This window comes from Homo sapiens, chromosome 12, assembly GCF_000001405.40.
Source record: "Homo sapiens chromosome 12, GRCh38.p14 Primary Assembly".
In the NCBI taxonomy this organism is placed as follows: domain Eukaryota; kingdom Metazoa; phylum Chordata; class Mammalia; order Primates; family Hominidae; genus Homo; species Homo sapiens.
In genome coordinates, this window is record NC_000012.12 from 108,511,786 (window position 1) to 108,755,578 (window position 243,793).

Genomic DNA, 243,793 nt, shown 5'->3' on the forward strand with positions numbered 1-243,793 from the left:
AGAAGCGCTTGACTGCTGTTCCTTAAACATGCAGAAGGGTTTTTTGTCTTGTTTTGTTTTGCATAATGGACATATTTCCCATGCAGCCACTTTCTGGGTTCTTTGTCATGTGTCAAGGTAAGCGTTTAGAAAACTCCTCCGTGGGCCACGGGGAGGCAATTTTCACCTAGTACAGAATGCTTAAGATGGAGAAAGCCAACTTTTCAATATCGCTTCAGGGACCATATTTTGTGCATTCAACACAGCTGAATGCAGACAAAGTCGAGAGTTAAAATTTTTTGAGTGTAAACTCCTGACAAGGAGATTGAAGGAGGGAAGTGATGTCAGGTGAATTACTGCCCCCTGGTGGCCAGACACAGTAATGGGCTCATTTTGCTGTAATAGTCCTTTGAGTCTTTTCTTCCTGCGTTCCCCTGCCATCTTCCACTACCGGCTACAAAGGGGTTACAATCTGGCGGCCCTGGAAAGCCAGCCGGCAGCCATGCCAACTGCCTTAAAATCTGGAGATACTGCTTAAAAAATCTAGGCCTCACATTTATTTTGAAAAATTGAAAACTCTATCCACTTTTAGACTGCATCCCAGCTAATAAATACGGGTTCGAGCTGAGAAGCTGCTGCCCACTTTAGACAAGGCATGTGCTCTCAAATCTGCCATACTCCCCACCTCTACCTATTGTCTCATGGCCAGGAAGCTTTGCTCATTAGCAGTTCCTGCATAGCCTCTGGATTTACTACTCGTAGCCTAAGCTAATTAAAGACTTAACAAAGAGAGGAGGGTGCCTTTAGAAGCAGAGGACTACATTGCTTTATACCTGGGTGTGGACAGGGGTCCACTAGTCCCTTAATACCCAGCTCAGTGAGGATAAGTGACTTGTTCAAGGTCACCCAGCCAGCAAGCGGTGGGCCTTGCATTTCAACGCACATCTGTCTGACCCCAGAGCTTCACTGTTTTCTAACATACTGTCACCCATAAGCTGGCTGCCTACCAGGCCCTCCTCTGGGGAAGGTTTTTACAATGACATTACTACTTGGGCCATCAGGAAGTGCAATTCAGAGGACTCCAAGAGAAAAATGTTTATGACCTTGGTTGAAAAGATTAAAAACGAGAAGCCACCAAAATAATCACCACCCTGATTTTGTTCCTTAAAAACTATGGATCTTCTGGCCAGGCGCGGTGGCTCAAGCCTGTAATCCCAGCACTTTGGGAGGCCAAGGCAGGTGGACCACTTGAGGTCAGGAGTTGAAGACCAGCCTGGCCAACAGAATGAAACCCCGTGTCTATTAAAAATACAAAAAAATTAGCCGGGTGCAGTGGCACATGCCTGTAATCCCAGCTACTCAGGAGGCTGACGCAGGAGAATCGCTTGAACCCAGAAGGTAGAGATTGCAGTGAGCCAAGATCACACCACTGCACTCCAGCCTGGGTGACAGAGCAAGACTCTGTCTCAAAAACAAACAAACAAACAAAAAAACAATTAGCCTGTGTGTGCCTGTAGTCCCAGCTACTAGGGAAGCTGAGATGGGAGGATCACTTAAACCCAGGACATGGAGGTTGCAGTGAGCCAAGATCATGCCACTGCACTCCAGCCTGGGCAACAGAGTGAGATCCTATTTCAAAAAAGATAGATAGGTGATAGATAGATAGATAGATAGATAGATAGATAGATAGATAGATAGTTTGCTCTGTGCCAGATGTATAGAATCTCATTTCACCCTCACATAAAACCTTGTGAAGTGGTAATATCATCACACTGTGCACAGTTTACAGAAAAGCCTAGACAGATGATCAACAAGATCAAGTCACTTGCTGAATGTGATTCAGTTTGCAAGGGGCAGAACTGGGATTTGAACCCAGGTCTGTGTGACTCCCAACAGTGACACCCCACAACCACCACCTAGCCCTGCCTCCAAGAGCAATACACGTCACAGAGGAGGTCAGATCTTGAAGCATCAAGCCTTCTGCAAATCCTGAACTGGATGCCAAAAGCAAGGTAGGCTGTTTGTCCCCATTTTACAAGTGGGGAAAGTGAGGCTAGGAGTAACGTGCCCAAGGTGACACGGAGAGTAAATGGCAAAGTCTGAATTTGAGCTCAGGTCTCTTTGACTCCCCAGAATCTGAACTGCTAACTTCTAAATGCTTAGCGTTTCTGGGGCACCTCCCTAGATGTTTAATTTCAGTATTTGTGGATTAAGATGGAGGTTTCCATTCTCTGCTTCAAGGAAAAAATTTCTCTCTGGGAAGCCAAAAGAACTAGCCAGGTCCTTCTGGAGAGGATACAAATTAAAAAGTCAGGGAGAACCGAGGGGGTGGCTTGCGCCTGTAATCTTAGCGCTTTGGGAAGCCGAGATGGAGGGAGAGCTTAAGGTCAAGAGTTCGAGACCAGCCCGGGCGACATAGTGAGACCCGGTCTCTAAAGAAAATAAAAAATCAGAAATAGGTCGGGCGCGATGGCTCACGCCTGTAATCCCAGCACTTTGGGAGGCCGAGGCAGGCGAATCTTCTGAGGTCAGGAGTTCGAGACCAGCCTGGCCAACGTGGTGAAACCCCATCTCTACTAAAAATACACAAATTAGGCGGGCGTGGTGATGCGCGCCTGTAATCCCAGCTACTCGGGAGGCTGAGGCAGGAGAATCGCTTCAACCTGGGAGGCGGAGGTTGCAGTGGGCCAAGATCGTGCCACTTCCCTCCAGCCTGGGCAACAGAGTGCGATTCCGTCTCAAAAAAAAAGAAAGAAAGCAAGACAGAGAGAGAGAAAAAAAAAGAAAGAAAGAAAGAAAAGAAAAGAAAAGAAAATTCGCCGGGCATGGTGGCATGCACCTGTAGTCCCAGCTACTCGGGAGGCTGAGATGGGAGGATTGCTTGAGCCCAGGAGGTGGAGGCTGCAGTGAGCTGCAATTGCTCCACCGCACTCCAGCCTGGGCGACACAACGAGACCCTGTATTTTATAAGAAAAAAAAAAGTTGTTTAAGTCAGGGAGGAAAAGACACAGAGAGGAAAAGAGTAAAGAAGAAGAAGGCGGCAAACTCAGCAGCATGGGGTGGAGGCTAAGAACAGGGGCTGCGCAGTCAAGCAGGCTAACCGGGTGAAGGGGTGAAAAGCATCAGCATCTTCATTTCACAACCGGGAAAAATGAGGCACACGACAGCGGCTCCGGGACGAAGAGACCCGAGGAAAAGACCGCCGTGGAACTTCCAGTTTCCGGGCCCGCCACCTAGTGTGCCCCAAATCCGCACGCCCATCGGGTTTCCAGCACCTGCTCCTCCTGCCTGTGGCCTAGGCCCCGCCCCTCCCGCTGCTTATTGGCTGCTACGTGAACGAGACAAACGCAAGCAACAACCAATGGGAGTGGCCCACGGCGCGTCTTTCCCGGGGAAGCCGACGCGGACGCGGGAACCCGGAAATGCGAGGGAAGGACAAGTGGGGAAAGCCAATCCGCCGCGACGAGGGCTGCGGGCGGTTCAATGGCAAGTCGCCGGGGGCGGGGCCAGAGGCCGGCGGAGAAGGAGGACCCGGGAGCCGGCGGCCCGGAGCTGGGAGCGCGGGGAAGGCGGTTGGGGTTCTGACAGCTGCGCGCGGTGAGAAGGGGAAAAGCCCTAGGGGCTCGAGAGGATGAAGCCGGGAAGGGTGCGACGGGGCCGCGAGCCCTGGGCGGGGTTCGGGAAGGGAGGCTCTGCAGTCTTGGAGGGGACTCAGACCGGTCCCCTCCCCTCTCCGGGCCTCAGTTCTCCCTTTCTAGGGAAGTGTGGGGGAGAGATTCGCGCCTCCCAGAACGCACTCCTTCCCTGCACACACCCCTGGCACCGGCGAACTGCCCCCTTTCCTGTACCGCCCCGCCCAGGAGCCTGTCCCCTCGGGAAGCCCGCCCAGACCCCTGGACCCGCGCAGCACTCCAGGCGCACCCCTATTAAAGCGCACCCCAAGCCATTTCACATGTTCTGTGGCAATGGGCCAGGATCCCCATGAGACTCAGAACCCCGTGATCCATCAGTCATTCCCGGGTCAGGACCAGCCCAGAGCAGGTGCACAGGCCCTGCTTAGTAATAAGGTAGAAATCGAGACCTGGGGACCGGGTTCAGAGGCCCTGGGGTTTCCTTCCGGATGCCTCTGTTTACCTCCTGTGGGCCTTCTGGAATTTAACTTATGCTCTCTGTGTCTTGGTTTCCCTTGTCTGTAAAATGGAGCTAGCGGTAGCTCTTCCTTCATAGGGTGGCATGAGGGTGAAACGAGGCAATGCGTGGCCAGTACACTGCTCAGCACCTAGGACACCATAGTTGCTTAATAAGTGCTTATTGTTAGCATAGTGTTTGCATGCCTGGCCCCACCTCCACTCCCACTGCCAGCCCCAAGCACATACAAGCCATGTTGTCACTGAGGCCAAGCACTGTGGCCCACAGCCTGAGTTCCTTTCGAGATGCTCGAACTGCTCATCTTCTTGATGGGGTCCCTTCTGGACAGGCCAGAAATGGAAGGCCAGAGAGGGGAAGGGCACTGTGGGAGCTGTGGCTGAATATCAGGGTGAGGGCAATAAATGAGGCCACCCAACAATTGTGCTTATCAAAGATTGGGCGTCAGAACTGCTGTGGCTGATCTGCCTGGGTGTCTGTCAGTCATTTATGTCCCAAATGTTTGACATATGTCCACAAATCCAGTGTTTGTGGTCAGAAGCCACAGGGATATATGGGAAGGGGGGACACTTTAGAGCCGTGGGGTTCCTGAGTTCAAGTCCTAAGGCTGTCACTTGCTCCCGGCGAGACTTTCGGCAAGGGACTTCACCTCTCTGAACCTCAGTTCCCTCACCTGGAGAAGGGTGAAAACATCAGCTCAAGTCGTTGAAGATTGCAGGAGGTGACCCATGTGAGGCATTTGGTGCTTAGCACACGGCCTGGATTATGGCAAGTGCTCATTAATTGTTGGACCACAGCAGTGTTTTCACATTCATACTGCCCAGGAGGTGGCACCAGTCCTTCTAGGCTGGCCCCTCCTCTAGTGAGATCCAGTCCTTGACTTGCCCCCACCCCATCTCTCTAGTGAGCTAAAAGAGCAGAAGTCTCCAAACCCATCTTCCCAGCTGAAGTCACACTATGTCCTGAACGTGTCTGTTTCTCCTGCGACTCTTGGCTCCTTGCAGATCCTGCTCTCTCTCAGCCGCCTGTGGACATGCGCAAAGGGCCCTCTCCTGAGTCCAGATGATGCTCATACCAATGGCTTCAGTGATGGCGGTGACTGAACCGAAATGGGTCTCGGTCTGGAGCCGCTTCCTCTGGGTGACGCTGCTGAGCATGGTGCTGGGGTCCCTGCTGGCCCTGCTGCTGCCGCTGGGGGCTGTGGAGGAGCAGTGCTTGGCTGTGCTCAAAGGCCTCTACCTGCTCAGGAGCAAACCGGACAGGGCGCAGCATGCCGCCACCAAGTGCACCAGCCCGTCCACGGAGCTCAGCATCACCTCCAGGGGCGCGACGCTGCTGGTGGCCAAGACCAAGGCCTCTCCAGGTAAGACAGACTGGCCGTCTTCCTCAATGCTTGTTAACTGGATAGACAGACATAGAATGTGTCATGTCCTGTATGTGGGGCATCGGGGTATTGTGAACAAGTCAGCCCTGAGCTCCTAGTATAGACAAGGTGATGTGACTGAGACAGTGTCACAAGTGTGGTGATGGGGAAGCATAAAGGGCTGTAGGAGCATACCAGGAAGGCTCCCTGGAGGAAGTGACACCTGAGCTGGGACCCAGTTGTTAAGTAGGAGTCATCCAGGGTGAAGGGCATCCAAGGAAAAGGACTCCAGGCAGAGACCAGAGGTTAGTTGTCATAACTGACATAACTGTCGTAAGAGAGCCTGGGGGCATTCGAGGAACTAAAGGAAGTTGAATGTGTGGGGCTGATCCTCAGGTGGCCAAGAGGGGCCAGGACAGGAGGGCTAGGGCTAGAGCAGGCTCCCCACCTCCACCAGTTCTCTGTGGTGGGGACTGAAAGTGCATTGTTAGATGGTGGTGGCATCCCTGGCCTCTCCCCATGAGATGCCTGTAGCACTCCCTCCACCTCCTCAGTTATGACAACTAACCAGGTCTCCAGACGTCACCAAATGTCCCCTGGGGCGCACAATCAAACCACTGGGTTAAAAGAGTTAAAGAACAGTCCCGGGATGGTTGACGCCCCCAGGGTCTAGGAAGAGTGGGGAGTTGTTAACGCCTTTGGGCCTCCCGGGGCAGGAACCTGTGTCACCAGCACAAGATGAGCTGGAGATGTAGGAGACGGCCTACACTGGGAGCTGTGGCCCACAGGAAAGGCCCAGCAGAGAGGGCCCAGGCGAAGTAAATGCCTAGAACTTTCTATGTCCAGAAAGCAGGAGGCTAGGAAGCCAAGGAGGTGCCTCCCAGAATACAAGAGAGTGGCTCTGGGGACACACGGATAGTGACTGCATACCACCACACGGCTGGGGCAACAGAGTGGTACCGGGCATGTTGAGTACACACGATGCGGCTGCAACAAGCTCCTCAAGGCCAGGGACACAGGCTGGTCATCATGGTTTCCTGCGGAGACCAGCACAGGGGACAGCCCCCCGAATGTCCTCTGCCCCCTAGCCTCCCTCCCTCACAGCGCTTCTTTGGCTCTCTTCCAGCGGGTAAGTTGGAAGCCAGAGCTGCCCTGAACCAGGCCCTGGAGATGAAGCGCCAGGGCAAGCGGGAAAAAGCCCAAAAGCTCTTCATGCACGCCCTCAAGATGGACCCGGACTTCGTGGACGCGCTCACCGAGTTTGGCATCTTCTCGGAAGAAGACAAGGACATCATCCAGGCGGACTACTTGTACACCAGAGCATTGACCATCTCACCCTACCATGAGAAAGCACTGGTCAACCGCGATCGGACACTGCCTCTTGTGGAAGAGATCGACCAGAGGTATTTCAGCATCATCGACAGCAAAGTGAAGAAGGTCATGTCCATCCCCAAGGGGAACTCAGCTCTGCGCAGGGTCATGGAGGAGACCTACTACCATCACATCTACCACACAGTGGCCATCGAGGGCAACACCCTCACCCTCTCGGAAATCAGGCACATCCTGGAGACCCGCTACGCCGTGCCCGGGAAGAGCCTGGAGGAGCAGAACGAGGTCATAGGCATGCATGCAGCCATGAAGTACATCAACACGACTCTGGTTTCGCGCATCGGCTCCGTCACCATCAGCGACGTGCTGGAGATCCACAGGCGGGTGCTGGGCTACGTGGACCCCGTGGAAGCCGGCAGGTTTCGGACAACACAGGTCCTGGTCGGACACCACATCCCTCCCCATCCGCAGGATGTGGAAAAGCAGATGCAGGAGTTTGTACAGTGGCTCAACTCCGAGGAAGCCATGAACCTGCACCCAGTGGAGTTTGCAGCCTTAGCCCATTATAAACTCGTTTACATCCACCCTTTCATTGATGGCAACGGGAGGACCTCCCGTCTGCTCATGAACCTCATCCTCATGCAGGCGGGCTACCCGCCCATCACCATCCGCAAGGAGCAGCGGTCCGACTACTACCACGTGTTGGAAGCTGCCAACGAGGGCGACGTGAGGCCTTTCATTCGCTTCATCGCCAAGTGTACTGAGACCACCCTGGACACCCTGCTTTTTGCCACAACTGAGTACTCGGTGGCACTGCCAGAAGCCCAACCCAACCACTCTGGGTTCAAGGAGACGCTTCCTGTGAAGCCCTAACCCTAGAAATCCTCAGTGACAAAGGCTGTCCTGAGGTAGGAAAAAAAAAAAGAAACAGCATTTCTAGAAACCTAGTCACTTCCTAAAGCAAAAGGAGAAACATTCTTTACCTCCAAATGTTTTAGTTTTAAAAAAAAAAAAAAACTAAGTTATGAAGCCTTGTCTCTAAAATAACTTATAATTCAACCAAGCTATTTATTTTCTTCTTTGGAGCAAGCTAGTCAGTATTGTATGGTGTCTGCTGTGTCTTGCTGGTGGCCGTGCTTTAGGGGCAACAGTGCCACCATGTGACCAGAACAAAGGTTCTGGAGCAGAATTTGCACTAAGGTGGAGGAGCGGCCAAGAGGTGTGGGACGGGGCCCAGAGCCACTGACATAACTCCTCCAAGTGCTTCTCTGAAACAGGCTGAGAGGTTCTGTGACTGCAACTGGGAAGTCAGACCCAAGTCGCAGCTGAGAGAAATGGTTGAAAGCTCACTTTCTCAAGGTTTAGATTAGTGGTGACTAACTTCCAAGCAAACTTCATAGAAGAGAAAATGAATGCCGACATTCCTTACTTACCTGCAGGAAGACTTTTTGAGCCATAGTTTGCAAACTTTAGTGCCAGCAGCTGTTTTTTTTTTTTTTTTTTTCATATTGAGACTATTTTTCTAATTAAGAATAGGGGGTAGCCATAAAGAGCTGTATGTTGGAGGGGGAAACATGGTGGGCGGGCAGTTTGGTTTTCTTTGTGTATCCGCGTTTCTCTCACACTTCATTTGTAGCAACTCAGGCCAGATGTTTTCGTCTGAAATTCTCTGGGCTTGTCATTCCACCTGTATCGTGCTGCAAACCAGGTGTTATGCTAGTAGGCATCTGCCCTCACCCCTCTGCCTGAGTTTTCTGTAGGCAGATGTTAACCTGAGAAAACAAGTGCCATGTGGACACCAAGTAAGCATTTTTGATAATGAATTAGAGCACCAGTTTCTACTGAATGGAGCAAAAACCTTCAGCCATGGCCAGGCTGCATCCCTTTGGTCCTGGAGTTTCATCTACTTACTGCCATCTTCCACGGTCTTTGCACTGTCCCGTGTCCCATCCCCCTGGGAGGCAGAAGAGATTGCCTCGGAGTGGCCTTATTTTTCTCGCAACTTGTGAAATGATGTAGTGCTCTATGTAATATGGCCGGGTTTCCAAGCTGTCATCCAATGGAAGTAGAATCTTCTCTTTGAATCATATGGTACAGGTGCCAATATGACTGCTGCTATTTAGAGTCAGAGAGGTGGAAGTCACTGGGTCCCTTTCCCAGTGACAGAGCCCATGATGTCTAACACTACTGCACTTTGTCAGTGTGTGAGTGATGGCGAATACGCAGTGTTGTCTCTTTGATTTGGTAATTCCGTTCCTGACAGTAATGAGGCCACTGCTCTAAAGTAGTTTATACAGTTCTTCAGTTGTATAAATAGCACAGAGTAGTTTTTGAAAGGTTAAGAAAAATAAGTGAAAAGACATACACGATATATGAAATGGCTCCAAATGATAATTGTTCAAACCTTTATAAAATGTGTTTTCGTACTCTTATGCTGCCAGAGGTACTTCTTAAAACTCTTCTCGTCTTGGTTTTATAAGCACACCACGGAGGTCTGACAGATGTGCTTGCTTCTACTACAGAGCAAGAGAATTTGCACTTTAGCTATATGTGAAGGATATTATTTTAACAAATTCCTGATTCTAATAAAGTTATTTTATTACATGAATGCTTGAGACTGTCTTATTTGGGAGATGTTCCCATCTGTCATAAGGGCAGTGGGGGTATTCTGACCTTTAGCCCTATTCATAATACTGTTCTGGGAGAGCAACAGATCCAAGATGGTGATTTCCATGGGCAAGAGACCCAGAAGTTGGATAAACCGCCTACCTAGGTGGGCAAGGATGAATTACTGATTTTTTTTTACTAACAAACAGTCAAGTAACTGAAGTAGTTTTTCACATTTCTATTTATCATCAGTTCTGGATTTTCTGGGGAAAACACACAAACCCACTCATGTAGTCCTGGAAATCCATTTCTAGAACAGTCAACACCCGGAACCTAACTGGGTTCTGCTCAAGCCTGAAAAGGTTTGCCCCTGTACCAAGCCTGGGCTGACATCTGCAAGTGTGACATTAAGGTCAGAATACTGGCTGCAGGCAAAGCCAAACCGTTAATGTGAAGCAGCAAAAAGTAAGGCCACACTCACCCATAGTGATATTCAGGGCTCTTCATGTGTCAGGTCCCCAACCATGAGGGCTCTGAGCTACCCAAATCATCACACCAGCTGAACAGTCCATCAGCCTTCCAAGCAGCATCACAGAGAACACTGCAGGAGGAACGCGTGGGACAGCAAAGGTTCTTGCTGCTGTCAATAGCCGCCGCTTGAATTTAATTCAGAAGTAAAGCCTAGTAAAAAGTTGGTTTTGTATAAAAAAGAGATGGAGGGGAACCTACCTTTTAAGACTTAAGAGGCTTACCAACCAATAATTTACAGGGAGGAGAGCTGATATTTGTAGGAAGGTGGAAATTTGAGTGGACAGTTGATGACATGAAGGGATTACCACTAATGTTTCTAGGAGTGAAGGCCTTTCAGTCCTCCTGAGACACCTGCCGCAACATTACTGGATGAGCACAATGACATCTGGAACGTGCCTCAATATAACAGAGGGTGGAGGGGAAACAGACATGAAGGAAGAGGGGCTGGGAGTTGAGGAATGCTGGAAGCTGAATGGTAGGCACACAGGAGTTTATTTTACTGTTCTGTCTACTTTTTAATCGGTTATATTAAAAAATGTTAAGTTAAAAAAATATAGAAAACCCGACTGATGCACAAAAACTTAAACTTACGCAACAGATAAATGAGGAGTTGATTCCCACGACATATACAAGGATTCCCTGACGTCTTTCTCCAGAGTGTCTTAATAAAGCAAGCTTCCCCTACTGAACTGGCCAATGCTGTTGCTGTTTTCAAAGCAGTAAATATTATTTGATAAAAGATGTGAGGTAAAAAAGCTCAAAAGCTCCAGTGTCAAACTGCTATAAAATGAAGACACATCACAGCTGGAATAATTTAAATCAAAGTGACAATGGGATTTGACTTACAAAAGTTCTATTTACACATCTATTAGGTAAAGCAAGGTACACCCACTTCAAAACACATCTGTATGTGAATGCACATCTGAGTACCATTCAGCAAGAAGTTTTGAAGAGAACGTCAGTTTAATAAAGCTAAATGGGGAGAATTGAAGTTTGCATTTGACATGGTATTAAACAAAACCAAAGGGCTGAAACTCATGTTTAGACAACACAGGTCACTAGTCACTAGGCAAAGAAAACAGTCCACAGCAGGTGGCACAAATAATTCCTATACAAAACAAATGTTGCAAATATTCTGCTTTTAGGAAACATGAAACAATGGCTGACATGTCATTTACAAACACATAATATAAAAATGCACAGCCCCATTGAACAAAACTCCAGCAAATGTTTTATAGCTGACTTCCCTCAGACCCACCCCCACAAGAGGCCATTCTGTGAATTACTAGCATCTGCCATTTCATCTTTTAAAATTAAAAGAATGACGGGCACATGTGCTGTGCAGGGTGGAAGAGAAGTGTCATACAAAAAGGGGCCGGAGCTGGCCAGAAACATTTGGACAACTGTGTCTCAAAAACAGTGTGTTCTCGTTTCGCTTCTGTGCCTCAGTCTTTAAGATACAAAACTATCTCAGGACACCACATCCTGGGCCCAGCCTGCAGAGTGGTCACTTTTCTGCCACTGCCCTCAATATGAGGGAGCACTGAAAGGCTCTTGACTTAGAACCCCTTCCCCTTTCTGTCTAAAGCCGAGGAGCCATCTGTGGTTGCGAGCACGCAGCACACCAGGCCTGTCCATCCCCAGTGCACTGCTGGGTGGTGGGAGGTCCGCCGGGCCAGAGTGAAGTAAGGCATTTCCTGTCTCCCAGCGTCCCGTTCACTTTCTCAGAAACAGCTTGGCAAAATCGGCATTGGACATCTTGGGTGCCTCGGTGGCTGCTGGGGCGGCAACTGCAGGAGCCGCGGCAGGGCCGTTCTCAGCCTGAGGAGCTGCAGCACTTGGGCGCTGCAGGGCACGAGGCAGTAGAGACAGCTGCGTCCTTCCCTTCCCCCTCCTAAAAGAGCAAACACTGAATGGACCTTTTGAAGCAACAATTCGTGGCCCCTCATTTATTTGTGAAAATAAGCCAAGACAGTTTTAATATAACCAGAAGTTAAAAGGTGAAAAAAAAAAAGGATAAGATAATCCCTGCCTCCTTAATTCTGTTTATGAAGTAAAAACTGCTTCAACAGACTTGGCCTTGTTCAGTTTTGGCAAAGATCAACCCTGAGCACCAGTCACACTCAGAGGGGATCAGTGTGACTATCACCTCTCAGACCTCACCAGTCACCTGGCAATTCTGCTATCTCCTCCTCATCCCAAACCAGCGAACAGCACAGCTTATGTGGATCATAGCTAGGGCCGTAGACTGGCACACACATGGGTATGAGATTTCTTTGTAAACACACAGATCCAACTGGCAAAGGGGACTTTAAAATAATCACTGCCTTATTTCTGTCTGAAATAAATGACAAGTGTAAATTGGCCAGTACCAGGCAGAGGTCACTGCCTAGGCTTGCATCCTGCTCTGGACGCCTTGCTCCAGTGGAACCACAGTGATTACCACAAGGAACAGCACATCTTGGCTTTTCTGTCCTAACAGGAAGCTAATTCATCCCGGGTTAATCCCCCCGTGATCCATGAACTGGTGCCAGCCAGGACGAAGTTTGCACTAGTCTACCATGCAAGCACTTACGCTCCGTATGTCTGCGGCAAAAGCATGGGGCCACCTGGTGCCTTCCTGGTCTCCGGCTTCTCTGGAACTTTCCTCTGAGGAGGGTTGCTGATTGCCACTTTGATGATGTTCTCTTTGATAGTCATGCCGTCCATCTTCATCACAGCCTGCGACGCCTGGGATTCATTTTCATACTCCACGTAGGCCAGGCCCTGGAAGAGGCAAGATCCAGAACCAAGTCAGATCCCGCAGACTAGGGACGCAACCTCCTCCTGCAGGGCAGGCACTGGGCTTCCTCCCGGAGACCAGCAGACCAGGCCACAGCAAACGACCCACCAACAGGTTACCTTCCCCACCACCGCATCCTCTGTCTACAGGCTTATTTCCCCACCCTACTCTCCTTCCCGAGTGCTGCTATGCACTGTAACTTCAGATAACCCTTCCAAGTTCAGCACACCTTGTACGTGCTGCAGAAGTAGAAAGAAAGAAGGAAAAAGACAGATGGACCAGTATAAATCCAGCAAATAAACCAAGAGGTGGATGGGACACAGGGCCAGCAGCCCAGGTGCCCAGGTGAGCCCTCGTGTTTCTGTGCCTTCACCCGCTCCCTCATTTCATCCTCTTTTTCTCTCCATTAACCTGGATAAAGGGGAGGGAGAGTGGGCAGTGGGTAGACAGTAATGAAACCACTTACTACTCAAAATGGGGCACAAAAGGACTTAGCAGGAGACTGAGGGGGCAAGAAGGAAAGACAGGAGAAGAGGCACTGCAATGGAGGGACTCAAGGGGCCTGGTTGGAGGCCCCAGAGAAAGAGAGGCCTGGGACAGAGGGAGAAGGCTGCAGGAGGGCGCCCACCCCAAAGCCCGTATGCTGCTGGTCACAGGGCTTCCCCCAAGCCCCACAGCCAGGGGCCATAGTGTGGTGAATTCATGATCCTCTATTTCCAAGTGTCTTATTCTTTTTAGTACAATTAACTACAAACAGGTTAATCTGACTCCAAATATAAGTAGAGCTAAGTGCAGATCTTTCTGTGAAATTAACTTTTGTTTCTCAGCAGACAAACTAGGAACCCATTCTAGAGGTTAAATCATCTTTGAACCGATACAGAAACGAAGTTTGCCCAAGCCTTGAAGACAAGGCACAATCTGCTCTGACTCTGACCTTTGGTTTGCCAGCCCGGTTGGTGACCAGCCTGAGGTCCTTCACGGTGCCATGAGCCTTACAGATTTCTTCTAGTTCCTCTTTAGTACAGGAGAAAGGCAGGCCTGAGATGAACAGCTTGTGTTTCTCTAGGGAAGTGCTGTACCTGAACACCTATAGGAAGAAGGAAGACAGAGAAAAACCATGATTCGAGGCATGACCCAGCTCACCTGACTCCTCTGACACCAGCCTTGTCCCCATGAGCAGCCCAGCCAGGCAGACTAGAGCCAAGCCATGCTCTGAAACTTGTTAATGGGGCCACCGGAGCGAGTCACTTAACCTCTCCAGGCCTCCATGTCTTCCTCTGTAAAACGGCAAGAATAAAAGTAACCATTCACAGAGTCTCATGAGGAGTCAATGAGCTGACACACATAAAGCATTCAGCACAGTCCCTTGTCATTGCTAAGCACCCAGCAAGAAGGAGCCATGCCATGAGTCAGACCTCAGTCAACCGGCTCAGGATGGACCTTGGCTCACAAGGAAGTTTAGATCCAAACAGAGCGTAAAACTTCCATGTCTATCCTAAATATCACTGCTGCAGGAAGAAAGTGCCTGTCTAAAGCAACCACAGATGAAAGGCATTCTTTTTTTCCATAAACCTACCTTAAAATCGGGGTTTTTGCTCTTATCCACACAGGGGGAAACAAACATTGGCCTCCCTTCTACACTTTTCCGGTCCATCTCCAGTGCCTGAAGGGCTGATTTCTCTTCTTTAAACTCCACGTAGCAGTAACCTCGGAAATCCCCACGGTTGCTGAAGATGGGTCGGATCTGGACCACCTCCCCACAGGCCTCGAAGAGTGGCCTGAGCTTCGTGTCCGGCTCCTGCATGCTGTAGGGCAGGTTGCTGACAAAGACGGTGATGCTGTCCTTGCTGCTGTCGTGCAGCACCTTGGGCATGTCCCTCTTCAGGGAGGCTGCCTTCTCCTTCTGCTTCGAAGGGGGCTCCACATCTACGGCAGCACATTTCCCAGCGGGCCCTGCTGCTACTTCTACATTTTGTGTTTCTCCAGCTGCAGGGATGCTGTTCTCGACCCTTCTGCGTTTGGAAGGCTGCTCTACAGGTTTTCAAAAGAAAAGTAGCCATGGTTAACTGTTACTTCTCTTCAGGGAGCTTGAACAGAGGTGTGAAGTGAAAGTGCTGTGACAGCTGCATGTGACACTTACTCCCTCACCAGACTCGGAGGGGCAAGCACCACCCCGAGAAGTCTTTTGTGATCCGCCTGACCTGTCCCACGACTTTCTGTGCCCCAATTACACTCGGGTAAGTGGGCTCAATCAAGTGGAAGTAATAACATAAATCCCCATTGTCCACTCTTAATTATACAAAAGGTCAGTGGATCTCAAAGTTCAGAAGGCAAATTCCAGGGCCCCTCTCCTACAAAGCCCAGATCAGCAGGGTTGGGATAGGACATGAGAATCTGCACTGGAAAAGCACCCTAGTGACTGATACCCGTGCCCCAGGGAGCACATTTTGGAAAGCACTACAAAGGATCTGTGGTTTCTAAAACACTTTCAATATGGCCTTGTGTCCTTAAGAGAGCTTAACCACAATCTTCTACTGCAGTCTGTCCTCACCACTGCCTCCAGAGGGCCAGTACTGAAGCTCAACAGACATCAGCCTCCGGCAAACAGACCTCCCCATCAGTTCACCCGCTGCCTTTCCAATGCAACGTAAGCCCTGCACACTGCTACTGTATTCAAGAGTGTCCCTGGGCTGGGTCCAGCTGACTGGCCCACCTACCACTCCAGCCTCCTCGACCACTGCCCCACCCCTCTCTAATGCATCTGAGTTCAAACCCAATTATCTGCTGCTCACAGAAAATGCCAGGCTGTGCTGTGCCTTCAGGCTGTACTAACATTGGCTCCTCCCTGTGTAGCTCAGACCTTCCCTTCTCGCTGCCACAGTCACTCGGTCTTCCCCCTGGATGCCGCATCTCTTCCCCCACAGTCTTCCTGGTACGAAGTTGACCCACTAGTGCCTTCTTTGGCCTCCACCAGTATTAACAATGCCATCTCCCACAGTCCTGATCACACGCCATGCCCTGATCACACACCACTGCGGTCACACATCACATTTGCCTTATTCTGCCAAACTGGGAGGCCAGTGGAGCAATGAGCCATCCTCAGTCATTTAGGAAAGCCCAAACAAGGTGTGCAAGCAAGGTCAACTCAACGATGGATGACTCCATTCCCAGTTCTCTCTGGCTCACACATCTGTATTAAGAAAGTATACAGAGTCCTTTCAAGTCCAGAGACAATTCTTTTTTTTGTTTTGTTTTGTTTTTGAGACAGTGTCTTGCTCTCTCTCCCAGGCTGGAGTGCAACGGCATGATCTCTACTCATTGCAACCTCTGCCTCCCGGGCTCAAGTAATTCTCCTGTCTCAGCCTCCCGAGTAGCTGGGAAAACAGGCACCCGCCACCACAGCCAACTAATTTTTGTATTTTTAGTAGAGGCAGGTTTTCACCATGTTGGCCAGGTTGATCTTGACCCCTGACCTCAGGTGATCCGCCCACCTCAGCCTCCCAGAGTGCTGGGATTACAGGCATGAGCTACCGCGCCCAGCCACCAGAGACAATTCTTTACCTTGACTGACTCTCTGAAATAAATATGACCCAGAGCTGCCCGTCCCTGAAATTACAAGGGTGAAAGAAACACTGCTGGAAAATTCCACTAAGTCAGAACCATTAAAAGCAGGGCCAAGGCCAGGTGCAGTGTCTCATGCCTGTAATAACAGCACTTTGGGAGGCCAAGGCGGGAGGATCACTTGAGGTCAGGAGTTCAAGACCAGCCTGGCTAACATGGTGAAACCCCGTCTCTACTAAAATACAAAAATTAGCTGGGCATGGTGGCTGGCAAAGTGTAATCCCAGCTACTTGGAAGGCTGAAGGAAGAGAATCACTTGAACCCAGGAGGCGGAGGTTGCAGTGAGCCGAGATCACGCAACTGCACTCCAGCCTGGGCGACAGAGCGAGACTCCCTCTCAAAAAAAAAAAAAAAAAAAAGTAGGGCCAAGCCTGGCAGGTCTGTGCAGGGTTGGGGCTGCAGCAGTGGTGCGGGATGCTAGAGCCTGAATGGAAGGAAGAAGACAGGCAGGCATGGGGCAGTGACAGGGACCCAGCAGCCTAGATCTGGAAGCCTGAGTGAAAGAAGCAAGGGTGTCCATGCAGGGCCGTGCCTGGCCCCGGGTGTGGGAGACCAAACAGGGTGGGGATGGCACATATGAGAAGGGGAGGCAGGCACAGGAAGTTGATTACATACCTACAGGGGCCGGGTGGAGTAACTGAGGATGCTGAGAATAGAGGGAGCCAAGTTTCTCAAGGTCAGAGAAGGGCGTGACACAGCTGGGCACAGTGGCTCACACCTGTAATCCCAGCACTTTGGGAGGCCGAGGCAGACAGATCACTTGAGGCCACAAGTTCAAGACCAGCCTGGCCAACATGGCGAAACCTGATCTCTACTAAAAATACAAAAAATTAGCCAGGTATGATGGTGCATGCCTGTAATCCCAGCTACTTGAGAGGCTGAGGCACAAGAATCACTTGAACCCGGGAAGCGGAGGTTGAAGTGAGCCAAGATCACCCCACTGCACTCCAGCCTGGGCAACAAAGCGAGACTCTGTCTCAAAAATAAATGAATAAATAAATTTTAAAAAGAGAGAGAAGGGCATTGCAAGTGTGAAGGGGAACCCTGTGGTGTTAGACCGGAACTGGAGGTATTGGTGTGAAATCATGACTTTCAGTATATACAAATAGTTACACAAGTAAATATGGTCATAAATATGTGTACACATGCACACGCACACGCACACACACACACACTCCCTACCCTCGACCACTCAGGCCTCAGAACAATAACCAACAGCAGTGAGCACAACTAGCACCTTCTAAATACCACTCATCACTCAAAGGAACCTTGGAGAAATGATGGATTCCAGGGCTGAGTTATGGAAAGTATAAGATGACCCTTGGGTATTGTGTGCTAGAAGGTAAGGAAATGATCAAAGAACAAGGGGACAGGTCAAAGGGACATAGAAGCCTGTGTGAAGGAACTCTTGCTAGCCAAACCTGGGATAAGTAGAGAATCAGCATAAATAATTCTCAAAAGGGTCATCACCAGTGATGGAACAAAGCGAATCACAGTCCACCTGATGGGACTCAATGGGCAGGCCACAGGAGCACTTGTGCACTATTCCTGCCCGAGATGCATGAGTGGAATCCAATGCTTAGGGAGCATCAGACACACCCAGGCTGAGGGGCACAACACAGCAACTGGCCTGCCCCCTTACAAGACTGCAGGTCATCAGAGTAAAAAAAAAAAGCTGAGGAGTGCTCCAGACTCAAGGAGATCCAGGAGACAGGACAACTAAACACAATAGTGCATCCTGAACCGGATCCTTTCACTACAAAGGACATTATCAGGATAAATGGGAACCCATAGCTCATTGCTAACCCCGGCTCTGATGGCTGCATTCTAGTCATGTAGAAGAGGGCCCCTTGTTTGCAAGACATACACCCTAACAGTGATCAAAGGGTAATGGGTATCAAGCTGGTAACGGTTCAGGGAAGAAAGTTCTTCATACTGTATTCGCAACTTCTCTAACTTTAAGACGTTTCAAAACACAATTTCTCAAGAGCTCCTTACCTTCTTCATCATCGCCCCACTCTTTCTCATCATCCTCATCTGCTCCGCGCTTCTCTGGGCCTCTGATCTTTTTCTTCTTTTTTAACGCTTTCTTCTCAGCCCGAGCTCTTTTCCGTTGTTCAGCCTTTTCTTCTTCTTGCTGCACAAGGGCTGCTTCCTTCTCTGCAGCCTAGAAAAGTGGGAAGATGATGCATCGCTGGATGTGGCAATTACATTCACTGTACTGATTTGTCATGAAAGGGGAGAAGGAGTGGAAATTCATTACTAATGAAAAGCAGAGATCAGGAGAAAAACGTGGACAGGCTCACGGCTGTTCCACACCAGGGCTCATTCAGGTTCGTTGGAATTCTGGATCTGATGTCTCTGTTACATTAGCAATTTCCTCACCCTAATCATTACTCACCAAAAGGAAGGCAAAAAAATCCATAAAACTGGCCGGGCGCGGTGGCTCACGCCTGTAATCCCAGCACTTTGGGAGGCCGAGATGGGTGGATCACGAGGTCAGGAGATCGAGACCATCCTAGCTAACATGGTGAAACCCCATCTCTACTAAAAAAATACAAAAAATTAGCTAGGTGTGGTAGCGGGCACCTGTAGTCCCAGCTACTCGAGAAGCTGAGGCAGAAGAATGGCGTGAACCCGGGAGGCAGAGCTTGCAGTGAGCCGAGATCATGCCACTGCACTCCAGCCTGGGCAACAGAGCGAGACTCCGTCTCAAAAAAAAAAAAATCCATAAAACTGAAGCCCTAAATAAGTTGGGGTGTTCATGTTCCACTCACTAGGCTAAGTGAGGCTCTTCTTTATTCTTTTTCATCAATTCTCGTAAATTTTAGAGCCAAAATTCCCTCACTAAATGAAACAAGTACTTAATATTGGGGCTGATGTTTTAGAACAATGTAAAAATGACACAAGACAGGTTTAAGCATTGATCTAAATATTTTATAATTAATACTGAGTAAAAGACACTTAGGAAAATGTAAAACATCTTGACAAGAAACATCCATACCAAACTGAGCCAAAATAGCTACCAGAGGTGCCAAAGACTTCAAACATTGTCATTACCTTCATTCTCTGCTCATTGACACGAGCTAATCGGGTTTCAGTTTTCTGAACAGCTATATCCCAATCTTCTAAAGAACCTTGAAAGAAAGAGAAGCAAAACTTTCACTCTTTAGGATTTTGAAGGATACAATCACATAAATTTTTCTTAATTTCTCTGTACCTCCAGAAGAGATCTCTCCCATCAAACAATAAGAAAATGTAATCCCTGTAGGCTTGAAGTTCAGAATTCAAATAGTCCTTCTAAGTGGGTTTAAAATGTCCCTCTCCTTTCAGGAGAGACTTGAAAACCAGAATATGATCTATTAAGGGCTCTAAATGGCAAAGAATATGAAAACGAACGTTCTAATGCAAAAGTACATTTATATTAAGACTGAAGAATTTTAAGAGCTACTCAAATGTTGAGGCATTTATTTCTTATTTTTTGGTGGTCTTTGCAAGCCAGTTCTGAGGGGTCCATACCCAAAATCCAGACCAATACCCACAGATAAGTTCACATTATTTTTCTATTGGTTCTAGCTAACACTGAAGGCTCTGAAATTTAACAAGGGATGCAAAGGACACATTGAGCCATTTGCCTCTCCAAGCTCCTTTGTTGGATAGATGTTGTACTAGAGCACAGTGACTCTCAAAGGAGGGATCCTGCCCATCAAGAGACATTTGGCAATGTTAAGAGACATTTCTGGTTGTCATGTTTGGTTGTGGTGGTGAAGCTGCTACTGGCATTTCAGGGCTAGAAGCCAGGGATGCCCCTAAACATTGTATAACGCACAGTCCCCCCCACAGAGAATTAGAACCCTGTGCTACAGTGACATCACAGAGTCCTCCTTGTAGCTGCAGAATTTGAGAAGAGCTGCAGGAGGACTCATTTTCAGGACACTTGTGACAGTCTAATCATAGGGCACCACCTAAGGTGGCAGCATAAACACAGTCTGTCCCCAGACTGTAACCAGATGCTCCTACTTGAGACCAAACAGCAAATGGGTTAGGCTCCAAGCCAGAAGAGAGCTGGGGGTCCCACCTTCTGTCCTCTCCATGGTGAGTAACACTTCGCAGACGTGCTCTGGGTAGTCACTGGTGCACTGGACGGCCCGGTGCAGAGCCTTCCGGCAGTGCTGGGTGTCACCATGAGCTCTAAGGCAGAAAACAAAAAGTTGCTGCCACCAGGACACAAAGTGGAAGGCACTCGAAGGGAGAGGCCGTCTTCTCCCAGGTAGAAACTCACTCTTCAGTAACTCTAGCTTCTGAGAAGACCTTAGCTTTCAGATCTATCCATGATGCTTTCTCCTTCCAGAGTCTCTACAGTCACCTACGAAGTATTTCCCTGAAGCACTCTCTCCCTCAGCCATGTAGGGGCTACTGGAAAGTGTACCTGATATTGTGATCTGCAACCAGCATTCTGCCTTTACAGCATTCACATGTGCGGCACATGGCGGGGGAGTCCAACAGCTCTCTGTAACCTGATACAGTCCCCAGGGAAATTTTACTATGGCGTCCTACTGACAGGAGAGTTATGAATCCAGGGTAGTGTCAAATTTCATACCCAGAGTCAGATCTTTTTTTTTTTTTTGAAAGGGAGTCTCGCTCTTGTCACCCAGGTGGGAGTGCAATAGCACGATCTCGGCTCACTCCAACCTCTGTCTCCCAGGTTCAGGCAATTCTCCTGCTTCAGCCTCCTGAGTAGCTGGGATTACAGGTGCCCACCACTACACCCAGCTAATTTTTGTATTTCTAATAGAGACAGGTTTTCACCAGGTTGGCAAGGCTGGTCGCAAACAGATCCTTTTTGTACACTGCTAATCACAACAGCTACACAATTCTGCTAATCATAACTGTTATGCAACAGTGTATTCATATTTGTTTTTAAAACATTTTAAATATACATAATTATATATACATATTATGATGCTCAGAATAAATTCAGAGCACTGGTTCTCAAAGTAAGATCCACGTACCCCTGAGGATCTCCCAGAGCCTCTCAGGGGCCCTGCAAAGTCAAAACTCCTTTTATAATAATACCAAGACATTACTGGACTTTTTCACTGTGTTGACATCTTCAAGACAGTGCACAAGTAATGGTGGCCCTTAGCACAAATCAAGGCAGTAGAAATCTTTTTAATGCACTGTGTGATGAAATACTAAGTACACTTAAAGCCCTTCTGCATACTGAAGTACAATGGTTATTGCCAAAAAAAAAAAAAAAAGCATATTACTGTTTGAGTTGCAAGCTAATCAAGTCATTTTTTTCAAGGACACCATTTTTACTTGAAAGGAAACTTGAGTGACAAACCACGGTCAGTTACTCAGACCTGGGTATTTGGCAGACATTTTTGAAAATTAACAAAGTGAGGCTGCCACTCTGGGGAAAACCACTGACATTATTTGTTGCATGTGATAGAATTCAAGCTTTCAAGTGAAAATTAGAATTTTGGAAAACTTGTATCTGCCACCACAAGTCTGACAGCTTCCTACTTAAAATACTTTTCAACTAAGATCAATACAGATATGAACAAATACGATTTTTTAATACTATAGGATGAAATATGTCAACATTGGAAGAGCTGCATGATTTAGTGAATTGGGATTTTTCCAAATAATGTCGTAGAATTGTGGCATCAAGTAAAAGATAAAATAGACAAATGGGTATTACTGTAACAGACTCTGTCAATATGGTTTCAGATTCCACATGCAACACTGAAGTTTTGCTATAATATGTATGAAAGAAGAATACCCACAATTATCTGAAAATGCTTCTAAAATACCTTTCTTTCCTAACCTCTTCAATGAAAACAACAGATCACAACAGACAGAATCAGTAACAGACATGAGAATTTAGCTGTCTTCTCCTAGGTCAGAATAATGTGCAAATAAATATATTTGCAAAAATAGAAAACACTGCCACTTTTCTCACTATATTATTTTGGGGTCTGGAAAACAGTCACTGCTCAAAAAAGATATTAATGTTAGATAATTTGTTATATTTAAATAAATTAAAATGTTTTTTAGATTTCTCAATTTATAAATTATAAATATCAATAGATATAACTCACATACATAAAAGTTTTTTGGGATCCTCCAATTTTAAGAGTGGAAAATGGATCCTGAGACCAAAAAAATTGTGAACTGCAGATCTAGGGGGATATTCAACAAGCTTTAACAGTGGTTATCTCTGGGGTGGGATTGTAAGAAACTGTCACGTTTAGCCGGATATGGTGGCTCATGCCTGTAATTCCTACACTTTGGGAGGCCGAGGTAGGAGGATCACTTGAGGTCAGCATGACCTACATGGTGAAACTGTGCCTCTTCTAAAAAAAAAAAAAAATCCAAAAATTAGCCAGGTGTGGTGGTGCACGCCTGTAATCCCAGCTACTCAAGAGGCTGAGGCAGAAGAATTGCTCGAACCCAGGAGGCAAGGTTGCAGCTGAGACTGCACCACTGCACTTCAGCCTGGGCAACAGAGTGAGACTCCCCACCTCCCCCGAAAAAAGAAAAGAAACTGTCGCTTTCTATCACATATTTTTGTAAATATTCTAATTTGGGCACACAGTGTTTTTTAAATAGGGAAAAAATCTTCAAAAAAGAAAACCCAGCAATGTAGCAATGTTATGCAATGAACAACGTTCAAGACAGACTGAAAAGTTGGTCACATTCTTTATGTTTTCCCCATGTTATAAATATTGTTAGGCCTATCTTATTTCGTTCAAATAGTTTTAAAGGCTTGTAACACATGCATGCTATAATTGCATTTTCATTACAAAAAAATTTAAACATAGAAAAGTCTCAAAGAATGGGTCATGGTTATGACTGGGTCAGTAATTTGAGTTTTTTTTCTCTTAGCTTTTTAGTATTTTCTACTTTTCTATAAAAGCAAATATAAAAAACAAATAGCTCCAAAAGGTCAAATAAAATATCATGCCCAAAAATCAAGACAAAAACAAATTAAAAGAAATGCATGGCTATAAGAGTTCCAGGCACAAAATATCATGTCTGGTTCTCTAGCCCTGCCCATTAAAAATGTACCCACTACTGAAAGAGACAGAATGAAAGAAAACAGCCCAGTTCTAAGGAGCTAGTCCAAGCTGGTAGGAGTCAGCCAGGAGTGAAGACAGGTGCACAGCTGACAAGCACTGCCTCCCTCCCCACCCCGAGATCAGTTACCTTTCCAGGTTGTAATACTCTAGCCACATGTTGGCGTACTTGGCATTTCCTCTGGTCATGATGCTATCCCAGAGTTCCCGAGCTTTCTGCATGTTATTGCACAGTCGAGCCTAAAGTGCATCAGCAGGCTGTTAGGAGACCTGAACCTTATGACGTCGACACCCATCATACAACACACTTCCAACAGACACACATAAAAAGCACCCCACAACTATTAGTGTTACAGATGTCCCTGGGCATTCCCCAGGCCTCCCTCCAGTGGTAAACGACCCAGCCCAAACACTTGAGCCTTTCTGCAGCCACAAGCTAATCTACCTATGTTTCCTGAGAACCGAGAGAGGGAGCGCACGGTACTTACTCGACAGTACTAGATAGTCACGTTTTTTATTTTTATCAAGCTTAACTACAAGTGTTTGAGAGACAATGTTAAAAAAAAAAAAAAGACTGATCTAGTATTAAATGCACACTCTGCTACTAATACTTACAAACTGTGACTTGGGCAAATTACTTAACCTGTAATTCTCAGTTTTCTCATCTTTAAAATGGTTAAAAGATAAGCATCCCATATAAAAACTACCTGACAAATGTTAGTTTCTTCTATCTGACGCTCCCTCCGAGGAGAAAACATGATTAGAATTGTTACAATCCTACCTGCTGATCAAGGGAGGTTCCGTGTCTTACTGACCTTGGTGTCCCTGACCCAGTAATGACATTCAAGTCATCATATCCTCTAATTACTTGTCAAATCATCTGTCTTCTACATTAGATAGAAGCCTTACTAGCAAAGGAATTTTATCTGTCTTATTCCCACAGCACCTAGTACAGTGCTGACAAACAGTACACGCTCACTGTGCTCTCACAAATGAAGCAAAGAGGCAGAGACAGAAGTAAACGAGTGAATACCTAGCATCTAAACATTTACTGCACAACTTCTAGCTGGGAGCTAATATTTTCACCAACATATTTACAAATATATGTCAAGCTAGGTAAATAACATGAATCCTTGTGGAGCCTAGACCATTACCTAGGTAATAACATAAATCCTTATAGAGCTTAGGCCATTATCTGGGATTCTGACTCAATTTTAATTAAAGTTTAATAGGATGCTATTAAACAATGATGGATGAAAGTGCTAGATGTGTCAAAAACATTTACCTCAATCCTAGCCCAGTTCTGCATAATCACGCAGCTTGGATCACCACTCTCATTGAAACCTTCAAAAACAGAATTAGTAAAATTAGAAAGGAACTTGGAGACAGATAGTCGCTGGCTGAAAAGGTACATCAACCAGGAAATAGTACAGACAAGGAAATACAACTGGGCAAAACCACAGGCTGGGGCATACTTACGCTCTTCCACCTCCTGCTTCAGATACTCCAAGGCACGAGTAAAGGCGGCCCTCAACTCCTCCAGCTCTTTACTGGAGTCTAACGGAAAGTGCAAAAAAAGGCTTTAGGAAACCACATAGCCTGGCTTTGTTTTATTTTTTATCCTATGCTGAAACTGCCTGGAGACCCACTATGTACCTGGCATCATGCAAGGGACACAGAAATAAAATTGCCAATTCCTGCCCTCATCACATAGTTGGGGAGAAAGAAATTTGAACAGAATAGAGCATGGACAGCGTGGTGAAAAAGGCAAACACAGGGTGCTGTGGGGGGGAGTCTCCCCCAGCTGGGGTGACACAGGCAAACAAGAGAATGGCTAAAGGCTACCTGTATGAGGTGACAGCTGACATGAGTGTGCAAGTACAAGTTAGGGGTTTTCTGGTTGTTTTCGGGGGGACATGAAGGGGCAAAGGATCCCACAGAGGTACAAAGATTTTTCTAAAACACAGCAGACTTATTTCAAGAAGTATTTAGGATAAATAAAAAGACCTGAAAGGAGAAATGAGAGCTAAGACTAAAAAGGCTGGCAGGAGCCAGTATAAACGATTACTCTCTTGCTTTACAATCCACATCATGACTTGTTAAAGACAGAAATTGCTAAGATTTCTGGGGGAAAAAGTCACCAATACCTAGTCTACATCATTTGCCCAATCACAATGTATCTGGGGAACTGGGACATCTCGCCAAAAGTTGTATTAAGAACATGTTCAGCTCTAAAGTGAAAAACATGTGCTTAAATACCTTGTTTGAAATCAACCCTTCTCCTCAGGTAATCAAGGTATGCCTGCCAAATCTCCACATAATCAGTGGCCTGGATGAAGCCGGCATTCAAAGCTTTCTCGAAGGTTACTGGAGTTGGAGAAAAGTCAGGATTTGTTACCAATTCAAATGGAAACTAATAGAAAGTCACTACATTCTACTGACTATAAAACACTACATGACTTTAAAGACTAATAGATGCAACAGAATGAAATGAGCTAGACAGGAATGTTGAAGACAGAAGTTGCTACAGCACTCTACAGACTGTGTTCTAGAAAAAACTTCTTCCACAAGACGCCCTGCAAGAAAAGTTCCAGATCAAGGAAGTTTGGAGAAAACACTACAACTTCTTAGAAAATACAATGAATATTAGCATGTTAAAAAGCTCTAAGAAGCCACAAATATAACCAGTTCATCTCTCACTCAGAGCCCTTTTTGTCACTACACTCCATAACCCAAAGAAAACCCCAGGGAACACTGATGTAATGACTTTGTCACCGCTCTCTGTTTTTCACTTGGGACAAATAGCTTAGAAGTTCTCCCACAAAAACATCCGCACCAGAAATTACTTGATGATCAACTCCATGTCTCTCCATGGCCAAGAGGTACCGACTCCATAAGGCAACTGTCCAGGGGCAGTTTCTAATAGCGCGGTTATGTACAGATAAAACCAAATCCTTTACTTTCAGTTGTCGATCCTATGATAAAGAATTCCAGAGTTAGGAAATTACACTTTATTAAGCATTCACCATCAACAAGACATTGCCAGCACGACCAAGTGATGAAAGAAATGTCCTTATAAACATCTCTTGTGACCTGGTTTCCTCAACAACAACAAAAAAATCACTAAGGGGAGTGGAGGAGAAGGAGAGGAGCAACTTACAGGTTAAAACAGCCTTAAAAGACGTCAGCCAACCCTACTGGATAGACCTCATTTGGATCCTTTTATACAGACACACTGAAATATTTTATATACACATACTGAAATATTTACCAACGAAATATCATTTCTGGATTTGCTTCAAAGTAACACAGAAGGGACAAGTAGGTGAGACTACAGATCAAAGTAAACTAAAGCTATAAATGTTACTAATTGTTGAAGCTGGGTGAGGGGTACAGAAGTTTCATTTTACTGATCTGTCTACTTTTATATGTTTACATTTTTGCCATAATAAAAAGTTAAAAGAAAAATATCAAGTTGTTATAAGTCCTCAACACAGACAATATGCTCATTTTACTTACAGTTAGTGACCATTTTTAAATAACTTGAAACACTAAAACTTTCTAAACGAGTTGGCAAAGAGGAGAAAAAGCAGATGGAGGAAAAGCAAGAGTAGGGCCGTATGCAACAAACTCCTGGCACTCTTACTGATTTTAAGTAGATTCTAAATTGGCAAAAATAAAATGAAATTAGAACAGTGATCTTACTAGGTACTGACTGTAACGGATCCATAAGTCTGGGACAAGGCAGTTCTCGACCAGGGCGCGCTCAAAGATCAACTGAATGCGAGCAGGATCGCCAATTTTCATCTCAAAATCGATATATGCTTGATATTCTGCCAGCCTTGGTGCCTCTGCCTGCAACTGGAGTACAGGAAAATTGTATTGAATTTAGTTACTGGCAGGAAGCACAACACATCTGCAAATAAAATAAATTTTGGCAAAACTGGCTACAGTAACTATGAATCGCCAAATCCTCACTCTCAGAACCACTCCACTATGGCCTCTACAACTTCTTGAGCAAAACAAGAGTCTTCTCATCTGGTCCAAAGTGCCAGTTCATGGCAGTCGCTACAAAGGCTCCATAAACTCTTTTCTAAATCCATTCCTAGACCACAGGGAATTAAGTAGCCCATCAATCAGGAACTGAGTGAAAGAGCAACACCTTTGCCAGTGACCACTGTCAACCACCCTTCCAAACCAGAAGTCATGTTCTTGGGCTACTGAGTAGAGTTAATACAACCAAACTGGAAAATTTTGGTGCCTGATGCTATTTCAGGTTTCTTATTCCAAATATCAGTTCCTGGAAGAATGTAGATAAATGCAGAAGATGAAGGCAGCTGTGCTGAATGTTTAATGATCCAAAGACATACAATCAAATTCTTTTTAGAAAAAAATCTTATTCGACATGTTTTCTCTTCAGGCACATTTTGCTGATGGCCATGACATAATTGAATGATCGAAGTTTTGGGAAGCACAGGTACATGCAAATCATTTACACATGAAAAAGAAAGGATGAAGCAGTGCAGGAGAGTAAGAGAACACACAGACTCCATATGTAGAAAGGGGATGTTTCAGGGCCTCCATTTCCAGTAACGAGGAAGAATTAGTTACCCAGACACACTGTACCATTCAAAACAACTAAAACTGCTAAATTAAATATAATATCTTCTTAAAAGTCATCAACAAACTGGCAAAGAAACAAGAAATACTAAGGACTAAGGACAAAATCTAAATGAGGGTGGCAAGCTAAGTAAACATTAACCTTTTGCTGGCTTGACGTATATTAAGAATCTGACCTTCACAATCCTATTGTTGGCAAAGAAAGATAGAAAAAAAGAGTCAAGAAGCCCAAAAAACTTCAAGCCAGTCCACACATGGACCTACTGCAGTGAAATTAGAGGACAGCAAACCAAATCAATGAGATCTTAAAAGCAGTCAGACAAAAAAGTGACTACCTCTGAAGAAGCAAGATTTATACAAACCGCTGACTTCTCAACAGCAACAACAGACATCAGAAGACAGAAAGATACAATCAATTGCTGAGAGGACACATTGTCCGTCTAGAATTCTTTTGCTGTTGTCGGTCTAGAATTCTATAGCCTAAGAAAATAATTTTCAAGAAGGGAAGCAAAGACCTTTTTGAACACAGAAAATCTGTTACCAGCAAATCTCCCTTGCAGGGGACTCTAAAGGTCAAGTGTTGAAGACACTGGACAAATTTATAATATTATTATAAAGCTTTACAGAAAGACAAGATATAAGTAGCAGAAACCTATATATGTTCATAGATTGGAAGATGTAAATTATTCCCCAAATTGATCTCCAGGTTCAATGCAATTCCAATTAAAAAAAAAAAGATTTTAAAAATATAACTAGAAAAGCTGATTCTAAATCCGATGGAAGCATTGAAGGCAAAAAAAAAAAAAAAGCCAAGATCCTCTTGAAGAGGAAAAAGGTGGATGGGACTCACCCTATCCAAGAGCAAAACATTATAACTCTCATCATTACAACAGTGTAACATAAACCAGTGGGACAGAACAGAAAATCCAGAAGAAAGACCCACACATAAATGGACAGCTAATCTATGACAGATGTGGCACTGCACATCAGTGAGGGGAAGAAGGAATGATCAAACTCAGTACTAGAACAACTGGTTCTCCATATGGAAAAATGAAACCAGACGCAGTCTCATACCACTCAAAAATCAATCCCAGGTGGATGAGGGCCTAAATATGAAACAGAAAACTATAAAACTTTTAGAAGAAATTAGAGCTAAGTAGGGAATATTTTTTAAATAAGCACAACAAAAGCACAACCAAAAGGGAAAGAATTTTAATCTAATTGATCACTAAGAACTGTTCATCAAAAGACACTGTTAAAAAATAAAAAAGTGAAAAGGCAGTTGCAGTGACTCACGCCTGTAATCCCAGCCCTTTGGGAGGCTGAGGCAGGTGAATCACCTGAGGTCAGGAGTATGAGACCAGCCTGGCCAACATGGCGAAACCCCGTCTCTACTAAAAATACAAAAATTAGCGGGGCTTGGTGACAAGGGCCTATAATCCCAGCTAATTGGGAGGCTGAGGCAGGAGAATCGCTTGAACCTGGCGGGGCGGAAGTTGCAGTGAGCCGAGATCACGCCACTTCACTCCAGCCTGGGTGAAAGCGAAACTCCAGTCTCAAAAAAAAAGAAGTGAAAAGACAAACAACTGGGGAGAAAATCTGCAACACATACAGCCTAAAATAAGACTTAAGACAAAGCACTCCCACAAATCAATTAGAAAAAAGATACATCAAAAGGGAAATGGGTCAAAGACTTTTTTTTTTGAGACGGAGTCTCACACTGTTGCCCAGGCTGGATGGAGTGCAGTGGTGCGATCTCGGCTCACAGCAACCTCCACCTCCCGGCTTCAAGCGATTCCCCTGCCTCAGCCTCCCAAACAGCTGGGATTACAGGCGCCCGCCACCATGCCCAGCTAATTTTTTGTATTTTTAGTAGAGACGGGGTTTCACTATGTTGGCCAGGCTGGTCTCAAACTCCTGACCTCATGATTCACCTGCCTTGGGCTCCGAAAGTGCTGGGATTACAGGCATGAGCCACCCCGCCCGGCCCAGACTTTTTTTTAAGAAATAGGGTTTTGCTTTGTCACTTAGGTGACAATGCAGTGGCATGATTACAGCTCACTGCAGCCTTGACCTCCTGGGCTCAAACAATCCTCCTACCTTCGCCTCTGGAGAAGCTGGGACTACAGACACATGCCACCAAGCCCGGCTTTTTTTTTTTTTTTTTTTTTTTTTTTTTGGTAGAGACAGGGTTGTGCTACGCTGCCAGGCTGATCTCAAACTCCTGGGCTCCAGCAATCCTCCCGCCTTGGCCTCCCAAAGTGCTGGGATTATAGGCATAAGCCACTGTGCCCAGCCTGAACACTTTAACACGCACAAAAATTTGAATGGCCAATCCACGTGAAAAGATGCTCAACTTCATTAGTAACCAAGAAAATACAAATTAAAACTACAATTTCAAATTCATCAAATTAAGTAAAATTTAAGTATGACCAATATCCAAGATTGGCACAAGCAACGAGAACTCTCAGATACTGCTCACAGCAGTGCAAACTGATAACCTGGAAAACACTTTAACATCACCCTATGATCCAGCAAAGTCATTCCTAAGTACGTATTCTAGAGAAACTCTTTTTCATGTGTACAAGGAGATACACACAAGAATGTTCAGAGTGGCGCTGCTCCTTCTCCTAGCAAAAACCTGGAAATGACCCAACTATCCAGCAACATGGATAAATACATCGCAGTACACAGACAACTTTACAGCAGTGAAAACAAATGCACCGGAGTTATACTTAGCAACATGAGTAAAACCCAAAAGCATGTTCAATGAAAATAAAATATACAGCATGATTCCAATATATAAAAGTTCAAAAGCAAGCAAAATTAAACAATATATTAATTAAGGATACTTTCATAGCTTGTAAAACTATAAAGAAAAGCAAGGGAATTATCATCACAAAAGTCAGGAAAGTGATTACCTCTCGGGAGAGGGAGGAGGAGGCAATCGGAGAGGGGCACATAGGAGACTTCTAAGGTACTGGCAATGTTCTATTTCTTAACCTGGGTGGTAGGTACATGGATGTTCACTTTATTATTAGTATGTAAACTGTACGTATACATTTATACACTCTATATATTTCAGAATAAAACATTTTAAAGATACTGTTTAACTCGCAACTATCCATCAGGGAAAGGTTTGTAGAGAGACGTTTACTATAAAAGAAGCCAACACTTACCAGTGCTTCTTCATAGGGTTTATATTTCTCCAGCTGCTGTAGTGCTTTGTTATAGTTCTGAATTACTGACTCTGGTATTGGGTCTTCTGACCATTCTTCATACTCTGCAAATGTGGCCTCCATATCTATTGAAAGATGGATTCAGCCCCGTGGGTCTTGCCATTGGGCTTTATCAACCCAAACACAGATTAAGCCATGAGACTCAGGTGCCACTAGCCCCTCCCACATCTGTGGCATGGCAGCTCTTACTGATCAAATTCTGATTTCTGCTGAGCCCAAACCTGTCTGTAGAATCTGTCTTAAAACAATGTCCCAGGCAACCCTCCCAGCTAATTAATCAGTCAATGACACTAGTGGCAACGATTTAACAACACTTACCCAGTGTTACCTATGTTCTACCACTTCACATCCACTAACTCATTCAGTCATCCCACTCTACAAGGTAGTCTATTGTGATCCTCATTTTGCAGTTGAGGAAACTGAAGCAGAGGGTTCAGTTGCTCGTCTACAGTTAATGGTAGAGCAAGGCTGTGAACCCAAGCAGTCTGGCTCAAGTTCGCACTCTAATCATTATGCTAGGTTGTTTCACGCTGGTAGGTGAAATCTGCAAGCCGGCTCAGCTCTAGTGTTTTCTGCATGATACCCAACCATTTGATTAGACGACTACTTTATAACTTGTTAAATCCAATAAACCATGAAGAGAAATAACATGTGGGCTCCAGTAAAGTTGCCCAGAGGTTCTGAGTATGTACAACACATGCCCGTGTCTAGGGAACAAACACAACAGCCATGACAAACTCTTCCCATACTCAGAAAAATCCTCCCAGCACGCACACACTCATAGCTCCAAAGACTCAAAGGCTTAGATTGCCAAAATGTATTTACCAAATAAGGAAACTCTTTACCAAACCCCAAGAAACTCACTTATGAGTACTTCCAATCAACTGCACTTCTGAACCAAATCCCTCCCATAGAGGAATGATCTAAACTCATGTAAAATTCCTGCTGTTATGGAAGAGGTTACTTGTGAAGAGAAAATGATTATAATGGAACTCTTGTTCAATGAAGTTTCCCCAAAAAATACAGGTGTCATTCACTATTCCTTTCAGAGACCCTATCTCTGCCCTTCCAACTAGGTCTCAAAGGAGAAAAGAGCTCTCACCTGGGAGTCAGGGAGTCTGGCTTCCAGTCCTGCCTCTGACCCTCACAACCCTCTTAAGCACTAACATTCAAGATGTTTTTACCAAGGACCTCATCCAAAGAGACAATATCCAAGGAGAGTAAGAACACCAGCTTTACCTGCCTCACAGGATGGTGGGAAAGGTCTAACTACATGTTGTTCCCCAAAGCATTTTAAAAACCATAGAGGGCTGGCTGTTGACATGTCAGTTTCTCTTACCATAGAGTGGGATCGCCAACTGTCGCCGGAAAAGACTGTGGACTTTCTCAAGCTGTGAATCAAAGGTTTGTTCCCGGTCAAAAGGGGAAAGGAAGCCAGCTACGGGCTAAAGAAGCAAATTAGTAGTAAATGACAAACTGTGGTTCTTTCTTTTTCTTTTGAGAAGGGTTCTTGCTGTCACCCTGGCTGGAGTGTGGTGGTGTGATCACAACTCACTACAGCCTCACACTCCAGGCTCATGCAATCCTCCCACCTCAGAGTCCTGAGTAGCTAGGACCACAGGCATACGCCATCATGCCCAGCTAATGTTTTAGTTCTTGTAGAGATGGGGACTCACTACATTGCCCAGGCTGGTCTTGTACTCCTGAACTCAAGTGATCCTCTGGCCTCAGCCTCCCAAACTGCTGGAATTACAAGCATGAGCCACCGCACTTGGCCAACTCTGGTTCTTTCTACTTCAAAAAATATCTCAACAAATTTTCAGTTCAAGCTAAAAAAATTTATACGACCTCTTCCATACATATTGTACCAAATGCTAGAAGGGGTATAAAAAAAGGTTATCTATCACCCCACCACTAAGGGATTGGCAAAGACCATTTTGTTAACTATATGAACTGCAAGATTCATCATGGACATGTGTTTCAAAATAATCCTTCCAAGGAGACTTACAAAGACAGCCCCAACCCGTTCAGAGACAACCACAGGTACTCACCCGAGCAGCTTCCACAATCGCACTTTCAAACTCTCGGTAAGCCTCCCAGAGGGCGAGTCCTTTGGTCATATGTAAACCAACAGACGAGAGAGCCCTTTCAAACACGGAGCGAACTTTCTCAAGGCCACCTTTCTGACCAATCCCACCAACTGAGTACTGGCCATACTCTAGCCAAATGTTAGGACCTAAAAATAAGAAGTGTTCAATTAGTTTGGGATATAAAATACCCAAATATCAAAACTGATGCATAACAAACGAAATGTGCCTACCAAAAAAGTACTCAGACAGCAGCACTAAATGACAGTGAAGGCCTAACAGCAGAGATGACCATAAAGGACTAAAAAACATTACAGTCTGGGGAAGACCATAGATCCTCAGAAAAAGATAAATGGTGCTATTAACAATGCCTGTGAGAGAGTAAGAAGGGGGTAACAGGATCATCAGAAATCATGGGAACACCATGCACTGCTAAAATTATCAGTGGCTCTAAAAGAAGACTCATGGGCCACAGAGCAGAGATACAGGTATAGTTTTTAAAAACACATTTGGCCAGGTGCGGTGGCTCACGCCTGTAATCCCAGCACTTTGGGAGACTGACGTGGGAGGACCACAAGGTCAGGAGATCGAAACCAGCCTGGCCAATATGGTGAAACCCCGTCTCTACTAAAAATAGAAAAATTAGCCAGGCGTTGTGGCAGGCACCTGTAGTCCCAGCTACTCAGGAGGCTGAGGCAGGAGAATCGCTTGAACCTGGGTAGGGGGGAGGTTGCAGTGAGCCGAGATCACACCACTGCACTCCAGCCTAAGCGAAAGAGTAAGACTCTCTCTCAAAAAAAAAAAAAAAAACACACATATAATATAGTTTTATATTCATAAAACACCGCTTATTTTCATTATTCAGATTATAAACCAAAAAACTGTGAATTCTTCTTGGCTTGTAAAGATACACAAAAAATTCTCTATCATCTCAGAACAGTCTATCTGGTTAGTAGCAATGCTTCTCACAGGGGGACTGCTCCCATTGGGAAATCAACAAGGAAGAGGGTACGAAATCTGAAAGGGGAAATTGTTTGTTTGTTGAGACACAGTCTCGTTCTGTCGCCCAGGCTAGCGTGCAGAGGCATGATCACGGCTCACTGCACCCTCTACCTCCTGGGTTCAAGCAATTCTCCTGCCTCAGCCTCCCAAGTAGCTGGGACAACAGGAGCATGCCACCACGCCTAGCTAGTTTTTTGTATTTTTAGTAGAGATGGGGTTTCACCGTGATAGCCAGGATGGTCTCAATCTCCTGAACTCGTGATATACCTGCCTCAGCCTCCCAAAGTTCTGGGATTACAGGCGTGAGCCACTATGCCCAGTCTGAAAGGGGAAATTTTTTTAATGCTTTTTTTTTTTTTTTTGAGACAGAGTCTCACTTTGTCGCCAAGGCTGGAGTACAGTGGCACAATCTCGGCCCACTGCAACCTCCGCCTCCTGGGTTCAAGCAATTTTCATGCCTCAGCCACCTGAGTAGCTGGGATTACAGGCCTGCATGCCACCCCGCCCGGCTAATTGTATTTTTAGTGGAGATGGGGTTTTCCCCATGTTGGGCAGGCTGATTTCGAACTCCTGGGCTCAAGGGATCCGCCTGCCTCAGTCTCCCAAACTGCTGGGATTATAGGCATAAGCCACCATGCCTGGCCTTAAAATGCTTTTTTTTGAGACAGAATCTTGCTCTGTTGCCCAGGCTAGAGTGTAGTAGCACAACCTCAACTCGCTGCAACCTCCACTTCCCAGGTTCAAGCAATTCTCCTGCCTCAGCCTCTTGAGTAGCTGAGATTACAGGTACGTGCCACCATGCCTGGCTAATTTTTGTATTTTTAGCAGAGACGGGGTTTTGCCATGTTGGCCAGGCTGGTCTTGAACTCCCGACCTCAAGTGATCCACCAGCCTTGGTCTCCCAAAGTTCTGGGATTACAGGCGTGAGCCACCACACCCAGCCTTAAAACGCTTTTTAAAAGCATTTTGTCCACAGCATTGTCTGATGTGGTCCCCAATTCACATGGAGAAAATATTTAAGACAATTATACTATATACAAGGGACGGTAAAGAGACTTAAAGGGAGGTGAGTCTTCTATACTTCACTTGCACTGGTAAGATGTCAATACCAGCAGGCGAGGGAGGTCTCTGTGGGGACAGAACAGCTCTGTATCTGGACTGCAGCAGTGGTTAGATGAATCTACACATGTAATAAAATGTCTTTTTTTTCCCATTGTTCCAAGGTCAATTTCCTGGTTTTGATTTTGTATTACAGAAACAAGATATTGGAGGAAACTGGGTGAAGGGAGTACACAAGACTTCTCTGTACTATTTCTGCAACTTCCTATGACTCTATAATTACTTCAAAATAAAAAGGTTTTCTTTTAATGTTTTAATCTTTTTTTTTAAAGCATCCTGTCCAAAACCTCTAAAAACCTATTGAATGTATAAAAGATCAGTGGAAATACCATGTAAGTTCTCACTGTCAATAAATCCTGAGTGTGAGTGTATTCATTCCCTTACTACAAGTGCTTCTTCCACTTTTATTTTAAAATTAAACTTCCTCAATTAAAGACCAAAGACAATGATAAGACAACTCAACTTAAATCTTGCTAATTGTGAAACTAACGTTCCCTTTTCTGGGTAGCAACATCTCATAATACAGTCCTCAACAGCAGACTGATATATATGACATTGCCAGATATCCAAAAAAAGTCCACGGGAACTTACAAATGTAATCCTTCACGGCTTTCTCAAAGAGGTCATACACGTGCTCTCTGTCCAGGCCATCCTGGGCCATGCTGATCTCGTCATGCAGCCACTCCAGCCAGAGCTCTACGAGACAAAAATACTTCCCGCATTAATACCAAAGGGTAGGCTAAGCGCAGGGACTTTACCAAGAGACATCAGCATGCAAACGTTTCATCCATCTTACACAACCTGGCGTTGTTTCCAGAAATTCACTTCTTAAAACCTGAACTAAGCACATAGGAGGTTTTATGCTTCCAAATAAGATCAAATCACTAAAATCATAATATCCTCCACCTGTTAGGCATTTTATATTTTGCAAAGCACTTTTCTCATTCAGTCTTTATCACAATCCTGTAAGGTTGGTGATAGTAACACTAATAATAATGACATCTATCTAAGGATGACAACATGCCAGGCATGTGTTAAGTGTTATACGTAGAATAGCTCATCCTATACCGTCATACATTACAATGCAGAAACTACTGTTGCCATCATTTAACTGCTAGAAAAACTGAGTCTTAGAATGTTTACATAATTTGCTTAAGGTCACACAGCTAGTAAAAGATGTAGCCAGGAATGAATCTAGGTCACCTGACTCCAGCATCTACACTCGGCAGTTATGCTTTGCAGAAGGGAAAAGGGGCAGAGTGGGATCTAGGACCAAAGTGTTCTAAGTACTGCCCAAAGATCACTTATTAATATTCATGAAGATTGAACTACAGAGTTGTTCAGTGCAATTATGTTTCTAATAAGCAAATAAGTAGAAATAACCTAAATGCCCAACTATTCTGGAACAATTAATGTATGAAACATTTACATAAAAAACTGTCTGTAAAAGTTTAAATATATTTACAATTTTCTGGTTTCAAGAGAATGGTTTAAATACATAAATAGTGAAATGGGAAATACAGAAATGAAAGCCAAGTTTAATTACATTACAAATGTTTACCACAACGTTAGAATAAAGAAATCAGAATTCAAAATCCGTGTTATATGATCATAACTACATTTTGCAAAAAACTACAATAAACTAAAAATAGCTAACTCTGATGCGTTTTCTTCTTTCCACTACACTGAACGTTCCAGGTTTTCTACAAGGAGCATGTCCCACTTTCAACATTGTAAAAAATGTGCAAGCCTTGTTTCTGTTTCTAAAAGCAGCCTGACTGCTGAAGCTTACCTTCAGTCAAGGGAAAGATTTCACTCATCTTCTGGCGGGCCATCCTCACCTTGGTAAGCTCCCCTTCCAGCCTGAGCAGTCTGATCAAGTCCACATGGCAGTTGTAGTCATAGACGTTGATAGACAACTAACAGGAAAAGAAACAAGTTGAAATTTAAAACACCGTCATCAAGTAACTTAGCTTTTGTCACTACTGGTAACTACACATATACCTGCCACAAACAAAATAAACGTGCTATCTGAGAAAACCACTGAAACAGCAACCCAGCACGTACCCACAGGTAGAAGACAAAACAATAAAAGAGGCTTTTGTAACAAACATAAAGCTCCCTCAAATCTGTTACAGTTCCTGTTAGAAGACATTTGGGTTCTCTTGGAAATAAAGGAGGCATTCTAATGAAACAAATAAAAAGTATGTGACCTTAGGTAAGTTATTTACTTTCCTAAGCTCTATTTCCTCATCTATAAAATGAGGACACTACTAGTTTCTAGCTCATACCAGGTCTTCCAAGGATTTAAAAAATTTCTACTGTTACACTGGTCTTTAAGAAAAACTAAAAAATAAAAAGGTAATTTCATAACGTCCTTTAGCACATGTGAGGTACACTGTAAGACCTCTTTTATTTTACTAAATAAAAAAGATGGAAGCCAGTTGTGGTGGCTCACATCTGTGATCCCAGCACTTTGGGAGGCCGAGGCAGGTGGATTGCTTGAGCTCAGGAGTTCGAGACCAGCCTCAGCAACACAGTCAAACCCTATCTCTACCAAAAATACAAAAAATTAGCCAGACATGGTGGCATGCACCTGTGGTCCCAGCTACTTGGGAGGCTGAAGTGGATCACCTGAGCCTGGGAGACAGAGGTTGCAGCGAGCCGAGACCACACCACTGCACTCTAGGCCTGGGTGACAGAGCAAGACCCAATCTCAAAAAAAAAAAAAAAAAAAAAAAGATAGAAATCCCTATTAGAGAAACAAGAGTGGCAGCAGGTTGGTATCTGTTGATGCTGAGTGACAGGTACATAAAGTTTTATTTGTACATTTGAAACTTTTCAAACTAAAATTATTTTAAGTTACCATATATCTGAGACAAAGAAAAATGAAAAAAATGTCACTAGCAGACCTACCCTTGAAGAATAGCTAAAGGAAGTTCTTCGAACAGAAAAGTTAGAAGAAGGAATCCTAAAGCATCAAAAAGGAAGAAAGAACAGGAAGAGCAGAAATACGGGAACTACGACAGATTATCCTCCTCTCCTCATGAGCTTTCTAAATCATATGTAATGGAACAAACATTGTAAGAACTTCTGATACCCAACACAGTATTATTTAAAAGTGGGGATGGAAAGAGAACTGAAATGGAAGATTCCCTCACTTCATTCAAGTGGTAAAACACGGATACCATGTAAGTCAACTCCGTATATTTTAATACCCAAAGCAACCACTGAGAAAACTATTCAAAGCAATTACACTAAAAATCACCTTAAATAAATCAAGATGGCTGGGCATGGTGGCTCACACCTGTAATCCCAGCACTTTGGGAGGCCAAAGCGGGCAGATCATGAGGTCAGGAGTTCAAGACCAGCCTGGCCAACATGGTGAAACCCTGTCTCTACCAAAAAATACAAAAAATTAGCTGGGTGTGGTGGCACATGCCTGTAGTCCAGCTACTCAGGAGGCTGAGACAGGAGAATTGCTTGAACCCGGGAGGCGGAGGTTGCAGTGAGCAGAGATCCAGCCTGGGTGACAAAACAAGGCTCCATCTCAAAAAAATAAATAAATAAATCAAGATGAAAATCTAAAAAATATTCAAATAATCCACAGAAAGGCAAGAAAGGAGAAACAGAAGAATGAGAAACAGAAAATAAACAGAAAATAGTAAAACGGCAGGCTTTGGTCTGAATAAACCAACAATTGCCTTAAATGCGAATGGTGCATATATGCTAATTAAAAGGTAGATAATGGTAGAGTGGATAAAAACACAACCCAACTATATGGTGAGTACAAGAAATTCATTTCAAATTCAAAGACACAGGTAAACTGGTTGAAAGGAAAAGGAGAGAAAAAGATAACATGCAAGCATTAATTAAAAAGTTGAAGCGGACATATTAATATCACATAACGTACACTTCAGAGCAAAGAAAATTACTAGAGATAAAAAGGATTATATAATGACACATAATAATAAATAGATCAATCTACCAGGAAGACATAACAATCCTAAATGTGTAGGAACCAAAGAGCGCTTGAAAATTCATGAAGCAAAAACTATTACAGAGCTCAAAGAGACACAGCAGCAATTACATTTGGCAACTTCAACATCTCCCTTTTCAGCAACTGATAAAACTACTAGACACTTGAATATGTTGAACCTGGTCAAAAAGAAGATGAATAAAAGAAAAAGAAAATTAGACAAAAGCAAATTAAAAAATTTTTAAGTTTTTAAAAAGAAAGGAAATTGTTTAATTTTTTTTTAAACTAGGCAGAACAGGGTTATAGAAGAACTCAATAACGCCGTCAACGAACATGACCTAATTTATATAGAGAACAGCCCACCCAACAATACAGAATATGTATTTTTCTCAAGTACTTACGGAACATTCACTGAAGCCATATCCTTGGCCATAAAACAAACCTCAACAATTTAAGAGAAATGAAAACCATGCAGAGTATGTTTTGTGACCACAATGGAATCAAATTAGAAACCACTAACAGTAAGAAAATCTCTGAACACGTGAAAATTAAGTAATACACTTCTAAATAATCTGCAGGTCAAAGAGGAAGTCTCCAAGAAAATTTACAAATTAAAAAAAGTGAATGAAAATGAAATTGCAACAAATCAAAATAAGTAGGATGCTACTAAAACAGTACGGAGGAAAATTTAAAGAACTAAATTCAGTGTATAAGAAGAATTATACACCATGACCAAGTGGTATTTATTCCAGGTTTGCAAGGCTAATTCAACATTTAAAAATCAATTACTGTAATCCAGTGTATCAAAAGGCTAAAGAAAACTCATGGTATCAATAGATGCAGAAAATGCATGTGACAAAATCCAACAACGATTCATGGTTAAAACACTCAGCATGTTAGGAATAGAGGGAAACAACCTCAACCTGATAAAGAGCATCTATAAAAAATCTATCCCATAAGTTGGGATATAGGGTTACCTTAACATCATTCCTAATGGTAAAAGATTGAACACTTTCCTCCTAAAATCAAGAACAAGGCAAGGATGTCTGCTCTCACCACTCTTTTCCAACAAAGTCCTATAAGTTCTAGCCTGTTCAATAAGACAAGGAAAAGAAATAAAAGCTATACAGCTCGGAAAAATAAAACTGTCCTGATTTGTAGATGATATGGCTAAGTAGACAATCTTAAGGAACCAATTAAAAAAAAAAAAAACTCCAAAAATAGTGAACTGAGCAAGGTCACAGAATATAAGATAAACATACAAAAACAAAAAAAAAAACAAAAGAACATGTGGAAACCAAATTTAAAGACATAGCACCATTTACAATCACTCCAAAAAACCTAAATAATTAGGTGTATATTTAAAAAGTTTACAAAATCTGTATGCTGAAAATTACAAAATGCTGAGGAAAGAAATCAAAGACCTAAAAAAAGAGACACTTCATGTTCATGGATTGAAAAACTCAACATAGTCAAGAAGTAAATTCTCCCTAAACTGACTTACAGGCTTACTGAAACTCCAATTAAAATCCCAACAAGGTTTTTTGTAGACCTAGACAAGCTTATTCTAAAATGTATATGGGATGGCAGAGGCCCTAGAATAGCTAAAAATGATCTTGAAAAAGAATAAAGTGGGAGTAATCACTCTACCTGATTGATACTAAAACCTACAATACAGCTACAATCATCAAGGCAGTGTGAGAATGGCAGAAAGATACATAGATGAAGAGAATAGAACCCAGTAACAGACCCACACAAATATGCCCAAATAATTTTTGACAAACGCAATGCAACAGAGGAAAAAAAAAGGCATTTTCAAAAAATGATGCTGGAGCAAATGGATATCCACAGGCAAAACAAATAAATACACCTTGACCTAAACTTCACGCCTTACAGAAATAACTCAAAATGGATCACACTTAAATGTGAAATGTAAATATAACATCACAAAATGTTAGGACAAGAGAAAAATTTCAAGGCAACATCAAGGATCCTTAAGGTGACAGAACTGATCTGTATCTTGACTATATCAATGTCAATACCCAGGTTATTACATATTATAGTTCCTCAAAGTGTTATCATTGAGGGAAACTGGGTAAAAAGTACACGAAAAATCTCTATTATTTCTTACAAGTGCATGGAAATCTACAATTATCTCAAAATAAAAAGGCGAATTGTTTAAAAAGCTTTTGTTGGGATATAGGGATAATTTAAGTCTGTACACCAAGACTTCATTAGTATCTACTCTTCCAACATCTGCCACATTTTAGGAATATTTCCCTCTCCAGAGATAAAAGATTACCTACACTTCATTCAAATTACACTCTACCATCTGACAACATACCCTAATAATCCAGGTACTAGATATTTAATTAAAATACAGAAAGACAGCCAATGAATATGATTACTTGAACTTTAGGATAAAAATCTTAACAATGAAGTAGCCAGTGAACCTTTAAATGGAGTGGGGACAAGGACCAACCATTCAGAGAATACAAATATGAAGGATTACGGGGTTTTGTTCAAGTGTTTAGATTTTAAACAAGAACTCATTATCTTTCTCTACTAATTATAATAGTAAAACCCTTCCATGGCTTCCCAGTATCCTAGGAACAATTTGCAAATCCCTGCCTCATGTGCAATCCCAGCATGCTGGGCTCATCTCTCCAGCTACATCTCAAACCACCGGCCTCTCAACATGGCAGCCAGCTTCGTGTAACTCAAACATTCCAACGTCTCTCCAACCTCAGGGCTAGGCACCTGCTGCTCCTTCAGCCCAGAAGGATCTCTCACCTTCTCTCTGCCTAGCCACCCCTTTTCATACTTCAGGTATAAACTTCACTTCCTCAGAGGGCGCCCCCGGCCCCCCTCCTATGCCACTCTTTCTTAAGTAGCCCCCTATATGCTGCAAGCTGTTTTCCATCTCATCATCGTGTTTATTTCCATCATGACCTAAAGGCTTCATGGGATAAGTACCTTGTATGTCTTATCCTTGACTTGGTTAGATTCTTTACCTACCTGGCACACAGAATTCAATAAATTACATGTCAATCTCACTCAAGAGCATTAATACAAAAATCCTAAATAAAATATTAAAAAATCAGAAATGTATAAAGAGAACAATACATAATGATCAATTTGGGTCTATCCCAGGAATGCAAGGGTGTTTTTACACTACAAAATCATCCAGTATAATTTTTCCACCATCAGATTTGAGGGAAAAAAACATGATTACCTCAATGAAGAAATAGCATTTGATTAAAACATCCATTCATGAGTCAAAATTAAGAATTAGCAAACTAGGAATAGAAAGGCACTTCCTTAACCTGATTTTTAAAATCTGCAATAAATATATTTTAATAACATATTTATATATTTATTATATTGTTTATTATATATTTATATATTTATATTTAGTAAATTTAATAATACATTAAAATTCCTTTTAAAAAACACAAAAAACTTCCCAGTATTGCCTTCTATTTAACCCTGTACTGGAGGTCTGGGGTTTTAACAATGAGACAAGGAAAAGAAACAGATATAGAGAAAAGAATGAGAACTGTTAATTATGGTCAGATGATATCAATGTATAGTAAACCAAAACTCATCTACAAACAAATCATTTGGAAATAATAAACAAGATTAGCAAAGTGACAAGCAATAAGAGCAATGTATAAAAATCAATTATATACAAAGAGACAAATACTGTATGATTCCACTTATATGAAGTATCTAGTCAAATTCATAGAGACAGAAAACTACAATGGTAGTTATCAGGGGATTGGGAAGGAAGGAGAAGGAGAGCTGTTTAATTGGTAGAGTTGTATATATGCAAATGAAAACTTTGGAGATCTGCTTCACAACAATGTGACTATACTTAACACTACTGAACCATACACTTAAGAATAAGATAGCAAAGTTTACGTTATATGTTTTTTACAATAAAAAAATTACATTTCTATAAACCAGCAAGCTTTAAAATGTAATTTTAAATAGGATAGCATAAACATCAAGCACTATAAAGTACCTAGAAATACATCTAACAAAAGATGTGTGAGACCTCTATGGCAAAATGTTTTTAAACTTGATTGAAAGATATTAAAGACTTGGCCGGGGGCGGTGGCTCACACCTGTAATCCCAGCACTGTGGGAGGCCGAGGCAGGCAGATCACTTGAGTCCAGGAATTCAAGACCAGCCTGGGCAACAGGGCAAAACCCCGTCTCTACAAAAACTGTAAAAATTAGCTGAGTCTGGTGGCACATGCCTGTGGTCCCAGCTACTCGAAAGGCTGAGGTGAAAGGATCGCTTCAGCCCAGCAGGCGGAGGTTGCAGTGTGCTGAGATCATGCCACTGTACTCCAGCCTGGGAAACAGAGCAGGACCATGTCTCAAAAATAGAAAGAATATTCAATACCTAGACGAATGGAGTTATATGCATGTTCTGGGTTAGAATAATCATTATGGCAAAGACGTCAATTCTCCCCTAAATAATCCATAAATTCAATGCAATTCAAATAAAAAAACCAACAGGGTTTTTCACAGACCTTGACAAAATAATTCTAAAATTTATATGAAAGAGCCAAAACACCCTGCAAGGAAAGAAAAAAAGCAGGTAGGAGGATTTGTCTTACCAGATAGCAAGCCTTAGCAATAAGTTAATCAGTGGAATTGGCACAGGATAGACAAACTGAAGAGAGAGCCCAAAACAGACCCATGCAGTTGAAAAACACTATGGCTCAGGTGGCACTTGCTGTTTCAGCTAAAATAAATTCACAACCTATGACTATGACCCCCAGGTTGAAAAACAGTGACTTTGAGAAACTCTCTTTTTTTTTTTTTGAGTCAGGGTCTCACTCTTACCCAGGCTGGAGTGCCGTGGCAGTCACAAATCACTGCAGCCTCAAATTCCCAGGCTCAAGTGATCCTCCCGCCTCAGCCTCTTGAGTAGCTGCTACTACAAGCTCATGCCACCACACATAGCTAAATGTTTTAAATTTATTTTTTGTAAACACAGGGTCTCACCATCTTGCCCAGTCTGGTCTCAAACTCCTGGGCTCAAGGGATCATCCTGCCTCAGCCTCCCAAAATGCTAGGACTACAGGTGTGAGCCACTGCATCTGGTGAGAAACTCTTGTACATGATGTGAACTGCTTTGTATTTATCAAATTACATGCCAAAAGATAATAATCAATTACAGATAAGAACATGATCTCTAAGTTTTAAATCTTAAGACTTTTAGCAATGTTCTCCTGCTTATGATTCATAAAACCTGAGAAGCTGAACTCATCCGATGATCACACGATAGGCTGAAAAGCACTGGACCAGATCAGGACACAAGTGTTCTAATCCCCACTTGTTCTGTTTCCTCATCTGTACCATGAAAGAGCTGGGCTAAAGCTCTGGTTCTTAAATGGGCTATCATGACACACTGATGTTTCAAAATCACCTATCAAGTGTGTCACACAAAGTAACCGCAGTTTGGGATGTTTGAGAAGTGAAGTTTGAGAAGGATACACTTTCTTCATTAAAGAACATTCAAGGCTCTCCCCACCACATCACCAGTCTGAACTCAATAGAGTGTGCTTGCGGAGCACAAACAGGAGTGGGAGAGCACTTGCTAGTCAGTGTCACGAATATCTATGCATGCAAGTGCCCCTCACATGAACACCATGTGTGGATCAGCAGAAGAAAAAGGTATAAAAGTCGCTAAAGTCAAGAAGCTGACTTTTAAGGTGTGGCTTTTGGTGTAAACTTCTGATTTTTAGGGTAAAATGATGAAGATACTATATGTGGACAAGTACTCTGAAAGTACATATATTAAATACATACTGAAATGCACTTAAAAGAGCTATTTCCACATAGTTCAATCTATACTGATAAATGAGTACATATGCTGGTCTATTCTGGTCTTAGAACATCATTAATGACATAGTTTTTTTTTTTTTTTTTTTTTTTTTGAGGTGGAATCTTGCTCTGTCACCCAGGCTGGAGTGCAGTGGTGTGATCTCAGTTCACTGCAACCTCTGCCTCCCGGGTTCAGGCGATTCTCCTGCCTCAGCCTCCCGAGTAGCTGGGATTAACAACATAGATGCTTTAAAGGAAACTTAACCAATCACAAAATGATCTGCTAACTGATTTAACTCCCTAGCAATGTGAAAAATGTGTTATACCTAGCTGTACTAGAATGGGGGAGAAATAATAGAGAGGACTGATGGAAAGAAAACAACTGGTGCAATCAAAGGCAGGGAAGGGAGAATGGAGCAGCACCTATTATGCGCCAAACTGTGCCAGGCGCTTTACGCACATTGTGCCATGCCCCACAACAGTCCCATGAGGAAAGCACTATTACAACCTTCATTTTACTAACTGGGACACCCAAGACTCTGCGAGCTGAAATAACTTGTACAAGGCCTTTCCACTACTCAATGGAAGGCTTGGGTTCAGGGTTGCAAAGCCATAGTCTCCGTACTGCTGCACTGACAAATCTGCCGAAGCCACCATGAAGTGCCACTTTTAATTTCAGCGCACAAACACATATAATGGAAAATATTTGCTTTTGTTAGACAGATACCACAGCAAACTGCCAGCTACCATAAAATATAATCAAGGCCACGTGCAGTAGCTTGCGCCTGTGATCCGAGCACTTTGGGAGGCTGAGGCAGGAGCATCACTTCAGCTCAGGAATTCAGCACCTGCCTGGGCAACATAGTAAGAACCCATCTCTACAAAAAAAAAATATTTTTAATTAGCCAGGCATGGGGGTGCATGCCTGTAGTCCGAGATACTTTGGAGGATGAGCTGGGAGGATCACTTGAGCCTGGGAGGTCCTAGCTGCAGTGAGCCATGATCACACCACTACTCCAGCATGGGCAAGAGTGAGATGCTCTCAAAAAAAAAAATTAATAAACACTGAGGGATGAGAACCAGAACTCTCAAATATGGCAAGGCCAAGTTTCTCACAGACCTATTTGGAAGCAATTCATCATTATGCTCCGCCATAAAAGCAGTTACAGCAGGAAGAAGCAGCTGTGGGATCAGGATGAGGTGGGTGGGAGGCTTGGAGAAACTGGACAAGTCCATTTCTAGACCACAGGACAAAGAGGATAAGGCCAGAGGGTCTTCAGTTCATCACTTGCCAGGTCCTATCCTGTGTGGTCCATTCTAAACTCCACCCCATCCTTGGTGATCTGTGGCAGGACAGGCAACTGCAGAGTACTAGTGGCCAGAGACCTCTGCTCTCCCCTTTCTTGCTCTTTAGCAAGCTGTGTACCCTCACCAAGGACTTAACCTCTCTGGTCCCAAACCTCTCTTTCCCCACCTCACAGAATAGGCTCATCGAAAGGCCCAGGACTAGCAGTCTGAAGAAATGACATCAACAAGGGCAGGGACACAGTCAATCTGGTACCCAGTGTCACGCTGTGTTTGCTGAATGAGTAAGACTAAATTAGCTTCAGCACACTTATTTATAAAAAGTAGAGGGCAGGCGCGGTGGCTCACGCCTGTAATCCCAGCACTTTGGGAGGCCGAGGCGGGCGGATCACGAGGTCAGGAGATCGAGACCATCCTGGCTAAAACGGTGAAACCCCATCTCTACTAAAAATAGTAAAAATTAGCCGGACTTGGTGGCGGGCGCCTGTAGTCCCAGCTACTCGGGGGGCTGAGGCAGGAGAATGGCATGAACCCGGGAGGCGGAGCTTGCAGTGAGCCGAGATCGTGCCACTGCACTCCAGCCTGGGCCACAGAGCAAGACTCCGTCTCAAAAAAGAAAAAAAAAAAAAAAAAAAAAAGTAGAAATGCTAACCACCTGCCAACCCCAACAGGTTCCTCTGACAATCAGATGTAATGGGTGGGACAAGCTATACCAATGGATGACATCACTATCTCATAACAAAAATATCAGTGCCAGAGAGAGTATTATAAGGAAACTGACACTCAGTAAGGTTTAATGAGTAAACTAGATTAGCAACTTCACATTCACTGAGTGATTTCACATCCAGTGTGGCATCTAGTCCACATTTTAAGTGTAAATCCCACTATGAATAACTTAAAGGAAATCATTTCATCATTTGTTCTGAACCTCTGTTTCTTCATCTGTAAAAAGAGAATGCGGGCCGGGCGTAGCGGCTCACACCTGTAATCTCAGCACTACGGGAGGCCAAGGTGGGTGGATCACCTGAGGTCAGGAATTCAAGAGCAGCCTGACCAACATGGTGAAACCCCGTCTCTACTAAAAATACAGAAATCAGCCGGGCGCAATGGTGCGTGCCTGGATCCCAGCTACTGGGGAGGCTGAGGCAGGAGAATCGCTTGAACCAGGGCGGCAGAGGTTGCAGTGACACGAGATGGTGCCATTGCACTCCAGTCTGGGTGACAGGGCGAGACTCTGTCTCAAAAAAAAAAAAAAAAAAAAAAAGAGAGAATGTGCTCCATCTCTTCTGTTTGCCCCCTCCAAAAAACACCCTACCCTCTCCTCCCTGCCCTGTGTCCCCGAGTATAGACCTCATGCACAGGTTTCCTGGCTCTCCAGCTTCCAGATGGGTCTGCCCAGCAGGAGGCACCAGCAGAAGTTTGGTGGGAGGAAGAAAGAGAGGTCAGGGTATTTCTTCCCCCACCTCAATCCTTGACAGGAAACTGGGGCTGCTTCCCTTGAACAAAGTTATCAGCAGGTCTCAGGTGCCCTCTCCACACAATTCAGATCACACCCTTCACCCCTTCCGGCCCAAAGATGGACACCAGGTTCTGGAGTTACCAGCTATGGGATACTAAACCTTCACTCCCGATTTCCCTACCCACACCTTTATTGAGTTTCTCTCAGATCATCCTAATTTAAATGTGCCACCTATTTCCTGCTGAGATCCTGGATTATACAGTAGATATCACCACCTCATAAGGTTACAAGTGAGAGACCATGTTATGACTAGATGCTAGGCACTGAGCTATAGTTACTGTTACAACAATTATATTATGCAGAAATTGTTGCTCCCAATCTGCAGATAAGGAAGTCGAGAGGGTGAGAGAAATTAAGAAATTCTTACAAGCACATACAAGAGTTGAACAGCTAGAACTGAGGCCTTAACCTCCAGAACCAGAAACCTTTCCATTTCTATTATCACCATCGCGGTCAATATTTTTCTTACCACAAGTTTCATCATCGCCGTCATTCCTACATAACAAAATAACACTCTCTTGCGAATGAGTTTATTTCTACTGTTGGACGTGTGGTTAAGAGTGGGAGTTCTGGAATGGGATCAAAGTACAAGGCCTGACTTGCAGGAAGTGTTATCTTGAGCAAGAAACTTTCCTCCACGAGCCTCAGTTTCCTCCAGTAAAATGGGGATAGATAACAGGGCTTCCTTCACAGGGTCGTGGCGAGGATTCAATGAGATAACGTTTGCAAGGCAATGGGCAGGCAGTAAGCACTCAAATCCGACAGGAGCTACTGTCACGAAAAGCGGGTTTGCAGCCTTGGCGGCTTTATCGCCGCCGAGGACTAGGGAGGCGGGCCAGGACATGGGGACCCGAGGACCTGAAAGACTGGAAGATGCCCGCTGCCCACCCCCGGGCCCACCTGCTCCTCCAGTCTCTCAATCTCCAGCTGGTTTTTCTCCTCCTCTTCGTCATATTCCCACTCGTACTCCCCGGGGGAGCTCTCCGCGGAGGAAGCCATGGCGTACTCATCCCCATCGCTCTCGCTCACGCCTTCCTCCTGCTGATCCCACGCTGGCCCCATGGTCTTGTATGTCGCAGCGGCCACAGCCCGCGATAACACCTTCCTCCTTGTCCTAGCCGCCTTAACCTCATCCTCCTCTCCGTCAGCCTTGGGCCCAGCCTTGGACTCAGCCTCGGGTTCTGAAGCCGAGGTTTCGGCCGCAGTCGCCATCTTGCGCTTCTAATGACTCTCGGGTCTTCCCGCGGCCGCCGAAGACCCGCTGAGGCAGAAGCTGCCCGCGGCGCGCGCCTTATCAAAAACCCGTTTTCTTGCCATTGAAAGAGAAACTGGGAACTTAGATAACAGGAAAATCTCCACATACACTAAATTCACATTATTTTATACCCTGTAAAAGCTCCCACCAGATATAAAAACTCATTATAATGGCATGCGTTCCGTCACAACTTCGGACAGAAGTTGGGTCTTTGGGCAGGAAGTGGAAGCCATAGAGGAAGTCATGGAGCGAGAGTGATGTCTGTAGTGAAGAATTTGGCGCCATCTTGAGAAGGTCAAAGTGATTCTTCGATTAAATGCCTTACTTATCGCCTAGTGTGACCTGGCGCTTGGGTTTACTCTCCCCAGCAACTGCGCCTCAAACGCAAAGAAAACTGCAGGTCCTCGGGGAAGGATCGATTTCACCATTCAAGAGAAAAATCCATTTCCCAGATTCCTCCCCTTTATGTAAACGTCTGGTACCTAGTAGACGTTAAATACACGTGAGTTTTCCGGTTTTATAAGATCACATACTGCAAACCAACAGTAAATTACATTAATACGCATTTCTTTAGAAATTCTTAATTGCTAGGCACTGACATATAAATTGAGTTTGCTGTTGTTTTAGAGAGAAAAATAGACATATTCATTTTTTTTCAATCAGGACATGGTATTCGTTTCCTTCTTAAGCTTCCCATTTTTGAGGTAGGAAAGTATTGGTGTGTGTCTCTATCTCTACCTTGCTCCCTCATTAGCAGGCTTAATGGGCAGGAATTATGTCTGTTTTGCTTTCCGTTGGATCCCCGGGTCTAGTAGAGCGCCTTGACACATAGTAGGTACTCGACACAGATGCTGGCTTCATGATGAAGCAATTGTCCTCGAATTAATACAAAAGGGAAGATTCAGACTCAGCGAGCCGGTACCATTCGTCTAGGGACACACAGCCAGGAAGGAACCGAACCAGGATTCTAACCCAGGATTACCCAAGTTCGAATTCTAATTGAACATAAGTCCTTAGCGACCTTGGACGGACTTACTAAACTGCCCTGAATCTCGGCTTCCTTAGCTGCAAAATAGGGTTAGGAAAAGTGGACTCGGTGCTCCTCTGCGCCGCATTCCCGCAGCGGGATTTGTGAAAGCGAACTTGAGCCCCACACTGCAGAAGCCCTGAGGTCCTGTCTCAACCAGAATCCAGCACCCAGGACAAGCCCTCCAGCGACTTCAGACCTTCCCGCTCCCGACCCCGCCCGCCCCCGAGAGGCGTGGTCAAGGCGGGGCCAGAAGGCGGACGCGTGCACGGAGCGGTAAAGCGCAGGCGCAAAGCTTCGGTGACGTCAGAGAGGCGCGCTCCCAGCTCGGAGCCGACTCGCAGACGCGCCCCGCCCCTCGGCGTCGCTCTGGACTGGCGCAGGCGCAAGCCGGCAAGATGGCGGCGGCTGGGGCTTTCCGTCTGAGGCGGGCGGCATCGGCTCTGCTGCTGCGGAGCCCCCGCCTGCCCGCCCGGGAGCTGTCGGCCCCGGCCCGACTCTATCACAAGAAGGTAGGGACAAAAGAGGGACGCGCGGAATGCCGACTCAGCGGAGGCCTGGGCTGGAGGGGCGGCCGCGGGGTTCTGCGCAGCTAGGACTGGGAGCTGTCCCCTCCCACGTCTTTGCCCTGACTCGCTTTCCCTTGCTGCGCAGTGAGGCTCACTGCAACTGATAAACAACAGTTACCGCTCATCGGGCGGCGACTTCCAGGGGGCCCCGCCGCTGGCCGCGACTTCGTGCGTCCCAATTTTAAATTCGCCAACAGCCCAGGAGGCAGGGTCCTGTTGGGACTTGTCTTTCTGAGTCCAGGGACAGACACACCCCCGGAGCGGGCTCCGGCTTCAGCCACTCCGCTGCCCTGGCCAGATGACCTTGGGCTAGTCACTGCGCCTCTCTGAACCTGTTTCCCCAGGTGTAAATGGGGGGCTCTCAGCTGTCCCTTACAAAGGATACTGTGCGTGGAGTCCTGGCATGGTTCCTGGCACATAGGCCCCAGCACGAGGAGACCGTTTCTGTTACTGCTTTAGGAGTGCATAGGGGAGTCAGGCTTGTAACCAACATGCGTAATGTTTTTGTTTTGTTTGGGGGGTTTTTTGGCGGGGAAGGAGGGATAGATTCATAGTCTGCAGCCCCTTGCTGTCTGGTGGCACAAAGTCCCCCAGACGTGAGACTCCCACTCGAGAAACAACTAAAGAATGCCATAAATCAACGTGGCACAAAAGGCCCCTACATTAGATACTATCCTGAGGTCCCTTTTACTTGGAGTCAAAATCCTTAGTCAGATGGGGGGAAAAGGGGACTGGAAGATCGGCGTGCTTACTACTAACCAGTAACCAAACCTCAAGGTTATTAAGGCCTTCTGTGTGCCAGTTCGAATGGATGTTTATTGTGATCTGGCTTCTGCCCTTTCTCCAAGGGCTTCTTCACTCCTCCCCCTCCCGGGGGTGTGTTTTGTTGAGGGTACACCCTGAAGAAACTTGGACTAGCAGCCTTTCAGCAGCCAGGGTGCGCTGCTGCACCAGGGTGATGACAGGCTGTGAAATACGGTAATGGCACTGTTTTTATTTTAAAAGACACATAAACGTACACATTCCATAGCATTGTTCCCTGTGTAACAGTCACCTTAAGGCTTCTAAGAAAGCTTTCCCTCCCTGGGCCATGGTTATTTTTAGAATTTTTAAATAGTAATCATCCTTTGAGGATGGATTTTATTTGAAAATAACAAAACTGCTGTTTGAGCCCAAGTCTGGTGATGTAGGTGGGTGAAAGTCAAGTATTTTTGTAAAAATCCTATGGAACTAAGACATGATTTCACTGATTTTTTTTTCTTCTAGGTATCTCAAATCTGTGAAGTATTGTAGAGGAGACACAAAAGGAATTGGGGGTCACAAATGGTTCTCATTGACATGAGTGTAGACCTTTCTACTCAGGTGAAATTTGGTATTTAGTGATTGCCTGCCAGGTTCAAGATGCTGACCGAGGAGCTTACCATCAAACCAGAGACCAGTACCAATAGAGAGTGAACATGATTTATCTTAACCCTCTCATTTTAGGTTGTTGATCATTATGAAAATCCTAGAAACGTGGGGTCCCTTGACAAGACATCTAAAAATGTTGGAACTGGACTGGTGGGGGCTCCAGCATGTGGTGACGTAATGAAATTACAGGTATGGCTAGTCTTTTTTAATAGTGATAACAATAATCCCTTTAAGTTTACAAAGCACTTGCGCATTTCACTTGGTCTCCATCTTTATTCCTGTGAGATCTCCAAGCATTTCACTTGGTCTCCATTCCTGTGAGATGGGATGAGTCCATGTTAGATATGACTGGAGCAGGGCCTCAATCGTAGCTCTCCTGCTAGGCTAGTGTACTATGCCAACTTTTTCCAAAATAGAAAAGTAATCTCATTTTTGTACTCACTGTATCAGTTTAAATTCTGACTTCAGCCAACTAAAGAGTTTTGTGAATTTTACTGATCAAAGGAAAATCCCAGTGAGCTAGCAGTCCCCAATGAAACAAGAAACACAGTAAATTAAACCTGTCCCCAGATTGGGGGAAACATGAAAATAGTGTCTAGTGCTTTGGGTAAACTGTAGTTGTAGCACCAATCTGCTGCTTCATGGTGAGTGGGCAGCTTGCCAGAGGTCTTCATACCTATCTTGGAATACAGAAACAAAACAGGAGGAAACCACTAAGTGTAATCTGCTGCCCAAGAAAAAAGTATTAACCAGAGACCTTTATTGTGGACTCTGTCAGTGTTTAAAGAGGCCAGATTGCCCCAGCAGCTGTGAGCAGACTTCCACAAATAGAAGTTCATAGCCAAAATGCAGGCCAGAGTCACAAAACAAAAGAATATTGGAGTGGAGGGACATATTTTTCAGCTGATCTTTGTCAGTTGGGCCTGGATAGTTGTCCCTGCATTTCACTTTTCATCACTGAGCTCTTTGAAACAAGGCAAAGTCAGTAATTAATGCCATCACTTAGTGTGGAAAGCAAGCCCAAAGCCCTTGGGGAAGGCCCTGGTGAACCTTCGTGAGTGCCAGGTTCCAGAGGGTGGTCCCAGGACTCACCACTTAACTCTTGTCTCTTTTCTAGATTCAAGTGGATGAAAAGGGGAAGATTGTGGATGCTAGGTTTAAAACATTTGGCTGTGGTTCCGCAATTGCCTCCAGCTCATTAGCCACTGAATGGGTGAAAGGAAAGACGGTAAGGTGGCTCACAAATCTAATGGGTCAAAAACAAGTAACCATGACTTTTTTTTAATATTCTAAATTTTTAAAATTTCTCCTATGCAGATGTTGATTATATTATCATTTCTTCAAATTGGGAATTATGGATCATTCTACTAGGTGTTGTTTGGGTTTTTTTCTTGTTGATCATTTTTATTTTTTTGTTTGTTTGGGTGTTAATTACATATAAAAAAGATCCTCACCTGTCCCTCTAACAAAATAGAATTTAAAAGAAATCTTTGGCTTTCTCTAAGGTTACCAGTGCTCTTATAATTTCTCAAGTCAGAGAGTTGTTATAAGGTAGTTATTTTCTTGTTTATTTCCTCTCATGTTTCAGGAAGGGTTCTAGGTGGCTTTCAAGAATTGGTGAAATAAACTAGCCTGTGTTAAAAGAGGGATTAAATAATCAAAAAGACAGCAAGGGTGGGGGCAAAGTGAACAACGAAATCAGAACAGTGATCCAGGTGGCTGATCGCAAGCCCTCTAAAGGCAGAGATAATAAAGAGCTAGAACTTCTTTTTCATCCCTTTGTCTCCCAAGTGTCTTTCCCTGGTAGCTGCAGAGGTCAAAGGTCCCAAACACAGTGAAGAGCTGGACTTTCTAAAATCCAGTTGCTGTCAAAACCTCTCAGAAAAGCCAACCAGCAAGGCACTCATCTTTGCTGCCCCAAGGGACCAGGTTCAGGGAGCTGAGTCACAGAGGAGCATGCTTGGAAGCTGGCCAGCTCCACAGCAGAGCAGTTTGCCAGGCCACGTGCCACCTGCTTCCTGTGGCTCACGGCCTTCTGGCTGGCAAGCCCCTGTGGGCCAGGAAGCTCAGACCTAACCTGCTGTGGCAGGAGGTAGCTCTGAAGTGATTTGTCAGGAACTGTCCTCAGGTGAAGGGAGAAATGAGACAAGGCACTTTTGCTCCCAGAACCTGGCCCTTAGGGGACTGTGAATTGTGATCAGAAAATGGGAGAGAGGACATTTCTTTAACCTTGAGATCTCCCATCTGAGTTTCAGGAGCAGAACCTGAATCAACCAAGAAGGGTTAGCAGAATTGGGAAACTGAATGATAGACATAGTCAAAGAGTCTGGCTGTTGGGAAATCTGGTTTTCTGTAAGGCAGTGGGGCACTGTTCTACATGGGCAAGGATCTGCCTGCCTCACATTATCCCCCAGGGCTGTCAACCAGACCCCAGGCATCCTCTTTAGTTGATCTGGAGGAGATGCTCCTATAGGCAAAGGGGACACCAAAGAGAGCATTCGGCCTGACTCGGCTGTGCCACTGCCACTGTGCTACTTACCTGAAATCTTCCCAACCTCTCTGATGCCATTCGGCACTTCTAGTCAAAAGGATTTAGGCTAACATTTGGTATGAGGACATCGGAGAAGCTGATATTCACAAAACCAGCATAGGAAATCACTACCTTTTAAGGAAGAGATTCCTGTTACAGGCCACAAGCAGATCCCTAAGAGACTTCTCACAGGTTCCACTCCTGACTTAGAGAAGTGTCTGGGCTGTCTTTGCTTACCCAAGCCAGGCAGTGCAGCTGTGTATACTTCATGCTTGAGAATCCCAGCTGCAGCTTTGATAAAGTGGGAGTCCTGAGAAGACCCTTAGCCGTTTGAGTTATTAAACAGAAATCATCCCCACCAACCCTGAGAGCCTCTTTGGCCTCCCTTTTTTATTGGCTGGCCCTCACAAGATAAAGTGTTGCTAAAACTGCCCATCTTTCCATTATGCCTCTCAGGTGGAGGAAGCCTTGACTATCAAAAACACAGATATCGCCAAGGAGCTCTGCCTTCCTCCCGTGAAACTGCACTGCTCCAGTAAGTCTCTGCTCTCCATACCAGTCAGCTGGGACATTTGGCAGTAATTTCAACTTGGTTTGCAACAGTCCTTTTAGATCATGGAGCCCACGTTTGTAACCCTCAGAATTAGAGCTCATGAGTCTGTCCTTATAACCTGCAGAGGGTTAGAGCCCCCATGGTCTCACATTCATCCCTAAGAGAATCATGCCAGAAGGAGGTATGCACCAGCCATCATACTGAGCACTTCATGGGCGTAATTTCTAAACCTCACAAATATCCTTGAGTGCACAGTAGATGTCATTACTTCCCTCTTATGGATGAGGAAGCTAAGGCTTGGGTTGAGACGCCCACATCACATGGCTAATAAGTGGAAGAGCCAGAATTTAAGCTCCAATCTTTGATTTCAGAATCTGTGCTGTTTCCAGCAGAGGAGAAAACTCAGCTTTCGCCATAATCCTGTTTCCTGTGTATTTCTTCACTTCCTGTCTGGATGGTATTCCTGTCGGGGTCTGCATCTGTATATATGGAACAACTAAGCCCAGTTGTACAATGTCCCCCTCCCTGCTATCCTAAAAAAAAGCCCAGATGCCTTAAGACTTGTACTTGGCTTTCCAGTTTGGTCTCTGTATTAAATCTAATGCTTTTTCCATCATTTCTTAACCTTCTCAGGGAAAGAAGGAATGAGAAACATTAGCCTTAATGCATCGATGGAGGTTTACTAACCAAATTAGTTAAAAATCAGCAGAGAGTCAGGCCTCTTGCCAAGGTAATACTCACAGCAGAAGAGCCAGGTGCCGGGGCAGACACACTAACTCATTCTTCAGGAAGCCTGGTCAGACCTAAGTTCTTTCCACTTGATCTGGAATTTTAAGTACCCATAAAGAAAGGTCATCACTTGTAAACATTTTCACATGGTTTCAGGAAATCCCCAGCCCTTTTATTAGGCCTTTTTAGGTACTGAAACCTTTAGCTGATGTTCTCTGTTATTTGCTTGCTTTCTGCTGTCATTCCAGCTCTCTCAGTTTTTATTTTCCCCATAGCCTCACTTTGAATATTGACTCCTAAATAAAAGTGGTCAAACTCTCGATCACTAGAGGGTGATGTGGCAAATGCCATCCCATCAACAGATTGACATGATCTTTTTTCCAAAGGGCATGTCAACTTTTTTATCATGACAAGATTTTGTCCAAAGCTAGACTTTGATGGGAGCAGGCAAGAAGTAACATTTCCTGTGTCCCTACTATGTGTCAGACATCTTCTGTAAGTCCCCACACTATCCTGGCAAGAAAAGCATGATTATCCCAGTTCTATAGAAGAGAAAGTAGGGTCAAAGAGGCTAAGGAACTAGCCTGGGATCACAGATTTTTAACCCTAGTCTGTCTCCAGGATCACCCGCAGGAGTAACTCAGCTCAGGAAGCAGCTGCTGACGTGCCCAGCAACTCCTCACCCCAGCTTTCTGGCTTGGTTACTCCATTAGTCCCCACCAGCACCACTTCCTCCCAGCTCTTAAAGATTCTATTCCCAAGTCCATTTCTTTCACATCTAGAAACTTAGGCTTCTTTCCTTCCGTTACTTCCAGTGCTGGCTGAAGATGCAATCAAGGCCGCCCTGGCTGATTACAAATTGAAACAAGAACCCAAAAAAGGAGAGGCAGAGAAGAAATGAGCCCTCCCTCGGCGAAGCCTCCAGCAGGCCACACCAGCTGTTTCCCACCTGCTGTGCAGTCACCTTAGATGTTCAGAAGCCGCTTCCTCTCCACTGAAGAGCTATGAGATACGCACAATACTTGCTGTTCACGTTATGACTCTCATGCAAGCAAAATACACAGTTTCATTGTTCTGAATCCTGTGGTTTCTTTCAGCCCACTTTTATCGCCTTAACCTAGTTAATGTATATTTTGAATTGTGTGTATGACCTCAGAACTGAAATTGATAATGAAGTTGCAAGTTTTGATAGCCCGTGAAGTGCATAAGTATCTAATTTTACCTGAATTGATTTGGGGGGAAATTACCAGTAGAATGCCTTGGTCTGAATATTTGATAGAACCAATTGTTGTACATAAAACAGATTGCGCATATATATATATGTATAAAAAATAATAAAATAATGGAAGATGATGGTGTTCTCTAGTAAGCCTTGTCTCTTGGGCCCATCATTCACCCTGAAGTGGTGCCCAAAGCCCCTTGGGGTTCCCAGAGGTTGGACCGCAGTGACATACACAGCTCTCCAAGCAAACAAAGACAAATATACGTAATATTTTTTGGAACAAGGATGAAAGGAGATGATTATCGCTTGTCATTGTTCTTTGTGTGATAGTAGTTGAAAGCTCAAAGTAAGTCTTGAAGATTCTTTCTGTAATTTCACTGGTTGCTCAAATCTAAAAAGCATTAGCTTGGCACCCTAAAGCGGTAGACCAGATACATGAAGAGCACCTCGGGAATGAGTTTAAAATGCGGATTTCTAGGCCCAAGTTTCTGACTTCTGTCTGGGCAGGTAATTCCAGAGCCCCTGACTTTTAAGAACCTCTTGGGTTTTTTGTGGTCGTAGATGAGCCAAACTTTAGGGAAGAAACTTCTGAATGCTGTGTTCTGCATAGATGTAGTATCTTAAGTGGTTCATTCTGAACTATCTGTACCTGCATAGTACACCTAAGGTTGTTTAAAAAACATTCATCCAGCCGGGCGCAGTGGCTCACACCTGTAATCCCAGCACTTTGGGAGGCCAAGGCGGGTGGATCACGAGGTCAAGAGTTCAAGACCAGCCTGGCCAAGGTAGTGAAACCCCATCTCTACTAAAATTACAAAAATTAGCCAGGCATGGCGGCACGCACCTGTAATCCCAGCTGCTCGGGAGGCTGAGGCAGGAGAATCACTTGACCTGGGAAGTGGAGGTAGCAGTGAGCCAAGATCACACCAGTGCACTCCAGCCTGGGAGACAGAGCAAGACTCCGTCTCAAAGCCAAACAAACAAACATTCATCCCTGGCTTGGGCATAAGTCTAAGCACGGGCCCTCCTACCCTGATGTCTCCCTATTTTTAGCTACCCATAGTCATGCAAATCTCAATAAAGGATGCCCTATCTTCTAGTGAAAATGGGTTATTGAAATATTGACTGCCATAGTCTCAAATGTTCAGCTTCAAAAGTAAGATGTGTTTGTTTTTTCTGGTGGTGGTTTTTTTGTTCAGGTATAGGCTGGCTGCCTCTTAAATATACCTCCCTTGTTTTTTTTGTTGTTTTTTGTTTTTTTGTTTTAATGCTCTGGGTTCTGGTGGAGGGCACAGAACTTCAAAGACTGTTCCTTCTGTAGTCTGTGAAGGCAGCCACAGACCAGGGCCTTTATAGGAATCTCAAATTAGAACCCTGGGTAGAACCATGTAAAATTGTCCTGTGTGGCATGTTCTGCAATTTAATTCACAGTCCCTCTAGACTGAGCTTGTCTCTCCCTTCTTTATTACATGTGGCACCACCACAATTCCCCACCACTTTTCTTTGTGATTTTTTTAATTTAAATGAGACATTTCTGTCCCAGTGAACATCCTCAGAGTTGAACATCAGGAGGAGCTTATAAACAAAGCAATATTCCCAGAAGAGCCCAAGTCTCTAAACGTGGTTGTACTGCTAAAACAAATGGATATTTTTTAAATTCACATTAAAGACACTCTTTCCCCAAACAAATCTAGTTTGAGCCACATGAGGGCATCATGTGCCCTTCAGTGAACTCAAGTCTAGGGGTTTTTGCAGCCTCCAAATAGGTCTTAGCATCTCTAAATAAACCTGTCCATGGAAAACCTCCACAGATAAGTTAAAATGGTCTGTCAAGCACCTGTGCTCTGTTCCAGGCCCTTACATCTGTAATCCTGTTAATTCTCATGACAGCTGCCTGCAGTGGGCATTGATTCAAACAAGGACACTGGCTCAAGAAGCCAACTGACCCTCAGGCCAACTGGCTTGATCTGAGTGACCCAAAGCCCATTCTTCTGCCTCACCCCTCCTGGCAGAACACACCAGGGATTCAAACTGCACATCAGAGGCTCACCTGTGCCTTGAACATTCAATGAAGAAGCTGAACCAACACAGGTTGAGCCTGATGCATTCTCTTGGCCAACTGGCTGCCAAGCACCATGGCCCTCACGCCAACCCTGGCTCCCACCAGGAGCCTAATTAAATCCTGATGCCAAGTTAAATCCAATGCTCTGGAGGTGGGGCCTGGGCACTGGCATCACCTGATGGGCTGGGTGGGTTTATGGGCAGATGGATGGATGGGGAAGCAGAGGCTCCGAGAGGTGAAATGACTTGCCTCAAGGCACACAGCTAGGAAGTGGTAGAATTGAGCTCTGGCTGAGGTCTTCTGCCCACCTCCCACCCTCTCCTGAGTGCCACACTACAGCTATGACCACATCTCGGATGTAACCTTTCCTAAGTGTGATTCCTGGACCAGGGCCACCCGGGACCACATCCAAATGCACAGTTCTAGAACCTCACATTAAGCATTGTCTTGTAAAAACTACTTGGCCCTAGGATGAATTTTCTTAAAAAGACAAACAAATGAGGCACACTTCTCGATACTTCAGGCCCTTTGAACTTGAGGCAAGAGTGCAGACCTTGTGTCTATCTTCACGACAGAAGAGAAGACTTCTAGGTCCCACCAAGTTTTGGTGGTGTTAGAGGGCCCCTACAGATGAGTTCCAGCCCCAACCAAAGATGGACGTGGAGCACATCCCCTGCCAATGGCTCTTGGAGGCCTGTCTGCTTGCTTTCCCCACCCCCCGAGATGACATCAGCCAGCCCCTCAAAAGGCCACCTCCCCAGAGAAGATCATCTCCACCCAGGGAGCAAGCAGCAGGGCAGAGTGGAGTGAGCTTGGAGTGTTGAATCAAATGCTGGCTACCGCTGTGTGACCCTGAGCGAAAGGCTCAACCTCCCCAAGCCTCAGTTTATTCATCTGCAAAATGGGAAAGATAATAGTACCTACCTGATCAGGTAGACCTGACGATTAAATGAGATAATACATGGAAAGCACATGGCACACAGAGTTCACTGTTGGCCAGGTACAGTGGCCCATGCCTATAACCCCAGCACTTTAGGAGGCCAAGGCAGGAGGATTGCTTGAGCCCAGCAGTTAGAGACCAGCCTGTGAGGCAGGAGAGGTAGTCAAGGAAGTGACCATGTCCTCGAGATGCAGCATCCGTGATGACTGTACAGTCAACACAATAAGCCTCAGCATTCACATTGTAATTGAGCAAAGCTCAAGCAAAGCTATCTTCAGTAGGGACTTTCCCCTCTAGAGAGTGTGCGCACTTTGATTTAGCTGTCCTCAAACTGACCCTTTGCTCATTAAAAGAGTAAAAAACACACCCCTAGGTGGAGATTTAAGATGCGAATGAGACATGCAATGTATGAACAAGCACGTACAGCTACTGTGCGTGGGCACCGAAAGGACCACCCAGAACATGCTTACTAGTAACACCTCTCTCAACCCCTTATGAATAATGATGTAAAACCCCCACAAAGGGAGTCTCCCAGCAATAATCAATGCTGTCCTTAAGAGCAGCCTGCCCTAAATCCTGTCTCTCTCAGGGTGTCCTGTCCTTTCTGTACCTAACTTTCAAAATGTTCTTTTTCCTCTGCAATAAATTACTCTATGCTGCACCTCCCCTTTGCTGTGTGTCTCTTGTCTATATTCTTTTAAACTAAGAAGGCAAGAACTGAGATCTTGCAACAATTGTCAATACTTGGGCAAGATGGCAAGACCCCATCTCTACAAAAAATAAAAAAACTAGCTGGCTGTGGTGTCGTGCACCTGTCGTGCACACTACAGTATCATGCACCTGTAGTCTCTGCTACTTGGGATACTGAGGTGGGAGGATCCCTTGAGCCCAGGAGTTCAAGGATGCAGTGAGCTGTGATGGCACCACTGTCCTCTAACCTGGGTGAGAGAGTGAGACCCTGTCTCTTAAAAAAAAAAAAAAAAAAAAGAGGAAGGAGAAGAAGAAAGAAAGAAAAAGGAAAAAAAAATAGTTCATTGCTGTTATGGTGGTTCTCATTATTACAGGTAACACTTCAGCCCTGACTACATACTAGGCACTGTTGCTGGGTGTTTTATATAGATCAGCTCATTTGCCTCACAAAAATCCTAAAGTACTATCAATATCCCATTTTACAGATAGAGAAACTAAAAGGTAAAATGATGTGTCAGCAAATGGTAAGATCAAGATTCTAGCTCAGAGCTGTTTGATCTAGAGCCCAAGCCCCTGCATGCTATGACTGTACTTTCTCTACTGCTATTTTCACTATTACTATTTGCATTGGTATTATTACAGGCACACCTCAGAGATGTTGCAGGTTCGGCTCCAGGTCACTGCAATAAAGTAAATGTTGCAATAAAACGAGTCACACAAATTTTCCCAGTGCATATAAAACTTATGTTTACACTAAACTGGAGTCTGTTAAGTGTGCAATAGCATTATATCTAAAAAAAAAAAACCCAATGTGCATACCTTAATATAAACATAGTTTGTTGCTAAAAAAAAATGCTAACAGTCATTGGAGGCTTCGGTAAGTCATTATCTTTTTGCTGGTGGAGGGTCTTGCCTCAATTTTGACAGCTGCTGACTGATCAGGCTGGGAGTTGCAGAAGGTTGAGGTGGTTGTGGCAATGTCTTTTTTTTTTTTTTTTTTTTTTTTTTTTTTGAGATGGAATCTCGCTCTGTCGCCCAAGCTGGAGTGCAGGGCTGCGATCGATCTTGGCTCACTGCAAACTCTGCCTCCCAGGTTCAAGCAATTCTCCTGCCCGAGTAGCTGGGATTATAGGCATGTGCCACCATGCCTGGCAAATTTTTTTTATTTTTAATAGAGATGGTGTTTCGCCATATTGGCCAGGCTGGTCTTGAACTGCTGAACTCAGGTGATCCGCCCTCCTCGGCCTCCCAAAGTGCTGGGATTACAGGCACGAGCCACTGCACCCAGCCATAATTTCTTAAAATAAGACAACGCTGAAGTTCATCACTTTGATTGCCTTTTCCTTTCACAAAAGATTTCTCTACAGCCTGTGGTGTTAGTTGATAGCATTTTACCCATGGTAGAACTTCTTTCAAAATTGGAACCTATTTTCTCAAACTCTGCCACTGCTTCACCAAATTTATTTCCTTCCTTCCTTCCTTCCTTCCTTTCTTCTCTCTCTCTCTCCCCTTTCTTTTTCTTTCTTTCTTTTTCTTTCTTTCCTTTCCCTTCCTTCCTTCCTTCTCTCTCTCTCTCCTTTCTTTCTTTCTCTTTCTTTCTTTTTCTTTCTTTCCTTTCCCTTCCTTCCTTCCTTTCTTTCCTTCCCTTCCTTATTTTGAGTCAGAGTCTTGCTCTGTTGCCCAGGCTGGAGTGCAGTGGCACAACCTCAGCTCCCTGCAACCTCCGCCTCCTGGGTTCAAGTGGTTCTTGTGCCTCAGCCTCGCAAGTAGCTGGGATTACAGGCGTGCACCACCATGCCCAGCTAATTTTTGTATTTTTAGTAGAAATGGGGTTTCCCCGTGTTGACCAGCTGGTCTCAAAGTCCTGTCCTCAAGTGATCCACCTGCCTCAGCCTCCTAAAGTTCTGGGATTACAGGCATGAGCCACCATGCCAGGCCCACCAATTATACTTATGTAATGTTCTAAATCATTTATTGTTCTTTCGACAATGTTCACAGCATCTTCACTGGGAGTAGATTCCATTTCAAGAACCATTTTCTTTGTTTATCCATAAGAAACAACTCCTCATCTACAGACTCTAGTTCTAATTCTAGTTCTCTTGCTATTTCCACCACACCTGTCGTGTGGATTCTCTCTCTGTCGCCAAGGCTGGAGTGCAGTGGTGCGATCTTGGCTCACTGCAACCTCCGCCTCCCAGGTTCAAGCAATCCTTGTGCCTCAGCCTCCTGAGTAGCTGGGATTACAGGTGTGTGCCACCACACCTGTCTAATTTTTGTATTTTTAGTAGAGATGGGTTTTCACCATGTTGGCCAGGCTGGTCTCAAACTCCTGACCTCAAGTGATCTGCCCGCCTCCACCTCCCAAAGAGTTGGGATTACAGGCATGAGGCACCGGGCCCAGCCAAAATGTGTTGTTTAATTTTAATAGAGATGGGGGTCTCGCTATGTTACCCAAGCTGGTCTCGAACTCCTGGTCTTAAGCTATCCTCCTGCCTTGGCCTCCCAAACTGCCAGGATTACAAGTGTGAGCCACCACACCCAGCTGAAAATTTGTTGTTTAGTGTAGTCGTCTTCGTCAGTGATCATAGCTAGGTCTTCTGGATAACTTGATGTGATTCTCCATCAGCACTTGCTGCTGCCCCTTGCACTTTTATGTTATGGAGATGGCTTCTTTAAACTTCATGAACCAACCTCTGCTAGCTTCCAGCTTTTCTTCTGCAGATTCCTCACCTCCATCAGTCTCCATAGAATTGAAGAGAGTTAGGGCCTTGCTCTAGATTGGGCTTCGGCTTACGGAAATGTTGTGGCTGGTTTGATCTTCTCTCCAGACCATGGTGATGTGCAATCCACAACAGCAATAAGGCTGCTTTGCTTTCTTTTTTTTTTTTTTTTTTAGACAGAGTCTCACTCTGTTGCCCAGGCTAGAGTGTAGTGGCATGATCTTGGCTCACTGCAACCTCTACCTCCCGGGTTCAAGCAATTCTCTGCCTCAGCCTCCCGAGCAGCTGGGATTACAGGCACGTGCCATCGTGCCAAGATAATTTTTGTATTTTTAGTAGAGACAGGGTTTCACCATCTTGGCCAGGCTGGTCTTGAACTCCTGACCTCGTGATCCACCCACCTTGGCCTCCCAAAGTGCTGGGATTACAGGCATGAGCCACCGCGCCCGGCCAGCTGTTTTGCTTTCTTATCGCTTGTGTGTTCACTGGAGTAGTGCTTTCAGTTTCCTTCAAGTCCTTTTCCTTTGCATTCACAACTTGGCTAACAATTAGGTGCAAGAGGCCTTCCTTTCAGCCTGTCTCAGCTTTCAACATGCCTTCTTCACCAAGTGTAATGATTTCTAGCTTTTGATTTAAAGTGAGAGAAGTGCAACTCTTCCTTGAACACTTAGGAAGCCATTGTAGGGTTATTAACTGACTAATTTCAATATTTTTGTATTTCTCTAGGAATAGGGAGGTTACAGGAGAGGGAGAGAGGGTAACAGCTCATTGGTGGAGCAGTCAGAATATACACAACATTTATTGATTAAGGTCACTGTCTTACATGGGCACAGTTCGTGGTGCCCCAAAACGATTACTGATGCATGATGAAAAGGTTTGAAATATTATGAGAATTACCAAAATATGACACAGAGACACAAAGTGAGTATACACTACTGGAAACACAGTGCTGATAGACTTGCTCAAGACAGGTTGCCATAAACCTTTAATGCATAAAAAACACAGTATCATGGAAGCACAATAAAATGAGGTGGGCCGCAGATTACCATGACTAATACTAACTATTGGTCCTATTACTACTATTGTTGCTACTGCTACTATGAACTATTTTTAAAATATGATCACCTCAAGGCTTCCAAGCTCTGGTGTCTTTGGCATAGAACCAACCCTCACAGTCCAGCCTCCAACATTCTGCAAAGCTGTGGCCTGTCTGCATCCATGCAGGAGACACCCTGACGTGATTTCTGTCACACATGGCTTGACAGGCAAGCTCATCCCACAGCGAGTGGCCAACCACGGGCCACAGCTATTCCCCACACCCATTCTCTAATACCACCACCCCGCCCAGCTATCTTTGGAAATGTCACATTAGACACTCCAGCCCATGGCCTCACCTCAAAGAAACCCAACTCCCAGAATAACTCCAAAAGGCTCCCCAGGTGAGAACAACTTTATTATCCTGGAGCTGCTGGTGCAAAGGGACTTCCAGGGGCCTCCCATCCTGCCCCCAGGACCTCAGTCCTATCCGTCAAAGGAAGCCCCAGTGGGGAAATGGGGCTGGATTCCCTTCTGCCCCAAACCTCCTCAATAGGCAGCCCTATGTCACTGGCCCCTTTGTGGGCAAGACCACAGGACATTAGGGAACGACTTTGGGCAAGGTCTTGGGGGCTCAGGTTCTGATCCCAGCTCTGCTGTGATCTCTCCATGTGACCTTACGCAAGTACTTAAGCTCTCTGAGCTTTGGTTTTTCTTTCTGAAAAAACAGGAGACAACTAGCTCCTAAGTCATGGATTATTGCGAGGATTAAATAAATTATCCCATGTAAAGTGAAAAAAGCACAGTTCCAGGCATGTAGTAGGTGTTCAATAAATGTTGGCTATCATCACCATCCTCACCATCACCATCACCACCACCACCATTACCTTCATCATCACCATCCTCACCATCACCATCACCACCATTACCATCATCATCACCATCCTCACCATCACCACCACCACCATTACCATCATCATCACCATCCTCACCATCACCACCACCACCATTACCATCATCATCACCATCACCATCATCATCATCACCATAAAAAATCATCAGCTCTGCTGTAGTTGTTATTGCTACCAATCCCTGCTATGGACTAAGGTATATCCCCTCAAAATTCTTATGTAGAAGCTTTAATCCCCAATGTGACTATATTTGAAGAGAGGATCTGCAAGAGGTAATTAGGGTTACATGAGTTTATAAAAGTGGCATCATAATCTGAAAGAACTGGTGGTCTTATAAGAAAGAACTGGTGGCTCTTCTTATAAGGCTCACACCTGTAATCCCAACACTTTGGGAGGCTGAGGTGGGACGATCGCTTGAGGCCATGAGTTAAGGACTAGCCTGGGCAACATAGCAAGACCCCATCTCTAAAAATGAAAATAGCTGTGTGTGGTGGTACAAGCTGGTAGTCCTAGCTATTCAGGAGGCTGAAGTGGGAGTATTGTTTGAGTCCAGGAGGTCAGGGCTGTAGTGAGCTATGATTATGCCACTGTACTCCAGCCTGGGTGACAGAGACCTTGTCTCAAAATAGCAAAACAAAACAAAAAGGAAGTCTCTCAGTGTGCACTCACATGAAAGGCCATGTGACATGTGAGGACAAAGTGACCATCTATATGCCTGAAAGAGGAGGACCCTTCACCAGAAATCAGACATGCCAGAACCTTGATTTTGGACTCTGTTGTGTAAGCTACTCAGTTTGTAGTATTTTGTTATGGCACCTTGAACACTAATACAATCATCACCATCATCATTATCATCATCATCAGTATCATCATCATCATCGTCATCATCACCATCATCATGAACATCGCCATTGCCATCATCACCACTATCATCACCACCCCCATCATCACAACTCCCATTATCACCAGCCCCATTATCACCAGCCCCATTATCATCACCACCACCATCACCACCACCATCACCATCACCATCACCACCACCACCATCACAACCACCACCACCATCACCACCACCTCCATCACCACCACCACCTCCTTCTCCATCTCCACTGCCACCACCTGTTTCACCTTCACCATCACCACCATAACTTCTACCATCACCACCACCTCCACCATTACCACCTCTACCACCATTATTACCACCACCTCTACCACCACATCCACCACCATCACCATCATCATTGTGTCCACCAACATTACAACCATTTCCACTGTCACCACCTCCACCGCCACCATCACAACCACCTCCTTCTCCACATCCACCATCGCCTCCACCACCACCACTTCCTTCACCATCATCTCACCACCACCTCCACCTTCACTATCACCTCTACCACCACCACCATTAACACCATTACCACAATGATCACCATGACCACCTCTTCCACCATTACCACCTACACCACCACCACTATCACAACCACCATCTCCACCTCCACCTCTTCTCCACCCCTACTACCAAGACCTCTACCATCACCACCACCTTCATCATCACCTCCACCATCACCACCTCCACAACCGCCACCATTACTATCTCCACCTCCACTACCACTGTCTCCCTCCCCTTCATCATCACTACCTCCACCTCCACCACCACAACCAGCACTCTATTGAATTAGATGTTTTAGTGATTACAATAAGGCACATAAAAAAATAAATGAAGCGAAGAACATAGAAAGGAAGTGATAAATCTTCTTTTCTGTGGATGCTTCGATCATCTACCTAGAGTTCATTCTTGAATGAGCACTGGACAGAGTCAGGTGACCTGGACTAGAGACTGGCCTTGGCCATGACCTTTCTGGACAACTTGAGTCTCAGTTTCCCATCCATAGCTTGAGTGGAGGGACTAGAACAACTGTTTGCAAACTATGCTTCACTGAGCCTGAGGCCCCTATGGGGGCAAAGGGAAGTGAGCCTATCCCATCCCTTTCAAGGGTGTAGCTCTACTTTCATTTGACTTACATGTTAGGATTCCTTTATGTGAACAAAGGGTTCTGTGCCTCAAAAAAGTTGAAAATCACTGGATACACAACCAATGCAAGTATAGACTACAGATAGAAACAGGTAATTCACTGGAGAGAAGCCGGAGAAGCCAGAGCTCCATAAGAGACAGGCCCCTGGCTGGGTGCAGTGGCTCACACCTGTAATCCCAGCACTTTGGGAGGCCAAGGCAGGAGGATCACTTGAGCTAAGGAGTTTGAGACCAGTCTGGGTAACATAGCAAGACTCCATCTCTATAAAAAGAAAAAAATATTAGCCAAGCATGATGGCATGCATTTGTGGTCCCAGCTACTCTGAGGGAGGCTGAGATGAGAGGATCACTTGGGCCTAGGAGATTGAGGCTGCAGTAAGCTATGACTGCACCACTGCACTCCAACCTGGGGTGACAGAGCAAGGCCCTATCTCAAACAAACAAACAAAAAGAGTCAAAGCCCTGAGCCTCTCACTGGACAAGATGACTGTTTCTTCAACCCCACTACACTATTGCACACATAGATTATTTCCTTTTTTTTCACTTATTCTTTTTTTTTTCTAAGATGGAGTCTCGCTCTGTTGCCCAGGTTGGAGTGCAGTGGTGTGATCTCAGTTCACTGCAGCCTCCACCTCCCAGGTTCAAGAGATTCTTCTCCCTCAGCCTCCCAAGTAGCCGGGATTACAGGGTCCTGCCACCACACCTGGCTATTTCTTGTATTTTTAGTAGAAATGGGGTTTCACCATGTTGGCCAGGCTGGTCTCGAGCTCCTGACCTCAAGTGATCCTCTCATCTTGGCCTCCCAGAGTGCTGGGATAACAGGAGAGAGCCACTGCACCCAGCCTAGCCCTCTCTTTTCACTTATTCTAAACAACACTAGCATGAACAACCTTGTGTGCCCATCTTAGCATCCAAACACAAGTATTTCTGCAGGCAAGTTCCAGAAAAGAATTTCTGGGTCAAAGGGCAGCACATTTACAACACTAGGTGGATGCAGCCATGTGACTCTCCAAGAAAGACATTTATCTCCATCACAGTCTGCTCCAAACCAGACAGCACAAAGAATCAGATCTGGACAAGGACGAGATGTTCTTATCTTATGAGAGGTCATGGGAAGAATTCAAGAGTGTTTCTAACTGGCTCCTCAATAGCTGGCCCAGTCCTCCAGCCAGAGCTCTGCTGCAGGCCAGAATGTGGGGAAACCGGCCTTTGGCCACCCTGCGTGACTTAGGTTATATAGCAGAAAGAACTTCCAGAGAGTGAGGGGTTGTGAGATCATGGAGAAAGGACCAAAGGAACTAGGTTTCTCCCAGGAGTCTCTTAAAATAGGGGATGGGCAGAGGAGTTGATCTCTCTGGGATGGATTAAAGTGAGGAAAGAGTCCAGTTTCTCCTGAGACCTTGTGCAAGAATTGAGTGAATTTTTTTTTTTTTTTTAAGATAGGGTCAAACTCTGTCGCCAGGCTGAAGTGCAGTGGCACAACCACAGCTCACTGCAGCCTCAACTTCCCAGGCTCAAGTGATTCTCCCACCTCAGCCTCCTGACTAGCTGGGACTACAGGCATGCGCTACCATGCCCGGCTAATTTTTGTATTTTTTGTAGAGACGGGGTCTTGTCATGTTGCCCAGGGTGGGCTCAAACTCCTGGGCTCAAGCGATCTGCCTGCCTCAGCCTCTCAAAGTGCTGGGATTACAGGCGTGAGCCACCATGCCTGGCCCAGTTCTTTTTATTTAGGGAAAAATGCCATCCTGTATCTCCTTTTCCTCCAGCGCTAACCATAATACTGCCCTGGAACACAGGGTTTGGGACTCACCAGCTCCAGCACAAGCCTCATTCTTCCCTTCCTCTGTCCAGCTGTGGTCCAGAAAGGGCAAGCAACCTGCCCCAGGCGGCACAGCCAGGGAGGGGGCAGGGCCGGACCTCCACCCTGGGGCTCCCAACCGAGGCCCAGGACCTGCCCAAGGACCCCGCCCACCCCCCACCTCCATGTCGGATTCTGGAGAGCCCCAGGGCTGCGGGCCTGACTCCAGATTCCGTGGACACTCAGCACCTCCCGCATGCAGCGCCTGGAGCAGGAGTAAGAGTCTGAGTCCAGCAGGCCTGGCGTGGTCATGCACTAGCCACGAGCCCCCGGTCAGGCCACTTCAGCCGCCGTGGGCTTCCCGCGCTGTAAGATGGGGATAAACAGCAGCCCGCTGGGTCATCCTTCGCGGGGCTAGGATGCTATGCGCCCCACCAGCTTGGGTTCTCCTCCCGCGCTGGGTGCGCGCATGCGCCGTTTGTGAGCAGACAAGAAGGGCTCAGACCAGCGGAGGCGTTTGTGGTCAAATCCTCCGGGCTGCTGCCGACTGAGCTGTGGGGCTACTCAGATGTTGGATACATTAGCCTTGGGCCCCATCCCCCATTCATTCATTCATGCATACATGCATGCATTCATTCATTCATGGGATTGCAGGCACAGTGGAGCACTGGTTAGTGCTACAGGGTCCAACAACCCCAAAAGGTTCAAAGCTGGGCGCAGGCACTTTCTGGCTGTATGACCTTGGGCAAGTCACTTCACCTCTCTGAGCTTCTGCACCTTCCTGTGTAGAAGGTGGATAACAGCGGTGTTTCCCGCAGCTTTGTGAGGACCCGATGTATAGAAAGTGCTTAGTACCATGCCTGGTACACAGTGGTGCTCAAGAAGTGATAGAAATCCTAATGGTGAGATTTAAACACTGAGGAAGGACAGAGGTGGGAGGTATGGGGGTCGAGGGGGTTTCCCTGAGCTCCTCATATCACAGCCACCCCCCGGGGGCAGGAGCAGAGGAGATATCCAATGCCTTTGATGCCATGCATCCCCTCTGCTCCTCATTCGAGGGCCCAGCCTTGAAAAGGGCATAGCACTCCCTTCTCAACATTTATTGAGCACCTACTGGGTGCCTAGCTCCACACTGGACTCTAAGCACCAGGGCTCGGAGGAGGAGCCACCCAATCTCACAAATCAGAACTGCCCGAGGGAGGCAGCGTGCTCTTTAGAGCTTCCTGAGGGCAAGGGCAGCAGGGATCATTGGAACCACCCTTATTCCATCCTGGGCCCTGGGCCATGCACCCCACCAGCGTTTTCTCCTCGGGACCCCAACAGGGCAGGACCTGTGGGTTCGCAGGTGAAGCCCTGAGGCTCCAAAAGGAGGCCGAAGCTGCTCCACATCACAGCCTGGATGTGGAATTTGAAGGCTGGGATTTGAACCCAAGTCTTCTGGGAGGTGAGTCAGACGCCTTGCGCTCTTCCCCCACTGTGCCTGGAGAACGTTGCTACCTAGGGTCCATGCTGACAAGTTTATATAGATGGGAACATAACAGAGAGAAGGCGGAAGTTCCAGGTCACCCAGTCATTAGCCCAGCTGGGTCCCCCTTCTCCTTCCACCCAGAAATAGCCCTGGCGCCTGCCCCAGACCAGCCCTAGCCTCTGGGCTCCCCGACGCTTGTCACCAGTTACATCTCCAGCCACACTGGCCCAGACAACATCTAAGCCCTGGTTGTGGTCGCCGCACCCCAGAGGAAGACAGGGAACAGCTGAGGCATGACCCCTCACCTCACTGGGTGCACAGCCCCCGCAGAGGCATGCATGGATTGGAGGGCCTTTTTGCCACCCAGAGGGTAAAGGGAACCTGTCTCTTCTCCAGCCACATCCTTCGCCCCTCCCTGGGGTTTGCAGGTCTTCCCTGGCTCCTGGCCCTGCTCTGGCCTCTCCAACACTTCCACTGCCCTGCCCCCTATGAAAAGATGTTAAGACTGTAAAGTTTCAAGCATCTGAGAATACTGATCTTATGATTCTGAAGCCTCTAAACTAGACCTGGAAAGAAAAGGTGACTCTAGAACAGCTGGATGTTTAGAGATAGAAGTTTCCCCCTTTCCCCTTCTGCGGGCATTGCACTTCACAGTTCACAGCTAACCACAGCTTACATTCCCACAGGCAGCCCATTCCAAGCACTTTAATAAATGAACTCAACTCTCACCCACACTCCAAGGTAGGTACCACCATTATTGCCATTTCACAGATCAGGAAACGCAGGCCTACAGGAGTTAAGTGATTTATCCAGGGGAGATAGTAGAACTAGGATTCCAGCCCAGGTCATCTGAAACCTGCACCCCTAACCACCATACACACTTCTGGGAACATTTGTAAAGTGCATCCATATTTCTTAGCCTCACTGTATTCTGGGGGAAGAGGAGAGGCAGGGCAGGGGCTGTGGCCCCAGTGCCCTTCTACCTCCCTCTGCCCTTTGCTGTCTGTAATCTTTGACCCCTATGACCCCTGAAGGGGGAAGAAGAAGGATGCAGTCCCCATCCCTCCTCTTCCCCCTCCAGCTCTGCCAGTTGGGCCTGACTGCCCATACTCTAAGGGAGAGGCTGCAGGTGGTCACCCCCAAGCCTGGACTCTCCAGCCTTCCAGGGCACCCCAGGTGTCACTACAGGGCCCCAGTGGGTGGTAGACATCGCAGGGGCCTCAGTGGCCAGAGTGGATTTACCAGCAGGGCTGTTATTTGCTTTGCAGCTGCCACCATAAACCCTGGACGCCCCTGGGGAGAGGGAGCAGCTGCCGGGAAACCTCCCGGGCCCTGGAGCCGTCACCAAATCCCTGCTGCTATTTCTGAGCAGCCAAAGGAATCCTGAAATTAAAACCTTCTGAAAAAAATGGCAATTCCCCGTCCCACTCCAGACAGATGAAGATACTTCTCCCAAAATAGATGAAGAACCAAGGAGGAAACAGCGCAGAGCTGGACACAGCTCAAGACTTCCCACAAGAGACCTGATTCCTGCCCAGCTCTGCCCCACCCAAGCCCCTGTCTGGTCCTCACCTGCCCGACTATAAAATAAAGGGCTGGGATCCTCAACTTTAGTACATCAGAATCACCTGCAGAGCTGAAACAGCACTCAGGGGTCCCAGGTGATGCTGATGTCCTCTGAACCTTAGAAGTTTCCCTAAAGTCACTTTCAGCTCACACATCCCCACTCTTTAAGGTTTGACACTCCAACTACTGGCTGTGTGATGTTGGATGAGTCACTTGACCCCTCTGAGTCTCCATTCTTCTCATCTGTATAATGGAGAGAAAGAATGATCACCTCCTCTTGAAGGTTGTGAGGAAAAAATCAAATAACATTAGTAGTTCATAGCAACTTTGTAATATCCCAAAACTGGAAACCATCCAAATGTCCATTAGCAGGTGAATGGATAAAGAAATTGTGGTACATCCATATGACAGAATGCTACCTAGCGATGAAAAAGAGTGAGATATTGATACTACAAAAACATGAATACATCTCAAAACATGTATGCAGAGTGAAAGAAGCCAGGCGGAAAAGACAACACACATTGTATGTTTCCACTTGTAGAAAATTCCAGAAAAATTAAAACCATTCATAGTGACAGAAAGCAAATCAATAGTTGCCTGGTCATTAGCGGAGGGAGGAAGGATGAGAAGGAAGAGTAAGGAAGGATTATGAAGGGGTACCAGGGAACTTCTGGAGGTGATGGAATGTTCATTATTTTGATCGTGATGACCGTTCTGGTGTAAACACATGTCAAAAATCATCAAAATGTACACTTTTCTTTTTGTTTGGTTTTTTGTTGTTTTTTGGTTCTTGTTGTTGTTGTTGTTGTTGTTGTTGTTGTTTTTGAGATGTAGTCTCACTCTGTCACCAGGCTGGAGTGCAGTGGCACGATCTCGGCTCACTGCAACCTCTGCCTCCTGGGTTCAAGAGATTCTCCTGCCCCACCCTCCCGAGTAGCTGAGACTGCAGGTGCCAACCACCACACACAGCTACTTTTTGTATTTTTAGTAGAGATGGGGTTTCACCATGTTGGCCAGGATGGTCTCAATCTCCTGACCTCGTGATCCACCTGCCTCGGCCTCACAAAGTGCTGGGATTACAGGTGTGAGCCACCACATGCAGCCGGGTTTTTTTGTTTTGTTTTGTTTTTTGTTTTTTTGGGTTTTTGGGGGTTTTTTTGTTTTGAGACAAGGTCTCGCTCTGTCACCCATGCTGGAGTGCAGTGGTGCAGTCACAGCTTACTGCAGCCTCAACCTCCTGGACTCAAGCGATCCTCCCATCTCAGCCTCCCAAGTAGTTGGGACAACACGCACGCCACTGTGCCAGCTAATTTTTGTATTTTTTGTAGAGATGGGGTTTCACCATGTTGCCCAGGCTAGTCTCAAACTCCAGGGCTCAAGGGATCCTCCCACCTCAGCCTCCAAAGCACTGACATTACAGGCGTGAGCCATCAGCATCTGGCCCTGGCTAATTTAATTTTTTTTTTTTTGGTAGAGATTGGGTTGGGGGTGCTCACTACATTGCCAGGCTGGCCTCAAGTGATCCTCCTGCTTTGACCTCCCAAAGTGCTGGAATTACAGGTATGAGCCGCTGGGCCTGGCCAAATTGTACACTTTAAATATGTGCATTTTATTCTGTGTCAGTTAACCCTCGGTAAAGCTGTAAAAAATATTATTGGCAAAGCACCAGCCATGTGCATAATAGCCCTTTTACAAATGGCAGCTATTTCTGTTATTAATCACTGTAGCTGCGTCTAGATCATTCTTTGATTAATTTTCATCTGTTCCACTAGAATACAGCTTCAGGTCTGTTGTGCTAACACTGTGTTCCCAATACCCGGCACATAGTAGGTGCTTATGAAATAGTTGTGGTTGCAAATCGGAGAAGCTACGAACCTGCTACTTTCTCCTGGGCCACCTCACAACCCAGAGGGTTAATTAATCCCAACAGGAGCAGATTGGATGATTCTAGGCCTGTGTGAATGAGACACACAGGACAGGCGAGACACACAGGACAGGCATGACCCACAGTCAACACCCCCGGGAGAAGGAGGACAGAGGAGGTCGAAACAGGGATGCAGGACCTATGATGAAACTCACACCCCACTGCACCGATAGTGGAAGACTCGGCCTTTAGACCATAGATATGTTCTAAAATGAGGCAGCTGAAGAGCCTTGAGGAACTAGACAGACCTGGGTTCGAATCCCAGCTTCGCCGGGCTGTGCGACCTCAAGCAAGTCACTGCAACTCTCTGAGCCTCAGTTTCTTCATCTGTGCAATGCGGGTACTGACATTGCTCAGCTCTCTGTGGGGAATGCAGTGAGGGTTAAATATGGTTATGGATATATGGTTATGGATGTATGGTACACTGATTCATATGCCCTCCTTCAGCCTTACACACTTGTACATGCACACACACGGAACCCCTACTGTGTGCCAGGAACCATGCCAAGCGCTAGAGAGGCAGTGGTGGGCCAACCCCCAGGCTTCTCTCCTTGTGGACTTTGCATCTTAAGTGACAGTTGCTCAGCTGTATCCTCAGAGAATCTGATGTCATTGGTCTAGGTGGGGCCCAGGAGCCAGTATTTTAATTTTTTAATTTTAATGGGGTCTCACCATGTTACCCAGACTGGTCTCAAAATCCTGAGCCCAAGCAATCCTCCTGCTTCAATTTCCCAAAGTATTGGAATTACAGACATGAGCCAGCATACCTGGCCTAGATGTCAACTTTTTTTTGAGACAGGGTCTCGCTCTGTCACTGAGGCTGGAGTGCAGTGGTGCGATCACAGCTCACTGCAGCCTCAACCTCCTGGGCTCAGTCAATCCTCCTGCCTTAGCCTCCCAAATAGCTGGGACCACAGGTGCCCACCACCACTCCTGGATATTTATTATTATTATTATTATTATTATTATTATTATTTTAAAGACAGGGTCTCCCTATGTTGCCCAGGCTGGTCTCAAACTCCTGGTACAAGTGAGCCTCCTGTCTTGGCCTCCCAAAGTGCTGGGATTATAGGTGTGAGCCACCTAGCACCTGGCTAGGAGCCAGTATTTTGTTAAACTCCCAGGTAATCCCAATGTGCAGGTGGAGACCCCTGCTACATGGGATAGGGTCATTCCCTCTTTACACACATGAAAACGGAGGCCCAGAGAGTTGAGGCGACTTGCCCAAGGCTCCACAGCTAAGAAAGAGTGGAGCTGGGACTGGACCCAGACAAGGTGACCATGGGACCAGAACCACCTGAAACATCACAAGAGGGTTAAAGACAATGTGCCCAGCAGAGATGTGCCCACTGCCCAATCTCACTCTCACCTTCGACTTGACCCCAGCCAGGGAACGCCCAGCCCTCCTGGGCTGATCAGAGCAGAGCAAGGGGCTGGGAAGGAGTCCCGCTTCCAACCAGTGGCCCTTTAGCACCCCCAACACCCACACAGTTGACCAGAATCCCCCATCTCTACCCTGAGCTGGGGTTGAGGCCTTGGGGTAGTTTTGCTCCTCCTCCCCCTCCCCCTTTAGAATGACAGCAGGCCTGGCTCGGGGACAGACTCACAGGCTGGTGGCAGCTGTGCCGTTTTACAAGCCCAGAGACAGTGGGGGGACTGTTCAGGCCCTGGCAGACTCCTGGGCCCCTGAGAACAGTGGAACCCTCTCCCTCAGCCTCAAGCCCAAATCTCCCCCAATCCTGCTTACCCCCCAGCAACCACCGTCTCCCTCTATGGCTCAGTGTTCACTGGTGCCCAGCCAGATGTGTGCCCATAAAATGCCCCTTCTAGGTAACCCCATCTCAGATGTAAGAGCAGATTGGAGTGGCTTTAAGCAGGAGAGGAGCCCTGCTGCCCCCTTCCCAAGGGATTCATTCATTCATTCTTCAAAGAAGCATTAGAGCCCAGTGGAGAATTCAGACGCTGGAATCAAATTGCTGGGCTGGAATCCTGGCTCTGGGACCTGGGCAGCCGACATCATCACCTCTCTGGGCCTCAGTTTCCACATCTGTGACATGAGAATAATAACAGTGCCCACCTCAGAGGGCTGCAAGTCTCAATGAGTTAATGATGCCAAGTACTGAGAGCAGGGCCTGGCACATAACAGGGGCTCATTAATTGGAAGCCATTATTATCATTGAGCCAAGGGACTGTGGAAGGGGGGTGGGGTGGAAGCTATCAGGGAAGGCTCCCAGGAGGAAGGGACATCTAGGCCAGAAGCTAAAGGATAAGGGGAAAGTTAGCAAGGCAGCAGGGGGTTGGGAGGGGTGGAAAGGTGTCATAGGCAGAAGGAACAGCAGCTGTAAAAGCTCAGAGGTGAGGAAGAGGTGAACTGCTCTGTTGCTCGGAACACCTCCTTCATTCATCCCCCACCAGTCTTGGGGGTCACAGGCTATGGCTGAGGTCATGGACTCCATGTCCTCTGGAGGGTCCCGCTGAGCATTAGTGGAAGACTGCAGACTGGAGCCGCTGATCAGGGAGCTCACCCCCGTCTGCACCCCCAGGGTCTCTAATGATTGCTTCTGTTTTACTAGATTTTTATGTATTCAAGGGAAGCTTCATGCACTTCCCAGTCACGTCACAACAACTAACACCCCGCAGGAGCTTGGGAACAAGAAGAAAGCACAGCCCGTGACACCCAGCGAAGTTGAATGATTTGGTCGATTTGGTCAGAGCCACGCAGCACACACAGGTATTACTCTTCCACCCTCCTGCTGTTCTTGGCAGGCCTGGCTGGGCTGAGAAAGGGAGGGCCCTTCCCCACTGAGTGAGACAGAGGCTATTGTGTGTTATGAAACCCAAAACTCTGGGGCCCCCTCCGGCTGGAGGTGGGGTCGGTGGAGGGGAGGGGCTGCAGGGGATGGCCCACTGCCCCCCAGCCCCAGGGACCCAGCACATGCTCCCAGCCCCAGCCACATCTGGATTCCAGCTGGCAGCTCCTGAGGCCCAGGGTGCGGGGGAGAAGTCGCTGCAGGAACTTGCCATCAAAGACCAAGAGGAGTTTTGTGGGTGGGGAGACAGAAGGCAGAGGCCGACTGCAGGGCCAGGGCTGCCTCCTACTCCCGATCCCGGCCAAGGGTGCAGTGAGGGGGGCATTGTCCATGAGACCCGTCCCAGTCCTCAACCACCTGCAGGGGAAACAGAGAGGTGAGTGACTCTCCCATGGCCACAGTGGCAGAGCTGGGCATGGAACCTGGGTCTGCGTGGCCACAAGTCCAGAGCTGGTGCTCCACCCCTGGGGACATGAGTTCCAGCCCATTCCTCGGGAGCACCGGTCTTTCCTTTGTTTCCCACATCAATCTGTCCCTTCACCCTCCAGGACTGGGCTGATGTGTCTCCCCAGAAAGTTGTCCCCATCCCCATGCAAGAGCCCCTCCCCAGCAGGCTCATTTCCCCCACCCCCCAGAAAACTGGTGAGACTTCAGGCCGGAATAAAGGTTTATTGTGCTGGTGCATTATATCTCAGCACCTGGAGAGCTGTGCAGAGGTTGGGGGAGCCCCAGATGGAGGGATGGGGGAGAGGACCTCCTGCCAGAGCCTCCCTAAAGCAGGACGGAGCCCAGGCTCCCTGTCGAGGACTGACGAATATTGTGGACACAGGCTGCCAGACAATGTGTGAGCAACAGGGGGTGGCCAGGGCCCCCCTGCTCCAGGCTGGGCGTCAGAAACCCTTCCCCAGCCCCTCGGACTTCCCCAGGGTGGAGGTCCCCTCAAACACAGCCCCTCAGCTTCTAGGCTGCTTTGGAGGCCAGACAGGAAGAGTTCCATTCATTCAACCTGATCCCAGCAGCAGTAGCGGGATGAGAAACTCACCCCCAGGCCGGGGGTGCTTGGAGAGCGCTTGAGAGGATTTAAATGCCCTATACCCCACATCCCTAATCCTGGACCAACTAGAAACAGGGGGCCACCTTCAGGAAAATTAAGAGCAGTATTTTCCAGAGTGGGTGCTGCAGGATTTTACCCTGTAGCTGTTTTAAAAAGTAGTTTGGGCCGGGCACGGTGGCTCACGCCTGTAATCCCAGCACTTTGGGAGGCAGAGGCAGGTGGATCACCTGAAGGTCAGGAGTTCCAGACCAGCCTGGCCAACATGGTGAAGCCCCATCTCTACTAAAAATACAAAATTTAGCTGGGCGCAGTGGTGGGCACCTGTAATCCCAGCTACTGAGGCGGGAGAATCGCTTGAACCTGGGAGGCGGATTGCACTGAGCCAAGATTGCACCAAGATTGCACCACTGCACTCCAGCCTGGGTGACAGACCGAGACTCCGTCTCAAAAAAAAAAATCTTGTTTCCGTAGAGTGCCTCGGGGAACCTAGTTTGGGAAATGCTCATTTAGGGACCTGTCGTAATGTGTGCAGGGGTCCTCTCACAGAAGTGTCCTAATTAACCACACACACTTCTGCTGCTGGAGCTCTGAGCACAGGCAGAATGACACTAAAATATTCAGCATTGAAAGGACACAAGAAGGGAACCATTTGCAGTTTCAAAATACTGCTTCACGCCAGGCTGCATGTTGCCTTACGAACGCTGGGCACCTTGGCGTCTCTCATCCAAACTCTTCCAAAACTCCCACTTATTCTTTGCTCCCTTGATGGAAAAGCAGTGATGTTTGCCCCACAAATGACCTGTGACATATGATTCCCAATTAATGTGGCTGATTTAGTGGACTGTTTTTTGTTTTTATAGAGATGGGTCTCACAATGTTGCCAGGGCTGGTTTGGAACTCCTGGTCTCAAGTGATGTCCGCACTTGGCCTCCCAAAATGCTGAGATTACAGGTGTGAGCCTCCACACCCAGCCTTGAGGGATGTTTTATCCTGGCTGTCACAGGGACACGTGCCCTCCCTCACTTTGTCAGGGGAGCTGTGCTGTAGGATGTAGCCCTTTGGGGCTGCTGAGGTGAAGGATGATGGCACTTGGTAAGATTCCTCCGGGGCACCGGGGACCAGCATTTCTGCCTGCTGTAGAATCAGCACATGCTGGGATTGGCACCACAGGGAGGCCAAGGAGGGAGTGTCAGGAAGCAGTCAGGGCTGAAGGCCTTTTCATACACGGGGAGGTGACCACTTGGGGGCCCGACAGTCAGGGCTGGCAGCCCGGGAGGACTGTTAGACACTGGGGTGGACACTGCTGCAAGCACAGGGGCTTTCGGGGGGACCCACTGGTCCCTGGGCTTCCTGGGCTAACAAGAGAGACCCTTCCAGCTCCCCTTGGCCCTCACCGGCCACCACAGCCCCCTCAAGGACCCCTGAGCACGGCTCCTCCTGCGCCTCTGGTGTCTCCACTGGGACCCCATGTCCCTGGACTTCCTGGTCCCCCTCCTGGCTGCCCTTCTCCTCTTCCTCTGCGCCCCTGCCCTCCACCATCCTGGCTCCGTCCCCACCGCCCAGTGCAGCCCTGGTGGGGGACTTGAGGTTCTGGGTGGCGGCCAAGATGTCGGCCTGGAGCTGCCGGGAGGAATCCAGGGCTTCCTCGGGCCTGCTGTCGGGGGCTCTGTCGGGGACCTCACTGAAGGCCCGGGGGCCCCCGGCCCGGTCACTCTGGTCCACGTACTTCTTCTTGGGGAAGGACGATGGGTAATAGGCCGAGGCCTTCTGCTTCTGCCGGGTGATGACCGCGGCACAGACGATGAACATCAGCAGAAAGGCCAGGGAGCCCACCACAGCAATCAGCATCACGTACTGGCGGAAGAAGTCCACTATCCCATCCAGGAAGTTGGTGGGGGGTGATGGGCCCCCCAGGGTTATGGGCTGGGGCCCCATCGATGTGGGGCTGAGGGCCGGGGTCCAGGGTGGCGGGAGGCTCGGGGAGGAGGCCGACGAGCCCTCGGCCTCCCCACTACCCGCCACATCCTCCAGGAACGTGGCCTTCAGGGGCACAGAGCGGGCGTCGGTAGCAGGCACAGACCCCAGGAGCAGCAACAGAAGGATGAGGAGGCTGGGGGCTGCCGCCGAAACCATGGTGCCCCCAGGACCTGTGAGACAGGAGGGAGGAGAGAAGTCATGGCGGAACTCTAGAGTGTCAGGATTCAGAAACAGGCTCACCAGCCCCCAGGAGGAACAGGGAGCATGAAACACCTTCTAGCAAGTCCCTTCCATTCCCAGGGCCTGAGCCCCGCTGGTTCAGCTGTGGAGTACAGATGTGCTCCCCCACTTCTCTGGAGGTCCCGGAGGTCAGGGGCTGAATCTTATTCATCTCGGCCTCCTCAGGGTTTGGCCCCATATCTGGTATTCAGTAAGTGCTCAATAAATGTACCCTGACTGACGTGGCTGAATTAATAATGATAATTTACACTTTCATGACTTTATGTGTCAGCCACTGTTTTAAGTTTCTTACATGGAACTTCTCAATGAATCCTGATCACTGCCCAGTGTGGGAAGTTCTATGATTAGGCCCATTTTGCAGATGAAAAAACAGAGGCTGAGAGGGACGTGGTGACTTGCCAGGGAAGAGCTGGGTCTGGATCCAAGCAGAGAGGGAGAAATGATAGTAGGGCTGAGTAAGTGAGAAACCGATTGAGTGACTGAGGTTGCTGAGTGACACCTCACCCCCTACCCACAACTCTGGGACCCTTCCCTTCAGTCCCCAGCCTCTCTGTGGTCCCGTTCCCCTCAGGGTCTGGCCCCCATGCACTGGGTGGCCAAAGTGGCTCCGCGCGGCCACAACCTGGTGGTTCAGGGGCTTTCTCAAACCTTCCGCCAGCCCAGCTCTACCTTATTCTGCAAAAGATTCCTAGCAGGGCAGGCGCAGTGGCTCACGCCTGTAATCCCAGCACTTTGGGAGGCCGAGGTGGGCAGATCACTTGAGGTCAGGAGCTCAAGACCAGCCTGGCCATCATGGTGAAACCCCATCTCTACTAAAAATACAAAAATCAGGCAGGCATGGTGTCGTGCCCCTGTAATCCCACCTACTTAGGAGGCTGAGGCAGGAAAATCGCTTGAACCTGGGAGGCGGAGGTTGCAGTGAGCCGAGATCGCGCCACTGCACACTCCAGCCTAGGTGACAGAGCGAGAACCTATCTCAAGAAGAAAAAAAAAAAAAGATTCGTAGGGTTTGAAGCCTCCAGGTCTCTGAGCTAGGCAGGGGTCATGGATGCCAGGGGCATGCATGGACAGCCCCCTGTGGCTGCCCTCACCCCCAGGCTCCAAGCAGGAGCCAGGATGGGCCCCAGGGTGGGGAAGTCCTGGTTCCCAAGACAAAGCTGAGCTGCCGATGCGCCCCGCCCCCACTAGATGGGAACCAGATGAGCCGGGGGCCTCCCTGCCCTGATGGAAGGCTGCTCCCGGGTGAACCCCAAGACCCCACCTGGCCCAGACAGCCCGGCTGATGAATTAATTCCTCATAGCCAGAGTTGACAGAGGAGCTGAGTTTCAAAACACTGTCTCTCCCAGCCAATGTGAGCTGGGGGCTCCCAGCTGCTCAAACCCAGGGACAATTCACTGCACTGTCCTCTGAGAACCCCTGCCCGGCCCAGCAGAGGGCTCAGGTCCCGGAAGCGGGCTTGGGTCTAGAAGCTTCAACACAGAAAAGCCTTAGGATCTCCTGTCCTGAGGCCTCAGGGAACTGAGGTGGAGAGACAGAGGCCCGGAGAAGGCAAAGGGCAGGCCCAGGGCCACACAGCAAGTTCCGGGCTGGAGGAGGAAGCCAGGCTCCCAAGGCCTCGGCTGCGGTCACATCTCCAGCACCTGGGCCTCAGGGCCTGCTTGGTGAAGCAGAGGACACTACCTTCCCCACAGGTACCGTGAGGATTCTGGAGGTGAGGTAGGAACCAGGTTGGGCCATTGAGGGGCTTGTTCCAGGTGACCTGAGGCTTCTCTGTGACACAGCTTTCATTGAAATGGATCGCATCAGCTGGGTGCGGTGGCTCATGCCTGTAATCCCAGCACTTTGGGAGGCCAAGGTGGGAGGATCACCTGAGCTCAGGAGTTCAAGACCAGCCTGGTCAACACGGCAAAATTCTGTCTCTACTAAAAACACCAAAAATTAGCCAGGCCTAGTGGCGCACACTTGTGGTCCCAGGTACCGAGGAGACCGAGGTGGGAGAATCGCCTGAGCCCGGGAAGTTGAGGCTGCAGTGAGCGGAGTTGGCACTGCACTCCAGCCTGGGTGACAGAGCAAGAACCTGTCAAAAAAAAAAAGAAAGAAAGAAAAGAAAAAAAAGAAATTAAATGTGAACAAACTGGCTTAGATGGAAAAAATAAAAAAATAATTCCAGGACATAAAAAGAGGCAAAATTGGCCAGGTGTGGTGGCTCACACTTGTAATCCCAGCACTTTGGGAGGCCGAGGCCGGAGGATTGATTGAGGGCAGGAGTTTGAGCAACATAGTAAGACCCCACCTCTACAAAAAAATAAAAAAGTAGCCAGGCCTGGTGGTGTATGCCTGTAGTCCCAGCTACTTGGGAGGATCGCTTGAGCCCAGGAGTTCAAGACCAGCCTGGGCAACATAAGGAAACCTCCATCTCTATGAAATATATTAAAATATTTCAATTTTTTAAAAAAGAGACAAAGCTTCTCAGGGGCTCATTTTAAATGAGCTGGTCACCTGTGCTTTCCTCGCGGGTACTCATCTAAGCCCTTTTCATGCCTTTAATCCTACAGGAGCCCTGAGGCAGCTTCATTATCCCCATTTTACAGATGAGGAAACAGAGGTTCAGAGACAGACAGTGACTTCCCCAAGGACACACAGATGATAAGTAGCTGAGCTGGGATCTGAACCTTCCTCTGTCTGATCCCAGGAGTTTACACGCACATTCACACAAACCACACTCACACTCATACACAGCCATACATACACATGCACACTCACCACACACACAACCATTCATACACGCCACACACTCACACACACATCCCCATACACACCCCACACATAATCATGCACACACGCCACACACACACACACCCATATACACACATGCACAGACTACACAATCATACACACATGCACACACACCACACACAACCATGCACACACATACCACACACACACTCACACACCCATATACACACATGCACATACTACACACACAATCATCTACACACATGCACACACACCCCACACACAAACATGCACACACGCCACACATACCCATATACACCCCACACACAACCACGTACACACATGCCCCACACACACCCCTATACACACATTCACATACTACACACAATCATACACACATGCACACACCACACATATATGCATACACTCCACATACACACAACCATACACATACACCACACACACTCACCTACACAACCACACACACATGCACACACCACACACTCTGAGCCAGGAATGGCTTGTTCCCGCTGGTGGACATCACCTGTCAGATGCTAAATGAGGAAAGGACCCCCTCACCTCTCTGGCACCTGTTAGCAAAGGTTCCTACAGACAACCTTGAGCTTTGGGGTCTGTGACCTGCCAGTCACCTCCCTGCCTCCCACCCCCAGTCAAGCCTAGGAGAGAGCTTTTGTGGCAACAACTACCACTTCTCACTGCAGAGGGCAGCTGGGACCATGGGTGGCTGGAGACCCACTCAAGTTCTGGCTGGGTCAAGAATCCCGGCTCCATCGCATCCAGCTCTGTGGTCTGGCTCCTGTGGGCCTCACTTTCCCCATCCGTAAGTTGGGACAGGGTGACCACAGGTAGCACCTCTCAGAGCTGTTAGGGCCAAATGAGACAACTTTCAGAGAGTGCCTGGTGCGAAGTAGCTGAGCCCCGAGGAAAGATAGGGTCTGGGGTAGCTGAATTCCTTCCCTAGCCGAACTCCAGGTTCAGCCAGCAATTTCCCACCCTGAGTCGACAAATGAGCACCATCGCCGGATGGGAACATGCGCTCACTGTCTGGTCCGGCCGCCACCCAGTGAAAGACCAACCTTTTCACCCCGTTCAGTGAAACCTCTTTAGCTCTGGCCGCCAAGGAATGCAGAACCAAACACACACATGCACACACATACACATACACACACATGCACACATACACCTACACACACATATACATACAACACACACACACACACACACACGAAGTCAGAGGCAGAGGGCAAGAAAGGAGAACACACAAACTGCCACTGGCTCTTTAAGGCTGAGACCCTGACTCTCAGAGTCCCCTGCACCCCACAACCCCTCCTGGCTTCCAGGGAAAGGTGGGGGCAACGTATGGAGGACCCAGCCCCACCTGCAGTCAGCAGAGCCTCAAAAAAGATGGTTGTGTGGCCCTGGACGGCCCCTGCCCTCTCTGGGCCTCAGTTTCCCATCTGTGGAATGAAGCACTGTTCTGGGCAGCTCTGAAGTCATTATTCTGCCTACCTCCCCCCGGACCCTAATTTTTTCAAGGACTCAGAATCTAACAGGCCATTAGGAGCTGGGGTCAGGCCCAACGCCTCTTGCTTCACCTTAGAGGTAACTCAGGTCCAGAGACTGGAAACAGCCTGCCCAGGTCACACAGAAAGTCAGGGGTGAGCCCAGCAGAGCCCTGGACAGAGAAGCCTGTCTTGGTATATCCCAGAGGAGGTCACTTCCCGGCTATGTGTCCTTGGGCTGGGCATGTCACCTCTCTGAGCCTCGGTTTCCATATCTGTACAATGGGGATAAGAGCCACCTCCCTGGACTGCTGTTAGGACAAGATGCGGCCATGCCTGGTGCACAGTGGGTGCCAATTAGCAGGTACCACGTGATTGCCCAGGACTCCCTGCCTGGGGACATGTCAGGCAGGGCTGGCCGTGTGTAAGTGTGGCAAATGCCCTAAGATGGTCCTGAGTCTGTGGAGGAGTGCAGATGCACCCCTGAGGCCTGGGGGCCCCAAGACTTGAAGCTAGGGGACCGGGGGCTGCCCCACCCCCACCCAGAGACTGGTGGCCTTTGGGGGAGGGGCGGCCCACGGAAACCTGGCTTCAATCAGTGGCCTTGTGGGGGAGGGGTGTTCTGGTTGGAGCACTGCACATGCCCCCGACCCCAGGGCCAGCCAAGGACAGGGACCTGGGCCCTGGAGGTCTGGATGGGGAGGGGGGTCCTGGGGGCACAATCCCCCTCCACACACACACACACACACAGAGCAGCATGGACACACAATATAAAGACACACAACACAGGCACACCGACTCACACAGCACTGAGACACCCAACAGCACTCTCATGGCCCATGCACACAATACACAGAGAACACACACGGACACACAACACATATACATACACAACCCCCTGACACACAGCCGATCCCTGCACACAGGACAATACCGTCCACATCACCCTCACACAGATCCTGGAAGCAACAGCCTGGCATCCACTTGCAGAAAAGTGGAAGCAACACACCCCCTACACCAAGGCCCCAGCCGCACACACACAACACTCCGGCCCACCCTGGCCCACCCCAGCACCGCACACGGGACTCAGATTCCACCACACTCATGCACACAACACCAAACACACACTCAAAGCCCACACACACTTAGAGAGGCCCCCCAGAGTGCTCCAACAGTCCCCAGTCCCTAAGCTCCAAGATAGCTCCAGGCTCTCAGGACAGAGGAGGGGACCCCAGGACTCACCAGTTCCTTGGCGTACAGGACTGGGTGCTCCCGCCGAATGGAGCGAGAGTGGGGGGCACCTGGGCTGGAAGAGAGAGTCCGTGCTGGTGCCCGGGGCTGCTCTGGGCTGGCGCCTGCCCGCCCTCCCTCCTCCCGTCCCTCCTCCCGTCCCTCCTCCTTCCTCCCTCCCCGGCTGGGCCGCAGGGCCAGCTTGATTTCATTAAGAGGGTTTGGGGTGGGGACAGGGGGAGGGGAGGGGCTACTCTCGGGCCACACGCAATCCCACCCTTGCTCACACTCTCGCTCTGGGGAAGACCAGATGCGGCACTTCCTCCCTGACCTCGGGTCCCCAGGGCAGGCTGAGACAGACAGACAAGGCTGTCCTGCAGCGCTCCCCCAGACAGTGAGCTGGGGTTCTGCCCACGCTGCTGCCCAATACCCTCCAAAGGGGACAAGCTCAGGGAGGTTCAGAGGCCTCTGGAAGTGGGAAGGAAAATTCCCCGTCCTTGTGTGGCTCAGGCTTCCAGGCTCAGGGTGCAGCGTGGGAGCTGGGATTCGTTTTAGAGACAGGCCTGATGGTGGGTCCGAGCCTGAGACAGGGAGCCCAACTCTGCCCTTCCCTCTCCAGACCTCAGTTTCCCATTTGTAGGGATGGGTGGGAAGCTTTCTGGGCTACCTCTGACTCTGATGTTCTGGGATCTGTGGCCTCACAATGCCCCCAAATGATAGTAGCTTGAATAGGAGTTGGAGCCCCATTTCACAGAGGGGGAAAGTGAGGCAGGGTGAGTTCTAATGGTTCAAGCAGGGTCCTGAGGTGAGTCAGTGGCAGGCCTTGGAACCGGGACGTCTGGCTGACCTGAGGAGTCCTGTGGATTAGCAGCCCCTTGCATTCATTCATTCATTCATTCATTCATGCATTCATTCGGCAAGTGCTCAATGAACACCTGCAGCAGGCCACGCACTGTGCTAAGCAAGTTCCAGAGGTGAATCAGGCACAGCCCAGCCTTGGGGAGCTCACAGACTACCAGGGAGAAGGACACCGAGGTAAATTACTTTTTTGCCAAACAGAAAGGGGTCAGGTCAAGGGCTCCGAGAACCCCAAGACAGAGAGATCAATCCCCCAAGGGAAAGAGGTAGGAAGCCATCCTGGAGGGCATGCCTGTGTATGAGCAGAAGCGGGCAAAGCAGGCCCTGGAAAGGCATTCCGCATGGAAGGACCAGCGTGGGTAAAGGTATGGTGGCTGGGAATGCCACCACGCACAAGCCACCGCAATTAGATTAGGCTGGAGCATGGACCAAAGAGAGGATCATGTAGTAAGGGTCAGAGATGTTGACAGGAGCCAGGCTAAAGTCTCGGAAGGTCGGAGGCAGTACGGAGCCAGTGAGGGTTTGGAACAGGGGAGTGCATGAAGGATGAGTGCGTGCTCTCTGGGTAGGAACCAAGCCTAGATTATCATTGTTCCCTGCAATGGTCCCAGCAGCCCTCGCTCACCCCCAGAAAACTGGGACAGTCATTTGCTTGGGAAATAAAATCAGAGACTTTCCCATCTTCTCTGGAAATCACCCCAAACCCTGCATCTTCGAGGGAACAGGGGACCATCCACCAATACTCGCACAGACACATTCATGCACACACATGTCCCAGGGGCAAGTGGCCACCCACAGACATGTTGTAGCAGCTGTGCCCGCTTTAAGGTGGCCAGGGGTGTTCCAGGCCTACCTGACCTGTCTTAGACCAGACATCGGGTGGTCAGGGGCAGCCAAACCTCCCCCAGGGCCCACCAGCAGGGGAAGAAGACCTTACCCAACATTCTGAGGGCTGCAGTCTGGGGACCTTGGGATGTCGAGGAGCAGGGACACAACCAACCCAAATAGAGCCTGCTCCCTGCACAGGTGGCCCCAGAGGCCCAGCCTGAGGGAAGCTCTCGGAGTCCCCTTCCCCTCGTTCTTTGCTTCTCCCTCCTGGGCAGAGCATCCCCCTGAAGGAGGGGTAGTAAGTGTTGGAGACATTGGCAGGAGCTGGGCTAAAGTATTGGAAGGTCACCTAGGAGGCAGTAGGGAGTCAATGAGGGTTTGGAGGGTTTGTTCTGGGATCTGTGGCCTCACAATGCCCCCAATGATAGTAGCTTGAATAGGCGTTGGAGCCCCATTTCACAGAGGGGGAAAGTGAGGCAGGTGAGTTCTAATGGTTCAAGCAGGGATCTGAGGTGAGTTAGTGGCAGGCCCTGGAACCAGGACATCTGGCTGACCTGAGGAGTCCCGTGGATTAGCAGCCCCTTACATTCATTCATTCATTCATTCATTCATTCATTCATCTAGCGAGAGGCAGACAGACCCACTTCAAATCCTGCCTCCACCATGTCCTGCCCCACATGGAGCCTCTGTTTCCTCCTCTGTAAAATGGAGATGGAGACTCCCTACTACTCGGAAGCTGGCAGGGGAAGGCAGAGGAGCTAGGGAGCATGCACGTGCTCAGCAATGTCAAAAGCACAGGCCAAGGCCAAGGGTATAGTTCCCTGTTGCTGCTGTAACAAATGACCACAGATTAGAGGCCAGAAGCCACTCACATTCATGCTCTTGCAGTTCTTTTGGTCAAGAGTCCCAAACGGGCCTCGTGAAGCTAAAAATCAAAGTGTCAACAGGGCTTGCGTTCATTCTGGAGTCTTGGGGGCGAATCTCTTTCTTTACCTTTTCAAGATTCTAGAAGCTGCTGGCATTCCTTGGCTCTTAGGCTTCTTCCTCCACCCTCCCGGCCAGTGGTAGCAGGCAGGGTCCTTTTCATACCACCATCTCTCTTCCGGTTCCCTTTCCCACGTTGAAGGCCCCTAGTGTTGACGTTGGCCCCACCCTGAGGATCCAGGATAATCTCCCTGAGAGCCTTAATTAACCATATCGGCAAATCCCTTTTGCCAAATAAGGTGTGACACACTCAGCTGGGTGCAGTGGCTCACACCTGTAACCCTAGCTACTCAGGAGGCTGAGTGGGAGGATCACTTGAGGCTAGGAGTTCAAGACCAGCCTGGGCAATCTAGTGAGACCCTGTCTCTAAAAATTTTTTTTAATTAGCTGGGTGTGGCACATCCCTATGGTCCCAGCTACTTGGGAGGCTGAAGTGGGAGTATTGCTTGAGACCAGCAGTTCAAGGCTACAGTGAGCTATGATCATGACACTGCACTCCAGCCTGGGTGACAGAGCACGACCTCAAATCTTAAAAAAAAAAAAAAGGTAACATATTTCCAAGTTCCAGGGATTAGGCTGTGGGCATCTTCGTGGGGAGGGGCATTATTCTGCCTGCCACCCCAAGTTGAATATTACTATTACTGTCTCCCTATGGGTCTGGAATCATCCACCCACAAATCACTGGGTTTTGCTCCCCCAGCACTGTGCCTCAAATACAGCAGGCCCTTTATGTGCTTGTGGGGAAATGAATGAATGCAGGAAGCCCACTTGGTGGACACAGAAACTGCAGTTCATGCTGGAGCAACCTGCCCAGAATCAGTTAGCATGTTGGGAGGTCAGAGCCCTTTTTTTCTGCACTGGCCCCCGTGTCAGCAAATCTCGAAATGGGACCACCCCCCTCCCAAGGGGCCCGTTCCCGAAAATAGGGCTCCTACCTCCCTCTGTCCTGTTGAAGGGCTTTCCCACCATGTCAACACACCACACATCACACGCTACACACACACACACACACACACACACACACACACACACACACACACACACACACACAGGCTGTCCTTAAACTGAGCATCCCTACCCACAATCTGAGGACAGAACAATGACAATGTCAGTCACTGATCAGAGGCAAAAAAGGAGCCCCAAGTCCCAGCCCCAGCTCAGGCAAAGACTGTGGGCAACGGAGCAAATCACTGCCTTTCCCTGGGCTGTGGCTAAATGTGGGGTTAGACTAGATGCTTGGCACAAGCCTGCCAGCCCTAAGACTCCAATTCTCTGGTACTCTAAATTTCATTCCTTCTATAAATATTTCTTTTTTTATGTCAATATATTTTAAACTTTTTTTTTTTTTGAGACAATGTCTCACTCTGCCACCCAGGCTGCAGTGCAGTGGCACAATCACAGGTCACTGTGGCCTCGACCTCCTGGGCTCAGGCGATCCTCCCACCTCAGCCTCCCAGGTAGCTGGGATTTACAGGCATGAGCCACTGCACCCAGCCAATGTATTTTTAAATTTCTAAAAAAAAATTTATGGACACATAATAGTTGTACATATGTATACAAATATTTCTTTTGACCTTAATTGCACACAGGCCAAGGTCAGGCCCTGGGAGGCAGTGATGGACAAACAGAGACACAGAGTTTACAGAGTAGCGGGGAAACTTGCAATGAGCAAGTAAACAAACAAATGAATATCTAACTGCAAAGTGGGCTAAGAGTTGGAAGCGGTAGTTCAGGGGCCAAAAGAGCACTTGTCTGGGAGGCTATTCTGGCCCCGAGCCTCATAGGGGCCTCCATGAAGAGGTGACGGTACGGCTGCTCTTAAAGATGAGGAGGAGGCATTTAGAAAAGCAAGGACGCAAGGGAGTGCCCAGTCACTATCAGTGCGTGCAAAGGCCCTGAGGTGGGTGGCAGTGCAGCACCTTCCAGGCAGCTCCTGAAGATTATTGTCATTGCAAGGGTCCAGGAGCCAGGTCTTCAGGCACCAGGAGCTCTGCCTGTTTTGTGAACTTCGCCACCCAGGACAGTGCCTGGAACACCATGGGTGCTCCATAAATGCTTGTTGACTGTGTGAATGACCGCTCTGACCTCCACGCTTGCATTTTCTTTCTTTTTTTTTTTTTTAATTATACTCTAAGTTCTAGGGTACATGTTCACAATGTGTAGGTTTGTTACATATGTATATTAACACCGCATGTTCCCACTCGTGGGAATTGAACAATGAGAACACTTGGACACAGGGTGAGGAACATCACACACGCTTGCATTTTCAGGTTTGCACCAGGTAGCGCTCTGAGAGTCCGCTCCAGCGGCTCCTCGTTCATCCTAAGAGACTCATGTTCCACGTTCTCTAGTTCGGGGGGCCTGTTGTGGGGCCCAGCCGGGATGCTCCTTGTGGACTGCACTACTATGGTTCCCAGGGGCGCAGGCAGGCCTGTGGCATGGAGCAGGCTGTGCCGCTCACTTGTAGCCTGTAATTTCAGAGGCATAGAGTGGCACCTGGGCCCTCTGCCCGGCCTAGGAAGGATTCAGAGACCTCACCCTGTGCCCGCCGTGCAATTAGCCGCCGGGGTCCCCCGCCCTGGTGGGCAGCCATGGCTAGGGAGGCAGGGAGGGTGAGGGGAAAACCCACCCCACCTCGATCTGTGCCAGGGTCCTCCCCATCTGCTCCTGGGGCAGCCACCCTGCCCACCACAGCCCCCAGCTCCAGCCCCTCATGGGTGCAGGGCCTCTTCTAATTACACAGTCCCAGTGGCCACTGGAGCCTGTCCTCTGGGCAAAAATAGGCCAAGCCTTTCATGTGGCAAGAGAGGCCTGGGCTGTGGCCCCATTACAGCACAGGCCTGGCCTTTGGAGGGACACCCGTGGAGGGGCCTCCCGCCTGGCACTCCAAGGAGGCAGAGTAGCCTTGTCCCTGAGGACGCTGGCAGAGGCCCGAGGTGGGGTGGGTTTTTCTCCCACCCTCCCTGCCTCCCTGGCCATGGCTGCCCAGAAGGGTGGAGCTCTAGGTGTGTTGTGAAACCTCCTTGGGCCTCAGTTTCCCCACCTGTAAACCAGACATTTTCACTTATTCCCCAACCGTTGACTGAGCACCTGTGTGTGCCAGGAACTGTGCTGGGCACAGAGAGACAGCAGTGAAGGAGGCAGATGCTGCCACACCTTCGCTTGGGCTGTTCCCCCTGCCTGAAGCACTGTCCTCCACAGCCCCTTTGCCTGACCACCCCTACACACCCTGTATCTATGTCATCACCACCTCCAGGAAGCCCTCCCTGCATGCCAGCCTCTGGAGAGGGAGACCAGCAGCCTCCTCTACACTCCTGTACCCTCTGGGCTCCTGGCTTTGAGCCCTGAGTACACTGGGCTGTAATGCCCTGTTTACATGCATCTCTAGATTGGGAGCTTCTCGGGGCCAGAATCCAGGCCTTTACTGTCACTGTATCTGTGTCACCCACGCCTGGAATATAGTAGATGCTCAGTAAATGCCCTCCCACGAGCCAGTGCAAACTGCTCATGCTATAGATGGGGAAACTGAGGCTCAAGGAGGAGACAGGATTCATTGGGGATACACTGATATTATTTTGCTTGTTTGTAGGTTAATTTAACCAATATTTACTAGGCAACTGCTCCACACCAGCTCCTGCATGGACAGTGCAGGGCAGCCAAGAGCAAGACAGATCAGACTTCCGCCTCAGAGAGCTCCGGGTAAGGGAGGCAGACAAGAAACAAATCAACCAGCAAAGAGGGAAGGTAACCCGATGCTGTGAAGTGCTGTCAGGGAAATGGAAAAGACGAGGAGACAGGGAGTAGCTGGGAAGCGGGTGGGGCGGGTGCCTGGGCAGCTATTTTAGCCATTGTGCTCAAGGATGGCCTCACGAGAGAGGTGTCTGAATGGACACCTGCAGAATCAGGAGAACCACGTATGCAAGAGCAGGAGGAAAAGCCAAGGGGACAAGTACAAGGGCCGTGAGGCAGGAAAGGGCTTGGCATGAAACCTCCTCTGGGGAAATAAGACTGAGCACTGCTGATCCGTTCTTACCAGGGGGCAGTTAGAGCTAGGAAATTGGGAGACTGACATTAGCTACTGGCTCTGCCCCTCCCACACTGTGATCTGAGCCTCACTTTCCCTTCCTATACCAGGAAGGGTCAGAGGAGGCATCAGCAAGCTCTGACGTTCTGTGATTCTTTGTAAATTTTACACCTGTTTCAACAACGATCCCTTCTCCCACCTCCAGCAAATAACTGGATGCTCACCCACTACTGGTGGGAGAGAAAAATGGCACAGCCACTTTGGAAAAACGGTTTGGCGGTTTTTATATAGTTAACCATCCACTTCTCATCTGACCCAGCAATCTCACTCCTAGGCATTATCCGAGAGAAATGAAAACACACATCCACACAAAGGCACAAACACAAAAGATAAAAGTGTCCATGGCAGCTTTATGCATAATAGCAAAAAACTGGAAGCAGCCCAAATGTCCATCAACAGGAGAATGGATGCACAGACGGTGCCATGCTTGCATGATGGAATACTACTCACCAGGGAACAGGAACAAGTGTGGACGAATGCCACAGACACGTGGAGCAAAAGAACTCAATCCAAAAGAACACACATGTCTCCATGAAGTTCTAGAACACAGGCAAAACTAATAGGCCAGGCAAGGTGGTTCCTGCCTGTAATCCCAGCACTATGGGAGGCAGAGGAGGGGGAATTGCTTGAGTTCAGGAGTTCAAGACCAGCCTAGGCAACATAGTGAGACCCCTGTCACTACAAAAAAATTTAAAAGTAGCCAAGTGTGGTACTAATCACCTGTAGTCCCAGCTACTCAGGAGGCTGATGCTGGAGGATTGCTTGAGCCCAGGGGTCAAGGCTGCAGTGAGTCATGGTCATGCCACTGCACTCCAGCCTGGGCAACAGAGCAAGAAAACAAAACAAAACTAAGCTGTGGGGTCAGAAGTCAAAAGTACTGCCCAGGAGGGGCACAAGGACCCTTCTGGGGGTGGACCTGTGTTAAGATCTATACCTGGTTAGTGGTGGTTAGGTGGGTGGTTAGGTTGGTGGTTAGTGGTGGTTAGGTGGTTAGATGGGTGGTTAGTGGTCATTAGGCGGGTGGTTAGGTGGGTGGTTAGTGGTCATTAGGTGAGTGGTTAGTGGTCATTAGGTGGGTGGTTAAGTGGTTAGATGGGTGGTTAGTGGTCATTAGGTGAGTGGTTAGTGGTCATTAGGCGGGTGGTTAGATGGGTGGTTAGTGGTCATTAGGTGAGTGGTTAGTGGTCATTAGGTGGGTGGTTAGGTGGTTAGATGGGTGGTTAGTGGTCATTAGGTGGGTGATTAGGTAGGTAGGTGGTTAGTGGTCATTAGGTGGATGGTTAGGTGGGTGGTTAGTAGTGGTTAGAGGTGGTTAGGTGGGCAGTTAGGTAGTTAGGTGGGTGGTTAGTTGTGGTTGGGTGGTTAGGTGACTAGGTGGGTGGCAGAGTGGTTAGGTGGGTGGTTAGGTGACCAGGTGGGTGGCAGGGTGGTTAGGTGGGTGGTTAGTGGTGGTTAGGTGGACGGTCAGGTAGTTAGGTGGGCAGTTAGTGGTGGTTAAGTGGTTAAGTGGGTGATTAGTGGTGGTTAGTGTTGGTTAGGTGGGTGGTTAGTGGTGGTTAGGTGGGTGGTTAGTGGTGGTTAGGTGGATGGTTAGTGGTAGGTGGGTGGTTAGTGGTTGTTTGGCGGGTGGTTAGTGGTGGTTAGGCAGGTGGTTAGTGGTGGTTAGGTGGGTGGTTAGTGGTGGTTAGGTGGATGCACACATGGAAAAATCAAGCTGTAGTCTTCAGATGTGTGCCCTTCATGTAGGTTATGACTCCCTTAAAAGGCTTTTTTAAATAATAAAGCACCCTGCATCCCTTTCTTTCTGAGGGAGTGACCCCCCGGCTGAAGGCCAGGGGTCTTAGAGCTTCCGGTGGCTGCAGTGGCCCAGCCAGCTGCACACTCCATGTCAACATTTACGTTCCCCAGGGCCTAGTGTAAGATGCGGCTTCATCAGCCCAGCATGGAAGCCAGATGGGCCTGGCAGGAATGTAAACGCTCACCGCACTGCAGACCCGGCTCTGGTGCCCTGCTCTGCCAACTGTTCACTGGTGCCCTTGGGCCAGTCGCTACCAGGAGCCTCACTGGCCAGCAGGAGAAGGAACAGAGGCGATGCTTCTGAAGATGCTTTACAGCCATGGTGGAAATGGGGGCCCTGTCTGTCTTTGAGTCCTTGAGCAGGAGAGGGGCTAGTGGAGAGTGAGAAGTAGTGAAGGCTTGAAGCTGAAATTAAGGGGCCCTGAGCTACCCAAATTCTCAGGTAAGTCACCTCACATTTCTCCTGCTCTCCCTCCACTTCCTTGCTTTACATGAAAACCATCTCTTCCCTCTTCCTCTCCCCTCCGCTCCCTTCCTCCCCTTCTTTTCTCTCCCCTCCCCTGCCCTCTTTCCCTTCTCTTCCCTTCCCTCCCTTCTCCTTCCTTCCCTCCTCCCATCCTCCCCCCTCCCTCCCCCCTTCCTCCCATCCTTCCCCTCCCTCCTCCCCTCCTCTTTCTCTCTCCCCCTTCCTTTATTCCTCTCTCTTTCTCTCTCTCTCTCAACAAATACTTATTAAGCACATACTATGCACCAGACACTTTCCAGGCAAAGAACAACACAGATTAAAAATCTCCATTCTAGCAGGGCGCGGTGGCTCACGCCTGTAATCCCAGCACTTTGGGAGGCCGAGGTGGGCAGATCACCAACAGTCAGGAGTTCAAGACCAGCCTGGGCAACATGGCAAAAACCCATCTCTACAAAAAATACAAAAATTAACTGAGCATGGTGGTACGTGCCTGTAGTCCCAGCTACTTGGGAGGCAAAGATGGGAGGATCACCTGCCCCTAGCGAGACCCTGTCTCAAAAAAAAAAAAAAGAAAAAGAAAAAGAAAAAGAAAATTCCCCTCCTAGCCAGGCACAGTGGCTCTCACCTGTAATCCCAGCACTTTGTGAAACTGAGGCAGGAGGATCTCTTGAACCCAGGAGTCTGAGACCAGCCTGGACAACATGGCAAAACCCTGTGTCTACCAAAAAAAAAAAAATAGCCAGGCGTGGTGGTGGGCACCTGTAGTCCCAGCTACTTGGGAGGCTGAGGAGGAAGGATCACTTTAGCCTGGGGGGCGGAGGTTGCAGTGAGCTATAATCGCACTACCCTGGGCAATAGAGCAAGACCCTGTCTCAAAAAAGAAAACAAACGAACAAACAAACAAAAAATCCAGGTCCCTGCAGAGGGACCCTGCAGAAGGGGGCCGAGCATTGAAAAGCTTGCTTCGTGAGGCCACGAGGTCTGGAGGAGGTGGGAGTCAGTATGGAGGTAAACAGAGCAGGGGTGGGCAGCCTCCATGCAAAGACCCTCAGGAGAAGGGACAGCGAGCAGGGAGTTGCTCAGAGGAGGAGCCCCAGCAGCGGGAAGGGCAGTGCTAAGATCCTCAGGTGGGGGCGCCTGCGTGTTCTTGGAGTAGAAGAGAGCCTGGTGTAGCTGGAACAGAGTGAGTTAGGGGAGAAGGGAAGAATGTGGGGCCCCTGCGGGCATCAGCAGGGGTTTTGGCTTTTTACTACAAGTGAAGAAGATCAACCATGGGTCCCCAAGTGTGTAAAGCTTCACCATTCCCTTCCTCTCCTTGTATCAAGCCCCCTCATCCCCATCCTCACTGCCCCCGCCCCCATTCACACACATACACCCTCTTGGGACCCTGATCAAGAGACAGCGCAGAGCCCCATCTCTGGGGAATGGAAGAAGCTCTGCAATAAGACCCCAGGAAGGTGACCAGCCTGGCCAATATGGTGAAACCCCGTCTCTACTAAAAGTACAAGTTAGCCAGACATGCTCGCTTGAACCCTGGAGGTGGAGGTTGCATTGAGCCGAGATTGGGCCACTGCACTCCAGTGCAGTGTTTGAGACTCTCCATCCAGGTGTCTCCTTCCAGTGTGGGAAACAGAGCAAGACTCTGTCTGACAAAAAGAAACAAAAAACATAACAAAACAAACAAACAAAAACACCCCATGCAGGCCATGCAGTACCCCAGACCTCCCTTGGCCCCTTCCAAACCTGACACCAGCTTCCAACCCAGCTGTGGCTAAAAGCTTGGCACTCGGGGGTTCCTGACCAGCCACCTCCTCCAGGCAGTTGCCACAAGTCAGCCTTCTGCCCCTGGGCCTAGGGACAGCCTCACAGACAGGGTCTTCTGCAACACCCAGGCACACCCACCCATGGGGAAGGGCCACATCGGGGGTGGCAGCACGAAGGTAAAACCGTCAGGATGAGCCAAGACCACCTGCCCTTCCGGGACCTCTGAGTTCTGCTGCCTCTGAGCTGGATGACCTTGAGGGTCAGCCACTCTGACCCTCGGTTTCCTCATCTGTTAAAATGGAGGTAATAACCCTCACTTCTCTGGGTTCTTGTGAGAATTCAGTGAGCCCTCGGCAACTGGCACTTGGTCAATATGCTAATGATAATAACAATCACAGCAACAGTAGTGACACCTGGATGGAGTGTCTTTTTTTTTTTTTTTTTGAGACAGAGTCTTGCTCTGTTGCCCGGGCTGGAGAGCAGTGGCACCATCTGGGCTCACTGCAACCTCCACCTCCCAGGTTCAAGAGATTCTCCTGCTTCAGCCTCCTGAGTAGCTGGGATTACAGGTGCCCGCCACCATGCCTGGCTAATTTTTGAATTTTTAGTAGAGATGGGGTTTCGCCATGTTGGCCAGGCTGGTCTCGAACTCCTGGCCTCAGGTGATCCACCCACCTCGGCCTCCCAAAGTGCTGGGATTACAGGTGTGAGCCACCGCACCCGGCTGACACAGTCTTTATTCACGCCATCTGGGCAGCAGCTAACACAGAAGCCTGGTATACAGCAGGCACTCCACAAGGCTACGGGGTGGAAAGTGACAAAGCAATCAGCCACCCAGCCCGTATCCTCGGAGGAATTGCGTGCAGACCCAGGGCTCGCCTCCCCACTTCAAACCCACAGCCCAGCTGGGGCTCAAGGGTGCATGAAGCCAATTGACCTCCCCAGGGCTGACTCCAACCCTTGTGAATTGGACACACGTGGGTGCTGGCCAGGGGGGATGGGCCGCAACAGCTGGAAACATCTGTTTTGAATTGTCGGTTGGAAGCACCGGCCAGGCAGCCAAGGAATCTGTGAGCTAATTTTAGGCCACAAGACCGAGAGCTCTGCTGGGCGGGGTCTCACTCCCCAAACCACAGGGGCGGGGGCTGTGGGGACATGGAGGCCTCCACGGTACTCCTTGGATGGTCCACGCTGACCCGGCAGCCAGGAACTCTCTCTCCCAGGGTGAGCATTAACTGGCACCGACTGTGTGCCAGGCTGTCCACGCTCACTCCACCCTTCCAAATCCCTAGGAGTAGGAAGGATGCTTCTCCCCATTTCCTAGGTGAGGAAGGGAGGCTGCCAGAGGTCAGCAAGTTGCCCAAGGTCATGCAACTCCTAAGCAGTGGAGCCAGGATTTGAACCAGGGTCGCCTGACTCCAAGCCTTAAACCTAAGGCCCCCCTGCTCTCTGCCCCTGCTGCTTAAATTTTGTCGGTCCCATTGCCTCGCCTCAGCCCCTACGCCCTCTGCAAAGCCTCCCTTGCTAGTCCCTTTATTCACATGTTTCCTGATTCTCTACCATGTGCCAGGCACCAGGCAGGGACAGGGAGAGAGTGGACATGAGGGACACAGGCCCCACCCACAGGCAGCGCAAATCAATCTATCAACATCACTCTGACCGTCACCAGTGCCTTGAAAGGAAAAGGGGGTGTCCTAGTGAATATCTGGGGGCAGGGCTGCAGAGTGGGCCTCTCTGAGAAGGTGACATCCAAGCTGAGGCCTACAGGATGAGAAGATGCCAGCTGTGCAGATATCTGGGAACAGGGCCCCAGGCAGAAGAAACAGCAAGGGCAAAGGCCCTGAGGCAGCACTACCTGAAAAAGAGCAAGAGAGCTCGTGGAGCCGGTGCAGAGTGGGAGGTGACGGGAGCTTTTCTTCACCCGTCCAAGCTAGATGACTGTCAACAGATGAGATGGCATCTGAGCTGGGCAGGAGTCAGGGCCCAGAAGCTTCTGCTGATAGGATCAGACAATCCTGCTAGCCCACGCATTTGTTTGTATCCAGAAATTTGCGGAGGGGCTACTGAACCTCTCAGGAAAATCAGTTGAAGCCTCTCCCTCTCAGGGGCTTGGAGGTCGGGCACAAAGCCAGATAACAGGGACTCCAGAAAGAGCTACCTCAAGGGAGTAGTGGGCATCTCAGAACCAGGGCTGAGACTGACCACCGTTGTGAGAACTCACCCTCACTCGGCCACCCTGGCAGGGTCCCTGTGCCTGTGAAAGGGGCTGTGCTTGTGCCACTTTTGTGCTTAGGTCTCCCTGCCATGGGGCCCTTTCCTTTCTCCTTTTTTCTTGGCAGGAGCAGCAATAAGGCTGTCCCGACGCACATCTCGGCGTGGCGTTCTGGTTCTGCCAACCTTGGGCATAGGTGTGCCCAGTTCTGGGGGGCCCTGTGTGTGTGCTAGAAAAGAGGCAGCAACCACTGCAGCCCTCCAGCCACCAAGGGATGCACAACAACCATGTTCATGATGACACAGAAGCATCTCTGGGTTTCCAGAAATCTTTGGGAAGGGGGGTTCTGGGAATCCCACACTGCCGAAGGGGAAGCCACAGAGCTGGGTTTCTCTACCACGGCACTTTTGGACTTCTGTGCTGTGGGGGGCTGTCCTGTGCACTGTGGGATGTCGAGCAGCATCCCTGACCACCACCCACCAGATGCCCACGATCGTGACAACCAAACACGTCTCCAGACATGGCCAAATGTCCCCTAGGGAGCAAAATCATCCCCGGGGAAGAACCACTAGCTCAGAGCACTCCTGTTTGGGCATTAATAACTAAAGGATAAAGCCTGGGGCCACTAGATTTCCTAACACTTTGGGTTTCTTTCTGTCCATTTGGGAATATTAGGAAAACACAGAAAAGTTGAAAGAAGCAAATTAAGCTCACCCAAAATCCTACCCTCAGTGACTAACCTCTCTCAATAATTTGGTATATTTCCTTCTGGTCATGTTTTCTTCATACTTGATAATCCTACTAGCCACGATTTATGGAGGACTTACCTTATAGCCACGATTTATGGAGGACTTACCTTATAGCCACGATTTATGGAGGACTTAACCTTCTAGCGACTATTTACGGAGGACTTACTTTCTGCAAGGCATCATGCTAAGTACTTTCCATGCCAGTCTCATTAAATCCCCACAACACCCCTGCAAGATGATACTATTATTATCCCATTTCACAGATGAAAAAACTAAGGCTCAGAGTTCATTTAACATCATGTCAAGGGCATTTTTCCATATTATCCTTCAAAAACATCATTTTCAATTGCTGAATCATGTTTGATTGATCATACACCTGGGGCTGCCTTATTTTCTTTACCTCTTCCAAGTTGCTGGAATATTCCACAAACATTTCTGAGTCACCTACTCTGGGCTAGGATCACACTAGAGGCTGAGGGCAAAGATGAGTCACAATTCCTTCCCACAAGCACACAGCATTTTATGCCCAGGGACTGTGTGGGCGAGTGCATGAGTGAGGGGTCGAGAGACCTTGTGCCCCTAAATGCTCAGCAATCAGGTCTCTGTCCACTTCTGCCCCCAGGGGGCGGTACAGCATGATCACCACAAAAGTCCTCAAGGCTAACCATGTTTCGACCCTAATTCACACGACACCTCAAACACAGAGGTTTGATCTTTTGTCGACTGTCTCTAGAGGCAGTTGGGCTACGTCAGTGAAAGACATTAGAAAGAGTTGTTCACCAGTGGCTCATGCCTGTAATCCCAGCACTCTGGGAGGCCGAGGTGGGGCGGATCACTTGAGGCCAGGAGTTCCAGACCAAGCTGATCAACATGGCGAAACCCCATCTCTACTAAAAATACAAAAAATTAGCTGGGTATGGTGGTGCACACCTGTAATCCCAGCTACTTGGGAGGCTGAGGCATGAGAATCGCTTGGACCCAGGAGGCAGAGGTTGCAGTGAGCTGAGATTGTGCCACTGCACTCCAGCCTGGGAGATAGAGCGTGACTGTGTCTCAAAAAAAAAAAAAAAAAAAAGTTGTTCACACAGGAGCTGTTTGTCATTACCTGGTTTCTCTCCCAGTGGATATAAAAAATATCCCATCACGTGGGGTGTGAGAACATCTTTGCCATTACCAAGAGGTGTCATATCGGCAAAGGCTCACATCCTTTTCTGAGGAATGCCACCTCTCCCCACAGCTGCAGGTCCCGCCTCTGGGCAGACGTTCTCACAGTCCTGCCTCCAGGTTTTCCCTCTCTCCCAAGCTGCAGCCTTCTGCTGCCTGGTGGGAGGCCTCTCTCAGGGCAGTACCCATTACATCAACCAGGTTCATTCACCTGCACTCTGCAGGCCAGGCTGGAGTGCGGTGGTGCAATCATAACTCACTGCAGCCTTGACCTACCAGGATCAAGGGATCCTCCCACCTCAGCTTCCTGAGTACCTGGGACTGCAGGTGTGCGCCACCATGCCAGGCTAATTACTTAAATTTGTAGAGATGGGGTCTCGCTATGTTGCCCAACCCAGGCTGGTTTCGAACTCCTGGCTCAAGTGATCCTCACGCCTCAGCTTCCCACAGTGTTGGAGTCACAAGCGTGAGCCACGGTAACATACAATCTGGCCAGGCTGTATGTTATATTGTGTGATTCCGATGATAAGTTCTGGAAAAGACCAGTGGTTACCCTTGGTGGGGAGGGAATGATTTGGAGGGACTTGCAGGGACCCTGTAATATGATAGAAACTTGTCTTATTTGGGGGAGCCATTGATAGTCTCTGAGCAGGGGAACAGCCACAGAAGGTAAGGACATTCACAGGGGACTTCCAGGAGGTGTGGCTTCCTTGGGCTTCCCGGTCACTCAGTCCCTGGGAGGGGCAGGGACAGCAGCTGTGGAAGCTCCAAGGAGCATGCCCAAGGCCCTCTGCCCTCACACACGCCTTGGCAGACCTCTGGGCTCACACAGCCTTGGGAATTCCCCCCAGTTCTGCTTCTGGCTCCTTGAAGCTGTCCCTCCAGCGGGGAACTAATACAGACGTCTCCCATCTCATAGAAGGAGAAATCGGGGCCTGAGAAGGCGGTGGCATGCCCAAGGTCTCATAGAGTGAGTCCAGGGGTGGTGGAAGGACGCAGCCCCCTCTGCTCCCTCAGCAATCTTTGGCACCACCTCCTCCCCGGCACCCAGCTCTGTAGAGGCTTCGTGAATGGGCAGTGCCCAGTGACTGCCTCCCAGTGACCCCCTCTCCCAGTTGGGGATGCTGTGAGCACAGAGTGGCCTCCAGAGAGGAGCTCTGTGGCTGATGAGAAGTCACGCCAGGACCTGGCTTGGAGAATTGGAGATTTGGAGATTTGGGGACTTCCCAGCCCCTTCTCAAGGAGCCAGCCTTTGGTGGCTGGTGGCCCCAGAAAGTCTTAGGAGTTTACTCCCGAATCTGTGATTTTTCATGCTGTGTGGCCTTAGGCAAGTCACTGAACCTCTCTGGGCCTCCATTTGCTCATCCATAAAATGGGGTTGAGAATAAGACCTAACCTCACAGGGTAGGTCGACTTCTGCTATTGTCAAGGGTAATTGTTTACAGTGCCCCGGGCCCTATGAGCATCCCATGTTACAGATGAGGACTGTGAGCCTTGGAGAGACACATGGCAAAGACAGAACCAGGCATCAGACTGACTTCTGTCTCCTTCCCAAGTCTTCTGGGGAATGAAAAATCCCTGCCTTGTGTGACTCTTATCTGAGTGGGAAGGACACATAAGCAGTGGCCACTTGATGGCATAAGCAGACACAGAGACGCCCATTCTACACATGGAAAGATTGAGGCCCCAGATGGAGGAGGAATAACCTGGAGTTAACTGTTGGCCAACCAAGCTGGTCTCTGTGCCCAGGACTGGGGCAAAGACGGGGTGAAATACTGCCCCGCAGCAAGTAGGGTGATGGGGGTGAGCAAAGGAGGAGCCCAGAGACATGGCTGGATCCAAAAAGATCTCCAGGGCCTGGGGGAGCTGAGCCCTAAAAGTGGAAACAAAAGGCAGAGAGGGCAGGAGCCGTGGGGCATGGGTGAGGAGGAGTGAGAGGGCCGGTTTGCCCAGACAGGCAGACATATAGGTGAGTGGGCAGCGAGTGAGGAAGCTGGAAACTTCTTGTGGACTTGGGCACTGGGGAGCCATTGATAGTCTCTGAGCAGGGGAACAGCCGCAGAAGGTAAGGACATTCACAGGGGACCTCAAAAGATGTGGCTTCCTTGGGCCTCCCCGTCACCCAGTCCCTGGGAGGGGCAGGGACAGCAGCTGTGGGAGCTCCAAGGAGCATGCCCAAGGCCCCCTGCTCTCACACATGCCTTGGCCGACCTCTGGGTTCACACAGCCTTGTGAATTCACCTGCTTGCCTGCTTGCTTATTGGTTTGCTTGCTTCTTGGGGTATATTTTACACACAGTAAAAAGCACCAATTGTAAAAATGCAGTTCAGTGAGTTTTGGCAAATGCAGACACCCGTATGACAACCAACCAGACCAAAATAAAACATGTTTCCATCATACCAGAGGGTTCCTGCAAGCCGCTGCTAATCATTTCCCACCCCCAAGAGTAACCACTGATCTTTTCCAGAACTTCTTATCATTGGAATCACACAACATACAGCCCAGCCAGATTGTATGTCACTGTGGCTCACGCCTGTAACCCCAACACTTTGGGAGGCCGAGGCAGGAGGATCAGTTGAGCCAGGAGTTTGAGACCAGCCTGGGTTGGGCAACATAGCAAGACCCCCATCTCTACAAAAAAATAAGTAATTAGCCTGGCATGGTGGTGCACACCTGCAGTCTTAGCTACTCAGGAAGCTGAGGCAGGAGGATCGCTGGAGCTTGGTAGGTCAAGGCTGCAGTGAGTTATGATGGCGCCACTGCACTCCAGCCTGGGTGACAGAGTGGGACCCTGTCTCTAAAAAGAAAAAAATATATAGCCTTTTGTGTCTAGCTTCTTTCAGTCAGCATGGTGTCTTTGAGATTCATCCATGTTGGCATGAGAATCAGTGCCTCACTCCTGTTTATTCAGAGTAATATTTCCTTGCACAGATGGACCACAGTTTATTTATCCATTCACCAGCTGATGGATATTTGGGTTGTTTTCAGTTTGGGGATCTTATGAACAAAGCTGCTGTACACATTTGTAGCAGTCTTTGTATGAACATCTGTTTTCATTCTCTTGGGGAGATACCTAAGAATGGGATTTCTGGCTTGGATGGGGAGTACATGGTGAGTACACGTCTAACTTTATAAGAAACTGCCCAACTGGTTTCCAAAGTGGCTGTATCATTTTGCATTCCCACCAGCAACATGTGAGTGTTCTAGCTTCTCCACATCCTCACCAGCACTGGGTGTTGTCAGTCTTTCTAATTCTAGTCCTGCTGGAGGGTGTGAAGTGGCATCTGACTGTGGCTTTAATTTGCATTTCCCTGATGGCTAATGACCTCAAGCATCTTTTGCAACAGCTTTCCTGGAACCTCCACCTGGAGGTTGAGCAGGCCCTGAGACCCAACTTGGCTGAACCCCAGCTCAGGACACTCCTCTTACCACCAGCCCTGCAACCTCCTTCCATGGCTTTCCCAGCCACCCCGTGGCACCCTCATCAGGATAGCTGCCCAAGTCAGAAACCTGAGATTTCAACCTCCTTTTTCCTCACTTCCAACCCATCAGCAACTCCTACCCTTTTCTTCCCAATTACCTCTCGATTCCACAACTTCTTTGCACCCTGCTCTAGTCCAGGTTCTCCTCATCCTCACACAGCCTCTTCCTCCTCCATGCGGCCACCCTGGCTCCTTCCAGCTGCCCCCACCTTGTCTGCTCCCCTAGTGCAAACTCCTGTGCCCATGATGCTCCCACTGCCTGGAACTTTCTTCCCTCTATCCCTTCCCTCCCAAGTCAATAACTCTGTGTCCTTCAAGTTTCAACCATGATTTTCCTGACCCATGCCCCCCAGCTCTGGCCCCATTGCTCCCAGCATCTCTCCTCTGGGCTCAGGGCCCAGCCATAATCTGACATAATCTGATCTTTTCCTGGGTGATTATTTGATCAATCTGTCCCCCTCTAGACCATGAGCCCCAAAGGGGTCTCGAACTCCTGGCCTCAAGTTATCCGCCCACCTTGGCCTTCCACAGTTCTGGGATTACAGGCCTGTCCTACTCACATGGCATCCCAGGGCCTCTCACAGTGCCTGGCACATTCCATAGTAATCGGTGGCTTGGTTGAGTGGCAAAGAGGGATGGGATCTGGGGAAAGAATTTGGGGAGCCCCTGCCAGATCAGCTGCTGGATGAACCACCCCCAGGGTGGCAGCCCCAGCCTGTAAGAGACAAGGGACCTGGAACAAACTGAGCCCATCATCCCCCGCCCCCCATTTCCTGTCTACCCTCCTTCCTTCCCTGCTGGCAGAGCTGAAGTCAGCACAGTGTGGTTTCCTAACCGTGCAACCGGCTGGAGCAAGTGGTTCAGCTTTCTGAACCTCGGTTTCCCTGGCAAGAAAATGGAACAATCATTGCACCCACATTATGAGGTTGAGTCCTAAATGAGATAATGCAGACAAACTGTTTGACAAGGCACTAGGTATGCAGTAAGTGCTCAGTAAAGGCCAGCTGCTTGCCCCCGGCCATCCCTCTTAGTCCTAGGCCCCAGCTCTGCTGTGTTGTGTTCTCTGCAATGAGAGGGCTGCGCTGTACTCGGTTACCCTCCCAAGGAACAGCGCCTTCCCTCAGCAGCCAGGAGCCACAGAGGGTGACTAATGGGGGACTTCCAGGCCCCAGGGCAGGTCAGCAGGGCTGAGGTTTTGGGGCGTGGGATTCCCCCAGAACCCCGCTGTGATCTCAAGGACAGCGTGACACAGTGGTAAGATCCTGGCTTTCAGGTCTGGGTTCCAATCTCAGATCCTCTTCATGACCTGGGGCAGGTGACTTCACCTAGCTCTCATCCTCAGTTTCATCTTCTGTAAAATGGGGAGAATACTAGAACCGTCTGTGAGAGCTGTTTGAGGGGATTCACGGGGATATTGCAGCTGTGTGTGTGTTCAGGATGTGTTTGCTGAATGGATGAGTGGGGTGATTCAGGCTGGTGGTCCTCAAGGGCATGGGAGGCCCAGGCAGGAGGGGAGGGCACAGGGGTGTGCAGGAGCCAGACTATATCTGCCCGTGAGAGCTAATCAACAAAATTTTCAGAATTTTGTGTCAGTTGTTTAATAAATTAAATTCTATTATATTAAAAGCCAAGGTCATCAGTACTCAAAACTCACCAATTCCTAATAATTGTACTACATTATCCGATGATCGATGCCCTTGTTACTAACACCTATTGTATCATCAACTATATAATGGTTGGTAGCTCAAAATCGGCTGTGGGAGTATTTACATGGAAGACATTGGCAAATGCTACAAATCAGGACTTTTTCCCATTGGAAGCCAGTTGTTAAACACTTAACAGCACGCCACTGGCTTTGGGGCTCCTTCCTGGCTAAATGATCTCCAAGTCTGGCCCAAGGGAAACGCAGGCTTCCACCTGCTCTAAGAGCTGGCGGCGGGCGCCCCCTGGTGGCCGCTTCAAGCACCCGGCTTCGCCCACCCTGAATGAAATCCCACACCTTGGAGAGAGAGAAAACTGTAAAGGGAAGGTGGCCCTCTTCCAACGCAAATGGAAATCTGTGGTTACACAGCATCCTCAGGAGCTGTCAGGAAATAGGGGAAAGCTCCCAGGAAGACGAGGTGACAAGATCCCTGGGGAACAACTCAGAGGTCCTTCAGCCTGAGTCCACAGCCCCCTGCTGTGGAGCCTTCAGCTCCCCTTCTCTGATTTTTCTGATCCCTCCCAAAGGGGAGGTAGACTCAGTCTCTCCTGACCCATCAGCCTGCCGACCCCGGGTGTTAACTGACCCAGCCCATGGCAGACACTCCCACCTTCTTCCATCAGCACCCCCAGGACACTTTGAACACACCTGCCTGTGTGTATCAGATTTGATCCTTCCAGAAGTTCAGGGGAGGAGACAGACACTGCATTTCCAATATGTGTGGGCCCTCTCCCCACTCCTCCCCGATGCTGTCCCATGGCCTTTCCCCCTGACGGCTCTTTCCTACCTTTCCCTTGTCTCTTTCCTCCAACCCCTCTCTCCCAAGCCACAGCCAACCCCTGCCAGACTCAACCTTCTCTGTGAACTCCCCTTTTCCGGGATAAACCATTGGGGGCAAGGAAAGAAGTCCTTCACTTCCAAAGAGGCCATTGAAGGTATTTTTTTTCTTTTTCCTTTTCTTTTCTTTTCTTTTTTTTTTTTTTTTTTTTTGAGACAGCTTTTCACTGCTGTTGCCAAGGCTGGAGTGCAATGGCATGACCTTGGCTCACTGCAACTTCTACCTCCCAGGCTCAAGTGATTCTCCCACTTCAGCCTCCTGAGTAGCTGGGACTACAGGCGCACATCACTGCACCTGGCTAATTTTTGTATTTTTTGTAGAGACGGGGTTTCACCATGTTGCCCAGGCTGATCTCAAATTCCTGAGCTCAAGCCGTCCTCCTGCCTCGGTCTCCCAAAGTGCTGGGATTACAGGCGTGAACCACCACACCCAGCCGGAGGTATTTTTCAAGAAGAAAAATAAAGACTATCCCCTGAGATGACTTTTATTCCTCTCCTAGAAGGTAGAACAGAGTCTGTTTAAGCGGCAGCTTCTTTCTCTCTCTATGGAAATGACTGGAAGGTATTTGGGAGCAGAAGAGCAAGAACTCTCCAAATCCTGGTTTTCTAATCTGACTGAAACTGCCTTTGCAAAAATTATAACTGAGGAAATGATGACAGTGGAAGAGACCAGACCGAACAGACTCCATCTTGCTTCTAGCCTTTAAGCTGTCCTTGTTCATTCCTTCCCCAAAGTTAGGCTGAACTAACTTTGGGAAATAATTCAGTTCGTGTTTTGACTCTGAAACAAAATTAATAATATCCCTTCCCCCCGAAAAGACCCCCTTCTTGCCTGGGGACCGATCTGCCTTTGCAGGACTAACAAATTAGCTACAAGATTCGAAATTATGGTTTAGGGGTCATGCAGCCTCTGGCTCCAAGAGTCTAAGCCTCCCCAAATTGCTCCTGTGGATAACATCAGTATTGTAAAACCTCAGAGCACTACGTGAGATATTTTGCAGACCCCGCACTGGATGGATCAGTTGACACCACCTAGGCTGGTATTCTGGCTCAACCAGTTCTGCCATCGCAGCCGGGAACAGAAGACATGAAGAAAACCTCACTGCAACCCCCTATGACTGTATCTCCAACCTGACCAATCAGCACTCCCAACTTCCCAAGTCCTTACCCGCCAAATTGTCGTTAAAAACTCTGATCCCCGTCTCCTGTACAGCCTGCTCTGCATGAATTACTCTGTCTCCCTTGCAATTCCCCTGTCTTGATAAATCGGCTCTGTCTAGGCAGCAGGCAAGGTGGATCCACTGGGCGGTGACCTGACCCCCACAAGGTAGTGTGAGTTTTGAATGGGATAATGCAAGTGTTGCTTAAATAGCAGGGCCAACCTGGTTTACTGGGGCTGAGTTTCACGGAATATGGGACTTTCAGTGCTAAAATCAAGAAAGTTCCGGGCAAACTGGGACGACTGGTCACCCTATGCTTAAAATCAGGCGTCAGCAAACTGACGGAGCTGAAATGAGCCTGCCGCCCGTTTGTAAATAAAGTTTTATTAGAACACAACCATGCGCATTCATTTATGGACATATTGTCAGTGGCTGCTTTTGTACTACAAGGACAGAGTTGAGTTGTTGCAACAGAGGCTATGGTGTTGCAACAGTTAAGGCCTACAGTATTCACTGTTTGGTCCTTTAAGAAAAAGTTTGGCAGCTTGAACTTTTCCACCATTTGACAGCAAATCAGTGCTTCTGTGAGTTGTACAAAAGGTTGCAGGCTGCATCTAGGATCACCAATAAGCTACTGGCTGTTAATGAGAGACAGGGCCTGAGTGAAAAGGAGAGGTCAGGGTGAGCTTCTGGAGAGTGGGAAAGATTCTGTGCTTGGCCAAGCTTTAATCAGTCAGGCCCCTGAGTCCTCTCCTAGGCCCATCTGTGCACTTCCTTTTAAAATCCAGTTCTGGGCCGGGCGTGGTGGCTCACACCTGTAATCCCAGCACTTTGGGAGGCCAAGGCGGGAGAATCACCTGAGGTCGGGAGTTCAAGACCAGCCTGACCAACATAGAGAAACACCATCTCTACTAAAAATACAAAATTAGCTGGGCGTGGTGGCGCATGCCTGTAATCCCAGCTACTCAGGAGGCTGAGGCAGGAGAATCACTTGAACTCAGGAGGCGGAGGTTGCAGTGAGCCAGATCGCGCCATTGCACTCCAGCCTGGGCAACAAGAGCAAAACTCCATCTCAAAATAAATAAATAAATAAAATCCAGTTCTAACAAGAACTCTGCTAAGTCAGCTTAGCAACAACCCTCCCCCCACCACTCCATATCTGATCACCTCCCATATCTGATCACCTCCTATATCTGATCACGTTCCTCATCTGCCACCATCCCCCCGGTGATGTCTGAGCACCCTGGCCTGCCTCCAGTATGAATCCTGTTAGGTCAGTGTAGAAAATGACCGAGAACCCATCCCCAGCAGTCAGTTTAGCCAGAATTCCCCTTCCCCTGATGTTTCCTCTTGGTAATTTTCCAGCTGCAGATATCCAACCCTGTTCCCTGGCTATCAGCTCCCACTTGCCCCTGCTGTACTCATAGTTGAGCCCAAATGCCCCCACTGCAAAATCCCATAGCTGCAGTCCCTGCAGTGATTGAGAGAGTCCCACTCCCCTTGAACAAAGTCTTCCTTACCATGCTTTAACAAGGGTCATTGAATCTTTTTTTTTTTTTTTGAGACGGAGTCTTACTCTGTCACCCAGGCTGGAGTGCAGTAGCGTGATCTCAGCTCACTGCAACCTCCCTCCGCTTCCCGGGTTCAAGCAATTCTCCTGCCTCAGCCTCCCCAGTAGCTGGGACTACAGGCATGTGCCACCACACCTGACTAATCTTTGTATTTTTAGTAGAGACAGGGTTTCACTATGTTGGCCAGGCTAGTCTTGAACTCCTGACCTCAGGTGATGTACCTGCCTCGGCCTCCCAAAGTGCTGGGATTACAGGCATGAGCCACTGCTCCCAGTCCCATTTTTTTTTTTCTTTAACAGGAGGATAGATTGATGTTTAGAGGGATATTGGTCCGAGGTTTGGGGGGGACCAAACTCTGTGGGCCAAAACTGGGTAATGGAGGAAGTGGAATAAAGTGGTCACTGGTGGGGAAGGGGCAGCCCTCCCTTTGGCCCCCCATAGCCTGAACTTTTCCTGGTCACCCAAGGATGTACAAGACCCCCTGTTGTCCAAGAGGCAAAACTGAAGTCAACCTAACAGCCCATGAAAGAGGCTTCCTGGGGGGCCAGGGGCTGAGGGCAGACAGCTGAGGACCAGCCCCCATCCTGCACTGAGGGATGGAGAATTCCGGGAAGGCTGCCTGAAGGAGACAGCCTTGAAACCTTGAAGGATTCCGCTATCGTTTGTCCATCACATATTTATTGCCTGCACTGGACCTGCAGTTGGGATACTGCAGTGAACAAGACAGAGTCCACCCTGGAAAGTGGCCACAGGGGAAGGCAAGAGGCGATAGCTGGGGGTCACTTGTCACTAGATGGAAGCTCCTTGGTCCACACAGTCCCAAAGAAAGGTCTGCCCTTGGGCCCACGAAACCCATCCCAGCCCTCACAGGCTGAACCTCACCCTGGGTTTTCCCAGAGAGGTGCCCAAGAAGACCCAAGCTGCCCCAAGTCAGAGGAGCAGCAGGAAACAGCCTCAGAAGTCCGTCACTCTTCAGTACTCCTCCCTTAGAATGTCCACTTCCTGTTTGGTGACCATGGCAACCAAAAGACAATGGCAGTGCAGTGCGTGTGGGATGGGGGAGCTCCATCTTCCTTGGGTACATGGGGAGGAGACTCCAGTGACCAGGAGAAGCGGGGAGAGCCATGGGAGATGTTAGAGGGACCCAGAGAAGATGGGGGACAGGAAAAAGGAGAGAATCTGTCTCAAGTAAATGGCCTCCTGCCTTGGACCTCGGCTGAAATGTGGCTGGGCTTCATCCGCGGAGGGAGGAAAGAGGTGGCTCCACTTGCCCGTCTGCTTGGCCCCAGGCTGCTCTTGTCCTGTTTGGGTGGCCAGAGTTCCTTCCCTGAAGATCCCCATCCCCAGGGGTCTCCGAGGAAGCCCAGAGCTGTGGAATGGGGTCTGGGCACTCAGGGGTGGCCCAGGAGAGCCCGTGGAGGTGGGGTCTTGCCAAAACAGATGGCAGAGTGAGCTAAGGGAGGAAGCTGTGCAGGGTGAGGTCATCCCCCTCACGGTCCTCCCTGGGCTCTGGCGTCAGGCCCGGGCTCTTGGCCTTGGACAGGCCCCCATTGGCTGTGGCAGAGGGCCCCTCACCCCCATCAGGCAACAGGGATGAGATGCAGACCATCTCGGTGGGGGAGTAATTACGCACGGGGTACATGTGGCCCTTGCGGGAGAGGCGGACCGCCAGCACCACAGTGCACACGAAGAAGATAGTGGCCACCAGCGCCAAGATTAGGATGGCCAGCAGGCACTGCTTCACAGAGATGTGGTCTGGGGCCCCCACTGGGTAGTTGACGGACAAATTGCTGGCTGCCATGGGAATGCCCTTGTGAGTAACAGAGGACACAGAAAAGGGTATGAACAGACCTCTTTTGGTAGTAGGTTCCATGGACAGGGCCTCTGTGGCACTGGGTTCTGTGGACAGGGCCTCCATGGCTGCCAGTGGAGTGGTCTGTGCCTCCGTGGCTGTGGGTTGAGTGGTCTGTGCCTCCGTGGCTTCTGGTGCAGTGGTCTGTGCCTCCATGGCTGTGGTTTGAGTGGTCTGTGCCTCCATGGCTGCTGGTGGAGTGGTCTGTGCTTCCATGGCTGCTGGTGCAGTGGTCTGTGCCTCCATGGCTGCTGGTGCAGTGGTCTGTGCCTCCAGGCCTGTGGGTTGAGTGGTCTGTGCTTCCGTGGCTGCTGGTGGAGTGGTCTGTGCCTCTGTGGCTGCCAGTGGAGTGGTCTGTGCCTCCGTGGCCGTCAGTCGAGTTGTCTGTGCCTCTGTGGCTGCCAGTGGAGTGGTCTGTGCCTCCGTGGGCACTGGTTGAGTGGTCTGTGCCTCCGTGGCTGCTGGTTGAGTGGTCTGTATCTCCATAGCTGCTGAATCCGTGGACAGGTTCCCCATGTTGGCCAGCTCCGTGGTCAGCTCTGTGACTGCCCCTCCTGCATCCAGGCCAGTAGAACGCCTTGCAGCAGGCTCCACAGTGGTAGACTCAGGGGTTCCAGGCCCAGTCAGAGGAGTGGTGTCAGTGCTGTTCCTCAGCATTTCTGGAGGCTCCGTTTCTGGCAGGAAATCATAATCTAGGTACTCATATTCGGTGGCCTGTCTCCGGTCCCGGGCAAGCAGGGGACCCAAGGCTTTCTCGGCTTCATCTGCCCAGGTGTCCCACAGCTGCAAGCTGTTGCCAGGGCCCAGTAGGATCAGCAACAGGAGGAGTTGCAGAGGCATGGCACCTAGGAGGAGACAATGGGCGGAGGGATGTCAAGACAGTTTCACCCTTGGGCTTAGCAAGCACCCTAGACCACCACCCTCTACTGCCACAGCTGGAAGCATGTCTGGTCTGGAGCAGGGACTGGGGACTTAGGCATCCCTGACATGCCTGGGATGGAGAAGATCCTCAGCCAGTAGCAGTTATTATTATTACTCATCAACATGAATAAAGCCATCCAGGAGGGCCCTTTAACTTCTTCTAGATGGTGCATAGAAATTGATTTGCCTCCCTCTCCATTTTGGTTAAGCCACTTTATTTGTGGACAAGACAATCCACTGGGGTGTAGAAAGATTTAGTGCTTCTGCTTCTAGTTCTATTAACTTTTCATGTCACTCCTTTTTTCTTTTTTTTTTTTTTTAGATGGAGTCTTGCTCTGTCACCCAGGCTGGAGTACAGTGGCGCTATCTCAGCTCACTGCAACCTCCACCTCCCGGGTTCAAGTGATTCTCCTGTCTCAGCCTCCTGAGAAGCTGGGATTACAGGCATGCACAACCACACCCAGCTAATTTGTGTATTTTTAGTAGAGACGGGGTTTCACTATGTTGGCCAGGCTGGTCTCAAACTCCTGGCCTCAAGTTATCTGCCCACCTTGGCCTTCCACAGTTCTGGGATTAGGCATGAGCCACTGCGCCCGACCTCATGTCACTCCTTCTTAATTTCAAGTATTACATTATTTATAATCTATCATAAGAGTAAAGTAGTACCTGCACAGAATTCATAAATAGATTAATTGACCACTTACGAAGTCCATAAGCAGAAGAGTTTGTAAACCACAGACCTCCCAGATACCGCTGCTTATTGGACCTTTGAGGCCTCTTGGAGTCTGATTCTACCTGCTGCCCCCTCTCCCTGCCCACTGCCATGCCACCTCTATATGTCTGTCTTCCTCCTTCTCCTATCTTGCTTCCACCCTCCATAGCCCTTGCCAGTCCTCAGAGTCTCAGTTTGTCTCATTCCTTCTCAATGTCTTGTCTTGGTCCCATTTGCTTTGGTGGTGTTCTTGCCTGCACAATGCACAACAGGGATGACGGTGCCTACTTCACAGCCTATTGTGAGGATAAAATGAAGGGATGCATGCAAGACCCTTAGCACTTCGTTTGCATGACAACCTCTCCGCAAAGACTGGCTGATTTAGTTCTTTCAGTCAACCTGCACTATAAGTCTTCAAGGGCCCAGGGCTACTTAATTACACTCTCCATGGCCAGGAGAAAACTCAAATCTCTTCAGAACAGCCCTGCTCTCAGGAAGCTTATAGTCACTGAGTGTGCCTGTGGGTAGGACCACTGTCTATTCAGAGACTCTACATTGTCCTCCCTACTAGGTAGCCAGAAAAGACAGTGCCTCTTGTTTGGTCATCTCATTGATCTTTCTTCTTGGCATTGTGAACACCTGTGCTTTCTTGTTTTCTTTCTCTCCCCTCATGCTCTCCTTGGCACTGGCTGGTGTTTACAGAATTAAAAATTCTATGCTGAGAATCCTATGGTGAGTGACAGCCACGTTCTGGGGCAGGATTCAGGTATTCCTGCATTCCCTGGATATAACACCCTTCAGCAGCACACAACTTTTAGAATAGTGTCTGATGCAGAGTGGGCATTCAAGAATAGCACCCGGACAATTTCCAGTCTCTTCCTTTGTACTTCATTCACATGATTTGGAGGAACGAACAGTTGCTCATCATTCCTCGGGTGACTGTAACTCACTCACGGGCCCCTCACCTTCCAGCCAGGTTCAATCTGATCTCTTTCATATGTTAGTTAGAATTATGTTGGTTTCTTTTCTTTTTTTTTTTTTTTTTTTTCTCCAAGACAGAGTCTCGCTCTGTTGCCCAGGATGGAGTGCAGTGGCACGACCTTGGCTCACTGCAACCTCCGCCTCCCGGGTTCAAGCAATTCTCCTTCCTCAGCCTCCCAAGTAGCTGGGACTACAGGCGCACACAACTATGCCCAGCTAATTTTTGTATTTTTAGTAGAGACGGGGTTTCGCCATGTTGGTCAGGCTGGTCTCAAACTCCTGACCACAAGCAATCTGCCCACCTCGGCCTCCCAAAGTGCTGGGATTACAGGGCGTGGGCCACCGTGCCAGGCCTATGTTGGTTTCAAATATGCAAATCTGATCATATCTTAAACTAATTTATTTCCATTTATTTATTGACTTACTTATATTAGAGACAGATTCTCACTTTGTCGCCCAGTCTGGAGTGCAGTAGTGCAATTATAGCTCACTGCAGCTTCGACCTCCTAGGCTCAAGTGATTCTCTCACCTCAGCCTCCTGAGTAGTAGGGACTATATGCACATGCCACCACATCTGGTTAATTTTTAATTTTTTTTTTTTTGTAGAGACGGGGTCTTGCTGTTGTCCAGGCTGGTCTCAAACTCCTGGCCTCAAGCAATCCTCCTGCCTCGGCCTCTCAAAGCACTGAGATTATAGGCATGAGCCACCACACCCGACCCACATCTTAAAATAATTTCTTAGGCCAGGTGCAGTGGCTCACGCCTGTAATCCCAACTGTTTGAGAAGCCAAGGCAGGTGGCTTACCTGATGTCAGGAGTTCAAGACTAGTCCGGCCAACATGGTGAAACCCTGTCTCTACTAAAAATACAAAAATTAGCCGGGCGTGGTGGTGCTCCCTGTAATTCCAGCTATTTGGGAGGCCAAGGCAGGAGAATTGCTTGAACCTGGGAGCCAGAGGTTGCAGTGAGCCAAGATCACACCACTGCACTCCAGTCTGGGAGACAAGAGCAAAACTCTGTCTAAAAAATAAAAAAATACTTTCTTAAACCAAACTTTACGATATTTGCACCAGAGACATCTGGCCCTCACAATTATCCCCATTTTACCAAGGACCACACTGAGGTTAAGAGAAGTGAAGTGACTTGCCCAAAGACACACAGCTGGTGAGAGGTCAAGATCAGACTGAAACCCAGTGAGGTTCAGGAAGGCATGAGGCCGTCAGGAGACACCTGACCTAGTTGAGGAGACAGAAGGCTGGGCTTGTGGACTTGGGTGGGAGAGGGAGGGCAGAGTAAGAAAAAGGAGGAGCTTGAAAGTTATGTCCCCCAGAAAGGCCTGCCACATATTTACCGGGTGCCATGCAGGGCATAGGGTTGAAAGCATAGATGTGGGGTCAGACAAAAAGGATGTTCAAGTCCTAGCTCTGTCCCTTACAAGCTGTATGACCTTGACACAGATGCTTGCCTCCCTGAGCTTCAGTTTTCCCATCTGTAAAATTGGGATAAGAAACAGTGCCCATCTCACAGGGCTGTTGAGACAGTGCAACAAGGGGATAGATTCAAAAGTTCCAGGCTGGTGGGCATGGTGGCTCATGCCTGTAATCCCAGGACTTTGGGAAGCCAAGGCAGGCAGATCACTTGAGCCCATGAGTTCAAGACCAGCCCGGGCAACATAGTGAGATCCCCATCTCGACACAAATAGAAAAATTAGGCCAGTCACGGTGGCTCACTCCTGTAATCCGAGGACTTTGGGAGGCCAAGGCAGGTGGATTGCTTGAGCTCAGGAGTTCCAGACCAGCCTGGGCAACATGGTGAAGCCCTGTCTCTCGTCTCTACAAAATACAAAAAATTAGCCAGGAGTGGTGGTGTGCCCCTGTAGTCCCAGCTACTCAGGAGGCGGAGATGGGAGAATTGCTTGAGCCTGGAGAGATTGAGGCTGCAGTGAGCTGTGATCATGCCACTGCACCCCAGCCTGGGTGACAAAGCAAGACCCTGCCTCAAAAATAAAATAAAAAAATTTTAAATAGAAAAATTAGCCAGGCATGATGATGCACACCTATCGTCTCAGCTACTGGGGAGGCTAATGTGGGAGGATCGCTTAAGCCTGGAAGGTTGAGACTGCAGTGAGCCGAGATTGTACCACTGCACTCCAGCCTGGGCGACAGAGTGAGACCCTGTCTCAAAACAAAACAAGAAAACAAAAGTTCCAAGCTTACAGTAGGTGCTTAATAAATGTAACACACACACACACACACACACACACACACACACACACACACACACTTTTGCCTCCCAATTTGCCTTCAGGGCAGCAGAATTTCTTTGGGGTAGAGTTCTTATCTGGGGGAAGAATCTACGGCCCAACCTTGGCCCCACTTTCCTGGAGGCAGGGACTTTAGGAAGAAGCCATTAGCCTAGAGACATATTTCATACTTATGAGCACACTCACAGCTACCAACCCCCACTTGGGCAGTTCTCTGTTCCTGGAAGGCAAAGCCCTCAGCCACTTCCTGGAAGCAGAGAAGGTGGGGGCAAAGTTGCAAGGCCTGGTCTCCCTGGTTCCCGGGTTGGGGGAGGCATCTTGGTGAGTCAGGGCCGGACTTGCAGCAGGCCGGAGGCTGGGAGAATAACACAGAAACACGGAGGGTGCTGGGGCCCAGTTCTTCAGGTAGGCTGTCACTGTTGCCCACCCTTCCCCTACAGCCATCCCCACAGCCTCCTGCACCCAGAGACAGCTGGGGTGGAGGAGAGGCTGGGGCCTGAATCCCACATTTGCCCCCACTTAGCGGCTGTGTAAACTCGGGCAGGTTGCTTCACCCTCTCTAAGCCTCAGTTTCCTCATTGTAAAACCGGCAATATTGCTTAAAAAAAATCATCATGAGAATTGAATGAGTGTATGGAAGTTCCCAGACGCTGGCTTCCAGCCGGGGGTACTTTATCTGGAGGACTCTCTTCGGCGCTGCAGGCAGATGAGCAGAGGAAATGGAGGTCTCAGACTCAGAGGGTATGGAGATGGCGGCCTCTCTACCTCCCCTGTGGGTGTTTGGGCTTTGAGAAAGCAGAGACCTCCGTACCTGTTATGATAAGACCTGGTACATTCGGAAAGCCCAGACCTCCTTTCCTGGGCCCGTCTAAAGCAACCACCTTATCCTACATGTTCCTGGTGTCAGTGCTGAAAGTCCCTCAACCCCAGAAACCCCTCACTCCCAGGCAAACTGGGGGTGGGGGGTTGTTGGTCACCCCAGCCTGGTCCCTGCCATCCCACTGGCTTTAAGACACAGCAGCCTGGAGCCAGGCCACAGCTGAGCAGGCATCAGCCCATCTAACAGAAAGAAAATCTGAGGCTCAGCCAGGCACGGTGCCTCGAGCTTGTACTCCTAGCACTTTGGGAGGCCAAGGCAGGAGGATGACTTGAAGGCAGGGGTTCAAGACCAGCCTGGGCAACATACTGAGACCCATATCTACAAAAAAATTAAAAATTAGCCAGGTATGCTGGTGATGCCTGTAGTCCCAGCTACTCGGGAGGCTGAGGCCAGAGGATGGCTTGAGCCCAGGTCAAGGCTGCAGTGAGCTATGATCGCACCACTGCACTCCAGCCTGGGTGACAGAGTAAGACCCTGTCTCTAAGAAAAAAACATATTTTTTTTAATGAAAGAAAAGAAAACCCGAGGCTCTGAGAGATCTTGTCTCAGCTGAGGCCACACAGGTAGAAGGGGGAGGAGCTGAGTTTTCTCACCGTGTATGGCAGGTAGCATAATACCTCCTTAATATTTGCTACAGTAAATGTATTATACAACAATAAAAATGACATATGTGGAAGCCCCTCCCACGGAGGGATGATTTCATCCTCTCACTATCTGGTGACCTCATTCCTCCTCACCCCTGTGTTCACTGGCTCTAACGGTGCCATCACACTGATTAGCAAGCAAGGCCCGGAGCGGCGGGATCACTCCCAGGCCCCACCTTCCACCTCTCCTCTTCCTGGAAGGCCAAAAAACAGTCCCACAGAAGTGGGGCCAGGGCAGGGCTCCGACAGAGGCGTCTCCAGTGACCACGTCCTATTTGTCTCAACACTTGCCTAACAGAGTAGGTCAGAGACTGCTCGTTTGCCTCTTTCGCCCTAAAACCAGGCTGCTTCTGGCCCAGGCCCCATCTAGACCCCATATGGGCCCCATCTAGGCTGTGTGGAGGAGCAGGCTGCAGGGGGCCCAGACTCCAGCTCCAGAGAACCCGCCGTGTGGCCGCCCTGAGCTGCTCAGGAAAGATCCTCGTGGGGCTCCACGCCGCTAGGAACCTTGCACTGAGAATCCTGAAACTGGTGGTCAGAGCGGGCAGGATCTTGGAATGCTAAAATTCAAAAGACTGAGCATCTCAGGGTTTGGGTCAAGTAGTCACCAAGAGAAGGAAAGACCCCAGATAACTGAGGCACAGGCAGCAGATCTAAGTCTGGGTAGACAGGACAGGCCCTGCCCTGCCCTGCTGTGCCCTGGGAGTCACATCAAACCAGGTCAATCCCCAGCTCTGTCCCTTAGAAGCTGTGTGACCTGGGGCAACTCACCTCACCTCTCTGAGCTGTGGGTTCCTTAGCTGGAATACAAGGACAATGGTAGCACCCGCTTTTTATGGGGTTGTTGTGGGTTGAAGAGGGCCAGGGAAATGCTGAGTCCTCCCAGAAGCCTTTCCAGATTGCCCCAGGCACGATTAGTCACCTCCCGTGTTTAAATCATTTCTGCTGTTCATTTATTTTCTAAAAATGTATTCACATTGACTCCTAAACTTCCAGAAGGCAGGAACCACAGCTGTCTTGCTGATCAGGCCACAGGCCCAGGATTCAGCCGATGGGCAGGCACACACCCCTCGCAACACTCGCCCCAGTGGCTGGCAACCACTGTGGCTGTCTGCTCTGCTGCCCCCACCAGACCACAAGTTTTTGGAGGGCAGGAGCTCTCCTGGGTCTCCTGGCATCCCCAGGGGCCTCACTAAATGCCTCTGCAGAAGAGGACATGTGACTGAGGCAGGGGAACGTGCACAGAACTGCACAGCACGTGCTGTCTTCACACTTTTCACACCACATTTGCCAGCTGACACTTTGCAACCTCTTTCCGTCATCTACCTCAACTCACATCAGGGAGTCTCTGTAGACATTTTTTCCCACTTATCATCGCCCTTATGAAAGGTTTATTTATTTATTTAATTTTAGAGATAGGGTCTTTCTCTGTTGCCCAGGCTCGACTACAGTGGTGCAATCATAGCTCACTGCAGGCTTGAACTCCTGGGCTCAAGCGATCCTCCCAAGTAGCTAGGACTACAGGTGCATGCCACCAGACCCGGCTACTTTTAAATTTTTTGTAGAGATGGGTTTTCCCCATGTTGCCCAGGTTGGTCTCAAACTCCTGGGCTCAAGCAATCCATCTGCTTCAGCCTCCCAAAGTGCTGGGATTTATAGGCATGAGCCACGGTGACCAGCCCTCCTCATGAAAAGTTAATAGCACAGATATGCTGTATATCTGTTTAATGTTTGGTGGCTTGCAAACCACAGTGTTAGTTGAGATTTTTTTGTTACACCCCCCTCCCTACCCTCCACCCCACCAAGAACCAAGTTACACCTGTTGGAACCCAAACTTGCTGGCCTGATCCAGAGGCAGTAAGGTACTTGGCACAAATGAATTCAATGAGACCTACATCTGGTTAGTTGAACAACTGTCTTTAAACAGTTTTCTAAACACCCCTGTGTAGACAGACAGATTAACAAACACAGACCCCCAACACACACACACCAGCCATCTTATCTCCTTCTAGACCACTGGCCCCCACTGCCATCTTCCTGTTCAAGTTCAGCAAAGGAAGCCGAGACACAGGCCTAGGGTCACCACGAACTCCATGGGCATCCTGCAGCCAGAAGCCATGCCGCCAGAGGCAGCTGCTTCTCCCCTTCAAGCCTCAGTTTTCTCATCTGTAAAAGGGGCACTGTCCACCCTCCAAGGTTCTCGGATGATTGATTCCCCAGCTCCTCTGAATGCCCCACTCTGGGCCCAGCCTAGCAACCCAGCCCTTCCGCTCTCTGAGGTTTAACTCCCCTGGCTGCTGGCCAAGCCTGCTGAGGGAGGCATCAACCACCCAGGGCACGGCCTCGGAAGAGACTCTGGGGCTGTCTGAGGGCCTGGGAGCCACCTTCTGAGGCCCCGGCCCACTGAGGGGCCTGGCTCTGGGGGCCTCAAAGTCAGAGATGGAAAAAAAAGGAAAACAGAAGAAAGAGGAAAGAGGAAGAGAATTCCAGGCAACAGAAGCCCAGATATCGACAATATGGGGTGTGTGTGTGTGTGTGTGTGTGTGTGTGTGTGTGTGTGAATGTGTGTACAGCAGGGCACAACTGGCCCCCACCATTTCCTTTTAGTGTCCTGAAAGTATCTCAAATACAAACTAATAAGAGTATTCTAATTTTTTTTTTTTTGAGACAGGGTCTCACTCTGCCACCCGGGTTGGAGTGCAGTGGCACAATCTCGGCTTACTGCGACCTCCCCCTCCCAGGTTCAAGTGATCCTCCCACCTCAGCCTCCCAAGTAGCTGAGACCACAGGCATACACCACTACACCTAGCTAAGTTTTTGTATTTTTGGTAGAGACGAGGTTTCACCATGTTGCCCAGGTTGGTCTAGAACTCCTGAGCTCAGGCCAACCACCTGCCTCGGCCTCCCAAAGGGCTGGGATTACAGGTGTAAGCCACTGCACCCAGCCAAATATTCTAATTATTATTATTATTATTGTTTTCCCTTTTGCTAACAATAGTATCTTAATTCTAATATTTTAATAGTTTGCCACAGACAAGTGTCATTTCCTCAGTCTTATAAAAAGTGGGAAGAATGCATCTTTCTCTGAAAAGAACTTTTTTATGCGTCCATAACATGCAGCTTCAAGAGAAATCCTGCACTCCCCCTACTTTCTGGAGTCTTCCAGACCTAATCTCAGCTCTGCCCCTAAACAAATCCCTTCACCTCTCCCGACCTCAGTTTCCCATCCAGGAAAGGAGAGGATAAGATCATTTCTAGGGAAACACTCATGGTTTCTCTGATTTTCAAAATCAGAATGCCGCCAAGCCAGACGCTGCAGGCAAACTGGCCAGGGAGGGAAGTAAGTTAATGGGAGGCTGGGGCTGGTGGGTCACACCTGTAATTTCAGCACTTTGGGAGGCCAACGCAAGAGGCTTGAGGCCAGGAGTTTGAGACCAGCCTCGGCATCAAAGTGAGACCCCATCTCTAGGAAAGGTAAAAATATTAGCTGCATGCGGCGATGTGCGCCTGTAGTCCCAGCTACTCAGGAGGCTGAGGTGGGAGGATCACTTGTGCCCAGGAGTTTAAGGCTGCAGTGAGCCATGATTGTGCCACTGCACTCCAGCCTGGGTGACAGAGTAAGACCCTGTCTCAAAAAAAGAAGGAAAAAAAAAGTTGGCAGGAGCAGGATTCAGAAGAGTCACAGAATAAGGCCACAGACTCCAGGAAGACTTTAGTCTTGAGTCGGAGGAGCCTCAGTTTGCCCTCCCCAGGTGCTGCAGCTCAAGAAGGGCCTGGCGGTCCTACCCGGGCCTGCCAGCAGCTATAAGGCAGGCCCTTGGCCCATGGGGACCTCCAGCCACTCCCTGTGGTTTTGCAAGCCAGCACTTACCACCGTGCTCAGCAGAGCATGGGACAGCTGCCTCGTGGGCCCAGAAGAAGTGGCTTCTCTGCTTTAGTGACAAGGTCCCAGCCCACGCTGCCAGGCACTGCTGTGGCACCCCCTGCGGCAGTCCCGGATCCGAGCAACCCCCAATGGCTGTGTGTGGAAGGAGGAAGCGAGAATGTGGTTACTTAGGCAGGGCCATGTGACAGCCCACACCCCATTGTTTGTGACAGCTTTGGTGACAACATTGATAAAGACAGGGTGGTAGTGGGGCACCTCCTAGGTCTGACACTGTTCTTGGGTTCCCATAACTGTGAAAACACTGAGAACCAAGTAGAAGCTTTCTGGGGAGAAGTTCTTCGGTTTTGGGTGGGGCCCAAACTGAGAAAGGCCACAGCATTACTTCAGCAGCAATGGACAGTCGGGGCCAGAGGGAGCCCCCTGAAGGACAGGAGTGACCAGAGAAAAAGGAGAATGGTCTCGCTTCTTGCCCAAGATTGGTGGGGCGTGGGGAGGGGTGGGAGGTGGTCAGGGAGCAAAAAACACAAAATATGAACCTTCAAAGGGTTTGCAAATATGGTGTATTTCTTCTCGCAGGACTCAAAACACTCTCTGTAGATGCACAGCACAGGCCCTTTCAGCTGCAACCAAGAGCCTCTCTAGGGAGCTGGACTACAGATACCACAAGGGCAAGTCCTGCTTATCTTATTTCTTCATCCTAAATTTGTTCATTTGACCAACTCTGGCACTCCAGACTGCATGCCCTGAGGTCTAAAGGCCAGCAATTCTGGGCTGTGGCCCTCTGGTAGCCCTCCATCCAATGGGGAGGCCAGCGAGTAAACAATTCGGTGGAACATCATGCCACAATGACACAGCGCAGTGAGTGCCATCCTGCGGTGAGCAAGGGAGGGGCCTCTCCTTCCATCCTGGGTGGGGGAGGGAGGTTAACAGGAGGAGCTTCCAAGAAGTGGCACTTGAGATGACAAGCCAGGTGGGCATCCCAGGCAGAGAGCACAGCAGAGGCAAAGGCTGGGAGGCCTAAGAATACCCAGACACTTCCAGAAGGGAGGGAATAGGGGGGTCTCCCAGGATCTGCCCTGCGGCTTTGCACCAGGCAAGGGCTCAGGACATGCACAGAAAGATACTCATATCTTGCCTTGCACAAAGTTGTTTTTTTTTTTTTTTTTTGAGATGGAGTTTCACTCTTTTTGCCCAGGCTGGAGTGCAATGGCACAATCTCGGCTCACCGCAACCTCCGCCTCCCGGGTTCAAGCTATTCTTCTGCCTCAGCCTCCCGAGTATCTGGGATTACAGGCATGTGCCACCACCCCGGCTAATTTTGTATTTATAGTAGAGATGGGGTTTCTCCACGTTTGTCAGGCTGGTTGGTCTTGAACTCTCGACCTCAGGTGATCCACCTGCCTCGGCCTCCCAAAGTGCTGGGATTACAGGCGTGAGCCACCGTGCCCAGCCGCACACAGGTTGTTTTAAAATGAAAACCAGAGACCCAGCAGGTGTTCGCCATGACACAGTCTCAGCCACCTTAAGAAGCTGCAGCTGGAAACAGCCAAAAGCTCACCCTGCCGGCACGGACAGGGAAACTGAAGCCACAAGAGGGGAAGTGAGACCCCTAGAACCCAGGCCCCTCACCCTTCCCCAGCAGGTTTGGAAATAGCCATCCTTCAGGGACAGGGGACTGAGAAACTCTAAACACACCCAAGACTGCCTGCAGGTCACTCTCTGATTAGCGGAGGTGAGTGGTTGCAAGCTGTCTGTCACATCCAGCCTGCCACGTGGTTTTGTGCAGCTTGTGAGCTAAGAATGGTGGTTACATTTTTAAGTGGTTGGAAAATGTTTTGTGATGCATAAAAACTGTGCGAAATTCGAGATTCCGTTTTCATAAAGTTTTCTTGGGACACAGCCACACTAATTGGTGTAAACATATTGTCTCTGGCTGCTTTCACGTTGCAGCGGCAGAGTTGAATAGTTTCATCACCTGCAAAGCCTCACAACACAAACGCTTAACGTTTCCTGAGCCTGTGGTCAATGCCAGACCCTGTGGTAGGTGCTTTGCATACATCAGCTCATATAATCCTCGAAGCTGCCTTTAGAAATGAGGAAACTGAAGCTGAGAGGGAGAATGTGCCTTGCTCAAGGGCACACAGAGTAATGGCAGAGCCAGGACTCAAGTCCAGGCACATGAAATAATGTTCTTGATCTTAACCCCTAGCCTGGGATGGTGCAGGCTGAACGGTGAGCTCCAGCACATCAGCAATTACTATATGTAAGGAAAAAGGAGTAGCTTAGCAGCAGGTAAGCTATTTCTTCTGTGTGTGTGTAATAGGGTCTTGCTCTGTGGCCTAATCTGGAGTGCAGTGGCGTGGTCATAGCTCACTGCAGCCTCAAACTCCTGGTCTCAAGCAAGCAATCCTCCTGCCTCAGCCTCCCCAGTAGCTGTTACAGGAGCACACCACCACGCCCAGCTCCAAGTAATCTATTTCAAGGTGAGACTTGAGCAGTGAAATTTCCTTCTCAGAGGAGCAAATATTGCTAAGATAAATCTGGTGTATGTCGTCTGTGTGAAGACCATAAAACCACACTTCACCGCACCTGACATCTGTGAGAGTCAAAGACTCAAAGTGAATATGTTTCTGCTTCTAGGAATGAAGCCCAAGAAAAATACTCCAAGTTGCCTTCCAAGATTGAAGCAATGATATCTGAGGTGAGAGAAATATTGGGAAAAAACACAGACTCCCCTACTACAGAAACCTGTCCCTTGATGGAATGTGACGCAGGCATGAAAGTTATATTTATACTGAATGCTTATAAAGCACTCAAGACCTGTTAGGTAGAAAAGAGAGGGCACAGAAGTATATAAACAGCATAATTCAAGTGTGCTTGCATGCTGAGAGGACAGACTGAAAGAAATGCTGACGGTGCCTATCTCTGGGTGGCATAATTATTAATGCCCCTTTCCTTTTAAATATATTTTCTTTTCTATATTTGTATATAGAAAAAATGTATATAATGATGTCTATTTTACTTTTTTTTCTTTTTTTTTTTTTTTTTTTTTTTTTTTTTGAGACAGAGTCTCACTCTGTCGCCCAGGCTGGAGTGCAGTGGCACGATCTCAGCTCACTGAAACCTCTGCCTCCTGGGTTCAAGTGATTCTCCTGCCTCGGCCTTCCTAGTAGCTGAGATTACAGGTGCTCACTACCATGGCCTGCTAGTTTTTGTATTTTTAGTAGAGACGGGGTTTTGCCATGTTGGCCAGGCTAGTCTCAAGCTCCTGGCCTCAAGTGATCCACCGGCCTCCACCTCCCAAGGTGCTGGGATTACAGGCATGAGCCATCATGCCTGGTCTACTACTTTGTTTAATTGTTACAACTGCCTCATGAGGTAGGTACTATTAGTATCCCCATTTTGTAGATTAAAAAAAATGTTCCAGAGAGGTTAAGAAACTCGCCTAAGGTCACAGAGCTAGTAAGTGGCAAAGCCAGAGTCTGAACCTAGGGTGTCCTATGAAAGAGCCTGCATTCAATCACAATAAATATTGGTTCAATATATAAGTGATTCCAGCTCCTCCTTGCAGACCTTGCCTGCTGTGATTGGTCTAAGAGGACCCAGTTCTCCCCACCTCCTCGCAACACCGTGTGAGCCTGCTTGGGGTGTGGAGCAGGAATTGCAATCAGCAAAGCCAGTGGGTGTTAGGTTCCTCTCTACACTGGAGCCCAGTAGTGGGCTAGCCTAGGAAGCAAGAGCTGTTTATGGGTCTTCTGAGAAAAATGTGCTCCTGGTTGTAACTAACTGCCTGCTACTGTTGGAACAGCCCCATGTTAAAGCAAAAACATGGCTCATTGGGCCCCTACTTGGAGCTCTCTTACAAGTGGATCCTGAGCAACTAGAGATTTGGTATTCAAACAAACAACCTATAACCTCTTTATACTTAAATGATCATCCGTGCACTAAATTCAGTCTTCCTTCCATTCGCTGATGGATGAAAATGCCTGCAGCCTCATGGTGGTCCCCAGTCCCCAGAGGCAACACCACAGCCTGTACAGCTGCATGTGTGCAGTGGTCTATTTAATTGCGTTTTGCTTCTTTGTTGTTTCGGGGTGGGGAACTGTTCCCACCAGTGACAAGCACAGCTGTAATAAAGCCTCATATTATAGAGACAAAGAGAGGAAGGCTTGGAGGCTTGGGTGCCAAAAGCCAGCGCAACTTAGCTTCAGCCTGGTATTTACCAAGCTTAGGTTGGTCAACAGTACAGTTATTAAAGAAAATGAAAAATTAAACATTTGTGGAATCCTGAACATATGTGGCTAGGCAAGGACTATAACTGACAGGCCAGGTATAGCCTGAGATTTTATAATCTATGTGTAACTTGTCAGGAACTGTTATCCCTCCCCGACCAGGTGCTGGCTTCCTATGCAAACCTGTGTCCGCTTCCCTAAAAATGGGGAAAACAGGGGTGACGTCGCTTATAGAATCCCACCTCCCTTGCCAGTGGTCACTGTCCCTCCAAGGAAACTGAGGCTCCCTGGTGGCGCAGGAGGGCACAGGCGGACCGGAGCCCAGCCAGACTGCAAAGCCCATTAAAAGCCTGTTCCTTCCTCCGAGGAAAGCAAGAGTCTTGCTGGTTGTGCCGCTTGTTTCTCAGGGCAGTGGTCTTTTCAGTTTACTCACAATGGGACCTTTTGTTCGAATGAAAGCAACGGTCTCATGAAATAGAATAAGAACAGAGCTGCTCGCAAGCAAGGCCCAGAAGGGAGGAGGGGAAGTCACGCCCAGCTGCCTGCCCTCCCCCGTTCCCCTGCTGCTAGGGGGGCTCACGGGCTACAGCTTGCTGATTTGAATCATCCAAAGGGGAAATGGTCCACTGTGGGCCTGCTCCAGCCAGGATTCAATTCCCTTTCTCAAATGGGAACAGAGCTCTGGGGAGTTCACTTTCGGCCCCAGATTTTCGCTGCCAATCTGGGCGGCACTAGGAACCAGTTTCTGGGCTGGAGACTGCAGCATGAAGCCATTCCTCCAGAGTGGAAGAAAACAGGGGCTCCCCAGCTCACTGGGTCTGCTTGGGCTGGGGGTAGCCAGCGCTGCTGGTCCCAGACCTGGAAGGCCAGAGGGCAAACAAATGTTAGAAATGTACTCCAGACTCCGTGATTCTTCCCCAGAGGGTAGTGGCTGAAGGAATCCATGCCTCTGGCAGACATCCTCAATCACCTGGCCTCAAAGACCCCTGGGAAGGGGTCTTTAGGGGAGAGACCTTGGTGTTGTTTGAGGAGGCCAGGGGCCTGGCAATAGGAGTCCTGGGATATTTTGTGGAATTTAAGATCAGAAATAAAGCTGGACCTTAGGCATGGACTCGGGGAGCTACAGGGACCCAGAAGCCCTTTCTTCATCACTGTGTATCTGCTCTGCCTGCGTGGTCCCTGGCTTCCCCAACTCCCAGGCCCCCATAAAGGAAAACCCAGATCTGATGCCACTGATGGTGGCTCCAAGGGGCTCATAGGTCACCTGGAGTTGACTGTGCTCCGGGACAGTCTTATTCTGTGAGCAAAGTACCGCTGGGCGGATAATGCAATATGTGCTCCCATCCCAGATAATGTCTACATTTTCAACTATTCAGTCTTTCAGTAAGTACTGATTGGCACATCATGCCAGATTCTGGGGATCCTGGTGAAGGAAACCAGTGCCTGTCCTCATGCGGCTTATATTCAATTCAGGGAAGACACTCAAAACTCCAATGAGATGATAGATCAGCTATCAGTGCTACTAAGGTGCTACGGGCACTATTTACATATGGGGGTCAGGTGAAGTGCTGGGAAGGGCAGACACTGGAGGTGGGGAAAGGATGGGCACTCCCGAGAGAACAGCACCTGCGAAGCTCAGGGGTAGAAGGCCTCCTGAACACAAGAGAACATCAGGAGAGGATGAGGGGCGGCAGGGCAGGCAACACGGGGCCTCCTAAGCCAGTGGTGAGGATTTAGTTTTTATTCTGAGTGGGATGGGAAACCATGGAGGGTTTGAAGCCTTAGACACAGGGGTCAATGAGCTTTTTCTTAAAGGGCTACACAGTAAATATTTTAGGCTTTGTGGCCATACGATCTCTGTTGCAGCTACTCAACTCTTCAAGTATAGAGCAAAAGCAGCCACAGACAAGGCACAGTGTGTTCCAATAAGCTTTACTGATGGACACTGAAATTTGAATTTCATATCATTTTTACTTGTCACTAAATATTGTTTTTTCCCCCAACCATTTAAAAATGTAAAAAGCCTTCTTAGCTTGTGGGCTACACAGAAGCTTCCGGCAGGTTGGAGTTAGCCCATGGGCCTTAGCATGTCTTCCCCCACCTTGATACCTGAAAAGGTGACTATGGCTGCAGCTCTGAGAACAGATTCAAGTGGGTGGGGGAAGCTGGGTTAGGAAGCTGTGACTGTTAACCTTGTCAACTTGACTGGGCAATGGCGTGCCCAAATATCTGGTCACGCGTTACCCTGGGTGTGTCTGTGAGGGTTTTCTGGATGAAATGAACATTTGAATCTGTGGGTTGAGTAAAGCAGGTTGCTCTCTCTGGTGTGGGTGGGTGGATCCATTCAGTTGAGGGCCTGAATAGAACAAAAAGGCTGAGTAATAAGGAATTCCTTGCAGGCGTGTGGCTCATGCCTGTAATTCTAGCACTTTGGGAGGCCGAGGTGGGAGGATCACCTGAGGTCAGGAGTTTAAGACCAGCCTGGCCAACATGGGGAAACCCCATCTCTACTAAAAATACAAAAATTAGCCAGGCGTGGTGGCGCATGCCTGTAGTCCCAGCTACTTGGGAGGCTGAGGCAGGAGAACTGCTTGAACCCAGGGGGTGGAGGCTGCAGTTAGCCAAGATCGTGCCACTGCATTCCAGCCTGGGCGACAGAGTGAGAGACTCCATCTCAAAAAAAAAAAAAAAAAAAAAAAGGAATTACTCCTGCCTGCCTTCAAGCTGGGACATCAGTTTTTAGCTGCTTTCCAATCTGAACTGAAAAACTCAGCTCTCCTGGGTCTCTCTGGTTTGTTGACTGCAGATCTTGGAGCTTAGCAGCCTCCATAATCATGAGTCAATTCCTTAAATACATCCCGATCTCTCTCTCTCTTCCCCCACGCAGACCCTATTGGTTCTCTTCTTCTGGAGAACGCTAATAGAGAGGCTCTGTCCACGCAGAAATGATGGGAGCACAGGCTGGGGGAGTCACCGGGCAGGTGTGAGAAGTAGCTGGGATATGGATGCACTGTGAAACCAGAGCCTGGGTGTGGGATACGCAAGAAGAGATGGGAGTCAAGGAGGCTCAGAGGTGGAAGAGCATGAACTTCCTCCTGTAGACAAAAGGGATAATCACTTGTGTCTCCTTCAGAGACCTTGACAGAAAACATCACTCTAGAAGCAAAACAGGGAACAGGCGGTTGGAGGCAGAGAAACCAGCTACAAGGCTGTTCGGACACTAGACTGTTATCTACATGGGGAGGCACCTGGCAGGTGGCCAGATCCCCAGATGGAATCTCCACCTTGTGGTTTATGAGGCATTCTAGGCCACTGCCTCCTGAAGACACTGCTCAGGGTGGTAAGAACTCATTTTGCATTTGGGGAGCTGTAGGTGGGGATGGTGATAAGCAGCCCAGGATTTTGTTCGCCAAGAGGTATTATTCCAACTTCCACAACCCAAATAGCATCTCTGCACGGAAATGAAGCTGCAACAGCTCCCTGTCATGGATGGGGCACTTCCCAGTTCTCAGACTTCATCACTAGAGCCCCCAAGCTTGGATGTTGTTGCTGAACTCCCTCAAGGCACTAAGTGTTAGCCTGAGCACCTCTCCTGGCTGGACCAGGGGTCACTTGCTCCATTACAGTTCTCTCCAGCTCGGTGACACTCTCACTGTAAATGCAAGTTCTCACTCAGTGAATGCCAAGACGAATGCAACCCTACCTAGTGGGGTAGAGATTAGGAAATGGGCGATGAGAGGCACAGGGCTCTTGGGAAGGGAGCCCTGCTGCTGGGGGCCTGAGAGACACCCAGTGGAGAGGAGCCTGGACAAACTTGGCAACCAGCCCCAACCACGTTCCGCAGCATTTTGGGGGCCAGGCACCCTGTGTGTGATCCCTTTCCACTGTAACCAGGCCTGCTCCCTGCTCTTCCCCTCGGAGACACAGATGACTGCTCCTCTCTGGCAGCCCAAAGCTTTCTCTGCCCCCACAACTGCCTGGGGGCCTTTGAGCCACTTCTCCCCAGTTCTGTTCCAAACCCACCAGGAAGTCCTTCCCCAAAAGTCCACTTACTCTTTGAGATCAGTGTGAGGAAGCTACTCTAAGAACAAAACTAAGCACCCGGTGGTGAGTGCCCAAGCTCAAGTGTGCAGATTTTTTCTGACAGCAGAATAGACCTGTCTACTTGCCTTCCAAGTTGAGTCCTGAAGTGGGTAACTTCCTCCTCTGACTTCTGCCCTCAGGCTCCCTGGGCAACGGCCCTGACGTTGCTTTCTAGCCCCTCACCATGAAGCCTGTCAGGGAGCCGCGTGCCTCACCCTCTATCTGCCCCTCACTAAACTCAGGATCCTAAAATCTGCCCTCTTACCCATTTTCGTTCACATGAATTAAACTCCAACTACAATGAATTTGAAGGATCCCATCTGCCTCTCTAAACTCACCCCCCTCCACATTTCAGCCAATCCAACCAACTCAGCAGTCACCTTATCCTCAAGGATCTTGGGATGCGCAGTAATTCCCATCTCCCACCCAGCCCTCCTGACACTCGCCACAGGGGAACTTTCAGCCGGCACACCACGGCCAGTGTCGCCTAGCGAACACACCCCCCCCCACCCCACACCCCAAAGTTCGAAGTTGAGAATAAGCCATTTGCTGGTGGACTCGGTTCCCACAGGAGGGATGAGGACAGCTGCCATCTGCACATCAGCTGCCTAGGACTTAACATTTCACACGTCACGTTTCAAATAGAGGCAGCAGCTGCAGCTGAGATGAAGCATATCAAAGTATACTTAGCCCTTACTATATTGGAAGAAAACGTATTTCCCAGTTCCGATGACCTTTGTTTTCTGCCATATTAAAGTCTTACGTAATTTAATTTTTATATAGCCAATCTGTCTTTTCCTTTGTGATGTATTCCATTGCTTTAGGGCTTACATTTTTTCTAGTCTGAAGTGTAGATTAAAAGGGACTTACTTTCTTCTAAATAGAAAAAGAAAAGGTTTTATTTTAACTGTGGACTCCATTAAGAATGTATATTGGTGTCCCTGCTGCCCCCACAGCTAACCAAATGTTGCTGCACCATTTCAAACATCTCCACTGATTTATGCTTATCTTAATAATTATTAACTTATCACTAATACATTAATTTTAATAATGCCTTTCTGGGAATAAATACATTTATAGGAAATTTCTAAATTCAGAAAAATAGGATTAAATAGAAATTACACACAACTTTACCTCCCTATAGCAATAACAACATTTCTGGTATTTATTCTACACATAAGTATACATTGTATATGCATATATCCTTTAAAAAGTTTGTCACAAGCCATCTGTTCGGGGTTGGTTTTACATATCTGTATTAGGAAACCTACACCTCTCACTAGAAGTTCTGGTCCTGAATGTTCTTATGAGGTCCAATGGACTTCACTTTCTTCCCCATTTTACTTCTGAATGGATTAGCCAACTAACATCATTTACTGCAGAGTGACTCCATGGGGTAGAGAGCTGATGAGAATTACTTTGTAAACACACTTTTTATGCTGACATCAGCAACACAGTTCACTGTAGGGCTCTTGGCATACACAGAAAAAAGTTGGTAGTGACATCCAGCACCCAGAAATAATATACTTTCATGTTTCAACCTAGGTAGGTATATATTTTAAACCCAAGTTGGAATTGACTTTATTTTACTATTTTTTTAATGTTTCCTATTCAATACTCTTTTTAAATGACTTTAAATAATGGAACAGAATTATAACATATGGATATGACAAGTAACTTACTGACCCCCTTCTGCAGAGTTGATTTTACTCTTCTAATTCCTGAATATACCTCCCACTAGTTCCCTGGGACAAAATTTCCAAAGGTGAGAATCTTGGGTCTTAAGAAAACCTTTAAGGCTTTTGATCCACTTGCCAGACTGCCCTCTGGAAAGGCTGTCCACCCCGCACATACCCGCTTTTCGCAGGAGAGGACTGCCACCCCTACATTCTTTGGCAAGGGACTTCTTTTTAACGAATAAAAGAGCACAAAGGGCACTGTCCGGCCTGGACATCAAGGGTTGCCCGTCTGAAGCAGGAAAGGCGTGCCCTTGACGGTGACTCATGTCCGTGACCCACTGCCAGCACTGGGATACTTAATGTGCCCGCAGAAAGAGAAGGGCCCACTTAGAGTTAACAGATTCTTAAGAGCCAACAAAGAGTTTTTCTGGGTGTAGAATACCAAGTACAGCAAGGGAAGTGACCTTGAAAAAAAAAATGGAAGTTCCCCCCAGACGAGGTCTGGCTGGCTGTCTGGGGCCAGCATGCTGACCTTCAGGTCTTCTGGCAAAGAATCAAGGTGGCCCGAGTGAGAAAACAAGTTAGTCATAAACAGACCACCACGCGTCTCCTGGCTGACTGCGGGCACCTCGGGTCTACAGAGAGCCCTGCCAACTTCTACTTCCTGCAGCCACGAGTGGACCAAGAACATGGCAGCCATTCTTCTCATAGACTAAAGCAACTTTAAGATAAGGCATTTGAGGAAGGGGAGCTTTATGCTGACCATTCATCATATTCAGAAAAAGCAAACAGTGGGAAATTCTTTGCTACAATCACTGAAATGTCACGAGACAATGTCATAGTGCGAAAGGGAAGCCCTGCAATTCAACTGACCCTGGAAGCCTGCTGGAATAAAAGTCACAGCTGAGCCAAGAGAATTTTGCTTCTATTGAAGAAAAAGTGCTTTCAAAGACTCTGTCAGAAAATCAACTCATAATAGTAACAGTAGCGGCCATGCAGCGAGGGTTGTTTGTGTGGCCACACAGGTATTCCTCTCATCTGAACTACATGGAATTATCATCCTCCTTTCAAGAAAAGGGACTCAGAAGGATTAGGAACCCCATCCCAGGACACACCGCTGGCAAAGGTCTGAGGCAGGATCCAAAGGCTCAGGTCTGCTGGAAGCCAAAACACAGTGCTTGACTGGCTTGGAGACCTCACTTGTACTTGAACTGAGCCACCCACACGCGCTTCCCCTGTACTTACCCCCGGAGAGGAGTATGGCACCGTGCTCGTCCACCAAAGTCAGAGAAGCTATGTCAGGCAGAGAGGTGGGGGCTGCCTCACAGACAGCCAAGGCGTGAAATAAACACAAACACCATTTTGTAATCAATGATTTTTATCTCTGAAAATGGAAGCAAGTGTTTTGACAGAACACTATGGCCACTCTATAAGAGCCGACCTAGGAGTAATTCACTGTCCTCTTCTGGGATGTCATGGCTTAAAAAAAAAAAAAAAAAAAGACAAAACAGGAAAATAATCCACAATGCTTTGGGCGCCTACTCTGAGCTTGGCTGGGCATCCATTCATTAAATAAGTCATAAGCTACAAACTAAGATCAGGGTAACTTTCCCTTGCCCTCCTGCTTCTCTTTGAACCACATGCCCTACGGTGTTTCACCACCATCAACAACTTTACTTCATTAATTCGATATCAGAACCTTAAAACACTACTGAATCTTAGACAAAAGGTCCTCAGCAGATTACATTGATAAAGAAACAAATACAGATTTGAATATAAGTCATTGCCATTATTGTTTTCTTTACATCTCATGATCCACTTCAATATTAAACACATACATACACACACACAAAACCACATCAAACATTCAGATGCCCTGAAATTGTGGAGACAGCACTCCCAGTATTGGCTGGATAAGAACATGGTCCTTTTTCTACACGGACATTACTCCAAGTTCGGCTGTCACCACACTCTGCCCTCACCCTGGCTCCCTGCATACAGACGTTTCCAGCCAGTCCCATGCCCACACCAGCACGAGCATGTGCAAGAATTCCCTTCGTGGTCCCAATGGCACTACACATTTCACGTTCAATCACAGACAGCCCTTCCAAAACAGAGGCTCCTTAAATCTTGTTTCCCAAGCATGCACTATAAGAAACTGGAAACGGGGCAAAGTTCCAGCTAACCGAGGAATGAACAGGTGACCAGAGCTCAGTCTCTGGCCCCCTCCGAGTCCGGGGAGCCTCTGTGCTTTGACGCAGCCTTGGTGAGAGATGGAGAGGCAGGGCAGGTTAGTTGTGCGGAGGGACATGTTTGTATGCATTAAAGCTACAGCAGAGGTCTGTGCTCCTGTTTCTGCTTCACTCTCTATCATTCTCCTCAGTCTCAATACTCATTCAATCGCACCCTCTGGCCTTGTCTTAGCTTAATGTGGTTAGAGCTAAAAGGCAGGAAGGAAAGAAGGAATGGCTGGGGGAGCCCTGAGAGAGGTCGCAGCACATGTGAGGAAGAGGGTAGAGCAGGAGCTTTGTTGGTGGAAGGAGAGCCACTTCCTCCTCCAACACAGCATGGGGACAGCACAGGGAAACAGGATCACCCAGGGCAAATACCCCTCTCCACATGCCCACATTTTTAGTCCCCACCACTGTACTCAAGAGCTGGGCAAGCTGCTGAAAAGGGCAAGAAGGAACACTCAGCAGTACACGTCTTCCTGTCCTGGGCACCCTTGTCAAGTATTGACCAAAACCTGAAACATGATGTTTAAAGTGATGAATGCAATATGATCCTAGGTGTGTAACAAACTGCAGAAACACATGCTAGTTTGGGTTAGATTATAATCATCTGAAGCACAGGATAACCGAGAAGCAAAATTCCATTCTGGTACAAACACCCAATTTCTAGAAAAGAGAAAGGAAAAGAAGAAATACGACGTGAGCTTTTTTGATCAGAAGACTCCATGAAATGAGAGCGGTGGTAATATGAATCCACGTGATTTTTCAAGTCTTCCTGTTGTACAGTCATCAAAATGACCAGGTTTGTGCTGCAAAGGAGCCAGCACCATGTGGCTACTGCTTTGATTGTTCTCAGATGAATGTTTATACAAAATAATATCTTATCTTCATTTAGTTTATAAACATACACAGTGCTGTCCCTTTCAAATTAAGGAAAAAAAACCACACACACAAATACTGCAAAGTAGCAAAATACAAAGGAAAACAAAGCTACTTTTGGTTTTGGCAACATTAAAAAAGAAAGAAATATAAAAAGCAATGTGGCATTGGTCCCTATTCATTAAAAAAAAAAGGGTACTTGGGCACGACACAATCAGAATTAGTTTGTTTTCTAAAATTCAGAGTATCTGGGATTTTAAAAGTAGCACTTTTTAAAAAGTTCAACAAGTCACATAACACTTAAAACATCAAAAAAGCTTTCTGATAAAAAGCTCAGCTTTTAAATCACGTTTTGTTTCTGCAAATTTGGGAGACAAATTGAGTTCTTACTGGAATGTGGCCTATCGCTGGTTGACAAATCTGAAATGGAATGTCTCCAAATGGCAGTGCCTCCCTTTCCGCCCTCCCTAGGACCACACCAATAACCAGCTCCCAAGCACAAGTTCTTGCTCCCATTTTTTCTGTAGGGGTGGGGGTGGGACCTTCAGGCTGCTATCTTTGCCATCTGCTGTTCTAACTTGGAAATACGCTCATCTTGATTGCAGATTGTGTCTTTTATAGATTTGATCTCTTTTAAAATCTCATCCAACTTGGCTTCATTTTGCTAAGAAAACAAAAAAAGGAGGCAGTGATTAAAATGCAGTAAACAAAGTTCAACACTGTTCAAAACTTGTAAGATATAAAATGTAGTTTTCTATTTTGCAAACGGCAAGCCATAGTCACCAAGTTGAAAAGAGAAGTCAAAGCCCTACTATGTCTGGGGCTTTGAATGCAATGAGCACTGGCCGATCTATCTGAGATCCCGTGGCAAAACAACAGTGTGTCACAGTGTCACAGTGCCACTTCTGATCCCGAAGCCTGTGCATTTACTCAAACAAAGGGTCTCCTGGGTCACAGTTAGACTATAGGACAAAACAGGCTCCTTCAACAGTGTCCTACGTCCTAACCACCCCAATCATTCCATCAAGAGTAACTTCTATCTGACCAGAGAGAGGGGTGACTCTCCCAGAGGCTACAGAGCTCCTGCCATCTGTGAGGCTCCTTCTTGGGAGGGAAACCCTTGCCCTGTGTGTCCACTCCTTCTCTCTTACCCAGGACCTGCTCTCCCGGCAACAGCAGCACTCTCCAGTGGCCGCAGCGAGTCAAAGGCAGGCTTGATTCCCAATTCCCCACCCAAAGGGCTCTTGCCTAAATCCCCCTTGTTGCCAGCCCCACACCGCCAGATCCTTCTGTCGTAGCCACTCAGCTACATCTGAACACGTGCCACTCCCTCCTTCCAGGGACCTCCTCTCCCTGGTGCCTATGACCCCACACTCCCATGATATTTTATTTCTACCCAAATCAGAGAAGGGTTTAACTAGTTTGGCAAAAGACAGGAAAAACCCAAGAGGCTCCTGTTCACACTGAGAGATAGGAGGAAACTGATACCTATCCCAATCATGGTGGTCTGTGGCCACACTTGGCTCCTTTAATGGGGCTAAAGGAGCTTTAACTCCGTTAAAGGAGGCAAGTGTTGCCACAAACCACCACCATCACGTGACCGAGGACCTTCTCCCACTTTTTCATTTACTGAAAACCCCTGAGCACCCAGCTGGGACAGTACTCGCCGACGCCCTGGACCACAAGGGCTTTCTAGAGGATAAAGCCTGAACCAGCCAAGCACCCCTGCACTCCACTGGTCCTCACCACACTGGCCGTGTCTGTGGTTTTCTTGGGGATGCTGATCAGGTCGCACTTCTTGTTTGCAGTGGGCTTGCTATCCAGAATGTTCTTCTTGACCACCTTGAGATCCCTGTTTTTGCCTGGAATGTACCCGTGCTTCAAGGAGATGAGGATTGGGTCTGCATTCTTGCCTTCGAACCACTCTTCTGCCTCCAGCGCGGCCTCTGGCCCCGCTGTGTCAGGATACAGGTCATCTTGGAAAAGGTCAGACTACAAGAGACATTTGGCACCCGTGGGTAAGGAAGAAGAAAGGCCTGGGATTTTTGAATTTTATTTTTACATTTGTTTAAAATATGGATTGTCTAGAAAACTCAGCACTCACCTTCCTGGGAACAGTCATAATAATAGGTTCACACTTTCTCTCATGAAGTTTGAAGAATCTTCAGAGGGGAAATAAAGGCAAAGTTGCATTAAGTGAAATATGAGGCTGACTAACAGGATGAATAATTAGTTTTCTACAATGCTGTCTGAAATGTCAAGTGCTTCTTTACCCATCCCCACATCTGATCCACCCCGGGAATAGGCAGAATTTAGTGTTCCCGGTTGACAGATGAGAGAACGGAAGCTGAGAGTCACTATGCTAGGAACTGGCAGACTGGAGACAAGAACCATGAGTAGAGGTCTACGTATGATGATGACAAATGCCAATTATCTGGGGGACAGACCAACTGTGGTGGAAATAATAGCAACACTGAAACTGACTCACTTATGAAAAAATTACCATGTCAACCTACAGGAGAGAACACACATCTGTTAGATTGTATCTACAACGCGGGTACAAGGTCTTCTGCCAGCTTGAGGTGGTTGAACATATAAGTATAAATATGACTTTTAGAAAGCAAAAGAAAACAATCCTAGGATTATGATTTTCTCATCCTAGCAAACCACATCGTACATGACACTCAAGAAAAATGTGAAACTATCCAAAATGTGGAAAGAGAATGTAAAGCCACTTGCACTGTAATACTGGAAGAAGGGAGCAAAGAGCTCTGTAATGGGGAAGAAAGGTATAACATTTTTATTTGTATCCTACAAGAGAACTAAACAGACCAGAAATGACTTCTCTTATGATGACCCTGATAAGGTCAAGCCAATTTTCTTTTTCAGTCAAGACGGGAAACAACAAAAAAAGTCTCTAAAGCTCCTGGCAAGAGAGGTAGCCTTAGTGAGCATCCTGGCCAGATCACCAGATCAAACGGCTGGTGTGCAAGGGGGGAGTTGAATGTGGGCGTCAATGCTGCTGGGGAAATGTTTTCTGAATTCCAAGAGTTTAAGTCAGAGAAGACACAGCCACATCAAATATGCAAAACCATTTCTCCTGGAAACCTGCAGCCTTTGGCATCTGAAACTGGGCAGGAGTCCATTGAAGACAACCTGGCAGATACACTGCTCTAACGCATCAGGGGAACAAAAGCTGAGTAGAGCTCAGGGTGGTAAAGGTTTATAAAATCATCATCCTCTTTAAAAGGAAGGTTGTGTCAAATGTGCCTCTTTACTATTTCAACCAAAAACTAAAAGAGTCCCAGATAAACCAAAAACCTTTTTTTTTTTTTTTTTTTTTTTTTTGGGACTGGGTCTTGCTCCATCGCCCAGGCTGGAGTGCAGTGGCACAAGCTCATTGAGGTCTTGACCTCCTGGGCTCAAGCCAAATCCTCAGCCTCTGGAATAACTGGGACCACAGGTACGTACTACCACACCTGGCTAATTTTTTTAATGTTTTGTAGAGACAGGGTCTCACTAGATTGTCCATACTGCTCTTGAACTCCCAGGCTCAAGTGATCCTCCCACCTTGGCCTCCCAAAGTGTTGGGATTACAGGGTGAACCACCACTCCTGGCCCAAAAACATTTTTAAAGACTGATTTAATGAAAATTCTGTGGTTAGTATAGCCAATAAAAAGACTGACTTGGCTTTGACTTCCAGCTCTACTACCAAAACCCACGAGAGTGTGACAACCTCACCAAGCCTTAAGTTCTTCATCCATAAAATGGGGATAAAAGTTACACCTACCACATATGATTGTTATGAAAAGAAAGAGGTAGCAAGTAGCATATTTAGCACAGTCCTGGCATACAATAAATGCTCAAGAAACACTTCATAAATCGGAGACATTCTGAACAACTGTGTTTATAGTCTGTCGAACTTTTAGATGACAACAAATGTGTTTCAAAATATTGGATGTAATCATAAATTTGAATTCAGTCTATTTTGAACCATATTTTGATTAGTTTGGTTTAAACCACAATTTTCAATTATCTTTAACAGCTTTCCTTCATTATTCCAACTAAAAAAAAAAAATCACATAGAGAGTTTTGGTTTGTTTGTTTTTGTTTGTTTGAGACGGAGTCTCGCTGTGTTGCCCAGGCTGGAGTGCAGTGGCACCATCTCGGCTCACTCCGCCTCCTGGGTTCAAGTGATTCTCCTGACTCTGCCTCCCAATTAGCTGGGATTACAGGCACCCACGACCACACATAGCAAATTTTTTATTTTTAGTAGAGATTAATATAAAAAAGGGGCTTATAAAAATTCTCTTCCTTTTATTTGGAAGACGTAAGTATCAATTCTTTAATTGTGAGACCAGAACAGCAAGCGTTTTAAAAGTCCACATAAACACAGTGTTACACAAATGTTTGGTACGACCTTATATGTGATGATGTAGTGCTAATTATTCTGTTGTTTGAAATGGCCAGTGGTCACTGAGTCTCAGAGGATATATTTGTTGACTAGCATGAGAAAAAAGCCTGTCCCTTAGGAAGCCTGCTAGCATTTAGAATATGAATTTTCTAAAAATCAGAAGTAGTACAGAGAGGTAGAAATTATATCATAGCTGAACTTCCTAAATCAAGCTAACCTACCGCCCCATTATAGGACCTTTGGTTTCTCTATTTTAGGACCAGTGGGGCCCCAAATACAGTTTTGACTCTGGTTCTTCCACTCATAGGGTAGGAAAACCACCCACTTTTCCATCCCCGAGCCAGGCTCTCCCTACTTGCCCACCAGGGAACGCTGACCATGGCCTCAGCTTGAAGATTAAAGATGCATGTTTCACTATTTCAGTAGGTGTGCAATACACCCCAGCTATGCTGCTTCATTGTTGCACTTCAGTTATATGGGCAGGAAATGAGGTATTAATTCCACAGTACACACAAGGATAGAAAGACTTGGGCTTCATAGAATTTCTTGTAGCTGTATTGCTCTGGTATCACCAGGCATTCAGGTGATGATAAAAAGTGAGATGTGCCGGGTGTGGTGGTGGGCGCCTGTAATCCCAGCTACTTGGAAGGCTAAGGCAGGAGAATTGCTTGAACCAGGGAGGCGGAGGTTGCAGTGAGCTGAGATCACACCACTGCACTCCTGCCTGGGCAACAGAGCCAGACTCCGTCTCAAAAAAAAAAAAGTGAGATTTTTTTCTTTTCTTTTTTTTTTTTTTTTGAGATTTTTTTCTAATGAAGAAACTCAGTTTTAGTGATATCCTTAGAAAGTGCCATCTCATGGCAATGTGTACAATTCTACTACTTTCTTGCTCAGAATGGTCAGATATTTTTGAGATCTGAAGTATATGCTAGTCCAAGTACAAATAATTGTCACACAGTTACACCAACCTAGAATACTTGACAATCTCGATTCTTTACCTGGCAATCTCACATTTGTTAACATCAAGTCCCCTCTTGGGCATGTAACCCATCCCTCTCTGAGGCTCCTTGCTGCTGAATGTGTTGAGGTAGTGGACGTACGGGGATTCATCCGTGATCTCAAAATAGCGAATACTGCTGTCACCCTGTAAGAAACCAGAGACAAGTCTGTGTCTGATTGTTAACTGAAACATCTGGATTATGGGGGTGTCTCTCTCCTCTACAAACCCAGCAGTAGTTGGGACCCCGCTTCAGTAGCTGACCTTTTCTTCCTCATAAAGAGGCTTGCCTAAAGCATATAAAAGTTTCTTTTCCTCACAAAGTAACCCCTTACTTATCAAATGCTAGCATGCCTTTTAAGTGGTCTCCTCAGCCTCCTGGCTCCTGGCTCTAATTTTACTCCCCTGAGCCTAGGCACCAGGCCAGGGTTAGGGCAAAAATGTTAATGCCTCTGCCAAACAGCTACATTGCAATTCAACTGTGAAAAACAAACAAACAAACAAAGACTAAGAGGACTGCTGAGAATGCAATTATTGATTTAAGTATTCATTTACTGGCATAACGCAATGCTGTTATGCCAGTATGATGATAAAAAGTGAGATTTTTCTAATGAAGAAACTCAGTTTTAGTGAGTATCCTCAGAAAGTGCCATCTCATGGCAATGTGTACAATTCTACTACTTTCTTGCTTAGAATAGTCAGATATCTTTGAGTACTGAAGCATATGTTAGTCTAAGTACAAATAATTGTCACACAGTTACACCAACCTGAACAATGACGGCAATCTTGTCTGGCAGAGAGGAGATATACATATATGTAAGAAAGAAGAAGGCAAAAATAGCTAGGTGGTATCATGCCTCAACAGTGCTCCCAGTTCTCATGATTTCCATTTGTCTCAATGACTGAGATATCTAAAGCAATGGAAAAGAAGCTAAACCCTTACTAGTCATTTCTGCATGCCCAAAAGAATTTTCCATCTCATGTTACTAATATCTGAGTAACTGCTCATTTTGTTTGTTTTAATTCAGTCAAGGGCAACAACAGCAAGGTAAATGCACTTAACACCTGTTAACATCTGCAGTAAAATGGCTTTCAAGGAAACAGACAAGATCTCCATTTCTAAAACAATGACCTATAAAAATGTAAAGCAGGTCTGCAGCATGCTCAATCAGCTATGAAAAGCAAACACCAGCTTTACCACCCAGTGAAGGGCTATCTAACAGGTCTAGGGACTACCTCAACAGCTCCACTGTTATTAATTCATTTATTTCAACTACAAAAAGTTCTAAGGGAAATTGAGCCTACAAGAAAAAAAAGGGAACTATAAGGTTCCCACTTACAAAAATGAAATAATAAAGCTACCCACAGTCTAGGTATGCTGAGCTCATAAGGCAGGAGGAAGGTTTTTGGAGTTCAGTGTGGAGTCTCCCTATAACTGTTATCACCCCTGAGCTTTAGTCAGGCCTCATATCTTCAAGCCCAGAGCCCTAGCACTGAACCCCAGGAACAAGAACCCTCTGGAGAGTCTCTGAGGCCCTCAAAAGTTTGCATCCACAAAGCACCATTCTCCTTCCAAGTCCATGGTGTGTGGTACTAAGTATACACATGCTCATCTAGGGTTATCCAACAAATTTCAGCATTAGATGTGGCCAACTGGTTGCCCATCCCTGACATAAGTACAGATAAATCTAAAATCACCAATCAGGTAGCACTGCTAGGTGAAGATGAAACACCAGTGTATCTTCTTTTTTTCACAAGAGCGCCCTGATTGGAGCATTTTCCCCAATACCCCAGCCCAACCTCTGCTTCAGTCAAAAGTATGCAACATGGCGTGTTATCACTGCACAACTGGCAAGCTGCACACAGTCCAGTCTCAAGACCTAAAAATACCAAATTATCTGTCCTTGGCTTATAACATACACACACAAATTAGAAAAATTAAACAGATACAACACATTGCCCGTCCTCTAAATCTCTGAAGGATAAATGTTTCCACTTACAGGATTTAACACCAAACATCAAAATTACTGTTTACCTTTCCACATAAGTAAATGATGCTGGTGTCAGGGTCATAGAAAGGCAGCAACACCCCATTGCTAGTGTCCATCTCATGAAGAGCAATTGGTTCCTGCATATTTTTCTGGGGGGAAGATAATAATAATACATATATGTGTATGTATACATTTTTTTAAAAATAAATTTTTATAACCTTATTATATATTCTTCTATCCCAATTAAGCGAGCCATTTTCCTAGAATAACAGAAGTTTGAACTATGCACATACAATACTCATACATGGAAACAGCAACAGGGATGCTAAATGAGATCCAACTCACAAAATTTCACTGATTTGACAACATAATGCGCGCATACATCAGCGTGATTTCATGACAATGATGAGAAAGCCCTTCTCCTTTGTTACTGTTTTCTTTTTCTTTTTTTTTTTTTTAAAGACTGAGTCTCCCTCTGTCGCCCAGGCTGGAGTGCAGTAGTGCTATCTCGGCTCACTGCAATCTCCGCCTCCCAAGTTCAAGCGATTTTCCTGCCTCAGCCTGGCAAGAGCTGGGATTATAGATAGGCACATGCCACCACCCGTGGCTAATTTTTGTATTTTTAGTAGACACAGAGTTTCACCATGTTGGCCAGGCTGGTCTCCAACTCCCAGCCTCAAGTGATCCAGCCACCTCAGCCTCCCAAAGTGCTGGGATTACAGGAATGGCCACTGCGCCTACCCTATTTTATTTTTTTAAAGTACTTCTTTAATTATAAAATATGTGTGCTTTTAAAAAGTTGAAAGATATAAAAAAGAACATAAAAATCATTCCATCAAAATCCTACAGCCCAGTGGGTGACAGAAGCTATTATCATTTTGATCTATTTCCTTCCGACACATGTACACAGAGATTGAGATGATAGAATGTATGTTGTATTTTTCCCCACTTAAGCTAATTATGAACATTTTCCCAAGCATGACTATTTTGATTTAGACAACTGATCATATTATTTATGAAATATGAACTTATTTTCCAAATCCAAAACACTAGATTCTTCATTCTTTTTAAAAAATATAGTCCCCTCCCTCTCCCCTTCCCCCTCCCCCTCCCCCTCTCCCTCTCCCCACGGTCTCCCTCTCCCTCTCTTTCCACGCTCTCCCTCTGATGCCGAGCCGAAGCTGGACGCTGCCATCTCGACTCACTGCAACCTCCCTGCCTGATTCTCCTGCCTCAGCCTGCTGAGTGCCTGCGATTGCAAGCGCGCACCGCCACGCCTGACTGGTTTTCGTATTTTTTTGGTGGAGACGGGGTTTCGCTGTGTTGGCGGGGCTGGTCTCCAGCTCCTGACCACGAGTAATCCGCCAGCCTCGGCCTCCCGAGGTGCCGGGATTGCAAACGGAGTCTCGTTCACTCAGTGCTCAATGTTGCCCGGGCTGGAGTGCAGTGGTGTGATCTCGGCTAGCTACAACCTCCACCTCCCAGCCGCCTGCCTTGGCCTCCCAAAGTGCCCAGATTGCAGCCTCTGCCCGGCCACCACCCTGTCTGGGAGGTGAGGGGCATCTCTGCCTGGCCGCCCATCGTCTGGGATGTGAGGAGCCCCTCTGCCCGGCTGCCCAGTCTGGGAAGTGAGGAGCGCCTCTTCCCGGCCGCCATCCCGTCTAGGAAGTGAGGAGCGTCTCTGCCCGGCCGCCCATCGTCTGAGATGTGGGGAGCGCCTCTGCTCCGCCGCCCCGTCTGGGATGTGAGGAGCGCCTCTGCCCGGCCGGGACCCCGTCTGGGAGGTTAGGAGCGTCTCTGCCTGGCCGACCCGTCTGAGAAGTGAGGAGCCCCTCTGCCCGGCAGCCGCCCCGTCTGAGAAGTGAGGAGCCCCTCCACCCGGCAGCCGCCCCGTCTGAGAAGTGAGGAGCCCCTCCGCCCGGCAGCCGCCCCGTCTGAGAAGTGAGGAGCCCCTCCGCCCGGCAGCCACCCCGTCTGGGAAGTGAGGAGCGTCTCTGCCCGGCAGCCACCCCGTCCGGGAGGGAGGTGGGGGCTCAGCCCCCGCCCGGCCAGCCGCCCCGTCCGGGAGGGAGGTGGGGGGTCAGCCCCCACCCGGCCAGCCGCCCCGTCCGGGAGGGAGGTGGGGGGGCAGCCCCCGCCCGGCCAGCAGCCCCATCCGGGAGGGAGGTGGGGGGTCAGCCTCCACCCGGCCACCACCCCATCCGGGAGGTGGGGGGCGCCTCTGCCCTGCCGCCCCTTCTGGGAATTGAGGAGCCCCTCTGCCCGGCCACCATCCTGTCTGGGAGGTGTACCCAACAGCTCATTGAGAACGGGCCATGATGACGATGGCGGTTTTGTGGAATAGAAAAGGGGAAAAGGTGGGGAAAGGATAGAGAAATCAGATTGTTGCTGTGTCTGTGTAGAAGGAAGTAGACATGGGAGACTTCATTTTGCTGTGTACTAAGAAAAATTCTTCTGCCTTGGGATGTTGTTGATCTATGACCTTACCCCCAACCCTGTGCTCTCTGAAACATGTGCTGTGTCCACTCAGGGTTAAATGGATTAAGGGCGGTGCAAGATGTGCTTTGTTGAACAGATGCTTGAAGGCAGCATGCTCGTTAAGAGTCATCACCGCTCCCTAATCTCAAGTACCCAGGGACACAAACACTGCGGAAGGCCGCAGGGTCCTCTCCCTAGGAAAACCAGAGACCTTTGTTCACTTGTTTAACTGCTGACCTTCCCTCCACTATTGTCCTATGACCCTGCCAAATCCCCCTCTGCAAGAAACACCCAAAAATGACCAATAAAATTAAAATTAAAAAAAATTAAAAAAATAAAAAATATATAGTCAACAGCCTCTTCAGGAGTATCAAAAGTATGTCTTTGAAATACATTTACCAGTAAGTCTCCAACGAGGATAAGAACTTCACATCCAATCTAAGACAATCAGGCGTTTAGAAAACTACACTAAGAATCCCATAATCTACTTACTCACTGGAAGACCTGCTCAGAACAGAGAGAAAGCTCAAGTGAAAGCAAGTGGAAAGCCTGGGGAGGGCGTACCGGATTCCAGAGAGCCAGCTGCCGCTCGCTCATGCGGCTGAACCCAGTGGTGAAGACATTGCCATCGGCCAGGAAGATGGCTCTCATGGGTCTTGCTCCTTCATGTGCTTTCTCCTTCTCCTGGAGAGCAAAAAGGCACATGCCACACATTAAACTGCAAGAAGACAAGGTGAGTGGAGAAACTCGGGCACAGATCCAACCTCACCAACTGCCATTCATGTTCACCTGGGTGTGGGAGGGAGGTCAGTGTTAACCATCCCCCTTCCCCAGATGAGGAAACAAAGAGATACTATGTGATCTGGTCAAGGTCCCTCTGTGAGGCTGCAAGAATGCCAGGATTTAACTCAGAAGACTCGCTCTCTCCACCATATCCTGCTGCCAACCCAAGTCTATGCACTGTGAAAATAAAACACATGAAAGGACTCTGACAAATGTTTGTTTCTCAAGAGGATAATAACATAAGGAGATTAGGCATGCCCTACCATTTCTACCAATATCATAGGGCAGAAAGAAGCCTTGTCTAGTTAACGCTTTCCTTGACCTCAGTAGTTTAATGAATGCACTAGGACAACCCTTAGAAGATGTCGGGTGGAGAAAACACTTAACACAGGGCTGGGCAAGTCCCCAGGGCTCAGTAAGCACCAGCTACTATCATTGCCCAACTCTTGAAAAGAGATGCAGCCAAAGAACAACCACATCTCAGGAAGGGCCTCAGAGTGTGGCAAATGAGGACTTCTCAGACTTACTATGTGTAGTTTCAACACCGACTGAAGACCCAAATGTCCATCTTTTGTCAAGGTATGTGATTTTGTTGAGGTCCAGTTTGGGTGGCAGAAACTAAGACACTGAGCTGATGAGAGAACTTGTTGCTTTTCGCCCTGCGCATTTATTTATTTATTTATTTATTTATTTTTGTATTTTTAGTAGAGACAGAGTTTCACCATGTTGGCCAGGCTGGTCTCAAACTCCTGACCTCAAATGATCCACCCACCTCGGCCTCCCAAAGTGCTGGGATTACAAGTGTGAGCCACCATGCCCGGCCACCTGTTGCATCTTTAACAGCTGTGTTTGGAAAAGGGTGAGGAATTGATTCATCAATATTCAATACTAAGCTGCAAAATCAGGAATGCAGCCAATTGGTTTAATTGATCAAGACTTATAAACTCTTAAGGACTCTAGTGAACTGATACAAACTATTTCTTTGTGAAAAAAGGCTACAAAGTGAGAGACTTGAGTAAAAGCTGGAAAATTTACAACTCTGGAGAGAAGCACAACTGGGGAGACAGAAGCCTTTATAAGCCTTCTCTTATTCACAGTTGGTGTCTACACACAACAGGGTCCCACTGACCAGTACCGCTGCCTGCCTTAAAAAGCAGAAAGCTCACACTCACTCAAGTGCTCCAACTACTGAGTTTTCATCCTAGGAATACTCACAGCAACAATCTCTTGTTTCCTGGGATCAATGACTCTCACTTTCTTGTCTTTGGAAGCTGTGCAGATCAGACTGCCATTCCGGTTCCAGCTCACATTGTAAATCATGTCTGAATGCATATCGTCCAAGTTTATAAGGGCTTCCCCTGTTCCCACATTCCAGATGATAATGGCATTATCACAGCCTAAAACAGGCAAAACCATCAGAGATTAGAAGATTAGAAACACCTATGTAACACACTCAGAAAACTACAGATACAGTGAGAATACACATATGTATATGCAGAGAGAGAGAGAGAGAAAGAGAGAGAGAGAAAAGATGCGGCTGATTGTCAGAGGCCCTACCAGAGGCCCTACTTACTAACAGCGTTAAAAACTGAAGTGACAAAGGAAAAAGTTTGTATAAAAGAAATAAAAGTGTTAAAGTAAAAACACAACTTGTTAAGTTTGGGTTCATATGAAACAATCAACCAAACAAAAACAAAGAACCACACCAAAACAGAACCCTATTTTCTTTAAAGAGTTAACTGGGCTGGTAGACCCAAGTGACTTCAAGTTTCCCTTTCTAGTAAAACAAGCATCAGGGTGTTGCTGCCAGCTTTGGGAGACCCCTATTAGGCAAATACGCTCCTTCCTTTTAAAGAAAACTTTGATTTTCCCCTGCTATACAATTAGTACATGTATACTATAGAGAACATATATAAACAAAAGGAAAAAAAATCACTTTTAATCCCACCACTCAGAGAGAAGATCATTATTACTTTTTTGATGTTTCTTTCCGAAAGATATTTCTGTGCACATACATAAATTATTTTACATACAGAGATGGGTTCATACACTTTACACATGGGCTGCTTTCTGCACTTGGTGGTAGGCTGTGACCCTTTTCACGTGCCAAATAAACTAAAAGTAAAAGGTTTAAATGACTGTTTAGGGCACTCAACAAAAACTCTGGGTGGCAGGTTATTCAAATCAGTGAGACTCTAAGACACAGCTTTGGGATATTAAAGATGGTACAACAGTGGAAGGGAAAAGCCAAGAGTAAGGCCTGTTTGCTCACAACAGATCTGTACCTTTAAATGAAGAGAAAAATAGGCCAAGACTGCTCTGATCATGGTGAGAAGCCCAAACTGTAATCAAGTAGCTACATAGATTCAGAAACGGATTCTGAAAGAAGCCCACAATGTCAACTCATTCACCATCTCAGCTCACCAACTCCTTCCTTCCTTCAAGGGTCTGCCCCACGCCTCCAGGCCCCTTTAAAAAGAGGCAGCATGTGTTGCTCCTAGGATGTTAGTTCAAGGATGAAGCAAAATACGGGAAGGACATCCTAGAGGTGGATTCTTGCCAACAAAGCAATTTGGAAATCATTTAGAAAAAATAGTCACTAACATCCAGGATACTTAAGTTACCTAAGGGTTAGAAGTAGGAAACTGGCCGGGCACGGTGGCTCACGCCTGTAATCCCAGCACCCTGGGAGGCCGAGGCGGGCAGATCACCTGAGGTCAGGAGTTGGAGACCAGCCTGACCAACATGGAGAAACCCTGTCTCTACTAAAAATACAACATTAGCCAGGTGTGGTGGCACATGCCTGTAGTCCCAGCTACTTGGGAGGCTGAGGCAGGAGAATCGCTTGAACTCAGGAGGCGGAGGTTGCGGTGAGCTGAGATCATGCCATTGCACTCCAGCCTGAGCAACAAGAGCGAAACTCCATCTCAAAAAAAAAAAAAAAAAAAAAAGAAGTAGGAAACTGGAGAAAAAAACTACACAACAGTAACAAAAGTTGAAGCTAAACTCTGGGATGGACAATTGAACCTTCCTCTGCCTTCTTCCCTATAGGCAAACAGGTAACTTCAGCCCCGGCAGCTGGATCATATAGCCTAAAAATATGCAGAACACGACAATCACCCATTCTCCTTCACATGTAAAAGGGAGAATGCAGACCAGTCTGTTGCTGCTGCCCTGTATTGAGCCTTGATGAGAAAGGTAGCAGGGAATTTTCCATGAAGGAATTCCAGCTCTGGAATTTTTTTCCTCTCCTTAATCAGACTGAGGTTCTGAGAGAACATCAAAAATGATTCCCAAGTATAGTCGATGGTGATTATAAAAAACATGGCATCTTTTTTGAAAAGTGGGCCTTAGTTTCAATAGTTACTTGGCATTATAATTTTTTATTTAACTCACTATGAGTCATAAACATTGTGTATTCCCAGTTAAAAACTGAACTGCCCCTCCTCCTTTTTACTGGTGAGGGGAAAGACCTTTAAAAATCCTATCTCTAACATTAGTATCACTTTTTAAATAAACCACTTTTATTAAGGTATAACTTACATACAATACAATGCACCCATTTTAAGTATATATTTGCTAAGTTTCAACAAATGTATAAACTCATGTAGCCACTACTATGATCAAGATACAGAATATTTCCATCACCCCACAAAGTTCCCTCATGCTCTCTGTATTGCTTTCATAAAAGAAAATGAAATCTCCAATTTTAGATAAAGGAAAAGATTTCTGTACAACACCAGTGTCCAGAAATAGGGGACTTATCAAGTAAAATGAGGTATATCCAGAAAATGGATTAGTATGAAGTCATTAAAAATAGGAAGAGAGCTTAATGGCACGTGAAAAGGGTCACAGCCTACCACCAAGTGCAGAAAGCAGCCCATGTGTAAAGTGTATGAACCCATCTCTGTATGTAAAATAATTTATGTATGTGCACAGAAATATCTTTCGGAAAGAAACATCAAAAAAGTAATAATGATCTTCTCTCTGAGTGGTGGGATTAAAAGTGATTTTTTTTTCCTTTTGTTTATATATGTTCTCTACAGTATACATGTACTAATTGTATAGCAGGGGAAAATCAAAGTTTTCTTTAAAAGGAAGGAGTGTATTTGCCTAATAGGGGTCTCCCAAAGCTGGCAGCAACACCACAGAGGGAACACAGGGCTTCTGGCTCCCAACAAAGTACACCTTCTACCATATCAGAAATAACCAAAACTATGGTTCATGGAGGGCCCTGGCAGGAACCATGAAACCTGCTGAAATTATAGCAGGAAATTCATAGCTTTCCTCAGGTTGTCGAAATGGCCTTGAAACACACACACGTGCACACACACACAAGTATGTATGTGGGCTGGGGGAGCAGTGCACCCCAATACTCTTCACCATGGTTTCCTAATAATCTGCTTTAAAACCATATAGCACACAACCAAAACACATTTGCTTCCCCCCACTCAGAGAGCCACAAGAGTGGAAGACAAGGGGAGGACCGCTGAGCTCAGCTCCCACCTGCACTAAGAAGCACATTGCGGGCCGTTGGATGCCAAGCCACGATGCCGACTCTCTTTGAGTGGCCTTCCAAAATCACCACAGGTTCAGTCAGGGAAAGGGTGAGTCCATTTTCTGGGATCTGCCATACCTGTTGGACAAGGAAGAAAGATGATCCACATGAAAGCTATTGCCTTTCATTATCACATTTACAGTGACCATCCACTATAAAGATTTGCTCTATGTAAACAGAACATAGAGTGATATCTGGATGAAAGGCAGAATGTTGTGAAATGACCGTGTTAGGCGGTTTTTTTTTTGTTTGTTTTTTTGTTTTTTGTTTTTCGTTTTTGAGACGGAGTCTCACACTGTTACCCAAACTGGAGTGCAGTGGCGCGATCTCGGCTCACTGCAACCTCCATCTCCCAGGTTGAAGCAATTCTCCTGCCTCAGACTCCCAAGTATCGGCTGTTTTTAAAATGTAATATGTTATCGGAGATCAGGATACCAACAAGGACTACAAAACATTTCCTCTCAGCTTTTATTTAATATTATTTGGGATTTTATTCTAAATTCCTTGTTAAGTTCAAAACTCTCCAGTTAGAAGCATGCAAAAAATTGAAAGAAAACTACAAAATGATTGAAACACTCAAGAAAAGGAATGGGAATGAAGACACTTAGCTAAGTCTGTGGTTCTTGATGGGATGACATAGTTTTTAAAACATATTTTCTATAATTTTACACTTGGAAAACAAAAATACACTTAATATTTTTATAACATGTATTATAGAAAATATTACAAAAGAAAAAAATGAATTAGACCTCATCAAAATTAAAAGCTTTTGTGCTTCAAAGGACACTATGAAGAAAGTGAAAAAACAACCTGCAGAATGGGAGAAAATAACTTACAAATCATACATTTGATAAGAGACCCATAGCCTGAATATAGAAAGAACTCTTAGAATTCAACCAAAGGACAAATAACCCAATTGAAAAATAGGCCAGTCATCTAAATAGACATTTCAAGGAAGACATATAAATGGCGAAAAAGCACATGAAAAGATGTTTGGCATTATTAGTAATTACAGAAATGCAAATCAAAACCACAAGCTCTCTCTTCATGCCCATTAGGATGGCTAGAATCAAAAAGACAGATAACAAGTGTTCACAAGCATGTGAAAAAATCAGAGCCTGCACACATGGCTGGTGAAAATGTAAAATGGTATAGCCACCATTTGGTGGCAGACCTTGGAAAACAGCCTGGCAGTTCCTTAAATGATTAAACAGAGTTATCATATGATCCGGTAATTCCACTCCTAGGGATATACCCAAGAGGATGGAAACTATGTGTCTATGCAAAAACTTGTACAAGAATGTTCATAGAAGCATTATTTGTAATAGCCCAAAGGTGGAAACAACCCAAATATCCATCTATCGATAAATGGCTGAACAAAATGCGACATATTCATACACTGGAATATTATTTGGCCATAAAAAAGAATGAAGTACTGATACATGCTACAACATGAGCAAACTCTAAAAACATTATGCAAAGTGAAAGAAGCCAGACATAGAAGACCGCATATTGCAGGATTCCATGTATGTGAAATGTCCAGAATAGGCAAATCCGTAAAGACAGAAAGTAGAATAGTGGTTGCTTAGTGTTGGGGAGAGTGGAGGGAGGCAGGTGGAGGGGTGATAGCTAAAGGATTTGGGTTTCTATATGAGGTGATGAAAATTTTCTATAATTGTCTGTGGTGATGGTTGTGAATATTCTAAAACTCAGTGAATTGTACATTTTAAATGAGTGAATTCTATGTGAATTATATCTCAATAAAACTTGTTATTTAAGAAAATCCTCTTGACTAGTGAAGACATGCAGAAGACTCACCACATCTTAATTGGGGACATGCCTGGGCACAGGGGGAGAAAGGGACAGGGAAAGTATGAGTGGAAGGAATGAAAGACTTTATGTTTAACAATGAACAACAAAGGTTTCAAAAGGTTAAGAAACAAACAACCTCTAAGAAAAGGGCTGAGTTACAGGTAAGCTGAGTAGCATCAAGAACCCTACCGAAGACCAGATATTAAATAATATTTAAGTTTATGAAAAAGCTAAAGTTTAAAATCATTATCTTCTACATGAAGATTAAAACAAGTAAATTTACCATCAGAAAATGATTTTGAGGAACTAGCTCATGAAAAATTTAAGAACTTGTCAATGAAAAATCATGTTCAACACTAGAACACGTGAGAAAAAGAATTTTCCTTTGTGGGAACTTTAAAGAAGGAGACAAACAATTGTCTGTTTTCAATTGCTTAGTGGAAGGCAGAGATCTAGACTGGATGAGTGTTTAGGGTTCAGCTCAGTTCTACTGTCCTGCAAAAAATGAGAACAAAAAGTTTGCCATTCTGAAGAGTGGGAAAAAGTCATGAGTTGAGTGATTTGTTCATTTTTACAGCTAAATTCTGCCCAGGCTAAATATAACCCCTTATGCAAATCATAACAAAAATAAACCTGCATTTTGAGGGCCCAAGCTTAGAACATCACCTAATTTCCCCAGAGCCAAATTTTAAGCAAGGCAGGTGTGAACAAGCATAGAAGGAAAAGGAAGACCTACCCTGCCCTCTCCCTCCCTCTGCGGAAGAGACCTTGACCCAGGCCTCTTTCCCCTGCGGAGAACATGGGCATCTGCTCTCCTCCATTACTGCATGTTAGCTTTCATCCTGACATGCACTATTTTTATTCAAGAATTTATGATTAGTGAAACAACTCCACATTGAACTTGACTATCTGAATATAAAGCAGGACTGACATTTTGAACAGAACAAACAGAAAACAGTGACTACTAATTTGATCAAAGCATGAAGTCGACAGAAAAACAATTATGAAATGGGACTTCAGTGACTCAACAGGAAAAGCATTTTGCAAGATGCACTGTGACCCCACTTAGAACTGACAGAGTGGTAATACCACCTTCAATCTCCAGATGGCACCCCAACCATGGCCTGCTGGGTTTCCTTGCAAGGACTGAAAACGCCTCTGTGTCTCACTCTGAGCACAGCTAGTGCATTTTCCAAATCACTAATGAGACGTGGAGTGATGGGAGACTTTGTTTATAATCAGCATTTCCAACCTTAAAATATGAGGGCAGAAGCAGAGCTCATAATGGGGACTTAACCTTTTCCTTTCTCTAGCTTCTCCCCATCATCTTTTCCTGGATTAAAAGAAAATTTTAATGATGAAGCAACATTTATTAATTTTTAAAATAAGGAAACTCTGTGTGTTCCTTCTTTACCTCACCTCCAGCTGGTTTAACGGTTCCCTCAGCTGGGTTTATTCACATAAGACAAGCACCTAAGCCATTTTACTACCTTGGTTAACTCTTTCTTGTAACACATTTATTGAGTTACAATAAATTGTATTGTAACCCATCTAGTACTGGGTAACTAAATACAGGCCCTGCTCTTGAGAAGTTGATGGTCTAACAGAAAGCAGAGACTTCTATCAGACTGAAAATCAAAGACAACAAATCCAAGTGGTGTGATACAGACAGTTAGAGAGTGAGCACCAGAGTCAGGCAGAGTCTGGTTCAAATCCTGCCTGGGCCACTACCTGTGATGATCCTGGCAAACATCACTGCATAGAGAAAACATTAGTACCTATGCCTGCGAGGTGTGCTAAGAGAATTAAGGAATTAATTAACCCTCAGCACAGAGCCAGACACACACATAGTGCCTCCAGAATGCAGAGACAGTACACAGCAGGGCTGAGATTATGGGCTCTGGCCAGACTGATGTGACTGAATTCCTGATTCAGTCACATAGTGGTGTGACCTTGAGGACATTCACCTAACCTTTCCAGGACTTAATATTGAACCTGCCTTCTGTGAGGCGGTTTGAAGACTAACATGGTAACATGAAACTGACACATTTAGAAGAATGCCTGGCATAAGGCAGACACTGAGTGTTAGTTGGTATTATTGCACAGTGCAACCAATGCTATGCTGGCATAAGCCGACCGCACTACTACGAAATTAGCTTCCTGCTAACCAAGCTTGGTCCACCCAGGAGGGCTCCCTGAGGAGGTGACCTCTAAGGATGAACAAGACTTAGGTGAAAGTAGAGCAGAATATGAGGAGAAATTGAATATCCAGTCTCAAAATAAAACACGCAGATGTGTAGAGCAATTTTCTAAAAAGTGCATGCAGCATTTAAACAATGCCATAAAGAAGCTGGCTCAGGAGCTGCTAGGGAAAAAGCACCAGAGTGAAAAAGCTAATACTATAAGCACAAGGACTGCAATGCGAGAAGAAAGTGAGTGAAAAAGTCTCTGAAATGAAATAAGAAGACAACAGAATTCTTGTGTCCACTGGTAAAGAGGGGGTGGTGTTCTCTACGGTGGACTGTGGAAAGAGCTTGGGGGTTGGGGGCGGTCTGTAGGTCTTTCCACACTCAGCATACACATGCTCTGGCTGGCACCCAAAGGCCATGCTCACAGGCCTGTCATTATGTGGCTCTCTGCCCTCTTCAGGGTTGTCTGCTACTCTGGGTGATGGCCTGCTCGGTTTGGACTGATGTTCCTGCAGCTCAGGGACAACAACAAACAGAAGCACCACTTGGTACATGTTTGGTCCTCTTGTGTGTAATATGGGATGCTGGCCTGGGTGTCAGAAGACACAGGCTCCTGTCAGAGCTGGGACACTAATTGGTCATGTTAGCATTAAGAAGGGATTTCACTTCTGGGAGCCTGAATTTCCTTAATACTGGGGACAGCTGTGCTTACTCAGGGGTTATTAGAAGGGTTAAATGAGCTCAAACATTTTGCATGCCCCAAAGCACCACCCTAATAGGAAATACTGCAACTAGGGAGAAGAGCATGGGGCTTTCTTTGGAGCTAGACAGATCTGGGTCTGGCTGAGCCTTTTATCAGCTGTGTGACCCTTAACAAAACTGCCACTCTCTGAGCCTGTTTCCTAAGTTGTAAAATAGGCCACACTCATGGCTTACTGTGCGGATACAATAACTAAATATTATCATGCACATAAAGGCTTAGAATAGCGCGTGGCAAAAAAAAAAAAGAGCCTACCATATTTTCATGATGACTTTTTTTGCTGTTAATATGACCACTATGACGCCATATATATTTCTAGGTCTGAACATCAGAATTTCTTAGAATGAGTCTTGTCTTCAAATTAATTCAGCACTGTACCCAATTAATTAATACTAACTAATTTACACCCAAGATATCATTATGTGTGAAAGCTCTGGTTTATACCTAGGCCAATTACCACAGTAAGGACAGATCTGATCTCTGTGCAGGCTTGTTAGCTTTTCTTTGTTCTATGGCTACAGACTGGTACTGTAATACCAACCAGCTTTCTCAAAACTGTATGCAGTGAGTGCAGAGGAAAACAGACACAAAACACCCAGAGTAGGCATCTCAGTGCAGCAGAGAGTACAAGTTATCCCTACTTCCTCTTTTTTATTTTATTTTCTTAATTTAAATAATGCTGTGTGTTCCTAACATTTTCTGTTTGGACAACACATTACTATGGCAATGTTTTGTTTTGAAAGGACAAAAATGAAATCAGAGGAGCTGTGGTGGCTCAGGCCTGTTGTCCTGGTGCATAAGGAAGTGAGGCTCGGCGTTCAAGGCCAGCCTGTGCAACATAGAAACCTCTCATCTATATAACCAAAAAAATGACATTCAGTTCCAAGGGCTCCTACATGAAAAAGTGAATCCATCAGTAAAATCCCATTGTGGTTCTGGAAAAAAACAACTTTAAGCACATGTTCAGAACTACTGTACCATGGGCATCCTTTTCACATGTGAAAGCCTGGATATGGAAAAAGGACAACTCAAGAGAACAATCCCAACAAGAAAAAAGGAAAACTAAGACACTTGGGTTTCTCTCACGTGCTAATTTTAAAGTACAATTAGTTAAATAGTTTTATTTTTCAAATACTGCTTTCCAGACACTGCTTCCCTATTTTAGTCACCCATCATCAACTTGCTACTGGGCTAGGACTAGAGTTACAGCCATAAAAAGGGTTACACCCCCAAAAGACCCTATTTTTCCATTCCTAAGGAAACCAATTCCAAATGGGAAATGAAGAAAATACATGAGACAGGAGAAAGCTTAAAGATGTGGTAGCAGCTGCAGACCAGTACAGCGTCCTACAGACGCCCACAAAGGCCTGCATGTAGGGCATCAGGGCATTCCCAAATGAACCATGACGTGCAGAGTGGCACCGAGTTCGGGAAAACCAAGAACCGAGTGTTGGGTTCCGATCTGCCAGGGTTATAATATCCTCTGGCAAATGGCCCAGATGCAATCTGTACAAAATGGAATTAAGACGAAGCCCTCCCTGCTGAATGCCTGAGAGGAACCAAAACATCACTTCCATTTTTATTTCAGGGCAAAAACTATATTAGAAAGCATTAAAGCTCTTTTAAAAATTGTCTAGCAGGTTTTCCAGTCTTTGTCAAATGCCTTCCCACCCGCCAAAAAAAACTATATTAGGAAAATTTATAATGGAAGCAAAAATGGATTAGATAGGGTATTTTTGTTGATTTCTACAGAAGAATAAACTGATTTGAGAGAAGGGAGAAGCGTCCTTTAAACTTAAAAATTTGGACTATTCTATAGCTGGAGACAATTAAGACTATCATTTTGCAATATCTTTCCAACTCCCAGACTCTGGAAGGAACAATTATGCAATCCCATTGTCCAAATTAGCCATTTTTTGCATTTGTGTTTGATTACTACCCTGCAGATAAGGAACAATGTTGAATCAACATCATTCACTAAACTTAAGTTGACTGCTCTTTGTATTATTTAAAGCACTATTATTTTCTTGGAGCTAATATTTCCCCCAAGTAAAATACTTAGGTAGCCACAATCTTAAAACTCTCTTTGAGAAGATACTGCTGAAGAAAAGAACTCACAGAGCCAAAACTCTGCAAAGCTAGGAGTGAAGTGTAGTTTCTGGGAGTACAATTTACACAACTGCTGTGTGATAGTATAAAATGCTGTTTCACAAAGTAGTACATGAAAGGTAAACTGTGTCAATATAATTTAATTTTAGGCTGTGTAAAGAAGCCACGTCTAAAAAATGGGGGAATGTATCTTAAGATTGGTGTTCCCTCTCCTAAAACTGCAAAGTAGCTGTCACTAAATCAATGCCCACAAAATTAACAAATCAATGCTTAAATGCTTAGGACTTCATGGATTTATACCATAAGTAATACAAAAAGCAGTTTTTAAAAAATTACTTTTATTCTTTTACAGTTCATTTGATAAACTGGTTCTACTGTATTTTTCTATGAAATGTCTATTAAAGGTACTCTTGCTGCTAGGAATCCACTATAGGTATCCATCAAAATCCCCATTACAAAAAATAACAGTCCATTATACGTTTACAGCTTCCTTTTGACTCTCGATAGGCATATTATTATCATACCTCCATATTATATGGAAGGCAACTGGGGCTGAGAGCGTTTAAGCGAAGCGACCTGCAAATGCTCAGAACTCCTACTCCCAGGATCTCCTTGATATCCTTCTTCTACTAAAACTAGGCCTTGTTATACTATCTACTATTTGTAGCTCATGAGCTACTACCAATAGCCTAGGCTTGAGAAACTACACAGAGCTTTTCCGTTAAAAAAAAAAAAAAAAAGGCGGGGGGTGGCGGGGGGTGTTGTCTGAAACCATTTGATCTATAATACAGTGTTCTTTTACCTTCAGAAGAGCAAGGTGGAAAATAAGGTATTAAGAAGCAGGTAGGCTAGGAGAAGATCAAACATTTCTTTAAACTTTCATTTCAACTGCTAAGCTATACAAGCTTCAATTACTCCAATAATAACATGATATAGGGGATATTAAGTGATTAAAGGGTGATTTAAATATCAGTTCTATACTTAAAGATTTTTTAAAATTAGAAAGATTTATCCCAAAGCATTATTTAATTTACAAAATGTGCACTCCAGCAATGCCAATAAAAGGGCGACATTGAGGATTCTGGGAAGATGAGAGAATCTCAGTGGCAGCATTTTTTGGGGGTTTTTCCGAAGTCCCTCCGTAAAAAGACAGAGCTAGCAGAAAACAAAACAAAACAAAAATCCAGGGACAACATTTACACAAACTAGGTGATATCCCCAAAATTTAAGCAGGTGGGAGCAAACACCAACAGCCACACGACCTGCATGTGATCAGCCTCGGGTGTGTGTGGGAAGGGACAGCAAGGGGACACCTGACAGACCTGAGGGCAGCAGGCCGGTGTGAGATCAGCAGCAGAAACTGGGAAGGATTTTGCCTTTTCCAACAGAAGCTGGGCACATGGGTACTGAATTTAAAAGGTCTGAAGAGGCAGGCACAATCTAGACCCCAGCACTCTCAAAATCACCCACAGCGGGCTCCCTTCCAGGATGGGCCCACAAAGGAGACACTCCAGGAAATGAAATCGAATTTCAGCAGGATAGCAGTAAGAGGGATAAAAGCATAAGAGAGGCTACATAAAAGCCAGGCTAGGAAATATTAGAAAGCAAGGCACCATGTTTCTGAACACTATCTGAATATGTCAGAGAGGGAGTTCTGTGAAATTAGAGCAGCTATCTGAACCAAGCCACCATTTAAAAAGCTTGGGAAAATTAAATCCACATAAAAATAAGCAAGAAAAAAAAATCAAGGTTGAACTCCAAAATTACTGTCAGAAAAAAAGAAAATAAGACACAGAATAAGATCCCTTTAGACAATATAAGACTGCTAAAAAGACATGCTCAAAAGAGATAAAAACTACATTATAGTGATTCAAAATAAGAAAACAATATATAAAACATTATAAACCAGAACTTGAAAAACTCAAAACAAAGTGACAGACATCAAGAAAAAAATTAGAAATAAATGAAGACAAACCAAGAAAGAACACAAGAGCAAATAAACACAACAAATAATGCCCCCAAAAGAAATAAAAGGAAAAGAGCAAAATAATAATAATAATAATAAAGTCTAAAAAAAAAGAATAAAAAAAAAAGGTTTAGGGCCTGGCATGGTGGCTCACACGTGTAATCCCAACACTTTGGAAGGCCAAGGTGGGAGGAATGCTTGAGGCCACAAGTTAGAGGCCAGCCTGGACAACATTGTGAGAAACCTCGTCTCTACAAAAAAAATAGAAAATTAGCTGGGCATGGTGGTGAGTGCCTGTGGTTGCAGCTACTCGGAAGGTTGAGGTGGGAGGATTGCTTGGGCCCAGGAGGTCAAGGCATGATCGTGCCACTGTACTCCAGCCTGGGTGACAGAGCAAGACCTTGTCTCAAAAAAAGAAAGAAAAGGAGTGGGGGGAGGAAAAGAAAAGAGGTTTGGAGAGAAACTGACAATGACTAAAGAGAAGTAAAGAAGACAAAGCATATGGATAACAGGAGCTTCTGATAAAGAAAACCAAAGCAAAGGAACAGGAAAAAAAAAATTAAAAACTGTAATGCAAGAAAAAAAAAAAAGACTGGAAACTATATATTGAAAGAGCATATCATGGTATCTAGAGATACCAACTCAGAATGACCAACAATCTTCTAGTAAAATTAACTATATTTGAAGAAAAAAAATCTTATGAACATTTAGGCAAAAAGAGCATATGATTTATAAAGGAAAGGAAATTAGATTATAATCTGACTTTGACAGCAACACCTATGCCAAAAGAAAATGGAATAAGGTATTTAGTTACTCAAGGAAAAACTGTGAGTCAATAATTTTATTTATTTATTTATTTAGAGACAGGATTGGTCTCACTCTGTTAACCAGGCTGTAGTACAGTGGCACGATCACGGCTCAATGCAGCCTTGATCTTCCAGGTCCAAGAGGTCCTCCCACCTCAGGCTCCCAAGCAGCTGGGACCACAGGCACTCACCACCACACCCAGCTAATTTTTTATTTTTTTGTAGACACGGGGTTTCACCATGTTGCCCAGGCTGGTCTTGAACTCCTGGGCTCAACCCGTCCACCTGCCTCGGCCTCCCAAATTGCTGGAATTACAGGTGTGAGGCACTGTCCCTGCCCAATCATTTTATATTCAGAGAAACTCACTTTCAAGTAAAAAGATCACAGATAACTTATTATCAGTATACAAGAACTCAGAGAATATTGTTCCCACTCCTTCTTAAGGAATCCACCCAAGAACAAGCTTCGGATGATCCAAATGCCTGGTGCAAGATTGACACAATGATTGATGGAGAGTACTTCAATGTAGTTACTCACAGAACCAAGGGAGGAGAGACTGCTGAATGTAACAGCTATGTGGTCTTGAAAATACAGAATACATCATTTTTAAATGGAGGGATAATAGACACAGCATGGGTTTTAAAAAGTTGTTTAGTTTTTCAACTAAAAGTCGTTTAGTTTTTTAACGATTTTCAGTATCATGGTATGGTGGTGGTATTAGTATTTTCACTCTGAGACTATTACATGTATAACGTGAAAAGACAAATGAGATAGATCAGGATGTTCTAATTCTTCTTCTGTATCCCTAAGACCCTGCATTCTCTGTGTGAAAGAAAGGAGATGGAGATGTAATTAATATTAAAGAGGTTAGGTAAATACAGGCATACCTCATTTTATTGCACTTCACAGATATTGTGGTGGTGTTTTTGTTTTGTTTTTTTTTTTAAACAAATTGAAGCTTTTTATCAACCCTAAGGCAAGTCTATCTGCACCATTTTTCCAACAGCGTATGTTCACTGTCTCTGTGTCACATTTTGGCAATTCTTGCAGGATTTCAAACTTTTTTGTTATTACTGTATCTGTTACAGTGATCAGTAATGTCTGATGTTACTACTGTAATTGTTTCGGGGCACTATGAACTGCACTCATATAAGACAGTGAACTTCATCGATAAACGCTGTGTGTTTTCTCATTGCTCCACCACCTGCTCTTCCTGTATTCCTGTCTCTTCCTCTCCTTGGGCCTCCCTATTATCTGAGACATAACAACATTGAAATTAGGCCAATTAATAACCCTAAATGACCTTTAAGTGTTTGGGTGAAAGGAAGAGTTGCACATTTCTCACTTTAAATAAAAAATTAGAAATGATTAAGCTTAGTGAGGAAGCCATGTTGAAAGCTGAAACAGGCCAAAAGCTAAGCGCCTCTTAAGCCAGTTAGCCAAGTTGTGAATGCAAAAGAAAAGTTCAGGAAATTAAAAGTGCTACTCCAGTGAACACATGAATGATAAAAAAGCAAAAACAGCCTTGTTTTAGTGGTCTGGATAGAAATACAAACCAGCCACAAGATTCCCTTAAGCCAAAGCCTAATCCAGAGCAAAGTCCTAACTCTCTTCAATTCCATGGAGGCTGACAGAGGTGAAGAAGCTGCAGAAGAAAAGTTGGAAACTAGCAGAGGTTAGTTCATGAGGTTAACGAAAGACGCCATCTCCATTATATAAAAGTACAAGGGAAAGCAGCAAGTGCTGATGGAGAAGCTGCAGCAAGTTATCCGGAAGGTCTGGATAAGATCATTGATGAAGGTGGCTACACTAAACAACACATTTTCAGTGTAGATGAAACAGCCTTTTACTGAAAGAAGATGCCATCTAGAACTTTCATGGCTAGAGAGGAGAAGTCAATGCCTGGCTTCAAAGCTTCAAAAGATGAGCTGCCTGTCTTGTTAGAGGCTCACGCAGCTGGTGACTTTAAGTTGACGCCAATGCTCATTTACCGCACCAAAAATCCTAGGGCCCTTAAGAATTATGCTAAATCATTAGGAGATATACCTAATGCTAAATGATGAGTTAATGGGTGCAGCACACCAGCATGGCACATGTATACATATGTAACTAACCTGCACATTGTGCACATGTACCCTAAAACTTAAAGTATAATAATAATAAAATAAAAAATAAATAAATAAATAATTATGCTAAATCTACTCTATGTTCTAGAAATGGAAAAACAAAGCATGAATGACAGCACATCTGTTTACTGCATGGTTTACTGAATATTTTAAGCCCACCATTGAGAACCACCGATCAGGAAAAAAAAAGATTCCTTACAAAATATTACTGCTCACCAACAATGCACCTTATCACCCAAGACCTCTGATGAAAATGTACAAGGAGATTAACGTTGTTTTCACCTGCTAACATCAATTCTGCAGCCCTTGGAACAAGGAATCATTTTGACTTTCAAATCTTATTATTTAAGAAATACATTTCATAAGGCTACAGCTACCACTGATAGTGATTCCCCTGATGGATCTGGGCAAAGTGAATTAAAAACCTTCTGGGCTGGGCACGGTGGCTCACACCTTTGGGAGGCCAAGGCGGGCGGATCGCGAGATCAGGAGATGGAGACCATCCTGGCTAACATGGTGAAACTCCATCTCTATTAAAAATACAAAAAATTAGCCGGGCATGGTGGCACATGACTGTAGTCCCAGCTACTCGGAGGGCTGAGGCAGGAGAATCGCTTGAACCCAGGAGGCGGAGGTTGCAGTGAGCCGAGATCGTACCACTGCGCTCCAGCCTGGGCGACAGAGCGAGACTCCGTCTCAATTTAAAAAAAAAAAAAAAAAAAACCTTCTGGAAAGGATTCACCATTTTAGGTGACATTAAGAAAATTCATGATTCGTGGAAGGAGTTCTAAATATCAACATTTGAGGAGTTCAAGACTTTGGTGGAAGAAGTAACTGTAGATATGGTGGAAATAGAGAACTAGAGAATAAAAAGTGGAGCCTCAAGATGTGAGTGAATTGCTGCAATCTCATGATAAAACTTGAACAGATGAGGAGTTGTTCCTTATGGATAAGCAAAGAAAATGGTCTCTTGAGATGGAATGTACTCCTGGTAACGACGCTGTGAACACTGTTGAAATGACAACAAAACATTTAGAATATTACTTACATAAACTTAGTTGATAAGGCAGCAAAAGGGTTTGAGAGGACTGACTCCAATTTTGAAAGAAGTTCTATGGCAGGTAAAATGCTATCAAACAGCATCACATGCTACAGAGAAAGCTTTTGTGAGAGGCCAAGTCAATCAGTATGACAAACTTTATTGTCGTGGTCTCATCCAGCCCAACCTTCAGCAACCACCACCCTCATCAGTCAGCAGCCATCAACACTGAGGGGAAACCCTCCACAGCAAAAAGATTACACTCTCTTTGGTAATACAGTATTTTTAAATGTATATATATATATACATAATGCTACTGCATACTTAATAGATATAATTTTCCCTTAAAATAAACCAGGACTTCCGAAAGAAATGGCTTGGGCAGGGATGTCCAAAGTGAGCCTGAAACACCTCAACATATCACATAGCAAGGAATCTATCTATCAAAGACTCAAAGACTATGATGGTCATTTCAAAAGGACTCAGAAATCTTGAAGAGGTTTCAATGGGAAAAGGCGAGAAAGTCGGCTTTGAGATAAGAATTATAATGGATTGAACCCATCAAATATGTTCAAATCCATGACTTCAAAATGAAAGGAACGGGGAAAAAAAAACCCTAATTTGTCACCTTCTGAGGATGACAGAGAATCAATTCATTATCTTGAGAACTAGGTAAATAAAAGGAAAGAATCAAGCACTTATCCTGCTTTCCTAAATGAACTATACTATTTGGTAACTAAATAGTAAGTAAGTGAGGACATTATCTTATAAAATTTTACCAGCTAAAAATTGAAAACAAAATGACAGAATTTACTGTCACCATATTGCAACCCCTAGTGAATGACTGGATATAGGCACAGAATACACAAATGGAAAAAGGATGAAACCCAGACACTGTGACATCATGTGCTTCCTAGCGTATGGAAGAACATAATGCGAACAATATAGTCTAGCCAAAAGGACAGAACCTGAATCTGACCGCACTTCAGGTTCCAGCTGCCAATTTGCAGGAAATTCAGAGGACAGAGGAGCAAGCTGAACTGCAACATGAGGGTACAATCAGCAAAATCCAGATGGTTGAAAAGCACAGGTCAAAGGTCAGGGCTTCCGAATAGATAAATTGTAGGGAAAAGAAAATGATGAAGGAGGAATCTTTAGATTAAGACTTAAAAGACTACATATCAAGTTTTTAAAACTGGCAAGACCAATCTAGAGTCTAGAGGTATACACCTGAGTGATTACCACTACAAAGAAAGGCAAGGAAATGAGTATTACAAAAGTCAGGAGAGTGGTTACTTTGAGAGGGAGGAGGGATGTTGTGACTGGGATGGGGCACATGGAGAAGTCTGAGGAGGTTGGGAAAGTTCTACTTTTTGACATGGAAGGTGGTTTCATGGTGTTCGCTATGTCATAAATCACTTAACTCCCTGAGTCTGCTTTTTCACTTAACTATTTGGTGTGTTTTTCTGTTTTATAATACACACTATTTTTTTTAAAAGGATAACGTGACCAGTAATGCTAGAGACAGGGAGAGCCAGAGATGGATCAAACCTGCTTCTTCAAAAGAGGTTCAGACTCTCCGTTTAAGATTCTGGCATCAGAGTTAGGCGCAGTGGCTCGTGCCTGTAATCCCAGCACTTTGGGAGGCTGAGGCGGGGGGATCACTTGAGGTCAGGAGTTCGAGACCAGCCTGGCCAACATGATGAAACTCCGTTTCTACTAAAAACATAAAAATTAGCCAGGCATGGTGGCGCAGGGCTGTAATCCCAGCTACTCGGGAGGCTGAGGCAGGAGAATCACTTGAACCTGGGAGGTAGAGGTTGCAGTGAGCTGAGATCACGCCATTATACTCCAACCTGGGTGACAAAGTGAGACTCCATCCCAAAAAAAAAAAAAAAAATTCTGGCATCAGGTCTAAACGATATTCCTTTCTCTTAACAAAATGCGTCCATAGCCATTAAAATGATCAATTTAGCAAGGCACATTAAACAGAACAATTCCCTTTCACAGCAGCGTATTTCCTTAATATGCTTTAGCTGCCAAAATTATGAGATCACAGGAGGAGACATTCCCAGCCAAAAGCCCATGAGGAAAAGCGGGTAAATGTTTAAATGACACAGTTCAGGAATTAATTTGTATTTATGTAAAATAATTTTAATTAATAAAGCTTTCCAAACAATGTTTCAGTCCACAGCCAATAGAGAGGAAAATAAAAGTAGCATGGTTCTCCAATGCTGACACGTGCGAGACTACCTGACATGTGCGAGACTGCTTACAAATTAATTAGAGACCATCTTCCCTTATTTCAGGGGCAGCAAGTACTCCCATTTGTGTTTATGCCTAACCTTTTCAGCCTACTTTGGGCTAGCATTAAAAACTGATCCAAACCAATAATCACATTTTAAAGTTAAAAATCATAACTAAGGACAAGAAATCATATTAAAAAGTATTCCAAAGCCTTGTTTCACACATAACCTACTTTTGGAAACTAAAGGAGGGAATGTAAAGTACTTAATTCACCTTTCACGTTTTTTGTTTGTATATCTTTATGAAAAGGACTTTCTTAACCAGGGTCCACTGGACAGAACACAGTTCTGCCATTAGCTTGGAAACAAGCAATTGCAAAAACTCTTTTACCACCTGTGACATATCCCATTTTATCTGCATAACTTTGGCATCTTACGTCACTGTCTTGTACAGTCTGTGCCAGCAGTTTCAGTTTTTTCTCTCCTTTTGGGGCGAGGGGAAATTCATGTGGTCAAATGGCATTACAGAATTACTGAAAAGTCACTTTACTTTCCCTAAAATCTTCCAACAGAGAACATGTCAACTGTCAATAAGCACATACACAAACACACTCACAGAAAAGACTGTAATCCCAGCACTTTGGGAGGCCGAGGCAGGCGGATCACTTGAGGTCAGGAGTTCGAGACCAGCCTGGCCAACATGGTGAAACCTCGTCTCTATTAAAAATACAAAAATTAGCCAGGTGTGGTAGCAGATGCCTGTAATCCCAATTACTCGGGAGGCTGAGGCAGGAGAATCACTTGAACCCGGGAGGCGGAGGTTACAGTGAGCCGAGATCATGCCACTGCACTCCAGCCTGGGTGACAGAGCAAGACTCCATCTCAAAAAAAAAAAAGAAAAAGAAAGACACGGCAGACACTGCAGTACAACCTTTTTGATTTAAGGGCTTCTTGAAAGGATTATCTGTAATTAAACTTAAACGTAGTAAATTATTGTAAAATCCAACAGACAGTCAAAACTGCTATAACGTTCTGCTTTTCAAGCCTCTATACATACACACACACCCACACACATGCTTTTGAAAGCAGTAGGTGAGTCTCACTGGCCTGTGTGCACACAACACCCTGGGAGCTTACCATGACCGTGCAGTCCTCTGAACCGCTGGCAATGACCTGATCGTTATGTGGGCACCAGTCTATGTCCAGCACTGGTCCTGTGTGGCCACATACTGTAGGGTAAGATTTGTCAATTCGACCAGTCTGAAAGAAGAGAGAAACAAACCTATTATGTAATATCAACACCACAGACGTTATACATTTTCTCAGGCCCATTTCTCATTTATTACCTCCACCCAAAACTCTCAATTTTCTAGATATGACATCGTATAGTCAATATCAACTTTCACTTCTAGAAAAAGCCACTACCAAGGACATGCGATCAAATTACAAGAATCCAAATCCCTAGAACCAAAAAGATGTAACCAACTGCACTAGCAGACATAGCAAAAGAGAATATGAAAGTCTTTTTGCCAAAATACAATTCTAAATAGCCAAATTGTAAATTAAAAGGATGTTCCATGGCTTAAAAAAAAAAAAAAAAAAACCCTAAACCTTGGTATTATTCAAAATGTTAATACAATAAGACAATATCCTCCAATATATAAATTACCAGTTCTGGAAATGAATGGCACTATTAAAATGTAAAGGCCGGGCGCGGTGGCTCACGCCTATAATCCCAGCACTTTGGGAGGCTGAGGCAGGTGGATCATGAGGTCAGGAGATCCTGGCCAACAAGGTGAAACCCCACCTCTACTAAAAATACAAAAATTAGCTGGTCGTGGTGGTGTGCGCCTGTAGTCCCAGCTACTTGGGAGGCTGAGGCAGGAGTATCGCTTGAACCCGGTAGGCAGAGGTTGCAGTGAGCCGAGATCGTGCCACTACACTCCAGCCTGGCGACAGAGAGAGACTCTGTCTCAAAAAAAAAAAAAAAAAAAAGAAACAAGAAAAAAGAAAAAAAAAAAGAAATTTAAAAAGTTAAAAAAAAAAAAAAAAGAAAAGCTTTAGCTATCATTAGGGCCTAAAGAGCCTACTACATTGTAATGTCTCAGTCTCTCTGCTATCCTCAATCAACAGAAATGCCAGCCAGACAATCTAGTTAACACCAACTTAGACCTCACCCATTAGCCAGTTCCACATCTGATTAAGAATAAAATGCTTAATGTTGGTCATAAATAGCTACCACAATTTGCTCATGTCACACATTTGAATCTAGCAAACCAACCAGGGTTATCAGACCAATTTTGTGTCAACTAAGACAACTGCTATTGTTAACAATGGGTATATGAAAGTGGTTTCCTTTTTAAAATAGCTTAATGCCAGTCCACGCTGAAGCTGTGTATGCTTTAAGAGCAGGTGCACAGAAAGGAACCACTGCAATGTATGGCTTAATCTATTTTTTGTTGTTTTTGCTCTTATATGGCAAATCATCCCAACACTGGAGCAGGCTTCTTAGCAATTTTTCAAGAACAGAAATTTCTATGATTTCTCCAATTTGACTTGACTGTGCAAATCTCCAGGAAAGCAGAACGTTAACGTGTAAAGACCACAGGCTCTGGAATAAGACAGGTAAGGGTTCAAATCCAGGCTCTACTGATTAAACAGGTGACTTTAGACAAGTCATGTAATCTCTCTAAGCTTCACCTCATTCGTCATCTGTAAAATAGTTAACAATGATACTTATTAACTCCCACAATTACCGTAAGGATTAAATGAGAGAACACTTTTAGATAAATCACAATTCAGTATTACAATTATCTGTAAAATAAGTAAAAAAATTAACCACAGTATCTGGAATAAAATATCCAATAAAAGCTGTCACATTATTAGTTCTTCTAGTACAATAATTTACTCCATCATTAAGAATTAACAAATATGTGTTGTGAACTTTTATGGACCAGACATTGTGCTGAGTGCTGGAGATACAGACGTGAACAAGGCAGTCCTGTCCTGGCTAAATGTGGAGCCCAGTGAGAGGAGAGAGACATTTAAACAGCCAATTATGGTGCCACATAGGAACAGAGAAGGAAGACATTCAAGCAGGTTTGTGGGGTCACAGTCTCTGGAGAGGTTTTCTTCTGGGAAAGGTAAGTTCTAAGTTGAGGCCTGAATATGGCCCTGTTTACAGACCTAAGGCCTAGGTTTCTTCACATTCCTCCACTTTCCCTTGCAACCCAGTTTGGATCTTCCAAAACGCATCACCAAAAAAGGACTTCAAAAAAGGAAATTCCAATGAACACCATATCATATAGAATCTGGGTGTCACAGGAAGGAGCCACACAGTTCATTTACAGGCAGCGAAGTATAAATGGTTGAGAACCAGACTGCCCAGAGTGTAGTCATGGTTCTGCCATCTTCTAGCTGTGAAGTCCTAGCCAAATTACTCCATCCCTCAACCTCGGTTCCTCATCTATAAAACTAGAATGTTTAACAGTTTATTCCTTAAGAGCTGATGTGAGGACTAAATGAGACAATCAAGGTAAAGAACTTGGTTCTGCCCCAGCACTTGAAGTACTCAATAAACATTACCCGAAATTTAACAAATGCTGGAATCTACCACATTTCTGATGGTGTCTCTCCTTAAAGAACGACCAGCTACTAGGTCTAAGCCACGTGGTTTTGCTTATCTTATTGCATTCTCACAAAAATCATGCAGGTAAGATGGAGATTTCACTTGCATCCTTGAGTTACTACCCCAGGTAATATTGTTGCTTAAGCTGATGGTACTGGGATCACAGGCATTCATCCTATTTTACATAATTATTAAACTATAGATACAGTAACTCTTTTGAATGTGTGCTCTCTTTCTCCTTCCTTTCTTTCTCTCTCTCTCTTGTTCTTGTCTCACGTTGCCTAGGCTGGAATGCTGTGGCCATTCACAGGCACAATCATAGCTCACTCCTGGCCTCAAGAGATCCTCCTGCCTCAGCCTCCTACATAGCTGGAACTATAGGTGTGTGCCACCATGCGTGGCTTGAATGTGTGATATTTCATAACTTAAAACATCCTAAGGCTGGAAGGCCAGAATGAAGTTTGACACACATTTAAATAGACAAACCAAAAGGAGAGAATTAAAAGAATGGAACAGAGGCAAAAATTAAAGAGATAATGTCTGAGAATTTTTCAGGTTCAGTTAAATGCATAAGTCTTTAGATTTAAGATGCACAAATCCCACCTCCGGCAGTATAAGTGAAAACAAATTCTTATCTATTCATATCCTAGTGCAATTTAGAACACCTAAAACAAAGAGAAGATCCCAGAAGCAACAACAGAGAAAGGACAGATTACCTACTGACAGAGTAATTAGACTGATTGTGAGCAGATTTCTCAGAAGCAATCAGAGAAACAAAAAAATGGAAAACATCTTGGAAATGCTAAGAAAAACCACCACCCTTGTATTCCATACCCAGAAAAACTATCATTCAAGAATGATGACAAGAAAAAAGCAAACAAAAGGCACTGCAGACAAAAAGAGACAGAATTTACCATGGGTAAACCCTTGTTCAAAAAATTAAATTCTTAGATTTGTCTCAAAGAATTGCTATATTAATTTTGAAGAATTAAGTTTAAGGACTCATTTCAGGAAAAGAAAGTAAAGTAGAAAGGTATAGCAAAACAACAGTGAGCAAATAAATAAATAAAGCAAATACAAACAGGTACTATGTAAAACAGTACTAATAATACCAACTTGGAGTACAGATTTTAAAAAGACAGAAACAAAACATTAGACAACAATACCATTTAAGGTAAAAGGCATATGATCAGACTTAAAAATTGACTAATTTTAGACTTTAAATAAAGATATCCAAATGCAGAGTAAATACTAAAAGGAAAGAGAGAGAATGTATAATTTCTGGGGGTGGGTGGGGGTGGAGGTGTACTACAATAGCTAGAATTTAAAAACTGGCTCAATCCAATAGAAAGAGAAAATAAAAAGAAAAAAAGGACCAAAGAAAGTATGAATGCAACTCATGAAAAGCAGAGACAAATTTTTTAAGAAAAAAAAGCATGAAAACTAGAAAGCACAAAGATGGTGGAAATAAAACCAACTATAAATCATGATTTGTAGTAAATGCAAGATTAAGCTCACTAGATAAGACAAGGCCTCTCAGATTAGATTATATCCAGCTACACATATTTTAAAAAAATAATGGCACCAAAAGGCAAATAAAGGAGGGCGGCATATTAAAAAGTATACCTGGTAGTTAATACCAGAACAAACAGACTTTAAGGTGAAATGCACTATTAGCGATTAATGTCACTATCTGACATCTAAAGAAACAATTCACTGGAAAGTTATATTGCCACTATAAACTGTAATTCATCTAACCATATAATTTCAAAATAATTAAGGCAAACGTTGACAGAACTTGAAGAAAATGACAAAGTCATAATCGTAAGAGATGTCAACAAAGATTTAAGAAATTAAACAGACAAAATTAATATGAATACAGAAGATTTTATAAAAATTAACAACTTTGATCTAATGAATATATATAACCTTGTACCTAACATTTAAAAATACACTTTTTTCAAACATACATTAAACATTAATTTGTTTTAAATTATCAATTAGGAGACCACAAAGCAAATCTCAAAAAATACCAAGGAGTCAATAGCAGGTAGAGCATCTTCTGAGTATAATGCAATACAATTAAAAATTAATAGAAAAATAAACCAAAAATCTCCAGTACATTTGAAAATATTTTAATTTACTAAATAATTGTTTTTTAAAAATCATAATGGATAACAGAATGAAAGTTAAAACTGAGCAATACACAACATATCCAAATGTGCAACATACAACTAAAACAGATCTTAGTGAAAAATGGACAGTCTTAAATGCATATAGTAGAAAAGACTGAAAATTAATGCATTGAGTTGCTACCTTGAGAAGTTAGAAAATGAACAGAGTACATCCAAAGAATGTAAAATTATTAGAAAAGATGCCAGGTACAGTGGCTCATGCCTGTAATCCCAGCATTTTGGGAGGCCAAGGCAGGCAGATCATGAGGTTAGGAGTTCGGGACCAGCCTGGCCAACATAGTGAAACCCCGTCTCTGCTAAAAATACAAAAACTTAGCCAGGCATGGTGGTGGGTGCCTGTAATTCCAGCTACTCAGGAGGCTGAGGCAGGAGAAGTGCTTGAACCTGAGAGGCAGAGGTTGCAGTGAGCTGAGATCGCACCATTGCACTCCAGTCCGGGCAACAGTGCAAGACTCTGTCTCAAAAAAAAAAAAAAAGAGGAAAAAAAGAAGTCAGTGGAAAAAAAATAAATAACAAAATCAACTAAACTGGATAGATCAGGAAAAGAGATAAGGCACAAATGAATACCAATAATTTTAAAAGGGACATAACTTACAAATAAAGTAGAAATTTACAGAGTATGAAAACACTAGGAATAACATTTGACAATATATATAAAATTGAATAATCTAGATGAAATACACAATCTCACAGAAGTAAAAGTAACATCAAAAGATTTTCAAGAATAAATAAATGTAAATTAGATCCATAACCATAAAAGATCAGTAGTATAACTCTACCCATCACCACCTCCCAATCAATCAATCAATCAGCAAATACCAAAAAACACTAGGCCCAGATGGTTTTACAGGTGAGTGTCACCAAATATTCAAGGAAGAGATCATTTCAAACAAAGCTTTCCAGAGAACAGAAAAAAGAAAAGTGCCACTGAATTCATCATATAAGGAATGTAACACCTTGATACAAAGGACAGTATAAGGGAGAAAAATTGAAGCCTATATGACTTATAAATACTGATGCAAAGCTCCTCACAAACAGCAACAAAAGCAAACCAAATTCAGCAGTGTGAGTTGTTCTTTAAAAATGTAAATGAACAGACAAGTTACAAAGTGCAAGAAGAGGTATGCAACATACATACCTAACAAAATCAACAACCAAACAGAACGATGGGCAAATTACACAAGCAGAGAACTCACAGCGAAGAAAATCTGAAGACGCAATAGATGTGTGAAAAGATACTTCAATCTCACTGATAATTAGAGAACTGCAAATTAAAACAACATGGTCACATTTTATACTCATCAAAACTGGTGAAAATGTAAAAGTATAAATATAAGTGCTGACAAGGATGTCAGGAAAGAGGAACTCATAAACTGCTTACAGAACACCTTGTTACAATTCCTTTCAAGAGCAATTTGGTAACAGGTAGAGGTGAGGAAGTCCAGCCCAGCAATGCCACTTCTAGGTGGTCTGGGTGAGAGAGATGCTCCCATATTTTGTACAAGAGGAATATTTATTGCCGCATTGTTGGAAATAGTGGCAAAAGCAGAAGCAATTTCACTGTCCTTCAGTATGGGAATACATATTTACATAAAAGTTTAAGGCACGCGAAATAAAAGTACATGTTACAGATAAACATATATGTAATAAAAATATGATACATATTTGAAGAAAAGATTACCTCTGGGGAAGGAGAAAATAAATAAGAATGGTATTCTACCTGTATCTGTTATGCTTTATTACTTTTTTCAAAAAGGGGAGATATGAAACAAATATGGCAAAATATTAACATCTGTTTAATCTTGTGAGTACATGTGTGTCCTATTATTTTGATACATCTTATTTTGAAAAAAAGAATTTAAAATATAATAAAGTTAAGAAATACACCAATGCATTATTATTAAATTTGCATTAAAATTTTTTTTTACTCCCAAGGAAAAAAGCTTTTCTACCTGAATTGTTTTGTTTTACATCAGGGTCTTTGCATTCCTAGGCTCTGCCCAGGAAACCACATTTGGCATCCTTGATGGCCAACTATAGTACTGAGCTCTGAACTTCCAAGAACACCAAATGATTTTTTCCAATCTGGGCTAAGAAGCGCTTTTATTCAAACACAAAGCAATTTTGAGGGGAATCTGGAAGTACTAGCACTAGTTGTTCTTAATTACATACTAAGAAGCTTCTTACTAAATGACTTCTTTTTTGAAGTTAAAATTAAATAACCCTGGCTAAAAGTTAATAGCTATTCACCAGTATTCTTCAGTCAAGATATCTGAGAATAATAATAAGCATTACTGCCATTCCCAGCTCAGCCCCAATAAATCCACAGCCTGAAAGTACTAGAGCTCAACATTTTCTCTGGAACCTGAATGTCACTGAAAGAGCAACTGCCAGCTATTTCTGTCCTTTCTATCAAAACAAATAATAACAATGGCTAACACTTTTTAAGTACTTAAATTACAAGCTAGGAACTGTCTGAAGACCTTGATAACTTTGTCCTCATGACAACCTTTAAGATGTGGGAATCTTATCACCCTATTTTCCAAATAAAGAAACTGAGGCACAGAGAAAGTCAAGAAGCAAAGATCTAAAATATCACTGACCAACCATACTAGATTTGGATAGGGAAAGAAAATTTCCACTATGCCATGGGTTGTAAAAAAAAGGCACACAAGTAATGTTAAAAATTATTGGCAATTGGCCATCAGAAACACAGTTAATAAAAAATGATATTCTACAAGCAGCTGCTTCCTCTGGTTGTGATGTCATCATAAATCCTTAAATAAAACAGAGAAAGTAGTATTCTACTGTAGCACAAGAGAAAAGCAATTGACTAAATATCTGACAGTGATAAAAGAACAAAAATGTGAAGACAGTATGGGGGTAGATGGCATTTTAAAGGTACACTGATTATTTGGCATGCTGGATGTTCACAAACACACAGTCAAGTATCAGCTATCCTGCTTTCAAGGGCTTACACCTCTAAGTATCTTCTTACTCATAATGAAATCAAAACAAAAGCACAACAACATATTTCACCAAATCAGCATACGTTATTAAAAATACAAAGCTGGGCACTTACAAACTGCTGAGGGCTCCAGTTCATGGAGATTAAAGGAAACCATACTAATAACGGCCTTATATGGTAAAGATGAGGAAACATCATTCTGAAAGACATTTTGCACTAGGATCTAATAAGAACACAATTCTCATTCGTCTGCACGACACATACTGATTTATCATGTAGTGAACAAACCAAAGAATCCATGTATAATTAGCTAGATTGTGAGGGGCCACTCAGAAAGACATCCACCACATGTCATGGTGACAACACAGTTTACCTGAACCTCTAAGCAGCAAATTTAAATGAATGCAGAGGCTGAAAGGAAGATGTACAAGAATTAAAGCCAGCTTTTAGATATCTTTTTAAACTAAAAAATGAATTATTTAAGAAACTCCCACCAATCTTCTAAAGCTTAGAGATAGAAAAACTTCACTTTACTAACAGATCAGTCCACTATTTCACTAGGGATAAATCACCTCTGTTGCTTAATCTAGAATATTACTACTTTTCTGGCATGAAATTGAAGTAGTTTAGCTGAAAATGTAATAGCCATTAGACTCCTTGCTTTAAATAAATTTTGATTCATTGATTACTTACTAGTCCCAATCACATGCCATAGGATAGCTTTTGTTATACCTTTCTAGCTAAAACTCCAAATGATTGGGATTACTAGCATGTCAACCCAACAGGTGGCAAAAATGGCCAGCACCAAGTTTCCCAAAGGCTCTGCTCCAGAGCCAGTTCATAAACTCGTGGGACATTGGTGAAATAGGTCAGGACACTGGCCTACAGACATTATTATCTGAAAGATCCAGTACAGCCTGCCCAGAGCCAAGCAACATGAGCCGAAAGGAAAATTCAGCTTCCAAAGCATGTATACAGCTGGCACAAGGGAGAGGTGTAATGGCACAATTTCCACGTGGCTGGCCAGAGCTAAGGGTGATGTCTTATGAGCATGTTCCAGCCAGCAACCTTCACCGTGGCAGAAACCGTCCCAGATACAAGCACTATCATTTGCTTTGGGGAAAACACTTAAAAATCTTGAAGTAGCTACAACACAGCCGAGTTCCTGGAGACTGATACTTCAACTAAACCCACAGAGTTAGGCAACATTTCCTCCAATGGGCATTTTGCGGGGAGAAAGTGAATGAAAATCAAAATGTAAGCATCAGTAAAAATATAACTTTATCAAATTGCTATAAAAGGAAAGTTCAATAACTTAAATGACTTAGCAAAAAACATTCCTCTTTAGGCACACTAAATTCAACATAAATCTTAAGAAATCCGGCGAAACCCTGTCCCTACAAATATAAAAATTAGTCAGGTGTAGTGGTGCGCACCTGTAGTCCCAGCTACTTGGGAGGCTGAGGTGGGAGGATCACCTGAGCCCAGGAGGTCAAGGCTGCAGTGAACTATGATCGCGCCACTGCACTCCAGCCTGGGTGACAGAGTAAGACCCTGTTTCAAAAAAATAATAATAAGGCCAGGTGCAGTGGCTCACGCCTGTAATCTCAGCACTTTGGGAGGCTGAGGCGGGCGGATCACTTGAGGTCAGGAGTTCGAGACCAGCCTGGCCAACATGATGAAACTCCATCTTTACGAAAATTACAAAAATTAGCTGCGCTTGATGGTGTGTGCCTATAGTCCCAGCTACTCAGGAGGCTGAGGCACGAGAATCGCTTGAACCTGGGAGGCAGAGGTTTCAGTGAGCCAAGATCGCGCCAGTGTACTCCAGCCTGGGTGACAGCGAGACTCTGTCTCAATAATAATAATAACAATTTAATTAAAATTAAAAAAAGAAAAAAGAAGAAATGATATTGCTTAGCTGTAAGGGCACTTCCTATCAATCTTACTGGAAAATCACAACAGCTTCCACTTATTAACAATGTATCCCCTCTGACCCTTTTTTTTTTTTTGAGACGGAGTCTCACTCTGTCACCCAGGCTGGAGTGCAGTGGTGCAATCTCAGCTCACTGCATGCAACCTCCACCTCCCAGGTACAGGCGATTCTCCCGCCTCAGCCTCCTGAGTAGCTGGGATTACAGGCACACGCCACCACGTCCAGCTAATTTTTGTATTTTTTTTCACTATGTTGACCAGGCTGGTCTCAAACTCCTGACCTCAGGTGATCTGCCCACCTCAGCCTCCCAAAGTGCTGAGATTACAGGTGTGAGCCACCGTGCCCAGCCCAGTATATCTTATTTATCGATCTCACATCTCCTTCTAAAAAGGAATCCACATTTAAGAAGTAGACTCATCCTATATATTGAGGGCAGTACTGAGTACAATAAAAAAAACTGTTAATGTACACAAACATGTACAGAAAATTTCTGACAGACACGTCTCAATAAAGTTCTGTGCTGGGGTGTGTTTTTAAAGCAGCTAGTGGTGTATTACACATGTACCGCAGCCATGTTCACCTTCCCAAACTCTCGAAATTCAACATTGGGAATTTTGCTTCCAATATGTCCTACATATTACAAAAGATCATTCAGAATGACTGTTTCTTCATGTAAGAATGATTCCTCACATAATTATTTCTGACCCACATATTGGTTTGTGGTTGAAGACACTACCAATTGGTGTTAAAATGGATCAATCTAAGCTGGGCACGGTGGCTCACACCTGTAATCCCAGCACTTTGAGAGGCCGAGGCAGGTGGATCATCTGAGGTCAGGAGTTCAAGACCAGCCTGGCCAACACGGTGAAACTTCATCTCTACTAAAAATACAGGCCGGGCACGGTGGCTCACACTTGTAATCCCAGCACTTTGGGAAACCAAGGCAGGCAGATAGGTCAGGAGTTCGAGACCAGCCTGGCCAAAATGGTGAAATCTCGTCTCTACTAAAAATACAAAAATTAGCCCGTTGTGGTGGCACATGCCTGTAATCCCGGCTACTCGGGAGGGCTGAGGCAGGAGAATTGCTTGAGCCTGGGAGACGGAGGTTGCAGTGAGCTGAGAGCGTACCACTACACTCCAGCCTGGGCGACAGAATGAGACTCTGTCTCAGAAAAAAAAAAAAAAAAAATTAGCCGGGCATGGTGTTGGGCACCTGTAATCCCAGCTACTTGGGAGGCTGAGGTGGGAGAATCACTTGAACCCGGAAGGCGGAGGTTGCAGTGAGCTGAGATCGCACCACTGCACTCCAGCCTGGGCAACAGAGCGAGACTCCATCTCTGAAAAAACAAAAAAAGATGGATCAATCTGATAATCACTGGTTCCTGCAAGAAAGGAAATGTAACATTATGTTAAAGTCGCACAACGCTTTACCCAGCAGGCCTACTCTTTCTCATAACTAATGTATGTTTTCACAAAGTAATAAATTCCCATGGTGATAAAAAGTGACACATTCATTCGAGTGATAAGTCAAATCAAATATTCCCCTTTAAGAAGCTCAAGGTATCCCACACACAATTTCTTTCAAGTTTGCATTCTGGAGTGTATCATATAAACCCACACCTTCCTAGGGTGCTGGATTCAGACTGCTTTCTACACGGTTTCCCTTATCTAATCCAACTCAGGCAGCTGTCTCACTTCCAGTACTTTTCCATCTCCTGATCTGCAGTCCTCTATGCCTATTATCCAGACTGGTTACACCACCCGAAGATGTAAGGGCCTAAGAGCCCCCACCCCATCCTGGGGAAGGCAAACAAAGATACTTTACATGACCTGACTCAAAGAACAGTTAAAAGATTTCCACATTGTTCAAACCCCTACCTAATATTCATCTAAGTTTTCATTTTAGGAAAAAATGAGTATCAAAATCACTTTATGTGCCCAAATTTCAATCATAACTTATTTTTGGCTTTGGGTGATACATACTGAGAATTCTTCAACTCAGCAAGGAGAATGTTAAGTCACACATGTGCTCAGAAGTAGAGGAAAAGTTTTCAGCCCAAGCATAAGGGCTCCATTCACACTGTGCAGAGTTCAAAGGAGTCAAAAGCGTATCTATTGAAGTGGGTTTTCCATTTTTTTCAACTTCCTTTTTCTTATGACAGTATTATTTATGTGGATACATGTTTTGTTTGAATTTCTTAAGCCCCTGCTGCTCCACGGGGAGGAGCTAGAGTGATTGTGGTCATGGGACAAGGGGACAGCGGCATGGAAAACAGAGACTCAGCAGCAGACCAAAAAGACGGGTGCACACAATATATGACTTGTGCACAGGCTGGTCCCTGAGAGTGACAGCTCATGGCCCAGGAATAAAACATTCTGAGGAGGCTTTACTTTAAGGGAACCAGAAATACCATCCTTGAGGTAAAAGGAGGTGCTCTGGAATAAACCCTACAGATTGAGTTACCCTGTAAGGTAAGGTAAGCTAGAAACAAAAGCTGCTGGGGAGAGGGAGTATGGGCCTACAGAGACTTCACCTGCCTGTGAGTAAAAAACAGCAGTCTTTTTGGACAGAAGTGAAAATGCCAAGCAAATAATTTTTGCATCACAGATCCTCTCTAAAAACTGGGTTTAATACTGAATAGACCATATTTTAAAATCAATTAAGAACTTGAGGGAAGTTATTGTAAAACTACAAACATTTTATTATCAGAAAGCAAAAACACGGAAAAGTTAACATTTCCTTACTCAACCTTGCCCAAATATGCGATAGCAACCAGAGTAGCTGTATTTCCTAACTTCCTGACTTAAAGAATTTATAAAGTGAAAACCTAATGCTTTCTGCTCATTATTGCAGACAAGTAATTCCATATGATGCTTCTGGGCTGAGAACAAATAAAAACTTGGAACCCAAGATGAGGTAGAATCTAGTTAAAATAAAATTGAGCTAGAAAGCAAAAGCTGAAAAGCAGAAGAACTACAGATGTAAATGCAATATGGAAAATTAAAGCATTCAATATCAAATCAGAAAATAGAGAAACTGGTTGTCTAAGCCCTCGTAGTAAGCAAATGACATTGGAGATTGATCTACTGAAACCCTCTGTGAACGCTGAAGAGCTCCAGGGCTAACCCTTCCCATTGCAGCTCTGCATTGGTTTAATCCACAGGTCTCAGAATGAAAATCCACCCTCCTTGGATGGTGGAGATGATAAATAGAAAAATATTACAACTTTTTTTGGGGGGTGGGAGGGGCTAATGCCTTGGGCTCCATGGCTGAGTCAGTTCCACACAAGCAAGAGGACTGCAGTATAGACTCAATTCAGTCAGCCAGAAATGAAACCCAAGTCACCGTTCCTCCAAGAAAGCAGACATGTGTCCCATCACATGCCCTCTCAGCTCATTCTTCCCCAGACTCAACTCAGGTCCCACCCCTAATGGGCGAAGATATTCAACTTGGCAGGAGCAGATGATTTGCTACATGTGGTTATAAGGTGGCTTCTGGGCAAAACCGTGACTCCAGAAATGTGTTCATGACACCTTGAGTTTATTTCAGAGTAATGTGTGTTCAGATACCTTTCTTTACCGGAGATACAGCAGCTTTCCCAGACTGGGGTTACCATGTTTACACACTGAGGGCTTCTGCTGGCAGCAATTGTCAGCCTGCTTAGCACAGACTGGCACGCTCCACAAACCCAGTAAAGAGTTAAACGTTCTTTGCACTTGACTCAGTGGCTTCTCTTCACCACACACTCCCAGATCCCACCATTCTCTGAGCCACCCGTGCAGCCAATCAAAGCAAAGGAAGGAAATTATCCTGGCCGGCTGACAGCCACAGCGCTCTGATGGCCATATATGGTAAAAACCACTGTCAGAGCCCTGTCAGGCCTGCGGGCCGGCTGCTGTGGACATATCAGTGAACTGCAGCAGCAGGAGAAGCTGGCCAAGGAAACGCACAAAGGCTGCCTGCTCATCTCCAGGGGAGGGGGTGGGGTGGAAACCATCATCTGCCAGGGCACACATTCAGTGAGTCACAGCCACTCACTGTCATCAAAAATAGCCCCGGGGTACATTGGGAAGTTCCTTCTGCCAGGACTTTGTGCTCCATTGTTAACTGGGGGTGAGCAGGGTGCCCACCCCACCCCTCCCAGCAAAACTGTGGATAACACAGTCACTAGGAGAAAATGAAAAGGCCCTTCTGTGGCACTTCATGTGGTAATGAGGCCAGGCCGTGCTCGTGTGGCTGGCAGCTCGTGACATAATTTGGAAGTCATTGTTCTGCACCTGGTGCCCTCCCCCTGCATCCTCCACCCCTCCCAGTCCTGTCCCCCAGCTTTTCACGGCCCATACACTTGGCAGTTGAAGGTGCTCCAGGCATCAGACAATCTATTTCAGGAGGCAGTGAATGGGCATCCCACGACATGTCAGGACACTGGCTGGCTCTGAACAAAATCCTCTGCCCCTAACACCAAAGCTACCAAGTGCCAAATGTCCACATCTGTACAAAGGGCTACCGGCACTGCCACTGTTGTCTAAAACAGAGTACCACAATGTGTAGAAATGGAAATTGCCTGTCAGCAATGCACAGTAAGGCAGACATGCAGCCAATGCAAATCCAGCAGGTGCTGGCAAAGACTGTGGATCACACAGAAAAGCACTGTCAGGAGACTGCCATTCCCTCTCAAGTAGCCCATGAAAGAAGGCACTTATCAGCACGGCGCCTGGCACTTAAAGGAAGCCCTCAACAAATGTGAACTGCTGCGATTTCATCACTGTCACTGTGTCCTCACAAGGCATGGTATAGACCAAGTACTTTCCAAACCTAAGACAATTCTCTGAGCTGACAGAATGAAAGCCCTGTCAAGTTACTGTTTTTGTTATTAAACTCTCTAATCCCAGAGAAAGAATGCAAAGGATTCAGTGTCCATTAGACCACAGCTTTTTTTTTTTTTTTTTTTTTGAGACAGAGTCTTGCTCTGTCGCCCAGGCTGGAGTGCAATGGTGCTATCTCAGCTCACTGCAACCTCTGCCTCCTGTGTTCAAGCCATTCTCCTGTCTCAGCCTCCCGATTAGCTGCGATAACAGGCGTGTGCCACCATGCCCAGCTAATTTTTGTATTTTTAGTAGAGACAGGGTTTCACCATGTTGGCCAGGCTGGTCTCAAACTGCTGACCTCAGGTGATCCACCTGCCTCGGCCTCCCAAAGCGCTGGAATTACAAGCTTGAGCCACCGCGCCCGGCTAAACCACAGATTCTATATCCTCCCCCCTAAAGAAAAATTCGTTCACACTCAGTAGAAAAAAAATTAATAAAAATATACATGTACAAATCAAATAAGGACTCAGCAACCTAAGTTCTAATTCACAAACAACCTCACGGTCTTGGACAACCACTCAATTTGGTTTCAATTTCTACAACTGTAGAACAGAGGAATGATCCCACCCTACCAAGTGAAAAAACAGAGACACTGTTCATGAAGGGGACTATCCACGTACGATCTGCTGACATTCTGCAGTCTCATTTCCATCAACGTGACAGAAGTCACTGCTTTTTCCTAAAGATGATACAAACGAAAGACGCCATGTTGATCTAGTTAAAACAATGATTCTAAAATATAAAACAGTGCTTATTCTAGTTCTTTTCCCCATAACAATCAAGGAAAATACCAATTTTGCCAAATTCACACTGAAAGTGAAAGAAAGGGTCAAGAAATGTAGGATTTTCTACCAAAAAGCTATCCTTCAGCTTCTTTTGACTCATAATGTTAGTTCACACTATGCATAAATGATTTGTTTATCTTCCAATCAAACATTCTATTTCTGCAATACTACAAAAATCCACCTAAACTAGACATCCTGGAGTCTGAAGGAGGAATGTGCCTACCACCTACTTCTTTGCCCTCCTAGGGACAGAGCCCCTCTACTAACTTAACAGTTTAAAAGTTGGGTTGGCTCCTCTTCTGTTTCATCTTTAGCTCCTACGCAGAGGAAAAAAAAAAACCTGAATTCAAACCGAACCTTCTCTGTGATGTCTTCCTTACCTTCTAAGCCTAGGGTGAAACTATCTCTCACACCCCAGTGCTAAAGCACTTCATGCACAAAGCACCCCCCTGGAGAGATCAAGCACAGTTGTTGAAGCTTCTTAAAAGCAAGAACCTAGCCGGGTGTGGTGGCTCACGCCTGTAATCCCACTTTGGGAGGGCAAGGCAAGAGGATCAGGAGTTCGAGACCAGCCTGGCCAACACAGTGAAACTCTGTCTCTACTAAAAATATAAAAATTAGCCGGGCATGATGGTACACACCCGTAGTCCCAGCTACTCACGAGGCTGAGGCAGGAGAAGTGCTTGAACCTGGGAGGTGGAGGCTGCAGTGAGTCAAGATCGCACCACTGCACTCTAGCCTGGGGAACAGAGCAAGACTGTCTCAAAAAAAAAAAAAAAAAAAAAAAAAGCAAGAACCCACCACAGGTCGCTGCACATGCAGGCACTAAGGAATGAATATGTGAATGAATGAATGTGATTTTTCTAAAGTACTGTGTTAAATTTCACAAACATTTAAGCAATAGTTAGCTCTTTATATGTACTCTGGTAATATTACTGATAATATTTTTCAAAATCTCAATATGTAATAAGTTCATTGTAAAAAAATATTTTTAAGTGCAGGTAATTATAAAGAAGAAAATAAAACATCACTTTTAGTCCCATCAATGTTAACATTGCACATTATTTCCTAAAAACTAATAACACAATTGAAGTTAAGTACGAGATAATGACTATGATCTTATAACACATTTTTTAGGTTATATGAAGGTACCATGGAATACAGGATAACAAAATCTTGCCATATAGCTTTCTCTTGCTATTGAAAGGAATCCCTCAATTATTCACTTAGGACTTAAGAATGTTTATATGTATATAGATATTATATTTCTACGTAGATTTTTTTCTTAAAGGCTAGGTGGAAATATAGTGTTCAAAACTACCAGAAAGCCTTTTAAGTCACTCTGAATTACTCATATATGAATTGTGTGAACTAACATTATGAGTCACGTAATACAGTCTAAGAATATATGTATTAGTTATCAACTGCTGATTAACAAGTTATCCTAAAATTCAGCTGATTAAAACAATAAACATTTATTACTCACACAGTTGCTAAGGATCAGGAATTCAAAAACAGCTTATCTGGGTGGCTCTGGCCCAGGGTTTTTCACGAGATAGTGTCAGCCAGGGCTGCAGTCACCTGATGGCTTTACTAGGGCTGCAGGATCTACTTTCAAGATGGCTCATCACATGGCTGGTTGAGCTGGTGCTGGCAGTCATCAGGAGGTCCTATGGACCTTGCCACAGAGCTGCTGGAGTATCCTCACAACATGGCAGCTCCAAAAGAGACAAAGTAGCAGCCAGTGGGCTTTTATGACCTAGTCTCAGAATTCACACTCCATCAATTCCACCATACCCTATGGTTACACAGGCTAGCCCTATTCAGTGTTGGAGGCCACCTACCACAATATAGTAAGGCAAGTTTTTGGAGAACCTGCACAAAAGGCTACCATATACATAGCCACCCAGTTTGCATCCTCTATCCAAGTGAGTCAAGAGATCAAGAGCATATAATTCTAACCATTCCCTCCGTTAAGTGAATAATAATTTTAATAATGTGATAACGCAGGCTGTGGTACCAGTGGTATGAAGAAGCAACTAAGAGAACCCAATGGATGAGTTCCTCTGTTTCAGTAAATAATCAAAGGCAACATCTGAGCTGGATAATGAACAGGAAGAAAAGACCACCAAGTATCATCATTAGTGGAATACTGACTGAAATGAATCAAGATCTCTTCCTCAACCAACATGACAGAAACATTCCAAAGCTGCCTTCATCAACCTAGGTTCTATAAGAAATTAAAGTCCTAATGCTCTAATATATGCTATTATAGGCAATGAGCTCTTAATCCTATGCATCTAGAAGACTGGCTATGTATCACCCTTGGGAGAACTAAAAAAAAAAAAAAAAAAAAAAAACAGTCTTTCAAATGATTTTCTGTAGAGCTAAATTCTTTCATAAAACCCTACATGAAAAACTGCAAAATGAGTTGAAAAATTGTTCACAGACATAAATAAAGCAAGATCCCAAATATTCCCACACACAGCTCCTAAAATAAATGGGAGAAACACAGTTGTGTATAAGAAAGTACCACACAGCTACAACAAAGGAGCCCATGGGAGAGAAGAAGAGATCATGACCCAAAAAGCTAACAGAGACCTGGCCATACCCATCCTATCCTGGCCAGAGCAGCATTCTTGTCCCAGGTAGTTTCTGTGAGGGTGAAATCAGCTATCATTCCAATTCACCAAAGTTGCTTCACAGTATTTCACAATACTCAAGGAAGGAAGGGAGAAAGAAAGCAACTTGGGAAGACAGGAGCCATCTAGTTCGCATCCTCCAGCCAAGAGAATGTCAAGAGATCAAGAGCATATAATTCTTACCGATTCCTCCCCCTCTTACTTGTTTAAGGCAGGATTTACAGGCTTGTTGTGATATGAAGTGTGTCGGGGGGAGGGAGGGGACGGGGGGGTTGTATGTGTATCTATCCAGAAACACTGGTGTGTATGAGCCCTCCATGGTTCACAATAGGGAGGGAATGTCTCAGTTCTATCTACGTCACGAGTGTGGCTACTCCACAAAGGAAAGGCTTATTCATGCCAACGTGGTAGATTACACAGAGGGCTGAAAACCTGTGTGCTCTTGAGACAAGGCAGCTTGTGCAGTTGTGGCAAGAAAAAAAAGTATTCCTCATAGCCAAAACCACAAAGCCAACTTATGTTCAGCAAGACTGCTATTATTCATCCTCTGAAGGACTAAAGAATAAGTAAATGCACTAAGCCACACCTTGAAAAGTCATGGCAGAGTGGCAAGCCACAGCTTGATGGAAGCATTACAAAAGAGAGTGGGAATCACGTGTGCTAATCTAAATCAACCCACCTCAGGACTGAGGACTTTCTATATTCCTCCGGCAGTGACCTCTTCAAAAATCCCACTTTCCCTAATAAAACCTTCCTAACAAACACCTCATAAACCATATGCTTAAAATAAGCATACATTCATTCTTAAGTGTGCTGCTTGCTGCATATGTGTGTGTCTTTGTATATGCATGTGCTTTGATGTATTTATCCCTATTACTCTTTTCACTTCAGATTTTAAGTCCTGGAAGACAGAAACCATGTCTAACTTATTTTACATTCTCCCAGAATCTAACCACAAGCCTCATGAGGTTGCAATAAGAAGCCTTATTTACTGCTGACACTAAATAGCTTTCAAAAGAAATTCATGGAAAACCATGTTTTCAAATGGGAGCCTTTCTGAAAGGGTCATAATCCACCTTAATTCCAACGTGTACATATTCAGTATTATTATGTACAGAGTCCCAAACGCATCACCAAAACTAACCTGCCTGTCTATAACCAGAAACAAAAAAGGGAAAACATTCTCAGAAGCCCATGAGATAATTATTAAAAGCCATACCCATCTTTTAAGGTTCGTGTTTAAAATCATGCCAGGCTGCTATCAACATGTATTGGAGCCTAACACACATCTAAACATCATTTCTTGCTATCTTGATTTCAAACATAACTTCATATTATAATTGGGAATTTAGTTTTTCTTTGCCTTTAAACCAAAGCAACACCTCATGATAAAACTATTTCATAGTTGCCAAGACACTAAAGTTGTAGGAGTCTCTTTTCCAGGGTAAAGAGCCCTAGTATTACAAAGCCCTGTACTGAAAAGGGATTAATGGGTTCACCATGTAGTTGGAGTCCCCATCATATTTCTTCTTCGAGGCTGTACTTCTAATGAGGAGACAAACACCTCAGTACCAGCAATCTGCCAGGATGCTTTCTTAGACACAAGTGCTCCTGGAGGGCACAGATGCTGGCACACAGCAGGTACTCTGCTTACAGACAATCAAACCAACTAATCGTATATGAAGACTCACTCATATTGTGTAAACAATCAAATATCAACTGTAAAATGTATAACCATTATTCAAATATTCATGACTATACCAAAATTATAAGGTAGACATCAAGAAGGCAGTCAGCCCCATAGAGAAATGTAGGTTTTCTGATAACATGGAAGATCATTCTATTTTCTACCAGCTACTGATGCCTGGTAACCAGCCAGCATCTCAGGTAGGAACAGCAACTTAGAAGAAAAAAAAGGCAAGTGTCACCTGACACTCCAGGGCTCACGGGCCAAGCCCTGCCATAGCAGATCCTACTGAGAACTACCTAGGCACATGACTGTCATGAGGGACCACAGGACCACTCCTCTTTGCTGGGCTCAGCTTTGCCTTAGTGAAAAAGCAGCCAGGAGTAAAAAGGCATCTACTTGCCAAAGTTATACATTGAATTAGGGGGACAAAAATGGAACAAAACTGTTTTCTTTGCTGAATTTTGAGTACACACCAACTGCACTGGAAATCACTTCATAGCTGAGAACCATGGAAGGTGAGAAGCATTTCTGACATGATCTAGAATTTCCAAGGCAGAAAATAACTTTTTTTTCTTTTTGAGACGGAGTCTCACTCTGTCGTCCAGGCTGGAGTGCAGTGGCACGATCTCAGCTCACTGCAACTCCGCCTCCCGGGTTCAAGTGATTCTCCTGCCTCAGCCTCCTGAGTAGCTGGGACTACAGGTGTGCACCACCATGCCCGGCTAATTTTTGTATTTTTAGTAGAGACGAGGTTTCACCACGTTGTCCAGGCTGGTCTCGAACTCCTGACCTCAGGTGATCCGCCCGCCTCAGCCTCCCAAAGTGCTGGGATTACAGGCATGGGCCACTGTGCCCGGCCAGAAAATAACTTTTATACACAGCTGCTTATGTTACAGAGAGAGAAACAGAGGAGCGGAAGGATAAAGAGACACATCCACGTCCCACTACAAGTCAGTGACTGAGCCAGGACTGAACTCCACAGCTCATCAATTCCCAGATTTGTGATCTTCCCTCTATGCCACATTGACGCTAAGAGCTAAATACACACACTTTAATACACAAAAATCTCACATAGTACTCATGAACCTATCGACTATAGAAACCCAAGTATTGATCTTATTTCCAATGGCTGTCACAGGGCTTAGCTTATACCAATGTCACCTCCTCTAAAACAAACTCATATTTAAGGAGCAAAGCTAGACAGACAGTATTATAGCCTGGGAAAGACCCTCGATGCTCCTCTAAAAAGCAACACCTCATCTAAACATGACAATTTGTAAAGCAACTTATTCTATCCTAGTTCCCATAATGCTGGTTAAAGAATGAAATACAAGGACACATTCATTAAGTGTAGGTCACTGAATGCAAGGAAAAACCAAATCATAAGATCAGTTAGCTGGGGCACTGCACACAGGTCTCCCTCAAATGGGATAAGTGAAACTCAGTTTCTCATGGTCTGTAAAAGCAAAGATGAACTCACAGAACCTTTGTGGATGTGAAAGTTGAAAGGAAATGTCTGAATTCAGAGGAAGATTAGCCATTCATTATGTCTATTTTGTGCTTCTTAATTGGCTTGTTCCATTTCTTTGAAGGAAAAAAAAAGTCTTACATTTATCCCTCAGTCTATAAAAGGGGAAATAAAAACTCGTAACTCCAAAACAAATCATGGTGCTCCAGTGTCTGACCTTAGCTAACAAGCTATGGCTGTCTTCTCAGTTGGCTGCCATAAAGCCTACCAGTAAAATGTCAAGTTTCCAAATGCCCCTTGCTCTTGGTGAAGGAATAAGCTAAAACAATGTGGAGACCAAATGCAACTGGCCTTGAGTTCAAATCCCCACTCCAAAACCAGATGAAGAACACTTATAACAGTGTAGTGTACTTATCTGCCACTGAACGACAATTTTTTGAACAGAAATAAAAGTATCTAAATAAAAAATAAATTTTCAACTTAATGAAAAGATTCATCTTCGCCAATAAGAAGGTACATTTGAAAACACGTATCAAATTTGTTCCCCAAAGGCACCCATCTCCCTTCTTCGGTTAGGAGATGGTTCTACTGTGTTATCTATCTGGCCACTGAAGTAAAAATCAGATGTTATAATAAAACAAGTTAGTCACCAGCATCTCTGAAACAAAAGTCCAAGAGAATTGGACATTTTCCCAATGAGAGTTTTCCCAAGGAAAAAACATCAACATACAATGGGAAACAACCCTCTGACAGAAATTCACTTTATTGTAACCACTCTCAGAATCACATGATCCATTGTGATGAGATGTACCCTGAATATAAGGGGCTCAGAAACAGCGGGGATCCACTTCCCCCGCTGTTTTCAGCAGAGTGGAAACAGCTGTCATACGACCCAACATCTGCATCCTCACCAGCACCCAGCCCTTATCACTGGAGCTCAGGACTCACCAAACTCATTTTCCTCCTAAAAGCTAACTAGAAAACAACTGTTTCTAGGCCCTCTTCACAGCTTTTTTTTCTTCATTATTTGCAGTTCTGGGATTTGCTGATAAAGTAACTATAGATTTTGATCTGCAGTATTCATGATTGGTCAGCAAATGCACAAAATTCCTATCTAATCTCCCACCTTGGAGCAGGCTTTCTGGGAGGATAAAGGAAGGAGGAGGGCTTGGAACCCTACTGAAGTTGAAGAAAACATAGAACCATTCTCAGTAAAGATCTTTTATTTCTACCACTTGTTAACACTGTTTAAATCCTACGCTGAAACTTACTATTGTCCAGAATTGAAATCTATATTGAGGACATTTTCTTGAGTTCTTGTTCCATTTCCAACTCAAAAAAAAAAAGGAAATTAAGAAAAGAAAAAGGGCTCATCCTTATGACTTCACAAAAAAAGAGAATATTATCTTACAAATTTCTGCCCATTTGAAAATGTAACTGTTTTTAAAACTTTACTTTGGAGTAAAAGCCAGTTTTTAAAACTGCACTCTAAAAGAAAAATTTTTGTGAAAAGCAGATGATTAAGAATGAAATCTTAAAATTCCTATGCCTGCCCATGCTCACAACATCGTTATAATAATTTTTTCATCCATAGAGGGCATCCCCAGAACAGAGGTCACTATTCTATTTAATGATTCTCTGTTAGAGAAAAACTGATGTGGTTAGTAAGGCGTGTGGAACTTAACTTCAATTACATCAGAGTCTAATGGTTTCACAAATACAATTCTTAGTGAACTGTCAATCTATTAAGGAAAAAGTATGGAGACTATCAGAGGGTGTCTACCAGAATGGAAGATCAAATTACCTACCTTGTGCAGAGGGAGGACAAGGAACGCTCCTCCCCCACTTGCCTCTATGATTATGGCAACAAATCTGGGATTGACAGCACAAAAGGAACTATCCCAGGTCACACGAGAAACCCGGATGTCATCATAGCACTGGTCATTTTTCACCGCTTGCCCAAATACATGCCGAAACTTGCTCTGTCGTACCACTCGCCTCATCGTGTCTGCAAAGGAAGAGTGAGAATTATGTTAGAATTATGCACCAAACTGAAAGCTTTACTTTTACAAATGAAATGCTCCAAGTAGGAAAAACAGAATGGTATGGCATTTTGTCTGCTCTCCTAAAAAGTAGCCAAATTGCAATCCAAATTTCTTTTAGCAGCACATACCCGGAGACAACTGCAAAATGCGTCAGGGAAAGAATTACAAAGAAATGAAAAATTCCTAATTCAAGATCCAGAAACAGCTCATCAGTTTTAATTTCAATGGAAAGATTAAGGGAAAGAATTAAAGAAAATTAGCCTTTCAGGGTTGGGTGGGAGCTGACAGATAATGTACTTCAACCCTTCCCCTTTTACAGATAAGAAAACTCCAAAGTGAAATTCTCTGGTAGAGGTGAGGCTGAAGAAAGCCGAAAAACAAGTTACGATTTTGTGGCTTTGTCCTCAGCCTGCCAAGGTAATTTTTCAGATTGTAAACATTTTCCCTAGACATCAACACTCTGCTGTCTGAGAATTGTGTCTATTCCCCAGAGTGTTTCAACAAGAATAGCTATGGGAGGAATTCAAAAGACACAGCCATCACCCTTGACTTCAAAAGCCTTCTAATCTCCTTCTAACACAGACGTAATAATCAGAGCAACTCACTACCAAACCGCCTAGTGCTAAGTGGTACACAGTGAGAAACAGGAAAAGTCAGCCTAAAGCAGCCTAACGGGTAAGAGCCAGGTCTGGGAAAAGCAGAGCAAAAGTATTTAAATGGAAAGCAATGTGATCAAAGTGATGTTTAGGATGACAGTAAATGTGGCAGGAGCACACTGGACAGCTTACACAGGAACAAGCTCAAAGCCAGGTACTGGGCTAGGAAGCTATTTGACAGTAAACCAGACTTGAGGAAGGCCTGGAGTGATACAGCAGTAACAGTTGGGACCTAGGAAAGGAAAAATGCAGGGGCTATTGTCGGGGGGAAACAAAACCAGGCTGGGTTTTCACTGAGCTGATCATCCACCACAGCCACTTCCCTAGTAAACCAGGGACTCTGAAGGGGAGGGGAGGTGACACAGAGCTAGGTTCCTAGGCTGTCTTATGTGTCATTTCAGACTCCAAATTCGACTAAATCATCTGATAGACACTGAAAGCTTTGTGCTTTCAGATCACCAGGCCCTCCCTGATTAAGATTTCCTAGACTGCACCCAATGTAATTTTCCTATGTGCTACTGCAGGACATTCTGTTCATGTTGGTTAGATAGAAGGAGCCTGGATAAAAATCTAAGTGGAAATGGAACATGGTTCAACATCGACAACTCAGCTGAAAATCAGATCCTCATATACAGAGGAGAGCTAACACCTGTCCACTCATGCCAGACGAGACACATGGTGGGCTGTTGCTAATTCCTTTCCTCTAATTCCCTTCCTCATGGCCCTGAGCCCACTGCTAAATGCAGAGAGACGAATTTATTTTTGCCAGAGTCTCTTACCCTTCCAACGCATGTGTGAAAGTGGCCTCTCTCCAATGCTGGGGGCATGTAGCCGGGCTGAAGTAAGAGACCCTTGGCAGGCAATTGAGCATCCACGTTCCTTAGCCCAGCTGTTATTGCCAGACTTTCCCAGCTGACTACCAGGGCCATACATTTTGAGTCTTTGGTAGAGGAGATGGCAAATGATTCGTGGCCAGGGTCCTTCATTTTGGAATCAATATGAATACTTCTCAAGCGTGAGTTAGATAAGACAGCTTCCATGAGGTGGTGAAAAGCAAAAGGAAAGCACATCTATACAAAAGCCAACGTACAGCCAGCTGGTCTTGGGCTCCACTTCCCCACACAACCATCTGCAACCATCTGTACAAGTTATAGAAGCTGCAATCCCTACCAGCATCTTCAAGCAAGTGTTTCAAAAGTAAGCTAATGTAGAAGAAAAAAGGATTGCACCATGTCAGAGTTAACATCCTTCATAAATAAAACGTTCTTACAAATTCATACAATTAAAACCCAACAGAAAATTAGACAAAGGATATGAAGAATTTACAAAAGAAACACAAACAGCACTTATCTCCACTCCTTCCTAAAATCCTAATAAAATGAAAGCAAAAAATAAAAGCAGGTAAAAACATGAAAGGACAAGAGGACTGGAAAAGAGGCTACAAGAGAGCAAATGTGACAATAAACTTTCGAAGATGGAAAGCTGTCATGCACGTGTAACTGACTGAAGTGTGAGTGTCCTCTACTCAGCTGAGTCTCAGGAGGAGCGCACAAAAAGGACATCAAGGCCCACTGTGAATCCCCAGAACACTCCAAGGAGAAACTGTGTGTCTCCAAAGACAGGGATGTGGGAGAGGGACTACAGAGAAAATGACTGAAAGCCTGAATTAGGAGCAGCTGGACACCCAGATCCCAGGGCTGCACAACCAGGGTACTGGCCTGCCCTCTCCCCAGCAGAAGCCAGGAGAGGCCTGACTATGGGCCTGGATGACACCCAGCACAGGTGTGAACAGATGCCTCACTGACAGCCTGGTTCTATACAGTGGGGCCTCCAGCCCCTTGTTCCTCCTGGCTCCCAAGATACCACCTGCCTTACCCCACAAGAGATCAGACATCACTGCCCTCAGTGAGGTCCACCATTCAATGTGCCCCTCCACTCACACAGGCATAAGGTCAGCTTTTAGAACCTCACTTTTAAATGTGAATGGATATTTGAGGAAGGCCTCTCACTTGAAAAAGAGAGACGATTTTTCCTCTTCACTCAAATAGGCCAGATACCATCTAACCTCATAAAAATAGGAAGATTAATATAAATATGTAAAATGCTTTGTCTTCATTGAAAGATACTATACAAATCTTCTGGCTGACATACATACTAAACTACCTTAAAAAGTGATTTCCACCAGGCGCAGTGGCTCACACCTGTAATCCCAGCACTTTGGGAAGCTGAGACGGATCACGAGGTCAGGCGATCAAGATCATCCTGGCCAACATGGTGAAACCCCATCTCTACTAAAAATACAAAAATTAGCCGGGTGTGGCGGCAGGCATCTGTAATCCCAGCTACTCGGGAGGCTGAGGGAAGAGAATTGCTTGAACCTGGTAGGCGGAGGCTTCAGTGAGCCAAGATCGCACCACTGCACTCCAGCCTGGGCGACATAGCAAGATTCCATCTCAAAAAAAAAAAAAAGTTATTTCCATATTATGCATACTTATTTTCATCCTAAATACATGTGGATAGAATGATATAGAAGTTCTTTTGCTACAATCACAGAGTAGAATGTTAGCTACAGGGCAGAGACAGTAAGAAAAGCCAGTGCTTCCGCAGTGCTGTGCTGAGTCAGGCATCTCTAAGCGGAGCTTGAAGGGCAGTGTGAGCCCATTCACTTCCAAGGTCAAATCTGATCTGGGCTCACCTGTGTACATGTGGCATAGCCGCTTTTCTTGCACAGAATGTCTCAGGCCCTCCAGGCACACAATAGAGTATAGCAATTAAGAGAGCAAACTCCAGAGTCAGACAGCCTCGTAAGTGAGAAGCACAGCTGTACTATTTACTTCCTGGCCGTGGTACAGTACAGCAAGTCACTAAGTCTCCATTAAGTGTAAAATTCTCTATCCAAAAATGGGTACAATGCATATAAAGTTGAAGTGATCATTAAATGATCAATTGGTGATGGGATGGTGGCAGGAGATTCTTATGCTATAATAGTACCTTGTATGGTTAAATACACAAAATTAATCACTCAATAAATACTAGCTACTATTGTCATCCTAGTAACTGACATAAGATAATTTGGATTCAAATCTGAGCTCTGCAACATATTAGCAAATTACTTAACCTCTCTGAGCCTCAGTTTCCCATTCACAAAATGAAGGGAATGATACCTGTAATAAGAATGTAGGCCGGGCATGGTGGCTCACGCCTGTAATCCCCACACTTTGGGAGGCCGAGGAAGGCAGATCACTTGAAGTCAGGAGTTCGAGACCAGCTTAGGCAACATGGTGAAACCCAGTCTCTACTAAAAATACAAAACTTAGCCAGGAGTCCCAGCTACTAGGGAGGCTGAGGCATAAGAATTGCTTGAACCTGGGAGGCAGAGGTCGCAGTGAGCCGAGATCACGCCACTGCACTCCAGCCTAGGTGACAGAGCAAGACCCTGTCTCAAAAAAAAAAAAAAAAAAAAAAAGAATGTAAACCAACCACAGACAAGAAAGCCCAGACCCAGATGACTTCACTGCTAAAGTCTATCAAACATTTAAAAAATACCAAGTACTCACAAAATTTTCCAAAGATAGAGAAGAAGGGAACACTTTCAAACTAATTGTATGAGGCCAGTATTATCCTGATACCAAAACCAAACAAAGACATCTCAAGAAAATTACAGACCAATATCTCTTATGAATACAGATGCAAAAAATCCTCAACAATACCAGCAAACGAAATCAAGCAACACAGAAAAAGAATTAGAATTATACACCACAATCAAGTGGGATTTATCCTAGGAATGCGAGGTTGGGTCAACATCTGAAAATCAATTAACGTAACACATTATATCAATAGAAGAAAAAAAAATCACACAATTATCTCAGACACAGAAAAAGCATTTGAGGCTGGGCATGGTGGCTCATGCCTGTAATCCCAACACTTTGGGAGGCTGAGGCAGGGGGATCACTTGAGGTCAGGAGTTCAAGACCAGCTTGCACAACATGGTGAAACCCCATCTCTACTAAAAATACAGAAGTTAGCCAGGCATGGTGGTGGGCACCTGTAATCCCAGCTACTCGGGAGGCAGAGGCAGGAGAATTGCTTGAACCCGGGAGATAGCAGTTGCAGTAAGCCGAGACAGTGCCACTGCACTCCAGTCTGGGCAACAGAGTGAGACTCTGAATCAAAAAAAAACAAAAAAAACAAAAAAAAAGCATTTGACAAAATTAAATACTCTTTCATGATAAAACACTCAAGAAACTAGGAATAGAAGGGAATTTCCTCAACCTGATAATGGGCATCCATGAAAATACCACAGCTAACTCAATATTCAATGGCGAAAGATGCCTTCTCCCTGAGATCAAGAATAAGATGAGCTTGTCCACCCTTGCCACTTCTATTCAGGATTGTAGTACAGGTTCTAGCCAAGGCAATTAGGCAAGAAAAAGGAGTAAGAGACATTCAGATTGGAAAGAAAGAAGTAAAACTATTTCTGTGTGCTGAAGACATGATCTTATATACAGAAAATCCCGAGGAATCCACTAAAAGAACCAGTAAGTTCAGTAAGGTTGCAGGATACAAGATTAATATATAAAAATCATTTTTTTTTTTAAGATGGAGTCTTGCTCTGTCACCCAGGGTGGAGCGCAGTGGTGCAATCTTGGCTCACTGCAACCTCCGCCTCCGGGGTTCAAGCGATTCTCCTGTCTCAGCCTCCCGAGTAGCCGGGACTACACTGCACCCAGCTAATTTTTGTATTTTTAGCAGAGACAGGGTTTCACTATGTTGGTCAGACTGGTCTCGAACTCTTGACCGCAGGTGATCCTCCTGTCTTGGCCTCACAAAGTGCTGGGATTACAGGTGTGAGCTACCATGCCTAGCCGTATTTTTATAAAATCATAACAAACAATCCAAAAGTGAAATTAAGAAAACAATTCCACTCACAATACATCAGAAATAAAATACTTAGAAATAAACTTAATCAAGGAGATGAAAGACTCATACTCTGAAAACTCAAAATACTGTTGAAAGAAATTAAAGACACAAATGAATGAAAAGAAATTCCACATTCAAAAATCAGAAGACTTAGCATTGAGATGGCAATATTCCCCAAACTAAGATATAGATTTAATGCAATCCCTATCAGACTCCCAGAAGAATTCTTTGTAGAAATGGATGAAGGGATTGATTGGAACTGCAAGGGATCCAAAAATACCCAAATGACCCTGGGGAGAAAAAAGAGAAAAAGTTAGGAAGACTCCTATTTCCTGATTTCAAAACTTACCTCACTACAAAGCAACAGTAATCAAGACTGTGTGGTACTGGAATAAGGACAGACATTTATATCAATGGAATATAATTAAAGTCCAGAAGTAAACTCATACATCTTTGGTCAACTGATTTTCAACAAGAGTGCCAAGACAATTCAGTGGAAAAACTCTTCTCAACAGATGGTACTGGGACAATACGTAAAATAGCTAACTCAAAATAGATCAAAGACCTAGACATAAGAGCTAAAACTATAAAACTCTGAGAAGAAAACATAGGAGTAAATCTTCACAGCCTTGGACTGGGCAAAGGATTCTAAGATATGACACCAAAAGCACAAGCAACAAAAGAAAAATTAGAAAAACTGGATTCCATCAAAATTTATAAACTTTATGCCTCAAAGGACACTATCAAGAAATCGAAGACAACTCATAGAATGGGAGAAAACTTTTGCAAACTTTATATCTGATAAGACACTTGTATCTAGAGTATAAAAAGAACTCCTACAATTCAATAATAAAAACATAGTCCAATTTAAAAATGAATCAAAGGGACTTGAATAGACATTTTCCAAAGAAGATGTACAAATGTCCAATACACATGAAAAGTTGCTGGACATCATTAATCAATGGAGAAATGAAAATCAAAACCACAATGAGAGACTATTCCATACCCACTAGGATGGCTAAAATAAAAAATTCTGAGAGTAACAAGGGTTGATGAGAATATAGACAAATCAGAACCCTCATACACTCCTGGTGGGAATGCAAAATGTTGCAGCTGATGTGGAAAAGTCTGAAAGTTCCTCAAACAATTAAACAAAGCATTATCATAAGACCCAGCAATCCACTCCTAGGTATACACTCATAAGAACTGAAAACAGGTAGTCAAACAAATACTTGTACATGAGTCTTCATGGAAGCATTATTTACAAGAGCCAAAGGGTAGAAGCAACCCAAATACAGACTATCCATTGTATCCAATGGATAAACAAAATGTGATATTACCTGTACAACAGAATATTATTCAGCAATAAAAAGGAATGAAGTACTAATACATGCTACAACTTGGATGAATCTTAAAAACATTATAAATGAAAGAAACCAGTCACAAAAATCGACATACTAATTTATATGAAAGTCCAGAATAGGCAAATCTAGAGAGACAGAAAGTAGATTCATGGTTGCTTAGAGTTTTTTTTTTTTTTTCTGAGATGGAGTCTTGCTCTGTTGCCCAGGCTGGAGTGCAATGGCTCAAACTCGGCTCACTGCAACCTCTGCCTCCCAGGTTCAAGCAATTCTCCTGCCTCAGCCTCCCAAGTAGCTGGGATTACAGGCGCCTGCCACCACGCCCAGCTAATTTCTGTATTTTTAGTAGAGACAGGGTTTCACCATGTTGGTCAAGCTGGTCTCAAACTCCTGACCTCAGGTGATCTGCCCACCTTGGCCTCCCAAAGTGCTGGGATTACGGGCGTGAGCCACCGTGCTCGGTCTATTTATTATTTTTTTAGAGACAGAGTCTCACTCTGCACTCAGTGTAGTGGTTCAATCATAGCTCATTGCAGCCTGAAACTCCTGAGCTCGAGCAATCCTCCCACCTCAGCCTCCCAAGTAGCTGGGACCACAAGCGTACGCCACCACACCAGGCTAATTTTTTTTTTGGTAGAGATGGGGGTCTAACCATGTTGCCCAGGCTGGTCTCTAACTAATTGCTGGCTTTAAGGAATATTTCCATCTCAGCCTTCCAAACTGCTTGGATTATAGGCATTAGCCACCATGCCTGGTGTGTTTCTTTTAAGGTAATGAAAATGTTCTAAAATTGACTGTGTTGATGGTTGCAGATTATTTGATTATATATATATACTATAAACCGCTGAACTGTACACTTTAAATGAGTGAATTGTCTAGTATGTGAATTATATCTCCAAACTGTTTTTTTAAAAAAACTATAAAGTACTCAGCATAGAATCTGAAGCATAGTACATACTGTCTAACAAATGTTGGCAATTATTATTTAAGAGCCCAGTAATAGCTTTTCCCTATCCAGGGAGAAAACCTAAGCAAGTCCCTACTGATTATGGGCTAAAAGTAGAATTTTCATATAAAAGAACCGGCACCACTTATCAAGGACTCTTTACAGAATTTTATGTTCTCCCATTTCAGCACGGTATTTCTGCAGTTTAATTTCTCTGCAAACAAAGGAAAAATTGGGAACTATCCCAAACACAAAAACTTCCTCTTCTTAAGAGAGCTGTCTGCATTGTCAAATGGTATTAGTGTTTTACCACTTTAAAAACTGTTCAGTTTTAACCTTTAAATTAAGATGGCATATCACCAAACTTAGGAGTTCTGTTATCAGCTATATTGTCCCAAACTGATCAAATCATAAATTAGATGACTAAAATGTCCCCCTAAAACTAAAGCATTTTATAAAGGGATCTAATTTTCTCAAAAAAGAAAAAAAAAGAGTAAATGAAAAAATCCTGAACTAACACAATAGGCACAAATTCCAAGGAAATACTAGGTATGATTTTAAATGTCCTGTCAGAGAGTGGTTCAACTTTGGAAAAACTGCTTGCTCATTAGGTCTTTCAAGTACAAGTTCTTAAAACTGCATAGGCTTTCCCTTGCTTGCAACAGTAAGATCATCTCAGTAATAAAGAGGAAGACGATGTAGCAGTAAGTTATTCACTAAGCAAATCAAAGGAATATTTACAAGTTTCAAAATAAACTTACTTTCAATGGGAGATAATGCAACAGAGTTTTTAACCTCTACAAAACATGGGAAATACAAACCTTACTTGTCTTTTTAAGATGTAATTTATCACTCTCCTCCTATTTTCCAATACAACAGCAACTATTCTAGAATGGTTTTTATTATAATAAAAATTGATACACCTTTGAGACAATGCAGGAATAGGTTGAGAACACAGGCTCAACTATGAGATGCTCTCTCTGGGCGTTGGTTGAAACCTCTATCTTAGAAACATGGACAGTTGTCTCCCTCACCAAGTTTTCCAGGTGATACTGAAGGCCAAAAAGGAGGATTACGGGCTGCTCTGCCTATGGAGTAATCATTCTTTTATTCCTTTACTTTCTTAATAAACTTGTTTTCACTTTAAAAAGAAAAAAAATGGATTACGGGACAGGTTTTGACTATCCAGCAACTGTCATAATAAATTTTTAATAAGGAGATAACACACTCCTCTTTTTATCTTCAAATAAAATGTAAAAGCTGATAACTAATATTCATAATACTTAACATCTAAGGAAACAAAAAAGTTAAAATTTTTCTTTTTTTTTTTCTTTTTTTTTGAGACAGAGTCTCGCTCTGTCACCAGGCTGGAGTGCAGTGGCACAATCTCGGCTCACTGCAACCTCCACCTCCCAGGTTCAACGATTCTCCTGCCTCAGCCTCCCGAGTAGCTGGGACAACAGGTGTGTGCCACCACACCCTGCTAATTTTTGTATTTTTAGTAGAGATGGGGTTTCGCCATGTTGGCCAAGATGGTCTCGATCTCTTCACCTCATGATCCGCCTGCCTCAGCCTTCCAAAATGCTGGGATTACAGGTGTGAGCCACCGCGCCTGGCCTAAAATTTTTCTTACATGTTGGGTGAATATTTTAACCAAGAACAAGTAAAAATAAGGTCTACCTCTATGGTTTAAAGGCTTTATGTGTCAGAGAAAATTTGTACTCTTGCAATAAAACCTTCATCTTATTAGTCAGGTGATAATCCTCAACCTCTAGGAGAGTGTAAAGGCATGCTTCTTATAATACTACCATGTGAAGTTAAATGTACAAAATTTACATGCCAGGCACAGTGGTTCATAGTTGTACTCCCAGCATTCTGGGAGGACAAGGCAGGAGGATGACTAGAGTCCAGGAGTTCGAGACCAGCCCAGGCAACATAGCGAGACCCCATATCTACAAAAAATAAAAAAAAATTAGCTGGGTGTGATGTTGTAGTATACCCCTGCGGTCCCAGCTACTCGGGGAGCTGAGGTGGGAGGACTGCTTGAACCCAGGAAATCAAGGCTGCAGTGGGCCATGATCATGCCACTGCACTCCAGCCTGGGTATCAGAGCAAGACCATGTCTCAAAACACAAAATACAAAAGAAAGAAAAGGGCCGGGCATGGTGGCTCACGCCTGTAATCCCAGCACTTTGGGAGGCCAAGACAAGTGGATCGCCTGAGGTCAGGAGTTCGAGACCAGACTGGCCAACATGGCAAAACCCCATGTCTACTAAAAATACAAAAATTAGCTGGGCTTGGTGGTACATGCCTGTAATCCCAGCTATTCGGGAGGCTAAGGTAGGAGAATTGCTTGAACTCGGGAGGCAGAGGTTGCAGTGAACCGAGATCGCGTCACTGCACTCCAGCTTGAGTGACAGAGCAAAACTCCGTCTCAAAAAAAAAAAAAAAAACTTATCTTATAAGCTACATAGGAAACATGTAGGGTGTTAGGAGGAAAAAATGCAGACAAGACAGGGTATTTATATTGCAACAGCACCAAATAAAATACACTCAAAACACCTGAGTAAATGTTACATTTTCTCTATTCTACTTCCATCTCATAAAAAATGACAATTTTGACATTTTTCCTGTTTATTGAAAAGCTATCTGTTTAAAGATTCCAGCAGATGTACTTCTATGGTTCATATGAAAGGAAACACATCCTGCTAGGAACACATACAGGAAAACCCCTACTAGTAGCAAAATCCTGCTCAGCCCATTTGCTGAGACCATTCCAGGGCGTCGATTACTCAAGCGTTCAGTGGGCAGAGAATGCTCCCTCAGCCAGTGGCAACCACAAGACTCTAAAATGTCCCATTAGAGGAAAGACCATGTTTCCTCCAAGCCACTGTTACCTGTATGGCAGGTACTTTAATGTAGAAGAGATCCGATGTGTTATTCAATAGAAAAAGGCAGGTAAGACAGCAGATGAGGAGACAAATATCCTAAACTCAGTTATTTAAATGACAATGCCAACAGTAAAAAATTCCTTTTAAGAAGATGGAGGCCGGGCAGGGCGGCTCACACCTGTAAATCCTAGCACTTTAGGCAACTGAGACAGGTGGATTGCCCGAACTCAGGAATTCGAGACCAGCCTGGCCAACATGGTGAAACTCCATCTCTAGTAAAATACAAAAAATCAGGTGGGCGTGGTTGCAGGTGCCTGTAATCCCAGCTACTCAGGAGGCTGAGGCACGAGAATTGCTTGAACCCAGGAGGTGGAGGTTGCAGTGAGCCAGGATTGTGCCACTACACCCCAGCCTGAACAACAAGCGAAACTGTCTCAAAAAAAAAAAAAAAAAAAAAAGGAAGTGGGAAATGTAATAATATATAAGCCTACATAGAATACACATTCACGAGAGAGCAGACACCCAAAGCAAATATAGGAGGTACTCTGATTAAATATAAAAATTTGGCCGGGCACGTTGGCTCACGCCTGCAATCTCAGCATTTTGGGAGGCTGAGGTGGGAAGATAGCTTAAGGCCAGGGGTTCAAGACCAGCCTGGATAACATAATGAGGCACTGTCTCTAAGAAGGCTGATGCAGGAAGACTGCTTGAGCCCAGGAGTTTGAGGCTGCAGTATGCTATGATCATGCCACTGCACTCTAGCAAGATCATGTCTCTTTAAAAAAAAAAAAAAAAAAAAATCATCATTTCCGAATATGAGATAGCTGAGCTTTTTCAAATTTTCTAAATTAAATCCAGCAGTGACACTCAAAGAAAGAATTTACCTAACGAATTGCATATTTCTACTGCATGCAACTCTTTAACAGATTCATACATGAGACATTCCAAGAAAAAAAAACATGCCTTACCTATTTTAATAGAAGCTGTTTTTAAAAGAGGAAGAAAAAAGACCACATGCAACATTTGCTATAAAGCACAGCAAAATGTCAGATACACAACAGATCTCCTCATACACAGCAGTTTTGGCTGAAAGAGATTTGTATTCCACTGCTGATATGGACTTGTTGAAAAAAATGTTTTTTCTAGAAAAACTATTGACCACTTAGCATGGCCGACTGACTGCAAGTATGAATAGCCTTGATGTTGGTTCAATTGATTATAACACCAGGAATGGTAAAAATTAAGGGAAAAAAATTCACATGTATTACATAGCCTTCCAAATAGTTTCATCCCATCATTATTAATCCAGGTAACAGGTAAGATGCCAAGAATGAGGCATACCAGTAAAAATGCATTTTGTTTCAATTCAATAACTCAATATCATTTAGTTTTTAAAGTTTCTAAGAATAAAGAGAAAATGCAAATAAGATCTACCAAGAAGCCTCCAGGCTCGGGCCTCACAGAGCTAGGCCTGGAGAGAGTTCCAAAGCTCATCAATTCCAGGCCCGTCACGTTTCAGCCTGAAGACGTATAACTCCTCCAAAGATAAAGAACTTCTGAGAAAGATGCAGTGACCTTGAACTACAAAGTACGGAGCAGTTCCAACTTTTCAGCCCATGAACTGTCATACTTTTCCAACAATCAATCCCGAATCATATATACAATTCAGTTTCTCCACATCAGCCAACAATGGCACTTAGAGCTCTGTCCTGTGGGTGCTGCTTTGACAGCCCCCAGTCCAGTTGGCCAGTTTGTGTAACACTTTAAATGTGAAACTGCACTTTGCCTACACTTTATAAATATGAGTAAAAATGGAAAAATCAAAATACAGAAACCAGCTGTAGGCATTCAAATGTACTGAGACAAACAAGAGGGTATCTGTTATGACCAAGGAAGCAAATCTTACTTCTCACTGAAAATCCTTAGCTTAGCCAGAGGACTATGTGCTCAGTTGTCCAAGAAAAGAACAACCTGGGCCGGGCACAGTGGCTCACACCTATAATCCCAGCACTTTGGGAGGCCGAGGTGGGCGGATCACGAAGTCAAGGGATTGAAACCATCCTGGCCAACATAGTGAAACCCCATCTCTACTAAAAATACAAAAATTAGCAGGGCGTGGTGGCGCACAACTGTAGTCCCAGCTACTCGGGAGGCTGAGGCAGGAGAATTGCTTGAACCCGGGAGGCAGATGTTGCAGTGAGCCAAGATCGCGCCACTGCACTCCTCCAGCCTGCAGCCTGGCAACAGAGCGAGAGTCAGTCTCAAAAAAAAAAAAAAAAAAGAGGAACAACCTGAAAGAGCATGCATAAAACACTAGAAACACACACACACACCCCAAGGATAGTATCTAAAAGGTGAGACATTACAGGTGCGGTGGTTCACACCTGTATTCCCAGCACTTTGGGAGGCTGAGCTCAGGAGTTGGAGACCAGCCTGGGCAACATGGCAAAACTCCATCTCTACCAAAAATACAAAAAATTAGCCGGGCATGATGGCGCATGCCTGTGGTCCCAGCTACTCAGGAGGCTGAGGGCAGGAGGATTGCTTGAGCCCAGGAGGCAGAGGTTGCAGTAAGCCAAGATCACGACACTGCACTCCAGCCTGGGGGACACAGTGATACCCAAAAAAAATAAAAATAAAAATAAAAGGTGAGGTATAATAAAGAGGTATCATACTTTTTAAAGTTTTCAAAGAAGAGCACTCGTATATTTACATTTTATAATCTATACTCATTTTAGGAACTTCTTACAAAGAGACTTGGTTGGGGACCACCTAAAGTCAAACCTAAGCACTCACTGGCAATGTGAAGCAGAAAGCAGTGAGCGCATTGCAGAGCGTAATGTGACGCTATGAAAATGACTGCCGAAAATCAAGTCTGACAAGAAGTAAAATGAGCAGCAAAACAGTAACACATAATGAACCTGAAGACAAAAGATAAAATTCCTAAAACTGGGCTGGGTGTGGTGGTTCATACCAGTAATCCCAGCACTTTGGGAGGCTGAAGCAGGAAGATCCCTTGAGCCCAGGAGTCTGAGGCTGCACTGAGCTATTATTGCACCACTGAACTTGATACCAAAAGACAAAGCGAAACTGTGTCTCTTAAAAAAACAAAACAAAACAAAACAAAACTGTAATTCCCTCACATCTTATTAAAGAGAGACCCTTTTATGAACTAAAAGATGCCATAATGAGGCCTGTAACTCACTTAAAATATAATAGAAATGACACTACAGAAATTTTGCAGTTACTAAAATGTGAGAATATATAAGGACTTCGAAATCATCTCTAGCTCTTCAATGACAGAAATATATATTTCTATTACAGAGATAATGTGCAAGGATGACATGTTTACAACCCTCCACATCTCCCAATTTTCTGCTTATCACCAGCATCTTTATAAACACAACCACCTCTTTTGGTCCCTGGAGCTTTGAAAAAGCATTGCTGAAGAAACGTCCCTTGGGAAGACAAAGGCAGGCGCTACCTGACCCGCCTCCTCCCTCCCCCCCTCCCCCCCGCATACTCACAACACTGGCAGCAGCCATCTCCCTAAAGTGCACCACAGGAGACCAGACTCAGAAGCTTAATTCTGTGTCTCTCTTCAAAGAGCAGAACACAACTCAAAGAGCCAAATTAATCCCAAGAGGTCTCACACCAACCGCAAAACTTTTATAGACATGAGTGACCTAGCAATCTCACTTAAAAATTAATCCTTGAGGCCGGGCGGGGTGGCTCACACCTGTAATCCCAGCACTTTGGGAGGCCGAGGCGGGTGGATCACAAGGTCAGGAAATGAGACCATCCTGGCTAACACGGTGAAACCCCGTCTCTACTAAAAATGCAAAAATTGGCCAGGCGTGGTGGCACGCGCCTGTAATCCCAGCTACTCGGGAGGCTGAGGCAGGAGAATCGCTTGAACCCGGAAGTCGGAGGTTGCAGTGAGCCAAGATCGCCACTGCACTCCAGCTTGGCAATAGAACGAGACTCTGTCGCAAAAAAAAAAAAAAAAAAAAAAAAAAAAAAATCCTTGAATATGTTTCTAAACATTCTTTCTATATTGATGACCTACTTTTCTTATCAACAACTGGTAAAAAACACACTGTGTATGACAGTTCAAACTTGTTAAGTCTGTTTTTCACTACTTAGTCATATGGAGTAGACAATAAAATTTTATTAATTATTTGGCAATACTGTTATACCAGGAAATGAAATTACTGGATGCTCATATCTTAAAAAGGGATGGGGGATATTTTTATTAATAACTTCATAAGGCTAGTCACAGGCAAAACTAGCAGTGTCAAAAAACAAAATAATCACCTTCACCTGAAGAATTTCAGCCTTCCCTTTTTAACCCATACCTTGGGCAAGCGGAGATTAAATGGATTAAATGAACATGTACTCCTGACAGTGTTTCAAAGGAACATTAAGGAAGAGTAGGAAAATCTCTGGCTTGGATGTCAGACACAAATTTATCTTGACATAATTACCTACCCAGCTAGATCATTTTGGTCCTCTGGTTGTTTGTTTCTTCATCTATAAAATGGAAGAACTAAAATAAATGATTTCTAGGGTCCTATCAGAGTCTACAGGAAATCCTTCTTTCACTGGGATACAGTCCACATCCCCCCCAGTAAAACAGACACAACTCACTGCAAACCACATTACTTACTAACATCCACAGGGTTATACGTATTACATATATACTCAACTATGAATGTTGAATAGGTCCTTAATCCCAGTCATTCTTTTGTTCAACAACTATTCACTCGGCTTTGACCATGCGCCTAGCACCATGCTAGACATGAGAGACACAACTGTGAGCAAGCAGACCTGGCCCCTGCTCTCATGGAGCTTACAGTCCACTGCAGGAGACACAACACAATCAGATATTCGTGCAAACATTAGCATGCCGCTGTGGCAAGTGCTGGAATGCAGAAGAACACAAGGTAACTGAGTCAATAATCGGGGAACAGAAGCAGTCAGAGAAGCGACACTTAAGCTGAAATCAAAGAATGAGAAGTCAACTGGGCAATAAGAGAAGAAAAGTGAGTCCCAGCTGGGAGGAACAACAAAATATCAAAAGTCTGTATCAAAAGCAAGCACTTGTCAGAATCTGGACTACTTAGCCCACAGAGGCTGGAGCCCAGAGAGCAAGGGTAGAAGAGGCTGCGAGGTCAGCAGAACCCGGATCACAGAGGGCTTTCTAGGCCATGTTAAGGATTTTATCTGTACTTGCAGTCTTGGGAGCCATAGGAAATTTTTTAAGTATGAGTATGTGACATAATTAGATTTGCATTTTAAAAGCTCACGCTGAATGAAGCTGGAGAATGGATCTGCACGTGGGAGCATCTGAAAGGATTCAGGGAAGCTAGTTAGGAAGTCACGGCACTTGTTGTCCAGGCCACAAGTCACAGTCCCAGTAGAAACAGAGATGATGGAGCCAAAAGACTTGAAGTCAACTGAATTTAAAACTGTTTTAGATATGAAGGGTGCATCAACAGTGATGCCTAATTTGACTCATGCAACCAGATGGTTGGGGGTGCCTTCCCACCTTCTCTTTGGTGTGGAGACTTACTTACTACCTCTTAGTAGTAGCTTCAAAGAGCCTTCTGTTGACAAGTAAGGTATCTGAAAAGAGTAAAACCATGGGAAAAATACTTTAAAATTTATTTTTTAAAACATAATTACCTTTCCACATTAATAATTGGATCCATGGCTTTAAAATTATGTACTTTTGCTCGCAAAAGTGTCTGGAGCTTGAAGAAAAACGTATTGAGCATGCTATTTGAAAATGAAAACTAGGCCGGGCACAATGGCTCACACCTGTAATCCCAGCACTTTGGGAGGCCAAGGCGGGTGGATCACCTGAGGTAAGGAGTTCAAGACCAGTCTGGCCAATATTGTGAAACCCCATCTCTATTAAAAATACAAAAATTAGGTCAGGCCTGGTGGCTCACGCCTGTAATCCCAGTACTTTGGGAGGCCAAGGCGGGCAGATCACAAGGTCAGGAGATTGAGACCACCCTGGCTAACACGTTAAAACCCCATCTCTACTAAAAATATAAAAAATTAGCCAGGCGTGGCAGTGGGTGCCTGTAGTCCCAGCTACTCGGGAGGCTGAGGCAGGAGAATGGCATGAACCCAGGAGGCATGAACCTGGGAGGCGGAGCTTGCAGTGAGCTGAAATCGCACTACTGCACTCCAGCCTGGGCGACAAGAGTGAGACTCCGTCTCGAAAAAAAAAAAAAAATACAAAAATTAGTGGGGTGTGGTGGCACATGCCTGTAATCCCAGCTACTCAGGAGGCTGAGGCAGGAGAATCACTTGAACCCGGGAGGCAGAGGTTGCAGTGAGCAGAGATCATGCCACTGTACTCCAGCCTGGGCAACAGAGCAAGACTCCACCTCAAAAACAAAAAGAAAGAAAGAAAAGAAAAGAAAATGAAAACTAACACTGTTTAAAATAAAAATCTCCCTATGTTTCTGGAATTTTCAGACATCCTATAGAAATAGGAAAGTATAGCGCTTACAATCTTACTGCACCTTAGGAAAAATAATTTTGTCTGCCTGATCCCTTTTGGTAAAATTAAAAATATTTCCTTATCAGCATATGCATCTTCTAAAGCGAAGGAAAAAACAAAACAAAACACTCAATATCAGTATCTATAATAGAGTACAAGAAACTAAGAATTTAACTCACTGGAGATAATGTAGTTACTACCAAATACTTTACCACCATTCAATACCTTTAGAAGAAGGTCTCAGGCTCTTCAGGAAGAAAACAGCACACATTCAATTTCACCAATAAAATGAAAATATCTCTAGGGAAGTGAAGACAAATAAACACGGCCCACTTTCAGAAGGAAACATTTGGGCTAAATATTCTAAGAGCAAATACTCTACTACAAAAAGCTTTTATCAGCTGTAGCTGGTAAAACTGTAGCCCTAACTCTCCCAAATCCATTTTCCTTCCAAACTGTATCAAGACTTGAAAATTATAATCTTTAATTCTCTATGCTAAATTAATTGGACATCACAATAGTAACTAAAGAGAAATTATCTATTCCTTATGAAAGTAGGACAAATAATTTTAAGTAGAAGGCCAGCAAAAAGATCCAGGGGCTTCCTATCCCTAATACTTTTTTAAACAACTACATTTATGGTTTATGGTACCCTCAAAAAACTACCAGAAATAACACACACACGTATACACACAAATGCAATTACAAAATAATTCATTTTTTGTGACCACTTATCGTGAATACAATATAAACCAAAGTCTACAGTTTTTCAGACTTTAGTATGTATAAATGAACTCCTAAGCGATTAGATCATTTTAACAGTTGTAGTGGTGCACAATTCACCCTATCTTAACTTACTCGGTCCTTGTCAAATTCTCAAGTCAAACGAATTCTCAAATACATTAAATCCTTGGGGCTCCAGGAGTCACTCAAATGCCCTAAGGCCTGCCCTATGATTTCTCTGGTGCTGGGCAGGGCACACCTAGAGGTCCACTGCAGACAAACCTCCACCTTCACCTCCTCCTTCAGGGAGAACATAAGGCTATTTAATGACAATAGCGCATTAAAGGATGAGAAACTCAAAAAGAGAAAGATAGTGAAGGAAAACAGCTTTTTCAATGGCTACCTTAACTTTAAATCCCCTTGACAGAAATTATGGTTCTTGCCATATCTATCTTCATTGTTAAATGAAAGCATGCTTCCATTGGGATGTTACTTCATTGACTCTAAAGTCAAACTTGCTAACCAGGCCAGGCACAGTGGCTCACGCCTATAATCCCAGCACTTTGGGAGGCTGAGGCGAGAGGATCACTTGAGCCCAAGAGTTGGAAACCAGCCTGAGCAACACAGTGAGACCCCGTCTCTACAAAAATATTAAAACATTAGCCAGGCATAGTGGCGTATGCCTGTAATCCCAGCTACTCGAGAGGCTGAGGTGGGAGGATCACTTGAGCCTGGGAGGGCGACGCTGCATTGAGCCTCAATCACACCACTGCACTCCAGCCTGGGTGACAGAGCAAGACCCTGTCTCAAACACTCATACAGACACACACACACGCACACACAAACTTGCTAACCAGAGCTATAAAATACAGCCATAAGAAACCCATGCTGCCAATAGTTTTAATTTATTCAAGAAATCAATTAAGTTAATTTGTGATGAGTACCAAAATGTTGTGTTATCCTGCTTTTTATCAGAACATATGCTTTAAATAATCAAAACCCCAAAATTTGCTTTACAAATAAAGCATGTTTCAATAAAGGAATGTGTATGTATATCTGTGTGTGTAAATTTACACATATAAACATCTTGCTAACATATTTATTTACAATAAAAATTACGAAGTTAGTTTATAATAACATAATAAGAATTTTTTTTTTTTATTTGAGATGGAGTCTCTCTTTGTTGCCCAGGCTGGAGTGCAGTGGTGCGATCTCAGTTCACTGCAAGCTCTGTCTCCGAGTTCATGCCATTTTCCTGCCCTCAGCCTCCTGAGTAGCTGGGACTACAGGCGCCCGCCACCACGCCCGGCTAATTTTTTGTATTTTTAGTAGAGATGGGGTTTCACCATGTTAGCCAGGATGGTCTCGACATCCTGACCTCGTGATCCACCCGCCTCAGCCTCCTAAAGTGCTGGGATTACAGGCATGAGCCACCGCACCCGGCAAATATTTACAATTAGTAGTCCTAGGCCATAGAAAACATCTTTATTCCTTTCATCTTCTAGGAAAATGGAAAGACTGACAATATCACAAGTGTATCATGCAAAGTTGAAATTCAATTACTCAATTAACATTTATTGAACAGCTACTATGCACCAGGCAATATGCTAGGAAATGGAGGCACCAAAAAATGTAAGATATCCTCTACCTTTAAGGAACATGGAATATAGCAGTATTATAAGGTGTTCACTTTCACAAACTGTAAAATAATTCTGTACTCAATCTCTAGTCATTTAATCCCAGATGTAATTAGTATTAGCATAGAAATCACTAACACTAGTGACACCCACAAATTACACTTTCACCTACCTTTATAACTCCATAACCAAACTATATTTACATTTTACTCTAACATATTGTATAAATGCATAACCTATTATCATCACTTTCCATAATCAGGGCCATCTCATCTACCCATCTTACACTACTCTTCCCTAATTACACCAGTTCTGAGTCAGCCCAGTACTATTAGGCACACCCTCAGGCAGGATCTCACTCCCAGTGTCCCACAAACACTGACTCTCCAACGCCTGTCTCCTGAATTCCCACAGAGCTCACAGTCTATACTGCAGAATTCACCATCAAAGAGTCATGTGCTTGAGGGCTGGAGGAGGCTTGTAATGTATTTTTTAAACTTTTACATAATTTAAAAGTAAATCAAAACATTAAGCTTGCCATAAGACTTTGTGAATACGAATTTTTTAAATGATACCAGAAAAATCAAGTCCCTAATATATTTTGCATCATAAAATGTTTGAATGAAAAGAGTTCTTTGAAACCAGTAGTTCAAACCCTTCACAGAGGCACTAACAGAATGGAGAGGTCAATAATTTCCCACTGTTTGATGAAAAAAGTGACTTTTTGATAAGTTTATAAAAGAATAGAAAAATAGACAGGACGAGTGCCCAGCTCTGGCCATTATAAGATGCCCCAATTTACAATCACTACCATGCCCTGATCAACTTTCCAAAGGTCACAGAAACCAAGCCACTTCGCCAAAACCTAAGACCCTTTCAAGCTGTGAAGTTCCCAAATGGAAAAGAAAAAAAAAAGATCAGAAAGTATTTTGAAAAAAATTTAGCAGAGTCACTGTTTTGGAGTGACAGGAAGAACCTTTCTAAAGCAGGCATGGTTTCTTCCTGATTCCAGGTATCAGGACTAGCCTCCTTACGTGGGGTCTGCCTGACTTCACATGCCTCTGCTCAACTTTCCCCTTGAAACCTTGCTGTAATGACTGAATGCAAACATTTCAAAGAGACAATCTGTTTATCAGTAAGGAACCTCCTCTTTAAAAATATTAACATTGTACACCTCTAAAAGGGTTAAAGAACATGAGTGAAATGACATGAATAAAGCCTGTAGTCATCCCAACCCTGAATAACAGCGGTAGTCTAGCAGGGAAATGAATTTGAACCATGTGCTTTGCTACCATGATTTAAAGAAAGTGAGCTTAACCAGGGAAGTAGAAGCTTCAAATTAAGAGAGAGATGAAGGAGGATGAAGAACAAGGAGGGCCAGCACAGACCTGGAGGGCTGCAGTGGCATGAGACCCCTGGACGCCACACAGCCTGCACAGGGAGGCTCCTGGGGCATGGGGCATGAGTCCTTACTTCTCTTTCACATGACTACCAGCTCCCAAGATCCAGAATTCCACTATCACCATAAACAATTTCAAAAACTGCTGTGAATTAAACAGATTCCTTCAGTCTAGGCTGGGAACGTACCCACCACTTACAATGCTGAATCAACACAATAGATAGAAATTACTACTAGTAGATCTGAGTTCCAAATAACTGAGTTAGACTCTGGAACACAACCCAGTCTTGAGTTGGGGACCAAATGTACACACTGCCTGCCTCCAAAACAGAAATTTCATCTGGGCTCTTGCTCATTCACTTTCAGAGAAACACACAGTTCATAACCATCCTTTGAAGGTATGATATGTTATTTGTTCTACTTGATAAAAGTAATTCAGTCCACTGCACTCAAGACACTGTCATAATGCATAAAAAGATCAAACTAGCAGTCTTAGGGAGAAAAAAGAAGACTTCCAACTTATCTTTTCCTACAGTAGCACTGTAAAGCAACAGTGGCCCACAGAAGAGAGAGCCTAAAGGACAGTTACTCTATTTCTAAAACAGACAACGTGCATCTTATTAAATATCACCCCCAAAGAACTGTGGCCAGCCCTCATTGGCTCCAGCCTCTCTCTTGCTTGCCAAGAAAAACTAGGATGACATTGTTAAGCTAAAGATACTACTAACCACAAAATTAATTCACCATCTAGCTTCCAAAGTGACTAGTTTCCTAATAAATCCCTCTGCTTAACAGAGATGACAGCGCACTTTCACGTGTGTTCCTCAGTCCCCACTCCAGCCACATTTGAGTTTTTATGTTAATAAATCAGTCAATTCTTTAAGTTCCTAAGAATGAAAGGAATTAGAATCTTTAACTAGGAAAGAATGCTTGACCATTACGAAAAGGAATTTAAGTATCTTTCCTGTGAAGTAAGCAAATAATGGTGATTAAACATTTGTCATAAGGAAGGGATGCTTGTGAATTTTGTCATGCACCCCTATGATATCAAAAGTAGAAAATACAGCCTGACGGCTTCACTCTCCTAACACTTCCTTTCCCATGTGTGTCTACTATGGTCTCTCATGAAAAATCTACAGCTTTGTTCATCCAGAATGAAGGCCTCAGCAGTTGTTGAGACATGGGGACCCACACCCAGTTCCACAATGGAGCAAGAAAGTCTCTTACACCAAACCACCATGTGACCAGACTTGCAGTCTGTCTTGGTTTCCCAAAGACAGAACAACCACATTGTGAAACAATAATCAACCTTTGCTAATCCTAAGTGGTTTTCATTATGTCTGTTACAATCTATATATTAATAGTTCAGTACTGGGCCTGTGTTGTTCCTGTCTAAACTTGGTGTTTTCAAATACAGACGGCCTACTAATGCCAATTTTTCTGGCAAGATGCAATGCAAGGGCACCTTTGCAATAATAATCGGTCTTCCAAATACAAGACAAATCTTTAAAACCACTGCTTACTAGTGCTCAGATTATAAGACTGAGGAAATTTAAAAGGATCAATAAAATACTGTCAAGGAGCTTTACATTAAAAATAGAAATCAAGTTTACCAAAGGTTTATCCAAGAGATATCATGTATTTTCAAGTTTCCTAAAAATGCATCTAAAAATCCTCCTAAAAACCTGGACCAAACTTCACAGTTTAATACATGCACAACCTGAATATGTGGGAAAAAGCAACAACAACAACAACATAGGTACATGCTACCAACTGTGGTGATTAACTGAAGAAAACTCCGTGAATAGGCTTGGTTTGCAGATCTGGCAAAAGAGCATGACGAAAGGCTAAGCAAATGGAACTGCTGCACTGGGTCAAAGACTACAAAGGGAAAGCCATGTCAGGTTCACATTGTTAAATAAAAAATCCACACTATACTATAAATTCACACAACTAACTATAAAAATTAATTCATACCACACAAAGGAAGGGGCAGTTAAGTTCCTGATCTTGGGTAAATCTGTCAAGCTCCTGCCACCAAAGTCTCCTCATCTGTAAAATGAGGAATAGACCAGCCCACAGTGCTTCCTGTTCTGGCTGTGATTCAGAGTCACCAGGGAACTCACACCCAGGCAGCTGGATTCATATAGGTCCACAGATGATCATCACAAGGCAGTCAAGAATGAGGACCTCTGTACCTGAGCAATAATCTCCCAAATCTCCCAAAATAATATATCCTTTAAAAGATGGTGAGATACTGGTGCCAAATATAATCCATTATTCATAAATTTTTAAGAAGAAATGTAGATCATTGCCTGACCAAAGGGGAAAAAATATAACTGCCTTCCACATACAATGTATAGGCCTTCCTACTCCCATTTATAGTCTCTCTCACTCTGACCTTTGCATTATATTAATTACTCATTACTGCAGCAAACGGGAGGAACTGTATTTTTGTTATTAATGTAAGATCCAAATGACAGGCCTAATTTAACATACCATAAAACTATAGAGGCTCTTTTCCCACACAGGATGTTACACTTTATCACACTGTAACCAGAAGAGTTATCTCAAGCACTGCAGTGCAATCTCCTTCAAATCCTAAAAAAATCCATCTTTTGCCAGGAACTTTCCTTAAAATGGACAGACAGACACACAGACAGAGAGACTGAATACACAGACCTGAATAGAGAAGACTGTCTGAATAGACATTTCCAATTCAGACAGATGCAAAAACACTGGAGGTGTTTTTAAGACCGCCTTCCCATCCTAAAATTAGACATTTTTTGCCCTCTTCAGTGACTCAACTTTGATTCAAAGTCTAAAATCCTCAGGTGGGAGTAGGAATCCATACCCTTAATAGCTTAATGTCAGATGTAAAATGTATTAAACTTACTCTATTTGCTTCTCTGCAGTTCCATTCATTAACAGACATTTAAGAGAGAAGAGAGGGAACAGGAATGTATTCAGTACCTACTCTGTATTAGGCACTTCATATAATTTTCCTTGCTTAATCTTGCCAATGACCCTGCAAGGTAAGCCTTTTGCATCTCCACACTACAGAGGAGGAAAGTGAAGCTCAGGGAGGTGAGGGAGCTGGCAAAGTCACAGCTAGCAAGAAGCGGAGCCAAGAGTGAAGCCCAGCTCTATCTGGCCCTAAAGGCCTGCACCCTCACGGCCTCAGTTCCCCTAAATACAAAACTCTCTTAGAACGAGAACTACAGAAGGTACCCATAGCTCACTGTCCCTAACTAGACAAAAAAGTTGACATTTTTCTTTCTCTTCTGTACTACCTTGCCACAATCCAAGCTTTAACGAACACACAAAGAAAAGGTATCCCGAAATGGCCAACTGGTTTCTCCTAATTCTCAGAAAGGTGCTAAGTGAATTTATTTATTTATTTATTTATTTTTTTGAGACGGATTCTTTCTCTGCCGCCCAGGCTGGAGTGCAACTCTGTCGCCCAGGCTGGAGTGTGATGGCGCAGTCTAGGCTCCCTGCAGCCTCTGCCTCCCAGGTTTCAAGCAATTCCCCTGCTTCAGCCTCCTGAGTAGCTGGGACTACAGGCGCGTGCCACCACACCCGGCTAATTTTTGTATTTTTAGCAGAGACAGGTTGGCCGTGTTGGCCAGGCTGGTCTCAAACCCCTGACCTCGTGATCTGCCCGCCTCAGCTTCCCAAAGTGCTGGGATTACAGGTGTGAGCCACCACGCCCGGCATGAAATATTTTTAATTAAAGTATTTTAAAAATAAACATAATCTGGGAGGCCGAGGCGGGCGGATTATGAGGTCAGGAGATCGAGATCATCCTGGCTAACACAGTGAAATCCCATCTCTACTAAAAAATACCAAAAAATTAGCCGGGTGTAGTGGCGGGCGCCTGTAGTCCCAGCTACTTGGGAGGCTGAGGCGGGAGAACGGCGTGAACCTGGGAGGCAGAGCTTGCAGTGAGCTGAGATCGTGCCACTGCACTCCAGCACTCTAGCCTGGGCGACAGAGTGAGACTCTGTCTCAAAAAAAAAAAAAATGAACATAAGAACACAAAATATAACTAAAGAATACTAATTTGAGTCAGACACCCCAAGAGAGGAGAGCATGAACAAAAGAATGAAGAGGCTGGGCATGGTGCATCACGCCTATAATCCTAGCACTTTCGGAGGCTAAGGTAGGAGACTTGCTTGAGCCCAGGAGTTCAAGACCAGCCTATACAACATAGTGAGACCCCATCTCTACAAAACATTAAAAAAAAAAAAAAAGAATGAAAAGAAAGTACACACCCTTAAAATCCAATTTACAACCATTCTCATGAGTGTGACAGGGGTAGTTCCAGTACTAACTGACCAAATACTATCAGGGTCGGCCTGTATGCATTTGGTGTGACTAAATCGTGTTCGCTGGCCATCTACCCTACTGAGGAGACTGTGCGCCAGTCATTACTGTTCATCGGGGGAAAGAACCTGGACGAGAATGTTCTGCCATTGGGGAAATGTTTTAAACACTCAGTTTTACATTTGAGCACTTTTTGGTAAGAGCTGGACTTGGATGCCAGAAGGGCAAAAGGGAGTTACCCCATTCATGTTATTTTAACATAGGCAATAAAGACATTCATGATAATCAGAGAAACCCACTGACCTCAGGATCTTTCCAGTTAACTTCAATAAACAATCATTCATTCAGCGAATATCCAGTAGGCACTAATGACCAAGCCATGAACAAGAGAATCTCAGTCTGCCTTCCATGTGAATTGCTCTATTGCATTCTGCCTTGTATGGAAAGGCACCTTTCAGACTATTAGCTCAAATTCAGGTCCAGTTCTTTGTAGCAAACAGTCCTGATGAATGTACAATACATGAGGGCAGGGACAAATGTCTGCCTGTGAGATGAGGAAGTTTTCATGGAGGAAAAACCTCATGACCCATGTCCCAAAGGACAAGTGGGATTCTAGAAGTAGAAAGGCGATGAAGTAATAAATTCATCACAAGATTTGAAAGCTGGGATGTTTCAGGGAGTGGCACTAGAGATGAAGACATTGGAAGGGGAATAGTGAGAAATAAAGCAGGCTGAAATCAGAGCCCACCTTACTCCACACCTCATTAAGGAGTCTGAACTTTATTTTGTGGGTAAAGGTGAGGTCACCAGAGGATTTGAACAGGTGAATGGCATGTTCCCTGATGAATCCTTTTTCATCTATAGCATACCTTAAAATATATTAATTCAAACCTTTCCCCAGTCCTCTCACATTTGGGTTTCAACTTATATAACCAAAATATTGAGGAGGGTGTGGTTTAAGGTCTAATTTCTAACTAGTAAGACCCCACTATTCATAAATTGGAAATCATCAAAATTTAAAATCTTTGTTCCTAAAAAGGGGCACCATCAAGAAAATGAAAGGACATGTCAGAATCCAAGAAAATTTTTGCAAATCATACAGCTGATAAGGCACTTGAATCTAGAATACATGAACAACTTTTATAACACCAATAAAAAGACAACCCATTAAAAAACGGGCAGAGCATTTGAATGGACATTTCTCCAAAGATTACACATACAAATGTTCACCAACCACATGAAAAGATGCTCAACATCATTAGCCATTAGGGAAACACAGATGACTAGAATCAAAAAGTCAGAGAGTAACAAGTGTTGGCAAGAATGTGGAGAATTTAGAACCTTCATATACTCTTGGTGAATACCGTAAAATGGTGCAGCTGCTTTGGAGAAGTCTGGCCATTCCTCCAATAGTTAAATATAGAGTTACCATACAACCCATCGATTACATTCCTAGGTAAATACTCAGGAGAAATGAAAACGTATGTTCACAGCATTATTCATAATAGCCAAAAAGGAAAAACACCCAAATGTTCATCAACTGATGAATGGATAAACAAAATACGGCATATCCAAACAATGGAATATTATTTGACCATTAAAAAAAAAAAATGAAGTACTATACAATACTACCACACATATAAACCTTGAAAATATGCTAAATAAGGGCAAGACACAAAAGACCACATAGTGTATGATTCCATTTACATGAAACGGGAGGACTTCTAAGGGGTATGGGGTTTCTTTTTGGGGGGGATGAAAATGTTCTAAAATTGACTGTGGTGACAGCTGCACAACTCTGTGAATATACCAAAAACCACAGAACTGTACACTTTAAACGGGTGAACTGTACAGTATGTCTCAATGAAGCTGTTATAAAACAAAAAAAGTTCCATTCTGCACTCTAGAAATACAAAGTACTCAGAAAGGAGTACAGAATCTTGTTCACTCACTTTAAAGGATCTGAACTAGGGCAAAGAAAACCCAGAGAGATTCTATTACTTAACATTCTAGGTACTAGGTCATACTGAAATATTCATGAAGAATTCTGTTTTAATACAGAAAAGGTATCTTAAGTTTAAAAAGACATACAAGTGTCAGAAAAGAGTTTTCATAATTCAAGGAGACAGTAACACAGAGAAGTCATAAATGGAAAACAAGCTTAAGAGGTTTTATCACATGGATTTGTACCTTGAAAATGCAAGTAGCTCTCAAATTTATTATTGCCCCACCCCTGGAAAAGAGGTCAAAGGTAAAACAGACCAATTAATAATATGTTTCTAAAGTACCAGTTTGTGACAAATCAAAATATGAGAAATTAAAATTTTGCCATCATAAAGAAGAGACTCGTCGACATACCCACTTATATAACTAAGAATTGATATTCATCCTTTTGAACATTCCATCTCATAGTCGTTAGAGTGACTCTCTTCCTCATGGTTGGAGTGGATCCCAGAAGTGACAGATAAGTTAAACATAAAACTTTTATCAAAAAATCCAACGGTGTTTAAAAAAATGCTATTCACTGACACCGAATCTAATCCTAAACTATATATAAATAAGTATAAATGCTGATTAGCACAATCTGCAGGCAAAGTAACAAAGGATCATGAAAAAGTCAATATTGTGTGCAGTTATGTTTCATCGGTATGTATCTATTAAAATTCATCAGGCTTTAATGTACCTTCCACAAGTAATCAAAATAAATATGGACAAGATAGGTTCTATATTTGTCAAAAATGTGTGCTCCTGACGTTTATACCAAATCTTTGTCCAATCCTCAGTACACACGACTAACCTCCACCACGAAACACTGCACTTCAAGACCTAAGGTACAACACAATTCTCAGTTTTATTTCACTTTTTTCCCTACTTATTTATGCGATTTCTCAGATCCAATGTTTACTATTATGCTTCATAGCCAAACATTATGACTGTGAAACATACCTCCAAACCAAAAATACTAGTTTCCTTAAATCATCTGAAATGTATAGAACCAAGTCCAAAATAGATTTTGCACATTTCTTCAGTTTTACAGGGAATGCAGAAAGTGAATTAATATTAAACAGGTATCTATTTGCCTTCACAACTGAACAGACGGTACAAAGCAACTGCTTATACTTAATCATGTTTCTGTCTATTCCAGCAGGCCCTGGTGTCAGGAGAACGTTCTGCCAGATAAGGACAATGAGATGCATTATTATATAGAGTGACTAAGAGCCCTACAAGTACTGTTTTAGAATGTAATCCCAGGCAGAAAGGCTGCGGTAAGAGGGCCTAATATTTTGTGGTAACTATTTCCAAAAGTAAATATATTCGCCACCCAGGACCAGTTTATTAAACGCGCACTACATTCAATTCTTTTCAAATGTCTTATAGGAGGGAAAAGCCTTTGTATCTTACCATGCCGGGGGAAATGAACAACTTGCAATTTGCTTCGCACTCTGAATCCCACGTTTGCAACATGTAGAGCAAGCACTTTAGACACCACAAAACAAGGGCAGCCTACATTACGGCCAAATATAGGATGTGTTTCTAAATCGTGATGCAGTAAAGCCTACGATTCCTTTTCCAGCGTTCAAAATCCTTTGAACACTCCCAAAAAAGGATGCCAGGGCCAGCGCCTCCCTCCAAGAGGAAGCCCCTTTCTTCTCAGCTCTCACCGCAGCCTGCCACTTCCCCCAACACATTCAAATCATTTGAGAGACGGAGAGCTGGGGAGCGTGCGCCGGTGGGGACAGGCGGGAGAGCTCGGTTTCTGCATTCCCACCCTCCACGTCTGACCTCATCCTCAGTCATTTCGGCGCAGCGGGGCCCCACCTGCACCTCGCTCCTTTTTACTGCGTCCCTCGCCAGCTGCCCCGCTATTAGGGAAACACACCTCTGAATCACCCAGTTCACTCGGACACCCTGGGCCCCCGATCCGACAGCCTTCCTGCTTCGTTCCTCCCCTCCCAACCCCCAGCCAGTCCCAGCCCTCTGCTCCCTTGGCCGGGCTCAGCCTCTTCCCAAGCCGCCCCCACCCACATTACTCCAGCTCCAGCTCTGCCCCGCCCCGCCTGACCCCCAACCGAGATCTGCAGGGCCCAGAGCTGGTCTCGCACCCAAAGCCAGGAAACCCGCAGGCCAGGCGGCCGCCCTCGCCCCTCCCGACGCAGGGCCCAGCTCGCCCCGGCCCCACGTGAGCCCGGCCCCTACCCGCCCCCACCCACTCGTTCCCTGGGGCGGCCCAAACCCAGTCCCCAGGCCTGGAGCCCCCGGGCTCTACGCCTCGCCCGAAGCAGCCCTTCCCTCCCAGCACCTCGCCCAAGCAGGCGATCCCTGACCCCTAAAAGCCTTCCCTGGGCAGCCTCGTCCCACCTCGGCCCGCGGCTCCGCACCCGGCCAGGAGCGTTCCGGACCTCGAAAGCCTCCTCCCCACAGGGACCCTGCTTCACGCTCCCCACGCCACCTGGTTCGGTCCCCAACTCCCTTTCCCCGAGCCCCCGACAGCAGCCCCCGGCCCTAACCCCTTGCAACCCAGCCCGTGAACCCGCGCCCCGCGCGCCCACCCAGCACTGTCCCCTCCACCTAGCCCTGCCCCTCGCCCCGCCGGCTCCTGTCAGGCGGCGCAGGCACATGCTCAGAGGACAGGTCCGCCCGCCCGACTCGCTCTCAGGCTGCCCCCGCCGGGCGCGAGCCGCTCACCCGGGCCGAGGTGCCTGAGGCGCCGCCGCCGAAGTCCCCGCTGCAAAGCCGGGCGAAGCCTCCAACCGCTGCCGCCTCCAGCCTGGCACTGAGCGCCGTGCGGGGGAGGGGCGCGGGCAGCCGCCACCGCCCCCGCCACCGCGCGTAGGCCCCGCCCCCGCGCCGCGCGGGACCCAACCAGGGCTGCCGGGCCGCTGTGCGCCACGCCCACTTCCGGAGGGGAAGCCCGCTTCCCACCCCACGTTCCACGCCTCGCTACGCCCCCTCTGGTCGCACCGAGGGATGCAGGCGGTGCCCAAGCGCACGCCCCGCTCTCCAGTCATCTGAGTGGTAGAGGGCCACGCCCACAGGCGCCTCCGAGCAACGCCCACTGCTCCTTAGACCCCGGAGCGGGGTTCTTAGAGCCCCGCCCACTGACCCGCTAGGCTCTGCAAGGCCACGTCCCCTGGCTCCTCAAAGATTCCCCCAGAGCCCCTCAATACAGGAACATTAGCTCCTCTGAGCCCCGCGCACTGCCTATCCGAGTCCTTAAACCAGCCTCCTGCTTCCCTAAGCCCGGCTCCCCTCCCACTGCTTCAGAACTCGCCCAGCGGCCTCACAAAGCCCCGCCCCGTCTTCCAGAAGCCCCGCCCAAGGACCGCAACCCTATTCCTAGCATCTCAAGCCCCGCCCACTACCCCATCTCAACGTTTAAACCCCAAGCCCCGCCCCGAATTCGCGAATCCACGCCTCTGGCTCCCGAGGCTCCGCCCTGGCTCCGTCACACCCTACCACCACCTCCCTTGAGGACTGCCGACGTTCCAGCCCTCCCTGAACCGTCCATTGTCACATTCCTAGTGCAGAGTGGCCGCCCCTGGGCTGGGCCACACCCACGTAACCCCAAAGAGGGCCCGTGATTGACCCCATTTCGCAGGTGAGGGAATGGAAACTTCAGGGTTCCTCCCTTCCTTTCCCTGGCCAGAGTCCCTTAATAACTCGGCGGCCCAGGCCTGAAAGTCGGAGCACGGGAATTTGAGCCTCAGCTCTGCGGCCGTCAGACTGTGTGACCTGGGACAGTTCTCTTACCTCTTTGGGCCTGAGTCCCCTAATCTTCAGCATGAAGAAGTTGTCCTGTTAATAGCTAAAGTCCCTTTCTGAAACACCAAGCTCTGAAATACCGAGATTTGAGGAAACAGAGCCTGGGGAACCGAACCGACTGTGGGGTAGGGCTATTTACTTCCCAAAGCAAGGCATCTTTGCCATTCACAGGGGGATTTTTTATTTTAAGCGTCAGCCTCAGAAACGTGTGTTATTTAAATCAAGCTTGACCTGAACTAAGACAGCTATCACAGCAAATTATTTATCCTCTCTAAGGGTCAGTTTCTTTATCTGTAAAATGGGGATAACAGCCCCTCCCTCACAGGGTTCCATGAGATCATATTAGCAGCCATGATCGTGGCATTACTTTTTGCCATTAAAAGGAATGGCAAAAACCGCGATTACTTTTGCACCAGGATAATAGTAATATACTTAGAAGAGTTCCTGGCTTGTGATAAACGCTCGACAGTACCTGTTGCTGCTACTGCTGGGACTCAACAAAATGAAAGGATGGGTTTTATTTTGCCTTCAAGCAGCCACTCCTAATAGGAGGAATTCAGCACCCTTCCTGCAGTAAGATTTGCCACTCACTTTATTTAAATGAGATAAACGTGATGAAACGCCTACTGCAGTGCCTGCCATATGGTGAGGCTCAAAAACAATTCACTTGTTTTTGTTTGTTTGAGACACAGTCTTGCTCTGTCGCTCAGGCTGGAGTGCAGTGGGGCAGTCCACGGCTCACTGCAGCATGGACCTCCCGGGCTCAAGTAATCCTCCCACCTCAGCCTCCCACGTAGCTGAGACTACAGGCACGCGCCACCATGCCCAGCTAAATTCTTAACATTTTTCTGTAGAGATGAAGTCCTGCTATGTTGCCCAGGCTGGCCTCAAACTCCTGAGCTCAAGAGATCCTCCCACCTCGGCCTCCCAAAGTGTTGGGATTACAGGTATGAGCCACTGTGCCCACAATTCAATAGTTTTGAACAATAAAAGTTGTTTTTTTAAAATCCACTAGTTAATAAATTAAACAGGGGCATTGATAGCAGTGAGTTCTGAGTGCTTTGGGGAAAATGAAGATTGGTAAAGTGCTTTGAGTTCCTTTTTTTTTGAGACGGAGTCTTGCTCTGTCGCCCAGGCTGGAGTACAGTGGCGCGATCTCAGCTCACTGCAAGCTCCGCCTCCCAGGTTCACGCCATTCTCCTGCCTCAGCCTCCCGAGTAGCTGGGACTACAGGCACCCGCCACCACGCCCGGCTTATTTTTTGTATTTTTAGTAGAGACGGGGTTTCACCATGTTAGCCAGGATGGTCTCGATCTCCTGACCTTGTAATCCACCCGCCTCGGCCTCCCAAAGTGCTGGGATTACAGGCGTGAGCCACCGCGTCCGGCCGAGTTCCAACTGGAAACCACGGAGTAAGCTAGCTTATTCTTTGGAAACAGATTATTGCTAACATTTATCCATCACTTAGACATGCTAGGCACTATCTGAGTGCTTTACATGCAGAATCTTCTGAAATTGCTCAACAATCCTATGGCCACAGAAATAATTCTTTTTTTTTTTTCTTTTTGAGACGGGGTCTCACTCTTTTGCCCAGGCTGGAGAGCAGTGGCTCCATCTGGCTCACTGCAGCCTCGAACTACCAGGCTCAAGCAATCCTTCCACCTCAGCCTTCCAAGCAGCTAAAACTGCAGGTGCACACCACTTTGCTCACTAATATTTTTACTTTTTGTACAGATGGGGTCTTGTTTTGTTGCCCAGGCTAGTCTCAAATTCCTGGCCTCCCAAAGGTGTTGAAATTACAAGCATGAGCCACCACACCCAGCCCAGAAGGGACTCCTAATCCCCACCTATAAAGGTGAGGAAACTGAAGACTCAGAGAAGTTAAATTCCTTGTCCAAGTCACATGGCTTGAACCACGTAGAACCCACATCCATCTAAATGCAGAGCCTGCACCCTTAGCCAGTTAGTCATTACACTAAACTGCCTCTGTGGCAGCATGACAGAACAGAAAAACCGTGGACTTTGGATTCTGGCCGGTTTAGGTTTAAATTCAGGCTCCACCTATTACTCATTGTGTGACGTTCAGCAAGTCACTTCCCCTCTGAGCTGAGCCCTATTCTTCTGCCTATATATCACTGGGAATCATGTAAATGCTTCAGGAAGTGGTTTTGAATATTCAGGAGTTTAGATTCAATGAATTAGGACGTGGCAAAGCACCCAACACAGTGCCCAGCACAAAATAGTTGTTTTAAAACATGTTGATGTTTAAAAATCACAGGGTTCCGGCCAGGAGTGGTGGCTCACACCTGTAATCCCAGCACTTGGGAGGCTGAGGCAGGCGGATTGTTTGAGGTCAGGAGTTCGAGACCAGCCTGGGCAATATGATGAAACCCCGTCTCTACTAAAAATACAAAAATTAGCCAGGCATGGTGGCACGCGTCTGTAATCCCAGCTACTTGGGAGGCTGAGGCAGAAGAATTGCTTGAACTCGAGTTTGGAGGTGGAGGTTGCAGTAAGCCTAGATAGCGCCACTGCACTCCAGCCTGGGCGAGAGTGAGACTCTGAAAAAAAAAATAGAAATAAATAAAAATAAAAAAATCTTGGGGTTCCATGAGATCATAGATAAATGATGAAGTTAGAAGTGATGAAATGATAATGATGAAATTAGAAGAATTCCCCCCGCCAGATGATACCGCCAAAAAGCAGCCATGGAATATGCTACGAAAGATCCCAAGGCCTTCATCTTCTGACTGCCTCTTTCAGTTCCTGGTTTGAGCCCTGCATTTGAGGAGGTGATTCTTGCACAGGAAGCACCCAATGCCAGAAGCAATGCCACCTCACTTTCACTCCATGCCTATCCCAAATGTGGTCAGCTGAGAGCTGCTTACTTCCAGAAACAGGAAAACTGCATAACTCTGCTGGGAGAAAGCCCCATCATCTCATTGTTCTTGAACCTACAGCAATTGCTTTGTGGGCCTGAAAGAAACCTTGGCTCTGTCCAAGCTGGCCCTAAAGGGAGGGATCCAAGTCCAGGTGAGATGCTGGATTTAAGAGTTTTTTCCTGCTCTCAAAAGCTGGTGATTTCTAAAGTGGCTTAAGACAGGTGCTAGATGGAGAGGAATTTAATGATCAGGAAAAATAAAAATGATTCCAGACCACACATGATATAGATGCCAGCTTATGTATGAAGTGGAAAGAACTGTGGGCCCAGCATCCAGAGGCTCCTTAGCAAATCATTTTTCTATTTTTTCTGAGTACCAAATGGGGACATTTGTTTTAGGTTGCTAGGGCAACCTAGAAGCTCAGTGAATTACCCTGTGGAAGCATTAACAAATAATAATATTATTAAATAAATGAGACTGGAAGTCCCTAGAGTAATCTCAGTAGACAAGACCCCTAATTGAGCGATAGAAGACAACAAAATTTGAAGAGCACTAAAATTCACTCTACATTGATAAATCTTCATTCTCACCACTTTGGGTACTTCTTTCTGCAAAATAGAGACTGGAAAAATACTGAATGATTGACAGGCTACAGACAAATGCCTTTTTTAAAATTAAAATTGTAATTTTGAGATAATTACAGATTCACATACAAGTGTAAGAAATAATACAAAGAGGCCAGGAGTGGTGGCATGCGCCTGTAATGCCAGCTACTTGGGAGGCTGAGGCACAAGAATTGTCTGAACCCAGGAGGTGGAGGTTGCAGTGAGCCAAGATCACGCCACTGCATTCCAGCCTGAGTGACAGAGCGAGACTCTGTCTCATTAAAAAGAGAGAGGGAGGGAGAGAGAGAGAGAGAGAGAGAGATCATGTGTGGGCCAGGTACAGTGGCTCATGCCTGTAATCCTAGCACTTTGGAGGCCAAGGCAAGTGGCTCACTTGAGCTCAGAAGTTTGAGACCACTCTGGGCAACTTAGTGAAACCCCATCTCTACAAAAAATTTAGCGAAAAATAACAACAAAAAAAAGAGAGATCACATGTACCCTTTATGCAGTTTCCTCCAGTGGTAACATCTTGCAAAACTGTAGTACATTATAACCTGGATATTGACATGGATACAGTCAATGTCAATATAGATGTTGAAAATATTTCCATCACCACAAGGATACTTCATGTTCCCTTTGATAGCCACACCCACTTCCACCTTCCGTTCATCCATCCCCTCCTTAAGCCCTGGCAACCACTCATCTGTTCTACATTTCTAAAATTTTGTCATTTCAAGAATGTCATGTAAATGGAATCATATAGTATGTAACCTTTTAGAATTGACTGTTTTCACCCTGCATAAATCTCTGGAGATGCATCCAGGTTGTTGCATGTGTGAGTAGTTTGTTCCTTATTATTGCTGAGTAGTGTTCCATGGTACACATGCACCACGGTTTAAATATTCACCCATTGAAAGACATATTGTTTGACCTATTCACCCATTGAAGGACACAGGTTGGAGCTATTATGAATAAAGCTGGTATAAACGTTATAAACATTCATGTACAGCTTTTTGTGTGAACGTACGTCTTCATTTCTCTGTGAAAAGTTCCCAGGAGTCCAATTGCTGTGTTATATGGTAGTCGTATGTTCAGTATTTTAAGAAACTGTCAAACTGTTTCCCAGAATGGTTGACCCATTTTACATCCCCACCTACCAGCAATCTATGAGTGCCAGTTTCTTTGCATCTTTGTCAGCATTTGATGTTGTCACTATATTTTATTTTAGCCATTCTGATAGGTATAGAGTAATACCTCATTGTGGTTTTAATTTGCATTTTCCTGTTGGTTAATAATGTTCAAAATCTTTTCATGTTCTTATTTGCTATTTATTTATTTTAAAAAAAATTTTTTTTTTTTTTTCTGAGACAGAGTCTCGCTCTGTCACCGAGGCTGGAGTGCAGTGACGTAATCTCAGCTCACTGCAATCTCCGCCTCTTGGGTTCAAGTGATTCTCCTGCCTCAGTCTCCCAAGTAGCTGAGATTACAAGCACCCACCACCATGCCCATTTAATTTTTGTATTTTTAGTAGAGATGGGGTTTCACCATGTTGGCCAGGCTGGTCTTGAACTTCTGACTTCAAGCAATACACCTGCCTTGGCCTCCCGAAGTGCTGGGATTACAGGCGTGAGCCAGCACACCTGGCTCTTATTTGCTATTTATATGTCTCTTCATGTCTTGCTAATTTTCTTTTCTTTTCTTTTTTTTTTTTTTTTTTTTTTTTTTGACAGGGTCTCACTCTATCACCCAGGCTAAAGTACAGTGGCATGATCATAGCTCACTGCAGCCTTGAACTCCTGGGCTCAAGTGATCCTTCTGCCTCAGCTTCCCCAGTAGCTGGGACTACAGGCATACACCACCACATCAGTTAATTTTTAAATTATATTTTGTAGAGATGGGGGTCTCACTGTGTTGCCAAGGCTGATCTCAAACTCTGGGCTAAGCAGTCCTCCCGCCTTAGCCTTCCAAAGTGCTGGGATTACAGGCATGAGCCACTGCACCCTGCCAATAGCACTATATTTTTTATTACAATGTCCATGAGTTCATGGCTAGTATATTGGAATACAATTAGTTTTTCTATGTTTACCTTATATCCCGGGGCCTTGTTGAAGTCACCTTTTAGTTCTACAAACTGTTTTATAGATTCCTTGGGATTTCCTACAGAAACAATCATGTCACCAGAAAATAGAGATGATTTTAATTTTTTTCTTTCCAATCTGTGTGTCGCTTATGCCCATTTCTTGCCTTATTACACTGGCTAGCACCTCCAGCACTATGCTGAGTGCTGCATAGTGAGTGAAAGCAAAGTGAGTGAAAGCAAAGCATAGTGAGTGTTGCATAGTGAGTGAAAGCTGCATAAGGAGTGAAAGCAAACGTCTTTGCCTTGTTCTTGACCTTTGGCAGGAAGCATTCAGTCTTTCATCATTAAGTGTAATGTTAGCTGCAGTTTGTTTTTTTTTTTGTAGATGCTCTTTATCAAATTGAGGAATTTGGCTGGTCTGAAAGTAGTGAGTTATCTCAATGGACTTTTTACAGTCAGTTACAGATCAAACTCCATGTACTACTCTTCCCCTCTCCCCCCACTTCTCACTACTGCACTTGATTATTCTTTAAAAAAAATCAAGGAATTTCTCCTTCATTCCTATTTTTAAGAGATTTTTAAATCATGAATACCTGTACTACACTGAATGATATATGATTTTTCTTCTTTAGCCTGTTAATATGGTGCATTACATTGATTTCTGAATACCAAGCAAGCCTTGCATCCCTGGAATAAATCCCACTTGGTTAAGGTAGACAATTCTTTATACAGATTGCTGAATTCCATTTGCTAATTTATTGTTAAGCATTTTTGTTTTGTTTTTTTCTTTTCTTTTCAGACAGGGTCTCACTCTGTTGCCCGTGCTGGAGTGCAGTGGCACAATTTCGGCTCACTGCAGCCTAGACCTCCCAGGCTCAGGTGATCCACCCACCTCAGCCCCCTAGGCAGCTGTAACTACAGACATCCACCACACCCGGTTAATTTTTGTATCTTTTGTAGAAATGGGTTTTCGCCGTATTGCCCAGGCTGGTCTCGAACTCCTGGGCTCAAGCGATCCTCCCACTTCAGTATCCCAAAGTACCAGAATTACAGGCATGAGCCACCATGCTCGACTGCATTTTTGTTTCTATACTCATGTGAGATATTAATCTGTAGTTCCACCTTGTGTCTTGCTCTGTCGCCCAGGCTGAAGTGCAGTAGCGTCATCTCGGCTCACTGCAACCTCCACCTCCTGGGTTCAAGCAATTCTCCTGCCTCAGCCTCCTGAGTAGCTGGGATTATAGGCATGTGCCACCACACCCAGCTAATTTTTCTGTATTTTTAGTAGAGACAGGGTTTCACCATATTGGCCAGGCTGGTCTCAAATTCCTGACCTTGTGATCCGCCCACCTCGGCCTCTCAAAGTGCTGGGATTACAGGCATGAGCCGCCCCGCCCGGCCCAGTAGTTCCACCTTTTCGTAAAACTCTGGTTTTAACATCAGAGTTAACACTCGCTTAGTAAAATGAATTGGAATATGTTTCCTTCTCTTCTATTTTCTGGAAGAGATTTTGCAGGTAACTGTTAATTCTTTAAATGTTTGGTAAACTTCTCCAGGGAAACCATTTCAACCTAGAGATTCCTCTTTGGGGATCTGTTACATTACAAATTCAATTTCCTTAATAGTTACAGGGCTATTCAAACTGTCTATTCTGTAGTGGGTGAGTTACGGTAGTTTTTGTTTTTAAAGGAATTGGTCTATTTCGCTTATCAAGTTTGATGTATGCAGTGATAGCCCCTCTTTCATTCCTGATACCGAAAATTTGTGTCTTCTTTTTCTTTTCTTTTCTTTTGTTTGAGCCGGAGTCTCGCTCTTTCACCCAGGCTGGAGTGAAATGGTGCAATCTCGGCTCACTGAAATTTCTGCCTCCCAGTTCAAGTAATTCTCTGCCTCAGCCTCCCGAGTAGCTGGGATTACAGGCACCCGCCACCATGCCCAGCTATTTTTGTATTTTTAGTAGAGACAGGGGCTTCACCATCTTGGCCAGGCTGGTGTTGAACTCCTGACCTCATGATCCACCCGCCTCGGCCTCCCAAAGTGCTGGGATTACAGGCATGAGCCACCATGCCCAGCCAATTTGTGTCTTCTTTTTCCTTCTTGGTTAGTCTTAGCAGAGAATTGTCAATTTTACTGAAACTTTTCAAGAACTAGTTTTTATTTCATTGATTTTTCTCTATTGTTTTCTTGCTTTCCGTTTCATTGATTTGTGCTCTTTACAATTTCCTTCCTTCTGTTTGCTTTGGGTTTATTTTGCTCCCCTTGTCCTATGTTCTTTAAGTGGAAGCTTAGATGATTGATGTGGGACTTTTATTTTCTTTCTTTCTTTTTTTTTAAATGGAGTCTCACTCTGTCACCCAGGCTGGAGTGCAGTGGCATGATCTTAGCTCACTGCAACCTCTGCCTCCCAAGTTCAAATGATTCTCCTGCCTCAACCTCCCAAGTAGCTGCGATTACAGGCTTGCACCACCATGCCTAGCTAATTTTCGTATTTTTAGTAGAGACGAGGTTTCACCATGTTGGTCAGGCTGGTCTTGAACTCCCAAACTCAGGTGATCCACCCTCCTCAGCCTCTCAAAGTCCTGGGATTACAGGTGTGAGCCACCACACCTGGCCTGATGTAGGACATTTTAAACATATGTATGTAGTGCTGTGAAGTCCCCTCTCAGCCCTTGTTTACCTGTGTGCCACAAATTTTGATATGTTATATTGTCACTTTCATTCAGTTTAATGTATTTTTAAATTTCCTTTGAAACTTTCTCTTTGAGACATGGGTTACTTATAAGTGTGTTGTTTAGTTTGCAAGTGTTTGGAGACTATTCTGTTATCTTTCTGTTCTTGGTTTCTAATTTGATTCCTTTGTGGTTGAAGAATACACTGTGTATGATTTTAATTCTTTTAAATTTGTTGACATTTGTTTATGGTCTAGGATATGGTCTATCATGGTATATGTTCTATGGGCACCTGAAAAGACTGTGTATTCTGCTGCTGTTTAGGGAAATGTCCTATATGTGTTGATCAGATCCCATTGGTTGATGATGTTGAGTTCTTCTATATTCTTGCTGATTTTCTGTCAAGTTATTCTATCAGTTATTGAGAGAAGAGTATTGAAATCTTAAACTATAGGGCCAGGCACAATGGTGCATGCCTGTAATACCAGCACTTTTGGAGGCCGAAGTGGGTGAATCACTTGAGGTCAGGAGTTTGAGACCAGCCTGGCCAACATGATGAAACCCCATCTCTACTGAAAAAATACAAAAATTAGCCAGGCGTGGTGGTGGGCACCTGTAATCTCAGCTACTCAGGAGGCTGAGGCAGGAGAATTGCTTGAATCCAGGAGGTGGAGGTTGCAGTGAGCTGAGATCCAGCCTGGGTGACAAAGCAAGGCCATGTCTTAAAAAAAAAAAAAAAGGAAGAAAGAAATCTTAAACTATAATGATAGATCTGTCTATTTCTCTTTTCAATTCTATTAGTTTTTGCCTCACATATTCTGCAGCTCTGTTGTTTGGTGCACACATGTTTAGGATTGTTAGGACTACTTGGTGGATTGCCCGTTTGTCATTATACAATGTCCTTCTCTGTCTCTCAGTCTTCTTTGCTCCGAAGTATACTTTATCTAATACTAACATAGCTATCCCTGCAATCTTTTGATTAATGTTTGCCTGATATTATTTTCCCATCCTTTTACTTTCTTTTTTTTTTTTTTTTGAGGAGTCTCACTCTGTTGCCAGGCTGGAGTACAGTGGCGCTATCTCTGCTCACTGCAACCTCCACCTCCTGGGTTCAAGCGATTCTTCTGCCTCAGCCTCCGGAGTAGCTGGGACAACAGGCACATGCCACCAGGCCCAGCTAATTTTTGTATTTTTAGTAGAGGCGGGGTTTCACCTTGTTGGCCAGGATGGTCTCGATCTCTTGACCTTGTGATCTGCCCACCTTGGCCTCACAAAGTGCTGGGATTACAGGTGTAAGCCACTGCACCCAGCCACCATCCTTTTACTTTCAACCCACTTGTATATTTGAAGTGAGTTTCCTGTGGACAACATGTAGTTGGTTCATGCTTTTTCGGTCTACTCTGCCAAGTTCTGTCTTTTTTTTTTTTTTTTTTGACAGAGTCTCACTCTGTTGCCCAGGCTGAGTGCAGTGGCATGATCTCTGCTCGCTGCAACCTCTGCCTCCCGGGTTGAAGCAATTCTCCTGCCTCAGCCTCCACACGCCACCACAGGCACATGCCACCACAACCGGCTAATTTTTTTTGCCATGTTGGCCAGGCTGGTCTCAAACTCCTGACCTCAGGTGATCCACCCACCTCAGCCTCCCAAAGTGCCGGGATTACAGGCATGAGCCACTGCACCCAGCCATAAGTTCTGTCTTTAATTAGTGTGTTTAGACCCTTTACATTTAAGGTAATTATTGATATATTAGAGCTTAAGTCTGCTGTTTTATTTTGTGCTTGTGCTTGTTCTCTCTATTTTTCATTTCTGTTTCCTTCTTACTGCCTTCCTGTGGGATTTTTAGAGTTTCTTTTGATTTATCTATAGTGTTTTTGAGTGTATCTCTTTGCATAGCACTTTTAGTAGTTGTTCTAGGTACCACATTATAGATGGATGGATAGATAGAGATATACAGGTAGATATCCACAAAAAATAGAAGATATAAGAAAGAACCAAATGGAAATTTAGAACTGAAAAATATAACTAAAAGAATCCAATGGGTGGACTCAACAACAGAATAGAGGGGGCAGAGGAAAAAAATCAATGAACTTGAAGACAGAGCTATAGGAATTACCCAATCTGAAAACAATAGAGAGAAAATAGACTTCGGTCTCCAAAAAAAAGATAAAATAGACTTCATGTAGTTCTATGAAGTCCTTTCTCAGCCCTTGTTTAGCTGTACGACACAAATTTTGATATGTTGTATTATCACTTTCATTCAGTTTAATGTTTTTTTAAATTTCCTTTGAAACTTTCTCTTTGAGACATGGGTTACTTATAAGAGTGTTGTTTAGTTTCCAAGCGTTTGGAGATTATTCTGTTATCTTTCAAAAAACTACACAGAACCTCAGGGACCTTGGGACTATAACAAAAGACTTAGCTTTCGTGACATCAGAATTTCAGAAGGACAGGAGAAAGAGGGTGGGGCTGAAAAAGTACTTGAAGAAATAGTGGCCAAACACTTCCCAAATTTGGAATAAAGATTCCAAAAATCTACAGAAGCTAAACAAAACTCAAACAGGATAAACCCACAGAAGCTCACGCCAACACACATCATAGTCAAACTTCTGAAAACTAAAGACAAAGAAAAAATCTTGAAAGCAGTGAGAGAGCAACAATACCCTACCTATCATAGAAAATCAATTTGAACAACAATAGTTTTCTTATCAGAAACCAAGGATCTCAGAAGAAAGTGGCACCGCTTCTTTTTTTTTTTTTTTAAGACAGGGTCTTGCTCTGTCTCCCAAGCTGGAATGCAGTGACATGATCATAGCTCACTGCAACCTTGACTTCCTGAGTTCAAGCAATCCTTCTGCCTTAGCCTCCCAAGTAGCTGGGACTACAAGCATGCACAATCATGCCCAGCTAATTTTTAATTTTTTTGTAGAGACGGGGTCTTGCTGTGTTACCTAGGCTGGTCTCAAACTCCTGGCCTCCAGCAATCTTCCAACCTCCACCTTCCAAAGTGCTGGGATAATAGGCATGAGCCACTATGCCCAGCCAGGACAGCATTTTTTAAGTGCTGAAAGAAAGAACTATCAACCCAGAAAACAATATCTAGTGAAAATGTTCTTCACTACTGAAGAGGAAATCAAGACATTCTCAGATGAAGGAAAAGTAAGAGAATTTGTCACCAGTAGACCTTCCCTAAAAGAATGGAAAGAGAGGCCGGTGGCAGTGGCTCACGCCTGTAATCCTAGCATTTTGGGAGGCCAAGGCGGGTGGATCACAAAGTCAGGAGTTGGAGACCAGCTTGGCCAATATGGTGAAACCCCATCTCTACTAAAAACATAAAAATTAGCCGGGTGTGGTGGTGTGTGCCTGTAATCTCAGCTACTTGGGAGGCTGAGGCAGGAGAATCACTTGAACCTGAGAGGCAGAGGTTGCGGTGAGCCAAGATTGCACCACTGCACTCCAGCCTGCATGACAGAGCAAGACTGCCAAAAAAAAAAAAAAAAAAAAAAAAAAAGGAAAGAGGAAGTTCTCTAAACAGAAAGGAAATGATAGAAGAAGGAACCTTGGAACATTAGGAGGGAAGAAAGAACGTGGTCATCTGAAGTGTAAGTAAATACAGACTTTTCTTCTCTTCCTGAGTTTTCTAAATTATGACCAATGGTTAGAGTAAAAATTATAACACTAATCTGGTTCTAAATGTATGTAGAGGAAATATTTAAGACAATTATAATACAAACAGAAGAGTATAAGAAAACATAAGGGAGATAAGACTCTATACTTGAACTGGTAAAATGACAACACCAGTAGACTATGAAGATAGATAGATGATTGACAGATAAATAGATAGAGAGAGAGAGAGAGAATAAACATCAGATCTGATTCTGATGACTTTCTATTTTCTTACATTTGTTTCAGTCACGTTTGCAATTGGTTGCTAAGCATTTCTATGATGACTGCTTTAAAAACATTGTCAGCTAATTCTAACATCTCTATCATCTTTGCATTGGCACATATTGATTGTCTTGTTTCATTCGGTTTCAGATCTTCCTGGTTCTTTGTGTGAGTTATTTTCAATCAAAACCTGGACATTTTAGGTATTATGTTATGAAACTCTGGATCTCATTTAAACTTTTTTTTTTTTTTTTTGAGATGCAGTCTTGCTCTGTCACTCAGGCTGGAGTGCAGTGGCATGATCATAGCTCACTGTAATCTTGAACTCCTGGGCCCAAGGGATCCTCCTACAAGCCTCCTGAGTAGCTAGGACTACAGGTACCACCATACCTGGCTTTTAAAAAACTTTTTTTTTTTTTTGAGATGGAGTCTTGCTCTGTCACCCAAGCTGGAGTGCAGTGGTGTGATCTCAGCTCACTGCAACCTCCACCTCCCGGGTTCCAGTGATTCTCCTGCCTCAGCCTCCCGAGTAGCCTGGATTACAGGCACGCATCACCATGCCCAGCTTATTTTTGTATTTTTAGTAGAGATGGGGTTTCCCCATGTTGGCCAGGCTGGTCTCGAACTACTGACCTCAGGTGATCCACCCGCCTCGTCCTCCCAAAGTGCTGGGATTACAGGTGTGAGCCACTGTGCCTGGCCTAAAAAAATTTTTTTTATAGGGACAGTGTCTTGCTATGTTGCCCAGGCCGGTCTCGAACTCCTGGCCTCAAACAATCTTCCCATCTTGGCCTCCCATACATCTTCCATTCATTTTATATGGTGCTACTTGACACCACTACAGCAGAGTGGGGGTGGGAGTTCCTCCTCATTAATGCCAGGAGGGGTGGAAGTTCTCCAGTCAGCCTCTGATGAAAGCTGATGGGCAGGGTGGGAGACTTCTCTTATTTCTGGGTGGAAGTGGGACTTGTGGTTCCCCACCTGCTCTGCTGATACCTTCCTGGCTGGGAGAGGTAGAAGTGCCTCACTGGTGTTCCCCATGTGTCTTCCTTTGACATCATGGGAAAGTGTTCCCAGGCAGTGGCGACAGTCCCAACGCTCCTTGCTGCCTCCCCTGACAGCACCCGATGGGGGAGAAGGAGGAGCACATCGTTACTGTCAGATGGGAGTAGAAATGCACACTCCTCATGTGATGGCCACTTGAACCACAGGGAGAGGCCTCATGACCACCTGATGGGAATGGAAGTCCCTACTCTCTATTCCGCCTTCTCTGATGCCACCTCATGGCATTGTGGGAACATCCATGAGGAAATGCAGGTTGCACACTTGGCTCAGGGCCCACCATATGCTGGGGGCTGAGTCCATGCATGGTAGCCATGATGGTTTGAGCTAATGCCAGAAGCCCTGGTGTGATGACCAGTCCTGCCATTTCCTGGCTTTGTGATCTTGGTCAAGTTATGCCACCTCTTTGGGCCTCTGTTTCCTCATCTCTTCAGTGGAGAGAAATGATGCTCATCTGAGATTATGTCTGCGAGAGCACCTGCTACTGATCCTTAATACAGATAAATACCACAGTTGAGCTGGTACTTATTAAGCATTTACCGCCCACCAGGCCAGTGATACCAACTTCCCAGGCATTAACTCAGTGAAATGGCTTTTTTAATCCCCATTTTACAGAGGAAGAAACTGAGGCTCAGAGAGGTAAAGCCTCTTGCTCATGGCCACACTGCTGGCCCCACTGCACTGAGTCTACTTCTTGATAGAGTGTGCCACCTTCTCCGTGTCTAAGAATAAGAGGAACCATTAAAAGTTTAAGATCTGATTCACCAGAGAAAACCTCTGGCTCAGGGATCTGCACAGCTCCTACTCTGATTAAATATAAAAAAATCGGCCAGGCAGCCAGGTGCAGTGTCTCACATCTGTAATCCCAGCACTTTGGGAGGCCTAGGCAGGTAGATCACGAGGTCAAGAGGTCAAGACCATCCTGGCCAACATGGTGAAACCCTGTCTCTACTAAAAATACAAAAAAAAAAAAATTAGTTGGGCATGGTGGCACGTACCTGAAATCCCAACTACTCGGGAGGCTGAGGCAGGAGAATCGCTTGAACCTGGGAGGTGGAGGTTGCAGTGAGCTGAGATTGCGCCACTGCACTCCAGCCTAGAGACAGATCAAAAAAAAAAAAAAAAAAAATCGGCCAGTTGCGGTGGCTCACGCCTGTAATCCTAGCACTTTGGGAGGATCAGTTGAGCCCAGGAGTTTGAGACCAGCCTGGGCAACATAGTGAGACCCCATCTCTATGAAAAAAATACATAAAATAGAAACATGAGATGTTAATACAGAGGTAACTGGGTGTGGGGTTATATGGAAACTCTGTACTATTTTGCAACTTTTCTGTAAATCAAAGTCTATCCTAAAATAAAAGTTTCCTTAAAAATACAGTGCCTGACAGCTACTCAGGAGGCTGAGGCAAGAGAATTGCTTAAACCCAGGAGGCGGAGGTTGCAGTGAGCCAAGATCACGCTATTGCACTCCAGCCTGGGTGACAAGAGCGAAACTTCGTCTCAAAAAAAGAAAAAGAAAAAGAAAAGAAAAAAAAGACAACTACAGCGTCTGGGCTGGGTACAGTGGCTCATGCCTGTAATCCCAGCACTTTGGGAGGCTGAGGTGGGAGGATCACTTGAGCCCTTTGCAATATATCTTTGCAGCTCTTTTCATCAAGAGACAAAATCTGTTTCCCAGTGCTTGAATCTGGACTGGTCTTCTAAATTGCTTTGGCCAATAGGATGCAACAGAAATAACTATCCTGGCATTTCTAGGCTTAGGCCTCAAGAGATCTTGAACATTTTCACTTGCTCTCCTGGAACCCTGATGCTGCCACGTGAACAAGCCCAGGCAACCTTACTGGAAGAAGAGAAGCATCAACTCCAACACATGAGTGAGGTTATCCTAGACCAGCCAAACCCCATCAACCACAAACATGAGTAAGCCCTGCAGAGACCCACCGAGCCCAATCCGGATCAACCAAACCTCCCAGCCTGCTTTAAACTTGTGAGTAAATAATAAATACATATTATTTCAAGTCACTGAATTTGGGGGAGGTTTGTTACACAGTGAGAGCTACCTGATACAAACCCAAAAGACATCAGAAAAGGTGTTCTACTTCGACCCAATAATTTCACTCCAGAAATGTATCCTAAAGTAATTCTCATGATCACATACACAGATAGAGTCAATTCTCATTATTCATGGTACTTATTCTACAAAGTCACCAAGAACACTGAATTAGCAAATACTAAACCATTGCTCCTAGGGGAAATACATGGTTAGGTGCCTGCAAGCTTTTGGTCACGACATTTTAGTCAACCAATCAATATACAAGCTTTTTTTATGTGTGTTTCTGTTTAAAGACACCCCCCTTATTATTATTATTATTTTTGACAGGGTCTCACTCTGTTGTCCAGGCTGGAGTGCAGTGGAGCAATCACGGATCACTGCAGCCTCAACCTCTCCCAGTTCAGGTGATCCTCCCACCTCAACCTCCTGAGTAGCTTGGACTATAGGCATGTACCACCATGCCCAGCTAGTTCTTCTGTTTTGGGTAGAGACGGGGTTTTGCCACATTGCCCAGGCTGGTCTTAAACTCCTGGGCTCAAGTGATCCTCTCACCTCGACCTCCCAAAGTCCTAGGATTACAGGCATGAGCCATCACACCTGGCCAAAGCCACCATATAAAGTATTGTTGATTAATATATATTGTTGGGCCAGGAGCGATGGCTCATGCCTGTAATCCCAGCACTTTGGGAGGCTGAGACAGGCGCATCACCTGAGGTTGGGAGTTCGAGATCAGCCTGATCAACATGGAGAAACCCCATCTCTACTAAAAATACAAAATTAGCCGGGTATGGTGATGCATGCCTGTAATCCCAGCTAATTGGGAGGCTGAGACAGGAGAATTGCTTGAACCTGGGAGGCGGAGGTTGCGGTGAGCTGAGATCACACGATTGCCCTCCAGCCTGGACAACAAGAGCGAAACTCCATCTCAAAAAAAAAAAAAATCTCTATATATATATATGTTCAATTCATTCACATCAAACTCACAGCCAATACCATAATACCTCATGTTTGAATGAAGTGTATCTAACACATGTATTTTCCCCATAAGGCACATCACAACCTTCTTGTGCTTAGGGATACTAGATAGACAGTACTTTAGCACTACACTTGGGGATCATTTTAAACACAAAAGTCATACCAAAAAAGCACACAAACATTAAATATGTGGCAGTAAACATACAGTGAAAATGTACACTATGGTCTGAAAGTTTGTGTCCCACCCAAATTCATACACTGAAATCCTTAGCCAGGCATGGTGGCTCATGCCTGCAATCCCAGCACTTTGGGAGATCAGGGCAGAAGGATGGCCTGAACCCAGGAGTTCCAGACCAGCCCTGGCAACATAGTGAGACCTCGTCTCTACAAAAAATACAAATATTAGCTAGGCATGATGGTGCGCAGCTGTAGCCCCAGCTACTTGGGAGGCTGAGGTGGGAGGATTGCTTGAGCCTGGGAGGTTGAGGCTGCAGTGAGTCGTGATCGTGCCACCATACTCCAGCCTGGGTGACAGATCAAGACCTTGTCTCAAAAAAAAAAACAAAAAAACAAAAAAAAACACCACAAACTTTGGGCTTATGCAAATATGGAGGTTGAGAAGTGCCACAATCTGCCATCTGCAAACTGGAGACTCAGAGAGGCCAGTGGTGTAGTTTAGAGGCCTGAGAACCAGAGGCCCGATGGTGGACATTCCAGTCCAGGTCTGAAGGCCTGAGATGCTGGAGCTCCGAGGGCAGGAGAAGACTGACGTCCCAGCTCAAACAGGCAGAGGGAGAGCGCATCCAACCTTTCTCAGCCTTTTTATTCTCAGGCCCTCAATGGATTGGATGATCCATATTGGAGAAGGCCACCTGCTTTACTCAGTCCACCGATTCAAATGTTAATCTCTTCTGAACACACTTTCCCAAGCATACCAGAAATAGTGTTTAATTAGATATGTGGGCATCCTGTGGCCCAGTTACATTGACACATAAAATTAACCACCACTGGCCTGGTACAGTGGCTCACGCCTGTAATCCCAGCACTTTGGGAAGCCAAGGTGGGTGGATCACCTGAGGTCAGGAGTTCAAGACCAGCCTGGCCACATGATGAAACCCCATCTCTACTAAAAATACAAAAATTAGCCGGGTGTGGTAGCACCCGCTTATAGTCCCAGTTACTCAGGAGGCTGAGGCAGGAGAATCATTTGAACCCAGGAGATGGAGGTTGCAGTGACCTGAGATTGCACCACTGCACTCTAGTCTGGGTGACAGAGGGAGACTCCGTCTCAAAAAAAAAAAAAATTAACCATCATAATGGGTAAGTTTATTTTTCATATCTTCCATTCTGTATTTTCTAATTTTTCTGCAAAGTACATTCAGTCATTGGAAATCAGAAAAGTTATTGTCTTTTTTGTTTTTAAATTTTTTTGTTGGTTTGAGACAGAGACTCACTCTGTCACCCAGGCTGGAGTGCAGTGGCATGATCTCGGCTCACTGCAACCTCTGCTTCCCGGGTTCAAGCAATTTTCCTGCCTCAGCCTCTCAAGCAGCTGGGACTACAGGCGTGTGACACCATGGCCAGCTAATTTTTGTATTTCTAGCGAAGATGGAGGGTTTTGCCAGTTTTGCCATGTTGGCCAGGCTGGTCTCAAACTCCTGACCTCCCGCCTCAGCCTCCCAAAGTGCTGGGATTACAAGCATGAGCCACCATGCCTGGTCAAGTTATATCTTTTTTAAGAGAGGAAGGAATTCTGTAAATTCAAGGTACTGTATCAAGATCCTGAGCCTAATGTCACCCTTTGACAAGCTCAGTAGAACTCCAGCTGGAAAAATTTCTAGATAATGCTCTCATGCAGATTTTTCAAAACTTAAGTATGAATCTTGGCACAAAATGTGCTCGCTCATCCACATAAATCTCATTACTGAGGCAATAAACCTTGCAATTGCTTGTGCTGTCTGCAACGGCAAGAGCTGCAGTATCCAAAGCCCAGCCTGGCCAAACTCCCCTCACAAATCAGATATTCAACCTCACAGGAAAAGAGAATCACTGTTAATTAATAACAACAAAGGATTAGGCCAGTGGTTCTGAACCCGGGACAACTCTACTCCCCTCCTCCCCCCAGGGGACATTTGGCAGTGTCTGGAGACAGTATTTGGTTGTCGTTGACTAGGAGGTGCTCCTGGCATCCAGTGGATAGATCCCAGGAATGCTGCTGAACATCTTACAATGCATGGGACAGTCCCCACCCCGCCCCACAGCAAAGAAGTATTAGTCCCCAAATGTCAATAGGAGTACGGTTGAGAAACCCTGGCTCTTCAGACATATGGAGCCTTATTAGATCTTCCTGGGCTAAGAGCTTTACAGGAAAGATCTCATTTAATCCTCACAGCAATCCTAGGTATAGGGCCTATTATCATGCCCATTTTACAGAAAAGGAAACTGAGGCTAAGAATCACATACCATTTCTAGGCCGGGCACGGTGACTCATGCCTGTAATCCCAGCACTTTGGGAGGCCAAGGCAGGTGGATCACCTGAGGTCGGGAGTTTGAGACCAGCCTGGCCAACATGGAGAAACCCTGTCTCTACTGAAAATACAAAAATTATCTGGGTGTGGTGGTGGGCACCTGTAATCCCAACTACTTAGGAGGCTGAGGCAGGAGAATTTCTTGAACTCAGGAGGCAGAGGTTGCAGTAAACTGAGATCGCGCCACTGTACTCCAGTGTGGGTGACAGAGCAAGACTCCGTCCCAAAAAAAAAAAAAAAAAAAAAAATCATGTGGTATTTCTGACTTCAGCGTTTGTACTCTGCTCTCCTCCATGCCCAAATTGTTGAGTTATTGCTCTGTTGTTGTTTTGAGGTAAGGTCTCAGTCTGTTACCCAGCCTGGAGTGGAGTGGAGTGGTGCAATCAAGGCTCACTGCAGCTTCAAACTCATAGGCTCAAGCAATCCTCTTGCCTCAGCCTCCTGAGTAGCTTGGAGTACACAACCACATGCCACCACACCTGGTGAATTTTTGTATTTTTTGTAGAGATGGAGGTCTACGCTGTGTTGGCCAGGCTGGTCTCAAACTCCTAAGCTCAAGCAATCCTCCCACCTCGGCCTCTCAAAGTGCTGGGATTACAGGCATAAGCCACCAGACCTGGCCTGTTGTTTTTAATTATGGAAATTTTCAGGTATAAACAAAAGTAGAGAAACCAATTGAACAACCCTGCATGGTCCCTCTACCCAGCTTCAGAGCTTCAGGCAGAACCTCAAGCACAACATGCTTCCCTGCAATCAAGAATCCCTCAACAAGCCAAGATGAATCACACCAGGCCTGGGCCCTTGGGAACACATGAGTTCCTCCTTCAGGTCGCTGGAAACGCGTTCCCTCTTCCTTTACAGGTTTTGATCATATCCCCCATCAGCTGTTGCCTTTCCCAGCAGAAAAGTTAGACGTAAGATCATCTGTTCTCTCCCTACTTTAAGTGTCACCTCCTTTTCTGAGAGGTGAGAAAATAGTTTTCTCCCTAAGGAAAGCTGAGATGGGGAGAACATATGCTCAGAAACAGATAATCTTGCCACCAAAATTGTTAGTAGCAGGGAGGAGCTAGTATTTGCAACGTGGGGTGCAAAGCAGCTCCCTCCATGTCTGCCTGCATACATAAATCCTTATGAGAATAGGTGGCAATTTCTTTTATTCAAACAAATGCTCTCTAGTTTCTGCTTTGTGCGAAGCTCAACTGTGCTCAATCCTGAATACAGATGACAGGCAAAACAGTCAGCTGGCTTCTTTCAAATGAAGTCAGGCCTTCATGAGGGATGGAGAAACTGGGCTTGCATCCCAGATAGGGGCTTCTGTTAATCCCTATTAATGTTGGAACTGAATTGCATGTGCTGGGAAGCAGCAGAAGGGATTGCTGTGAACATGAACTTTGGAATTAGACAGCTCTGGGTTCCAAGTCCAGCTCTCCCACTAATTAGCTGTGTGACCCTGGGTAAGTCATTCAACCTCTCTGAACCACATGTCCTTGCCTGGAAAGTGAGGACTGTTCATGCAACATGTTGGAGCCCCTATTATGTTCCAATTAATGTTTGCTATTATTTTTATTTTATTTTACTTTTTTAAGATGGAGTCTCGATCTGCATCCAGGCTGGAGTACAGTGGCATGATCTCGGCTCACTGCAACCTCTACCTCCTGGGTTCGAGTGATTCTCATGACTCAGCCTCCTGAGTAGCTGGGATTACAGGCGTGCACCACCACACCTGGCTAATTTTTTTTTTTTTTTTTTTTTTTTTTTTTGAGCTGGAGTTTCACTCTTGTTGCCCGGGCTGGAGTGCAATGGCATGATCTCGGCTCACTGCAACCTCCGCCTCCTGGGTTCAAGTGATTCTCCTGACTCAGCCTCCCGAGTAGCTGAGATTACAGGTGCCTGCCACCACGCTAGGCTAATTTTTGTATTTTTAGTAGAGACAGGGTTTCACCATGTTGGCCAGGCTGGTCTCGAAATTCTGAACCCAGGTGATCCACCTGCCTTGGCCTCCCAAAGTGCTGGGATCACAGGTGTGAGACACCATGCCTGTGCCTGGCTAATTTTTGTATTTTTAGTTGAAACGAGATTTCGCCACGTTGACCAGCTGGTCTGGAACTCTTGACCCTCAAGTGATCCTCCCACCTTGGCCTCCCAAAGTGCTGGGATTACAGGCATGAGCCACCGTGCCCAGCCAAATGTTTGCTAATATTTTTATGACTACTCAGAACCCTACCATTTTTCATTTGTTCTTCCCAAAATCTCTGCCTGGGACACTGTGGTCGATTGCAAAAATAGCCACAAATTATTCTCCTGTATGGGGCCCTGTGGTGTTGCCTTCTACCCTGACTCTGGCCTTGACCATGGACCATACCTTGGCTAAAGAGATATCAGTGAATGTGAAACAAACAGGGGCTTAAAAAGAGCTTGCATATGGAGCTTGCCATCTCTTGCTACACTTGAATCCCAGCCACCAATTGAAGAAGCTCAGGCTCTTCTGCTGGAGGATGAGAGTCCCAATGCCCAGGCATACCCCATCACTCCAGCCCACAGCTGTCAACCACCAGATATGTGAGGGAGGCCACCCTAGACCACCCAGACATGAGCTGACGTTCCAGCTGACACACTCACAGCCAAGCCAGACCCCAGAATGGTGAGCTACATAAATGCTATTGTTTTAAGCCACAAACACCTGGGGATGGTTTGTTAGACAGCAATAGATAATGAATACAAATACGTAATCTTCCCACTTTAGGGATGAAGAAACTGAGGCTCAAAGAGGCTTGGCCAAGACCACAGAGCCAGCACTCAATGTCATTCCCTCTACCATGCAGCGGGCTCCCCTCTGCCATCTCCAGCCGCCTGAAGCAGGGCCCAGCATGAATGAGACAGCTGGCAGAGTGAGAGCTGTGCTCACCACCTCAGCTCAGTGGCCCCCTGGGGGACCTGGGCCGTGACCTTGGCCTCATTACTGCATCGGACCTGTAATCAGATGCTTAGAAGGTCTGCAGAGATCCACCCAGCCTGGATCATGGGGTAGAGACCCGCACGGCAAGCTGGAAGATGTAGCCTCTTTGAAATCACACCATTCACTGGGGGACTCTCAAGGGTTCATCACACTCCACTGGGTCCTGGCCATCTGCTCTGTCCATTTGATGGACAAATGGACAGCAAAGAGGGCTAGGGATGTATGACCTTTCTAAAATATGTATGAATAAAAAAACACTTTCTTTAGACAAGACAGAATAAGAATAGCGAAAAATACCCAGCAGCTCCCTTTACCGAGCATGCCCTGCATTGGAGACACTTAGGTCACCACTGTACACCCATTGTCCTTTTTATCCTCCCCCCAAACCCCACTGGGTGGAATATAAAGCTGCAGAGACAGCCAGGCACAGTGGCTCACACCTGTAATCCCAGCACTTTGGGAGGCTGAGGCGGGCGGATCACCTGAGTTCAGGAGTTTGAAACCAGCCTGCCAACCATATTGAAACCCCATCTCTACTAAAAATAAAAAACAATTAGTTGGGTGTGGTGGTACACGCCTGTAATCCCAGCCATTCTGGAGGGTGAGGCACGAGAATTGCTTGAACCTGGGAGGCGGAGGTTGCAGTAAATCAAGATCGCGCCACTGCACTCTAGTCTGGGAGACAGAGCAAGACTCTCTCTCTCAAAAAAATAAAAAATAAAAAATAAATAAAGCCTCCGAGTTAAAAGTGAAGAGCACTGATTGAGAACTCAGGCTGCCTGGGTTTAAATCCTGGCTCGGCTATTTACCAGCAAGTGATTTGACTTCCCTGTGTCACATCTTTCTCATCTGTAAAATGGGGATATAACAATAGCACCTAGTTCATGGGGCTGTTATGAAGAGTAAGGAAGCTAGTGAATGTGAATTACTTGCCGGGTGCGGTGGCTCACGCCTGTAATCCCAGCACTTTGGGAGGCTAAGGCGGGCGGATCACCTGAGGTTGGGAGTTTGAGACCAGCCTGACCAAAATGGAGAAACCCCATCTCTACTAAAAATACAGAATTAGCCGGGTGTGGTGGCGCATGTCTGTAATCCCAGCTACTCAGGAGGCTGAGGCAGGAGAATCACTTGAACCCGGGAGGCAGAGGTTGCAGTGAGCCGAGATTGTGCCATTGCACTCCAGCCTGGGCAACAAGAGCAAAACTCTGTCTCAAAAAAAAAAAAAAAAGTGAATTACTTAAAACAAGATCTGGCACACAGCTGACCCTCAGTGGATGCTAGCTGTCATCATTAACATGATTTTACAGATGAGGAAACTGAGGCTCAAATGGGTGACTTCATTGATAAATTTCACTTAGCTAAGTCAGTGGTAGAGCTG

The 243,793-nt window shown here is 45.6% G+C and overlaps 6 protein-coding genes, 2 long non-coding RNA genes, 1 other non-coding gene and 1 pseudogene across 24 annotated transcripts, besides 46 other annotated features; 6 read left to right on the forward strand and 4 right to left on the reverse strand.

The window, feature by feature from the left end:
• Positions 1,282–1,467: a silencer, noted in NCBI's record as "fragment chr12:108906844-108907029 (GRCh37/hg19 assembly coordinates)". NCBI's record gives its function as "represses an EF-1alpha promoter that drives an FKBP-Casp9 reporter gene in an ReSE screen in K562 erythroleukemia cells {active_cell/tissue: K562}" and the evidence as "EXISTENCE:reporter gene assay evidence [ECO:0000049][PMID:32094911]".
• Positions 2,964–3,023: an enhancer, noted in NCBI's record as "active region_6960". NCBI's record gives its function as "activates an Ori minimal core promoter by ATAC-STARR-seq in GM12878 lymphoblastoid cells {active_cell/tissue: GM12878}" and the evidence as "EXISTENCE:reporter gene assay evidence [ECO:0000049][PMID:35858748]".
• Positions 3,492–9,425, forward strand: FICD (FIC domain protein adenylyltransferase). Its single transcript, NM_007076.3, has 3 exons — positions 3,492–3,576; positions 5,130–5,488; positions 6,615–9,425. The coding sequence occupies exons 2-3, from the start codon at positions 5,188–5,190 to the stop codon at positions 7,688–7,690; spliced, it is 1,377 nt and encodes a 458-aa protein (NP_009007.2). The 5' UTR covers positions 3,492–3,576; positions 5,130–5,187; the 3' UTR covers positions 7,691–9,425.
• Positions 4,926–5,426: an enhancer, noted in NCBI's record as "H3K4me1 hESC enhancer chr12:108910488-108910988 (GRCh37/hg19 assembly coordinates)". NCBI's record gives its function as "activates a minimal SCP1, AML or CMV promoter by ChIP-STARR-seq in naive H9 embryonic stem cells {active_cell/tissue: H9 hESC(naive)}" and the evidence as "EXISTENCE:reporter gene assay evidence [ECO:0000049][PMID:30033119]".
• Positions 5,115–5,214: an enhancer, noted in NCBI's record as "active region_6961". NCBI's record gives its function as "activates an Ori minimal core promoter by ATAC-STARR-seq in GM12878 lymphoblastoid cells {active_cell/tissue: GM12878}" and the evidence as "EXISTENCE:reporter gene assay evidence [ECO:0000049][PMID:35858748]".
• Positions 5,427–5,927: an enhancer, noted in NCBI's record as "H3K4me1 hESC enhancer chr12:108910989-108911489 (GRCh37/hg19 assembly coordinates)". NCBI's record gives its function as "activates a minimal SCP1, AML or CMV promoter by ChIP-STARR-seq in naive H9 embryonic stem cells {active_cell/tissue: H9 hESC(naive)}" and the evidence as "EXISTENCE:reporter gene assay evidence [ECO:0000049][PMID:30033119]".
• SART3 (spliceosome associated factor 3, U4/U6 recycling protein) lies at positions 10,429–49,388 on the reverse strand. 3 transcript variants are annotated; one of them, NM_014706.4, is made up of 19 exons: positions 49,058–49,388; positions 37,303–37,429; positions 36,102–36,206; positions 33,354–33,538; positions 32,642–32,693; positions 31,243–31,367; positions 27,149–27,304; positions 26,280–26,418; positions 25,703–25,810; positions 24,923–25,000; positions 24,729–24,787; positions 23,574–23,683; positions 20,437–20,549; positions 19,419–19,495; positions 18,357–18,525; positions 14,314–14,768; positions 13,672–13,824; positions 12,531–12,721; positions 10,429–11,849 (listed from the first exon to the last, which is right to left on the reverse strand). In NM_014706.4, the coding sequence occupies exons 1-19, from the start codon at positions 49,367–49,369 to the stop codon at positions 11,672–11,674; spliced, it is 2,892 nt and encodes a 963-aa protein (NP_055521.1). In that variant the 5' UTR covers positions 49,370–49,388; the 3' UTR covers positions 10,429–11,671. The 3 variants fall into 3 exon arrangements, with proteins under 3 accessions (NP_055521.1, NP_001397912.1, XP_047285872.1); NM_001410983.1 differs by having other exon boundaries at positions 32,642–32,747; XM_047429916.1 differs by lacking the exons at positions 31,243–31,367; positions 32,642–32,693; positions 33,354–33,538; ... (1 more) ...; positions 37,303–37,429; positions 49,058–49,388 and adding an exon at positions 30,985–31,059.
• Positions 12,811–14,010: an enhancer, noted in NCBI's record as "CDK7 strongly-dependent group 2 enhancer chr12:108918373-108919572 (GRCh37/hg19 assembly coordinates)". NCBI's record gives its function as "activates an origin of replication core promoter dependent on BRD2, BRD4, P300/CBP, MED14 and CDK7 cofactors, with strong dependence on CDK7, by STARR-seq in HCT116 cells {active_cell/tissue: HCT116}" and the evidence as "EXISTENCE:reporter gene assay evidence [ECO:0000049][PMID:35650434]".
• Positions 28,314–28,514: a silencer, noted in NCBI's record as "peak1936 fragment used in MPRA reporter construct". NCBI's record gives its function as "represses an SCP1 promoter by STARR-seq MPRAs in K562 erythroleukemia cells {active_cell/tissue: K562}" and the evidence as "EXISTENCE:reporter gene assay evidence [ECO:0000049][PMID:32103011]".
• Positions 29,596–29,655: an enhancer, noted in NCBI's record as "active region_6962". NCBI's record gives its function as "activates an Ori minimal core promoter by ATAC-STARR-seq in GM12878 lymphoblastoid cells {active_cell/tissue: GM12878}" and the evidence as "EXISTENCE:reporter gene assay evidence [ECO:0000049][PMID:35858748]".
• Positions 37,491–37,560: a silencer, noted in NCBI's record as "silent region_4827". NCBI's record gives its function as "represses an Ori minimal core promoter by ATAC-STARR-seq in GM12878 lymphoblastoid cells {active_cell/tissue: GM12878}" and the evidence as "EXISTENCE:reporter gene assay evidence [ECO:0000049][PMID:35858748]".
• Positions 49,467–49,526: an enhancer, noted in NCBI's record as "active region_6963". NCBI's record gives its function as "activates an Ori minimal core promoter by ATAC-STARR-seq in GM12878 lymphoblastoid cells {active_cell/tissue: GM12878}" and the evidence as "EXISTENCE:reporter gene assay evidence [ECO:0000049][PMID:35858748]".
• Positions 49,537–49,636: an enhancer, noted in NCBI's record as "active region_6964". NCBI's record gives its function as "activates an Ori minimal core promoter by ATAC-STARR-seq in GM12878 lymphoblastoid cells {active_cell/tissue: GM12878}" and the evidence as "EXISTENCE:reporter gene assay evidence [ECO:0000049][PMID:35858748]".
• On the forward strand, positions 49,678–57,599 carry ISCU (iron-sulfur cluster assembly enzyme). 7 transcript variants are annotated; one of them, NR_135127.1, is made up of 7 exons: positions 49,678–50,951; positions 52,275–52,370; positions 52,494–52,607; positions 53,536–53,646; positions 55,405–55,483; positions 55,873–55,972; positions 57,046–57,599. NR_135127.1 is itself a non-coding variant. In NM_014301.4 (6 exons), the coding sequence occupies exons 2-6, from the start codon at positions 52,332–52,334 to the stop codon at positions 57,129–57,131; spliced, it is 429 nt and encodes a 142-aa protein (NP_055116.1). In that variant the 5' UTR covers positions 49,678–50,951; positions 52,275–52,331; the 3' UTR covers positions 57,132–57,599. The 7 variants fall into 7 exon arrangements, 6 of the variants coding, with proteins under 6 accessions (NP_055116.1, NP_001288069.1, NP_001288070.1 ...); NM_014301.4 differs by lacking the exon at positions 55,873–55,972; NM_001301140.1 differs by lacking the exon at positions 52,275–52,370 and having other exon boundaries at positions 55,873–55,958.
• Positions 50,491–50,550: an enhancer, noted in NCBI's record as "active region_6965". NCBI's record gives its function as "activates an Ori minimal core promoter by ATAC-STARR-seq in GM12878 lymphoblastoid cells {active_cell/tissue: GM12878}" and the evidence as "EXISTENCE:reporter gene assay evidence [ECO:0000049][PMID:35858748]".
• Positions 50,621–50,700: an enhancer, noted in NCBI's record as "active region_6966". NCBI's record gives its function as "activates an Ori minimal core promoter by ATAC-STARR-seq in GM12878 lymphoblastoid cells {active_cell/tissue: GM12878}" and the evidence as "EXISTENCE:reporter gene assay evidence [ECO:0000049][PMID:35858748]".
• Positions 50,911–51,030: a silencer, noted in NCBI's record as "silent region_4828". NCBI's record gives its function as "represses an Ori minimal core promoter by ATAC-STARR-seq in GM12878 lymphoblastoid cells {active_cell/tissue: GM12878}" and the evidence as "EXISTENCE:reporter gene assay evidence [ECO:0000049][PMID:35858748]".
• Positions 51,231–51,300: an enhancer, noted in NCBI's record as "active region_6967". NCBI's record gives its function as "activates an Ori minimal core promoter by ATAC-STARR-seq in GM12878 lymphoblastoid cells {active_cell/tissue: GM12878}" and the evidence as "EXISTENCE:reporter gene assay evidence [ECO:0000049][PMID:35858748]".
• Positions 51,991–52,040: a silencer, noted in NCBI's record as "silent region_4829". NCBI's record gives its function as "represses an Ori minimal core promoter by ATAC-STARR-seq in GM12878 lymphoblastoid cells {active_cell/tissue: GM12878}" and the evidence as "EXISTENCE:reporter gene assay evidence [ECO:0000049][PMID:35858748]".
• Positions 54,682–54,731: an enhancer, noted in NCBI's record as "active region_6968". NCBI's record gives its function as "activates an Ori minimal core promoter by ATAC-STARR-seq in GM12878 lymphoblastoid cells {active_cell/tissue: GM12878}" and the evidence as "EXISTENCE:reporter gene assay evidence [ECO:0000049][PMID:35858748]".
• Positions 57,151–57,300: an enhancer, noted in NCBI's record as "active region_6969". NCBI's record gives its function as "activates an Ori minimal core promoter by ATAC-STARR-seq in GM12878 lymphoblastoid cells {active_cell/tissue: GM12878}" and the evidence as "EXISTENCE:reporter gene assay evidence [ECO:0000049][PMID:35858748]".
• Positions 70,535–70,712: a silencer, noted in NCBI's record as "fragment chr12:108976096-108976273 (GRCh37/hg19 assembly coordinates)". NCBI's record gives its function as "represses an EF-1alpha promoter that drives an FKBP-Casp9 reporter gene in an ReSE screen in phorbol 12-myristate 13-acetate-treated (for megakaryocytic differentiation) K562 erythroleukemia cells {active_cell/tissue: K562(+PMA)}" and the evidence as "EXISTENCE:reporter gene assay evidence [ECO:0000049][PMID:32094911]".
• Positions 76,993–77,721: an enhancer, noted in NCBI's record as "H3K4me1 hESC enhancer chr12:108982554-108983282 (GRCh37/hg19 assembly coordinates)". NCBI's record gives its function as "activates a minimal SCP1, AML or CMV promoter by ChIP-STARR-seq in naive H9 embryonic stem cells {active_cell/tissue: H9 hESC(naive)}" and the evidence as "EXISTENCE:reporter gene assay evidence [ECO:0000049][PMID:30033119]".
• On the reverse strand, positions 78,066–86,299 carry TMEM119 (transmembrane protein 119). Of its 2 annotated transcripts, XM_011538271.3 has the most exons (3): positions 86,185–86,299; positions 82,552–82,760; positions 78,066–80,612 (listed from the first exon to the last, which is right to left on the reverse strand). In XM_011538271.3, the coding sequence occupies exon 3, from the start codon at positions 80,596–80,598 to the stop codon at positions 79,747–79,749; it is 852 nt and encodes a 283-aa protein (XP_011536573.1). In that variant the 5' UTR covers positions 80,599–80,612; positions 82,552–82,760; positions 86,185–86,299; the 3' UTR covers positions 78,066–79,746. The 2 variants fall into 2 exon arrangements, with proteins under 2 accessions (XP_011536573.1, NP_859075.2); NM_181724.3 differs by lacking the exon at positions 82,552–82,760.
• Positions 81,862–82,528: an enhancer, noted in NCBI's record as "H3K4me1 hESC enhancer chr12:108987423-108988089 (GRCh37/hg19 assembly coordinates)". NCBI's record gives its function as "activates a minimal SCP1, AML or CMV promoter by ChIP-STARR-seq in naive H9 embryonic stem cells {active_cell/tissue: H9 hESC(naive)}" and the evidence as "EXISTENCE:reporter gene assay evidence [ECO:0000049][PMID:30033119]".
• Positions 98,208–98,502: a silencer, noted in NCBI's record as "tiled region #9141; K562 Repressive non-DNase unmatched - State 7:EnhWF". NCBI's record gives its function as "represses a minimal TATA promoter and a strong SV40 promoter by Sharpr-MPRA in K562 cells {active_cell/tissue: K562}" and the evidence as "EXISTENCE:reporter gene assay evidence [ECO:0000049][PMID:27701403]".
• Positions 105,507–105,966: an enhancer, noted in NCBI's record as "active region_6970". NCBI's record gives its function as "activates an Ori minimal core promoter by ATAC-STARR-seq in GM12878 lymphoblastoid cells {active_cell/tissue: GM12878}" and the evidence as "EXISTENCE:reporter gene assay evidence [ECO:0000049][PMID:35858748]".
• Positions 106,547–106,596: an enhancer, noted in NCBI's record as "active region_6971". NCBI's record gives its function as "activates an Ori minimal core promoter by ATAC-STARR-seq in GM12878 lymphoblastoid cells {active_cell/tissue: GM12878}" and the evidence as "EXISTENCE:reporter gene assay evidence [ECO:0000049][PMID:35858748]".
• On the reverse strand, positions 110,110–122,109 carry SELPLG (selectin P ligand). 2 transcript variants are annotated; one of them, NM_003006.4, is made up of 2 exons: positions 121,955–122,109; positions 110,110–112,527 (listed from the first exon to the last, which is right to left on the reverse strand). In NM_003006.4, exon 2 carries the CDS (start codon positions 112,520–112,522, stop codon positions 111,284–111,286), a length of 1,239 nt encoding a protein of 412 aa, NP_002997.2. In that variant the 5' UTR covers positions 112,523–112,527; positions 121,955–122,109; the 3' UTR covers positions 110,110–111,283. The 2 variants fall into 2 exon arrangements, with proteins under 2 accessions (NP_002997.2, NP_001193538.1); NM_001206609.2 differs by lacking the exon at positions 121,955–122,109 and adding an exon at positions 120,074–120,296.
• Positions 116,861–134,880, forward strand: LOC105369968 (uncharacterized). Of its 4 annotated transcripts, XR_007063447.1 has the most exons (4): positions 116,861–116,964; positions 122,546–124,261; positions 124,610–124,670; positions 129,089–134,880. It is a non-coding gene; the product is annotated as an uncharacterized LOC105369968 (long non-coding RNA). The 4 variants fall into 4 exon arrangements; XR_007063449.1 differs by having other exon boundaries at positions 122,546–124,452; positions 124,610–134,880; XR_007063448.1 differs by having other exon boundaries at positions 124,610–134,880.
• Positions 120,023–120,172: an enhancer, noted in NCBI's record as "active region_6972". NCBI's record gives its function as "activates an Ori minimal core promoter by ATAC-STARR-seq in GM12878 lymphoblastoid cells {active_cell/tissue: GM12878}" and the evidence as "EXISTENCE:reporter gene assay evidence [ECO:0000049][PMID:35858748]".
• Positions 121,581–121,630: an enhancer, noted in NCBI's record as "active region_6973". NCBI's record gives its function as "activates an Ori minimal core promoter by ATAC-STARR-seq in GM12878 lymphoblastoid cells {active_cell/tissue: GM12878}" and the evidence as "EXISTENCE:reporter gene assay evidence [ECO:0000049][PMID:35858748]".
• Positions 122,871–122,920: a silencer, noted in NCBI's record as "silent region_4830". NCBI's record gives its function as "represses an Ori minimal core promoter by ATAC-STARR-seq in GM12878 lymphoblastoid cells {active_cell/tissue: GM12878}" and the evidence as "EXISTENCE:reporter gene assay evidence [ECO:0000049][PMID:35858748]".
• MIR4496 (microRNA 4496) lies at positions 124,025–124,085 on the forward strand. The gene has a single exon (NR_039717.1). It is a non-coding gene; the product is annotated as a microRNA 4496 (primary transcript).
• Positions 133,324–219,733, reverse strand: CORO1C (coronin 1C). 3 transcript variants are annotated; one of them, NM_014325.4, is made up of 11 exons: positions 219,644–219,733; positions 189,339–189,538; positions 166,487–166,609; positions 150,244–150,373; positions 146,953–147,134; positions 145,519–145,638; positions 142,521–142,625; positions 140,487–140,632; positions 137,178–137,235; positions 136,820–137,065; positions 133,324–135,737 (listed from the first exon to the last, which is right to left on the reverse strand). In NM_014325.4, exons 2-11 carry the CDS (start codon positions 189,531–189,533, stop codon positions 135,618–135,620), a joined length of 1,425 nt encoding a protein of 474 aa, NP_055140.1. In that variant the 5' UTR covers positions 189,534–189,538; positions 219,644–219,733; the 3' UTR covers positions 133,324–135,617. The 3 variants fall into 3 exon arrangements, with proteins under 3 accessions (NP_055140.1, NP_001263400.1, NP_001098707.1); NM_001276471.2 differs by lacking the exon at positions 219,644–219,733 and adding an exon at positions 218,838–219,058; NM_001105237.2 differs by lacking the exon at positions 219,644–219,733 and adding an exon at positions 191,011–191,213.
• Positions 152,918–152,987: an enhancer, noted in NCBI's record as "active region_6974". NCBI's record gives its function as "activates an Ori minimal core promoter by ATAC-STARR-seq in GM12878 lymphoblastoid cells {active_cell/tissue: GM12878}" and the evidence as "EXISTENCE:reporter gene assay evidence [ECO:0000049][PMID:35858748]".
• Positions 156,663–156,723, forward strand: RNU7-169P (RNA, U7 small nuclear 169 pseudogene; annotated as a pseudogene).
• Positions 179,618–179,897: an enhancer, noted in NCBI's record as "active region_6975". NCBI's record gives its function as "activates an Ori minimal core promoter by ATAC-STARR-seq in GM12878 lymphoblastoid cells {active_cell/tissue: GM12878}" and the evidence as "EXISTENCE:reporter gene assay evidence [ECO:0000049][PMID:35858748]".
• Positions 179,618–180,369: a biological region, named in NCBI's record as "NANOG-H3K27ac-H3K4me1 hESC enhancer GRCh37_chr12:109085249-109085930".
• Positions 179,688–180,369: an enhancer, noted in NCBI's record as "NANOG-H3K27ac-H3K4me1 hESC enhancer chr12:109085249-109085930 (GRCh37/hg19 assembly coordinates)". NCBI's record gives its function as "activates a minimal SCP1, AML or CMV promoter by ChIP-STARR-seq in naive H9 embryonic stem cells {active_cell/tissue: H9 hESC(naive)}" and the evidence as "EXISTENCE:reporter gene assay evidence [ECO:0000049][PMID:30033119]".
• Positions 179,848–180,142: an enhancer, noted in NCBI's record as "tiled region #839; K562 Activating DNase unmatched - State 1:Tss". NCBI's record gives its function as "activates a minimal TATA promoter and a strong SV40 promoter by Sharpr-MPRA in K562 cells {active_cell/tissue: K562}" and the evidence as "EXISTENCE:reporter gene assay evidence [ECO:0000049][PMID:27701403]".
• Positions 180,370–181,051: an enhancer, noted in NCBI's record as "H3K27ac-H3K4me1 hESC enhancer chr12:109085931-109086612 (GRCh37/hg19 assembly coordinates)". NCBI's record gives its function as "activates a minimal SCP1, AML or CMV promoter by ChIP-STARR-seq in primed H9 embryonic stem cells {active_cell/tissue: H9 hESC(primed)}" and the evidence as "EXISTENCE:reporter gene assay evidence [ECO:0000049][PMID:30033119]".
• Positions 181,765–182,277: an enhancer, noted in NCBI's record as "NANOG-H3K27ac hESC enhancer chr12:109087326-109087838 (GRCh37/hg19 assembly coordinates)". NCBI's record gives its function as "activates a minimal SCP1, AML or CMV promoter by ChIP-STARR-seq in naive H9 embryonic stem cells {active_cell/tissue: H9 hESC(naive)}" and the evidence as "EXISTENCE:reporter gene assay evidence [ECO:0000049][PMID:30033119]".
• Positions 183,062–183,121: an enhancer, noted in NCBI's record as "active region_6976". NCBI's record gives its function as "activates an Ori minimal core promoter by ATAC-STARR-seq in GM12878 lymphoblastoid cells {active_cell/tissue: GM12878}" and the evidence as "EXISTENCE:reporter gene assay evidence [ECO:0000049][PMID:35858748]".
• Positions 189,268–189,562: an enhancer, noted in NCBI's record as "tiled region #4572; HepG2 Activating non-DNase unmatched - State 15:Elon". NCBI's record gives its function as "activates a minimal TATA promoter and a strong SV40 promoter by Sharpr-MPRA in HepG2 cells {active_cell/tissue: HepG2}" and the evidence as "EXISTENCE:reporter gene assay evidence [ECO:0000049][PMID:27701403]".
• Positions 189,734–190,266: an enhancer, noted in NCBI's record as "H3K27ac hESC enhancer chr12:109095295-109095827 (GRCh37/hg19 assembly coordinates)". NCBI's record gives its function as "activates a minimal SCP1, AML or CMV promoter by ChIP-STARR-seq in naive H9 embryonic stem cells {active_cell/tissue: H9 hESC(naive)}" and the evidence as "EXISTENCE:reporter gene assay evidence [ECO:0000049][PMID:30033119]".
• Positions 200,822–200,881: an enhancer, noted in NCBI's record as "active region_6977". NCBI's record gives its function as "activates an Ori minimal core promoter by ATAC-STARR-seq in GM12878 lymphoblastoid cells {active_cell/tissue: GM12878}" and the evidence as "EXISTENCE:reporter gene assay evidence [ECO:0000049][PMID:35858748]".
• Positions 202,582–203,272: an enhancer, noted in NCBI's record as "H3K27ac-H3K4me1 hESC enhancer chr12:109108143-109108833 (GRCh37/hg19 assembly coordinates)". NCBI's record gives its function as "activates a minimal SCP1, AML or CMV promoter by ChIP-STARR-seq in naive and primed H9 embryonic stem cells {active_cell/tissue: H9 hESC(naive and primed)}" and the evidence as "EXISTENCE:reporter gene assay evidence [ECO:0000049][PMID:30033119]".
• Positions 203,273–203,963: an enhancer, noted in NCBI's record as "NANOG-H3K27ac-H3K4me1 hESC enhancer chr12:109108834-109109524 (GRCh37/hg19 assembly coordinates)". NCBI's record gives its function as "activates a minimal SCP1, AML or CMV promoter by ChIP-STARR-seq in primed H9 embryonic stem cells {active_cell/tissue: H9 hESC(primed)}" and the evidence as "EXISTENCE:reporter gene assay evidence [ECO:0000049][PMID:30033119]".
• Positions 203,964–204,653: an enhancer, noted in NCBI's record as "NANOG-H3K27ac hESC enhancer chr12:109109525-109110214 (GRCh37/hg19 assembly coordinates)". NCBI's record gives its function as "activates a minimal SCP1, AML or CMV promoter by ChIP-STARR-seq in primed H9 embryonic stem cells {active_cell/tissue: H9 hESC(primed)}" and the evidence as "EXISTENCE:reporter gene assay evidence [ECO:0000049][PMID:30033119]".
• Positions 219,012–219,291: a silencer, noted in NCBI's record as "silent region_4831". NCBI's record gives its function as "represses an Ori minimal core promoter by ATAC-STARR-seq in GM12878 lymphoblastoid cells {active_cell/tissue: GM12878}" and the evidence as "EXISTENCE:reporter gene assay evidence [ECO:0000049][PMID:35858748]".
• Positions 219,482–219,991: a silencer, noted in NCBI's record as "silent region_4832". NCBI's record gives its function as "represses an Ori minimal core promoter by ATAC-STARR-seq in GM12878 lymphoblastoid cells {active_cell/tissue: GM12878}" and the evidence as "EXISTENCE:reporter gene assay evidence [ECO:0000049][PMID:35858748]".
• Positions 219,482–220,407: a biological region, named in NCBI's record as "H3K27ac hESC enhancer GRCh37_chr12:109125165-109125968".
• Positions 219,604–220,407: an enhancer, noted in NCBI's record as "H3K27ac hESC enhancer chr12:109125165-109125968 (GRCh37/hg19 assembly coordinates)". NCBI's record gives its function as "activates a minimal SCP1, AML or CMV promoter by ChIP-STARR-seq in primed H9 embryonic stem cells {active_cell/tissue: H9 hESC(primed)}" and the evidence as "EXISTENCE:reporter gene assay evidence [ECO:0000049][PMID:30033119]".
• Positions 221,624–242,367, forward strand: LOC105369969 (uncharacterized). Its single transcript, XR_945328.4, has 3 exons — positions 221,624–221,667; positions 235,659–235,890; positions 242,203–242,367. It is a non-coding gene; the product is annotated as an uncharacterized LOC105369969 (long non-coding RNA).
• Positions 222,816–223,317: an enhancer, noted in NCBI's record as "H3K27ac hESC enhancer chr12:109128377-109128878 (GRCh37/hg19 assembly coordinates)". NCBI's record gives its function as "activates a minimal SCP1, AML or CMV promoter by ChIP-STARR-seq in primed H9 embryonic stem cells {active_cell/tissue: H9 hESC(primed)}" and the evidence as "EXISTENCE:reporter gene assay evidence [ECO:0000049][PMID:30033119]".
• Positions 242,368–243,793: the final 1,426 nt, after the last annotated feature.

Bases quoted from the DNA above. Each gene is read 5' to 3' on its own strand.
- FICD (NM_007076.3), top strand. From the start codon at position 5,188: ATGATGCTCATACCAATGGCTTCAGTGATGGCGGTGACTGAACCGAAA. The intron at 5,489-6,614 runs GTAAGACAGACT...GCTCTCTTCCAG, and splicing joins CAAGACCAAGGCCTCTCCAG to CGGGTAAGTTGGAAGCCAGA.
- SART3 (NM_001410983.1), bottom strand. From the start codon at position 49,369: ATGGCGACTGCGGCCGAAACCTCGGCTTCAGAACCCGAGGCTGAGTCC. The intron at 33,539-36,101 runs GTAAGTTCCCGT...TCTTATTTTTAG, and splicing joins AGCCGTGAAGGATTACATTT to GTCCTAACATTTGGCTAGAG. The intron at 13,825-14,313 runs GTAGGTTTATGG...TTCTTCCTATAG, and splicing joins GCAAAAACCCCGATTTTAAG to GTGTTCAGGTACAGCACTTC.
- ISCU (NM_213595.4), top strand. From the start codon at position 50,838: ATGGCGGCGGCTGGGGCTTTCCGTCTGAGGCGGGCGGCATCGGCTCTG. The intron at 50,952-52,493 runs GTAGGGACAAAA...CTCTCATTTTAG, and splicing joins CCCGACTCTATCACAAGAAG to GTTGTTGATCATTATGAAAA. The intron at 53,647-55,404 runs GTAAGGTGGCTC...TATGCCTCTCAG, and splicing joins AATGGGTGAAAGGAAAGACG to GTGGAGGAAGCCTTGACTAT.
- TMEM119 (NM_181724.3), bottom strand. From the start codon at position 80,598: ATGGTTTCGGCGGCAGCCCCCAGCCTCCTCATCCTTCTGTTGCTGCTC.
- SELPLG (NM_001206609.2), bottom strand. From the start codon at position 120,116: ATGGCAGTGGGGGCCAGTGGTCTAGAAGGAGATAAGATGGCTG. The intron at 112,528-120,073 runs GTGTGTGTGTGT...GTCTCCTCCTAG, and splicing joins AGAAGGAGATAAGATGGCTG to GTGCCATGCCTCTGCAACTC.
- CORO1C (NM_001105237.2), bottom strand. From the start codon at position 191,164: ATGTATGGCCCTGGTAGTCAGCTGGGAAAGTCTGGCAATAACAGCTGG. The intron at 140,633-142,520 runs GTAAACAGTAAT...GGTTTCTTACAG, and splicing joins TCATTTACTTATGTGGAAAG to GGTGACAGCAGTATTCGCTA. The intron at 137,066-137,177 runs GTGAGTGCTGAG...TGTCTCTTGTAG, and splicing joins TTATGACTGTTCCCAGGAAG to TCTGACCTTTTCCAAGATGA.